Here is a 273472-nt window from a genome sequence, read left to right as displayed (position 1 = left end):
AATTAAACAAATAAAAAAGCATTAAGTTCGGTAGGGACGAAATTTGTATACCCTCCACCAGTTACATTTATTTCCTGTTCACAATTTTATGTGAAGATATTTTGTGACCACGGATACCCAACAAGGTCAGAAAATTTATCGAAAAATTTCTTTATATAATAATTAATTAATATATTTATCTTTAATATCTTTATCGGGCTTAGCTTTATATAGGGGCTATATCAAAGTGTGGATTTATGATGAAAATTTTTGGTTAAAAAATTTTGTGAGCCTCAAACGTCAAATTACAAATATTTCGGTCAACACATGTAACCAAACTCCTCAAAACACCTAAAATCGGTGAGGGCTATATCAAAACATGGTCCAATGTTTACAATTTTTGGGGGAGAAATGTTGTGATCAATGAGAACATCAAATATTAAATTACAGATGATTCAGTCAAAATACCTAAAATCAGGGGGTACCGTTATATGGGGCCTATTCCTATAATTTTTGGTGGAGAAGTTTTGTTAGTTAAATTCTCAAAATACCTAAAACCGGGAGGTAATGTTATATGGGACTATACCAAAACTTGGACTTATGTCGACAAGTTTTAGTGGGGAATTTTTTTAATTATAGTTAAAATCCCCATAATAACTAAAATTGGGAGGGGCTATACCAAAACATGGACCTATTTTAACAAATTTCAGTGGAGAGGCGTTGTGACCGCTAGGAACCTCAAATGGCAAATTACATCAAGTTTGGTTAAAATTGTAGCTAAAATCCTCAAAATAACGAAAACCGGAAGGTATCGCTATGTAAAGGCTACACCAAAACATGGACCTATGTTGACAATTTTCGATCCAAAATGTAGCTAAAATCCTCAAAATACTGAAAATAGGGAGGTAGCGTCATGTGGGTGCTATACCAAAACATGGATCTATGTTTACAATTTTAGATGGAGATGCTTTTTGACTACCGTAAACCTCAAATACAAAATTACAAATAATTCGGTCCAAAAATTTAGCTAAAATCCTCAAAATACCGAAAATCGGAAGGTACTGTTATATGGGGGTATACCAAAACGTGGACCTATGTGGACAAGTTTTGGTGGAGATGTTTTGTGACCACTGGGAACCTCAAATGTTAAATTGCAGGTAGTTCGGTCCAAAAATGTAGCTAAAATACTCAAAATACCGAAAATCTGAGGTATATGAGGCTATACGTAGGCTGACACTTTACGGTGGAGATGTTTTGTTACCACTGGGAACCTCAAATGTCAAATTACAGGTAGTTTAGTACAAAAATGTAACTAAAATCCTCAAAATACCGAAAATCGGGAAGTACTGTTTATGGGGACTATACGGATACATGGACCTATAATAACATGTTATGGCAGAGATATTATTTGACTATTGGGAACCTCAAATATTAAATTGCAGGTAGTTCGGTCCAAAAATTTAGCTAAAATTCTTAAAATACCGAAAATCGGGAGGTACTGTTATATGCGGGCTATACCAGAAGGTGGACCTATGTATTTGAACATTTTTGGTTGAGATGTTTTGTGACCACTGGGAACCTCAAATGTCAAATTACAGGTCGTTCGGTCAAAAAATGTAGCTAATATCATTAAAACACCGAAAATCGGGAGGAACCGGCACATGGGGGCTATACGGAAATATGGAACTATGATGACATTTTATCGTGGAGATATTTTATGACTACTGGGAACCTCAAATTTTAAATTGCAGGTAGTTCGGTCCAAAAATTTAGCAAGAGTCATCAAAATACCGAAAATCGAGAGGTACTGTTATATAGGGGCTATACGGAAACGTTGACCTATAACGACATTTTACGGTAGAGATATTTTTTGACTACTGCAAATCTCAAATGTCAAATTGCAGGTAGCTCGGTTCAAAAATGTACACGCAGAAAAAAAATTCAGCAAACATATAATATGTTTGGATGCAAACATAAAATATGTTTGGATCAAAACATATTATATGTTTGCAACAGTCCCTAACATAACATATGTTTGGATCCAAACAGATTTTATGTTATAGCATATATTTTTATGTTAAAACATATATATGTTTGCTGCAAAATATGTTAGAGAGGCCGTTTGTTTTCTCCGTGTAGCTAAATCTTCAAAATACCGAAAATCGGGAGATGCTGTTATATAGAGGCTATAGGAAACCTTAGCCGATAAAGCCCATCTTCTTTTTATACCCTCAGCGTTTATGCTAACGAGGGTATATGGTAATATTCAAAAATGTTTTACAATCGTTGAAGTTAAGGTTCACCATTTAATAAGTCGCCAACTGTCAATATATTTTATATAATATGAATATATTTACATATATTAATTGAAGTGTTTTAGCCGGGGTCTCATAATATAGACCATAATAAATAAATTACGTGGAAGCTGTGTTGGTGGTAATATAAAACAATGAGTAAAAATGTGTTGAAGTTAGCAAGCTTTTTTATGTTTTTCTTGATTACTGGTCAAACCAGGGAAAATTCAGACCTGAGCTCAAAGAAAGAATTTAAGAATATCCCTAGGGCAACATGGTTCTAATGTATGAATTCTCGATATATTCAGTGCACCCCCCTTAAATCGGGGTTTTTTGAATTTTTCTTATAATTGGAGGGCGCAACCAGATAATGACCTAAACTATTTATTGGATTGTAGAACTCGTGATTCCACGTCGTTTGATGTATATCTCATGAGTGTGCTCCGTACAGCTCCCTAGTAATAGGAGTCCAAAGTCGAATTTTTGGTGCGTAAATTTTAATTAAAAACCTATTTTTTGGCTTCAAAATTTACAACTGTGACACAGGTACCCTTGAACCCCGCGTGATTTTAGTTTTTTTCCGCGCCGGATTTATTGAGCCCTACTGCGATCGAATCCATCCACTAAAACCGCTGATATAGATACCCTGAAAATAGGAAAATAAGCAAAATTTTATTTTGACTAATTCGCATACTAAACCGCGATTTCCCGTAAAATTTTTTACATAAATGGAATCCTTTATACGCGATTATAATATCTGTCAAAAAGGTGTGTCATAAGTTACAGAGATTCGGGAGTAGTATTCGTATTTAACCAAAAAGAGAATCAGGTAGCACATCCGCGGTTCTTGACGAATCTGTATAAAATGTGTCTTATTGACGTATTTTTAACAGGGGGTCACTGAAATCGGATGCGCCTTATAATCATATGAACATCGCGTTATTTTTACACACATGAAGCATTTTGGTGTAGTAAGATGCAAATGATGGCACACTTTGGTAGCTGAATGAAACATGGAAAAATGCAAACATATTGACAGAGATGCACTCGCTCTATGCAAAAAGCACATGCGCCTCAACTGATTTTAACAATTTTTTCTTTGATTGTAATATCAATATCACTCTTTATTTCCTAATTATATTGCTTATCACACTAAGCAAATATACTTTCACGATGATAAACTATTTTCCTTGAAGAGGTTTTAGCAAAATAATTCAGGTTTTGTTTGAAAATTTAGCGAAATAGTAGAATTACTCCCAAAAAATGTTCTCAAATTTTTCGTATTAAACCAAAAAATATATTCTTGAAATAATGTTCCAACAATAAACTTTTGTCTTTTGTTGTAGCTGCAATATGCAATTTAAAATCCTAATCTATAAAATTTTGGTCTCACATTTTTCTGGACATTGTCTAGATTCTGTTCGTATTTTTAATTTATTTTTTTTAGAGATTTTCTGAGTTAGAATAAATAAAATGTATTCCAAGATTCCTTCATTATTTTTTGATTTTCCGCGAAAATGAAATAAAATTTAGCAAATATTTAGGCATCTACGGATAGATATTAAATGTTGTTACCGAATTATATATACATTTTGGTATTACAACACAAAGGGAATTTTTAAATATTTTTTCTTTATAAGGGTATAAAACCCCCCATAACTTTTGGGCGCAGCATCCAATTTTGTAAACGTGAACAGATTTGAAACCACGATTTTTTTTCTTAACCCATGTACCAAAAATCTTTAATGTGCTTGTAAAAAATTTTTTTATTTTTTTTTTCGATGGAATTGTAAAGGAAATTTGAAATTTACCATATACACTTTCATACGGGAAAAATGTGCCTCACCGTAATAATGTTTTTAGACCTCAAGTATGTTTGGACGAAATCCGTTTCACACAATTTGGAGTTGATTTAGCCATGTTCGTACGTCTGTCTGTCTGGCTGTTTGGAGCGCACGATAATTCTCGAACGGATAAACCGATTCGGTTCAAAATTCGCCTTTAGTAATATTTTGTCCAAACTTAGTTTAATTTAAGTTCGAAGATGGGTCATATCGGCCCACTCCTTTGGGTACCTCCCGGAAACTTCTACCAGACATAGATGAGATACGTTTTGGTATAGCCCCTATCGGTCCACTCCTTCGGACCCAAAATTTCGGAAAAGTGCAGGTTAGGGCCTGCTCTCTAATTGCTTTGATTATTTTTGCAACAACTTGTATTCGCTGCCCTCATTACGACGGTACGAGTTTTTCAGGGGCAAGTCTATACTTACTGAGAAAATGGTCCAAAAGTTCAGGGGCAAGTCTTTACGTACTGAAAAAATGGTCCAAAAGTTGTTAAAACCCCCTATGGCACCAAATAGTTTCAACGTACGATAGTTTCGAAAGGATCAACCGACTTAGTAAAAGTTCAAAGATGAGTCATATCGGCCCACTCCTTCGGGTACCTCCCCACAAAAGTTAAACAATTTTCACTCTCGAAGGCAGTGACCGATTTGGTCCATGTGGACTATATTGGTCCACTACTTCGGGTACCTCCCACACTAAATATCGGAAAAGTGTAGTTTAAAAGCTACTCACAAATCGGTTTGATTTTTGTTGAAGCAAATTGAATTCGCTGCCGCATCACGACGGTACAAGTTTTTTCAGAGGCTAGCCCATACTTCCTGAGAAAATGGCCGGAAAGGTGTAAAAAACCCCCATTGGGACAATGTGTAGTGGCTGGAGCGCACGATAACTCTCGAACGGATAAGCCGATTCGGTCCAATATTTGATCTTCGTAATATTTAGTCCAGTTGTAGTTTATCTTCGAAAATGGTTCATATAGGTCTTCTGCTTAGGGTACCTCCCCCACAAAAGTTCAACATTTTTTTTTAAGTGCAGTTCAGTAGTGTAATTCTCTAACACATTTTTTGAGTTACCGGCAAAAATCGGTAAAATTAAAATGGTTATAAATTCGATAATTAACGATATTTTTCGGTAAGTTAGCGACCAAAAGAATGTAGTCGTAAATTTCTACCGATAACAACAGTGTTGTCAACTTTTATTTGAACATTTTATTCAAAAGTTTGCCTTTTAATTTTACCGGCATTTGTTTGTAATTAAAAAAATAAGTTAGAGAATAGCACTACAGGATCTGTTTGAAGATCCTTTGGAAAATTATACCGATGCTACTCCTTGTGGTTCTCTTTACAGCGATATTATGTTTTCCCTGACATACTGATCCAAAACCTCTAAGTTATACGGTGACTAACTGAAATAACTCCAAAAATAAGATCTTCTTCCAAAATGGAGTACAATATCCACCCTAATACATAATTATTGGGGAAAAGGATATTGGTTGCGTATATAGATAAAGGCTGAGGGTATATGTCTGTCTGCAAAGCCGACTGATACTTTTTCATTTGTTTTTTTTTTTCAAATTTTCATAGAGCACATTTTGTGGTAATTTTTTACCCAAGATGGTACCGAAACTCCCTACCAATTTACTTGGGTGGATCGATAGAGAACTATTGTAGATTTCCAGTCCACTCCATTAACTTCTTCTCTTTCCAATACCGTGATATTGGATATCACACTCATTCCCTTGAGATATCATCCTTGGGGGAGGTTCTGGTACCCAATTGCATGGAGTAGGTAATATTTTGAATTGCGCATACTTATATGACATTGGCACGAAGAATGATTTTCATCAAGTAATTTGATATGTTAAGTGCAGCATGTGGAAACTGTCTATTGTGATTGCGATTGTTACGGTGGTGCAACATAGATGTTGTATAAGTTCGAACATTAAAAGCGTGAAATCAAGTGGGGCAAACCTTTTCTGCAACATGGTAGTGATCCAAGTCAATGCTTATTCCTCCAATATACTCGCTGAATAATTTTCATACATATATCACTATACATTGATTTGGTTTCTAGGGACTTAATCTTCTAACCCGCTAATTCTTTACAACAGCTTTTGCAGATCCATTTGTGGTAAAGCTGAATTGATTGTCTAAAAATCCCAATTTCAAAGCAATAATCTAGTCTATTTCATACTGTTGGAAATTTTCCGAGAAAGAATGCACACCTCAGCCTCCTACGAGTATGTCCCGTACACAAGAAAGGAGACAAGACGGTGTGTATATACCGATAGGATAAAAATAGCACTATATACAATAAGGATATAATGTTACTGGCCTACGCAGACGATATTGATATAATAGGTCAATCAACTCTATCCGTAACAGCCACCTTTGCAAAAATTGAAAAAGAGTCTGCCAAAGTGGGTCTGGCAGTCAACGGCGATAAGACAAAGTTTATGGTATCAACACGCAAGACGTCCAGTAGACTCGGGCCAACTGTTGATGTTCAGAACTACAATTTTGAGGTAGTAAATGACTTTATTTACCTCGGCACCGCCATAAATAAAACGAACAACATCAGTTTTGAAATCAAAAGAAGAATAATATTGGCCAACAAATTCTACTTTGGTCTAAGTAAACAGTTTAAAAGAAAAACCACCTCTCGTCAAACAAAACTTACACTCTACCAGGCACTGATACTACTCGTACTTATGTATGGATCTGAAGCACGGGTACTTGCGAAAGCAGATGAGGCAGAACTTGGTGTGTTTGAGAGAAAAATTCTTCGAAAGATGCGTTGACGGTGAATACCGACGTCGTATGAACCACGAGCTATACCAGCCGACCGACATCGATATAGTAAAACGTATCGAACTACAACGATTGCGTTGACTTGGCCATGTCAGCAGGATGGATAAATATGCCCACCGCCAACAAGGCATTTGAATACGAACAACTCGACGATATACGACCCAAGGGAAGGCCAAAACTCCGATGTTGAAGAAGATATCACAAAACATGGCATCCAAAATTGGAGAAGTAAAGTAAAAGATCGGTGCGTTTGGAAATCTATTCTTAGTTCGGCTTATGGAACAAGACGTTCTGTTTAATATAAAAGCCATCTAAGTAAGTACCAAACACGTCTTTATTAAACAAGGCAAAACACAGCGAATGAAAAAATATTTAAATTGTACAAAGCAATTTCCAGAAAAATATGAACACATAAAGTCAAAGCCTACTTATTATAATACAATTTATTTTTAAATACAGTTTAATTACCAAGTAATTTCAACACATACCCATACCTTTTATTAAAAAAACACATTACAAATATTTGTATGTATGCATTATGCATATTAAACACCCTCTCCTGGTGCTTTGAATTTTTCTTTGCGCATTTGACGGTACAGAGAATAGATGGGATAGAATATGGCTGCTTGTAGAACTAGGGAAAAATTAGGAATTTATTAAACAAAACATAAATATTATTTTTTCAAATTTCCAACTTACCAACAATAGACATGCCCAATATAAACTCCACAGCAGGATTTTCCGATGTCAATAAAACCACAAAATTATAAATAAGACCGCCGACTATAAAAATGAATGTTATCAGCAGCCAGGGTATTAAATGCAAGGGACGTTTCTAAAGAATAGATAAATATTTCAATTTTGTAACATGGAAAAATTGGCGTGAGGTATCCATTGAAATATCTTCTCGGTAACCTACCTTGTCAATGCCCTTTATCAAATTGGCCGATACAATTATCATCGTAATACCGACAATCAGTAAAAAGACAATAGCAAAACGTATGGCACTCGTAGCTGAAAATATAAAGGTTATGGTTTAATAATAAATACAGCGGAAACGTATGGACATACACGCAGAAAAATATATGCTAGAAACTAGCAGTCCCCGGTCCGCGTTGCTAAACCTTTGTAATGAGTTTAATGACAACTTTTTTATGGTCTTTATGCTTGACAAATTCAAAAATAGGTATTTTTTCCTCATTTCATTAGTCCATTGTTAAACCGAGGATTTTAAATTTACCAACAGATTTTTGTCTGTAACCTTTCTTTTCTCTTAAGGACTGTAGGATTTATTCGCCCATCGATGCTGTTTAGGATTAATTATCGTCCATTTCCCCTGTCTTTATCCTAAAATGATCTAATTATAAAAGTTAAACAAAATGGTTAATTGGAATTCTCCCGCTTATTGAGACTTATATGTTTTAGTTTTTCATGGCTGATGGACCGTTGAACCTCACCATTTAAGGAAGTTAGTAAATATATCGTTTTTCTTGATCGGGGGCGTAACCACCGTTATCTCGAAAATTAATTTGCTAGCCGATGCACTCATAAGTTTAGCAAATATGGCGATTATAAAACAATAGGCTCCCGGCATTCGTCTACAAATATATAGCATTTTGGACCACGGGATATTCCTGAACATTGTCTGAAAATTGCATGAAATTAGGTCCAGTAGTTTTGGAAAAATAATGTATTGAAAAGTGTGGGCGTTGTCAACAGTTTTCGGCCTATACATATAGCGTTTAAAAGAAAGGCGTGGAGAAGGTACCCCCTCCCCTCCTCCGAAATTCATAAAATATACATTACAACGGCAAACATAGAGCTTTTGTAATAAATTTAATGGATATCGGTCCTTCTTTAGGACTACATTGTAGATTAATCCGTAAATGTATAAACCGATACATGCGTAATTTTTGCAAATATTGCGTTTTTGAATATAGCATAGGTAAATACCGCTCCCCCCTGCAATTCCATAAAATATGTACCCTGTTTCCGGGGGCATTCCCTGTACATTCCCTGATAATTTTAGGAAAATCGGTTCAGTAGTTTTTGCAGGAAAAAGTCCATATTTACATTAGCCAATTCTCCTTGCGGCAATTGTCAGTTTGTAGGTGAAAGAGGGTGTTGAGAGGCAAAAGGTTACTATATGCCTCATCCCTCTCTCCATCAAACTGGCAATTGCCGCAAGGAAAATTGCCTAATGTAAGTATGTACAACTTTAAACTGCAAAATTTAAATTGAAATGAAAATTTAAAAAAGTGGGCGCGGTAATTTTTTCTTTCCATAAAAACCTAAAATGGGTTATGACGGCATTTGATTTTTATTAATAAACATATAACTTTTTTTAAATATGGCAAAGGGAAGTACCCCGCCCCCTTCGAAATTCAAGAAAATATGCATCCTATTTCCCCCGGAGGAATTTTAGGAAAATCGGTTAAGTAGTTTTGTAGATGTAACATATTTTAAAAAGTGGGCGTGGACAAGTCTTTGTATCGTAAAAAAGTAGGAAAGGTCGGAGACACAAGTAAGAAGGGCTTTAAGTTCAGCCAGGCCGAACTTGTTATACCCTCCACCACGAGTAGTATTTAAGTAAAATGGAACAATTCCTTTCGTTTATGAAGAAGACTTAATACCAAATTTCAGCAATTTCGCTAAAACAATGTCTCTAACCTTCAAAATACCGAAATTCGGAAGGTTCTGTTCTGTGGGGGTTATATCAAAACGTCGATCTGTACCGACATATTTCTGGCGTAAAGTTTTTAGACACAAATTTTCGATATTTCAGTAATATAATGTTAACCACAAACGTAAAAAATACCGTAAATCAAGAGATACGCTTCTATAGGAACTCGTGGACCTTTTCTGAAACATCTTATAACCGCATGAACGACAACATAACAAATTTCAGTCCTTTCGGTGGGATGTTGACGTCACATCTTTCACAATTCCGAAAATCGGGAGGTACCGTTCTATGGGGGCTATATCGAAATGTGGACGAAATTCAGTCGGAAAGGATTTTACTTCCAAGGTAGAATAAATACCAAATCTCAGCCATTTCGGTGGGTTGTTGTGGCCACAACCTTTAAAATACCGAAAATCGGGAGGTACCGGTCCTTGGGGTCTATATGAAGGCGTGGACCTATACCGACAAATTTAATATGGAAAGTTTTATACCTGAAATGAGGACTAAATACAAAATTTCAGCAATTTCGAAGGAATATTGAGGCCACAACCTTCAAAATACCGAAAATGGGGAGGTACCGTTATTTGGGGGCTATATGAAGGCGTGGACCCATACCAACAAACTCCCGGGGAAAATTGTATACCCCCAAAGAAGGCTAAGCACCAAATGTCAGCCATTTCGGTGTGATAATGAAGCAAAAACCTTCAAAATACCGAACATCGTGTGGTATTGTTATATGGGGGCTGTATTAAGGCATGGACCTGTACCAACAAATTTCTGGGGGAAACTTTTATACCCCCAACGAAGGCTATGCACTAAATTTCAGCCACTTCGGATGAATGTTGAGGTCACAACCTTCAAAATACCGAAAATCGGGAGATACCGTTCTATGGGGGCTATATGAAGGCGTGGACCTGTACCGACAAATTTCTCTGAGAAAGTTTCGTACCCCCAACGAAGACTAAATACAAAATTTTAGCCATTTCGAAGGAATATTTAGGCCACAACCTTCCAAATACCGAAAATCGGTAGATACCGTTCTATAGAGGCTATATGAAGGCGTGGACCCAAAACAACAAAATTCTGGGGTAAAGTTTTATACCCCAACCGAAGACTAAGTACCAAATTTCTGCCATTTCGGTGTGATAATGAAGCTAAACCCTTCAAATTACCGAAAATCGTGTGGTACCGTTCTATGAAGGCTATATCAAAACGTGGACCGATATAGCCCATTTGCAATACCAAACATCCTAGGAGTAATAGAAATTTCTATACCAAATTACAAAGCTCTATCTTAAAAATTTCGAGCTGTATCTTGATTTCAACAGACGGACAGACGGGCGGACAGACGGACATGGTTATATCGACTTAGAATTCTACCCTGATCAAGAATACATATATATATATATATTATATAGGGTCTCCGATGAATATCTCGATGTGTTACAAACGGCATGACAAATTTAATTATACCCCCCATTATTTCTTAAAACCAAATACAGAAAATCGTGCGGTTCTTAATAAAAACGTGGACATGCACCGACATTTCTTTGCCGGAATATTTTATACACCCCCACGAACATTAGATACCAAACTTCGGCTATTTTAGGTGGATAATGTGGCTAAAACCTTCACAATTCCCAGAACCGGGAGGTATGGCTGCTATTTGGAAACGTGTACCTTTATCGACAATTCCAACGGAATCCAAATACTACAAGTTTTGCCTTTCTATGGGAGCTACATCAAAACATAGTTCTGTACTGACAATTTTACGTGGGAAAATCGTAAATACCAAATTTCTACTATTAATGCCATCATAATCCCACGGCGATTGACTCGGAGGAATCTTCGTCCAGGGGTCGTCACCCCAACAATTATGCGTTTGTGTTCGTATATTTCTTTCTTCACGCGTATATCCCGGAATGGTTGCTCCAAACACTATTGGTCCATGGCGAGATCCCCATCCCCTTTGCCAGATCCCCATCCACAATATGTCAACTTCGGTGGGATGAAATGACCGCTGCTAAGGTCTTAGTGTCCTCCAGGGCTACTGCGATAGGAGTTATGTTGCTGCTTCGTCGTAGGAACCCTAAAACTACTCTGGTTTTTAGTGTCAGCTGACATTCGTCAACTGCGGTAGATGGGGGATGTACTCCTAGGACTTTATTCACATTATATTTGCCTATGGCCCTAGCAACTGCGTCCGTGTGAATGCTATTTGATAAGTCAAGCGCCACCATCATTGTTTTATCACACGACTTATCCTGGTTGAGTCCTCGACAAATATGTGTGGAGATGGCGTGTAGCGCTGTTGTCTTGATGTGCTGTTTACGGAATCCATGCTAGATAGCAATTTCTGACCCTGGGAGGACTAAGCCTCAAGGGTCTTTGCTACAGGCGATAAAAGCGAACTCGGCCTGTACGATTCACTTCTGCTGGCATCCTTGCTTGGCTTCAGTAGCGGGACGACCCTGCCCATTTTACAGACTTTCGGAACAATGAGGGTGGCTAGCGACAGGTTAAGAACTTTAGTGAGATACTCCACTCCCGGCTCATCCAGCTGTGTCAGCATTACCATGGAGATTCCATCAAGGCCCAGCGCTCTGGATGATTTAGCGTTCCTGATGGCATTCGCAACATCATCCATTGTAAACTGTGGTGGTTCATCCTCGGCATGAAGATATCTGATTCGACGTAGTACTCTTCTGCTTGTCACTCCCGTGGTGCTCGACAAACTATCGATTGAAATAACTTGCGCACCTCTTCGGATCAGTCAACGTAACGTCGCCAGACGTGACTAAGGTAATATCTTCCCTCTTTCCAGGGTTCGAGAGTGACTTAACCGTTGCCCACAATTCACCTATACCGGCTCCAATGTTGCAGCTCTTCAGATGATTTAACCATTTGTTCCGCTTATGCTCGCCAACCAACCTGTTAACCTCCAGTGTCAACTCCTTGACTCTGGGGTCACTGGGGTTGGCTCGACGAAGCTTATCACGCTCATTTGCTAATCCCTCTGAACGTACTTTCCGCTAGCTGAACATCAGAAGGATTGGGCAGATCTCTGAAGCGGTAATTAGTGAACTCTCTTAAACTCGGCCAATCAGCTTTCCCAAAACGAAATTACAGCCTTCAGAGGTGATGAAATCATGCGGTCTGCTGATGGACACAATTATGAGGAGATGGTCTGATCCAAGGGAAAGAGATGGTCTGATCCAAGGGCCCGGTAACGTCATTTGTCAAACCAGTTGACAGGATGGTTATGTCCGGAGAACTGTGACACTCTCCTCTTATTATGGTAGGGGCGTCCTCATTGACCGTGCAAAACGTAGAGCTATTAATCTTCTTAGTCAACGCTGTATCCCTCTGGGCGTTACCAAGGGCCGAATGCCACAACCCATGATGTGCATTAAAGTCACCCAAGACCAGACAGTTACTACCTACCAAAAGCGGTCTAATGCTAGGCTTCTAACCTGAAATACAGCTATTTACCGGCGGAATATATACGTTCAGCAACTCTACCCCGGCAGTTCCACGTCTAACGCTACCCCCATACATTCCATATACGGGTCATTAGGGTCAGGCTCAAGCGAGATAGGTCTGTATTCAACAGACTGGTGCAATAGGAAAGCTAATCCCCCACCTCAACTTCTGGTGCGATCCTTCCTCACTATATTGTAACCACCAACGCTATAAGCTGCAGTTGTTGTTGAGCTTGGTTTCCTGCAACGCCACGACCTTGATCTTCTTCCGATTCATGAAGTCCACTATTTCCTCGATCTTACCTCGGATACCTCAGAGTCCATTGCAATTAAATTGTAAAAAGGATGAATTTTCTGGGAGTGGAGCAACGGCTGGTGTTAATTTCTGCGTGTACGGTTGCTGTTGGGGGTACTGCGGGGAAGTTTCGTAATAGCCCTCCGTAGTCCTTCACATGGACGAGTCCAGATCAACTCCTTAGATGCACCTACTCCTGACATCTATTGCATCTCACCGAAGGTTGGATATGGTTGAAGATGTGGATGTGACGAACCAAGCACAAATACATATATTGATCCTGGGTTTTCCTCCGTCCCGGCACGGTAAAATGTGCTATGCCGTATAAAAGTCTTCCCAGTCGAAAAAGGTACTTTCACAATTTACGATGAGCGATGTTGCTGATGTCACCCGGAACGCAAAATTAACGAAACCGTTGAGCCCCCAAGAAATTTCAATAGTAATGCTTAAGTAACTGGATGCACCCGGAGTTGTGTATTTAACAAGTGGCCTCAATCTAACATTAAACATCCATATTGTACCAGAAGTCAGGAAGGTCCACAGGGTGGTCCTACTACTGAAGCCAGGCAAGGGTACCAGCCTTGCCGCCAGTAGCAAATATTCTAGAGGCACTACTACTTCCCATGATGAGAAGCAGTTGCCCAACATCAGCATGGATTCCGAAAAATGGACAAAACCACAACAACATTACACGCCATTTCCACACAAATCAGTCAAGATTGAACCAGTACAAGCCGTGCGACAAAACAGTTATGGTGGTTCTTGATCTATCAAAGACCTTCGATACCGTCAACATCCTTCCAGCCGTGTGTGAAACGTTGTGTGAACGCCAGTCGTTTGTGGAATTCGGAAAAAAAAGAAATCGAAGTCCCGTAGAGTGGGATGAGAGGTTTCTTCAAACATTTTCTTAATTTTTTTAAATTTCCATTGAAAACCGTGAGACCCACGATTTCCTTTATTTGTCCATTTTGAAATATTGGACACATTTCTTACAGTTCTTAACCGATTTTTAAACGAATATGCATTTCTCAGTTTCAGTCGATAGAAAACTTGCGCACAAAATTCACGTTTCACGATAGTGAGAGGTTGTCCAATTCCTAAACAATTTTCGCACACTCTAACATATTTAAAATAGTTCTTCAGAGAATAGAAACTTACTTGCCAAAATATTTGTACCATTATCCTTGGCAGCCATATCGCGGACAAATTCATCGATTAATTTTTTATCGGCCAACAAGCCAATAGCTCCGATCAATATAACACTACACACGATTAGAGTACCATAGCCAATGAATAGACCGAAACCAATGTTGGAACACATTTTTTTCCTAATTTTGAAATTCTGGTTTCCAATTTTTATCTTCACGGAGAAATTTTCGTTTTGTCAGCAAAGGGTAAATAACTACTGATTGCAGTAATTGATACTTTTTCATATTTGCATGTAAAAAACGGTCTTTTGAGGTTTCTCTACAGATATGAGATTCTGAAAATAGATTGTGATTTCAGCAAGTGTGCTGACCACTGTCATTGATGTTCATAAAGAGAATTTACTATCGAATAGCTTGATATACTATTTATATACACTTATTAAGCGTAAAGATACATATCGCTCATTTACTCAACAAGTAAAAAAAGTATCAGTCGGCTTGACCGACAGAGATATACCCTCAGCCTGTGTATATTGAAAAAAATTTTTCCCAAAAAAACGTATGTATTTAGAGGGTTTTAAAAATTTTTGACGTATGAACAAACAAAAATGTTGATTAGATTAAAGAGCAGAAGTTTTGCGGAGGAAATACTTAAAGGAATGGATCGACATTGACCGTTATGGAAGTCGATCTCCAGCCACTACATATGGTACCATAGGGGGGGTTTTAATCCCTTCGGGCTGTTTGCTTAAGAAGTGTGGATTTGCCCCTGAAAAAACTTTTACCATCATAATTGAGGCAGCGAATGCAAGTTGCTTCAACAAAAATAAAAGTGATTCGATAGCAGGTCTTAAAGTGAACTTATCCGAAATTTTGTTTGGGAGGTACTGGATGAAGTGGACAAATATAGTCCATATTTGAACCTGATCTATATCTGGTAGATATATTACGATGTGTAAAGTATGTACCAATTCGGCCACTCCCTTCAAAAGTTACCGTACGAACAATTTTTCCGAACATTTTTGAACTTTTGTGGGGGAGGTACCCCAGCAAAATGTTCGATGCCAAGGATGCTATTGAATCAAGGGTGCAAGTGATCTGGCATGTCATCTTTTTAGAATTTTTCACTCATGAATTTTATATGACCGTGACCACCATAAGATGACATTCATTTTCGGATCTTAAGATGACATTCATTGTTGGATCCCAAGCATGTCATTTTGACCAATGCTTTGACATGTAATTTTCATCAACCCTTTGGAATGACGTTTTCATGTCTTGTTTGGAAACTGGAAAATTCTGTATTGAAATATGATTTTCATGACAAACCAAACTCTTTATTAATTCAAACTAATAGTACGTTTATATATAACCGGATTTAACAAACCCACTGGGTTTCAAATGTCAATTCCATTGCTTTATTTCAAATAAATCCTCATAAAGAAGGTTAACCCTGCAAAAGGCTATAATAAAAACATGGCCTAATTCATGAAATAACTAGAACTAATTTATCAGCATAAAGTTTATAACCAAAACTTCAATTTAATCACCGCCGCTGCATCGCAACAGAGTTTACTTCGTCCACTCTCCACCACTGATTTTCTTTCATCTTACAAAAGATTTTCTATTATCTTCTCATCACCAGTTCAGATTTCGACACGGACTCCAACAGCACTCCTTTAAGAATTTCTAGTTCGTCAACCTACATTTAATTTGTAATTTTATTACAACAATTTTGGAAATGTATACTCTTTTGTTTTGATGTCGCTACATGTAGGGATGTACAAATCGACTTGTTTGTTTATAGTGATCTGTACAAATGATTCAAATGCTGATGAAAAGATCGGATCTTTCCTGACTTCCTTTGCATGGATTTAAATGCTAATGAAAAGATCGGATCTTTCACGACTTGCTTTGAACCAATGCAAAATATGCCATGAAATCGCGTCATCGCATAGAACCCCTTCCTTCAAATTTTGCTGGGTACTTGATGGAGTGGACCGATTTGGCTTATCTTCGAACATAAACTATGTTTGGACAAAATATTACTAAGGTCAAATATTGGACCGAATCGGCAGATCCGTTCTAGAGTTATCTTGCGCTCCAACCACCTCACACGGTGTCATAGGGGTTTTCTGCAACTTTCATGCTATTTTCTTAGGAAGTATGGACTTGCCCCTGCTGAAACTTGTACTGTCGTATGGAGGGCAGTGAGTATGAACCAAAGTATGAACCAAATCGGTTACCCCCTTAAAGAGCTATCGTGCGCCCAAATTTTCCGAACATTTTCGAACTTTTGTGTGGGAGGTACCGGAAGGAGTGGACCGATATAGCCCATCTTCGAACTTAAACTAAGTTTGGGCAAAATATTACGAACGCCAAAATTTGAACCGAATCGGTTCATCCGTTCGAGAGTTATCGTGCGCTCCAGCCAGCAGGACAGACAGACGGACGGACATGGCTAGATCGACTCCAAATTGTCTGAAACACATTTCGTCCAAACATACTTGGGGTCTAAAACCATTATTTCGATGAGGCACATTTTCATCGTATCAAAGTGTATATACCCTCTTTAGCCTAAAGGCTGAGGGTATAAAAAGTGGCATAACTCAAAAAATGCGTTTTCTGAGTTAGCAATTTATATTTTTTCTACGACTCACAGTGCACTAAAGCTAATTTGGACAGGTTTTTAGGCAAAAAGTACATTTTTTGTCAAATTCTATGGATGTGCAATTTGTTTTCAAAAATATTCAAAACTCGCGGTATAATTCGAAGTTAAAATCAAAATTTTGAAGACAAAATAAAAAATGTTAAAAAAGATTAAAACTCAAAGCCGAATTTAAACTCAATTTGTAAGAGTTTGGTAATAATCAAATACATATGTACATAGATGTGATATTCAGTGGAATGGTGGCGGTGTGTACTTTCTGTTTTAAGAAATAATTTTCTTCAAAATGTTTGTTACACCAGAAAAAATCGTCATATACTCGTAGGATACAACCTAAGAATTTTGTTTTTTTTTTTTACAAAATTGTAGTTTTATATTATAGACTTTTACAAAATTGTCTGGAATTCTGCCACCGGGAATATCTTCAGCAACGGGTTCTAAACCAACTACATAATTACCAAGGTGCGTTTTTTTTTTGCTTTTTTAGTTATATCACTTTTTTGAAGGTGCCCTCCTTGCAGAGAAAATATATTTTTTTAATTTTATGATTGGTGAAGGAAATATTAAACACAACAAGTAAAAAAAGTATCAGTCGGCTTGGCCGACAGAGATATACCCTCAGCCTGTGTATATTGAAACAATTTTTCCCAAAAAACGTATGTATTTATAGGGTTTTAAAATATTTGGACGTATGAACCGACAAAAATGTTGATTAGATTAAAGAGCAGAAGTTTTGCGGAGGAAATACTTAAAGGAATGGATCGACATTGACCATTATGGAAGTCGATCTCCAGCCACTACATATGGTGCCACTAGAAGGGTTTTACTCCCTTCGGGCTGTCTGCTTAAGAGGTGTTGATTTGCCCCTGATAAAACTTTTGCCATCATAATTTAGGCAGCGAATGCAAGTTGCTTCATCAAAAATCAAAGTGATTCGATAGCAGGTCTTAAAGTGAACTTATCCGAAATTTTGTTTGGGTGGATCTGGATGAAGTGGACAAATATAGTCCATATTTGAACTTGATCTATATCTGGTAGATATATTAAGATGTTTAAAGTATGGACCAATTCGGCCACTCCCTTCAAAAGTTACCGAACGAACAATTTTTCCGAACATTTTTGAAATTTTGTGGGGTAGGTACCTGAAGGAGTGGACCGATATGGCTTATCTTCGAACTTAAACTATGTTTGGACAAAATATTACTAAGGCCAAATTTTGGACCGAATCGTCAGATCCGTTCGAGAGTTATCTTGCGCTCCAACCACCTCAAACGGTGTCATAGAGGTTTTATTGCAACTTTCAGGCTATTTCCTCAGGAAGTATGGACTTGCCCAGATGAAACTTTTACCGTCGTGTAGGGGGCGGTGAATAGAAGCTGCTAAAACAAAAACCAATGCGATTCGAGAGCAGGTCCTAAACTGAACTTATCTAAAATTTTGTGTGGGAGGTACCAGAAGGAGTAGACCGATTGAGTCCATATTGGAACCACATCTAAGTCTGGTATATATTTCACGATGGGCAAAGTATGAATCAAATCGGTTACCCCCTTCTAGAGTTATCGTGCGCACAAATTTTCCGAACATTTTCGAACTTTTGTGGGGGAGGAACCGGAAGGACTGGACCGATATAGCCCATCTTCGAACTTAAACTAAGTTTAGGCAAAATATTACGAAAGCCAAAATTTGAACCGAATCGGTTCATCCGTTCGAGAGTTATCGTGCGCTCCAGCCAGCAGGACAGACAGACGGACGGACATGGCTAGATCGACTCCAAATTGTCTGAAACACATTTCGTCCAAACATACTTGGGGTCTAAAACCATTATTTCGATGAGGCACATTTTCATCGTATCAAAGTGTATATACCCTCTTTAGCCTAAAGGCTGAGGGTATAAAAAGTGGCATAACTCAAAAAATGCGTTTTCTGAGTTAGCAATTTATATTTTTTCTACGACTCACAGTGCACTAAAGTTAATTTGGACAGGTTTTTAGGCAAAAAGTACATTTTTTGTCAAATTCTATGGATGTGCAATTTGTTTTCAAAAATATTCAAAACTCGCGGTATAATTCGAAGTTAAAATCAAAATTTTGAAGACAAAATAAAAAATGTTAAAAAAGATTAAAACTCAAAGCCGAATTCAAACTCAATTTGTAAGAGTTTGGTAATAATCAAATACATATGTACATAGATGTGATATTCAATGGAATGGTGGCGGTGTGTACTTTCTGTTTTAAGAAATAATTTTCTTCAAAATGTTTGTTACACCAGAAAAAATCGTCATATAGAATATAACCCATGGCACAATTACCCAGGTAGTGGCATCGTAAAATTTTAAATATGTTATGTCAAAACTTTCTTTATGTTGTTGGGGAAATTACAACAAAAAATAATTTTTTTATAAAGGGATTTGACGTTTCATATTCGATCAGCTGGTGTGATACCACTACCTGGTAGTTCTGCCATGATATAACCTAAGAATTTTGTTTTTTTACAAAATTGTAGTTTTATATTATAGACTTTTACAAAATTGTCTGGAATTCTGCCACCGGGAATATCTTCAGCAACGGGTTCTAAACCAACTACATAATTACCAAGGTGCGTTTTTTTGCTTTTTTTAGTTATATCACTTTTTTGAAGGTGCCCTCCTTGCAGAAAAAAAATATATTTTTTTAATTTTTTGAATGGTGAAGGAAATTTTAAACACAAAAAAGCATCCGATTTGAACTAAAAAGACAATTTCTTTTAAGAAATATTCACCATGTATTCTAAGAATGTACAGACGTGTCGTGGTCAACATTTTTGTTAATTATAGCCGTAATACGTTCTAACTAAGGACCATGATTGCGTGATTTATTTGGTCCTTTTAAAAAAATAATGTTTATAAAGATCTCCTCGCGTATCTATATTTTAAACATATCAATGTTTATAAAAATCTTTTGGCGGATCAGTATTTTAGTTCATTATAACCGTTTTTCTTTTGTTTTTAACGCGTTCATTGGGTTGGAACGAATAAAATAGATAACATCAGAATAGGGGGTAGGAAAAAGAAAATTTTTCGTTATATCCGGCGATCGTTATAAATGTGTTCACCTGTAAAATTCTTACTAAAGCTAACATTTAAATATCATACGTTAAAATATTTGAAGCAGTGCTTAAATTCGTCGCAATCCGCTTGAGCATTAAGCGGGCAATCCTAACAAATTGTAAAAAATTCTACTCGCGGGGTAACAATTTTTGTTCGTTATAATCGTGGTCGTTTTAAGAAACGCAAAACTTTGTTCGCTATAAACGAAGTTTCTTATAACCGATGTTCGCTATATCCGAATTTTACTGCTTCATTCTTTGTTTTAGCTTACTTTTGCATATAAAGCATTAAAAATCTATAAAAAGCCCATAAGTTCACCGATATAAATTTTTGCCTCAAAAACAGGCCAAATTACCTATAGTGCAGTGGTCCCACTTGTATGGAAAGGAGTGCCAAAAAATAGTATTAATCGAGCTACCGCCTTGAAATTTTAAACATTGGTTTATAACGAGGCAAAGAGATAGAACAAATTAATGGATGTACGAGTAAGTCCACATTTAGGCATAGCCCCCATATCATTTTTGGTATTTTGACGAATTTAGACAAATGTTCCAACCGATTTGTTTGAAATTTTGAGTTCTGAGTGAACAAAATACATCCCCGAACAAATGTTCAATTTAGGTCCACGTTTAGGTATAGCCCCCATATAAATGTACTGCCCGATTTTCGGTATTTTGAAGATTTTAGCCAAATTTTCCAACCGATTTATTTGTAATTTTGCATTTTGAGTTCTCAATACATAAAATACCTCCCAGCAAAAAAAGTTGAATATGGGTCCAAGTCTATAAAATTAAAATGCTTTTAATTTCGGTAATTAACGATATTTGTCGGTAAGTTAGCGACATATAAAAAGTAGTCGTAAAGTTCTACCGATAGCAATAGTTCTGTCAACTTTTTTAGAACTTTTCATTTATAATCTTACGTTTTAATTTTACCGATTTTTGTCTGTAACTCAAAAAATTAGTTACAGAATCGCATTACAGAAAAAGTCATTTACAAAGAATTAATTTTTGAGGAAATTAGAAAACGATTTATTTATTATTTATTATTTTTTTTTTTTTGTAAAAACATTGTCAATACTATCAACTATTAGTCCATATTTATATTAGGCAATTTTCCTTGCGACAATTGTCAGTTTGAAAGAGAGAGAGAGATGCCTCATCTCTCCATTTGCCCCTCAACAACCTCTCTCATCCACAAACTGCCAATTTCCGCAAGGGAAATTGCTTAATGTAAATATGGACTAAGTTTTATTCTGGAAATTGTACATTTACCACTTTAATTTTTTTGCGGATGTATTTAACGTTTTTAAGGCACCATATACAAATTTCAACATCTTCGGCTTAACTTGACATACATATAACCGCTGTAAATTTGCAAAAATAATACTAGATATTATAAACTTAATGTATTTAGAGAATATTTATTTCAATCGCCATCAAATTTGTTGCCATACATTTTTCGATTTTTGTGCACTAGCAGAAGCACAGTTCTCATACCTCTGAAACTCATCGAGTTACACTTCATTTCCTACGAGTTCGGCGTAATTCAACAAAAAATTTTTTTGAGTATATGAAACACTAAAACACTTCAAATCATGCTGATCTTCAATATATGTATGTACATTTAACACTGATATCTGCCTAGTTGTTTGCAAAATAGGGTTCAAGTAGTTATTTTATTTTTTTGGCTAATAATCTTTTCAAGTTGGGAAATCAAATTTCGATCGCCAACACCTTTTTCTCGAAACTGATTTTTTTGAGATGTGTCACTGTTTGAGTAAATGAGCGATATGTACATTAGGGTTATGACTTTTTTAACTTTTTTCTCAAAACTGATTTTCTGTAGCGGGAATGAATTAACTTTTGCCTATTAATGACTAAAATAACGTTAATTCTATTTAAGTACTAAAAAAGAAAAAATAATGAAAAAATGATTTTCGAAAAAATACTATGACATAGCCTATAATAACATTATATAGCGACTTCAAAAGTTTTTCAAAAAAGCTCATACAGAAAAATATTCAAATACCTTTGTGCGTGAGCTTTTTTATCAAATCACCTTATAATTAAGATTTTATCTATACTTCGGTAAAAACCGAAAAGTTTGTCAAAAAAGCTCATACAGACTCATACTTCAAAAGTTTGTCAAGAAAGCTCATACAGAAAAATGTTAAAACAACTTTGTGCGTGAGCTTTTTTATCGAATCACCTCATAATTAAGACTTTATCAATACTTCGGTAAAAACTGACTTCAAAAGTTTTTCAAAAAAGCTCATACAGAAATTTGTTCAAATAACTTTGTGTGTGAGTTTTTTATCGAATCACCTTATATTTAAGATTTTATCTATATGTATTCGGTAAAAACTCATCAAAATATGACACAGGGATTCGAGGTTGTAAAAAAGTCATTACCCTAATGTACATACATATTCTGAAATTCAGAGAATTCAGCACAAGATGTTTATTATATTGAAGTTCTATTTTGCGAATTCAAAAAAACCAAAAACCACCAACAATATTAATTATATTTCTTTTGTGTTGAGAATTATGAACCAAGGAATGAATTAAAACAAATAAAAAATCGTTAATGGGTACTTTACACGATGTGTTATTTACATATGGGTTGTCACTTTGCATATACATTTTGTATTTAAAAAGTGACAACCCATATGTTAAAAACATATCGTGTAAAGTGCCCATAAGTTCAACCGGGCCGAACTTTTTACCCTTTTTACTCTCTACCATGGCACAATTACCCAGGTAGTGGCATCGTAAAATGTTGAATATGTTATGTCAAAACTTTCTTTATGTTGTTGAGGAAATTACAACAAAAATAATTTTTTATAAAGGTATTTGACTTTTCATATTCGATCAGCTGGTGCATGATACAATAAGAAGGTAGCATTATCAGCCCAGCTAAAGCCCAGCTGATGGTAACATAATGTGTCAATTGCATTGAATTTATGTCAAATTTTGACATCTTATGTTACCAGTTGCTCCTACCTTCTTACTGTATCATGAGCTGGTGTGATACCACTACCTGGTAGTTCTGCCATGCCGTCTACCATGGTGTAATAATATGAGGTGTAAGTGCCAATCATACGGTTTTGAACTTTTTTTATAAACTGAATTGTCAGAATATATTAGGATCTACCCCGAATATTACGAAATTTAATAAATAGATTTCCAATCTGTTCTATTCAGTGCCGCATAATAAATACATGAAGTGTAGAATGTATCACATTACGTATAGAGTAATTTCGATGACAATTAAAATTAAATTTCAAATCTTTTCATTTATTTCCTGTAAATTTTTCTGAACTATTTTGGAAAGACCCTAGTATTCAAATGTTGTCATTGACATTTAGTCCCCATAAAACCATGTAGTTATTGTAATATTGTTAGTTGTTGTAATTCATGCAAACACCTTACTTGTTACACCATGCCCTCTACCATAAAATATTCTACACTAAAATAGACTAATGGGTACTTTACACGATATGTTTTTTACATATGAGTTGTCACTTCTCCCATACAAAATGTATATGCAAAGTGACAACTCATATGTAAAAAACTTATCGTGTAAAGTACCCATAAAGGCCTGCGTACATAAGCTGCTCTGCCTGATTGCCTTGCTTTGACCGTGTTTAGACACTCAAACTGGAAAGAAAATTTTTCTTCTCAATTTCTTTTAAAATTTCCTTGTTGTTTAGACACGGAAATCATGTTTGTGTCAATTTTATAATTTTTCTGATTCTTCTTCACACTCATTTTCTCATTGCGCCGTTCAAAAACAAAGCCAAGGCAAAATTGTAATGAAAAGTAAAAATGGACGTGTGTGATAAACAATTAATTATGAAAGGAACCATTGAATTGCATTTTAATTTTGACATTTCCACTTATTTCGAATTGTTTTTGCTTAAAAAAATAGTTTTTCCTCCAAATGGTTTTTTTCCAATTGTCTCCGCTGTTGTTTGTTTCTCGACAGAGAAAATAAAATGAAAGAAAATGCAAAAACAAATCTGCAGCCAACTTCAGGTTGTATACGAAGAAAAACGAAACAAAACAGAATTTGCCAGTACAGAGGTGTGTGTACCCCCTCTTATTCCTCTCTACTCCCTCGCCCATAAACTCAATTTTCTTTCCCATAAACTTTCCCTGTATAAACAGGGACTTCCCTGCTTCATTTTTGACATAATAAAAATAAAAGAATAAAGAAGGCCGAGGAAATTTCGAACTGGGTTGCCCTTTTCTTTTTTATTCTTTTATCAGAAGTAAGCAGGCTTTCCTTTCCTGTCCAAAATCTTAGTTTTTCGAGCATTAATATCCCAAAAAATGTCTTCAATCGTGCCGTACCTTTTTATGGGGGTACCGTAGCTCGGTCAACAAATGTAGCTTAAATCTTCAAAATGCCGAAAATCGGGAGGTATAGTTATATGGGGGCTATACCAAAACATGGACCTACATATCGTCAACATAAATGCCAGAAGACGTAACCCACAAAATCAAAACTTTACAGGAGAAGCAAAAAAAACAATTTATGATTAACAATTTATGATGGAGAAGTTTTGTGGCCACTGGGAACTTCAAATGTCAAATAACAGGTACAGTGAGTCACAGACAGTTTCTGTAATTAAAAATGCGATTGCTATGAGTTAATTAATGAAAGCGATTTTATTATTTTTTTTATATTTTCACATTAACGTCTTAATTATATAAATAAATGCTCTGTTCCAGAACCTGCAAGAAGCTACTATTTTTTTACTGCGATAACATTTTTATACCCTACACCACTATGTGGGGAGGGTATTATAAGTTGGTTTTGGCCAAAAAGTTTGTAACGCATCGAAATAATGGTCGTAGACCCATATACCAAAATGAATGTGCCGACGATCTGAGTCGATGTGGCTATGAGTGTCCGGATCGTCACCAAATTTTGGGTGTTGATGAGGGTCCCGGAGGGGAAGAATCCGATAGATTTTGGTGATGGTCGGATAATATTCAGGGGTCGGAATAGACAAAAAACTTATTTGGAGAAAAAGTCAACGTTTTATTTCAAAGCGAATATCTCCGCATCTATAAGCGGTATATCAAAAGTAGTTTAATTAAAGTAAAAATATCACCTTCACAACGATGTGAAGTAGGTTGTCATAGGTGGTAAAACAACAGAGATATCGCAATAGTCGCTAATACATCCCAAGTTTTCATTTTTCCGATTTTAATTATAATGACGAATATCACAGTTTTGGTTGGGGAGCTACCAAAAGCAAAGCCTGAGTATGAAAGTAGAATATACCACCTTTACAATGATGTAAGGTAGGTTGGCGTAGGTGGCCAAATAACGAAGATATAGAAATAGTCGGTAATACGTCCCATTTTTCAATTTTTTCCGAAATCGCGCTACAGGTCGCAATTTTGATCGGATCGTCACGAAATTTTGGGGGTTAATGGGGGTACCACAGAGGAAGAAGCCTATTGATTTTGATGATGGTTGGATAATATTCAGGGGTCGGAATGGGCAAAAACATATTTCGAGAAAAGGTCAACGTTTTATTTCAAAGTCGATATCTCTGTTTCTTTAAGAGGTATATCAAAAGCAAAACCTTACAAGGAAAGTAGAAAATATCACCTTTACAACGATGTAAAGTAGGTTGTCGTAGGTGGTCAAACAACAGAGATATTCTAATAGTCGGTAATGCATCCCATTTTCCGATTTTTTGTAATGACGCTACAGGTCGCAATTTTGATGGGATCGTCACGAAATTTTGGGGGTTAATGGTAGAGCTGGCAAAAAATGGATGGCACTATCTATAATATCGATTATTATTTAAAAATTCAATACCGATAGATATTTTTGCCTATCGATATTATCGCAATAAAAACCCCTAACCTGAAATAAATAGAAATTTCGCTGCTTTTCGGTTATGTGTGTGTGTAAGAAAGTAAGTCCGTAGTCACACGTACACATTTTTTCGGTAAAATAAAATGTTTTTTTTTTTATAAAATAAAAACAATTGTTTATTCTCCTTTGCATCATCATTAACATCTCCGCCATTTTCATCACCAAATTAATGTCGCTGACAACTTAACGATAATATCGATAGCAATCGATATTTTAAAACATATCGAAAATATCTAATGTTGGGAATATCGATGGTTTGCCAGCTCTAATGCCCACAGTGTGCAGCCGCAATTCATTTTTGACAGTCGTTGTACGGCATCAATAAGGTTATTCATTGTACCTTGTAAAAATTCGCTTACCAACACTAAAAAAGCTCAAAGCTTTTGTATTTACACTAGGGGTGAGCAAATTGTTAAAACGTACTCTTATGCCAAGTTTACACTTGCGCTCTAAAATCCACTGGATTTCACGAAATCCTGAAATACACCCCGGTGTTTACATTTATTTTTTTGTTGATTTCGAACATATCACAATAATCAAGGTAGATGCATATGCGCAGCTGATCGAAACAAGTTTTTGTAAATTGAATTAGTCATCAAAAATATACGACAATATAAAACTTTACAACTTTATTTCGAAAATTATCGTAAAATTGTCTATATATCGTATAAATTGTGTATAGCACTAACAAATAAAAAAAATACAAAATGATTTTTTCAGACATCATAATAAAAAATTTTGATAGATAAAATTTGTGTTCAGAACTTCCAAAATATTAATACCTGCAGCAGTTTTCCCGTTTAGTGCTAAAAATGCGATCCCGTACTCCAAAACCTAGCAAGATTTGCACTTCTCTTTAAACAAAAATAGCGCCAAATAACACCCTATTCTTCTATTTTCTGCCATTCAATTTTGGCACAGTAGGCACTAGCAACATGTTCATTATCATCTAAATACGATAGTTGATACGTTGATTTTGACATATCTGCTGCAATTTTTGCAAGTTCCGTCACTTTTTTGTTCCCGTATTTTTTAAGAAATTTGTATGGGGAAGCAATTCTTGACAATTCGCTCTTTTTTCAAACATTACCATTAAAAAAGTACGAGAACACAATGAAATATAGCATTGTAACAAAGTAATTTAAATTTTTTTTTCACATTGTTTACAAATTTTGATACTAAATTTTTTTGTTGCAGCAATTGACCATCTACCTTGTTTATTGTGATACGTGAAAAGTGTTGCAACTTTTGGTACTTTTTTAGGCAAAAACAGGGTTGTATCTCATGTGTACTGTGATTTCAATGTTGATTTCGCTGAAATCACGAAATGAGATGATTTCATTTTTGTATGCGAAATCATGATAAATTTTGCATGATTCCGCGCGAAATCACGAAACGCCTTCGAAATCACGAAAAGACGCCGAATGTAAACCAAACATTAGGTTTTTGTGAACCGTAAACAATTAAAAGTTTATGCAATTTTGTATTTATATTTTTTAATAATTTGCATTGTGGACGATTTTAGACATATACAAAAGTGTGGTACTATAATGCAAAATTTTTATACCCCCAGCATTTATGCTAATGAGGGTATACACTAGGCCGGGGCGATTTGTGTGGAAGGAAAAAACCTTAATAATGGGTACTTTACACGATATGTATTTTACATATGAGTTGTCACTTTGCGTATACATTTTATATTGGAGAAGTGACAACTCATATGCAAAAAACATATCGTGTAAAGTACCCACAAGCCCTTCGCGATTCTGCTTCCTGGGATTGAACTGAGCAAAAAAGTCTACTGGACCATATGTCTACCATGAAAATCGCGCCTCCCGATTTTGACTTTAAGTTTTTTATCTACTTTTTTTGACATCTTCGCCATTTGTTAACCGATTAAAAAAATAATAACTTGTTCGAAAGATATTATTCACCCCTTTAAAAGGAAGAAGAATCAATAGAAGTCGGTTGTGAAAAAATAAGTATGTCCGTTTAAATTTGAAAATGTATGACACCCAGATTTTCACTACTTTTACCGTTATAAAAAAAATAAAACGAAGTGACACAAACAAACTAAAGGCGTTTTCATTGTCCATGGATCCCAACACGGTATAATTTTGCATCAGAACGCTTGAATATTTGTCTGGTCAACTTTTTTAGCACAGTGCCATTTATCGACATTTTTCTAAATGTTTGCACATTCTCAAGGCAAAAACTGCCTGAAGGAGCATTCCAATGCTTTTGCTATGTATAAGAGAGTTCTTATTGCTGTCTTGGCTACAATTTTTGTCTTTGTGTTGGATGGAAAATCGAAAAAAATTAAGAACTATCTGATACATCGCAAAAGCATTAGAATGCTTCTTCAGGCAGTTTTGGCCTTGAGAAGGTGCAAACTTATCGAAAAATGTCGATAAATGGCACTGTGCTATAAAAGTTGACTAGAAAAATGGCTAATGGCTAAGTTATAGTGGATTAAGCTTGAAAACCCCACAAAAAACTTTAACTGAATTTCTCATAATTTTCAAATTAAAAATCAGCTGATCAGACTTGCAAATTTTTGCGGGACAAATTTTCCCAGCAAAAATTTGCAAGTTCTCAGTCACAAAACTCTCCAAACTCGCTCTCTTTTGCTGGATAATTTTGTTATCGAACAGCATTTAGTAAAAATGTTTACGAATTTGTACAAATTTTTGGGTTATCGTACAGACCTACTATCCCCTGCAAACATTTGGAAGATTATTCTTCTGCGCTCCTTTCCGGCGATCTTTTAGCGAATTCTTATATAAAATTCACCCACGCGAGTAATATGACATTCGATTCGCATTGCATAAACATTTACTAATGGGTACTTTACACGATATGTTTTTTACATATGTGTTGCCACTTTGCATATACATTTTGTATTTAAAAAGTGACAACCCATATGTTAAAAACATATCGTGTAATGTACCCATAAGGCCCGCATTCATTTATTAAGGCCTGCGTACATAAGCTGCCTTGCCTGCTTACCTTGCTTACTTCTGATAAAAGAATAAAAAAGAAAAGGGCAACCCAGTTCGAAATTTCCTCGGCCTTCTTTATTCTTTTATTTTTATTATGTCAAAAATGAAGCAGGAAAGCAAGGCAATCAGGCAGAGCAGCTTATGTACGCAGGCCTTCAGTCTTTGCCGTCAGTCGGATGAACTCTTTCTACATGTGTGACTGACAAGTGAGTAGCACGAACCATCAGTCAAGTCTAAAAATGTTGAGATTCTCCTCCAAAAATGAATGAATTTTACGTTTTTGTGTTCCTACACCAACATTATTTTCTGTTTTTCAAAATTGTTTATTGACAATTTGATAATAAACACAATTCACCCAGACTGATGGGGGTTCCGGCACAACTTTCGAAAACGATGTCACTGTCGAAGGATTGGCAAATGTTTTTCGGGTGTACACAAGCACGTTGTTCTTTTGTTCGCCAAAAGTTTAAAAACGATATCATTTTCGAACATTTTGGGAATGTTTTTTCTTCACAAGAAAATTTGTTTCGAGAAACATTTTTTACTTCGGAAATTTTTTACGTTTTAAAAAATAATTTTATGTAGTTCGTGAAAAATTCCCATTTGCTTTTTTTCAAATATTTTCGATATAAATGCTACTTATAACATTAACAAGAAGTGATGATAAACACAACATATAGCTTGGTTACAAATACAAGACAACAATGTTTATAAACTGTTACACGCATTGAATCGCAAACATTACAAAGAAGAAAAGGTACATAACAGAAAAATCAAGAGACGTCAGATAAAGTTGAACATGTCATAAAATCGAAACTCCGCCAAAAATGCTTTTTCGGCACTATCGTAAAAACTATCATCTTTCATTCGCTAATAATATTATTAACGACATTCGCATTCGAAGGTTTTCCTGCCACAAACTGAGCGACGAATGAATCGTTTTTAATTCGTTCTCGAGTGTCGTTTTCGAACAAAATATCCGCAAAACTATCGAAAAATATTCGAAAACGGATCGTTTGCGATAGCAATGGTATGGGGGATACTATCACAAATGCTTTCGTGCAGGCTGATAGGTGAGTGCCCTGCTTGGATACTCGGAAGATTTTTAGCCGATATCGCCTGCGACAAATTAATCGCCAAGAAGAATCGTGAATTATTCTTAGGCGATAGAAAATGTTTGCATGGTAGAGAGGGATAAATAATCTCGTGTGTGTGCCCAACATGCGGTTGCATTTGTAGTTTTTGGTGAACACTGGTGTAAAACAACGTTCCATAAATGATAAATTTTTCTCCGAAACAGGGGCTGGATTCTCGTTCTATGTAAATTTTAAATGAAAAATATTTGCGTTATAAAATTTTTCATTTGACATTTATTTCCTTTATAAAACTTTTCATATCAAATTTTCATACAACAAGAATTGAGCCTCAGGACTTTAAGTTGAAATTTTTAATTTTTTTTAATTTCATCACAAACTATTTGTTATTTTCAAAAACTTCGAAAATAAACAAAATTCATCGGATTGAAAGAGTTTCATTTCCAAAATCAAAATTGTTTTGATTTGATTTCCTGCATGCCCACAGTGTGCCCGCATGACACAAGTTTGAATGTTTAGCCGCCATTCATTTTTGACAGTCGTTGTACGGCATCAATAAGGTCATCCATTGTGTGTTTATCTACCTTGTAATATTTCGCTTACCAACACTAAAAAAGCTCAAAGCTTTTGTATTTACACTAGGGGTGAGCACGCCTGTGTGCTAGCACACAGGTAAATTGTTAAAACGTACTCTTAGTTTTTTGTGAACCATAAACAATTAAAAGTTTATGCAATTTTGTATTTATATTTTTTAATAATTTGCATTGTGAACGATTTTAGACATATATACAAAAAGTGCAAAATTTTTATACCCCCAGCATTTATGCTAATGAGGGTATACACTAGGCCGGGGCGATTTGTGTGGAAGGAAAAAACCTTAATAATGGGTACTTTACACGATATGTATTTTACATATGAGTTGTCACTTTGCGTATACATTTTGTATTGGAGAAGTGACAACTCATATGCAAAAAACATATCTTGTAAAGTACCCATAAGCCCTTCGCGACTGTGCTTCCTGGGATTGAACTGAGCAAAAAAGTCTACCGGACCATATGTCTACCATGAAAATCGAGCCTCCCGATTTTGACTATAAGTTTTTTATCTACGTTTTTTTTTTTTTTTGACATCTTCGAATATAACAGCCAAACCATTGAGATTTTCTATCCAACACAAAGACAAAAATTGTAGCCACGTAGGTAATTAAGAACTCTCTGATACATCGCGAAAGCATTAGAATGCTTCTTCAGGCAGTTTTGGCTTTGAGAAGGTGCAAACTTTTCGAAAAATGTCGATAAATGGCACTGTGCTACAAAAGTTGACTAGAAAAATATTCAAGAGTTCTGATGCAAAATTATATCGTGTAAGGATCCATGGAGAACGACAATGCCTTTAGTTTGTTTGTGTCACTTCGTTTTATTTTTTTATAACGGTAAAAGTAGTGAAAATCTGGGTTTCATACATTTTCTAATTAAAATGGACATATCTTCTTTTTTTTCACAACGGACTTCTATTGATTCTTCTTCCTTTTAAAGGGGTAAATAATATCTTTCGAACAAGTTATTTTTTTTTAAATCGGTTAACAAATGGCTAAGTTATTGTGGATTAAGTTTGAAAACCTCCCACAAAAAAACTATAACTGGATTCCTCTTAATTTTCAAAATAAATATTGAACAAAACAAAAAAATTATATATTTGAAAATTATGAGAAATTCAGTTAAAGTTTTCTTTGTGGGGGTTTTCAAACTTAATCCACTATAACATAGCCATTTGTTAACCGATTAAAAAAAATAATAACTAGTTCGAAAGATATAATTCACCCCTTTAAAAGGAAGAAGAATCAATAGAAGTCCGTTGTGAAAAAAAGAAGATATGTCCGTTTAAATTTGAAAATGTATGAAACCCAGATTTTCACTACTTTTACCGTTATAAAAAAATAAAACGATGTGACACAAACAAACTAAAGGCATTGTCGTTGTCCATGGATCCCAACACGATATAATTTTGCATCAGAACGCTTGAATATTTTTCTGATCAACTTTTGTAGCACAGTGCCATTTATCGACATTTTTCGAAAAGTTTGCACCTTCTCAAGGCCAAAACTGATTGAAGGAGCATTCCAATGCTTTTGCTATGTATAAGAGAGAGCCCCGATGAATAATTAAAAATTATAACAAATCAGAAAAGAAAACAAAAAGGGTAAAAATCAAAGACAACAAATGAAAGAAACAAGAAACAAAGGAAAATGAAAAATAAATTTCCTTTAATTTTTTCTTTATATTTTCTTCTTCTTAAGATCTTCCATATGATTTGTCAGCGAAGCTTGGTCGCGATTCGCATTGCATAAACATTTACTAATGGGTACGATATATTACACGATATGTTTTTTACATATGGGTTGCCACTTTGCATAGACATTTTGTATTTAAAAAGTGACAACCCATATGTTAAAAACATATCGTGTAACGTACCCATAAGGCCCGTATTCATTTATCAGTCTGTGCCGTCAGTCGGATGAACTCTTTCTACATGTGTGACTGACAAGTGAGTAGCACGAACCATCAGTCAAGTCTAAAAATCTTGAGATTCTCCTCCAAAAATGAATGAATTCTACGTTTTTGTGTTCCTACACCAACATTATTTTCTGTTTTTCAAAATTGTTTATTGACAATTTGATAATAAACACAATTCACCCAGACTGATGGGGGTTCCGGCACAACTTTCGAAAACGATGTCACTGTCGAAGGATTGGCAAATGTTTTTCGGGTGTACACAAGCACGTTGTTCTTTTGTTCGCCAAAAGTTTAAAAACGATATCATTTTCGAACATTTTGGGAATGTTTTTTCTTCAATATTAACAAGAAGTGATGATAAACACAACATATAGCTTGGTTACAAATACAAGACAACAATGTTTATAAACTGTTACACGCATTGAATCGCAAACATTACAAAGAAGAAAAGGTACATAACAGAAAAATCAAGAGACGTCAGATAAAGTTGAACATGTCAAAAAATCGAAACTCCGCCAAAAATGCTTTTTCGGCACTATCGTAAAAACTATCATCTTTCATTCGCTAATAATATTATTAACGACATTCGCATTCGAAGATTTTCCTGCCACAAACTGAGCGACGAATGAATCGTTTTTAATTCGTTCTCGAGTGTCGTTTTCGAACAAAATATCCGCAAAACTATCGAAAAATATTCGAAAACGGATCGTTTGTGATAGCAATGGTATGGGGGATACTATCACAAATGCTGTCGTGCAGGCTGATAGGTGAGTGCCCTGCTTGGATACTCGGAAAATTTTTAGCCGATATCGCCTGCGACAAATTAATCGCCAAGAAGAATCGTGAATTATTCTTAGGCGATAGAAAATGTTTGCAGGGTAGAGAGGGATAGATAATCTCGTGTGTGTGCCCAACATGCGGTTGCATTTGTAGTTTTTGGTGAACACTGGTGTAAAGCAACGTTCCATAAATGATAAATTTTTCTCCGAAACAGGGGCTGGATTCTCGTTCTATGTAAATTTTAAATGAAAAATATTTGCGTTATAAAATTTTTCATTTGACATTTATTTCCTTTATAAAACTTTTCATATCAAATTTTCATACAACAAGAATTGAGCCTCAGGACTTTAAGTTGAAATTTTTAATTTTTTTTTAATTTCATCACAAACTATTTGTTATTTTCAAAAAACTTCGAAAATAAACAAAATTCATCGGATTGAAAGAGTTTCATTTCCAAAATCAAAATTGTTTTGATTTGATTTCCTGCATGCCCACAGTGTGCCCGCATGACACAAGTTTGAATTTTTAGCCGCCATTCATTTTTGACAGTCGTTGTACGGCATCAATAAGTCTTATGCCAGACTATGAAAATTTTCGTGTACATGAAAATGAGTTTATAGGCAAGAGGTGTGAAGGGGGTGAAACTCTGTACACAAGGTTCTGTAATCTGAAATTATGCTTTGTGTTTAAATTCGTAAATCTCAAACCAATGCAAAGCAATGAAAATATCAAAATTTTCATATGATTTCATAAATGTTTGTAGACGTCAATGAAAATTTGGAAGAAAATGGCAAAACGTTTTCATTGAAAATTTTCATTGTCTGACATAAGACTAAGGTCATCAATTGTGTATTTATCTACCTTGTAATATTTCGCTTACCAACACTAAAAAAATCTCAAAGCTTTTGTTTTCACAAAAAGCTAATGAACAGATGAAAAATTACGACGCTCATTTTTAGTTGATATTTTCCAGCAATTCAAAACAGTTCTGTTTCGAGGAGTCCATTGTAGAACGCCATCGTCAGATAAGAAGTGGATAAATTCCCTTTGTATTGTTTTGGATTTTTTCCCGATTGAATTATAAGACTCGAGCGCCAAACAGCATTCAATTACTTTTGTTTGATTCCATTTTATTGTGAAATTCATTGAGTGTGCCTTTGTTGTGTTCCCCAGAACAATGAATAGTTTGTGCGGTTTTCGTTTGTCGACTGTGGGCATTGTAATTGGTTGGTTCAATTTAATTGGTTCCATATTTTCAACGATTATTTTGTGTGTGGCATTTACTCGATTGGATGAATTGGTGAAATTTATACAGGATAATGTGGATACCAGCAATGCCACCGATAATGTTGGCATAAGGACCGGTAAGTAAATGTCAGCGACCCTCCATATTCTTAATCTTTGAGAATGTAAATATTTGCATGTTATTCTTTTTTCTTTCTCTTCCCTGGCAGCTGTTATCATTACCCTATGCGTCTACCTTACGACAAGTGTGACAAATGTGATTGCATCGTCTCTGTTAATTGTAGGCACAGTTAAGGTAAGTTTTTTTTCTGTTGAGTTTATAGTGGGCATTAGGTTGGGAGACGTGTGCATAACAGCAAAAATATGAAATACAATATCTGGCGGAGATGTTGGTATATCTAGAAATCTGAATTTGTTTTGCTTGCTTCTTTGTTTTTTCTTTTGATTCATCATCTTATGCGCATTTTCTTTTTTGGCTATAATCTTCAGTTGTTCTTGTTGACTTCTGGCTAAGTTTTGAGCCGGTTCTCTGTACAACGCACATCGATACATTGTAAGAAACCGAGAATTTTGTTTATTTCGTGTTAAAGTCTGTTTGCACCACAAAATGGATGTAGTTCTTTAGATAAATGGAGATAAGACTTATCATTCAAAATGTTTTGATATCATAACCGCGTGGAAAAAAGGAACACTACAACAACACGCCGTTTCCTCACATATCAGCCTATTGCTAGGTTTACATTTACGAAATCTACTCGATTTCAACTGTCAATTCCATTGCTTAAACTTCAAATGAAATCAAATGGATTTTAAATGAGATTTCATTTGACGTATACGCAAAGGAATTGATAGTTGAAATCTAGTGGATTTCGTAAATGTACTATATGACTAAACAGAATAGGTCGCTTCTTTCCTATAGTTGAAGATTTTTTAAAAAGTTTAAACTCTTATTAAGTCCTTCTTCGGTCGATGTTAGAACAATTTTGATCACTAATTCATGGTGCTCAGGGTCAAGACAGCCTGTTTAAGTATTCCGTACGTTCCACAGCTATCTCCGAAACGTACAATACCATATGAACAATACCATCAACTCCGAAGACGTCAGCACTTGGGAAAGATGAAGAATCTTTATTGGTATCATATAACGTAATAGGTTGTTGTTGTTGCAGCTTCTACATAATTGTGTATGTCTTTGTTTCATTGATTCGGCTCTGCTTCCAAGTTCAGAGAAGACGCCACCTAGATAGGATTAGGCCCATGATGGTGCGTAGTATGCGGACCGGTTCCGCCATCAATCTTGGCCCAGTAAGAATTGACGCGGCTGCACCAACCAGATCTTAGTTGCGCCAACACGACCCTCGATTGCCACGGATGGTGGGTGATCTTCGAGGACAACATTCACACTGTAGGCTTCAGTGTGAATTTCTCTCAAACCTGCTTGATAAGAACGTTGATCTAGGGGTTATCTTTTGTATCTCTGGACCTTCCTCTCCAGATCAATAAAATCCTCCCTAACTTGGCTGAGGAGCTCGGGCATATCCATCAGGTGGTGTTTCGGATGGTCTTTGCCTATAACATCCAACCAAATAGTGCATCGACAACATTCTCTTGTATCGACGCACCGGCAGGATATTGGTCTCCTAATGCAAACGGTCGACTGAAGACATGAGGAGACACCCTGTTGCTGTTCTCAGGGCTGAATACTGGCAGATTTGCAAGATATCCCATTGCGTATAACTTACGTAAGCAGACCACGCTGGCGCCACATGGCTTACCACAGACCGACCCTATTGCGTTGTTTGTGGTTAACAAGGTTTCTTTATTCCCACCCCAAGTGCTGCCGGATAGGGACTTGGGTACCTTGTTCCTGTTTCTCTTCTTATCGCGGATAGCTGCAGCATGCGCGGACCACTTATGATATCGAATGTGATACCCAGGACTTTGGGGTAGTTTAGCGACGGAATTATTGAACCCTCGAATTGCACATTCAGTGGAAGCTTCACTTGCGCCGTCCATGTGGTGAACAGTGTGACTGTTGCCTTATTGGCGGTTATTTTCATGAAATAAACGTTTAGCTTGACACAAATGTTATCAACGGTGGGACCTGACGCAATGAGCGTACAATAATCCGCGTAGGTAATTAATTCAATGCCGTCGGGAGGACGTGAAATTGCAGAAAGGTAGAGGTTGAACAGTTCCGGAGATATCACCCCTCCTTGGGGAACTCCCGGCTGCACTCTACGGGGTTTGGACTTATTGTCTCTGAATTCCACGTATGGCGACTACGTAATTAGTTGGTGACCCAGCGTTTCAAACAAGGCCGGAGGGTAGTATTCTCGATATCCTCGAACAGCCTAGCATTGCTGACCGTATCAAACGATTTGGTCAGATCCAATGCTACCATCACTTTTTTATGGCATGGTTTGTCCTGCTTGAGTCCTTGGCCAATATATGTGGAACTGATGTGCAGTGCAGTTGTGGTAATATGCTGCTTCCGGAACCCGTGTTAATGATCCGCAACTGGATAACACACTCTGATGCTGGGGAGGAGTAACGCCTCGAGTATCTTTGCTACTGGTTGGTGGTGTTTGTGTGTGTGTGTGGTAAACCAAACCAAAACCAACAAGCGATTACAATGCGTACTGCAAGACTACCTTGTGCATTAAATGCTGAGTTCGGGTCTCAAGAAAGACATCACATTTTCAATGTGTGTCAGCATAATGGCTTAGATTTTCCGAGCATTTCTGAAACCATTTAGATATGTTATATTAGTTAGTTTCTTATTAACTCCCTCAAGTAAGAATTTAAATGTATGTATTCCCTATACTTATTGCTTACTTTAAAAACGTCATCATCTTGGTTCGTCTTTTAAAACTCCTTTGTATGCTCTATAAAATGGAAAATTACTACATAAAGACTGTGCGCGTCATTTTATATTCGAAGAAAAGAAACCATTTACGTTCAAGGAACTACATGTTTGTTATTCTTATCTTATTCCATGAATGTAATCGATATGTATTATTTCTTCTTTCAGGAACGTCATCTACTTTTGGCACCTTGGTTGGTTAATGCTTACATTTTCATCTTCTACAATGTCCTCAACTTCATATACATGATATATGTGTCTATTGCTAAGGGACTACCAGTTGGTTCAGTAATTGGAACACTCATTGGTACCGCATTGAGTTTGGGTAAGTACATACAAAATAATGAATCATCATTATCATCAGCATGTTTATCAATCATGCATGTTGGATTGTTGGACGACATACAGGGCAATGTGTTTTTTTGCTTTATTGGAATTGTTGTTATTTTATTTCTGTGAACCTATCTGTAATTATTTATTTGCGGTGATTTACCCGATTTGTGTTTTTGTTTTTGTTGTTGTTTTAATTTACATTTATTATTTTATTAGTTTGCGCTTACTTTGCATATTTGCAAAATATTGAGATGGGTCGTATTAAGTTACATAAGTATTTGAAGTAGTTGTATATTTACATTTGAGTTGTTATTGTTTCCATTTTGCCCATTTTGTTTTAATGCTCAATGATTTTTATAAAATAATAATGGAACAGATGGGAATAATTGATCATGGTAGTAGGATTTCTGTCTCATTAGTTCCCTTTGTTTGTGGGCGAGCGTTGCAAACCAAATAAATGCGCTGTGTCGTTAAGAAATAATGTATTCAGGCCATTGTCTTTGATATCATGAATTATTCACGTATTCTAAATTTTGGAGAGAGTGAAGCTGTAAATAATTGTTCCACAAACATCCCAGAAGGGGCAAGGGAGTCTTCTATCATATCAATGAGAGCACCCCTACAGTTTATCGCCGAGTTCGACGTGTCCTAAAACACTACTTATAGAGAGGTTTTACATGGCTGAAATACTCAGAAAATGACGCCGTTGAAAATTTGATGTTGCCTGACCGGGGAATCGACCTTTAGCGTGCAAGGAGAGTGGGTATGCACCATGGTGGCAGCTGTAGACCGTGATAATTTTTATGGCCGTTTCATAGTCAAGGAGATAGTTAAGCTAGTTTAATAGTTAAGGATGGATATGCTGGTTGCTTTGTATGTTCAGCTGTTGTATGCTATTTTTGTCCTTGCCTCATTTTGTGTCCGTTAGAGCATTGACATGGAGAAATTAAGACAAGCACTACTAATAGCACCAAATGGTATTGGACAGTTGTTCGTATTGTCCTACAATTCTATTCCCTAATCTATTAGTCCAGGATGTGAAAAGGGTGGCGGTGGATTTGGTCGGCAAGATAATACATAGCGCCTTTATCTTGTAATGCTGGATCTCTCCATTGGTCATTTATTTAGTTATTTCCTTCCTTTTTTACTATTTGAGGTCATACCCAACCTTTACCTTAGCATATCTTTGCATTCTTCATCATAATTGTTCGAAAAACTGTTGCTAGTGGCTTTAGTAGCGGCACGGTGTCATCGATCCTTGTCCTATAAAAATTCAGATGACTGCACCATTCCGAGGGTAGTTGAGCCACCCTCCTCAGCTGCTATAAATAGATAATGTTCTCCGGGGACCACATTCAGACGATAGTTGTTTATGGTATCTGCAACTTCATCTGTGTGAATGTTATTTAAATCTGCTTTATAGGCTTGTTGATCTAGGGTTCTCTATTGTAACGCTGGACCTATCTTTCTAGATCATGAAGATCCCTCCTGATTTGCCTGGGTAAGGTGTTCCCTATCCACCATATTGTGATTAGGTGACTCTCACGGTAACACGCGAGCAAGTACTGCAACGAAGAATCAGGAAGAATCTTTGTCTCCTCATGTAGATGGCCCACTGAAAACGTGAGGAGGCAACCAATGCCGTGTGGAGGGGGGTGGGATACAGAAGAAGTAGAGGTTAAACCATTCTGGAGATATCGCCCCACCCTGGAGAATTCCCTGTTTCATTCTAAAAGACTTGGACTTCTTATTACTGAATTCCACGTACGACTGGAGTTCACACATACGTTTCAAACTTGGCCGAAGGGTAGTCTGTTCAATGTCCTCAAACAGCGTGGAGTGCTGACAGTGTCAAAGGCTTTTGATAATTCGAGCGCAATCATAACTTTTCCCTGCCACGGCTTGCTCTGGTTGAGTCCTCGACTAAAATGTGTGGAGATGGCGTTTTGTGCTGCTTCCGAAACCCATGCTGATGGTCGGCAACTGGATAGCTATTTCTGACGCTGGACAAGAGTAAGGCCTCAGGAGTTTTTTGTATGATTCACCTTTGCTGACTGAACCACCCTGCCCATTTTCCAGACTTCGGGAACGACGTGGGTGGCAACCGAGTTCTCAAGTTCTCTACCTGAACTTTGATGAGATACTCGACTCATCCAACTGTTTTAGCATAACCATGGAAATTCCAACTGGACCCAATGGTTTGGATGATTTAGCGTTCCTGATGACATTCGACGCAATAAATTGTGGTGTCTCCTAGTCGCCAGGAAGAGGTGTAATTCGACGTAGTACTCTTCTCTTTGTTCTGTCACTCCCGAGGTTACATGACAAATGTGGCTGAGCCTCCTATCTCCATTCTTTCCAGGGTTCGAGAGTGACTTAGACGTTGCCCACTTATTCACTTTTTTCGTCTTTAATGTTGCAGCTCTTCAGATGATTTAGCCACTTGTTCCGCTTATGCTCACCGAGCATCCTGTTAACAACCAGTATCAGCTCCCTGGCTCCGCACAGCATCTAACACCAAGGGTTTATGTAACACAACATAGGATGTCGATATTAACCAAGATGGAAATGCTATTTTAGAGATCGAACCAACACGATTATGGGAAAGGCCATAATGCTCTGCCCAGCAGCAAAATTGCAAGCCGTGCAGTGTTAGTAAGGATTTCACAGAAGTTTTCGATTGGATTCGTAATAAATCAGCCCTATCGTCACATTTGAAATTCATCCTAGCAGCATTCCTATTATTTTAAAAATCATGCAGTGTGGAGGAATGCTTTAGCTGCATATCTTGGATACAAACATTTTCGTTGTTAGTGTGTGAATAGTGGTTTGGTTTCAGAAAAGGAATTATGCAAGACATTTTCGAAGTATTTGGAATGTATAGTTCTAGGGTTTTGCTCAGATATTAGTCGTGCGACCCTGAATCGGTATTTCATAACGTAAAACCCATTCAATTTCAAACTTGATTTAAATATGAAGCAGTCTTTGTCTAGGACATTTTTAAAAAATTGTATGGTGCCTATAATCCAACATCAATAAACAGACCTTATCTGTACTTCTTGTGTTTATATATTTTGTTATTATTTATATGGCTGACTGACTCAAAGACGACTTCAACATGCAACAACAACACATTCTGTATTATCTTAATAAATATTTATATTTGTATTTTCCACTTCTTTACAGTGATTCAACTGATTATCTGGAATGCCATTTACTCGCTGTTCAAACAAATTCGTGCCAATCGTGATCTCCAGCAACGTCTATTGCCAACCACATCGGCTGCTCAGTATCCTAACTATACCAAAATGCCACCCACTGTTGAATAGGCTACACGCAGAAAAAGGATTTAGTTCTACATGATTTCATAAAATCAAACCAAATATAAAAAACAAGAAATATCTTAAATAATCTCACGAAAATGAGCTGATAGTGGTACTGTATTAAAATAGTAATACTAACGATGTACGATCAAGTATTTCTGGATAATTTCTGAATTTTGTATTATCCTCCCACACAATGTTTGAAACCAAAATTAATTACCAAATTTTCGAGTATGAACAAAATTTTGTGATGTTTTTTATTACTTAATATTATTAATGAATCTTATTATCAATACACATACATACATATTTACCTATAATATCCCGCCAATGAGATATATGTTATTGAAATATTTATATATGTATATAACAAAAAACAAGAAAAACAAAAAACACATTTATGAATTCGAATATTTATGTTTATCTTTTTCGAAATAAAATGTTTCGTTTTTCTAGTTACATATAAAAAATCGATTTGTTGTACTTATTTTATTGAAAGCAAGCCAACTTTAGTAGATAGCCAGAAATATATAAAAACATACAAAGAATATATAGAAATCCGTACTAAATACATTTTTACCCAGCAAAATAAATTGGAAGTAGTGCAATGTAGACTGCTTCTATCACGGCATGTTTTGATGCCGTTCAAACGGAGTCGTGAAAAAGGCACTCCAATCCTCACATTTTAACCGCATTTGGATGCAATCCAAAGAATCACATCCACTTGTCACATTTTAACAACATCCGGATGCAGTTCAACGGAGTCGTGAAAAAGGCACTCCAATTCCTCACAATTTAACAGCATCCGGATGCAGTCCAAACGGAGTCGTGAAAAAGGCACTCCGTTCGCTACATTTTATTAGCAGTTGTTAGAGATCCCTATATGTACATAAATCAGATTGTACATCTCTACAGGCAGCGGCTTTCATTTTCCAAAAAGAGATAAGCGTGTTAACATGTCCAAACATTTGTTAATACAAACTAAATAATAATTAATATTTAAATAATATTTAATTTGTGAAGATTTTTCCGGCAACTCACCAGAAGAAAATTTCCGAATGGAGTGCTGTTGGAGTACGTGTCGAAATCTTAACTGGTGATGGGAAGACAACCCAATTAGCAAATGAAGCAAAAACAGTTCAGCTTGGAACAATTGCAAGCGGAGGAAACACGCATGTTTGCGATTGAATTCAATGGATAATTTTCATAATTTGTGTTAATGTTATAAAGTTGTTAATATTTTTGTTTTGCACAAGTAATAAATGCATTTTATTTGTTCTGGCATATTTTGTAATGGCTTGCACAATTTCCGCAGAATGCCTGTACCAAACACATGCTTTGGACTGCCTCCTATTCTACCCCAAAGGGTTAGTTAAAATGCAATGCCAAAGGGTCAGTTAAAATGCAGTGCCAAAGGGTTAGTTAAAATGCAGTGCTTTGGAGTGCATCTTTCAGTAGTCACGCTCTTGTAAAAATCATCAGTGAAAATGCATAATTTGATGCACATCCAGATCACTTGTACATATCATTTAACTGCATCTTTGGAGGCAAACATTTTGCTGGGTACATATGTATATACCATATATGTACGTATACTTACATATGTATACTTAGTAAAGTGGGTTCTATACAGAGATGTAAACGATCATGTCATTGCATTGAAAAGTGAAACCTCATTTCCATTGGCATCCAAGGAAAGGAACTACATTGGAACCAAACAGAACAAGTTGACATTAATGGAGAACTTACAGAATCCATTACAATATCGAGTGGAGGTAGACAGGGCTATTACTATTTAATATTTACGCCCAAAGAATTTTTCAAGAATCAGTCTCTAACGTTCGTAAAGGCATATATCGTCACCATAAATGCCGGAAGACGTAACCCACAAAAATAAAACTTTACAGGAGAAGCAAAAAACGTTATAAAATGAAAACGGTGTTATAAAATATCGAAAATCTTTAGTATCGTGTTTTAAGACAGAGAAGAAACATATTTTTAGAAAAAAATTTAATTTTTTTCCAGAATGTTAGAAGCTGTGTGGGTTACGTCTTTTGGTATTGTATTTTTCTGAAATGCCAATTGACGTAACCCACAATTTATTGAGTATACATTTGAAAAAAGTAGTATAAATGAACAATTTTAATTAAATTAGAACTAGTTTATTGGCCTACGCGGCTAAGCGAACTTTAAACTAGCAATCTGACGGTGTTGGGTTCAAATCCCAATCTTAACGGTGATATTTCAGTAGATCACAATTAGGTGAACCGTCTATTCCAACCAGCATTGCAATTACTTATAATATCAAGTGTATTATATTTAAAACATCAGATCCAGAATATTATATTTATTGTGGTATTTAAGTCAATTTATCGACAAAATATAGTTAATATATATTAAGTGATGTGTAACAATTTAAATGTAACTTTTAATTCTGATAAGGAATGTTGCCATAAATGTAATGACAATCACTTGGAATTATGTGTTTTAAGTCTAGCAGGTGCTGAAGTTTCTTTTTGAAACTTTTAGCCCCTGTGCGTATATCTATCCATTGCCCCTAACTCTCCGGATCAAACGCTAATGTTTGCAGTTTATTGGATCTCCTGTCTATTTGCATAAGTAAACAATACAGAAAAGTTGCGTTTTTCTCTAGACCTGTTTGAATATCATAAAAATCAGTTGAGTTTATCCAATCTCAAGCCATTATATGTTATACCACGGGTTGATAAGAACATTTTTCGGCAAACTTACACTATAATCGTAGTTGTCTTTAAAAAAACATCTTTGTTTTAGACCGACGAAAAATTTGAGCATATACACGTTTTCGGGTCAACGTCTCATAAGACTTGTCACGTGCATCACTTTTTGTTGCCATTTGTCTTCAAAATAACCACTTACTTTTTTGTTGTTCTTGGGTGGGTTATCTAAATCATGGCATAGGTCGGTCTTCTGACAACATTTTCAATTAGACACTTCAATCACTTTTTTATTAAAACTTTCGACATTTTACCGAACCTGGGTTTTGCCTATGACCTGCGTATAAGTGGAAATATCCAAAATTCACACAAATCTGAATTTTGGTGCAAAAAGATATTCGAGTTACAAAAACCGCCTAAAGTAAAAGTTGTAGATGTAAAAATTAGCAACAAGAATGGTCTTTATAATTTTTAAAACGGAATCACCAGTCATGAGGTATCGTCATCTGAGAGTCAAACTAAACATATAGGGAAATAAGCCGCATAAGAGTCGAACCGGTTAAAATAACCACGCCATGTGATAGGATTTTTATAAGCTTCCAAACGACACCCTCTTTGTAGTAATAGGTTCAGTAGAACCGGGTCTAACCCGGTTTTTTAATCCGGAATTTCGGATCAAATAACCGGATCCGCCCCAAAGGAAATTATACATTTCCGTAATCAGCTCAATATACCCTCTCTCTGGCATTATAATTGCTGCAAAAATCAAAGACTAAATTGTTTGTACTGCTGTTTAATTTTCAAATAATGTGGATTACGCCTTTTGTAGTTTATGAAAATTACAGTATGCTGTTACGTCTTTTGGCATTTCGTGAATAGGATCGCTATTTTTAAACGCAGAACTTTGAAATTTTGCCAGAGCATGTATTTTAGCTTAATGTATCAGATTCCACCAAAAAACGAATTTCGATTTTCATGTCGGTTACGTCTTCCGGCATTTATGGTGACGATATATTGGTGGAACATGCGTCAACAACATCAGATATGCAGATGATACCACGTTAATTGCAAATAGCCTGCCAGAATTACAATTCCGTCTGATTCGCCTAAATATCTGTAGCGAAAAGTATGGGTTAAAGATCAACATCCCAAAAACTAAATATATGGTTATATCCAAGTCCAGAACCCAAGAAACAACCGAATTACAAATAAATAACGTACATATAGAGTACAGACCTTTAAATATCTCGACGTCAAAATAAATGGAAACTGGGATAACACAAAAGAAATACGATGCAGAATAGAAATGGCGAGAGGTAAATTTTTCAAAAACAAAAATGTCTTATGCAGTCATGACATAAACATCGAAACAAAAATTCGATTTGTTAAAACTTATGTCTGGTCGGTCTTGCTGTACGCCTCAGAAGTATGGACGTTAAAAAACCGTTGACATAAAAAAACTGGAATCTTTTGAAACGTGGATTTATCGACGTATCCTAAAAATCCCATGGACGCATTTGATACCCAAGGGTTAATCGAGAACGTGAACTAATTACAACGATAAAAAGAAGAAAAGTGGCATTGGAAATCGCTCAATCCTACTGAGTGAAGCCAGAAATAGAGAAGCTTTTATGGAGATCACGAATAATATATGAATATACTTTAAAATTTGTAACAAATAATGATATATAATAGTATTGGTCGCTTATATTCGGAGATCGAATATGCAAGTAAAGAAGAAGATTCTAATGAAATTGTAAAGGAGTTATTCCCATTGCTCCTTATATTGAACGAATTGGGGAATTTGTTCTTGAAAACCAGAATGCAGTACCCTTACTCGGCTGTTTTTATACCCTCAGCCTTTAGGCTAAGGAGGGTATATACACTTTGATACGATGAAAATGTGCCTCATCGAAATAATGGTTTTAGACCCCAAGTATGTTTGGACGAAATGTGTTTCAGACAATTTGGAGTCGATCTAGCCATGTCCGTCCGTCTGTCTGTCCTGCTGGCTGGAGCCCACGATAACTCTCGAACGGATGAACCGATTCGGTTCAAATTTTGGCTTTCGTAATATTTTGCCCAAACTTAGTTAAGTTCGAAGATGAGCTACATCGGTCCATTCCTTTCGGTACCTCCCCCACAAAAGTTCGAAAATGTTCGGAAAGTTTGTGCGCACGATAACTCTTGAAGGGAGTGACCGATTTGGTCCATGCTTTGTATAGTGTAATGGGCCGATTCCGTACAGCGAGGCGAGTCATGTCGCGTCGTCTATCGTCTCTGTGACAAAATTTAAAAAATGCACTACGTACAGCGATAGAAAATAATCGTCGATAACAAGTTATTTTTATTTTTTTTATTTTATTTTTATTCGTTAGTAAAAATGTACGGCGACAGCTAATTTGTTGTCGCCGGAAAATGAACATTTCGGCGACAAAATTTGACGACGTCAGGCGATATTGCCATACGGAATCGAAAAATTGCATTTGGCAACGCGACACGACTCGCCTCGCTGTACGGAATCGGCCCATAAAATTTCTACCAGAGTAATATGAGGCTCCAATATGGTCTCAATAGGTCCACTCCTTCGGGTAACTCCCACACAAATTTTCGGAAAAATTCAGTTTAGGGCCATCTCTCGAATAGCTTTGATTTTTGTTTTAGCAAGTTGTATTCACTGCCCTCCATACGACGGTACAATTTTTATCAGGGGCAAGACCATACTTCCTGAGAAAATAGCATGAAAGTTGCAAAAAACCCCTGTGACACCGTGTAATGTGGTTGGAGCGCAAGATAACTCTCGAACGGATCTGCCAATTCGGTCCACAATATGGTCTTAGTAATATTTTGTCCAAACATAGTTTAAGTTTGAAGATAAGCCATATCGGTCCACTCCTTAAGGTACCTCCCCCACAAAAGTTCAAAAATGTTCGGAAAAATTGTTCGTACGGTAACTCTTAAAGGGAGTAACCGATTTGGTCCATACTTTGCAAATCGTGAAATGCCTACCGGACTTAGATGAGTTTCCAATATGGACTCAATCGGTCCACACCTTCGGGTACCTCCCACACAAAATTTGGGATAAGTTCAGTTTAGGACGTGCTCTCGAATCGCTTTGACTTTTGTTTTAGAAACTTGTATTCACCGCCCTCCATACGACGGGACAATTTTCATCAGGGGCAAGTCCATACTTCCTGAGAAAATAGCATGAAAGTTGCAAAAAACCCCTGTGACACCGTGTAATGTGGTTGGAGCGCAAGATAACTCTCGAACGGATCTGCCAATTCGGTCCACAATATGGTCTTAGTAATATTTTGTCCAAACATAGTTTAAGTTTGAAGATAAGCCATATCGGTTCACTCCTTAAGGTACCTCCCCCACAAAAGTTTAAAAATGTTCGGAAAAATTGTTCGTACGGTAACTCTTAAAGGGAGTGGCCGAATTGGTCTATACTTTACACATCCTAATATATCTACCAGATATAGATCAGGTTCAAATATGGACTATATTTGTCCACTCCATCCAGTACCTCCCACACAAAATTTCGGATAAGTTCACTTTAAGACCTGATATCGAATCACTTTGATTTTTGTTGAAGCAACTTGCATTCGCTGCCTCATTTACGATGGTAAACGTTTTTTTAGGGGCAAGTTCATACTTCTTGATCAAACAGACCGAAGAGTGTAAAAACCCACTATGGCACCATATGTTGCGGCTGGAGATCCACTTCCATAACGGTCAATGTCGATCCATTCCTTTTAGTATCTCCTCCGCAAAAATGTTGATCTTTAATCCTAATCAACATTTTTAAAACCCCCTAAATACATACGTATTTTGGAAAAAATTGTTTCAATATACACAGGCTGAGGGTATATCTCTGTCGGCAAAGCCGACTGATACTTTTTTTACTTGTTTTTTTAAACTTGAGATTCTCTCTACTCTGTTTGGCCCAGTTGCCGTCGATCTCAACCAACAATCTTTTACACTCCCTGCCAATACAATAACACTACGCCTGAATAAAAGTACTTTAGTGGAATTGTCAATATTAAGGAAGAAATGGATCCCCTCGATACGTTCGCTATAGTCCCCATACAAAAGTTCCGTCTGGTATTTTGATCTTTCAAATGAATGTTTCCCATATAGGTTTACGTTTTGGTGTATCCCGGAATTTTCAATCACATTAGCTCTTATTTGGCATTTTAGGTTCTAATTTCCGCAGAGAATTGCTAATATATATGTAAGTGCACGTTTTCGGTATCTAAAGATTTTCAGTATTATATAAACAGTTCGGCCCAAACCTAACGCCTTCACTTCTTCTTTAAAGTACATATCCAGATATCACACACTGACTTCATTCCCATTTAAAAAGTTTTGTGTTATTAAGTTTTCAATTGAGATTATTTTGACCACGAGGACTTATTCTAACAAAAAGATCTATTTGTATACCACCAATTAATTAATTAAAATAAATACCTCCAAAAAGAAGAATAACTACAATACGAGATTAGACTTGAATCGAATATTTCCAATCAAAAATTATCTTTGGCTTCCTTTTTCAAAGCTGGATATTGTAAGAAAATAATATTCTTTTATTCTTTTCAAAACGTTATATTTTAAAAGATGTGATAGAGTTCGTGCAAGCCATCTAAAAATGCAGAATATTACATTAAGAAAAAAGGAAATCATTTTTATGAGGAGTCGGGCGATACAAACTACGACTCATACAGGTATGTGATGGAAATCGATTTCGAGCTCAAAACGAGTCAAAAACGACTGTAGGTGTGATGCATGTACATTTTCCAACATCGAATTGTTTTCGATATCGGTTTCATATTCCATTTTGTTCTATGGAAAAATTGATCAAAAAGACGTGTGATGCAATTCGATAATCGTTTATTTTTCTCGTTTTGAAAAGGTCATATTTTTGTGGTCGATTTATAAACGATGTAATGAATTTTGTTATTTTTTAGGAAAAAAGGGGTCGATTATGGAAAGCAACCTAACTCCAGTTGCGTTGCCCACAGCAAATTTAGTAACAGAATTTTCTATTTCCGCATCAAAATGCTTACTTTTACAATTAAATTAATAGCTGAAGGTTCAAAACACTCATATTGATTGAATTTGACAAAAATATTCGCCTTTTTGCTCATTTTAATTGCATGATTTTCTCTTCTGCCAACGCAACTACAGTTGAGTTGCTATCCATAATCAACCCCTTAAACACGGTTATAGAATAGATAAATTTTCATTTATTTGCCTTATATTTAGTATATTTTGTTAAGAAAATATTTTTTATTTCGATAAAAACACGGATCAAAAAATCTACTTTGAACATGTTTCTTTCCTATAGATTAGTGAAGACATCCGCTTAATATGTTGTTTGTAAAGTTCTCCTCATGTAATTGGACAAGCATTTCCACTCTATACTTCCATATAGGCCAATTTAAATAAGACCACAAATTTATTTTATTTGTTATTACATTTTTACGGTTTTGCCATCGCCAAGACTAAAAAAGTGTTTTTTATTTCTATTTTTCTTCCTTCAACTGCAGATTAGGGATCACCAGTCCGTTTTTTGTTTGTGGGAATTTAATGAAATTGAAACAACGTGGAATTGAAATTCTATGCGGATCTCATCACATATAAAAACAATTCACTCGTTTTGGGCAAATCGTTTCGAAATTCATCACATACCTGATAGACTCCGAATCCTAATCACAGTTCTGCTTGAGACTACGAAACCCATATTTGGGCTTTGCTAAAACAAGGTCGAAAAAAATCTATCTGTAAAAAGCTTGGCAAAATTTTAGCCAAGTCCTGAAAAAATAGGTTAATTCGAAAAACTCCATCAAATACCGCAAAGGTTGTTCCGGCTTATTTCTATTTTAATTGTACGAGTAGATGTTTATGGACTCGATGAAATTAAAAAACCTTTGCATGGACTATGCCTACGGTGACCAACCGTACTCTATTATAGAGGACAGTACTCTATTTTAGGTGCCCGTACTCTATTTTTTCAACGTACTCTATTTGTCCTTTATTTTCATCATATGTCCTCTATGTCCTCTATTTTTGATTTGTTTTACAAATACATGTGAATACAAAGGTAATACAATGAAATCCGAGAAATCTAGGCAGAAATTTAAACAAATATTGTCGCTGTTGAAATGATATCAGTCGTTTCATACGCATCGTATAAGGCATATTCAGCGATAGTATTTTTTTGAAATTTCTTGCACCAATCCATCGATAAGAAACCTTTTTTTTGCCAGGTTTTCATGCAGAATGGACTGTAAGCCGGTGAAAGAAATGTCCAAGGATGTCTCTATCATGGCGATCTTGCATTATCAGTTTACTCCCGGCTTCAATGACTCCGGATTCGACTGCGAGAATAATTTCTAATAGCACTCAATATGAACAAAATATACACAAGTTTCCAACTTTTTCCTTTATGTTGGCCTTTTTCTGAGGTATTCCTTGAAAAGAACATACACAACTACAAAACTTCTTTGTTTAAAACTTCTACGATTATAACAAAAATGCAAGATCACTGAAATTTGAAACTCTGTGTAAGAGGTTCTGAAGTGTACAGAATATCGCTCGGGAATATGAAACTCTAATTCGATTGTCATTAAATTTTAAGTTTGATTTAGAGTATTAATTGGACCAAAAAAGTTCTTGAAATTCATTTTTGATAAATGTAGAAAAAAATTGTTGCCCGGGGTTGGATCCAAGTTATTTTTTCGACTCAGTCTCCGACTACAGCATAATTTCTCGAATCCAACTATGACTACGTAACGCTATTGACTACTGACTATAGGATGTTGCTTCATCGCGTCGTCATAGCGTAGAAAATTGTGAAAAATGGTTGGTTCCATATTTTTTATGGAAATTAATTCTTTAAGTCCTGTGAAAAACGCAATACGTGGTACGCCAAACCGTATTGAGTACGCTTATGCTAGAAAATATTAAGCTTTTCAATGGAAATGGTAAATGACGTCTGGCATTGTTGTCAAGCCCCGAAACTTATGTAGTAACCCTAGTATGTGTACTCTATTTTCATCCCAAAATATTGGTCACCGTAACTATGCCCAATGATTAATCACTTTTGTCGGTATAGCGGAGGCAAACTTATAAAAATTCATAATTTTTATTAATTTTTTCCTTGGAGTTGAGACGGATATTTGTCCGTTCAATCTGCATGTTTTCCATGACAAACGCTCCATAGCGCAGCCTTTGGAAGTTATGAGTTTGGATTATAACGCTAACACGTCGTGATAACATTTTTCTTGTGTTTTTCGAAGTCCAAACGGGAAAACAAGTTAAAATGTATCAGTCTAGTTTGCCGACAAAGATGTGAGAAAAAGACATATTTTTTTAGTTTTCAATCGAAAAAAAAAATTGAAAAAATTTTTTAAGCTACACGAAAGATTTTTGGTACATGGATTGAGAAAAAAATTCCCATTCATTAATCAGTTCGAGATTCTAATTTCGGTTATTGCGCGTAAAAGTTATAGCGGTTTCAATTCTGATAATAAGAAAAAATCTCGAAAAAGCGCTATTCATTATATTGAGAAACATTGTAAATTAATGGCTTCCTACATACTATATGATTACTGAGGTCCCATAACTTCAGTGAAAACGTTCTAAGTTTTCGCGGAAAATAAAAAATAATTAAAAAAAATGATAGTTTGCAACATCTTCTTCTTTTTTATTATATAAAACTCAAATGACGTTCGTACGTGAATCAAAAACTCAATCAATTTACAACCGATTTGTTTCGCGTTTATCTTAAAATGGTCGTATTTATCCAATGAAGGATCTGACGTATTTTATTTTTTAAATATCGCGAAGAATCCGCGAAAATTTGCCCAAATATATTTTGAAGAGAGATTGTCAGAGAATATTGTCTCAAAATGTTCGTACTTATCCAAGGAAGGATCTGATGTATTTTATTTTTGAGGTATCGCGAAAAATCCGTGAAAATTTGCAAAAATATATTTTGAAGAAAGATTGTCAGAAAAAATTGTCTCAAAATGTTCTTATTTTTCCTAGGAAGGATCTGACGTATATTATTTTTGAGATATCGCGAAAAATACGCGAAAATTTGCACAAATATATTTCGAAGAAAGATTACCAGAGAATATGGTCTCAACCTGTTTGTATTTATCCATTGAAGGATCTGGCGTATATAATTTTTCAGATATCGCGGAAATTTGCAAAAATATATTTTAAAGAAAGATTTTCAGAGAATATTTCTGTATCGCCTGAAAGTAACATTGGATATATACATTTTTGAAATTCTACGTTTGGGATCGGATGTATCTCCAAAAAATGTAAAAGTTGTATGCGGATATCTATTGAACGGTAATAGATTTAGTCTCCAAAAATTGGGCCTGTGGCGGAAAGTAATTTAGATATAAGTATACCAAATTATATTGAAATCGGCTCAAATTTCGGTATAGCTCCACTATATATATTTGACCGATTTTATATATTTGATAAAACAAACACGCTATGTATGTCAAATTTCATTGAAATTTGGAATGTGGTTTAAAAATATGTATGTCAATTATACTGAAATCAGTTCATATTTGGATATAGCTGCCATATATGTGGCGCTCAGCGCCAAAACGATCTATCCCTCATGACCAAAAAAATCAAACAGGCTAAAAAGATCAAAACAGAACCTATTGAAATGTCTACTAAAAAACTCCAATATGTAATTTTTTAGAATGTATTTCAAAAGGTTCCCGTTTCATCTTTATAGACAATTCAATTTTTGGGTTAGACCGCACGGTGTCCCTACCGTGGCCAACAGTGGTAAAAATCAAGTACTTCGGAATACAAATTTATTGATTAGAATATAAATATATCATTTTTAAGAAAGCGCTCTTCGATGTTGGCTATAGCGCGAAAATGAATGAACCGATCATCATATATTTTTGTGGACGTATTAAGTACTTTACAACATTGCTTTAATACGAGAGACTTTTAAAAAATGGTGAATGGCGAAAGTCAAAATTCGATTTTTTTACAAAAAATGGACCTTTTTTACCATTAATCGGTCAAAACATTTTTTAAAGGGAATGTCTCATATATAAAGACAAGAGTTTGATGTATTCAATATGTTTTCAAAACATATGAAGACCAAACACTAAATTTCAGTCATTTCGCGTGGATATTGAGGCCACAACATTCAAAATACCGAAAATGGGGAGGTACGGTTCTATGGGGGCTATAGGAAGACGAGGACCTATACCAACAGATTTCTGGTGGAAAGTTATAAGCCCACAACGAAGACTTAATACAAACTTTCAGCCATTTCGGTATGCTAATCAGGCAAAAGCGTCGAAAATACCGAAAATCGGGAGTTACTTTCCTATGGGGGCTATATGAAGGCGTGGACCTACACCCACAATTCTCTTTTGAAATGTTTTATACCTCTGCCGAAGACTAACCACTAATTTAAGTAATTTCGGTTGGTCATTATGCCTAAAACTTTTAAAATCTCGAAAATCGAGAGGTACGGTTTTATAAGGACTATATCAAGACGTGGACCGACCATCCCAATTTTTTATCCTGTAGATTGTAAGTCAATAATAGGTATGTGTACCAAAATTGATGCACCTACGATAACTCCTTCTATTTTTGGCCGCAGGTTATATGAACTCGCGATACAGTGGGCCGTTTTCGCGCTGAGCACCTCATATATTTTAGATCCAGTTCGTGTATTTGATGCACTAAAAACGTAGCGTGTTTATCCAATTTCAATGAAATTTCAAATTATGTATGTATGTATATTGAAATGGGTTCAGATTTCGATTTCATATATATTTTTGGTCAATTTGATGCTTCAAACACGCTATATATGTCCAATTTCAATGAAATTCTGAATGTGTGATGGATGCAACAAACACGCGAAACATGTCCAAAAAATTTCCCAATATATATTGAAATTGAGTCAGATTTAGTTGTAGCTCCCGAACATATTTTCGGCCGATTTCATGTATTTGATCTATCAAACACGCTATGTATGTCCAATTAAGTTTGACAAATTATATTGAAATTATTGTCAAGATTTGTAAAATATGTGCAAAATTATTGTGAAATCAGTTCAGATTTCAGTTTGTTCTTTTATTAAAAAAATATCAAATATAAAATATTGAATTTCTGATTCGTTATTTAAGTAGCGATTTTGATGTCAGTAAAAGTCATCATTATAGTCAGAAAGAATTTAACCAAGACTACATTTGCTAAATACCACATACTAAGTACCACATACCACATAAGAGCACAATTTGTAAATGTGACCTACGTAAGAGTACCTATAGTCCGAAAGGATTTAAGAGGAGCGTTACCTCCTGCGCCATACAAAAATATCATGTTAAGCTCCATACATAGCACTGAACGGGTAGAAAACGCCGTCATCCTATATATATGCATTGAAATATTAAAAAAAATTGTACAATTTAAAGGGAATTTAATTATTGGCATTGCTTTATTATGTACCTTATTTGGGGTAGCGAAGCGCACCGGGTTTAGCTAGTCTATTATATAAAACTCAAATGACGTTCGTACGTGAATCAAAAACTCGACCAATTTACAACCGATTTGTTTCACGTTTGCCTTAAAATGTTCGAATTTATCCAATGAAGGATCTGACGTATTTTATTTTTTAAATATCGCGAAGAATCCGCGAAAATTTGCAAAAATATATTTTGAAGAAAGTTAATTGTTTCCTCACATTTCGTTGCAGGCTATTGTTGTCGACTTGCTTATTTCCACCTTTTTTACATTTTTTTAGGGCGAAAAATCCGCTAAAATTTGCAAAAATATATTTTGAAGAAAGTTAATTGTTTCCTCACATTTTGTTGGAGGCTTTTGTTATCGACTTGCTTATTTCCACCTTTTTCAAATTTTTAGCGAAAAATGTATATGACGGAAAGTCACAAACAATTTTACATTGATGAAGCCAAGGTTTGCACTGTTATAATTGCATCAAACAAAGTGTTTTTAATCAACGCTCAAAAATGTGGCTAAAAAGTTAATTTCCGCGGAAGCTATGACCGCGTAAATGAATAAAAACACGTAAATGGTAAAAACGAGTTTTTTTACGTTGTTATTCGATTGACGGTTAAACCGTTTAAATAACGGATATCTGTCCAAAGTAAAAGTAGAATTATAACAAGTAGGAAAAGCGTTAAGTTCGGTCGGGCCGAACTTTTTATACCCTCCACCACAAATTTCAGCCATTTCGGTGGATTAATGTGGCCACAACCTTCAAAATACCGAAAATCGGAAGGTACCGTTCTATGGGGGCTATATGATGGCGTGGACCTATACCTAAAAGTTTCTGGGGAAAAGTTTTATACCCCCAACGAAGACTTAATACCAAATTTCAGCCATCTCGGTGTGATAGTAAGGCCAAATCCTTCAAAATACCGAAAATCGGGAGATATCGTCCTATATCAAAACGTGGACCTATATAAACACTTTACGGTGGAAATGTTTCTTAGCCTCAGGAAATACAAAATACAATGTTACAACCGATTCTGTTGTCAAATGGGACTAATACATTCAAAATATATTAAAATGACGCGTACTTTATATGGGGCGTTATATGGGGGCTATACCAAAACGTGGACCTATATAAACCAGCTTTGGTAGGAATGTTTTTTGGCCTCTGGAGACACAAAATACCAATTTACAACCAATTCGGTGGTAAAATGGGACAAATATCTTAAAAATTTCTTAAAACGATGACGCGTCAAGCGTCATTTTGTATGGGGGCTACACGAAAGCGTGGACCTACATAGCCCGCTTTCAATACCAAAAGTCCTACGTACATATAATAGATTTTCCCAAAATGTCATCCACCTACGTCAATCCGTTCGGACGCTAGAGTGATTTCCACAGACGGACAGACGGACGGACATGGCTTTATCGATGTAGAATTGCACGCTGATCAAGAATATATATAGTTTGTGGGGTCTACAATGATTGTTTCGAGTAGTTACAAACGTAGTTACAAACTTAATATACCCCCATCCTATGGTGGAGGGTATAAAAATGAAGATTACACTTCTAATGTATCACAACCGAAAAATGTGCGTAAAATGTTTTTGGAAATATCGCGGATTTAGTCACGTTTTCTGTGGATCGTTCCTTTTCAATGAAGAAACGGACACATCACTCGCGTTTTTGCGAACACAGCGGTTTAAAAAATGAGAGCTGTATCCGATTTATCCCAAAAATAGTGTGTGATGCTACATCCACGGTTCTTGATGGATTTTATCGAAATAGGTTTAGATCGATGTATTTTTTCTTGGATGATAGTGACATCGGATGCGCATAAAAAGTGTATGCACTTTGTGCAAATTATAAGCGTTATACAGTTTTTACACACTAAACTGTAGACGGTGCTACATCTTAGCGGCCAAAGTAAATTCTGGCAAATGTGTACAAATTAAAAGGGAAGAATCCGGTGTATTGGTAAACCACATGCACATCAAGCTATTTTGAGGATTTCGCGATTCACACGCATTTCAAAATGAACATTATTTCAAGATCAAACCCCATTTAAAGGAACCCAAAATATATTTGAACTTGATCTTCCGTTAGATGTTAGCGTGTATTCAAGAAGTGAACTTAATAAAAAATGTGATTTTTTGCATGAAATTTAACTAAAATAGAAGAATAACTCTGACCTATTTTTCTCAAATTTTCTTCAACTAACTCACAAAATAAATTTTAATAAATATTTTCTCTTACAAAAATTTTATAAATATCCTCAATATATTTTTTTGTTTTTGCTATAATATGCAAACCACTAAACGGATTTGTATTTCCATTTTCATTTGAATTTTCGCGATGTTTAGATTACGTACATATTTTTATATATTTTTCGGATGCATAAACAGCTTGAATTTTATTAAAACCTGTTGCAAACTACCAATTGTTTTGAATTTTTCCTAATTTCCGCGAACATTTACAACTTTTTCACTAAAGTTATGGGACCTCAGTAAACATATAGTATAGGAAGCCTTAAATTAACAATGTTTCTCAATATAATGAATAGCGTTTTTATAAGATTTTTTCTAATAATCAGAATTGTAACCGCCATAACTTTTGCGCGCAATGTACAAAATCTGTATCTCGAACAGATTTGAGAATGGGAAGTTTTCCTCAATCCATGTACCAAAAATCGTTCATGTAGCGTCGAACAATTTTTTAAATTTTTTTCAAATGGAATTTTAAAAAATTCTGACTTTTCCTAATATGCACAAATTGCGACATTTTATGTTTTAGTTTTATCAATATATGAAATGTTTTATTTACGTCAATTTGATTTGCATTGAAATTATTTAAAGGGAATTAAAAAGATACAAATTGTCAACGATTATTAGTGGTTTCGAGAGAGGCAATTATTATTATTATTGGTTTAGTAAGAAAATACCTACATTTCAGAAAGTAAATATATTTCGGTGTTAATTTTGTGACTGTAAGTAACGACAAAAGCTTATTATGTGGTTGCTACATCATCTATCATATTTCAATGCCGCGACTTCTATTATATAAAACTCAAATGTCGTTCGTACGTGGATCAAAAAATCGACCAATTTACAACTGTTTTTTTTTCGCGATTGTCTTAAAATGTTTATATTCAACTTTAATTTTTTTTGTTTTTTTTTATTATTTGGGAAAGCAAATACATTCCGATGTTAATTTTGTAACCGTAAGTAACGACAAAACATCTTTTATGCGGTTGTGTTCATATTGCGGTACCACGAGTCTAAAAAATTCGATTAATGGTAATAGGTGATCAAGAATACCCACAGAGCAGTGATTGATGCTCAACTCCAAAAATACCGCTTTCGGTCGGTGTCGTTCTATGGGTGCTATGCCGAAACGTGGAGCTTCGCCGAACATTTTCGGCAAGAAATGTTTGTACCTCGACCGAAGACCAAGGTAAAAATTGCACACGCTTTTATTGTACAATGTGCCTAACACCAACAAAATATCGAAAATATGAAGGTATTGCTTTACGGACACTATGGGTCTGTACTAGGGATACGCAGTGAAATGCAATAATCGGTTTTTCGATTATACGGTTTTCGTGAAAAACTTAAAACTCGATTTTCGGTTAGTCGATTATTTGAGAGTGTACTAAAAGTCGACTCTCGATTATTCGTTAACCGCCGAAAACCGATTATAATCGAATATAATCGACCATTTTCGTTGATGCGATCCATGATGTATATATGTATAAAAAAGTACAGTCCACTATGCGATTTTAGCACACCCAATAGTCAACTACGACTAATAGTCGTCCACGATTAATAGTCGACTACGAATAATAATAGACTACGACTAATCGTCGACTACGAATAATAGTTGACTCCGTCTTTCGAAAGTCGATTAAGAAAAATCGATTATCCGGTTTTCGCACAGTCAATAGTCGACTACGACTTTTAGAAATTTTGCGGCTAATAATCGATTAACCGAAATCGATTTTACGTATCCCTACTCGATTTGCGTTAATAATTGGTTCCGACGCAAATCGAAACAACGCAAATCAAAACACATGTTTCCACATGTTTTGAATAATCTCTTCACAAAATTCAAAGCCACGAATATTAGTTTTTAATAATGCAAATCGATTCAGCAGCGCAAATCGAAAAAATTCTATAATTTATTTAATTTTTAATGATATCTAAGGAACATTTTTGTAGTTGGTTGTTTGCTTCAATTTTGATCAGTTTGATATCTGTAGACCAACCCCAAGAAAAAATTATAACGGAAATTTGACCTTGAAGATGGGGTTTGGTGGATTTTATGTGTTCAGAATTAGTTCTTTAAGACAAGAACCAAAACCTTGCCTCTGAGAGCTAATTAAAATGTAGGTTTAAAAAATATGAGCCTGGAAATATGATTCCTTTAACAACATGACCTCAAGCCTTTGGGGGCCCGTAACCGCAAAAGTGGAACTAATGGGAAAACGCCGGGGCACGTGTCTTATTTTCTATCACGCTGCGGTGTCAGAATTCAGGGTTTCGGAGTCGGAGTCTACGAGTCGACTGGACTTCTGATATTGTTTGTATGAAAAGTCATCCTTGTATTTTATTAAAGACATGCGAAATCGTACTGAATACCATGTGTCACAAAATGGAAGTCTGTCTGGGGTGGAAAATTCTCTTTCGGAATAAAAGCCCCTATTGACAATATTAAGAACCCCAAAGGATTACATAGCTGAAATATCTGAGTTAGGTCGTGATCAATTTTGTGATTGACCCCCAACAATGATTAACAAAATAGCTTTATATCTCTGTTTGGAGATATTGTGTCATAATTTTGAGATGACATGTTTTCAGTTAAATAGTCTAATAATTTGTCCTTCTAGCTCAGTTCCTTCCATGTCCTTTTTGGTCATGAACAGAGAAAGTAACACAAGATTAAATTTTATGCAAAAACTAGTTGACCCGGTTGCTGGCCCGTTTTTTGGTAATTGTAATTCGAATTATTCCATTTGTAACTTCGAAATATTCTTGATCAACGTAAAAATAAGTCAAAATAGCGATATCCCTCAGCTAAAATCAAGATACAGCTCACAATATTTAACATAAAACTTTGCACTTTGGTACAAAACCCGATTTTCGGTATTTTTAAGGTTTTAGCCGCATTATCCTGCCGAAGTGGCTTAAATTTCGTGTTTAATGGGAAGGGTACATCCCGGTACCCAAAAGAGTACCTCCCGGTTTTAGACATTTTCAAGGGGTTTAGCTAAATGAATCAACTGAATTGGATATAATTCGCTATTAAGTCTCCCTTGGAGGCATAAAATATTTATGCACAGAATTATTGGTTTAGTTCCGCGTTCTAATATAGCTACCGTAGAACAGTATCTCCCGATTATAGATATTTTGGAGGTTTTAGTTTCATTATCCTACCGAAATGGCTAAAATATGCTTTTAGTCTTCTTTGTGTACAAAACCTTCCAGGTTTTATATATAGCTTCTAAAGAACGGACTGAAGTTCGGCCCAGTTGAACTGTTATTAACAATGTACTGTTTCATTCAACATGTTTTTATTTTATTATCCTAAATATGAAACCTTCAGTAATTCTAAAAAAATTACCTTTAAATGCAACTTGGAATTGTCGAGACCGCGATATTTTACTTCCGCGATGACTTTTCAGGGTCAAGACAGTAATTACTTAATTATTTCGTTCAAAAATATCTTTGATTTTATGTTTTCTTAAAAAATTTGTGGGGGAGTTATCCTGGTCATTTTACTGACCAGTACAAAAAGTAGCTGAACACCTAATCTCAGATCTAAAAACACCACATGCAAAATTTCATTAAATTCGGTGCAGCAGTTTCAGAGGAGTTTAATTTCGAACATGATGGCAGACTTGAAGAATTTTATATATGTAGGAAAATTTTATGTAGGATCGGGTAAAAGTAATAAAGGACACTAAAGTTCAAAATGTGTGCGCTGAAATTTAGTTTAAGGGGTGATCCCCACAATTTCTTAAAAAAGGATATATATCATAGAATATATGATCAAATTTTCAAGTCAATCGGAACTATATTGCCCTAGATATGAGGGTGTTTTTCTCCACATTAGAAATCGGTCAGAAAAATATATGCTAATCGGTTTTTTAGTTTTCGTTCTAGATTTAGCACCGCATGAAAAATGGCTTTTATTGGGCTTTAGAACTGGGGGCCTCCTTTTAAGGCTAAGCACATTGGCTTACATCCAGTTGAAAACATGGCTGAATGAATTGCTTATATTTTTTATCGCATTTAGTACTTATGATTTGTATTACCCCTTAATTTTCATATTTCCATATTCCGTCCAGAATATAGTCATGCAAAAAACCCGTAAAACCGGCAAAAACGTTCTTCCTTTTTTCAATATAGATACGAATGTGCTTAATATTTATGTTGTGTTTTATATTCAAACAAATGTAATTTTTAAGGAATATGTAAGGAAAAACCAACATATTAGCCTATACTTACTTACTTAGCTGGCCCGTTACAGAACATTTGTTCCATAGACCGAACTAAGAAAAGATCTCCAATTCTCTCTGTTTCGTGCTTCGCTTTTTGGAATACCGCGCCTTGTCATCTCATCATCCACTTGTTTGCGCCATCTATTCTTTGACCTGCCAATTCTGCGTGCACCGCCAAGTGGCTCGAATTTATACGCCTTTTTAGCGGGTTCATCATCGCTCATTCTTATGATATGGCCTAGCCAACGCCATCGTTCCATCTCAATACGTTTAACTATATAGATGTCGTTGTATAGCAGATACAGCTCGTGATTCATTCGACGTCGATATTCACCATCAACGCAGATCGGTCCGTAGATCTTTCGAAGAATTTTTCTCTCAAACACGCCAAGTACTGCCTTATCTGCTTGCGCAAGTACCCAGGCTTCGGAACCATACATCAGCACGGGTAGTATCAGTGTTTTGTAAAGCGTTATTTTTGTATGACGAGTTGTGGCTTCGTTTTTGAAGTGCTTAATTAAGCCAAAGTAGCATCTGTTGGCCAATACAATTCTTCTTTTTATTTCACAACTGATGTCGTTTGTTGTGTTTACGGCGGTGCCGAGGTATACGAAGTCTTTTACTACCTCTAAATTATAGGAACCAACTTCAACAGTTGGTCCGATCTCGATGGATGCATTGCGCGTCGACACCATCAGCTTGGTCTTCTCGCCGTTTACCGCCAGACCCACTTTAGCAGATTCTCCTTGGACCTTCATAAAGGTATCGGTTACTTCTTTTACTGATCGTCCCATGATGTCTATATATTCAGCATAAGCAAGTAACATGTGGCTATTGGTGTAGATTGTGCCACTTCTTTTGACGTTTGCCTCTCGTATAACCTTTTCTAGCACGAAAGGCTGTCTCCTTGCCTGAAACCTCTTTTGGTACAAAACTCTTCGGAGAAGTTCTTTCCTATTTTAACTGAAGATCTTGTGTCAGTTAGAGTCATTTTACAAAGCCGAATGAGCTTTGCGGGGATACCAAATTCAGACATTGCTTGGAATACCTTTGAACGTAGCGGGCTGTCGAAGGCTGCTTTATAATCGACAAAAATGTGGTAAGTGTCGATCTGCATCTCTTGGGCCTTCTCCAGGATTTGGCGCAGGGTAAATATCTGGTCAATAGTGGACTTGCCAGGTCTAAAGTAGAGTTGCGTCGTTCATGAACGAACCGGCTCAAAGGAACGATTCCGTGAAAAGAACGAACGGATCCGTATCCAGCTCATACTTTTATATCGTTCATTTAGATCCACGGGCGAGTCATTGCTGCTTACAAAATTAGCAGCATTGGTTTTGCAGTCAAACTCTAAACAAACGCTGCGTTAGCGCAAGCAGCATACATTTCCACACAAAACAAACAATGATTCAGAGAGCTACTCCCGCTCAGTAACTCACCTCATTCAGTAGCGCATCTCGGTCATATATTTCTTTTGCATCATTCGTTCATCTGGTTCTTTCATATCAAAACCACCACGACTACGTTCAGAAACAAAACCACCCCCATTAGCACACAAACAAGCAAGTAACACAACAGTTGTGTCATTCGTGAACGAACATTTTCAAAAGAACGATTCGGTGAAAAGAGCGACGGAGTCGTATGCAGCAGAGAACGAACTACTTCAAAAGAAAATAATACAGTCAAATGTATTGTTGAACGAAAAAGAGCCAACGAACGAAGTAAACGACCCGGATCTTTTTGGTGAACGGAATGAAAAAGATCGATCAGCTCAATGAACGAGATTGCCCAACACTAGTTTAAAGCTGTATTGGTATGGTCCAGTTATTTCGTTGACCATGGGCTTTAGTCGTTCGCACAGTATCCCTGTGCTGTATGCGATAGGGAGAAGACTTATGCCCCTGTAGTTGGAGCATATAGTCTTATCTTCTTTCTTATGGACGGGACACAGAATGCTCAGGTTCCAATCGTCGGGTACGCGTTCTTCCTTATCAGCGTGTCGCCTCCGGTTTTAAACAGCTCGGCTGGTAGGCCATCAGCTCCTGCTGCCTTATTATTCTTCAGCCGGTTTATTGCTGTCTTTACCTCATCTTGGCTGGGTGGTATACATTCAATACCATCTTCTTGAATTGGATCTGTGGTATCTTCGTCGACTTCGCTACTATTGGATACAAACAGTTTGAAAAAATGCTCTTTCCATATCCTTAGCACACTATCTGTATCAGTTACCAGATTACCTTGCTGGTCTCTACAGGAGGATGTGCCAGTTCCAAAGCCATCAGTTTGATGCTTCACTCTTTGGTAGAATTTTCGTTCTGTCTCCTGTACATCTCGATTTGTTCACACTCCCGCTTTTCCATCTCTCTCTTTTTCCTGCGGAAAAGACGTTTCTTCTCTCTCCTTTCCTCCCGATACCTCTCTCGTGCGCTACGCGTTGCTACTGATTGTAAAGTAGCCCTATATGCCGCATTTTTCTCTTCGGTAGCAGCACGACACTCCTGGTCATACCATGGATTCCTTGGTCGAGGTCTCTGGTATCCAAGTACTGATTTTGCGGCTGTTTGCATGGAGTGGGAAATGTTTTGCCATTGTCCTGATATGTTATCGGGACGAGGAGTGCATTGATTAAGCAGTTGGGTCAGTTGAGTGGAATATGATGTGGCTATCTGTTGTGATTGCAGCTTACCGATGTCAAACTTCCGTGTTGTGTCTGTTCGCACTTTGTTTGCTACGTTTAATCTGGTACGTACCTTTGCCGCAACAAGGTAGTGGTCCGAGTCTATGTTTGCACTTCGGAACGATCGTACATCCAACAGGCTTGATGCATGTCTTCCATCTATCACAACGTGATCAATTTGATTTCTTGTTCTTTGATCTGGCGACAGGTGCCCGACAGGTGCCAGGTGCCCTTATGAATATCGAGATGCTTAAATCTGGTACTGCTAACTACCATATTTCTTGCAGCTGCAAAGTCTATCAGCATCATACCATTGTCAGATGTTTCACTGTGGACACTGAATTTCCCGACTGTTGGGCCAAAGATATTCTCCTTTCCAATTTTGGCATTAAAATCGCCTAGTATAATTTTAATGTCATGGGCAGGGCAACGGTCATAAGTTTCTTCTAAGCGCTCGTGAAAAATATCTTTGGTCTGTTCGTTCTTGTCTTCAGTGGGAGCATGAGCGCAAATAAAGCTGATGTTGAAGAATTTTGCTTTTATTCGAATTGCAGCGAGTCTTTCATTCACTGGGGTGAAGCTGGAGACCAGATGTTTTAACCTCCGACCAACTACAAAACCGCAACCAAACTCATGCTTTGTGTCATGGCAGCTATAATACAGTGCGTCACCTTTAGGTGTTGTTGTGACGCCTTTCCCGTTCCATCGTATTTCCTGTATGGCAGTAATGTCGGCCTTGTACTTTTCAAGTACGTCTGCCAATGCGAAGACTGCACCTTCTCTATAAAGAGTGCGAACATTCCAGGTGCAGATTCACAGATCATGGTCCTTAAAACGTTTGCGGGGTTCGTCAACTTTAAAGGGGTTTGTTTTTCTTTTCTTTCGTTATTTCGTAGTAGGCTGTTTTTTCTAGGGGAGGGTTACTAACCCGACGCCCAAACCCAAGTTTTTAACGTTCTTATGGGTGTACGCGCGGCACATGTTAGCTCACTACCTTTAACGGGTGTTAAAGGCAGTTTCCCAGGTGACACCACGGGGAGTGTCCACTTGAGATGAAAGAGGGACCAATATAAATCCTGGGCTTTGCCATGTTAAAGCAGGTCAGGACCGTTGCTTGGTATCTTCCATCCCCAACGTCACCCCTAGCCTATATACATAGGCCAAAATATAGTAAACAGTTAAAAATTTGTGCACATTTTATTAATTTTCGTGTTACAGGAATTCACTCTCGGAGTCGACCCGGAGTCGTGAAAAAAACTGGTCTGGAGCCGGAGTCGGCGTCGTTCCAAAAATACCTCGACTCCGAAACCCTGGTCAGAATATGGTTTGTTCGTATTTTTTTCATTTTGTTCGTGTCGCACAATGATATAGAAATTAATTAATTTTTGTCAGCCTACAAAATTGTTTTTTTAAATTGTTAAAAAATCTCAAGTCGTTTCCAAGATATCAACGTTTACATTTTTTATTACAGGTTGCATCATTTTCAGTGACAATCACTGTAACTAAAGATATGCTTTGGAGTTACACGACATAATCAAAATGGCATAACCTTTTGCGTCTCACTAAAGTTATCATCATATCATTACATATCACGGTGCTCTTGAACCAACTTTAAATGGAAGGTGCTTACACCTTAGAAGTTTTTGCGGATTCTGAAATTACAATGTTCTTAGATGAGAAAAATCAAAAAATCGCCAGAGCGTTTTTTAAATAAATCGCGATTCAAATTTACATTTTTAGGGGTTTTTTTAGGTTTTCACGATTTTGCTTGAAAACCGCAAGTCCTAGTATTGCTCTACATAAAGGATATTAACAGAGATTTTTTTGAAAAACAATTGCAGGATGTTTTCAAAGGATGTTTGTAGTATTTAATTTGTTACCCTTGAATGCAATAAATGAAAATTATTATATAAAGCCAATATTCTTCTATTTAATATGACACCAAATACAGCATTGTGCGATGAGTACAGGCATTTAAAATATTTATTTTTTGAAAAATTTTGTCCTTTAAATTTGAATGTCCTTAAAAGGTCAAAAGGTGTTATAGAACAGATAAGAACGGCGTTAAGTTATACTGGGCCGAACTTTTCAAACACTATACCATAAAATATTCTTAACTAAAATGCAATAATTATTTCCTTTTTGTGTACAATTTTAGGTGCAAGCAATTTCTAACACGGATATCCCCAATGCCTAAATTATCTAATCTAAACAAGTAAATATCAGTAAGGAAAGGATTAAAGTCGGGCGGGTCCGACTATTGATACCATACAACCCTGTGAATATGTTAAATATATATAGGAGATATATATAAATCTGAACTGATTGTGATATAATATGGTACACTTATTACTAGACCAAATACAGTCACACATTCCAAATTTAATCGAAATCGGACATATATAGCGTGTTTGGTGCAGCAAATGCGTGAAATCGGCCAAAAATATATATGGGAGCTATATCCAAATCTGAACCGTATTCAGTCACACATTTCAAATTTTATCAAAATAGGACGTATATAGCGGGTTTGGTGCAGCAAATACGTGAAATCGGTTTAATATAATTTGGGAGCTATATCCAAACCTGAACGATTTAAAGCAATAAAGCAATAGCGTTCTTCCTATGGCTAAAAAAATTATATTCCCCAATTTTCAGCTGAATGGGACAATAAATGCGACCTGTTCGTTGCGAATGGGACAATAAATGCGACCTGTTCGTTGCGAACGGACGGACGGATATGTATAAATCGACTTAGAAAGTGATTCTATGTATATGCCTAGAAGGAATTATGGATCTATCTCGTTTCCTTCTGTATGTTACATACAAATGCACAAAGACATAATAACCCTTAACACAGTGTGGTGTAGGGTGGAATAATTAGTTTCCTGTTAGGTGCAAAAAATCCCCAAAATATCTTAAATGGGGGGTACCGTTATATGGGTGCTGTACCAAAACATTGGACCGGTCTTTGTAATTTTTAGTGGAGAAGTGTTTGGTCATTGGGAACATAAAATATTAAATTTCAGCTAATTCGGTCAGAAAGTGTAGCTAAAATCCTTAAAATACCTTAAATCGGGAGGTACCATTACATGGGGGCTATACCAAAACGTGAACCTATCTTGACAAAATTTAGTGGAGAAATGTCTTAGCTATTGGGAACTTCAAATGTTAAATTTAAAAAAATAGCTAAAAGCCTCAAAATACCTTAAATCGGGAGGTACCGTTATATGGGGGGCTATACCCAAAGGTGGTTCAATATAGCCCATCTTCGAAGTTGAACTGCCTATGGAAAAAAGATACTCGGGTGCAAAATTTAAGCGTTCTATCTCAATTATTGCGGATTCTACAGTGATTACAATAGACGGAAATGGCTAGATTGTCTTAGAATTTTATCCCGATCAAGAATTTATATACTTTATTTGGTCGCAAATGATTAGTTCGATGTGTTACAAACAGGAACACAAACTTAATATACCCTTCCTACTATGGCGGAGGGAATAAAAACATTGACAAACCGACGGGTCGGGCAGTTGAAAAATACATATTAAGCCTATATATGTAAGGAAAAGATCAAAGTCGGGCGGAAATGATTCCCTATACCACAGTGATACAACATGGAATAAGTACATAGTTTCTCTTTCAGTAATAAAAGTACATATGTAGCTTCACCTTCACGTCATGGCTTATTATTCGGAAGAGAAAAACAATAGATTTATTGAACGTCTTTCATGTTTCCGGTACATATAACGGCTTATACCCTTAGTTTAAGTTCGAAAATGAGCCATATAGGTCCACTCCACTGACATGGGAAAGTGTGACAAAAATACTTCTAGATAATATATTGAACTGAAATTTTTATCAATGGGTTAAATTCGGCCGGGCCGAACTTGTTATACCCTCCACCACGAGTTGTATTGAAGTAAATGGAACAATTAGTTTCCTTTCGTTTATGAAGAAGGGTTGCTGTGGCCACAACCTTTAAAATACCGAAAATCGGGAAGTACCGTTCTATGGAAGCTATATAAAGGCGTGGACCTATACCGACAAATTTCTGGGAGAAAGTTGTATACCTCCAACGAAGACTTAGTACCAAATGTCAGCCATTTCGGTGTGGTAATGGGGCTAAAACCTTAAAAATACCGAAAATCGGGTGATACTGTTCTATGGGGGCTATATGAAGGCGTGGACCTATGCAGACAATTTTCATATGGAACGTTTAATACCTTATATGAATATGAATACCAAATACGAAATTTCAGCCATTTCGGTGGAATATTGAGGCCACAACCTTCAAAATACCGGAAAGATGGAGGTAGGGCCAGGCCGAACTTGTTATACCCTCCACCAAAAGTTGTTTTGAAGTAAAATGGAACATTTATTTTATTTTTTTTATGAAGAAGACTAAATACCAAATTTCAGCAAATTCGGTAAAACAATGTGGGCAACCTTCAAAATAACGAAATTCAGGAGGTATCGTTCTATGGGGGCTATATAAAGGGAATGGACTTATATCGTTTAATACCCTGAATGAAGGCCAAATATGAAATTTCACCCATTTCGGTGGAATATTGAGGCCACAACCATCAAAATACCGCAAATAGGGAGGTAACCTTCTATGGGGCTGTACTAAGGCTTGGACCTGTACCAACAAGTTTCTAGGGGAAAGTTTTATACCCCCAACGAAGACTAAATACCAAATTTCAGCCATTTCTGAGGACTATTGAGGCCATAATCTTCAAACCATCGAAAATCGGGAGACACGTTCTATGGGGTCCATATTAAGGTGTGGACCAATACCGACAAATTTCATATGGAACGTTTAATACCCCAAATGAAGACTAAATAATTTTGGCCATTTCGAAGGATTATTGTGGCTGCAACCTTCAAAATACAGAAAATCGGGAGGTACCGTTCTATTGGGGCTATATGAAGGCGTGGACCTATACCGACATATTTATGGGGGAAAGTTGTATACCCTTAACGAAGACTTTCTGAGGGAAAGTTTTATACCCCCAACGAAGACTAAATACCAAATTTCAGCCATTTCGGTGGAATATTGAGGCCATAACCTTCAAAACATCGAATATCGGGAGACACGTTCTATGGGGTCTACATGAAGGCGTAGACCAATACCGAAAAATTTCATATGGAACGTCTAATACCCCAAATGAAGACTAAATAATTTTAGCCATTTCGAAGGATTATTGTGGCTACAACCTTCAAAATACCGAAAATCGGGAGGTACCGTTCTATGAGGGCTATATGAAGGCGTGGGCATATACCGACAAATTTCTGGGGAAACGAAGACCAAATATCAAATATTAGCCATTTCGGTGGATTATTGTGGCTACAACTTTAAAATACCGAAAATCGGGTGGTACCGTTCTACGAGGGCTATATGAAGGCGTGGGCCTATACCGACAAATATCTGGGGGAAAGTTTTATACCCCTAACGAAGACTAAGTACCAAATTTCAGTTATTTCTGTGAGATAATGAGGCTAAAGTCTTCAAAATACCGAAAATCGGGTGGTACCGTTCTATGGGGAGTAAAAAAATACATACATATGTATATATACATATGTATATATACATATGTATATATTGGAGATGGGTGACGTAGGGGATGGAAGATACCAAGCAACGGTCCTGACCGGTTTTAACATGGCAAAGCCCTCTTTCATCCCAAGTGGACACTGACCTCCCCTGGGGAATTGCTTTTAACATCCGTTGAAGGTAGTGAGCTAACATGTACCGCGCGTTCACCCATAAGAACGTTAAAAACTTGGGTTTGGGCGTCGGGTTAGTAACCCTCCCCTAGAAAAAACAGCCTAGTATGAAAAAACGAAAGAAAAGAAAAACAAACCCCTCTAAAGTTGACGAACCCCGCAAACGTTTTAAGGACCATGATCTGCGAATCAGCACCTGGAATGTTCGCACTCTTTATAGAGAAGGTGCAGTCTTCGCATTGGCAGACGTACTTGAAATGTACAAGGCCGATATTACTGCCTAAAGGTGACGCACTGTATTATAGCTGCCATGACGTAAAGCATGAGTTTGGTTGCGGATTCGTAGTTAGTCGGAGACTAAAATATCTTGTATCCAGCTTCACCCCAGTGAATGAAAGACTTGCTGCAATTCGAATAAAAGCAAAATTCTTCAAATTAACTTTATTTGCGCTCATGCTCCCACTGAAAAAATGACGAACAGACCAAAGATATATTTTACGAGCGCTTAGAAGAAACATATGACCGTTGCCCTGCCCATGACATTAAAATCATTCTAGGCTATTTTAATGCCAAAATTGGAAAGGAGAATATCTTTGGACAAACAGTCGGGAAATTCAGTCTCCACAGTGAAACATCTGGCAATGGAATGAGGCTGATAGACTTCGCAGCGGCAAAAAACATGGTAGTTAGCAGTACAAGCTTTAAGCATCTCGATATTCATAAGGGCACTTGGCTGTCTCCAGACCAAAGAACAATAAATCAAATTGATCACGTTGTGATAGATGGAAGACATTCATCGAGCGTGTTGGATGTACGATCGTTCCGAGGAGCAAACATAGATTCGGATCATTACCTCGTTGCAGCAAAGATACGTACCCGTCTAAAAGTTGCAAATAAAGCACGGACAGACACAACACGAAAGTTGGACATCGCTAAGCTGCAAACACAACAGATAGACACATCATATTCCACTCAACTGACCCAATTGCTTAATGAAAGCGCTTCTCGTCCCGATAACATATCAGCACAATGGCAAAATATTGCCCACTCCATGCAAACAGCCGCAAAATCAGTACTTGGATACCAGAGACCTCCACCAAAAAATCCATGGTATGACCAGGAGTGCCGTGCTGCTACTGAAGAAAAAAATGCGGCATATAGGGCTACTTTACAATCAGTAGCAACGCGTAGCGCTCGAGAGAGGTATCGGGAGAAAAGGAGAGAGGAGAAACGTCTTTTCCGCTGGAAAAAGAGAGAGAGAGCGGGAGTGTGAACATTAGAGATGTACAGGAGACAAAACGAAGTCCGAAAAGTCTACCAAAGAGTGAAGCATCAAACTGATGGCTTTGGTACAGGCATATCCTCCTGTAGAGACCAACAAGTTAATTTGGTAACTGATACAGGATATGGAAAGAACATTTTTCCAAACTGTTGGTATCCGACAGCAGTAAAGGCGAAGATACCACAAATCCAATCCCAGAAGATGGTATTGAATGTATACCGCCCAGCCAAGATGGGGTAATGACAGCAATAAACCGGCTGAAGAATAATAAGGCGGCAGGAGCAGATGGCCTACCAGCCGAGCTGTTCAAAACCGGAGGCGGCACGCTGATAAGGTGTATTCATCAGCTAGTTAGCACCATATGGCAGGAAGAGCGAGTACCCGATGATTGGAACCTGAGTGTCCTGTGCCCCGACCACAAGAAGGGAGATAAGACTGTATGCTCTAACTATAGGGGCATAAGTCTACTCCCTATTGCCTACAAGATCGTGTCAGGGATATTGTGCGAACGACTAAAGCCTATGGCCAACGAGATAATTGGACCATACCAATGCGGCTTTAGACCTGGCAAGTCCACCATTGACCAGATATTTACCCTGCGGCAAATCCTGGAGAAGACCCAAGAGATGCAGATCGACACCTACCACCTTTTTGTCGATTATAAAGCAGCCTTCGACAGCCCGCTGCGTTCAAAGGTATTCCAAGCCATGTCTGAATTTGGTATCCCCGCAAAGCTCATTCGGCTTTGTAAAATGACTTTAACTGACACGAGGTCCTCAGTTAAAATAGGAAAGAACCTCTCGGAAAAGTTTGGTACCAAAAGAGGTTTCAGACAAGGAGACAGCCTTTCGTGTGATCTCTTCAATATCCTGCTGGAAAAGGTTATACGAGAGGCAAACGTCAAAAGAAGTGGCACAATCTACACCAATAGTCACTTATGCTGATGATATAGACATCATGGGCCGATCAGTAAAAGAAGTAACTGATACCTTTATAAAGGTAGAAGGAGAATCTGCTAAAGTGGGTCTGGCGGTAAACGGTGAGAAGACCAAGTTGATGGTGTCGACGCGCAATGCGTCCATTGAGCTCGGACCGACTGTGGAAGTTGGTTCCTATAATATTGAGGTAGTAAAAGACTTTGTCTACCTCGGCACCTCCGTAAACACAACAAACGACATCAGTTGTGAAATAAAAAGAAGAATTGTATTGGCTAACAGATGCTACTTTGGTTTAAGTAAGCAGTTTAAAAACAAAGCCACATCTCGTCAAACAAAAATAACGCTCTACAAAACACTGATACTACCCGTGCTGATGTATGGCTCCGAAGCCTGGGTACTTGCGCAAGCAGACATGGCAGTGCTTGGTGTGTTTGAGAGAAAAATTCTTCAAAAGATCTACTGACCAATTTGCGTTGACGGTGCTGCTATACAACGACATCAATATTGTTAAACGTATCGAGATGCAGCGATTGCGTTGGCTGGGCCATATCATAAGAATGAGCGATGATGAACCCGCTAAAAAGGCTTATAAATACGGACCGCTTGTCGGTGCACGCAGAATTGGCAGGCCAAGGAATAGATGGCGCAAACAAGTGGATGATGAGATGAAAAGGCGCGGTATTCCAGAATGCGAAGCAACAAATAGAGAGGAATGGAGATCTTATCTTAGTTCGGCCTATGGAACAAATGTTCTGTAATGGGCCAGCTAAGTAAGTAATATATTGGAGATATATTTAACTTCGAACCGATTTAAATTAAATTTTGTTACCCTATCCTTAGTCACAATTCTTTCACACATTCCAATTTTAATAAAAATTGGAGATACCTACATTGGGTGATCGGTGCATCAAATGTATATATTAAATCGGGCCAAAAAAATATAGGGGAGCTATATCCAAATCAGAACCGATTTCAGTATAACTTGGCAAACTTATTTCGATACCAAATTCGTTCACTCGTTATAAGTTTCATCGTGTTTGATGCCCCCAAATACCTCAAATCGGGTGAAAATATATCCAAATCTAAACTGATATAATTTGGCAAACTTATTTCTAAGACAAATTCCGTCACACGTTTTATATTTCATAGAAATTGGAAAGAATTTGTGTGTTTGTTTGAACCGATTTTTTTTCCAAAATAAATAGAGTTCGTCCTTCGTCCAAAAAAAATACCTTCTCCAATTTTTATTTGAATCGGACGACCATAAATGCGACCTGTACTTTGATTACAAAAATATATGGACAGACGGGCAGACGGACGGACCTGCATAAATCGACTCAGAAAGTGATACTACATACATACATATGTATATGCCTAAAAGGAACTATGGGTGTATCTAGCTTCCGTTTGCATGTTACATACAAATGCACAAAGACATAAAACCCCTTACCACAGTGTGTTGTAAGGCTTCTCATATTTCAAATCCATTATTTCTCACCGCGGTCTCTATTTTAATAAAAATTTTGGTACGGTCCAGTCAAAAAGTAGAAATATGTAAGAGACTTCATATAGAATCTATCTATATATGGCGAATAACAAAATTCCTTTACAATTCCATTTGAAAAAAATTAAAATTTTTTTTTACGAGCACATCTACAATTTTTGGTACAGAGGTAAAGGAAAAAAATCCGGTTTCAAATCTGCTCGCGTTCACGAAATTGGCCAATGCGCGCAAAAGATATAGCGGTTTTTATTCTCATATAAAGAAAAAATATTTAAAAATATCTTTTTTGTTGTTATGAGAAAATGTATGCATAAATCGTTAACAGCAGTCCATATCTATTCGTAGATGTTTAAATAGTTATTAAATTTATTATTATTTTCGAGGAAAGTCAACAAATAATAAAAAAATTTTGAAGTAAATCCAAATTATCCTGTCCCAGAATCCGCACAAACCCTCAAAAATAAATTAAAGAATATATGCGGAATCTAGACAATGCGTAGAAAAATATGATACCAAATTTATAGAGATTGGGTACATAAATTGCATATTATAGCAACAACAAAAGAGAAAAACTTATTGTTGGAAAATATTGTTGCAAATATTTTTTTGGTTTGATTCTAAAAATTAGAAAAAAATATTTGGGAGTTCTCCAACTATTTTGCTAAAATCCCATAGAATAATGAATGTATACAGTTAAAACTTCATCAAAACATATGGTTTACCATCGCGAGAGTTTAACTGATTACTGTGATAACTTATAAGGGTAGGAAATTAAGAGTAATATTGAAATTACAATCATTCAATTAATATTATAATTAAAAAGCCTGTTATTCGCGAATTAGTTAAAGTCGGTTGATGCGCATCCGTTTTTGGATACAGCGAATCAATCTCTGTCAAAATTTATGCATATTTCGATGTTTCACTCAGGGGCCATTGTGTGCCACCAGTTGCATCATACACTGCAAAAAACCTTAAAGTTGGTGAAAGTCGCGCAATGTGCATACGATTTTGATGCGCATCCGGTTTCGTCAGCGCCTATCAAAAATACGTCCAAATATACCAATTTTAATTAGATTCTTCAAGAACCGCGGATGTGCCTCCACATTCAATTTTTGGTGAAAAACCCATATTACACGCGAATCTCTGTAATTTATGACACGCGTTTTAGCAAATATTATAATCGCGTATAAAGGATTCCATTTACGTAAAAAAATTTCAAGAAAATCGCGGTTTAGTACGCGGATTTTTCGAAATAATTTTTTGCTGCTTTTCCTATTTTCAGGGTATCTATATCCGCGGTTTTAGTGGATGGATTCGCTCGCGGAAGGTCTCATTAGATCCGTCGCGTAAAAAAATTCACGCGGGGTACAAAGTAAATTGAATGGCACTTGTAAATTTTAAACGCAAAAAATAGGGTTTTAAAAAAAAATCACACATCAAATATTGGCCTTTAGACTCCAATTACTAGGATGCTGTAAGGAGCACACTCATGAGATATGCATTAAACGACGTAGAATCAAGAGTTTTATAATCCTAATGTGAGTTTTGAATATTATCTTGTTGCGCGTCCGAATTATGAAAACAATTCAAAAAACCCCGAAATTCCGGCTTCAAAATGTTAGCATCAATTTTAGGTGGATGCAGTGGATATATCGAAAAATGATACACTAGTGTCATATTGCCCATGAAGTATTCTTTGAGTCTTTCTTTGGGCATATGTCTATAAAATGTAAGGTTAAGCCTAAAATCGGAAGGGAGCATAAAAAAACTTGTTGGCTTCAACCCATTTTTACCTATTTTTCTACATTGATGCTAACACAGCTTCCACGTAAATTAATTTTAATGGTCGACCTTATGGGATTCCTCCTAAAACACTTCAGTTTAAAGAATGTATATCATACTATATAGAATATGTTAACAGTTCGCGAATTCTGAAAGGGTGAAACTCGGATTCATCGATTGTAAAAAATTTTTGTTTTTCGCCATATATTGTAGATGAGTCAAATAATAGATACTTTCAACTGTTTTAGGATAGCATATTCTTAGTCCAGCTTATTGTTCTTATATAATACCCTATGATCTTCTCAAACCAATATTTGAAAAGAAATAAAAAGTCATGTTTTTTTCTCTATACACGTAATTTATTGGACATTATGTTTCACATACAGTTTATTTATTAAATTTGAATTAACCTTATATAACTATGTATACAAGTGAATTCTACGATATTCGACGAAATGCATTCATTGCTAGAATAAAACAGCACACTTTATTTACTTATGCATTTCCTTTTTTGTTTTGTTGCTTAAAATTACAATGAGCAGAGAACTGCCAATTATGTTAGTTTGTTGTATCGTCGTTTCCGGGAGAACTACTATTTTTTATTTAACAACTTTTACAAATATTAGATGACTGACATCAAGGCATTCGTTGTCAACAGTTTGCGTTTATTTTGACGCTTTGTTTAATTTTTCTTATTTTTATTAGAGAAAGACAGACATCAAAACGTCACACAGACGAAGAGGAGTATGAGACGAAGGAAAGTCGAAGGAAAGCCGCATAGTCCCCACAACAACCACGACCACGGCCGCATCAAATCGTTTGTTGTGTAGAACGGTTGCTATTTACCCAAGCCGATCCACATATAATTGGGATCAATAAAATTCGAACCATGTGCCCACTGACCATGAGGATTCATTTCAACCAAAGAACGAATCTTCTGCGATGGCCGATAGAAACGTATTGCCTTTATCCATTCGGCCGCCTGATCTGTATTAGCCTCCGGATCATGTAGATGATGATGTAAATTGCCAAATGTCGGATCACCTTCTAGCAGCTTTTGTTCTTCCGAAGACCAATGATATTTTTCACTGAATTGCACATTTTTGGAGAGATCACGAAAAAATTTTCCCAAATTTACCATGGAACCTGTAAGGAGAGTACAAGAAAATGGGATAATTTTAGATGTGTTTCAAAAAACTTATATCTACAGCTAAATTCTATAAAAAGCAAAGATATAAAATTGTAAAGTCTAAAGACTAGGTGTTGCAGTATAACAGAGGCACGTTAAGAATAAGTCGGAAAATAATTCATTATAAAAATACAGTATAGTCTCGATAATCCGGACACTCGTTAATCCGGACAACGCGGTAATCCGGACACTAGAATTTTTTACATTGTAGACTCGGTAATCCGGACAACACATATTTTTCTTACCTCGATAATCCGGACATCAATATTTTTTCCTATCTTGAGCAATAGGCTCTTATCTATTTCATTGCCGTTATATTCTTAACAATAGCAATTGGTGTATATATAAGAAAAATTAGGTTTTTCAAAGTTTTCAGTCAAAATCTCGACTTAATATACATATATCCACTGTCAACTCAGTTATACAGCCAATATAGAATTAACAATCTGAATCTGTCAAATAATTTTCCTATCGTTCAACAACAGTATTTAAAATCTAGGGTTGGGTAGCCTGGTTCCCTGAAAAATCGATGTTGAGTGGACCTTTCCTCTAAAGGAATTAGTTCATTAGCCTACCTATTAGTAAGAAAGTCCCTTAGAGGCATGTAATGTATTCGAAGGATATTTTACCTAGAAATATTTAAATCATTTAAAGCGATGGGATTAATAAACCAACCATCCAAGCTAAACCCAAGCGCCGCCTTTTTCCATACCTGATTGACACAGAACCACACAACAGCCGTGTTCCGACCAGCTGGCAGCCTCAGTGTACAAATGTTTGTATTCGTTTTTTTTTTCTGTGTTGGGAGCAGCTTATCCAGGAATGCATGCTCCGGATTCTGTTGGTCCTTGCCGGGATGGAGGAAAACCCAGCACTAATTTAATTATGCTCAGTTTGTCAAATTAGCATTCACCACACTGAAACTTCGGTGAGATACAATAAATATAGGATGTGGATACATCTCAGGAGTGTTATGTTCTGGACTCGTCCATGCGAGGGACTACGACCGCGGTATCTAGCCTCATATTGCTGCATGCTGCGTGAACACAGTCCCCAGCAGACAACAAAGCTTACTGATTTTTTCGGCTCGCTCATAAATATGCCAGCCAATCGGCGGCGGCTCGCGACTTGTTTACCGACTTGCGGCTATATTCCAACTTATTTGAATTATAGTGGAAAAGTACTTAAATTCCCAAATACGAACTCGGGATAGCTGACATTTCATGGCATTTTTAATTAGCACTTCCCGATTTGATGGCGTCGATTTTTAGCCGACGAAATCGGCTGCGGTTCGTCTCGTAAAAATTTATCAATTAGCACGCCGTTACTTCCCAATTTGACGGCAGCGATTTTTAGCCGATGAAATTGGCTGCGGTTCGACTCGTAAAAATGTTTAGCCGACTGGCTTTCTCCTCTGGTCCCCAGTTAGTCGCCGTCGTCATTAGTATACGCGACTCACCGCACTCCCCCAATAGCAGCCGCACACGATGCATTTCACACCAGCCATTGTTGTTTCAATCCCTGAAAATGCGTCCTTTTTGCAATTTAATTGGAATGGTCTGCGAGGTAAGATCGAGGAAATAGTGGATTTCATAAGTCGGAAGAATATCATGGTCGCAGTGATGCACGAAACCAACCTCAAAAACAACTGCAGGTTATAGCATTGTTAAACATCACAATGCTGTAACAGAAGTGATACTGTAGAAGGATCGCATCAGAAGTGGAGGTGGGGGGATTTTCTGTTTCACCAGTCTGTTCAATACAGACCTATCTCGCTTGGGCCTGGCTCTAATGGAATGTATTGGGGTATCAGTCAGGTGTGGAACTGCCGAGGTAGAGCTGCTTAACGTATGCATCCCGCCGATAAATAACTGTACTCCAGGTTATAGGCCCAACATTACCCCGCTCTAGAAGATCATAACCGTTTGGTCTTGGGGGATTTTAAAGCTTATTATGAGTTATAGCATTCGGCCCTCGGAAACGACCAGAGGGGTACACGTTAGCTGAGAAGATGTAGAGCGCTACGTTTTGCACGGCCACTGAGGATGCCCCTACCAGGATTAGCGGAGAATGTCACAGTATCCATTGTATCACCTGACAAATGACGTCACCTGGCAACCAGTCGTTTCTCTTCCATCACACTATCTTTCCATAAATGTCTTCATCAGAAGACCGCCCGATTTCATCACCTCTGAACGCTGCACTTTAATCAATCTTGGGAAAGCTAATTGGCCGAATTTCAGAGATCTGCCCAACTCTTCTGATGTTCGGATAGCAGAAAGGACGTTCCGAACCATTTGCCTGCTGGTCGAATACCCGAAGTGAGACCAAACATCCCAGCAGAGGCGAGGGGATTAGTAAATGAGCGTGATGAGCTTCGTCGTGCCAACCCCAGTGGATCAAGTGGTTAAATCATCTGAAGAGTTACAACTGACTGATCCGAAGAGGAGCTCAAGTTATTTCAATCGACGGTTTATCGAGCACTCCGACGGGGCGAAGAGAAGATTATTACGTCGCATTAGATCTCTTCCTGCCGAGGAGGAAACACAACAATTTACAATGGATGATGTTGCGAATGTCTTCAGGAACGCTTAAGCTGGAAACAGCTGGATGTGCCGGTAGTCGAGTATCTCACTAAAGTTCTCAACCTGTCACAAGCCACACACATGGTTCCCGAAGTCTGGAAAATGGGCAGGGTGGTCCCGCTACTGAAGCCCGACAAGGATGCCAGCGAAGGTGAATCGAGTAGATCGATTCCGATTTTGTCCACCGTAGCAAGGTCCCTTAAGGCTTTGGTACTCCCCAGTACTATCCAGTTGCCGATCATCAGCGTGGGTTCCGTCTCCACACATATTAGTCGAGGAATAAACCAGAGAAGTAGTGTAATAGAACGGTGATGGTGGCGCTTGACTTATCAAAACTCTTTGATGACATCGAGCAGACTATCCTCCGGCCAAGTTTAAAAAATTGGATAATCAAATATATGTGTGGACGCCAGTTGCGTGTGGAATTCAGGAATAAGAAGTCCAAGCCTCATAGAGTGAAACAGGGAGTTCCCCAAGGTGGGGCGATATCTGTTTAACATATATCTCTCCTGTATTACGCCCCACTCTAGACGGCATTGAGATCGTAACGTATGCGGATGATTTTACGATCTTGACGTTAGGTTCTTTCCCTGATGTCATTTGTGAAAGACTGAACTTTTTTTTCTGATCTTACCACCTTTTTCCGCGTGAGGCATGTGCAAATATCCGCCACTAAATTTACGACCACTCTGTCCGCCACATGAACGGCACAGGTGCAAACTGAGTTGAATGTCATGGTCGACGGTAGCAGAATTCCGACCACAAACTATTCCAAAAATTCTAGGGGTCACATTCATGTTGTTCGAGTATGCCACAGCTATCTGCATCAAGCTCAGATGTAGGAACAAGGTCTCAAGTGACTAACTGCCAGCATTTAGGGTGCAGATAAAGAATCCTTGTTGACCACATGTAACGCGATATTTCGGTCTGTGAAAAACTATGGAGCTTCAGTGTAGTCCGCAAATATACGTGCAACGCGATAGAAAATGTTTAAACCTGTCAGAATACCGCCCTGACAACTGCAACAGGTAGTAGAATTCCGACCAAAAACCACCCCAAAATTCTAGCGGCACATCCGACAGCATGTTCATGTCGTCCGAGCATGCCACAGCTATCTGCGAGAATACCACAGCTTTCTACGACAAGCTGAGATGTAGGAAGACGGTCACCATGTCCCTAGCGGGCAGCACTTGGGGTGTAGATAAAGAAAACACTGTTGACCACATATATGGTCTGTTCCTTTACTTTTGAAAATGGTAAAACCGGCAAAAGTAGTAAAAGTTGTAAACTGCTCCCATATGAATTGTATTGTGTCAGAAGTAAAGGAACGATTTTCGAGTAAAAAGTGGTAAAACTTGAACATTCTTGCACGTTAAGGAACAGAGCTATAACGTGATAGATCCGCCGGTGGTAGGCTATGCGGTGCCAGTATGTTCCGCGAATATAATTGCAACGCTATGGAAAAATATTCAAACCTGTCAGAATGCCGCAATAAGAAGTGCATGTCTTCAGTGTACCATATACATGAGGAGAAAAAGATTCTTCTTCGTTGCAGTACTTGCTCGAGTATCGTCCGAGCCATCCGAATCACCATATGGTGGATAGGGTCCCCCCCAACCAGGCATGATGTCAGGAGGGATCTCCATAATCTACAAAGAGAGATCCAACGTTACAAGAAAGAACCCCTACCTCAACAAGCCCATCGAGTAGGTTTAAATAGCATTCACACGGATGCAGTCGCAGATGCCATATACGACTATCGTGTGAATGCGGTCTTGGGAGAACATCCACCATCTATCGCAGCTGAGGAGAGTCAGCTGCCACGACAAACCAGAGTAGTTTTGACTTAACTACGATCAGGATGGTGCAGCCGTGACATGACACCGTGCAAAACATCTGCCTAGAAAGGGGCGCATGCCCGCATAACACACTGCACCTTTTCAACTGCCCTGGTAAACCTATTCATCTAACTCTAGTATATTTGTGGTTACATCCCATCGAAGCAGCCACTTTTCTAGAAACTGAAACATTTAAGCTGAAGAATGAACATACAAACATATAATAAAAGCACTGTTACAACAACAACGCTTGTTTTTAGTCGTCTCTGTAGGCAAATTTGTTATACTTTCGGATATTTGAGCGACTGCAGGCATCTACCATAATATCCCGAAATTTCTTTCAGCTATTCTGAACCCCTTCCAATCTAATAAATGGGTCAGAAAAGTACGTCGGTCAGAGGTTATAAAGTCGGATCGCCTTTTAAGGAAGACGGTGAAAGGAACATGGTCTGCGATAAAGGAAAGGAAAAGGACGGATTGCCAAGACATGTAATTTATCAGATAGAGCGAAATGTGACAACCTCTTCTTATCCTCGTAGGAGCGTCTTCGTTCACCGTGTAAATGTGGAGCTATTAAGTTGCTCGCCCAGCGGTGTACCCCTCTGGTCATTGCCTAAGATGGAATGCCAAAGTTCATGATGAGCATTGAAGTCCCCTAGCACCTCCAAAAGCGAACAAATATCAGGCATATAACGCAAAGCAAAGCTATTAATCGAAAACATTACCCCAGAAGTCCACATTTTACTGCTACCCCCATACATTCCGTGTATGTGTCATTAGAGTCAAGCTCAAGCAAGCTAGGTCTTACTTTTTTCTTCTGAAAATGTGCTTTTCCTCTTTTCTCTGCTCCCGATATTTTTCATGTGGCTTTAGGTTGCTACTGACTGTAGACTTGCTCAGTATTCTGCGTTCTTCTCTTCAGTAGCCATACGAACTTCGCCATTATCGGGTCAAGGAGTGCCATCTTCTAACGTTTTTCCTGTTCTTTCTTTTTATACCCTCAGCATTTATGCTAACGAGGGTATATACACTTTCATACGGGCAAAATGTGCCTCATCGAAATAATGGTTTTAGACCCCAAGTATGTTTGGACGAAATGTGTTTCAGACAATTTGGAGTCGATTGAGCAATGTCCGTCCGTCTGTCTATCTGTCTGGCTGGAGCGCACGATAACTCTCGAACGGATGAACCGATTCGGTTCAAATTTTGGCTTTCGTAATATTTTGCCCAAACTTAGTTTATGTTGGAAGATGGGCTATATCGGTCCACTCCTTCCGGTACCTCCCCCACAAAAGTTCGATAATGTTCGGAAAATGTATGCGCACGATAACTCTTAAAGGGAGTAACCGATTTGGTCCATACTTTGCCCATCGTGAAATGTGTACCAGACTTAGATAAGATTTCAATATGGACTCAATCGGTTCACTCATTCGGGTACCTCCCACACAAAATTTCGGAAAAGTTCAGTTTAGGGCCAACTCTCGAATCGCTTTGATTTTTTTAGCAACTTGTATTCACTGCCCCCCATACGACGCTACAAGTTTCATCAGGGGAAGGTCCATACTTCCTGAGAAAATAGCCTGAAAGTTGCAAAAAACCCGTATGACACCGTGTGAGGTGGTTGGAGCGCAAGATAACTCTCGAACGGATCTGCCGATTCGATCCAAATTTGGCCTTAGTAATATTTTGTCCATACATAGTTTAAGTTCGAAGATATGCCATATCGGTCCACTCCTTCAGGTACCTCCCCCACAAAAGTTCAAAAATGTTCAGACAGATTGTTCGTACGGTAACTCTTGAAGGGAGTGGCCGAATTGGTTCATACTTTACACATCCTCATATATATCTACCAGATATAGATCAGTTTCAAATATGGACTTTATTTGTCCACTCCATCCGGTACCTCCCACACAAAATTTCGGATAAGTTCACTTTAAGATCTGATATGGAATCACAGTGATTTTTGTTGAAGCAACTTGCATTCGCTGCCTCAATTACGATGGTAAAAGTTTTTTCAGGGGCAAGCCCACACTTCTTGAGCAAACAGCCCGAAGGGTGTGAAAACCCCCTATGGGACCATATGTAGTGGCTGGAAATCCATTCTTTTTAGTATCTCCTCCGCAAAACTTTTGATCTTTAATTCTAATTAACATTTTTGTCTGTTCAAACGCCCACAATTTTTAAAACCCCATAATACATACGTTTTTTGGGAAGAAAATGTTTCAATATACACAGGCTGAGGGTATATCTCTGTCGGCAAAGCCGACTAAAATTCTTTTACTTGTTTCATCTGAAAATGCAATTTTGCAGGGTTGTCCAGTACCGTGTTCTTCTCTTCAGTGTCCTTACGACACTCCTGATGCTTTATAGACCTGTTTTCTGTTTTTTTTTTTTTTCATTTAAGGACAATTACGTGGCCTTGTGTATGTCGAGGTGTTGAAATATGGTGTGGCTCACTGCCATGTTTTTTACCGCTGCAAAATCGACCAGTCTTATTCCGTTGTCGGAATAAGAATAATCATAATGTCATGACCAATGAGAGCATATCACTCTCTCTAGGCTCTCCTTTGTCAGCTTCTTTCTCTTCGGTTGGGACGTGGACGCAGGAGAGTCTGATGTTAAAGAACTTTTGCTAGTGAATTTGGCGACCATGCCCAGCAAAATGTTCGATGCCAAAGATGACATTCAATCATGGGTGCAAGTGATCTAGCATGTCATCTTTTTAGCATCTTCATCGATGAATTTTATATGAGCGTGGACCCCAAAAGATGACGTTCTTTTCTGGATCCTAAGCATGTCATTTTAACCAATGCGTTGACATGTCATTTCCACCAATGCTTTGGCATGTCATTTCCACCAATGATTTGACATGTCATTTTCACCAATGCTTTGACACGTCATTTTCACCCATGCTTTGACATGTCATTTTAACCAATGCTTTGGCATGTCATTTTCACCACCCCCTTGGCATGAAATTTTCATGTCTTGTTTGGAAAATGGAAATGCTGTATTGAAATATGGTTTTCATGAAAAACAAAACTCTTTATTAATTCAAACGAATTCATGAAATAGCTACAATTAATTTATCAGTTTAGTTTTTCAAAAGTTTACATCCAAAATTGCACTGTAATCACCACCGCTGCAACGCAAAAGATTACTTCCTCCGTTCTCCGCAACTGATATTCTTTCATCTTACAAAAGGTTTTTTCAATTATCTTCCCATCACCAGTTCAGATTTCAACATAGACTCCAAATGCACTCCTTTAAGTATTTTTATTTCGTAAATTACTTTTATTTTATAATTTTGTTATTTTATAACAACATTTTGGTAATTTATACTCTTTTGTTTAGTGACGGAAATATGTAGGGATCTACAACCCGGCTTGCTTTAGGGATCTCTAAGAACAAAATGTAACGAACGGGGAGGAGAGACTTTTTATGGAAAATACCATTTATGCTTAATTAATTTATTTTTAATTGTTTCTTTCCAAAAGTAGTTTCTTCTTTATTTTCAGATTGTTGTTCCTTTTCGTTTCGGACTTTTTTTTCAAATTCCAAGAAGCGAGATTTGATTGATTTCATTCTATGTCAGATTTAGAACAGACAAGGGAACTTTTAAAATAGCAATGTGTGCAGTCCGATTCTATTTTTAGCTCGATGGTTGGGACTTCATATAATACCAATTTTTTAGAAGTTTTAGTTGTTTGATATGCAGGAAATGTAAGACAGCATCACGACGACAGTTCTAACAACTTTGGTCTGTTCCAGAAACAGCAAGAATCTACTTATTTTTACTACGATAACAATTTTTCCTTTATGCTATCGGAAAAAATAGTAAAAATTAGTAGATTTTTGCAGTACTGGAACATACCAAAATGAAAATAAACAGGTGTGTAAATAAAAACACAAACATCATCTCTATTGGATCGATGGAATGGGTACAAATGCTGATGAAAAGATCGAATCTTTCACGACTTCCTTTGCATTGGTTCAAATCCTAATGAAAAGATCGGATCTTTCACGACTTCCTTTGAACCAATGCAAAAGATGACATGAAATCACATCATCGCAAAGAACCCCTTCCGTCAAATTTCGCTGGGTGGTTTTAAGCCTCCGATTTTCCATAAATTCAGCACCTAGCTTATATTTCGTTTCATGACATCTGCAATACAGAGCGTAATCCTTAAGTACCGATCCGATTTCCTCACGCTTTCTATAAGGCGATAAGATCAGCTTTGTACTTACAAAGTACATCTGTCAGTGCGCAAACTGCAGCGACTCTATAAAGAGTTTGGACATTTCTGTACTGGGCTTTGTCATGTTGAAGCAAGTCAGGACATTTTTATTTTGCCGACACATTTTAGCTTACCATCCCCAGGGTCTGCTTGAGCTAAAAACGGAACGTGGAAGAATCCTGTTGTTCCCCTAAGTCACCAAGAACAAAACTACCTTCTATGAACCTTTTTTAAATGGCTAAACTTGCTTTCAATATAACCAAGAATAGTGTTCAATATTTTCACTTACCTCCACTAATGGCTGGTAAAAAGGGTGTTGTGGGATTCTGTTTAGGTTTTTTATCTCTTGTACGTTCGCCCCTTTTCCTTGGAATATTCGCCGTAACACTGTTAGGGGATTTCACATTTCCATTCATTTTATCTTCATTTAAATTAGCATCTGGATAATTATCTGGTACTGTATCATCATTATTGGAATAATTGAAATTTTCATTTCCGTTATCCGTATCGGAGTTAGAATTAGAATTCATTGCGTTTGCCCGTTTCATGTTGCTGGTGTCAGTATCGACGCTTAATGGTAGAAACATTTGCATAGACACTCCTTTGGAGTCATTATCAGTAATTCTTTTAAGTGGATCATTCGTATAGTCAACGTCAGCGTTAGCATCATCATCATCAACGGTTTCACGTGTATTAAGCCATGACGTCTTTGTGGCTTCATTGTTGCTCCTGTGTTGGTGTTGGTTACTATTTCCTCTCGCATCATTAGAAGCTGCGAAAAGACCATTTGTGGCTGTTGATAGTATTGCAGATAATGGAAATCGATGACGTTGCTGTTTCAATGATTCATTTTGTTGCCATCCTCTGGCAATGTTGTCTCCGTGGCTGAACTTTCTTGATGGCCAAATTGCCATTTTTGCCATTTTATAAATATCAAAATCGTTTAGAGTTTTCAAATCAATTTCAGTTGATGGCAATTTGTCAAATTCACTTCCGCTTTGCCATGTTTCATAGACCGGATGTTGTTTAACTTTTGCCGGTATTGGCCACAAACTATTCCCCTGATGATGGGTTTGACGCAACAAGTCATCCATGTAATGAAACATTTGATAGGGATACGGTGTCATTAAGAGTTTTAACCTTTTGACAGCATCAACATCTTCAGCACTATCATCAGCAACACCGCCACCTTCCACACCTCCGCCACTATCGGGCATTCTTTGGTCCGCACAGACTTGTATAACTAAAGTTTCAATGAAAAAAGAGAAGAACAATTATCCTTTCTACTCATAAACATATGTAAATTTTTGAGATAAAATAACAATACATCGACCTTAAAACCACACATACTCGTACACATAATCAATCACATCTGTGGTCCATTTTTCATACCTCACTACTCCATAAACTTCCAATAGAAGTTACATACACATAATGTTTTATCTATGCATGTGTGTTAAGTAGTTAAATGTCCCCCTTTTTGTCAACGAGTCTTTTGAATTTTTAATTAGTTTTGTTGTTTTTTTCTTCTTTTATTGTCGCTATTCAACTTTAAGAGCAATAACAACATTGTCCTGTTAGAGCAGATAACCAATTAAGATAAAATATGTTAAACACGTTCCAAGGATAATGGAGTGCAAGAAAAAAAGAAGAAGTGCAAACAATGAAGTGATGCTGCTGCTGTTGTTGTCTATGTCTATAACAGGTGAATTGATTCATACATACATAGGTGGGAGCATCAGCTGCCATGGGTATATCATTTTTATTCTAAAACACATTATGCTGCATAGACGGCAGATGTGTGAGCCTATTATGAAAATGCTGTTGTATATTGCACAGTGTCGTGAAATGTAAAAAATATTGGCTTAGCCTTATGAAGAACATGGAAACCCCTAATCCAATTCTTCCCTTCTGGAAGCATAACTGTGAACACGTCCACAGGTTATGGAAACTGAAATATTAAATAGTTGCTAAGTGCATGGGATATCAAAGAGTTTAGACTTTTTTGTTAATAACCCATAGCACTGCAAGGTATCGATATACATATGCAATAGTAGGTGTCTGTCTGTCTGGTGTCTGTCTAACTCTCTAACGTATGCACCGATTTCGTCCAAACTTTGGCGTTCTTAGTGTTTTGTCCAAACTTAGTTAAAGTTCGAAAATGAGGCATATAGGTCAACTCCACAGTGGTGGCACTCACATCGGAAAGTGTGACAAAAATACTTCTAGAAGATATACTTCGAACTGAAATTTATTAATTTTCTCGTTTAGAGTTAAGCTTAATGATCGATTTTTTTTGCAAGTGAAAAATGGCAGCCAAGGACTCGAACCCCACACAGTCACCAAATTACGTGATCTGGTTTCGCTATTAGTTGAGTAGCTGTTCAGACGTATCGACTGTGGGATAGCTTCTCTGTCCTAGAACTTTTGGTTTTTCAAATGCAAATGTGTTTTTATACATTCACGGATATTTGGCCGTTGTATTGTTTTTCTTCGTGACAAATCAATGGGTCCTAGTGGCCTAAAAACAAACAAAAATCTTTATAAATAAAAATCAAATGTCGTTCGTTTGTAATGGCATCAGCTGAGAACGGCTGGACCGATTTGGATAATTCTTTTTGTGAAATGTCCGCCATAACCCCATACGTTTTTATGCAAAGAAAATTTGACCGCGCCGACTGTTTCCATTTTAATATTTTCCACAAAAACGACTGTACTGATTTTCCTGAAATTTTCATGGAATGTACAGGGATGAACCCCGGTGAAAATAGGCTGCAAATTTAGTCTCGGAGTGGGTGGGGAACTTCCCCTATACCCTATTTTTTAAAAATGCTATATATATATAAATAAAAATCAAATGTCGTTCGTTGGTAATGGTACCGATAATTCTTTCTGTAAAATGTGCGTCATAACCCGACTTGGGTTTTTGTGCAAAGAAATTTTGACCACACCCACTTTTACGCCCACTTTTTTAAATTTTTGTCATTTATACAAAAACTAATGAACCGATTTTTCTGAAATTGCCAGGGAATGGCAAAATTGTATTAATTTTGTTGAATTTCAGAAGGGGCGGGGTACTTCCCCTATACCCTATTTCTTTAAAAATGCTATATCTATGGTAAAAATAGGCTATATATGGCAAATAACAAAATTCCTTTGCAATTCCATTTGAAAAAAATTAAAAAAATTTTTCGCGAGCACATTTACGATTTTTGGTATAGAGTTAAAGGAAAAAAATCTGGTTTCAAATCTGCTCGCGTTCACGAAATTGGCTGATGCGCGCAAAAGTTATAGCGGTTTTTATCCTCTTATAAAGAAAAAATATTTTAAAATTTCTTATTTTTTGTATTGAAAAAATGTAAGCATATATCAGTAACACCATTTGATATCCATCCGTAGATGCACCAAAATTTCCAAAATGTGTTTTTATTTTCGCGAAAAATCAAAAAAAAAAAAAATAAAAAAATCTGGCAATAAATTTAAATTATACTAACTCAGAGTCCGTATAAACCTCTAAAAACTAAATTCAAAATACGTACAGAAACTAGACAACGCGTAAAAAAATGTGAAACAAAAATTATAAACATTGGCTTTATAAATTGCATATTATAACAACAACAAAAGAGAAACAACTCATTGTTGGAAAATATTGTTACAAATATATTTTTTGGTTTGTTTCGAAAAATTAGAAAAATATATTTGAGAGTTATCCAACTATTTCGCTAAAATCTAATACATAAATTAAAGTATTCTGCTAAAACTTTATCAAAATATATGGTTTACCATCGTGAAAGCTTAACTGCTTACTGTGATAACTTATAAGGATAGGAAATTAAGAGTAATATTGAAATTACTATCATTTAAACGATATGAAAATTAAAAAGCCTGTAATTCGCGAATTAGTTAAAGTCGGTTGATGCGCATCCGATTTTGGATAAAGCGAATCAATCTCTTTCAATATTTATGCATATTTCGATGTTTCACTCAGGGGCCATTGTGTGCCGCCAGTTGCATCATGCCCTGCAAAAAACCTTAAAGTTGGTAAAAGTCGCGCAATGTGCATACGATTTTGATGCGCATCCGGTTTCATCAACGCCCATCAAAAATACGTCAATATACACCTATTTCAAATAGATTCTTCAAAAACCGCGGATGTGCCTCCACATTCAATTTTTGGCGAAATACCAATATTACTCGCGTATCTCTGTTTTTTATGACACGTATTTCCGCAAATATTATAAACGCGAGTAAAGGATTCCATTTATGTAAAAAATTTTAAAGAAAATCGCGGTTTAGTACGCGGATTTGTCAAAATATATTTTTGCTGATTTTCCGATTTTCAAGGTATCTATATCCGCGGTTTTAGTAGATGAATTCGATCGCGGAAGGCTTCATTAGAACCGTCGCGTAAAAAAAAACTAAATTCACGCGGGTTTCAAAGGAAATTGAATGACAGTCGTAAATTTTACACGCAAAAAATATGTTTTGTAAGAAAATTCACGCATGAAATTTTGGCCTTTCGACTCCAATTACTAGGATGCTGTAAGGACACACTCATGAGATATGCACCAAACGACGTAAAATCACGAGTTCTATAATCGTGTTATAAGTTTGGAATATTATCTTCTTGCGCGTCCGGATTATTAAAAAAATTCAAAAAACCCCGAAATTCCGGCTTCAGAATGTCAGCATCAATTTTAGGTGGATGCAGTGGATATATCGAAAAATCATATAATGCTATCTTATTGCCCATGGAGTATTCTGTGATTCATTCTTTGGGAATAGGTCTATAAAATGTAAGGTTAAGCCAGAAATCGGAAGAGAACATAAAAAAACTTGTTGGCTTCAACCCATTTTTACCCATTTTTCTACATTGATGCCAACACAGCTTCCACGAAAATTAATTTTAATGGTCGACATTATGGGATCCCTCCTAAAACACTTCATTTTAAAGAATTGTAGTCATACTTTATAGAATATGTTAACAGTTCGCGAATTCTGAAAGGGTGAAACTCGGATTCATCGATTGCAAAACATTTTTGTTATTTACCATATATTTTTTTTTAATTTCGGAGAGGGCGGGTACCTTCCCCATGCCTTATTTTTATAAAAACCCTATTTTATAACGCCCACTTTTTAAATACGTTACATACCCAAAACTACTGAACCGATTTTCCTGAAAATTTCAGAGAATGTACAGGGAGGACCCGTGGTTAAAATATGCTATACATTGTGTTGAATTTCGGAGGAAAATTTAAACGAGTGATTGAATTAATTCTTCCGAACAACCATCCTCTGAACCACCCCGCCCCGAACTTCCATCTTCCGATCCACCCTGCTTCGATCTTCCACCCTGCTGCGGACTTCCACCCTCCGATTCACCATGTTTTGAACTTACACCCTCGGTACCAACCCGTATTGAACTTCCACCCTCCGATCCACCCCGCTCTGAATTTCCACCCTCCGAACCACACCCTCCCATCCACCCCGCTCCGAACTTCTACATATCGAACCACTCTGCAACGAACCACCCTGCTCCGAACATCCATCCTTCGATTATCCGACCCTAGGTACTCATTTTGGGACATTAAGACCCGACCACGCCCAATTTCTATCTCTGAAACTTCTAAGCCGATTTTCCTACAAATTTCAGGGAATCTTCCGGGATAATCCTGGTGAAAATAGGCTGCATATATGTCCTCTGGTGCTTGGTGAAAATAAACTATACATTTTGTGGAATTTCGGTGGAGCGTGGTTTGAAAATGAATTCGATAGACAATGGTGGTTGTGTCTCCGACCCGAGGGACCTTTTTGTGGCTTTAAGACCCGGCCATGCCAACTTTTTTAAATGAGTTCTAAACCGATTTCTATGTAATTTTCAGATGATGTACAAGGATGGTCCTTGGTGGAAAAATGCTATAAATTTTGTGCTGAGGTGCTGGTTATACCCTGCGTCCTATTTTTTTAAATGCGCTATATATGTAAAATGTACAAACCATAAGACCCGACCACTCCTACTTTCTTAAATATGTTACAAATCAATGGAAATACCAGATGTTATGCATAGCGACGCTTTGGTCTTATTGGAAAGCAAGTATTTAAATTAGAAGGCAACATATCGATAGCTATAGTTTCATCAGGTATATAAGATGTACATTATAAGAATGTGGAAGGACGACACAGTTGGCCCTTAAGCCACTGAACATTCATGTGAATGAAGGGCACATATGCTATATTAAATATAAGTTATCACCTGGAACGAATTTACAATTCACCTTTAGATTTCAGACAAACACTTCCAGTTATACTATTCCAGCAGATTAAATAAATGCCTGCCTCAAGTCATCAGCTTTTTAGCGGTATGTTAAAAATGCATATCGACACAAACAAATCTGAAGATTTTTTATTTATAATCACTTGCAGATTCCGACGAATTAGCGATGCAATAAAAAAAACTGCTTCAAGGAATTTCGAATGGGACGGGGTTCTTCCCTTTGCCATATTTAAAAAAACGCCATATCTTTATGAATGAAAATCAAATTCCGTCATAACCCAACTTAGGTTTTTATGGACAGAAAATTTTACCGCGCCCACTTTTTTCAATTTTAATTCAAATTTTCAATTTAAAGTTTTTCCGCAAACTGAACCGATTTTCCTAAAATTGTCAGGGAATGTACAGGGATGACCCCCGAAAACAGGCTACATATTTTATTGAATTCCAGAGGGGGCGCTATATTTGCAAAAATTACGCATGTATCGGTTTAAAAATTTACGGATTATTCTGCAATGTAGTACTCCTGTTTTTTAATGTTATACATTTGCAGCAAATGCTCAATGTTTGCCGTTGTTATATATATTTTATTAATTTCGGAGGAGGTGGCGTACCTTCCCTACGTCTGTCTTTTAAACGCTATATGTAAAGGGTGCCTCAACTGGAACGCAAATTTTAAAATTTTAAATAAAACACAGATATTTAAAACTAATCGTGAAACTTTATTATATCGTAAAGTAGACAGAATGAGGTTATGTATGGAACAAGATATCGTGCAACCGCCGCGTCTTTGCTGACACACACGCGTTCTTTTAATGAAATTTTCAATGACCGTTTTGCATAAATGCTGTGGCATTTCATTAAAGCAGCGTCCAATTTCCTCTTTTAAGGCTTGAGTCGTCGGCGGCTTATTCGCGTAAAACACCGACTTCAAAAAACCCCTAAGAAAAAAAATCTAAATCGTACGATCTAACCGGCCAATTCTGGTCTCCAAAACGCGAAAAAACACGACCGGGAAATGACTGATGCAGCCATTGAGTTGTTAATCTGTCTGTATGACATGTGGCGCCGTCTTGTTGAAACCACATGCCTTCCAAATTCATTTCTTCAATTCAAATTTAACAAGTAAAAAGTCGTTAAGTTCGGCTTAGCCGAACTTTTTATACCCTCCACCATAAAATAGTCTTAATTAAAATGGAATAATTAGTTTAGGTGGAAAAAATGTTCGACCATGGATAGATACACCAATTGTCTTAATTATCAAATCTAATCTAAAAAATGTGTTCCGCCAGGTGAAAGGTACCACCTACAGGACTATATCAAAGTGTCAACCTATCTTTATAATTTTTGGTGAAAAAGTTTTGTAACTGCAGAGAACCTCAAAAGTCAAATTAAATTGAGGGTAGTTCCATCAAACAATGTAGACCCTCTATATGCCGAAAATCGGGAGGTACCGTTATATAGGAGATGTACAAAAAGATGGACCTATGTTGACAAATTTTAGTGAAGAATTTGCGTGATCACTGAAAATTCAAATGTCGAATTATAGCTAGTTCGATTAAAAACTGTTGCTAAAATTCTCAAAATACCGAAAATCGGGAGGTATCATTATATGGGGGCTTTACCAAACCATGGACCTTTGTTGACGATGTTTGGTGGAGAAGTTTAATGACCACTGGGAACCTCAAATGTCAATTTACAGCTAGTTCGGGTGAAAATTGTAGCTAAAATTCTCAAAATACCGAAAATCGGGAGGTACCGTTATATGGGGGCTATACCAAACCATGGAACTATGTTGGCGATGTTCGGTGGAGAACTTTGATGACCACTGAGAACCTCATATGTCAATTTGCAGCTAGTTCGGGTGAAAATTGTAGCTAAAATTCTCAAAATACCGAAAATCGGGAGGTACCGTTATATGGGGGCTATACCAAACCATGGACCTATGTTGGCGATGTTCGATGGAGAAGTTTGATGACTACTAAGAACCTCAAATGTCAATTTGCAGCTAGTTCGGGTGAAAATTGTAGCTAAAATTCTCAAAATACCGAAAATCGGGAGGTACCTTTATATGGGGGCTATACCAAAACATGGACCTATGTTGGTGATGTTCGGTGGAGAAGTTTGATGACCACTGAGAACCTCAAATGTCAATTTACAGCTAGTTCGGGTGAAAATTGTAGCTAAAATTCTCAAAATACCGAAAATCGGGAGGTACCGTTATATGGCGGCTATACCAAAACTTGGACCGATATAGCCCATCTTCGAACTTGATCTTCCGACGGCTAAAAAAATGGTATTCCCCAATTTTCAGCGAAATCGGTCAACGAATGCGACCTGTATGTTGCGAACGGACGGACGGACGGACATGCATAACTCGACTCAGAAAGTGATTCTATGTATATCCCTAGAAGGAACTATGGGTCTATCTCGCTTCCTTTTGTATGTTACATACAAATGCACTTACACATAATACCCCTTACCACATAGTGGTGTAGGGTATACAAATTGCGTTCATGAATAACTAAAACATATAAGTCTCAATAAGCGGGAGAATTCGACTTAAACATTTAACTTTTATAATTATATATCGCTTTAGAATAAAGACAGGGGACATGGACGAAAAGAAACGTTATAGGAAGAATTCGACTTAACCATTTTTTTAACTTTTATAATTGAGGTTGGTAAATTTAAAATCCTCCTAGGTTTGACTATGGACCGATGAAGTGAGGTAGAAAATACCTATTTTTTAATTGTCAAGCATAAAGTCCATAAAAAGTTGTCATTATAACTCATAACGACGGGTCAGCAACGGGTTCTGCTAGTTTCTCATAAAAACAAATAATACTTTTTTAAATATTTTTGTCTGTAATTGAAAATAAAAAGCGCCATAACTTTTTCGCGCATCGGCCAATTTTGTGAACGCGAACGGATTTGAAACCAACATTTTTCTTAACCTCTATACTAAAAATCGTAGATGTGCTCGCAAAAATATTTTTAATTTTTATACCCTCAGCATTTATGAGGGTATATGAGGAAAAGTCAAAATTTTTTAGTTTCCATGAAGCCAAGGTTTGCACTATTATAATACGCGAACTATTGTAGTTTACCATTAACTATGACTATTGCTGGATTAATTTAGATGTTTTTGTACAAAGCTCAAAAATTAACAAAAAAATTTAATTTACGTGGTAGTTACGACCGCGTAAAGGAAAAAACATAGGTAAAAACACGTTGAAGCTAAACAGGTTTTTTACATTGCTATTCGATTTTTGATTAAACCATTCAAATGACGGACATCTGTCCAAAGTAAAAGTAGGAGAATACAAAATGAAGATTATACTTCTAATGTATCACTTTCCAAAATTTCCACTGCATCCACCTTTTATGGACGCTGACATTTTGAAGCCGGATTTCAGGTGTTTTTTGTATTTTTTATGTAACTGGGACGCGCATTCGGATATTTCGAAAAACCAATTATAGGATTAAAGAACTCGCGATTTCGCATAATCTGATATGTATATTGAGTATGTAGCCCACACAGCAGCAGAGTAATCTACTGCCAAAGGCCAAAATTTAGTGCGATATTTTTTCTAAAAAACTTATTTTTTGGGTACAGTATTTACAATATCGTTTTGAGTGTGCTGGTACCCCGCGATATTTTAGTTTTTCGACGATCCGGATCATATGAATCACAGATCGTAAAAATCCATCTACTAGAACGGCGGAAATGGCTACTGCAAAAATTGAAAAATTTGCGAAAAATGTTTTTGAAAATATCGCGGATTAAATCGCGTTTTCTGTGGACCGTTTCCTTTTCAATGAAGAAACTGACACATCACTCGAGTTTTTGCGAAAACAGTGGTTAAAAAAATTAGTGGCATGGGAGCTTTATCCGATTTATCCCAAAAATAGTGTGTGATGCTACATCCACGGTTCTTGATGGATTTTATCGAAATAGGTTTAGATCGATGTATTTTTTCATGGATGATAGTGAAATCGGATGCGCATAAAAAGTGTATGCACTTTGTGCAAATTATAAGCGTTATACAGTTTGTTGCACACTAAACTGCAGATGATGCTACATCTTAGCGGCCAAAGTAAATCCTAGCAAATGTGTACAAATTAAAAGAGAAGAATTCGCTGTGTTGTTAAACCGCATGCGCATCAAGTGATTTTGAGGATTTCGCGATTTACACGCATTTCAAAAAGAACATTACTCGATACAGTTTTATTTCAAGAGTATACCCCATTAAAGGAACCCAACATTTATTTGAACAATACCCATATCTTCCGCTAGATGTTAGTGTGTATTCGAGAAGTGATTAGAATAAAAAAATCGATTTTTTGCGTGAAATTTCTCTAAAATAGAAGAATAACTCCGACAAATTTTTCCTACATTTTTTCAACTAACTCACAAAATAAATTTTAATAAATATTTTCTCTTACAAAAATTTTTTAAATTTCCTCAATATATCTTTTTGTTTTTGCTATAATATGCAAACCATTAAACGGATTTGTATAGTTTTGGTTTCATTTGAGTCATCGCGATGTTTAGATTACGTACATATTTTTTTAAATATTTTTAGGATGCGTAAACAGCTTGAATTTTATTAAAACAAGTTGCAAAGTACCAATTTTTTTAATTCTTTCTCAATTTCCGCGAAAACTTAAAACTTTTTCACTAATGTTATGGGGCCTCAGTAATCATATATTACGTAGGGAGCCCCTAATTAAGAGAGTTTCACAATATAATGATTAGAGTCTTTTAAAGATTTTTTTCTTTTTATCAGAATTGAAACCGCCATAACTTTTGCGCGCAACAACCAAAATTAGTATCTCGAACAGATTTAAGAATGGGATTTTTTTTCCCAATCTATGTACCAAAAATCTTTCATGTAGCTTAAAAAAAAATTTTAATTTTTTTTCTATGGAAAACTAAAAAATTTTGTCTTTTCTTCATATACACTTTCATACGAGGGTATATACACTTTCATACGGGCAAAATGTGCCTCATCGAAATAATGGGGTCTAACCAAGTAAGTTTGGACGAAATGTGTTTCAGACAATTTGGAGTCGATTGAACAATGTACTGGCTGGCTGGAGCGCACGATAACTCTTGAACGGATAAACCGATTCGGTTAAAATTTTGGCTTTCGTAATATTTTACCCAAACTTAGTTTAAGTTCGAAGATGGGCTATATAGGTCCACTCCTTCCGGTACCTCCCCCACAAAAGTTCAAAAATATTCGGAAAATTTGTGCGCACCATAAATCTTGAAGGAAGTAACCGATTTGGTCCATACTTTGCCCTTCGTGAAATGTTTACCAGACTTAGATAAGGTTTCAATATGGAATCAATCGGTCCACTCCTTCGGGTACCTCCCACACAAAATTTCGGAAAAGTTCAGTTTACGGCCATCTCTCGAATCGCTTTGATTTTTGTTTTAGCGACTTGTATTCACTGCCCTCCTATGACCCCGTGTGTGGTGGTTGGAGCGCAAGATAACTCTCGAACGGATCTGCCGATTCGGCCTTAGTAATATTTTGTACAAACATTGTTTAAGTTTGAAGATAAGCCATATCGGTCCACTCCTTCAGGTACCTCCCACACAAAAGTTCAAAAATGTTCGGAAAAAGTGTGCGCACGATACCTCATGATGGGAGTGACCGATTTGGTCCATACTTTACACATCCTAATATATCTACCAGGTATTGATCAGGTTGAAATATAGACTATATTTGCCCACTCCATCCGGTACCTCCCACACAAAATTTCGGATACGTTCACTTTAAGACCTGATATCGAATCACTTTGATTTTTGTTGAAGTAACTTGCATTTGCTGCCTTCTTGAGCATACAGCCCGAAGAGTGTAAACACCCCCTATGGCACCATATGTTGTGGCTGGAGATCCACTTTCATAACGGTAAATGTCTATCCATTCCTTTTAGTATCTCCTCCGCAAAACTTTTGATCTTTAATCCCAATCAACATTTTTGTCGGTTCAAACGCCCACAATTTTTAAAACCCCCCAAATACATACATACGTATTTTGGGAAAAAATTGTTTCAATATACACAGGCTGAGGGTATATCTCTGTCGGCAAAGCCGACTGATACTTTCTTACTTGTTTTCAAATGGAATTGCAAAATAAATTTGGTTTTTGCCATATATCGATGTAGATTTTCATGGTGGACACCGAAATCGGATGCGGACAAAAATTGTATGCACTCTGCGCAAATTAGCGATGTTTTATAGCTTTTTGAACACTAAGATGCAGCCGACGCTACATCTTTATTAAATGATATGGTTTTGCTGTACATGAAAATCACATGCGGACAAAATGATTTTGATAATTACACGATTTACATGTTTTTTTTAAAATGCATTTAAATTTAAATGGGTTATTTGACCTCTGTTTTCATTTCCGAAGCCTTGAGATATATCCTCAGGAACCCAATTATCTTTCCCAATGGAAAAGCTTTATATAAATATCTATAAAGCAAAATCCGTCTATTTTATTGGGAGATTTAAGCAAAATAAAGGAAGTATTCCTATAGATTTTTCCAATATTTTCAACTACAAAAAATTATTTTTTTACCCAAATGTGTGCTTATTTTGGCTGTAACTAATATACTATAAAATACGAAAAAATTATTTGATTCGCCGTGAAGTTTTGATCCACAACAAATTTTTAGGTAATTTAATGACCTTTATTTAACAAAAAAGTTGACTTATATTCAATAATTTATCAAATTTATGTACATTCCGCGAATTCTGAGTAACATTTTACATGTATTATGCAATCTACTCGCTGAGGTCACTTCGAGAGAACTTTTTAGTAACAATTGAGCACATTAAAATAATTGGTGTTTTTAAAGCCTCAGCATTTATGCTAACGAGCGAAAAATGTGCCTCATCGAAATAATGGTTTTAGACCCAAGTAAGTTTGGACGAAATCCGTTTCACACAATTTGGAGTTGATTTAGCCATGTCCGCCCGTATGTCTGTCTGGCTGGATGGAGCGCATGAAAACTCTCGAACGGATGAACCGATTTTGTTTAAAATTTGGCTTTCGTAATATTTTGTCCAAACTTGTTTTAAGTTCGAAGATGGGTTATATCGGTCCACACCTTGCGGTACCTCCCGAAACTGATCGGACTTTGCACATCGTAATTATATATTTTTTCATGACTGATGGACCGTTGAACCTCATCATTTAAGAAAATGTGTAAATATATCGTTTTTCTTTATCGGTGCAAGCCGATGCACTCATAATTTTAGCAGATATAGCGATTATAAAACAATAAGCCCCGGAAATTCGTCTACAAATAAAGGGCGTTTTGGATCACGGGACATTCCTGAACATTTTCTGAAAATTGCATGAAATTAGGTTCAGTAGTTTTGGAAAAATAATGTATTGAAAACAGTGGGTATGGTATGGTCATCAGTTTTAAAAATATAACACATTTAAAAAACTGGGAGTGGTCCGGTATTTTGGCTCCAAATATGTACGTAGGGTACACACAACCCCATTGCCTCCCAAAATGTATGCTGAAACCGATATAATCATAAGTTTGGCTTAGACATAAAATGTTTAAAAGAAAGGCGTTGGGAAGGTACCCCACTCCTCCGAAATTCATAAAATATACATAACACCGGCAAATATAGAGCTTTTGCTGCAAATTTGATTGAAATCGGTTCAGTATTATTGGAGATATAACATTTAAAAACAAACAGGCGTGGTCGGGTCTTTACGCTTAAAAAAGTACTAAATTTAATCCGTAAATTTTTATACATTTTATTTTTTATACCTGCGTAGTTTTTGCTAATATAGCGTTTTTTAAAAACATCACATATGGTAGGTTCCCCGCCTGTTTTCGGGGGCCATCCCTGTACATTCCCTGACAATTTTAGGAAACTCGGTTCAGTACTTTTTGCAGAAAAACATAAATTGAAAATTTAAATTAAAATGAAATAAAATTTGAAAAAAATGGGCGCGGTATAATTTTCTTTCCATAAAAACCAAAGTTGGGTTATGACGGCATTTGATTTTTAATCATAAAGATATGGCGTTTTTTAAATATGACAAAGGGAAGTACTCCGCCCCTTCGTAATTCAAGAAAATATGCATCCTTTTTCCAGCGGAGGCCATCCCTGTACATTTCCTGAAAATTCCAGGAAAATCGGTTCAGTAGTTTTGTAGATGTAACATATTTTAAAAATGTAGGTGTGGTCAAGTCTTTGGGTCCTAATAAAGTAGGTAAGGTCGGAGACACAACCACAATTATCTAGCAAATTAATTTCCAAACCGATGCATTCGCAGTTATATTAAATATAGCATTTAAAAAAATAGGGTATAGGGAAGTACTCCGCCCCTTCCGACATTCAACAAAATATGTAGGCTATCTTCACCGGGGGCCATCCCTGTACATTCCATGACAATTTTAGGAAAATTGAAAAAAGTGAGAGTAAAATTAGGTTTGTTCAAATTTTCTTTGGGTTATGAAAAAAAGAATTATCGAAATCGGTCCAGCCGTTTTCAACTGATGCCATTACGAACGAACGACATTTGATTTTTATTTATATGGTACTAGCAAAATGCCCGCTACTTCGTATGCGGAAAGGAAATAATATACAAATAAATAATATTTAATATGAAAACGGTGGAAACTGAAATTTTTTATGTACTTATAACTGTTTTAATTGATATTTTATTTCATTTTAGTACTGTTCGTATATATTTAGTTTGAATTTCCAAAAAAGACCTTATCACACCCCTACACATCAACAAGGTATTTGAAGGGTATTTTTGAAGAAGTAGCTGTAATTTCGGAATTTGTGATATCAAAATGGAGAAAACCCATATTCAACAAGTAAAAAATTATCAGTCGGCCGACAGAGATATACCCTCAGCCTGTGTGAATTGAAACACTTTTTCCCAAAAAAAGAAACTTATGTATTTAGGGGGTTTTTCAAAATTTTGGGAGTATGAACCGACAAAAGTTTGGATAAGATTAAAGCTCAAAAAGTTTCTTTCTCATCACATTAGCCTACGAAAAACATAATATCGCTTTAAACAGGGCCACTAGAAAAACCTTCGGTAAAAATGTCCAAAGGATCCTCAAACAGACCCTTAACCAAACAAAAATGTTGAACATTTGTGTGGGTGGTACCACAAGGATTGGACAGATAGGGCCCAAATTCGAACATAAACTAAATTTCGACGATATTTAGAAATCCTAAATTTGGACAAAAATCGGTTGCTACGTCAATGAGAAATCGCGCGTACCATTTTAGCGAGTATTTTCGAACGTTTGTGGCGGAGGTACCGAAAGGAGTGAATCTATAAGCACCACCTTCGAATTTCATCTAATATTCGAAGAAATATTACAATATCCAAAGTGTCGACGAACGCAGTATTCGGTTCGAGTTCTCCAGCCACTACATATGGTGCTATTGGGGTTTTTTACAACTTTCGGTTGTTTTCTCAAGAAGTATGGACTTGCTCCTGAAGAAACTTTTACTGTCGTAAATGAGGCAGCGAATGCAAGTTGCTTCAAAAAAAATTTAAAGAGATTCGAGAGCAGGTCTTAAAGTGAATTTATCCAAAATTTTGTGTGGGAGGAAGTTTCCGAACCGCCCTCGTAGATTACTCTGCTGCTGTGTGGGCTACATAGCCAATATACATATCAAATTATGCGTAATTGCGAGGCTTTAATCCTATTAATTGTTTTTTGAAATACTCGAATGTGCTTTCCAGTTAAATTAAAAATACGAAAAACACCTAAAATGCGGCTTCAAAATGTCCGCATCTATAAACTGTGGAAGCAGTGGCAATTTCGAAAAATGATACATTAAAAGAGTAATATTCATTTTGTATTCTTTTACTTTTACTTTGGACATATGTCCGTCATTTGAACGGTTTAATCAGCAATCAAATAGTAACGTAAAAAACCTCGTTAGCTTCAACGTTTTTTTCCTATTTTTATTCATTTACGCGGTCATAACTTCCACGCAAATTAAATTATTTTGCCAAAAATTTTGAGCTTTGTTCAAAAACACTTGAATTGATCTAGCCATGGTTATAGTTACTGGTAAATTGAAATAGTTCGCGTATTATAATAGTGCAAACCTTGGCTTCATGGAAACTAAATTTTTTTGATATTCACTCATATAACCTCCTTAGCATAAATGCTGAGGGTATAAAAATGTTACTGTATGCGTACGCTTTGCATATAACGGTGCATTTTTTGAGACATTTTAATATAGGCCTTTTTATCCTCAGGGGATAAAACCTGCTTGTAAAACAATAGTCGCCTAGATCTACGTTTTCAATTTTTTTTTTGACTTTTGGATTTCAGTGCGTTATTTAGAAACCGACTTCGCGTTAACATGAAAGCAATAGTACACTATTCAGTACAATTTTTAAAATCCATGATATTTCATGTAGAAACATTTCATACATTTTAAAGACTAATTTTCGTAAATATTCTGATCCAATCTCAACAGTGTTCCTCATATCAAAATTCATTTATCAGTTCACTCAGTACCAGTGCTTCAATATAAATTTAAAAAATTACATCTCTATATCTAAAACTATTTCCCAACCGTGATTAATATTTTTCGCATACATAATACGAATTTCCAAAACTTCCTCTTGATCTCCCATTTTCCGAAATGTCTTTTCATGAACAGGATCGTTATTTTTTACTGAAATTTTGCAAGAGCGTGTATTTTAGTCTTATGTATTAGGTTTTAACGGTTTTAAACACATTGAAATAGGCCACAATTTATTTATTTTTATTTTTTTCCCACTTTGAGAACAATTTAAACCGCGATAATGGCGCTATTTTGAAAAATATCTTTCATATTAATAAATTTTAAATGTTTTTTTTTCAATGCCAACTAAAAAATATTTTTACTAAAAGTTGCAAAATCGTCTTTTTGCCTCAAAAACTGGGCAAATTACCTATAGTCTAACGGTGGAACCCTGTTTAATATACTTCCACTTATTTATTTAGTTTCCTTTCTAAAGAAATTTTGATCAGATACCAGTTTAAGCACAGGGTAGTGATCGGCCCCTCTTTCTCATATATTTTTTTTATTCTTAGAAACGTTTATTTGTTTCCCTTTATTCTTTTTATTCAATTTAATGGACACACTTTCGACCACTTAATTCTAATTTTGTCTTGATCCGAAAAATCCATATATGGACTTAAAATTTTTGCCTTTACATACCTCTCAATAAAAATATCCACAAGTATATCGTTCCAAAGTTACAAAGTTTTAACATTATTGACATTTTATGGATCCATTCAGATTGAGTGAATAGTGTGTGGTTAAAAAATGTAAAATATCCTGTGGAATTTCAAAGCGGAACCTCAAATGATCCAGACGAACACTGTTAAATCCCCACCATTGTTACAGCTTAAAAAGTCAACGAATTTAAATAATACAACAAACACACAACAGCAACAACAATTTTAACAAAACAAACACTTGTTGTCGACAAAACAAATTTGTCTCGCGCGCGTTTCTACTCTAAGGACAACAACTCCAAAAAATTACAACAGCAGTCGCAAGCGAACGACAAACGAACTTGGCGAAAGGTTTAACAGGCGTTAACTGTGACACTTCAACTGCAGGCCATTGGTTTTTATAGTCGGCAAAGAACTGGTGAACGAACGTAACAACGAAAGGTGTAAAAAAGGTGAACTGTTAAAACACTCGGCCAACGACAAACACACACACACCTGTTCTCCTGCACATAAAGATAACACCATTCGCAGTATTATCCTTTGTGTCCGTCTGTCTGTCCGCTTGTATTCAAATTGAATGTTAAACTTGATATTGTTATTGTAACGGTAGCTTTTATGATTGTCCGTGTTGTTGTTGTTGCTAATCTCTTTTGGTCCATGTAACATCGCCATCATCTACATCAAAGCAACTGGGTGACAATGCATTGATAGAAAATTATTGCATTTTTAGTGTCGAACATACAAATTTGTCGACGAAGATCATGCGCACGTTTAATGAGTTTGGGTGGGTGGCGTTTTGTGGCGGTGGTGTTCCTCTTCAGTTGTAGCATGTCAACCCATAATAGTAGTAATAGATTCATTCATGTTTTCCTTACCTGTTGCTGGAAAAATACAAAGAAATAAACGAATTTGAGTAGTCCCTGAATTGTAAAACCCAAGATGTTTGAATGGGACACTAGACTCAAGGAAAAACTGTTATTGAAGGAAAGTGTAAGTTGGCTGTTAGTTGTGTGGTATAATTCTATAGATAATTCTATAGTTTTGACAAATGGTATACGCACCAAAAGACTTTACATGCACATATTCCACGAGGTAGAGTTGTGCTAAAGGAACCCAGCAAAATTTGACGGAAGGGGTTCTTTGCGATGACGTGATTTCATGTCATCTTTTGCATTGGTTCAAAGGAAGTCGTGGAAGATCCGATTGTTATCGTAGTAAAAATATGTAGATTCTTGCAGTTTCTGGAACAGACCAAAGTTGTTAGAACTGTCGTCGTGATGTTGTCTTACATTTCCTGCATATAAAACAACTAAAAATTCTAAACAATTGGTATTATATGAAGCTCGAAATGTCTGCAATAAAAATGAAGTCCCAACCATCGAGCTAAAAATAGAATCGGACTGCACACATTGCTATTTTAAAAGTTCCCTTGTCTGTCTAAATCTGACATAGAATGAAATCAATCAAATCTCGCTTCTTGGAATTTGAAAAAAAAGTCCGAAACGAAAAGGAACAAGAATCTGAAAAAACAAGAAGAAACTACTTTTGGAAAGAAACAATTAAAAATAAATTAATTAAGCATAAATGGTATTTTCCATTTTCCTTTTTCTCTCCATTTTGTTCTTAGAGATCCCTAAAGCAAGCCGGGTTGTAGATCCCTACATATTTTCGTCACTAAACAAAAGAGTATAAATTACCAAAATGTTGTTATAAAATAACAAAATTATAAAATAAAAGTAATTTACGAAATAAAAATACTTAAAGGAGTGCATTTGGAGTCCATGTTGAAATCTGAACTGGTGATGGGAAGATAATTGAAAAAAACCTTTTGTAAGATGAAAGAATATCAGTTGCGGAGAACGGAGGAAGTAATCTTTTGCGTTGCAGCGGTGGTGATTACATTGCAATTTTGGATGTAAACTTTTGAAAAGCTAAACTGATAAATTAATTGTAGTTATTTCATGAATTCGTTTTAATTAATAAAGTGTTTTGTTTTTCATGAAAACCATATTTCAATACAGCATTTCCATTTTCCAAACAATACATGAAAATTTCATGCCAAGGGGTTGGTGAAAATGACATGCCAAAGCATTGGTTAAAATGACATGTCAAAGCATGGGTGAAAATGACGTGTCAAAGCATTGGTGAAAATGACATGTCAAATCATTGGTGGAAATGACATGCCAAAGCATTGGTGGAAATGACATGTCAACGCATTGGTTAAAATGACATGCTTAGGATCCAGAAAAGAACGTCATCTTTTGGGGTCCACGCTCATATAAAATTCATCGATGAAGATGCTAAAAAGATGACATGCTAGATCACTTGCACCCATGATTGAATGTCATCTTTGGCATCGAACATTTTGCTGGGAACTATATGGAACTATCTAGTTCACTTCGCAGTTCCAATGGCCCACATTTTTTCCATGAACAAACTGTGTATACTTAATATCACATGTTACATTGTATGATGTTACTCATACGCTTTGGAAGTGGTACAAGGAATTAGGAACTAGATTACCCAACTCTACCACGAGGACAAGACGAAACTTACAAACATATATCCCAGCAAAATGTTCGATGCCAAAGATGCCATTCAATCATGGGTGAAAGTGATCTGGCATGTCATCTTTTTAGCATCTTCATCGATGAATTTTATATGAGCGTGGACCCCAAAAGATGCTATTCATTTTTGGATCCAAAGCATGTCATTTACACCAATGCTTTGACATGTCATTTTCACCAACCCTTTGCAATGACATTATCATTACGACGAGAGTTTTAACAACGTTGGTTGTGATTTGGAGTCTCCGACAACATAAATCCTATTGTAAATAATCAATCTTATGTATTTAGAACAAAATGTATAAATAAAAACACAAAATTCACCTCTATTGGATCGATGGAATGGGTTCAATGGGTTTCACGACTTCCTTTGCATGGGTTCAAATGCTGATGAAAAGATCGGATCTTTCACGACTTCCTTTGCATGGGTTCAAATGCTAATGAAAAGATCGGATCTTTCACGACTTCGTTTGAACCAATGCCAAAGATGCCATGAAATCACGTAATCGCATTAAATCTCTTCCTTCAAATTTTGCTGGGATATTAATGAAGTTATATATTATATCCGTCCCCGATGCTCAGCTTTTGTGGTGTGTCAGTTCGTACTCTATTTGCCACGGCTGCAAACCTTTCCTCTATACACAACGAAATTCTTCGTTTATAGAAGCACCTGCTGGCCAAGTCGATATTCATCTATATACATATATAAAATTGAAATTTGTTTGCACGTTTGTTGGTTTGTTTGTGCCTTATAGACTCGAAAACCGCTGAACAGATCTTACTGAAATTTTTAGGGTATATTGCTACCTGGCCTGGAGTGAAATTTCGCATTGATCTGGGGATATAACATAAAAACCGGAGGTACCTCCAAAAAATTTAGATTTTGTATGTAAATATCTTTAGAACTGTTACAGATACAATCTCCAAATTTTGTTTGTGTGACGGAATTTGATGCAGAAATAAATTTATTTTCGGCCGATTTTCTTATTTGTGTACCAAACACGATATATATGTCCAATTTCGCAGAATTTCTGCGGAATTTGTTCTAGAAATAAATGTGCCAAATTATATCAAAATCGGTTCAGATTTGGATGTAGCTCCCATGCACATATATTTTCGGCCGACTTCCTTATTTTATGAACCAAACACGCTACATATGTCCAATTTCGCTGAAATTTGTAGGGTCTGACGGAATTTGTTCTAGAAATAAATGTGCCAAATTATATCGAAATCGGTTCAGATTTGATATAGCTTCCATATATATTTTCGGCCGATTTTCCGCATTTGATGCACCAAACACTGTATATATGTCCACTTTCGCTGAAATTTGGGGGGGCCTGACGGAATTTGTTCTAGAAATAAATGTGCTAAATTATATCAAAATCGGTTCAGATTTGGATATAGCTCCTGTATATATTTTCGGCCGATTTCCTGTATTTTATGCACAAACTCCAATATATGTCCAATTTCGCTGAAATTTGGAATGCGTAACGGGATTTGGTCTAGACATAAATGTGCCAAATCATATCGAAATCGGTTCAGATTTCGATATAGCTCCTGTATATATTTTCGGCCGATTTACTGTATTTTATGCACAAACTCTAATATATGTCCAATTTCGGTGAAATTTGGAATGCGTAACGGGATTTGGTCTAGACATAAATGTGCTAAATTATATCGAAATCGGTTCAGATTTGGATATAGCTCCTATATATATTTTCGGCCGATTTTCCGCATTTGATGCACCAAACACGCTATATATGTCCAATTTCGCCTAGGCATAACTGTACCGAATTATATGGAATTCTGTTCAGATTTGGATATAGCTCCAATATATATTTTCGGCCGATTTTCAACATTTGATGCACCAAACACGCTATATATGTTCAATTTCGCTGAAATTTTTGAGGGTCTGACGGAATTTGTTCTAGAAATAAATGTGCTAAATTATATAGAGATCGGATCAGATTTGGATTAGCTCCTTATATATTTTCGGCCGATTTCCTGTATTTTATGCACCAAACTCACTACATATGTCCAATTTCGGTGAAATTTGGAATGCGTTACGGGATTTGGTCTAGATATAAATGTGCCAAATCATATCGAAATCGGTTCAGATTTGGATATTGCTCCTATATGTATTTTCGGCCGATTTTCTATATTTGATGCTTCAAACACGCTATATGTGTCCAATGTCGCTAAATTTGAGATATCTGACACAGTTTGTGTATGTATGTGATAACCTCATATCAGTAGTTTAGGAAATTTGAAATTAAAAAAATATGGGTAACTGTGTTGGGGTGCGATACTGGAGATTTTTTTGGAAATTCTAGAATTAAATTAATTAAACATTAGTAAATAAAATAGGTAATGTTAAATATTGTTTATTTATATTTTATTCCCTTTCCTCATACGAAGTCAAATACTGACTTTTGCCTTCTTTAAAAGGTCATCTAACAAATAACATATTGATCGCCTATTAAGTCACTCATCGACAAAATACCAAACAACGGTAATGAACGGTTTTAACATTGCAAAGCTCAGGACTTACCTTGGTCCTTCTTTCATCTCAAGTATAAACTGACCACCAATTCCCGTGAAAGGTAGTGAGCTAAAATGGACCGCGAGTTTATCCATAAGAACGATAACAAGTAAAAAATCGTTAGGTCGGCCGATCCGAACTATACCCTTCACCATATAATATTCCGAACTAAAATGGAATAGTCGGTACCCTTTTCTGTCCACAATAGTAGGTGGAGTAGTTTTGCAACCTGGTATGCCTAAATTAGGTCAGAAAATAATCTCAAATGTCAAATAACCGGTTGTTCGGTCAAAAACTATAGCTGAAATCCTAAAAATGCCAAAAAATGGGAAGTACCGTTATTTTGGGGTTAACCAAAACATGGATCTATGTTAACTATTTTTGGTGGAGAATTTTCGTGACCACTGATAACTTCGAAAAAATATCGAAAATCGAGAGGTACAGTTATATGGGGGCTATACCAATACATGGACCTATGTTAACTATTTTTGGTGGAGAAATATCCTGATCACTGATAACTTCAAATGACAAATTCCAGCTGGTTCGGTTAAAAATTGTAGCTAAAATCCTCAAATTGGGAGGTACCTTTATATGGGGGCTATACCAAAATATGGACCTATATTGACAGTTTTTTGGGGAGAAGTTTTGTGACAACTGGGAATCTCAAATGTTAAAACTACAGGTAAATCGCTCAACAAATTTAGCTAAGATCCTTAATACAACTAAATCGGGAGGTACCGTTATTTGGGAACTATATCGAAACATTCACCTATGTTGACAAAATTTGGTGGAGAAGTTTCGTGACTGCAGGGAACCTCAAATGTCAAGTTACGTGTCGTGTAACATAACAAAATGCTCACGTACATAAATGCAACAACACGGTCCTCTAACAAATAACACAATACAATACACATTACATTGTTATAACCCCCCAACGTACATCCAGTACACATGCATTACTGCAGGGACAGTGCCTTATGATGCGATTAACACCAATTTTGGGTGTTGTTTGGCCTTCCGTACTTGTAGTATACTTTAGAGGTTAGCGTATCACTAGTAGCAACGAACGACGATAACACGAGCACCGAGTACCCGAACAACCAATCCGAACGCTGAATCGCCGAGTGGCCGAACATCTGCAATACAACCATGGTGTGGTCGATCATCTACAAAATGAGAGCCGAGTAGGCGATCGACCAATACGAACACCTAATGGCCAACCATATTCAATATAAGAGCCGAGTGGCCGAACTAAAGCCGTAAGGAGCTGCCGAACTGCCGACTGCACGAGTACCTACCGCATGAAGCTGGGGCACCTGAACGTCAGTATCAAGTCATCTATTTCCCGATCATCATCAAATCGTCTACTACCGAGCAACGAATCATCTAGTTCTCGATCACCGTAACATCGTCTACCACTGAACAGTGAATAATGCAGTTTCAAAGCATCTGCACATCCAAACACCAAGTTTCCGAGGACCGGGTCGTCCTTAAATCGTCTACATCCGAACCAAACAACGAATCATTGGCCACTTATATTGTACGAAGCTTCCAACCATAAATACTCAATCCAAGTTGCCGATTTCCCCAGCGCCAACTATCCGATCTACCTTTTGCTATTTGAACACAACTTATGGTATGTAAACATCAGTAGATTACACTGTGACACAAAATGGAACTCAAAGTCTGGGGGGTGGAAAATTCTTTTTGGAGATGAAAGCCCTTGGTGAGTACATTAAGAACCCAAAAGGAAATTTTCGCCATAGGTCAAGTTTCTGAGATATCGCGTGATGATTTTTTTGATTTTTCCCCTATAATACTTGGGAAAATATCTTCATATTTCTCTTTGCCGTTATTGTAGCTTCGTTCTTAATATACTAATAAAGCAAATTCATCTCCAAAAGGAATTTTCACCCCCAAAAATGCTGCTGCACAGTGTTATAAATTAGGGAGGAAAGGGAGGTTACTCGTCTTTTCATTCCGTAAGGTTAAGTGAGACCTTATCTCGACCCTGGACACGACTGAACTCACACGATCAAACGACAAAACCGCGTTACAGTAGTTCCGTCAAAAATGTAGCTAAAACCCTCAAAATATCGTAAATCGGGAATTACCGTTATATGGGAGGTTATACCAACACATGGAATTGTGTTGACAATTTTTGGTGACCACTGGGAACCTCAAATGACAAATTACAGCTACTTCGGTTTAAAATTGTGGCTAAAATCCCCCTATGGGGGCTATACCAACAAATGGACCCATTTTAACAAATGTTGGGGAGGAAGATTTGTGACCACTGGAAACATCGGACTTGTTGCCGACTAGGTCGGTCAAAAAGTAGCTAAAATCCTCAAAATACCGAATATCGCGAGGTACCGTTACAAGGGGGATATACCAAAACATTTACCTGTATTGACTGATAACTTTTAGTGGAGCAGTGTTGAGACCGCTAGGAATCTCAAATAGAATATTACAGGTAGTTCGGACATTATATATAGCTAAAATCTTGAAAATACCGAAAATCTGGAGGTACTGCATATAGGACTACTCTGAAATCAGTTGCAACGAGAGTGATATCGAGAGAAAAAGAAGAGTGGTTAAACGCCTTTCCGAAAGAGTGTAAAAAAATCGAGATGTACATTATCCAGAATGAATTCCGAAAACTCGACCAAAGTAATAAATATCAAATTGATGGTTAGGTGCAGGTATGTAAATCCTTTTATAAAAACGAGCAAGGTAATCTGGTAACACATGCCGATAGAGTGCTAACGACGAAGATGCCACAGATCAAAACCCAGAAGGTAGTATTGAGTATGCGGTAAAGACAACAGTAAATCGGCTAAAGAATAATAAGTCCACAGGAGTCGATGGTTTACCAGTCGAGCTGTTCAAGACCGGAGGCGACAAACTGATAAGATATATTCATAGCTAGGGATGGCGTTCTTCATCCCTATGATTGGAACGTGTGCATTCTATGTCCGTCCACAAGAAAGTAAATAGAGCTGTGTGCTCGAATTATTGGGGCATAAGTCTGCTCCGTATTACCTATAAGATAGTGTTGGGGATATTGTGTGAACGACGAAAGCCTATGGTCAGTGAAAGAAATGGACCATATCAACGCGGCTTTAGACCAGAGAAGTCTACCATTGATCTGATATTGACCTTGCGATAAATCCTTGAAATGATCCAAGAGATACAGGGGATACATATTTGTATCACTTACAAAGCAGCCTTCGACAGTCCTATACGTTAAAAGGTATTCCAAGTCATGGTAGTTTCAGCGAGTCAAACGGCAGATATTCCAATGGTAGGTATATCTTTCGATTGCCTTGTTTTAGTATAGTGGCGCCCAATGTTGACAACTCTAGAGCTAAAATATAAGTTTTTGTGGCACCAGCTTAAAAAAGTTGATAATTTATATGGTTCAGTTCAGACACTTTGTTCTTTAGAGTTCAAGATTCCTGGATTAAGCCAATATTTATGTTAGCTTTATTGGTTTTCTCCATTTTCTTCATTAGGGCTGTAGTTGCCGATGGATGTTTATTATATGGCTGCCCTAAACCACAGGTTCTCCGATAAACAATTTTCTTGGGAGTCGCTGATGTTTTCGGCTCTTTCTCCCTCCGATTCTTACCCTTATAATTTTGGACTTGACAGCATTGGAATATAGTGCGCCTAGCCATTTGCCCTCGTCAGATTGACCAGTGAGTTATCGTCAAGTTGCTCCACAAGGAAAGTGAAGTCCACTTTCTTCTCCCTATAATAGACTTGCCACCTTTGCAAAATCAAAGGAATTGCTATGCTACTGACTATCTTCCCGGCTGCGGAAAAGTTCGCATGTGGGCCCAAATGGTACATTAGAAGTTCTCCCTAAAGCTCACTGATGATTATTTTTATTGGTCCAAGTCATAGAAGGATGTGGCCGAATAATTTGTCCTTGACAATATTCTCTGCGATTTGCTGGTGATCTTTGTGTAGCCTGCCAGACCTTTTACTGGTGTCGATCACCGCACCGCACAGCTCGTCCCTGTACAGCCTTTTGGTTACCTTGATATAAATAGATGGCGGCTCCGTTTTTGTCTCCGTGGCCATCTTCATCTGATATGTATGGGGTTTCCTTTTGGAGTCCCCAGTCTTTCCTGAAGATTCGGGTTTACCCTCTTTATGTCCTATCCAACTTTGTCCCCCACAAGCAAGAGGTACTTGTGAAGAAGGGATGGGAGTGTTACCGATTTCCTTGGGAGTATTCTGATGTTGTTTGTTTGGACACACCTGGTCCTTCCGTCGTTGAGCGCCTTACAACTGCTTCCTTAACTTTGTGAACTTTGATACTTCATCAGGGACGTTCACAGGTTGTTTTAAATTACACGGCAGCGGGTTCTTTCGTACCTGATTGACCCGAAACCAAATGTTTTTGGCCTGTGGCTGCCAACCCAGCATCAAATGCTGCTATTTTAAAGAAAATTGGGAGGGATATGGAACAATACCGGAAAATTTCAGGTGGAAAGATTTATACCACCAACGGAGACTAAATATTTTAGTATTTAATTTTAGCCGTTTCAATGGGATATTTATTGCACAACCTTCAAAATAGCGAAATACGCTTCTATGGAGGCTATTTGAAGACATACCCCCATGGAAGTCTAAATACCAAATTTCTGTCATATCGGTGGGATATTGAGGCCACAATTTTCAAAATACCGAAAACCGATAGGTACGGTCCTATGGGGGCTATGTGAGGCCACAACTTTCAATATACCGAAAACCGGGAGATACCGTTTTATGGGGGCTATCTGAGGACGTCGACCTATACCGACAAATTTCAGGTGGAATGTGTTAAATCCTCAGCTTTATTCTTCTACCAAATTTCAGCAATTTTGCTGGGATATATGGGCCACCACCTTCAAAATACCGAAAATCGGGAGGTACCGTTCTCAGGGCGCTATATAAAAGCCTGTACCTATACCGACCAATTTCAGGTGAAATGTTTATACCCCTATCAAAGACTTTATACCAACTATCAGCCATTTCGGTGGGAAATTGATGCCTCAACCTTTAAAATACCGAAACTCGGGAGGTACTGTTCTATGGCGGCTATATAAAGGCGTGGTCCTATACCGAGAAACTTCAGGTGGAAAGTTTTATAACACCAACGAAGACTAAATACCGAATTTCAGCCATTTCGGTGGGATATTGAGGCCACAACCTTCACAATACCGAAAGCAGGGAGGTACCGTTCCCAGGGCGCTATATAAAAGCCTGGACATATACCGACAAATTCCAGGTGGAATGTTAATACCCCTATCAAAGACTTCATACCGCCATTTCGGTGGGGAATTGATGCCACAACCTTTAAAATACCGAAACTCGGGAAGTACCGTTCTATGGCGGCTATATGAAAGCGTGTACCTATGTATGCCGACAAATTTCAAGTGGAAATCTTTGTACTCCCAACGGAGACTAAGTACCAAAGTAAATTCATTTCGTTTAATTATTGAGGCCACAATTTAAAAATACCGATAATACTGATAATACTTGAACCAGTGCTGACAAATTTCTTGGGAGAAAGTTTTGTAGCCCAAAGGAGGACTAAATAACAAATTTCAGGCATAATATAGCTAAAAACTTCAAAGTACCGAGAATCGGGAGATACTGTCCTATGGGGGCTCTACCAAAACGTGGACCTTCATAGCCCGTTTTCAATACCAAAAGTCCGACGTACATTCAATATATTTTACCAAAATTTCATCCACCTACTCCAACCCGTTCGGCTATATCGATGTTGAACTGATCAAGAATATATATAGTTTGTAGTGTCTAAAATTATTATTTCGAGTAATGCACAAAGACTAATGCTTGGTTTACATTTACGAAATCCACTCGATTTCAACTGTCAAATCCATAGGTTAAACGTCAAATGAAATCCAGATGAGATTTCATTTGACGTTTGAGCTATGGAATTGACAGTTGAAATCGAGTGGATTTCGTAAATGTAAACTTAGCATAATACCCCTTACCACAAGGTGGTGTAGGGTATAAATAGAACCTACCAAAAAAGTTTGTTTAATAGTAACAATTTTTTTTCTCGAGTGTACGTACCTCCAGCATATGCAAATATTTCGTCAATGAGTAGGATGGGGACCACATGTGAAGGATTTTATTGTTAGCAAATTCATTGTTACAAAAAAAGAAGGCTGTTATCCAACAAAAGATTGAGCAGAATCGGTTAACTTGTTATAAAAAGCTCGTGTAATGGGGGCGCAGTTGTTAGAAAAATAGACATATAATAAAGTGTGTGGGCTATAATATGCCTAGAATTTCTTATGAACAATATTATGGAAAAATGTTGACATACGTTACGTTAGTTTAAGAACTTCTTTCATAAAAACGATGTAATTCTTGTAAGCGATTAACAGGACTGTATTGACATTTGAGATGGTCAATAATTTTCGAGTGTTTGTTAGTTATGACGGAAAATTAACCCTTTTTCAACTTATGAAGTACATACGGCAATACAACTAACAAATTCAACAACAAGTGCTAAAAGTACAAATTATAAATTAATTGCAACGAAAACGAATCTCTGACATCAGCAATTCATTGCCAAAAATATAGTCGGTGTTGTCGTTTGTATTGTCATTTTCCTACCAACATTTCTGTAAAATCGACCAAAACTTATATATGACATAAATAATATTCCCTAAACCACTGTTATCTTAAAAAGTACAAAAATCGACAACACTGATCGACGTTTCTATGCAAGCTACCAAATGGAATGGAAGGTTTAAAAAAACAAAAAAAAAAAAACATTGTTCCACAACATCCCATACGGGACAAGGGAGACTCCACTCATATCAATGAGTGCACCCCGATTCATATTTAGCTCAATGATATGGGTCCTACTGTTTATCGCCGAGTCCGAACGGCGTGTCTTAAGACACCACTTATGGAGAAGTTTTTCAAGGCTGAAATACTCAGGAAATGTCGCCAACATTACTGAGGGGTATTTTGCCACCGTTGAAAAAATGTTTGATGTTGCCTGGCCGGGGAATCGAACCCCGATCTTCTGCGTGCAAGGCGGGCGTGCATACCATTGCACCACGGTGGCACCCGTAATGGAAGGTTTAAAGTTGTTAAAATATACCGGAAGAAGTGGACGGCTATATTTTATCTTTGAGTTTGAGATAAGTTTGGAAAATCTATTACGATGTGTTCGGAACAAAATAGGCTACTCCCTTCGTGAGTTAGCTTGCACACTGGCCGAAGGAGTGAACCGATATGCCCCATCATCGAGCTTGATTAAGATTGAACAAATAGTACGAAGTGCAAAGATTAGTTTATTCGTTCGAGAGTTATCGCCTACCCCGACCCGCCAGCAAGACGGGCGGATGAATCTTGGACAGAAGTCCCCGGTGCAGATCCAAACAGAAGACTGCCTTCGACACTGCCAAACAGGGACGTACGCAGGATTTCATTTCGGGGGGGGGGGGGCCCAACTTGACCAAAAATCATGAAACTTTAAAATTGTGTGTATCTTTACTTAAAGCTATTTTAAGACTTTTTAGTTGATTTTGTATATATTCAATATTGCCACAAAGTATACACATTCAATAGAGAGAGATCACAATATTTTAGATACACGATTGAAATTTGGAATTGATTATAATACATACATTAGTCATTGGATGTTTAGAATTGAAAATGAACCATATCAGACCACGTTGGTTACAGTCTCCATACAAAAGTTTTTAACCAAATTCTCCAGCAGAATTGAAGCAATAACTAAACAATCTTTCAAATGAATATTCCCCATATAGATGTACGTTTTGGTGTATCCCAGAGTTTTCAACCACATAAGCTCTTATTTGGCATTTTGGGTTCTAAATCCCGCAGCGAATAGCTTTCGAAAAATTTTGTAAAATTCGAGGCTATTAGCATAGTATTTAAAAATATCGTCAGTAATATGGATTTTGGAAATCTTTTTGGTGGGAGAACATCCATGAAAAGAGTGGTGAAAATAGATCCACGTTCGAACACAGCGATTGCATTTGTTACAGTTTTAAAGGAAATAAACAGTTCGATCCGAACATGACGCCGCTTCTTTTTTAAAGTACATATATCACACACTAACTTCAGTGCCATTAAAAAGTCTTATATTATTGTAAGAAAATAATATTCTTTAATGTCATAAAAACACCTAAACTTTACTATTTTACTAGAAGTGATAGAGTTCGTGAAAGCCAACTAAAAATTCAGAAATGTACATTAAAACAAGTAAAAAAGTATCAGTCGGCTTTGCCGACAGAGATATACCCTCAGCCTGTGAAATTTGAAACACTTTTTTCACAAAAAAACTATGTATTTAGGGGGTTTCAAAATTTTAGTCACATGAACCGACAAAAATGTTGATTAGGATTAAAGTTCAAAAATTTTGCGTAAAAGGTACTTAAAGGAATGGACCGACATGGACCATGGGTGTGCCATAGGGGGTTTTTACACCCTTCGGGCTGTTTTCTCAAGAAGTATGGACTTGCCCCTGAAACAACTTTTACCGTTGTGATTGAGGCAGCGAATGTAAGTTGCTTCAGCAAAAATCAAAGTGATTTAATAGCAGGCCTTAAAGTGAACTTATCCAAAATTTTGTGTGGGAGGTACGGGATGGAGTGGACAAATATAGTCCATATTCGAACCTTATATATATATCTGGTAGATAATATGAGAATGTGTAAAGTATGGACCAAATCGGTCACTCCCATCAAGAGTTATTGTGCGGTAGGTACCTGAAGGAGTGGACCGATATGGCTTATCTACAAACTTAAACTAAGTTTGGAAACAATATTACGAAGGCCAAATTTTGGCCGGAATCGGCATATCCGTTCCAGAATTATCTTGCGCTTCCACCCATAAACATGGTGTCATAGGGTTTGTTTTTCAACTTTCAGGCTATTTTTTCAGGATGTATGGACTTGCCCGTGAGGAAACTTGTACCTTCGTATAGGGGACAGTATATACAAGATTCTACAACAAAAACCAAGGCGATTCGAAAGCAGGTCCTAAACTGAACTTTTCCGAAATTTTGTGTGGGAGGTACTCGAAGGAGTTTAGCGATTGAGTCCATATTGGAACCTCATTTAAGTCTGGTAGAAATTTCATAATGTACAAAGTATGGACCAAATCGAACTTTTGTGGGGGAGGTACCTGAAGGTGTGGACCGATATAATCCATCTTTGAACTTGAACTAAGTTTGGACAAAATATTACGAAAGCCAAATTTTGGACCGAATCGGAAGATCCGTTCGAGAGTTATCTTGCGCTCCAACCACTACACACGGTGTCATAGGATTTTTTGTAACTTTCAGGCTATTTTCTCAAGAAGTATGGACTTGCCCCTAATGAAACTTACAGCGTCGTATAGAGGACAGCGAATACAACTTGCGTAAACCAAAATCAAAGCGATTCGAGACCAGGTCCTAAACTGAACTTATCCGAAATTTTGTGTGGGAGGTACCCGAAGGAGTGGACCGATTGAGTCCATATTGGAACCTCATCTAAGTTTGGTAGAAATTACACGATGTGCACAGTATGGACCAAATCGGTTGTTCCCTACAAGAGTTATCGTGCGCACAAGTTTTGCGACAATTTTTGAACATTTGTGGGGTAGGTACCTGAAGGAGTAGACCTATATGGCCCATCTTCGAACTTAAATCGAATCTGGACAAAATATCTCGATACCCAAAATTTGAACCGAATCGATTGATCCGTTCCAGAGTTATCGTGCACACCAGCCAGCCAGACAGACAGACAGACGGACGGACATTGCTAGATCTAATCAAAATTGTCTGAAACGGATATCGTACAAACATACTTGGGGTCTAAAACCATTATTTCGATGAGGCACACTTTTGGTCGTATCAAAGTGTAAATACCCTCTTTAGCCTAAAGGCTGAGGGTATAAAAAGAAAAAAATATCAGCTGCCGGGCGTTGCAATCTACGACTCATAAACTCCGAATCCAACTCGCAGTACTGTTTGAGACTACGCAAAAGCATGGTCGAAAAAGAGCTCGGCAACATTTTAGCTAAATCCTGAAAAAATAGGTTAAGTCGAAAAATCCATCTGATACATCAACGGTTGTTGTTCCCGCTTATTTCTATCTTAATTGTACGACTAGATGTTTATGGACTCGATGATCTTAAAAACTTTCCAACGACCAATCACTTCTGTCGGCACAGCGGAGACAAACTTATAAAACTTCATAACTTTTGCTTTCTGGAAAACAAGTAAAAAGTAACAGTCGGGTTTGACTACAGAGATATACCCTTAGACTGTGTGAGTTGAGACTTTTATATATGGTAAATTTCAAATTTCCTTTACAATTCCATCGAAAAAAAATTAAAAATTTTTTTTCAAGCACATTCACGATTTTTGGTACAGGGATTAAGAAAAAAATCGTGGTTTCAAATCTGTTCGCGTACACAAAATTGGATGCTGCGCCCAAAAGTTATGGGGGGTTTTATTCCCTTATAAAGAAAAAATATTTAAAAATTCCCTTTGTGTTGTAATACCAAAATGTATATATAAATCGGTAACAACATTTAATATCTATCCGTAGGCGCCTAAATATTTGCTAAATTTATTTTCATTTTCTCGGAAAATCAAAAAATAATGAAGGAATCTTGGAGTAAATTTTATTTACTCAGTGTCCATAAAAATCTCTAAAAAAATAAATTAAAAATACGTACAGAATCTAGACATTGTCCAGAAAAATGTGAGACCAATATTTTATAGATTAGGATTTTAAATTGCATATTGCAGCTACAACAAAAGACAAAAGTTTATTGTTTGAACATTATTTCAAGAATATATTTTTTGGTTTAATACGAAAAATTTGAGAACTTTTTTTGGGAGTTATTCTACTATTTCGCTTAATATCCAAACAAAACCTGAATTATTTTGCTAAAACATCTTCAAGGAAAATAGTTTATCATCGTGAAAGTATATTTGCTTTGTGTGGTAAGCAATAGAATTAGGAAATAAAGAGTGATATTGATATTACAATCAAAGAAAAAACATAAAAGTTAAAAACCGTATAACGCGCGAAATAGTTAAAATCAGTTGAGGCGCATGTGCTTTTCGCATAGAGCGAGTGCATCTCTGTCAATATGTTTGCATTTTTCCATGTTTCATTTAACCGCCAAAGTGTGCCATCAGTTGCATCTTACTACACCAAAATGCTTCATGTGGGTAAAAATAACGCGATGTTCATATGATTATAAGGCGCATCCGATTTCAGTGACCCCCTGTTAAAAATACGTCAATAAGACAAATTTTATACAGATTCGTCAAGAACCGCGGATGTGCTAACTGATTCTATTTTTGGTTAAATACGAATACTACTCCTGAATCTATGTAATTTATGACACACCTTTTTGACAAATATTATAATCGCGTATAAAGGATTCCATTTATGTAAAAAATTTTATGGGAAATCGCGGTTTAGTATGCGGAAAAGTCAAAATAAAATTTTGCTTATTTTCAGGGTATCTATATCAGCGGTTTTAGTGGATGGATTCGATCGCGGTAGGGCTCATTAAATCCGGCGCGGAAAAAATCTAAAATCACGCGGGTTTCAAGGGTACCTGAGTCACAGTTGTAAATTTTGAAGCCACAAAATAGGTTTCTAAAAAAAATTTACGCACCAAAAATTCGACCTTGGACTCCTATTACTAGGGAGCTGTACGGAGCACACTCATGAGATATACATCAAACGACGTGGAATCACGAGTTCTACAATCCAATAAATAGCTTAGGTCATTATCTGGTTGCGCCCTCCAATTATAAGAAAAATTCAAAAAACACCGATTTCAAAACTTCAAAATGTCAGCATGGATTTAAGGGGGATGCACTGTATATATCGAGAAGTCATACATTAGGACCATGTTGCCCAAGGGGTATTCTTCAATTCTTTCTTTGAGCTCAGGTCTGAGTTTCCCTGGTTTGACCAGAAATCAAGAAAAAAACACAAAAACACTTGCTAACTTCAACACATTTTTACCCATTTGTTTATATTACCACCAACACAGCTTCCACGTAATTTATTTAATATGGTCTATATTATGAGACCCCGGCTAAAACACTTCAATTAATATAAATATATTCATATTATATAAAATATATTGACAGTTCGCGACTTATTAAATGGTGAACCTCAACTTCAACGATTGTAAAACATTTTTGAATATTACCATATAGACAGATAGGCAATTTTGTTCTATAAATTGTACATCCAAGAAGTTTCAGAATTTCGTCTCCTTTATTTGGACGTATAAACTTTCCGACAATAATTTCCAAACATTTGGGGTGTACAACTTCACGATTGTTGGCGTTTCGAATAAATGCTGTACAGACGATACCTGAAAGTATCGACTGATATAGTCCATTTTGGAAGTGGACCTTATTTTGGAATTCTATTTAGTTGGTCGGCGTAAGATTTAGAGCTTTTGGACCAATTCTGACATAACCATGGACTTACGCACTAAAAATGCAATACCGCTGTAAACAAGACCGCAAGAATTACCATTGGTCAAAAAGTGCAATGGCTACTCAAACAGCCCTTAAACTACACTGATGTTGAACTTTTGTGAAAATGTTGTCCCAAATAGACCCTCTTGGTACTTGATATATGTACGTAATTTTTGGATGTTAATAGTTTCGGTCAAATCGGATAATTAAAATTTTGTGTTGCAGGTAGTGAATCGAAAAAATCGAATTAGACTTTGCTCAAGATTTTTGGGAAACATTTTGAAGTCTGGTGTCCAAAGGTAGTTTGGACAAAATATTGCGAGATCCAAAATTTGGACCAAATCTGTTGATCTGTTCGAGAGTTATAATGGACACGAGCCAGACAGACGGGCGAACTGGAATAAATCGATTCCAAATTGTTTGACACGAGTTTCGTCAAAACATATGATTAGTCTAAGAACATTATTTCGATGAGGTACACTTTTATCGTGAGGGTTCAATATCACGGTGTTCTTGAACCAACGTTAAATGAAAGGAGCTTACAACTGGGAAATGTTTGTGGATTCTGAAGCAGCAATGTTCATAGATGAGAAAAATCCAAAAACAATAGCAAATCGCTGGAGGAAATTTTAAATAAGTTCACATTTTTAGGTATATTTAGGGTTTCGCGAGTTTGCATGGAAACCGCTAGCCCTATCGAAATGGGTTAAAGAAAATGTTGTAACTTTGAAAATTTGTTTGATTTGTTCCTAGGTCACATTTTTAGGTTTTTTTGTTAGGTTTTCACGATTTGTTTCAAAACAGTAGGTCTTATCGAAATGGGACTACAGAAAATCGTATAACTGTGAAAACTCTCTACAAGATTGATATTCGTAATTTTTTTACTCGGTTGTAGCATTTTTGAGATATATAAGTTTAAGTTTTATATAAGGTTAAGTTAGAATATTGTAGTCATGACATTGTTTTATAAGGAGATGATACAGTCAGTGAATTTATCTCAAAAATGGTAAAACCCACGAAAATATCATATAAGAACAATATTGTAAAGAATTTTCACTGCTACAACATTTTCTTTTGTTCCATTTTGATAGGGCTTGTGGTTTCCCAGCAAAACCGTCAAAACCTAAAAACCCTAACATTGCGATTTTTTTTTTGTTTTTTGATTTTCTCATCTAATCTTCTTTCATTTAAAGTTGGTTCAAAAAACAGCAGATTTTAATACATGCTATTTATAGCAGATATTATCACTTTATACTGCAGAACAATACATTTTTCTCCATTATTTTATTCCACTGTTTAGCAACATGTTGATATAAAATAGGAATACAAAATTTTGATTAAGGCAGTAAGACAATTTTCTAACTGGTTTTCAAAGTATACTCCACGGAAAACCCTTGATATGTCGTAAATATTGTCCAATAGACATTTCATTTTATGTACTTCTAATCCGCACAATACTGAATTTGTAATCGTTTTGAATACAAAATGAGTTTAAAGTCTTAAGACCTTTATATTCATTACAGAATTACAAAACACTGGCATGGTATAAAGAACATAAAGAAGGAATTCAGTTTTACTGGAAGTTTCTATAAAAAGAGTATTCAAACAAAAAAATTGTACATATTTCTTAGACAACTTGTTGACAAAGTACATTTTCAGTGCAGAACCTTCAGAACAATATCAGTTTTTATTTGAAATTTCAAAAACAAAAATTATTTTAGAGAAAAAAATCGTAATAATTTGTTAAAGTAGCTAAACAAATTTTTGTCGGACCTAACCATTTGGGGGGGGGGGGGGGGTGGGGGGTGTGGCACGGGCTCCCTGTGCCCCCCCCCCCCCTGCGTACGTCCCTGCTGCCAAACATTTATGGTATTCCAAGGCATGTCATTATTTGGTATTTCCAAGTAGAAAATAATTCCTCCAAACAGTTTGATACCAAACGAGATTCCACAGCCTTTCGAGTGATCTTTTCTATCCAAGCCTTTAGGACAAGAAATCCCTCTAAAGTTGATGACCCCCAGAAAAGTTTTAAGAACGGAGATCTGAGAATCTGCGAACTGGGGGATTTACTTCAAAAGTACAATGCCGATATTATTACAATACCGGAAATATAAAGCAACGTTTAAAGGTGACGTACTGTATTGTAGCTGTCATGAGTTTGGTTGTGGATTTGTAGTTTGTCGGAGGTTAGAACATCCAGTTTTCTGCTCCACACCAGTGAATTAAAGTATTACCACAATACGGATAAGAGTCAAATTCTTCAACATCAGTGTTATCTTCGCACATGCCCCCACCGAAGACAAGAACGAGCAGACTGAAGGGGCTCATAATAACCTTAAACTGATGACTTTGGTGCAGGCATATCCTCTTGTAGATCCGTGCAAAGTAACCTGGCAGCACATACCGATTATGGAAAGAGCATTTCGGACACCATTGGTCCACTGTGAAGGACAGACAAGATGTAGGAGGAGAGTAAATATATCAGAGTGACAGGGAAGAAAAAGGAGTTAATTGAACTTTTTGAGTCTGGTATGACCCGCCCCATTTCCACTTAGAGTTCCTGCTCCAGTTAACACGGCAGTGGGATCTATGGATGAAAAATAAGAGGAGATGCTATCTCATACACTCGTTTGACTTCCAGTCTAGAACACAGACAGAGGAAGTGCTCGATTACTTAATGAAGAATGGTTTTTTCAATGTTTTTTTCCTCCTACTTACTAGTTATAGATCAAACGCTGCTTTGACCAGTAATGATCCTCTCACTAAGCAAATCAGAAATCAACAGAAACGGCGTTACACGATGTTTTCGGTTATACATTAAAGAATGTGGATGACTCGAATCACACCCTTTCCCTGATTTGCGTAGTGAGAGGAGAAAATGTATGTCACTATAGCCTCTTTCCATAATGCCGGTACGTGTGTCAGGTCTAAAAAAATCCTTCAATATTGTAATCAAGACATGTAGGTGGTGCATTTTGAAACGTCGCACAGTGGTTCAGAATCGTTTTTTCCTGGTCAAAATTCTGTAACTTTTGAACGGATAGAGATATATTCATAATTCTTTTTTTGTTAGACAGATAACACAATCAGCTTTCAGACGAATTATAAGCGGTCAAGTTCGGTCTGGTAGTTGCAAAGAAATTCAAGGTCAAATTTAAACTTTTGAGTTTTTTTAAACTATTTTTCATCAAAATATGAGTGTTTTTGTGGTTTTTATATCTTCCTATGTATTGAAGATGGTCAAACACCAACAAATAAACAAAATAATTACAAAAAAAAAAAAAAACTAAAAAAAAAAAATTAAAGAAAATGTCGCAAAAATTTTTTTTCAAAAATTTGTAAAAAAAATTTACCAAAAAAATTTAAATTTTTTCAAAAATTAAAAAAATTCTCCTTGGTTTTAAGAAAACTTATATAACTCGTAAAAAATCTCTTATACTCAAAAAAGTTGTAATTTGTGTCAAAAAACTGTAATTCATATGGAAACAGTATAGAAAAACACACATTTTTACCCATGTAATTTCAATAAATTGAAAAAAGTGTTAAACGGACGGAACGGGACGGGTACAAAAGTATATATGGGCTGGAAGAGGAGACTTTTGGGTATCTTTCTGTGAACACAGAACTTTGTTCCATGTTGTTCCACAAAAGTTCTAGTCCACTACATTTGGAATTTCATAAAATTTAGTACCCGACAAAACAAAATTTTGATTTTTGGCCAGGAAAATCGATTCCTGAACCATTGTGCGTCGTCGAAATGATAACATCCGGTTTAGAAGATTTATAGGGTTGAATAGTATTGATCTCCCATGTGATTCTTGCATTAATTATTAACCCATCAAGAAATACCATGTCGTCAGGGGAGTAGGTAATTGAGAATTAACATCCGTGCACTTCAGAAAGTGAGTATTTGTCAGTAGGTCCAGAGTTTCTAGAGCAGAGTTCGTCCACATTCCATCATTTCGTCTAATGTTCTCTTTAGATTTTGAATTATTTTAGATCACCCAGCAAAATCTTTCAGTTGCCTTACCAAAATTTATCCAGGAATTTCTTTAAGTCTTATTAACTTCACTCTTATACTTATTGAAACTGTCTCTATATAGGTCCCAATCCGAATTAAGTTTTGTCCTGCTGGCGTTGTTGTATGCCCTCAAGGACAGCAAAAATTGGCTGAAGAATAATAAGCCAGCAGGAGATAAGATGTATGCATCAGATGTTAGCACTATTTGGCAGTGGAAAATTAGAATCCTATGTTCGTCAATACATATGTGAGCTCCCTATTTCCCGTTCATAAGTAATGAACACAAGACCGAGTGCTCAAATTATACGGACATATGTACGCTTGCTTTCTATTGCGAATAAGTAAGGGTGCGGTATAATATGTGAACGATTAAAACTTATGATTATTAAAATAATAGGGCTAAATCAATGCGGCTTTGGAACTGGCAAATTCACCACTGATCAGAGATTTACTTTGCGGCAAATCCAGGAAAAGACCTAAGAGAGGCAGAACGACCCTTACCATATTTTTATTGATTATAAAACAGCCTTCGACATTTTTGTACCCTCAGCATTTATGCTAACGAGGGTATACTCACTTTCATACGGGAAAAATGTGTCTCACCGAAATAATTGTTTTAGACCCCAAGTATGTTGGGACAAAATCCATTTCAGAAAATTTGGAGTTGATTTAGCCATGTCCGTGCGTCCGTCTGTCTGGCTGGATAACGATAACTCTCGAACGGATCAACCGATTCGGTCGTAATAGTTTGTCCAAACTTAGTTTAAGTTAGAACATGGGTTATATCGGTACCTTCCACACAAAATTTCGGAAAAGTTGAGGCAACTTGAATTCGCTGCCTCAACTACGACGGTACAAGTTTTTTCAGTGGCAGGTCCGTACTTTTGGTACTTCCCCCCAATATTTAAAAAACGTTCACTAAAATGGTGTGCGCGATATCTCTTGAAATGACTAGTGGGCGCGACACCTATCGAAAATATATGACTCCCAAAATAAGATACACTTCCCTAATGGACCACGTCGGTCCATTCCTTTAAGTACCACCTCCGCAACACTTTTGCACTTTAATCCTAATCCACATTTCTGTAGGCAAGGCAAACGTCCAAAAAGGGTCACAAAATTGCGAAAAGACTCTACATACATTCGATCTCTCCGCAGAAAATTGTTTAAATTCTGATAAGCTGAGGGTATATCTCTGTCGACAACGCCGACTGATACTTTTTTACTTGTTATATTCCCACAAAGGTCATTCAGCTTTGCAAAACGTTATTAACTGATACCAGGTCTTCAGTTAGAAAAGTCAGAACCTCTGCTGGAAAATGTCCTACGAGATGTCACATGTTATGCCGACGACATGTCGAGACATTGACGTCATGCGTCGATCTGTTAAGACTTTGTCTACATCGGCATCGCAATCAATACAACAAAAACAATATCAGTTGTGGAATAAGAAGAACATTGCTCCACAGACGCAGCTTTGGAATAGAAATCAGTTTAAAAACAAAATCACATTGTTTCAAACTAAAATCAGACTTTAGGTTAGGTTGAGAAGAGGGGTGATTCAAGATCACCACATGTCCTTAAAAAGAAAGGGCATACACTTAAGCCAGAAGAGGCCTGTTGTGCGCTCTAATTTTATGTGTCCTGGAAGTTGTTGTTAGTTTAGGAGTTTCGTCCCATTGACGTAGTCCCTCAAGTTTTTGAACCCGATGTCCTTGATATGGTCGAGTCCTGTAATTATGTCGTTTCCCATTAGTTGAGTTCTCAAGTTTGTGAAAGCCTGGCAGTGGCAGAGATAGTGTTCCAACGTTTCGTTGTCCTCGCCACATGCCCTGCATTCACTATTCTCTGCACAGCCTATCCTGTGGAGATGCGCTTGTAGTCCTAGATGCCCTGTCCTCACCGATCAGTCTACTGATATCCTTTTTTACTCATCACTAGGAGGTCACTTGTTTTGTCCTGGTTTGGTTTTCCCCATAGGATTTTTGTATTTTTTCCCTTTTCCTGGTTATTTCATAGGGATACATGAGCATTCTTTGCCCAAGCTTTTAGTTCTATACGCACCGCCTTTAAAGGTTTGGCATTGTCTAGACTTACAGTAGGTAGCTCCCTGGCTTGTTTTGCTAAGGAGTTTGCTACTTCGTTTCCCGTAATCCCTATGTGTCCTGGTACCCATATAATGTTTACCGAGCCATAATGGGAATAGTCGTTAATTTATTTTTTACACTCTAAGACAGTTTTCGATATTGTTGCCTTACTTGTTATAGCTCTAATTGCTGCTTTACTATCCGTATGGATGTTAACTGTGAGTGGCCTTGTATTTGCTTTAAACCAGTTCAGACATTCTGTGATCGTTCGGATTTCGGCCTGGAGGATCGTGTTATGATCCGGCAGACGAAGGGAGATCCTCGTTTCCGTGTCTACGATATAAAGACCCAGTCCCGTTCTCCCGCCTAACACAGCCCCGTCCGTAAACCCGCAGCTTCCAGCGGGAATCTGTGCAAGGGTTCCATCGATCCACATATCTCTGTCCGGTATTAGAACTTCACACAGAGCTACTTCACTTGATTCTGGTATCCGGTCCGATACTATCAGACTTTACATAACACTGATACTTATGTATGGTTCTCAAGCTTCGGTACTTGCTCAAGCAGACAGTGCTTGGTGTGTTCGAGCGAAAAACCCTTCATAAGATCCGGGCCGCATGGCAGTACACGCAGAACAGAGTAAGCTATTGAAAAAGCAGCAAAAAGTGATTAATGGATTTTTAGTTTGTTCATAACACAAATGTTCTGTAGAGGGTCTCCCAAGTTTCTCCTAGATGAGAATAGATACACAAAAATAATCCCAAAGAATTAAAGATTGTCTTCTATTAAAACAAAAAGTCCTGTCTGATTCTATTTATTTTAGCTCAGTCCGAATGGAGCGTTGATGATGGTACGACACCACTTTTGTAAGGGTTTTACGTTAGAGCTCTCCATGTAATGATGGCCACATTTCAAAATCTGATTTTATGTTGCTGCCGTATCGAATTGACCACTTTCTGTGTTGAAGGAGAATAGGAAGGTAGTAGACCATCACGGTTTCTCAGAGCATACACGATTAAAGATATGATAAAATCTCTAACATATTTTCAAAATTGTCTGTTAAAATAATTGTTTTTCAAAATAATTCGATCAAATTCGAAAAAATCCCCCAATTGTTTTTTTTTTGTTTGTAAAGAAAACTCTGCAATACGTCAACTGTCATTGTTCCTTCTTTGGACGTCACTTGAGAACGCTTTTGGTCGACCATCCGTTCTTTATCAACTATTCAAACGGATATTAAATGCACAAAAATATTCCCAGAAACACAGTAAAAAGTTTTATAATGAAGTTATGAGCCGGCAGGCACTTAGGGAGCACTAAGTCTTAGTTAAGCATTTGGCTAATAATAACAGTAACATAAAATGGAGGATGGAGGTTTGTAGTCGCGCACTCAATTGCTTTTTGTTTGTGAAAGGTGTTATATCGCTGTTGCTTCTTGCTATCCTTTGACTTGATACATGCGTATTATCCTTGTTCTACATGATAGTTTTTTTTTCATTAGAATATGTTCAATATTTCGTAGGTTTTAACACCTTCTGTACTACAGGATGAGACATTGGTTGACACCCCTCAGCACAATCCATTGTGATTGTCATCATCATCATCATCACCAACTTGTATCCTTGTAGCAACAACAGGCTAATAACGTTGGCCAAATACGGTTACAGCTATTAATGGTCATGGCCTGGTGCCTTCCCCACCCAATGAGCAGAAATACACATAAACTAAACAGCCTAGTATGACTTGCCGTTGTAGTGGCTTAATTAGATTTTCATCCTTTTTCTTATTGGCCATTGTGGCGTTTGGTACAAAGCACCTTTGTGAGTTGATTTTATGCCACTTTACTAGTCACATAAGTTGCGACTTTTACTTGTAAGGAAGAAAACAAAAATAACAAAGAGTGCGTGACCTTTGGTGTTAACAACACTTTATGGCGGTTAAGTATATTTTGGAGACTCTTTTTTCCGCATAAGTCCAATATTCAATTAGCTTAAAGTTTATAGTCCTTAATTTCATATTTGGGATTAGGTAAATGAAATATTATCATTAGAAGTTACGGTGTCGTTAAGTTTTATTGAAAAATATGAAATTTTGGGAACAAGTGGTCAAAATGTCATCAACTAAATGAAAATGAAAGGAATGTCGTATGAATTTGTATTTAGAGCTAATTTAATTAGAGAGAACTGGATTGTTTGGTAAACAAATAAGCGTGCAATTTTTTTTAATTCGGAAAACTAAACAATCTTTCATACCTTGTGATCGTAATTAGAACTCTGATGTAGTCTTTTAGTGTTTTGCATTAAAGTGTATGGCCCATTAAAGTGTCAATATATCATTCTTTTCGCATAGGTGAATGCAGGGACGTACGCAGGATTTCATTTCTAGGGGGGTCCAACTTGACCAAAAATCATGAAAATTCAATATGTTATGTAGCGTTACGTTAAGCTATTTTAAAGTATTTTGTTAGTTGATTTTATATGAAATACTAGCAGACCCCGGTCCGCGTTGCTGGCCCGTCGTAATGAGTTTTAATGACAACTTTTTATCGACTTTATGCTTGAAAATTCAAAAATAGGTATTTTCTACCTCATTTCTTCGGTCTATTGTCAAACCGAGAAGGATTTTTTGTCTGTAACCTTTCTTTTCTCTTACGGACTTTGTCGGATTTTTTCGCCAATTTATGCTTTTTAGGATTTATTATCGTCCATGTCCCTGTCTTTATCCTAAAGCGATCTAATTTTAAAGGTTAAAAAGTGGTTAAATCGAATTCTCCCGCTTATTGAGACTTATATGTTTTAGCTTTTCATGGCTGATGGACCGTTGAACCTCACCATTCAAGTAAATTTGTAAATATATAGTTTTTCTTGATCGAGGGCGCAACCACCGTTGTCTCGAAAACTAATTTGCAACCCGATGCACTCATAAGTTTAGCAAATATAGCGATTATAAAATAATAGGCCCCGAAATTCGTCTACAAATATATAGCATTTGGGACCACGGGACATTCCTGAACATTTTCTGAATATTAGGTTCAGTAGTTTTGGAAAAATAATGTTTTGAAAAGAGTGGGAGTGGTCATCAGTTTTCAAGATATAACATATTAAAAAAAAGTAGGCCTGGTCTGGTATCTTGGCTCCAAATACGTACCTAGGGTGCACACAACTTCATTGCCTACCAAAATGTATGCTGAAACCGATATAATCATACATTTGGCTTATATATAGCGTTTAACAGAAAGGCATGGGGAAGGTACCCCACCTCTTCCGAAATTCATAATATATACATAACAACGGCAAACATTGAGCTTTTGTCGCAAATTTTATGGAAATCCCTTCAGTAGTATTGGAGTTATGACATATTAAAAAAAAACAGGCGTGGTCGGGCCTATAGGCCCTAAAGAAGTACCTAGATTGTAGATTAATCCGTAAATTTTTAATCCGATACATGCATAGTTTTTGCAAATATAACATTTTTTAAAAATATCACATAGAGGAGGTACCCCGCTCCCTCTGGAATTCAATAAAATATGTAACCTGTTTTCGGTGGGCGTGGTAAACTTTTCTTTCCAAAAAACCTAAGTTGGGTTATGACAGCATTTGATTTTTATTCTTAACCCTGCGTTTACAAATGACATGACAGTTGACTTCATGTATTGATTGTCAAAATCCCACAACTTGCCTGTGTGACGTAGGCGTCCAGACAACTGCGAAAACAGTTGTAAAATTATGAATGAAAATAACCGATTTCTTTTTGTATTCCGTTTACATATTTTGCTTTGTACATATTCTTTTGTTTTCAGCACATTTGAATTATCATCTCACTTCTTTTTCACAAAAATGTCAAAAATTTGTCAACCCGGCTGTCTGTGAAAAACTGATGGACAGCTGAGAGACAAACGAAAAATGTATGCATGTTTTAGTAAATCAGAGTTGTATTTGAAGACAAACTGTCTGGTGTAAACGCCTAGTAAAGGTAAGGCGTTTTTTTCAAATATGCCCCCTTCAAAATTCAAGAAAATATGCCCGTACATTCCCTGACATTTTCAGGAAAATCGATTCAGTAGTTTTGTAGATGTAACATATTTTAAAAAGTGGGTGTGGTCAAGTCATTGGATCCTAAAAAAGTAGATACATTCGTAATTATTGGAAATATAACATTTTTTAAAAAGTAGGGTATAGGGGAAGTACCCCGCCCCTTCCGAAATTCAACTGAATTTGTAGCCTATTTTAAGCGAGGGCCATCCTTGTACATTCCCTGGCAATTTCAGGAAAATCGGTTCAGTAGTTTTTGTAGAAATGATAAAAATTGAAAATTGAAAAAAGTGGGCGTACATTTTCTTTGCATAAAAAAATATTGAAATCGGTCCAGCCATTCTCAACTGATGCCATGACCAACGAACGACATTTAATTTTTATTTTTAAAGACTTAAAAGTTTAGACAAATCGCGATTTTCGTGAAAATCCCTTCAGTAGTTTTGTAGATATAACCTAATTAGAAAGTGAGCGTGGTCGGATCTTTAGTCCCAAAATAAGTACGTATGGTTGGAGACACAATCGCCATTGACTCGCAAATAAATTCCGAAACCGATACATTCGTATTTGTTGCAAATATTGCATTTTTACAAAAATAGGGCATAGGGGAAGTACCCGCCCGATCCGAAAGTCAAAAAATATGTAGCCTATTTTTATCGGGGACCAACCCTGTATATTCGCTGAAAGTTTCAGGAAAATCGATTCAGTAGTTTCGTAGATATAACATATTTAAAAAAGTGGGCGTTGTCCAGTCTTAATGCCCCAAATAAGCACGTAAGGTCGGAGACACAATCGCCATTGACTCGGAAATTAATTTTCAAAGCGATACATTTGTAATTGTTGCAAATATTGCATTTTTACAAAAATAGGGCATAGGGGAGGTACCCCGTCCGATCCGAATTTCAACCAAATGTGTAGCCTATTTCAACAAGGGGCCATCACTCTACGTTCCCTGAAAATTTCAGGAAAATCTGTTGAGTAGTTACGTGGATATAACATATTTATAAAAGTGGGCGGAAAAGTGGGCGTGGCCAATTTTTCTTTGCATAAAAACCTAAACTGGACTATGACTAACATTTCCACAAAAAATTATCCAAATCGCTTCAGCCGTTTTCAACTGATTCAATTACCAACAAACGACAATTGAGTTTTATATATAAAGATTTTTGAGAAAATCTATTATATTTATACATGTGTTTTATTATTTGAAATTGAATATCGGAGCATTCTTCCTAAGTCTAATACATACTCATTATTAAATCGCAATACTAAGAATTGATATTTAAATTAATTTCAATTTCAATAAAAAATAGATTTTCTGTCGTAATAATAAAAGTGAACGAAAAAACTGCAATGGAAACTTGTATGCAATCGGTATGGGAAGTTTTTAACGGTAGGGGGTGACAACGTATTTCTTAATAATTTTCCATGCTCTAAGCGACTATGTGGTGGTAATTCTTGATATTTGCACAAAAGGCATACATGTAGATAGAAAATAATAATAGATTTTATAACAATACTAGCTAAACCCGGTGCGCTTCGCTACCCCGACTATGGTAAAATATGAAGCAATGATATAATTACATTAGCTTTATTCTTAAAAATATTTTAATGCATACATATAGGCGATATGAAGGCGTTCTCTACCCATTCATGGCTTTGTATGGAGCTTATGCTATGGTATTTTTGTAAGTTGCAGGAAGTAACACTCCTTCTAAATCCTTTTTAACTATAAGTACGCCTACGTGGGCGACATTTACAAATTTCATGTACTCTTACACTCTTAATTTCGACAAATTGAGCCTACCTGAGCCCTTTTAATGGAAAGAATTAAATAACACTACGATTGAGTAACTTAAGTTTGAGGATAGTTATAATTTATGGTATTCATAGGAGTAATTTTTCCAAGTGCATATACCAACCTATTGTGACACCCTCAATTACTCTTTAGATAACTCCCACTTGCATTGACAATTTGTACTTCAATAATGATAAGAATATGTCATAAATAAATGTAGGTAACTGTTTCCCCTTCGCCCATCCCAGTTAAGAAGTCTCTCAGATATATGATATTTAATAATTTTAGCCTTTGTTAATTCCTCTCCGGGTACTAATTTATAATGGTTACTTGTACTGACTTCAAAGTCGCCGATTCAAACTTATATCTAGACCAAATAAAATTTCATTGAACCGATTTCAATATAATTTGGCAAACTTATTTCTAGATCACATTCCGTAACACATTTCATGCTTCACCAAAGTTGGACAGATATAGGGTGTTTGGCGCATCAGATACCTCACACCGGTCAAAAATGTATATGGGGGCTATATTCAAATATTAACCGATTCCGATATATTTTGGCACATTTATTTGAAGGTCAACTTCCGTTGCGCATTAAAAAAATTAATTGAAATCGAGCATATACAACGGGTTTGGAGCTCCAAATACGTGAAATCAGACGAAAATATATATGGGAGCTATATCCAAATCTGAACCGATTTCGAAATATTTTCGCGCATTTATTTGCAGGCCAACTTCCGTCAAACATTCTAAATTTTATTGAAATTGGGCATATGTAGCGACTTTGGAGCACCAGATGCATGAAATCGGACGAAAATATATGAGAGCTATATCCAAATCTGAACCGATTTCTATACACTTTGGTACATTTCGTTGTAGACCAAATTCTGTCACACATTCCAAATTTCATTGAAATTGAATATGAAAAGCTATATCCAAATCTGAACCGATATTCAAATTAAATAAAAAATTGATTTTTTAAGAAGGACTTTCTGCCGTTTGTCAAAATAAAAGAAATAACAATAACAGACAGTCGGTGAGGGAGCTTTTTTACGCTGATATGTGGTATTCTCGATGTTTGTAAAATACACAACAAATGTACATATAACCCCAGTATACATATTCTTGCATAAAATGCCAATTCGATTTCCATCAGTCTTCCCGTTCGTTGAAAATTAGGCAAAGCTCTCAAAATTTTTGATAGAGCTTTTAATTATTTAAAATTATATAACTCCTTTGGAGTGGTCTGCAAGAAGAACGAAGTCTTTTTAAAAGCCGCCAGAAACCAAAGCCTTTCGATAATAGAATAAAAATGTAATTTAATTGAGTAATATTTTTAACATTTAGTTAAGTTAATTATAGTAATACTAAATTGTAATTGTATGATCGGGAACATTCGACTGTGGATTGGCAGATAAAGGAGAATTTCGGAAATTAGATGTATACCACTATGATGTAGAAAATTTTCATATTTTCGATATTTTGTTGGTTTTAAGCACATTGTGCAATAGAACATATGCAATTTTGATCTTGGTCTTCGGTCGAGGTACAAACATTTCTTGCTAAAAATGTTCGGCGAAGCTCCACCTTTCGGCATAGCATCCATAGAACGACACCGCCCGATAGCGGTACTTTTGGAGTTCAGCCTCAAAACATGTTGGTATTTTGTGTTCCTAGCATTTCTTACAGAAAAAATAGTTATGATCCATGTTTTGAAGCACGAAACACGGCAGATTTAACACTGCGCTTTGGGTATTCTTGATCCCTTATATACCACTGATTCTGACTCGCGGTACTGGAATATGACAGAATATATAACACAACCACATAAAAGGCATTTTATCATTATTTACGGTCAATAAAATCGGAATGTATTTACTTTCTCAAATCATAAACCAAAAATAATTGCTCGAAACCACTAATGAACGTTGACAATTTGTATCTTTTTAATTTCTTCTAAACATTTAATTGTCGTAAATAAAATAATTCTTTAGAACTTTCATCTATATATATAAAATTAAAATTTGTTTGTCTGTTTGTTTGTGCCTTATAGATTCGAAAACCGCTGAACAGATTTTACTGAAATTTTTAGGGTACATTGCTGCATGGCCTGGAATGAAAATAGGCTATATCATTTTTTGAAATTTAGCGTTGATCTGGAGATATAGCATCAAAATCGGAGGTACCTCCAAAAAATTTAGATTTTGTATGTAAATATCTTTAGAACTGTTACAGATCAGAGGTCCGCAAAATGCCACTCGCTTTTAATGCATATTCGCGATTTCGTGCTTTTTTCATTGCTTGCTATTGCCATCTCTGTTTAATGCTATTGCTTGCTTTGCCTTTACTTTCATGAGTGTGTGCCAATTGCACACACACAACACACTACAAGAGCTCGTTGCCTTTTTTTGCACGCTGCCTTCGAAAAAGCACGTTGCATTACAAAAAGCAGTAGATATTTCTGGTCAAATTTACATGTTAATAAACATAAAAAAATTAATGTTGAGACAATAAAAACAATTACTAGTATAGTTTATCCTATTATTAAAGAAACTCAAAGAAAAAGCGAAATTTGGCAAATGTATTCATTTATTCAAACAGAAGATGGTACGATACTGTGTGGTGGTATGCAGTATTGTGCATACTGCATTTGCGAATCGTGTGAATACAAATGTAAAAGCAAGCAAGCATGCACTAAAGCAGTGAATCATTTTTTGATGTGAATCTGCTTTTTGCACATTCATATTTTTTATATGCAAGGCACTGCACTATTCGCTTTCGGGAGAAGGCAATAGAGTGTGCCTTTTATATGCATTTTGCGGACCTCTGTTACAGATACAATCTCCAAATTTTGTGTGTGTGACGAAATTTTATGTAAAAACAAATTTACAAAATTATATTCAAATCGGTTGAGATTTGGATATAGCTCTTACATACATATATTTTCGGCCGATTTCTTTATTTTATGTATAAAAAAATGCTATTTATGTCCAACTTCAATGAAATTTGGAATGTGTGACGGAATTTGGTCTGGAAATAAACGTGCCAAATTATATCAAAATCGGTTCAGATTTGGATATAGGTCTCGTACACATATATTTTCGGCCGATTTCCTGTATTTTATGCACCAAAATTCGATATATATGTCCAATTTCGCTGAAATTTGGAATGCGTAACGGGATTTGGTCTAGACATAAAAGTGCCAAATTTTATGGAAATCGGTTCAGATATGGATAATGCTCCTATATATATTTTCGGCTGATTTTCTGTATTTGATGCATCAAACACGCTATATGCAATGTCGTTGAAATTTGGGATGTCTGACGGAATTTGTGCCAAAATTAAATGTGCCAAATTATATGGAGACCGGTTCAGATTTGGACACACTATATATGTATGCTCAATTTCACTGAAATTTGGAAAGCGTGACAAAATTCGTTCTAGAAATAAATGGGACAAATAATATCGAAATCGGTTCAGATTTGAATATAGCTCCCATATATTTTCGGCTAATTTTCTGTATGCACAAAACACGCTATGTATGTTCAATTTCAATGAAATTTGGAATGTGAGACGGGATTTGGTCTAAAAATAAATTTGACAAATTATATCGAGATCGATTCATATGGGAATATAGCTCCCATATATATTTTCGGTCGATTTCATGTTTTTGTTACGTATGTTAAATTTCAATGAAATTTTGAAGACTTAGCAGTCAGTACGCGCAGAAAAATTTATGTTAGAAATATGTTTGGATCCAAACAAATATATGTTTGGGACCGGTTGCAAACAAATATATGTTCGGATCCAAACATAATATGTTTGGGTCCAAACAAATATATGTTTGCAACATTTTGTAACATATCTCAATTTGATATGTTTGGGTAAAACATATTTTTTATGTTAGAACATTTTGTTCATGGGTGGATAGAGGATGTTTGTCAACGAGTGTAATAACAGTACTCTCGCGTCTGTGGAATGTTGTTTTATAATGAAGAGTTGTGTGTTTTGTGTAATAGAAGACGTAGAAGCGAAGGGGGCTTTGGTGGCGTGTATGCGTCAAACTCGTGTATTTCTTGTTTTGTTGTTGTTAACCAACGTGTTGTTAACCAACGCAGGCGAAGAAGAAAAGAAGAAATTATATGAATTATATTTTTTTCTTTCTTCAGTGTTTTAGTTGCTTTGTAGAGTCAAGACGGTAAAGTGAGTGAATAAATCAGTGTTTTGTGTTTTCTTAAAGAAATGGTGCTGTTTAGTAAATTAAATGCCCAATACATTTTATAATTGAATCAGAAAGTTGAATGGAATTATTTTATTGGACAAGGAAGAAATCGCATTTAATATTGGTAATTACATACATACTTATGTATATTTGAAATATGGCATATCCATATTTATTTATTACATTACAAAATCATTTGATTCTAGATGCCGATTCCCCGCTGATGATTTCAACTATGAGGACAATTTGTTTTATTTCACAACTAAGGAGAAGCGTTTAACTACGTTTCTATATATTTTTCCTTTTTAAAAGTGTGACTATTTACAAATTATTTCAATCAGTTTTTCTTTTATTAAAGTGTGTTATGTATTTCTTTGGAATTTTGTATGTACCTTTGTGTTTGTTGTTCTTTTGCCTTTTAATAAAAAAACCACAACATTTGTGTGTATACTATAGAGATAGCCAGTGAGTTCTTACTGAGAGCAAGTGAGCACACATTTCAAAGTGTTCTACATTGAATTTTACGCTCCCTTGCTCTCAGTAAGCGCCCACTGGTGCAAGTGTTTGTTTTTATTTTGTGCCTTTTGGGTTTGTATTTTTTTGCACCCAAACATATAAAATGTTTGCACCCAAACATAAAATTGTTTGCACCCAAACATATCTTTGTTTGCACCCAAACATATATATCTTTGCACCCAAACATAAATATCTTTGCACCCAAACATAAATATCTTTGCACCCAAACATATATTTGTTTCCACCCAAACATATATTATGTTTGGGACTGTTGCAAACATATATATGTTTGCTGAAAAATATGTTTGGGACATATGTTAGAGAGGCCGTTTTTTTGCGTGTAGAAGTCATCATTATTTGCACAAGTACTTATAGTTGGGAAGGAATTGACCTAGGCTATAGCTATTAAGTATCATATCTTTGAGAGACTTCTTAAGATTTATGTTTTATTATGATATATCTAAATCATTAGGAATACTTATAGGCGGAAAGGCTTTCGGAGGAGTTTTACCTCCTGAAACATACAAAATTACCATAGTAGCTCCATATCAACCCTGAATAGGTATGTAACGCCTCCATATCTCCTATATTTATTCGTTAAAATATTAAAAACGTTAATATAATTATGGCATTCCATTATATTTTATCGTAGTAGGAGCAGCAAAGCGCACCGGGTTCAGCTAGTATATTTATAAAACCGTATATTGCATATCGTCAGCATAAATGCCCGAAGACGGAACCCACAAAACCAAAACTTTATAGGAGAAGCAAAAAACGTTATAAGATAAAAAATTATTTATAGAATATGAATCTTAGTAGGACGGTTATTTTGGGTGTTTTTTAATCATGTTCTAAAGGGAGTATGCAATGAAACCAAAACCGAAAACGCTTGGTTTTGGGATCCTTCCTTACAACAAGATCTGCAATGTTATCCCATTTTCCGAAATGCCATTTCTTGAATAGAATCGTTATTTGTAAACATATAAAGTTGCAACTTTGCCAGAGCTTGTACTTTAGCTATATGTATCAGATTCCATTGAAAAAACTAATTTCGATTTTCATGTGGATTGTTTGTCGTAAATTAAGTATTTTTTTAGAATTTTTCAATATTGATAAAACTTACGCTTTTCGCAAAAAAATTGAGAAAAGGTGGAAATAAATAAGTCAACAACCAAAGCCTCCAACGAAACGTAAGGAAACAATAAACTTTCATAAACAAATATTTTTGCAAATTTTCGCGGATTTTTCGCGACATCTAAAAAATAAAATATGTCAGATCATTACTTGGATAAATATAAACATTTTAAGACAATCGGAAAACAAATCGAATGTAAATTGGTGGAGTTTTTACATCTTTCAAATATTGATAAAACTAAAGCATAAATGTCCATACACACTTTTCGCTAAAATTTAAAAAAGGTGGAAATAAGCAAGTCAAAAACAAAAGCCTCCAACGAAATATATTTTTGCAAATTTTCGAGGATTCTTCACGGTATCTTGAAAATAAAATTCGTCAGATCCTTCCTTGGATAAATACGAACATTTTAAGACAAACGCGAAACAAATCGGTTGTAAATTGGTCGTGTTTTTGATTCACGCACGAACGTCATTTGAATTTTATATAATAGATAAGCTCTCTCTGTTGAACTTATATAATTTGTGTCAATCTTTATATATAAAACTCAATTGTCGTTTGTTGGTAATTGAATCAGTTGAAAACGGCTGAAGCGATTTGGATAATTTTTTGTGGAAATGTTAGTCATAGTCCAGTTTAGGTTTTTATGCAAAGAAAAATTGGCCACGCCCACTTTTCCGCCCACTTTTATAAATATGTTATATCCACGTAACTACTCAACAGATTTTCCTGAAATTTTCAGGGAACGTAGAGTGATGGCCCCTTGTTGAAATAGGCTACACATTTGGTTGAAATTCGGATCGGACGGGGTACCTCCCCTATGCCCTATTTTTGTAAAAATGCAATATTTGCAACAATTACAAATGTATCGCTTTGAAAATTAATTTCCGAGTCAATGGCGATTGTGTCTCCGACCTTACGTGCTTATTTGGGGCATTAAGACTGGACAACGCCCACTTTTTTAAATATGTTATATCTACGAAACTACTGAATCGATTTTCCTGAAACTTTCAGCGAATATACAGGGTTGGTCCCCGATAAAAATAGGCTACATATTTTTTGACTTTCGGATCGGGCGGGTACTTCCCCTATGCCCTATTTTTGTAAAAATGCAATATTTGCAACAAATACGAATGTATCGGTTTCGGAATTTATTTGCGAGTCAATGGCGATTGTGTCTCCAACCATACGTACTTATTTTGGGACTAAAGATCCGACCACGCTCACTTTCTAATTAGGTTATATCTACAAAACTACTGAAGGGATTTTCACGAAAATCGCGATTTGTCTAAACTTTTAAGTCTTTAAAAATAAAAATTAAATGTCGTTCGTTGGTCATGGCATCAGTTGAGAATGGCTGGACCGATTTCAATATTTTTTTATGCAAAGAAAATGTACGCCCACTTTTTTCAATTTTCAATTTTTATCATTTCTACAAAAACTACTGAACCGATTTTCCTGAAATTGCCAGGGAATGTACAAGGATGGCCCTCGCTTAAAATAGGCTACAAATTCAGTTGAATTTCGGAAGGGGCGGGGTACTTCCCCTATACCCTACTTTTTAAAAAATGTTATATTTCCAATAATTACGAATGTATCTACTTTTTTAGGATCCAATGACTTGACCACACCCACTTTTTAAAATATGTTACATCTACAAAACTACTGAATCGATTTTCCTGAAAATGTCAGGGAATTTACGGGCATATTTTCTTGAATTTTGAAGGGGGCATATTTGAAAAAAACGCCTTACCTTTACTAGGCGTTTACACCAGACAGTTTGTCTTCAAATACAACTCTGATTTACTAAAACATGCATACATTTTTCGTTTGTCTCTCAGCTGTCCATCAGTTTTTCACAGACAGCCGGGTTGACAAATTTTTGACATTTTTGTGAAAAAGAAGTGAGATGATAATTCAAATGTGCTGAAAACAAAAGAATATGTACAAAGCAAAATATGTAAACGGAATACAAAAAGAAATCGGTTATTTTCATTCATAATTTTACAACTGTTTTCGCAGTTGTCTGGACGCCTACGTCACACAGGCAAGTTGTGGGATTTTGACAATCAATACATGAAGTCAACTGTCATGTCATTTGTAAACGCAGGGTTAAGAATAAAAATCAAATGCTGTCATAACCCAACTTAGGTTTTTTGGAAAGAAAAGTTTACCACGCCCACCGAAAACAGGTTACATATTTTATTGAATTCCAGAGGGAGCGGGGTACCTCCTCTATGTGATATTTTTAAAAAATGTTATATTTGCAAAAACTATGCATGTATCGGATTAAAAATTTACGGATTAATCTACAATCTAGGTACTTCTTTAGGGCCTATAGGCCCGACCACGCCTGTTTTTTTTTAATATGTCATAACTCCAATACTACTGAAGGGATTTCCATAAAATTTGCGACAAAAGCTCAATGTTTGCCGTTGTTATGTATATATTATGAATTTCGGAAGAGGTGGGGTACCTTCCCCATGCCTTTCTGTTAAACGCTATATATAAGCCAAATGTATGATTATATCGGTTTCAGCATACATTTTGGTAGGCAATGAAGTTGTGTGCACCCTAGGTACGTATTTGGAGCCAAGATACCAGACCAGGCCTACTTTTTTTTAATATGTTATATCTTGAAAACTGATGACCACTCCCACTCTTTTCAAAACATTATTTTTCCAAAACTACTGAACCTAATATTCAGAAAATGTTCAGGAATGTCCCGTGGTCCCAAATGCTATATATTTGTAGACGAATTTCGGGGCCTATTATTTTATAATCGCTATATTTGCTAAACTTATGAGTGCATCGGGTTGCAAATTAGTTTTCGAGACAACGGTGGTTGCGCCCTCGATCAAGAAAAACTATATATTTACAAATTTACTTGAATGGTGAGGTTCAACGGTCCATCAGCCATGAAAAGCTAAAACATATAAGTCTCAATAAGCGGGAGAATTCGATTTAACCACTTTTTAACCTTTAAAATTAGATCGCTTTAGGATAAAGACAGGGACATGGACGATAATAAATCCTAAAAAGCATAAATTGGCGAAAAAATCCGACAAAGTCCGTAAGAGAAAAGAAAGGTTACAGACAAAAAATCCTTCTCGGTTTGACAATAGACCGAAGAAATGAGGTAGAAAATACCTATTTTTGAATTTTCAAGCATAAAGTCGATAAAAAGTTGTCATTAAAACTCATTACGACGGGCCAGCAACGCGGACCGGGGTCTGCTAGTTTACAATAAAGATATAATGTTACTGGCCTACGCAGATGACATAGACATAATAGGTCGATCAACACGAGCCGTAACAGCTACCTTTGCAAAAATTGAAAAAGAGTCTGCAAAAGTGGGTCTGGAAGTCAACGGCGATAAGACAAAGTTTTTTGGTATCAACACGCAAGTTGTCCAGTAGACTCGGACCAACTGTTGATGTTCAGAACTACAATTTTGAGGTAGTAAATGACTTTATTTACGTCGGCACCGCCATAAATAAAATTAACAATATCAGTTTGGAAATCAAAAGAAGAATAATATTGGCCAACAGATGCTACTTTGGTCTAAGTAAACAGTTTAAAAGCAAAACAACCTCTCGTCTAATAAAAGTTACACTCTTGGGTACTTGTGAAATCAGATGAGGCAGAACTTGGCGTGTTTAAGATTAAATTTATTTGAACGATTTATGGACCAATATGCGCTGAAGGTGAATACCGTCGTCGTATGAACCGCGAACTAACTATACCAGCCGACCGACATCGATATAGTAAAACGTATCGAACTACAACGATTGCGTTGGCTGGGCCACGTCAGCAGGATGGATAATGATGCCCCCGCCAGAAAGGCATTTGAATATGAGCCACTCGACGGTATACGCCCCAAGGGAAGGCCATAACTCCGATGGAAAAACCAAGTTTAAGAAGATATCACAAAACATGGCATCCAAAATTGGAGAAGTAAAGCAAAAGATCGGTGCGTTTGGAAATCTGTTCTTAGTTCGGCTTATGGAACAAGACGTTATATTTAGTATAAAAGCCATCTAAGGAAGTAAGAAACATTTTGTCCAAAGTTAGTTTAAGTACCTCCTCCTCAGGTACCTCCTCCACAAAAATTCAAACATGTTCGGGAACAATTGTGAGGACGATAACTCTTGAAGGGAGTAACTGATTTGGTCCATAACTACTCTATTGGTCCAGTCCTTGTAGTACATCCCACATAAAATTTCGGAAAAGTTCTATTTAAGATCTACTCTCGAATCGCTTTGATTTTGTGAGCTTTAATCCGAATATATTTTTGTCAAAAATTTCATACGTTCATACATAATTTTTGGGGAAAAGGACTTTGGTTTTGTAACCGGTATACAATCTGTCCGTATATGAAAGTTTCAATTCACTTAGGCTGAGGGTATGTATATCTTTGACGGTATTTTTTACTTGTTGGTCTAGAAATGCCTAGTACATGTGCCACATTATATTGAAATAGATCGAAATTTGAATATAGCTCTCATATATATTATACATATTTACAGAGGTGTAGCCCGTCCGATTTTGATCCTTTCCCTACTGGTTATTAATATCAAAGACAGACAACTGTAAATACAAGACATAATGCAGTCTAGTCTTATTTCTTCTATGTCTTTGATTCAAAAGCAATTCACAGAAGAAACATAGAAAAAATTTCTTATCTTAGCTCTGTTCCAGAACAAACAAGTTTTTACAATTTTTACCACTTTTACACATTTTGCGTTCCCGTACACAAAATTTATATGAAAATCTTTTACGACTTTTACAACTTTTACCACTTTATAAAGTACGGGAATAGGCCACTTGTTGTATTTATGTAAGTCTTTGTTCATATTTTTATTTCTTAACATTGGAAACCCAATGCGTATGTTTATTATTATTTAGAAATATTATAATAACAATCATACGCAGTTATACCCTCAGCATCTAGGATCGTTCAAAATTGTAGGTCCATCTTAAAAACATGTAATTTAAACGTTAACCTTTGTTGGGTGCCAGGACACTGCAATGTTGAAGGAAACGAGATTGTTGACGAATTAGCAAGGCGTGGCTCCCAGTCCTCTGACCTTACGGTAGAGGACTATGTCAGGCCACCGTTCTGCTACTTCCTCGGCAAACTCAGTCAGTTCTATGCAGGAAGAATTTGGCAAGACGCACCTGGTTGCAAGGTGTCGAAGTCAATCTGGCCGGCAATCTCAGGTCGTAGAACTGCGTCCCTTCTCTCACTGTGCAAGTCGGAAATCAGAATCGCTACAGGGGTCATAACTGGCCACTGTAGAATAAGATCTTTGACATGTAAGTGGGATGATAACAACATTGAGTACTGTATGTTATGCGAAGATGAGGAGGAAACGGAGACAATTGAGCAGCTTTTGTGTAGATGCCCTAGACTTATGGTCAAAAGACATAGACTATTTGGTGTAAATGTGATTGACTCTCTATCTTACTTTTCCTCTATTGACCCTACTATCCTGGTGACTTACTGCCAGAGTCTAAAGTGGCTCTGGGGCGGGTCAGAATAATAACCTCTCTCTCTCTCTCTCTCTTTTCTTAAAACAATCTGTTACTTTCCCTTACAATTATTCATTCTTCTTTTTTGTTCTCTTTTGTCTTATCACTTTCTCCTTTCCTCCTTCCCATCTCTCCAGCTTAATCCACCATCTCCTCCCACATAGCTCAATATATCATCGACAACAACCTTGCACCATCATCTGCAGGCTTACAGCACCATCTAGAATATTATCATCAACACATCACACTTCTACCATACATCATCACCATTTGTATGTGCACACAACCATACAGTCGCATTTAAATCTTCTCAAGTACACAGCACCATTCAGGTCATCATCACCGTATGCACAAACCACCATATACTCATCAGACACACATCACCATAATCTGCAGTCACGCAACACCATACAGCCTCGCCCACAACAAGAAACATATCACACTTTTCACTACATATCAGCACCATCTGTACTCACACATCGTCATATAGCTGCATCAAAAATCTCATCCTTAGTCAACAAAGCCATATTGGTCCACTCCTTCAGATACCTCCACCACAAAAGTTCGAAAATGTTCGGAAAAATTGTGCTCACAATAACTTTTGGAGCGAGTAATCGATTTGGTTCATACGTTGCATATCGTGAAACTTCTACCAGACATAGATAAGTTTCCAATATGGACTCTATCGGTCCACTCCTTCGGATACCTCCAACACAAAATTTCGGAAAAGTTCAGTTTAGGACCTGCTTTCGTATCGCTTTGATTTTTCTTGTAACATCTTGTATTCGCTTCCCCTATTACGGCGATACAAGTTTTATCAGGGGTAAGTCCATACTTCCTGAGAAAATAGTCCGAATGAATTAAAAAAACCCCTATGGCAGCATGTGGTTGGAGCGTACGATAACTCACGAACGGGTTAGCCTATTCTGTCTAAAATTTGGCGTTCATAATAAAGGGCCAAAAATCTGACGGCGCCAACTAAAGTGGGTAGTGCATAAAATAACCCTCGAAGGGAGAATACGATTTGGGACATACGAATATTGATTACTCCCACACGGAATTTGGAAAGAGTGTAGTTTAAAGACTCGCCTGGGATCCTTTTTATTTTTTTGACAACATGTTGTATATGCGACCTTTGTTACCACAGTACAATTTTTTCGAGGGCAAGTCCATAATTACTGAGAAGTTGGCCCAAAACCTAAAAAAAAATCCTATAGACGTCAGAAGTATTGTGTTTACATCTTTACTTTAGGTCCGAGACTGAGGGTGATTAGGATGGCTTTTTTCAAACTTAGTTTAATTTCAAAGATAGAGCATATCGTTCTACTCCTTCAGGTACCTACCCCACAAAAGTTAAAAAAATGCTTGAAAAAATTGTGCGCACGATAATTCTTGAAGGGAGTAACCGATTTTGTCCATACTTGTCGTATCGTAATATCTATACGGGACATAGATCAGAGCAGTTTAAGGCCTGCTATCAAATCGTTTTGCTTCTTTTTTAAAAACTTGTATTCGCTGCCTCGATTACGACAATACACGTTTTCTTAGGCAAAAGTCCATACTTCCTGAGAAATTGTGAGCACGATAATTCTTGAAGGGAGTAACCGATTTTGTCCAAACTTTTCGTATCGTAATATCTATACGGGACATAGATCTTCTTCTTTATTTGCCTATTCGTTTTACGAATTTATGGTGATCAATGCAGTTACATAAAATGTATTACAGTATATTCGGTACATATATGTGTTTATAAGTTGATGTATTCTTTGCAGCACTTCATTGTTCGTTACAAACTTGGTCCATGGTATTTTTAGAATTCGTCTGTAGGTCCAAAACTTGAAAGCTTCAAGCTTCTTCATGTCGGCTGCCTTCAGGGTCCACATTTCGATCAGTGCTGTTTAAGACTTGTTATCAAATCGTTTTGCTTCTTTTTGTAAAAACTTGCATTCGCTGCCTCGATTACGACAGTACACGTTTTTTTTAGGGAAAAGTCCATACTTCCTGAGAATATAATCCGAAAGGTTTAAAATACTACTATGGCTCCATATGTAGTGCCTGGAACGCAGGATAACTCTCGAATGGATCAGCCGAATCAGTCAGTTTTTTCAGGGGCAAGTTCTTGCTTCTTGAGCTCCAAACAAGCCTGCCAGCACCAACTAAACTGGGTAGTACGTTATATAACCCTCGAAGGGAGAAACCGATTTGGTCCAAACGTTGTACATCGTATTATGTATATAGACGTCAGAAATATTGCGCGTTACTTCTTTTCTTCAGGTCCGAGACTGAGGGTACATTTATATCTGTCGGCCAAGCCGACTGATACTTTTTTACTTGTTATTACAAGTATTTACAGTAATCTGATAACAGTATCTACATATATCGCGTCATGTATGGGTAATTTTCCAGGAGGTGGTATTTAATGTTCATATATCGTCAATCCAATAATCCGCAATAAAAAAAACATTTTTTGTATACTTTACTCACAAAACATCAAATTTAGTCCGAATATATTTCGTTATAAAAGTTCAACAATGTTTCCAGGGACTTGGGGACCCTGTTTCTACTTCTCAGTTTTTCGCATATAGATACGTGGATGAATGAGACATTGTGATCACAATTTTTCTACCGACCACCTGGACATTCAGTGATATTCTCGTTTCCACATTTCATGTAGTAAACAGTGTGTCCGTATATTTAGTAGAGGTTATTTTCATACGTAGGGGATGGAAGATACCAAGCAACGGTCCTGACCGGTTTTAACATGGCAAAGCCCAGGATTTATCTTGGTCCCTCTTTCATCTCAAGTGGACACTGACCTCCCCTTGGTGTCACCTGGGGCGCTGCCTTTAACACCCGTTAAAGGTAGTGAGCTAACATGTGCCGCGCGTTCTCTCATAAGATCGTTAAAAACTTGGGTTTGGGCGTCGGGTTAGTAACCCTCCCCTAGAAAAAACAGCATATTATGAAAAAACGAAAGAAAAGAAAAACAAACCCCTCTAAAGTTGACGAACCCCGCAAACGTTTTAAGGACCATGATCTGCGAATCTGCACCTGGAATGTTCGCACTCTTTATAGAGAAGGTGCAGTCTTCGCATTGGCAGACGTACTTGAAAAGTACAAGGCCGATATTACTGCCATACGATGGATTGGGAAAGGCGTCACAACAACACGTAAAGGTGACGCACTGTATTATAGCTGCCATGACGTAAAGCATGAGTTTGGTAGTCGGAGACTAAAACATCTGGTATCCAGCTTCACTCCAGTGAATGAAAGACTTGTTGCAATTCGAATAAAAGCTAAATTCTTCAACATCAGCTTTATTTGCGCTCATGCTCCCACTGAAGAAAAGGACGAACAGACCAAAGATATATTTTACGAGCGCTTAGAAGAAACATATGGCAGTTGCCCTGCCCATGACATTAAAATCATTCTAGGCGATTTAAATGCCGAAATTGGAAAGGAGAATATCTTTGGCCCAACAGTCGAGAAATTTAGCCTCCACAGTGAAACATCTGACAATGGTATGAGGCTGATAGACTTTGCAGCTGCAAAAAACATGGTAGTTAGCAGTACCAGATTTAAGCATCTCGATATTCATAAGGGCACCTGGCTGTCCCCAGATCAAATAACAAGTAATCAAATTGATCATGTTGTGATAGATGGAAGACATTCATCCAGCGTGTTGGATGTACGATCGTTCCGAGGCGGAAACATTGATTCGGACCACTATCTTGTTGCAGCAAAGGTACGTACCCATCTAAACGTTGCAAATAAAGCACGAACAGACACAACAAGAAAGTTAGACATCGGTAAGCTGCAATCACAACAGATAGCCCAGCATATTCCACTCAACTAGCCCAATTGCTTAATCAAAGCACTCCTCATCCCGATAACATATCAGCGCAATGGCAAAGCATTGACCACTCCATGCAAACAGCCGCAAAATCCATACTTGGATACCAGAGGCCTCCACCAAGGAATCCATGGTATGATCAGGAGTGTCGTGCTGCCACCGAAGAGAAAAATGCAGCATATAGGGCTACTTTACAATCCGTAGCAACGCGTAGCGCACGAGAGAGATACAGTGAGAAAAGGAGAGAGGATAAACGTCTTTTCCGCAGGAAAAAGAGAGAGATGACAAAGCGGGAGAGTGAAAAAATCGAGATGTACAGGAGACAGAATGAAGTTCGAAAATTCTACCAAAGAGTCAAGCATCAAACTGATGGCTTTGGTACAGGCACATCCTCCTGTAGAGACCAGCAAGGTAATTTGGTAACTGATACAGATAGTGTACTCAGGATATGGAAAGAACATTTTTCAAAACTGTTGGTATTCAATAGCAGCGAAGACGACGAAGATACCACAGTCCCAATCCCAGAAGATGGTATTGAATGTATACCGCCCAGCAAAGATGAGGTAAAGACAGCAATTAATCGGCTGAAGAATAATAAGACAGCAGGAGCCGATGGCTTACCAGCCGAGCTGTTCAAAACCGGAGGCGACACGCTGATAAGGTGTATTCATCAGCTAGTTAGCACCATCTGGCAGGAAGAACGAGTACCCGACGATTGGAACCTGAGTATCCTGTGCCCCGTCCACAAGAAGGGAGATAAGACTGTATGCTCTAACTAGAGGGGCATAAGTCTTCTCCCTATTGCCTACAAGATCGTGTCAGGGATATTGTGCGAACGACTAAAGCCTATGGTCAACGAGATAATTGGACCATACCAATGTGGCTTTAGACCTGGCAAGTCCACCATTGACCAGATATTTACCCTGCGGCAAATCCTGGAGAAGACCCAAGAGATGCAGATCGACACCTACCACCTTTTTGTCGATTATAAAGCAGCCTTCGACAGCCCGCTGCGTTCAAAGGTATTCCCGCAAAGCTCATCCGGCTTTGCAAAATGACTTTAACTGACACGAGGTCCTCAGTTAAAATAGGAAAGAACCTCTCCGAAGACTTTGGTACCAAAAGAGGTTTCAGACAAGGAGACAACCTTTCGTGTGATCTCTTTAACATCCTGCTAGAAAAGGTTATACGAGAGGCAAACGTCAAAAGAAGTGGCACAATCTACACCAATAGTCACATGTAACTTGCTTATGCTGATGATATAGACATCATAGGCCGATCAGTAAAAGAAGTAACTGATACCTTTATGAAGGTCGAAGGAGAATCTGCTAAAGTAGGTCTGGCGGTAAATGGTGAGAAGACCAAGTTGATGGTGTCGACGTGCAATGCGTCCATTGAGCTCGGACCGACTGTGGAAGTTGGTTCCTAAAATTTTGAGATAGTAAAAGACTTCGTCTACCTCGGCACCTCCGTAAACACAACAAACGACATCAGTTGTGAATTAAAAAGAAGAATTGTATTGGCCAACAGATGCTACTTTGGTTTAAGTAAGCAGTTTAAAACCAAAGCCACATCTCGTCAAACAAAAATAACGCTCTACAAAACACTGATACTACCCGTGCTGATGTATGACTCCGAAGCCTGGGTACTTGCGCAAGCAGACATGGCAGTGCTTGGTGTCTTTGAGAGAAAAATTCTTCGAAAGATCTACGGACCAATCTGCGTTGACGGTGAATATCGACGTCGCATGAACCACGAGCTGTATCTGCTGTACAACGACATCAATATTGTTAAACGTATCGAGATGCAGCGATTGCGTTGGCTAGGCCATATCATAAGAATGAGCGATGATGACCCTGCTAAAAAAGGTGTATAAACACGGACCGCTTGACGGTGCACTCAGAATTGGCAGGCCAAGGAATATATGGCGCAAACAAGTGGATGATGAGATGAAAATGCGCGGTATTCCAGAAAGCGAAGCAACAAATAGAGAGAATTGGAGATCTTTTCTTAGTTCGGCCTATGGAACAAATGTTCTGTAATGGGCCAGCTAAGTAAATAAGTAAGTATTTCATACTCATCGTGTCGAAAGACAGACAGTAAGATTTATTAAATAGGAATTTAAGCATTTATTTATTTATTTATCGGCGCCAAGAACCACTAATAATCGGCAAATGAATTAATATCTTGTCCTTTGGGTGAGCGGAAAATAGGGTATGTAGATGTGGATTTGTTCCGGAGATATCATCCCATCTTTAACCTGCTCCATTTTTTATACCCTCAGTTTTTAGGTTAAATTTTGATACGACCATTTTGTGCCTAATCGAAGTAATGAATTTAGACCACAAGTATGTTTTGACGAAATCCGTTTCAGATTATTTCAGACGATTTAGCCATGTCCGTCCGTCTGTCTGATTGGTGCGCGTATGTGTATTTTTTCCATCGCGTTGCACTTATATTCGCGGACCAAACTGGCGCCGCATAGCTTATCACAGACCAATCTATCGCGTTATATGTATGTGGCCAACAAAGTTTCTTTATTTGTACGTCAAGTGCTTCGGGCTGGGGACTTGAGGACCTTGCATGCTCTGTCGACATGAACATGCTGTCGAATGTTACCCCTAGAATTTTGGGGTAGTTTGTGGTCGGAATTCTGCTACTATCGACCATGACATTCAACTTTGTTCTCGCCTCTGCCGTCCATGTGGTGAACAGAGTGGTCGTAGATTTAGTGGCAGATATTTGCATATTCATCCCGTGGAAAAATGTGGTAAGATTAGGTAAATAGGATTTCAGGCTTTCACAAATGACATCAGGGAAGGTAACTGACGCCAAGTCATTAGGTGGGATGGAATGCAAGAAATGGAGCAGGTGTTCCGATATATACTTTCTTAACTGACCCTTACAAAACATTAGTTCCATAAGCCGAATAAAGAAAAGATTTCCATTCCTTTCTTTTTGTTGTTATATTTTGCCTATTCGGGTGCTTCTTCCACTTGCTGACTCCATCTAAACCTTGGCCTTCCAGTTCTGCGTGTACCACCATGGGGCCCGCATTCATACGCCTTTTTAGTGGGATCATTATCGTTCATTCTCAAGACGTGGCCAACGCAACCGTTGCAATTCGATACGTTTAACTATACTGATGTCGTTGTATAGGAGATACAGCTCGTGGTTCATACGACGTCGATATTCATTGTCAATGCGGACTGGATCATAGATCTTTCGAAGAATTTTCCTCTCAAACACAACAAGCACTGCCTTATGTGCTTGGGGAAGTACTCATTGCTTACTTAGCCCACAGTAGCATCTGTTGGCCAATACTATTCTTCTTTTTATTTCAAAACTAATGTTAGACAAAACCGAGTTAGACGAAGTCTTTTGCTACCTCAAAATTGTATGTATTAACTTTAGTATGTACCAACTTTAGCCAGACCGACTTTTGCAGATTCTCTTTCGACCTTTTCAAAGGTATCAGTATTTTTTTTACCGATCGACCAATGATGTCTATATCATCGGCATAAACAAGTAACATATGGCTGTTTGAATATATTGTTCCAATTCTTTTGACTTTCGCATCTCGTATAACCTTTTCCAACTAGAAGTTGAAGAGATCACACGACAGGCCGTCTCCTTGTCTGAAACCTCTTTTGGTAGTAAACTCTTCGGAGAGGTTCTTTCCTATTTTAACTGAAGACTGAGTATCAGTTAATGTCATCTTACAAAGCCGAATGAGCTTTGCGGAGATACCAACATCAGACATGGCTTGAAATACCTTTGAAAGTATAGGGCTTTCGAACGCTGCTTTATAATTGACAAAAGAAGGGTAGGTGGTGATCTGCATTTCTTGGGGTTTTCCCAGGATTTGTCTCAAGGTAAATACCTGGTCAATGGTGGATTTGGCCGGTCTAAATACCATCTTCTGGGATCTGTGGTATCTTCGTCTTCGCTAGGATTGGATACCAACAGTTTGGAAAAATATTCTTTTTATAACCCGAGCACACTATCTGTATCTGTTACCAGATTTCTCTGCTCGTCTCTACAAGAGGATGTGCCTGTACAAAAACCTTCAGTATGATGTTTTACTCTTAGGTAGAATTTTCGGACTTCATTCTGGCTCCTCGCACATCTCGCATTTTATACCCTCCACCATAGTTTGGAGGGTATATTAAGTTTGTATTTCCGTTTGTAACGTATTGAAATAATCATTTGCGACCCTATAAAGTATATATATTCTTGGTCAGGGTATTTTTAGTCGATCTATGCATGTTCGTCCGTCCCTCTTGCATTCACAAAAATGGAGATAGGACACTGAAATTTTGGGAAGATGCGTATTTTGATTGATGATGGGCTATATCGGTCCACGTTTTGGTATACCCCCATATAACCGTACCACCGATTTCAGGTATTTTGACGTTTTTGGTCACATTTTCAAACCGAATTAGCTTTAATTTGACATATGGTGTTCCTATTGATGAAGAAACTTATATTCCAATAATAATGGGCAAAGGTCCATTTTTTGGTATAGCCCCCATATAACGGTACCTTCCGATTTTCGGTATTTTGAGAATTTTGGCTACAATTTTTGACCAAACTAGCTGTTATCTGTTCTCTGTGGTCACGAAACTTTTCCACAAAAAATCGTCAACATAGGTCTAAGTTTTGGTATAGCTCCCATATAGCTGTACCTACCGATTTTCGGTATTTTGATAATTTTAGCTACAATTTTTAACCGAACTAGCTGTAATTTGACATTTGAGGTTCTCAGTATTCATGAAACTTTTCCACCAAAAATCGTCAACAATTGTCCATGTTTTGGTATAGCCCCCATATAACGGTACCTCCCGATTTTCGGTATTTTGAGAATTTTAGTTACAGTTTTTCGCCGAACTAGATGTAATTTGACATTTGAGGTTCTCAGTATTCATGAAACTTTTCCACCAAAAATCGTCAACAATGGTCCACGGTTTCGTATAGCCCCCGTATAACGGTACCTCCCGATTTTCGCTATTTTGCGAATTTTAGCTACAATTTTTAACCGAACTAGTTGTAATTTGACATTTGAAGTTCTCAATATTCACGAAACTTCTCCACCAAAAATCGTCAACATAGGATCATGTTTTGGTGTAGCCCCCATATAGCGGTACCTCCCGATTTTCGGTATTTTGCGAATTTTAGCTACAAGTTTTAACCGAGCTAGCTGTAATTTGACATTTGAAGTTCTCAGTGTTCACGAAACTGCTCCACCAAAAATCGTCAACATAGGTACATGTTTTGGTATAGCTCCCATATAACGGTATCTCCCGATTTTCGGTATTTTTAGGGTTTTAGCTATTGTTTAACGGAACTACTCGTAATTTGACTTTTGAAGTTCCCTGCAGTTATAAAACTTTTCCAGCAAAAATTGTAAAGATAGGTAGACACTTTGTTATATCCCAATAGGTAGTACCTTTCACCTCGCTGAACATATTTTTTGATTAGATCAGATAATTTAGACATGAGGAGTATCAATGGTCGAAAAATTTTTCCACATAAACTTGTGAACGGAAACTAATTATTCCATTTTAATTAAGACTATTTTCTGGTGGATGGTATAAAAGTTCGGCCCGGCCTGCGGAAAAGACGTTTTTCTTCTCTCCTTTTCTCCCGATATCTCTCTTGTGCGCTACGAGTTGCTAGTGATTGTAGAGTAGCCTATATGCCGTATTCTTCTCTTCGGTAGCACCACGGCACTCCTGGTCATACCATGGATTCCTTGGAGGAGGCCTCTTGTATCCAGGAATGTATTTTGCGGCTGTTTGCATGGAGTGGACAATGCTTTGCCATTGTGCTGATATGTTAACGGGACGAGGGGTGATTTCATTAAGCAATTGGGCCGGCTGAGTGGAATATGCTGTGGCTATCTGTTGTATTTGCAGCTTACCGATGTCCAACTTCCGTGTTGTGTCTTTTCGTGCTTTATTTGCAGCGTTTAGACGGGTACGTACCTTTGCTGCAACAAGGTAGTGGTCCGAATCTATGTTTGCTCCTCGGAACGATCGTACATCCAACATGCTCGATAAATGTCTTCCATCTATCACAACATGATCAATTTTTTTTTCTTGTTTCCTGATCTGGTGACAAAAGGTGACCTTATGAATATCGAGATGCTTAAATCTGGTGCTGCTAACTACCATATTTGTTGCTGCTGCGAGGTCTATCAGCCTCATTCCGTTGTCAGATGTTACACAATGGAGACTGAATTTTCCGACTGTTAGACCAAAGATATTCTCCTTTCCAATTTTTGCATTAAAACCCGATACTGTATTGATTTTGCAGTCGATGGCCGAAACCCGGTGCTATATTGACTATTACAGCCACATCATTGGTATTTCCAAACAAAGCCACGAAAATAATAAGAATAAGAATTTGACAGATTTAACATACTTTCTCTTTTGTTTACTGGTACAGGGTGATGGTATAATTCGCTTGGTAAAATATAATTTATTTTATACCCGTAAACCTATGTTTACATTTACGAAATCCACTCGATTTTAACTGTCAGTTCCATTGCGTATACGTCAAATGAAAACTCAGCTGAAATCGATTCGATTTCATTTGACGTTTGAGCAATGTAAACATAGTAAACATAGTATAAGAAACATTTTTTTCCGGAAGGCGAAAACAGGATAAGCCCAAAACCTCAGACAAAGTGGTTATCTTTAGAGTTGGGCAATCTCGTTCAATTAAACGATCCGGATCATTATCTCGTTCAATGGACACCGGTAATTTCTTTGACAAAACTACGTATACTTAATTTCACACGTTGGTTTTTATGATGTTACTCATTCGTCTTTAAACGAGGAAAGTGATCCGGATCGTTCAATTGAACGAGATTGCCCAACTCTAGTTATCTTCACGGCTGTGACGACTCATCTGAGTATAATTTTCCAATTGTTTAAAATGTAATGCTGACCATTTTGGAACACTTATTGAATTCAAGTTCTTTTTGTTAGATTTGAATTAACGGTGGTTAAAATCTTCAGGCTTTTAAAAACCCAATTCAGTTATAGTTGTTATAACTGTCCCAAAGTTCCAAAAAGCTCTTTATTTTGTCTGAAAGCTTAAATTTCAAGTTTTAATACAGCTTAATATTGCTCGATAAGACAAAAGTGGTTTTAGCCAAACATTCAAAGAAAACATGTGTTAACTGAAAGTTGTTGCTGTTGGCCGGCTTTTGTGGAGTACACAAACTGGTGGGGTAGAGTTGCAACTACGCCGTAGTAAGTTTCAATTTTGGAGTACATTCATAAAATTTGCCAATAACGAGAACCAAAAAGAGAGAGCCCCCATACACAGTGAGAGTACAAACCACCACAATAGGTGACTGAATTCAAGTTCTATGTTATTTTGCATGAACATTTTACTATGCTCGCTCGCACACCAGGAAGGGAGGCGTTAAATGAAACGATGATTAAATCTCTTTTTCAAACAATCCACATTTCAGTTAGAATCGGCAGTGACAGTTGTTTTTAAGCGGTCGTCTGGCGTAGTTGTGTGGAAATCGGTTAATCGGAGATTCGCAAAGTGTGGTGTGTAAAACAGAAAAAAATTTAACCGGTCAATTTTTTTGCATTTCTATTAAAAACAGGAAGAAAATATTTCGTATAGAGTGTTTTGATACCATTGGATGGTGGTGGTGGTCTGTGTAGGTGGTTTGGACTAGGTCCATCATTGCATGCATCTCTTAATCTAATAATGGCGAAAAAATAACAACAAAAATAAATAAATTAAAGTGAAATTGTATCGGAAATTATGTGCAGAATATTTTATTTTTTAATCAAATCAATTGTCAATGTGAAATAACAACGGTACTTTGAATGTGTTTTGGATTTGTGTGTCCAGAATTTTTAAATGCCAACCAGCCAACAGCAGAAAGTGAATTTAAAGGTGGGTGTGTTATTACTATTTTCAAAATAAACCTATATTTTTTTAAATTTTACTTGAAACCAAACAAAAAATATCCTTTAATTTGAGTATTGTTTTTATGTAAAACAGAGATAAGAAAAAACGGAAAAATTCCGGAAGTCAAAACGAAAAACTACCAAAATATAATAGACACGAACACACAATCATCCCTTTCACTGCTCCTGCTACGTGCCAGCCTTTGTATCTTTTTGAGAGTAAGTCTGTGTGTGTGAAAATGTGTGTAACTAAACGAGTGCGTTAATGTCAGTTTGAAAGTTACAAAAAAAAATGAGTGAGGAGTACTAACTTTCCTGTGACCGGTGTATAGGATTGCCAACTAAAGGGCATTTTTCTATTGAAAGACAAACAAGTAAAAAGATGACAGTAAGTTCAGTCGGGGGAACTTTTAAACATTTCACCATGAGGCAAACTTAACATTTCAAAGTATTCAAAATCCTAGTTCTAGTTGCATAAAGACCAAATATCTGAAGTTTCAGAATTGAAATCAATTCTGTGACAAAGTTATAAGAAGGCTACACCCCTCAAACACTTGAAATTGGGATGTACGTTTCGTTGATGGGGGCAATGCCGAAACTTAAACCTTTATTGAAAAATTTTGCAAAGATACCTATTTTCAATAACCAAAAATTCTACTGACTTAAATACAGCCGAACTTCTCTATAACGAACTTCACTGTAACAAACACTTCTCTATAACGAAGTTGCTTTTAGAACGCAAGTGGGAACTCTCACACAAAATAATCTCTCTACAAAGAATTTTCTATATAACGTAGTAACTAATCGGTCGTCTGCATAGGGACATATGGGCAGACATACCCAGCAAAATGTTCGATGCCAAAGATGTCATTCAATCATGGGTGAAAGTGATCTGGCATGTCATCTTTTTAGCATCTTCATCGATGAATTTTATATGAGCGTGGAGCCCAAAAGATGCTATTCATTTTTGGATCCAAAGCATGTCATTTACACCAATGCTTTGACATGTAATTTTTACCCATGCTTTGGCATGTCATTTCCACCAATGCTTTGGCATGTCATTTTTACCTTTTCTTTGCAATGACATTATTATTACGACGAGAGTTTTAACAACGTTGGTTGTGATTTCGAGTCTCCGACAACATCAAGCCTATTGTAAATAATGAATCTTATATATTTAGAAAAATGTGTATAAATAAAAACACAAAATTCATCTCTAGTGGATCGATGGAATGGGTTCAAATGCTGGTGAAAAGGTCGGATCTTTCACGACTTCCTTTGCATGCGTTCAAATGCTGATGAAAATATCGGATCTTTCACGACTTCCTTTGCATTTGTTCAAATGCTAATGACGACTTTCACGACTTCGTTTGAACCAATGCAAAAGATGCCATGAAATCACGTCATCGCATGGAACCCCTTCCTTCAAATTTTGCTGGGTAGCTATACTTCCTTCAGGATATTTGGTATATATTTATTACCATTTTCGTGGATTGGTTTTCGGACAGTTTTGCCATGGTCACTGCCAAATACCAACAATTTGTTTACCCGAACACAAACACAATGATCATCATGAGCTTTGGCATTTCATTCTAGTCAATGACCTTGAGGTCGTCTATAGAGACACCCTTGAGGTCGTCTATAGAGACACCCTTGAGGTCGTCTATAGAGACGCCGTTGAGGTCGTCTATAGAGACGCCGTTGAGGTCGTCTATAGAGACGCCGTTGAGGTCGTCTATAGAGACGCCGTTGAGGTCGTCTATAGAGACGCCGTTGAGGTCGTCTATAGAGACGCCCTTGAGATCGTCTATAGAGACGCCCTTGAGGTCGTCTATATTGACGCCCTTGTGGTCGTCTGTAGAGACGCCCTTGAGGTCGTCTATAGAGACGCCCTTGAGGTCGTCTATAGAGACGCCATTAAGGTCGTCTATAGAGACGCCCTTGAGGTCGTCTATAGAGACGCCCTTGAGGTCGTCTATAGAGACGCCCTTGAGGTCGTCTATAGAGACGCCCTTGAGGTCGTCTATAGAGACGCCCTTGAGGTCGTCTATAGAGACGCCCTTGAGGTCGTCTATAGAGACGCCCATGAAGTCGTCTATAGAGACGCCCTTGAGATCGTCTATAGAGACGCCCTTGAGGTCGTCTATAGAGACACCCTTGAGGTCGTCTATAGAGACGCCGTTGAGGTCGTCTATAGAGACGCTGTTGAGGTCGTCTATAGAGACGCCGTTGAGGTCGTCTATAGAGACGCCGTTGAGGTCGTCTATAGAAACGCTTTGATCTCGTCTATAGAAACGCTTTGATCTCGTCTATAGAGACGCCGTTGAGGTCGTCTATAGAGACGCCGTTGAGGTCATCTATAGAAACGCCCTTGAGATCGTCTATAGAGACACCCTTGAGGTCGTCTATAGAGACGCCCTTGTGGTCGTCTGTAGAGACGCCCTTGAGGTCGTCTATAGAGACGCCCTTGAGGTCGTCTATAGAGACGCCCTTCAGGACGTCTATAAAGACGCCATTAAGGTCGTCTATAAAGACGCCCTTCTGGTCGTCCATAGATACGCCCTTCTGGTCGTTTATAGAGACGCCCTTCTGGTCGTCCATAAGGACGCTCTTCTGGTCGTCTATGAAGACCCTTTTCTGGCCATCTATTAATACGACCTCCTAGTCGTCTATAAAGACGGTCGTCTATAGAGACACCCTTCGTCTATAGAGTCGCCTATAAAGACTACCTTCTTGTAGTCGAGAAAGACTCCATTCTGCCTGTCTATAAAGACGCCCTTCAGGTCGTCTATAGAGACTCTCTTCTGGTCGTCTATAGAGACTCTCTTCCGGTCGTCTATAGAGACGCCCTTGAGGTCGTCTATAGAGACGCCATTAAGGTCGTCTATAGAGACGCCATTAAGGTCGTCTATAGAGACGCCATTAAGGTCGTCTATAGAGACGCCCTTGAGGTCGTCTATAGAGACGCCCTTGAGGTCGTCTATAGAGACGCCCTTGAGGTCGTCTATAGAGACGCCCTTGAGGTCGTCTATAGAGACGCCCTTGATGTCGTCTATAGAGACCCCCTTCTGTTCGTCTATAAAGACGGCCTTCTGGTCGTCTATAAAGTCGCCCTTGAGGTCGTCTATAGAGACGCTCTTGAGGTCGTCTATAGAGACGCCCTTCCGTTCGTCTATAGAGACGCCCTTCCGTTCGCCTATAGAGACGCCCTTCCGGTCGTCTATAGAGACGCCCTTGAGGTCGTCTATAGAGACGCCCTTGAGGCCGTCTATAGAGACACCTTGATGCCGTCTATAGAGACGCCCTTAAGGCCGTCTATAGAGACGCCCATGAGGTCGTCTATAGAGACGCCCATGAGGTCGTCTATAGAGACGCCCATGAGGTCGTCTATAGAGACGCCCATGAGGTCGTCTATAGAGACGCCCTTGAGGTCGTCTATAGAGACGCCCTTCAGGACGTCTATAAAGACGCCATTAAGGTCGTGTATAGAGACGCCCTTCAGGACGTCTATAAAGACGCCATTAAGGTCGTCTATAAAGACGCCATTAAGGTCGTGTATAGAGACGCCCTTCAGGACGTCTATAAAGACGCTATTAAAGTCGTCTATAATAACGCCATTAAGGTCGTCTATAGAGACGCCCTTGAGGTCGTCTATAGAGACGCCCTTGAGGCCGTCTATAGAGACGCCCTTGAGGCCGTCTATAGAGACGCCTTGATGCCGTCTCTAGAGACGCCCTTGAAGACGGTCGTCTATAGAGACACCCTTCGTCTATAGAGTCGCCTATAAAGACTACCTTCTTGTAGTCGAGAAAGACTCCATTCTGCCTGTCTATAAAGACGCCCTTCAGGTCGTCTATAGAGACTCTCTTCTGGTCGTCTATAGAGACTCTCTTCCGGTCGTCTATAGAGACGCCCTTGAGGTCGTCTATAGAGACGCCATTAAGGTCGTCTATAGAGACGCCATTAAGGTCGTCTATAGAGACGCCATTAAGGTCGTCTATAGAGACGCCCTTGAGGTCGTCTATAGAGACGCCCTTGAGGTCGTCTATAGAGACGCCCTTGATGTCGTCTATAGAGACCCCCTTCTGTTCGTCTATAAAGACGGCCTTCTGGTCGTCTATAAAGTCGCCCTTGAGGTCGTCTATAGAGACGCTCTTGAGGTCGTCTATAGAGACGCCCTTCCGTTCGTCTATAGAGACGCCCTTCCGTTCGCCTATAGAGACGCCCTTCCGGTCGTCTATAGAGACGCCCTTGAGGTCGTCTATAGAGACGCCCTTGAGGCCGTCTATAGAGACACCTTGATGCCGTCTATAGAGACGCCCTTAAGGCCGTCTATAGAGACGCCCATGAGGTCGTCTATAGAGACGCCCATGAGGTCGTCTATAGAGACGCCCATGAGGTCGTCTATAGAGACGCCCTTGAGGTCGTCTATAGAGACGCCCTTCAGGACGTCTATAAAGACGCAATTAAGGTCGTGTATAGAGACGCCCTTCAGGACGTCTATAAAGACGCCATTAAGGTCGTCTATAAAGACGCCATTAAGGTCGTGTATAGAGACGCCCTTCAGGACGTCTATAAAGACGCTATTAAAGTCGTCTATAATAACGCCATTAAGGTCGTCTATAGAGACGCCCTTGAGGTCGTCTATAGAGACGCCCTTGAGGCCGTCTATAGAGACGCCCTTGAGGCCGTCTATAGAGACGCCTTGATGCCGTCTCTAGAGACGCCCTTGAGGCCGTCTATAGAGACGCCCTTGAGGTCGTCTATAGAGACGCCCTTGAGGTCGTCTATAGAGACGCCCTTGAGGTCGTCTATAGAGACGCCATTAAGGTCGTCTATAAAGACGCCATTAAGGTCGTCTATAAAGACGCCCTTCTGGTCGTCCATAGAGACACCCTTCTGGTCGTTTATAGAGACGCCCTTCTGGTCGTTTATAGAGACGCCCTTCTGGTCGTTTATAGAGACGCCCTTCTGGTCGTCCATAAGGACGCTCTTCTGGTCGTCCATAAGGACGCTCTTCTGGTCGTCTATGAAGACCCTTTTCTGGCCATCTATTAATACGACCTCCTAGTCGTCTATAAAGACGGTCGTCTATAGAGACACCCTTCGTCTATAGAGTCGCCTATAAAGACTACCTTCTTGTAGTCGAGAAAGACTCCATTCTGCCTGTCTATAAAGACGCCCTTCAGGTCGTCTATAGAGACTCTCTTCTGGTCGTCTATAGAGACTCTCTTCCGGTCGTCTATAGAGACGCCATTAAGGTCGTCTATAGAGACGCCCTTGAGGTCGTCTATAGAGACGCCCTTGAGGTCGTCTATAGAGACGCCCTTGTGGTCGCCTATAGAGACGCCCTTGTGGTCGTCTATAGAAATGTCGTCTATAGAGAAGCCCTTGAGGTCGTCTATAGAGACGCCCTTCTGTTCGTCCATAAAGACGGCCTTCTGGTCGTCTATAGAGACGCCCTTGAGGTCGTCTATAGAGACGCCCTTCCGTTCGCCTATAGAGACGCCCTTCCGTTCGTCTATAGAGACGCCCTTAAGGTCGTCTATAGAGACGCCCTTCCGGTCGTCTATAGAGACGCCCTTGAGGTCGCCTATAGAGACGGCTTGCAGGTCGTGTATAGAGACGCCCTTCAGGTCGCCTATAGAGACGTCCTTCAGGACGTCTATAAAGACGCCATTAAGGTCGTGTATAGAGACGCCCTTCAGGACGTCTATAAAGACGCTATTAAAGTCGTCTATAATAACGCCATTAAGGTCGTCTATAGAGACGCCCTTGAGGTCGTCTATAGAGACGCCCTTGAGGCCGTCTATAGAGACGCCCTTGAGGCCGTCTATAGAGACGCCTTGATGCCGTCTATAGAGACGCCCTTGAGGCCGTCTATAGAGACGCCCATGAGGTCGTCTATAGAGACGCCCTTGAGGTCGTCTATAGAGACGCCCTTGAGGTCGTCTATAGAGACGCCCTTGAGGTCGTCTATAGAGACGCCCATGAGGTCGTCTATAGAGACGCCCTTGAGGTCGTCTATAAAGACGCTCTTCTGGTCGTCTCTAAAGACGGCCTTCTGGTCATCTATCAAGACGCCCTTCTGGTCATCTATTAATACGCCCTCCTGGTCGTCTTTAAAGACGCCCTTCTGGTCCATCAGGTCGCCTATAAAAGTTTCTTGCCCTATTTTCCAAAGAAAACTTTAAAAAAGTTAATGGCAACACTGTTGTCGTTTTGTTTTGGGTGTTGCTTAACCGTTATTTACAATCAAAAACAACTACAACAAAATAAACTGCTTTCCTTCCTTTGGCCTCTCTCTCTGTTAGTTATGTATATCTTCTCTCCAAAAATGTTAAATCTCTGTGGAGGACAAACGTTTTGTGAGTGACATAACTTTAGTGAAGTTTTCGTTTGTTGATATACGAATGCAATTCACTTTAGCTACTCGTTGCTCATTTAATCGGTCCTAACGAAACATATGGCCCGTTATGGAAATGGGAGAGTCACTAAGTGGGAAGTCAAGAGTTTTTTCTTGACATTACACAAAAAGGGAAAAACAAGGCTAACACCAGTAATGTGTAACAAACAGCAGTGATGATAGTAAGTAACAGCAACGACTTCGTCAACCGGTACCAACAACAGGAACCAAAGCAAAAAAAAAAAAACAAAACAAATAAACAAATGGCAGTAATAACAACAAGAGAACAGTAAATAATAATATGTAGGTACTAACAACAACAACTGTATGGAATCGGGTTGACGACCCAGGTTTGAAAAAGTAATTGCATTATGATTGTAACATGTATTCGTGGGCTGTTGTGCGGGTTGCCAGAACCAAAACAACCACCCACCCCTGCTTAACTTTCCTGTAATAGGTTTTACCAACTGATTTCTGTCTGAGTGATGAATGGATGGCGTGGTTTATTTGTGGCCTATGATAACAAGGTGTTTGTTTGGTTTTATGGTATACACAGAACCACGGAATGGAGTGTATAATATTTTTGTTTTTCCATTGGAAAATTCATCCTACAAAGCAGACACATAGACCAATATGCCTTGAGGGAGGAGAATTTTTTCCCCTATAAGATTCCCTAAGATTACTGCAGACTAAATTTTAAATCTAACTTGTTATTGTTTTTAGAACCGGCTTTAATCCACCATTGGACTGAAGTAACAAACTTGTCATTGGCATTTTTAAATTCAAACATTCTGATGATGAGCCGCTTAGAACTCATGTGTGGTGTTGTGTTTGCCGTTCTTTTCCGTCCGGAAGTGAATGTGTCAAGTGCTAAATTAACGCTTCAGTTAAGTGAAAACAAATCTAGCGATTACAATAACAAATAGAAAGCAGTAACATGTATTCTAACCAAACTGAATCAACCGTGTTAAATGCGGGAGTGGTAAAAACAAAGCATATCAATCTAAAGTGACAAAAAATGTAGACCCGTTATCAAGATTACTTTTATAATTAATGGTATGTGTAAAAAATTAACAGGTAGTTAGTTAATCAACAGTTAGGGAAATAACTGTTTAATTTATTAAAAAGAATTAAGCAAATGCAAAGTCTACTTTCTGGTGGTAATGTTGATGGCCCACTGAAGACATAAGGAGGCACCCTGTTGCAGTTCTAAGGACGACATTCTGACAAGTTTGAATATTTTTCCATCGCGTTGCTCTTGTATTTGCGGACAGACCGATCTATCACGTCTTATGTTATCAATATGGTTAGGACTTGAGAAACTTGTTGCTACATCTCAGCTTGTCGCAGATAGCTGTGGCATGCGCGGGCGAAGTGAACATGCTGTCGAATGTGACCCCTAGAATTTTGGGGGTAGTTTGTGGTAGGAATTCTGCATCCCTTGACCATGTCATTGAACTCTGTTCTCACCTCCGCCGCCCATGTGCTAAACAGAGTGGCCGTAGATTTAGTGGCGGATAAGATCAGTCAAATTGGAATCCAGCCAACACAAATGACATAGGTAAGGTACCTGACACCAAAATCGTACAATCGTACGCATACGTCACGATCTCGATGCCGTCTGGAGGGAGGGGAATACAGGGAAGGTAGAGGTTGAACAGTTCCGGAGATGTCACCCCACCTTTGGGAAATCCCTGTTCCAATCTACGGGGCTTGGACTTCTTTTTCTTGAATTTCACGTACGATTGGCGTCCACACATATAATTGATTATCCAACGTTTCAAACTTGACCGGAGCGTTGTCTGCTCGATGTCCTCAAACAGCGTAGAGTGCTTCACATTATCAAAGGCCATCATCACCGGTCTGTCACATGGCCTGCTCTGGTTGAGTACTCGCTTAATATGTGTGGAGATGGTGTGCAGCGCTGTTGTCGTGCTGTGCTGCTTACGGAATGATGGAAAATGGATAGCTATTTCTGACGCTGGGGAGAACTACGGCTTCTAGTGTCTTTCCTACGGGCGAAAAAAGCGAAATCGCATAGAATCTTTGTCTGACTTCAGTAGAGGGACCATTATATCCATTTTCCGGACTACGGGAACGATGTGGGTGGCTAGCGACAGGTTAAGGACTTTAGTGAGATATTCCACTCCCAGTACATCCAGCTGTTTCAGCATTACCATGCAGATTCCATCAGGGCCCAACGCTTTGGATGATTTAGCGTTCCTGATGACGTCATCCATTATAAATTGTGATGGTTCATCCTCGGCAGGAAGATGTCTAATGCGACGTAGTACTCTTCTCTTTGCCTGTCACTCCCGGAGTGCTCGACAAACTGTCGATTGAAATAACTTGCGCAACTTTTCGGATCAGTCAGCGTAACGTTGCCAAATGTGACTGGGGTCCTATCTTTCCTCCTTCCGGGGTTCGAGAGTGACTTAACTGTTGCCCAGAATTCACTTAAACCGGCACCAATGTTGCAACTCTTCAGATAATTTAACCACTTGTTCCGCTTATGCTCGCCGAACAGCCTGTTAACTTCCAGTGTCGGTTCCCTGACTCTCGGGTCACTGGGGTTGGCTCGACGAAGCTCATCACGATAATTTCCTAATCCCGTCGCCTCTACTGGGAAGTTTGGTCTTGCTTCGGGTATTCGACCAGCTGGTGTATGGCGAGCGGCTGCAGCAAAGATGATGTCTCGGAACGTCTTTTGCGCTACACGAACATCAGAAGAATTGGGAAGTCCTTTGAATCGCTGATTAGTGAACTCTCTGAAATTGGCCAATTAGGGTTGTATGGTGGAGGTCTCTGGTATCCAAGTATTGATTTTCCGGCTTTTTGTATGTAGTGGGCAATACTTTGCCACTGCTTTGGTATCGGGACGAGGAGTGTTTTTCATTAAGCAATTGGGCAAGTTAAGTGGAATATGTTGAGGCTATCTGTTATGATTGCAGCTATCCAATCTTCGTGTTGTGTCTGTTCGTACTTTATCTGCTAAGTTTAATGGGATACGTACTTTGCTGTAGAGATAGGTAATGAAAAACAATAATCGAATTTTCGATTTTGGTCTAAAATTAAAAATTCGATTTTTCGGTCTGGCGATTATTTCAATTGTCCTAAAACAGCATTCCACAGCCCTTTACACGCGAACAAGCAAAGAGAGCTTCTCTCTCTCTAACCCATTGAAAACCCACGACACAGTGTGTGCTCAATTTTTTGTTGTTGTTTGCCGATGTCAGTCCTAAAACTAGACTTTCGACTTTTTGATAACCGCAGAAAATGGATTAAAATCGACAATTCATATATTTTCGAGTTTTCTTTTGATCATTTGCACAAATGATTTCAGAAAACTGGAGAACCTCCAAAGTCAACTAAAGTCTATGGAAAAAAATTGCAAATCGATCACTTAATAATCGATTATGCGATTTTCCATCCAGTCAAAACTCGACTTCGATTTTTAGATTTTTGACTACAAAAAGTCGTCTAATCAATTAATCGAAAGTCGACTTACCTATCCTTACTTTGCTGCTCGAATCGATGGTATATCCATCACGCTCGATGAATATCTTCAATCTATCACAACGTGATCAATTTCGTTTCTTGATTTTTTAAATGGAAATATGTAGTTGCTGTGTCGCACACGCTCTCTCATAATCAACGAAGTCAGAAGCCAATTTTTTCGTTATGTAGGTTTCTAACGAATTTCTTTAAAAGTCGTCACGTTTTCTTAAAAACTTGTGTTTTTCGCATGAGAGTCAAATATTCAAATTTAAATAAATCAATAATTTCAAGCTGTTTTCAATAAATTGTTTCGGTTCACGTTCTTTTTCATGCTGGGTGTGGTTTGACGAAGTGGCGGTAAACATGAATTTTTTGGAAATTTTTTAATGTTTGATTTTCAGTCAAAAGCGATAAAATTTAATATCAAGAATATTCAGTGATTATTGTTATCAATAAAAAAAGTATGCATAATCAATGATATTTTAAATAAGACGTTTACAATCGCAGACATAAACGTCTCACATCAAGTGCGAACGATGCAGAATAGCATATTCATATTCTCATTGACTTCAAATAATTCAAAAGAAAATTGTGCAAAGACATAATTTCAATGGGTGTGAGAAGTAATAAATTTCCATATCTAATTAACACTTGTAATTTTCTATTTCAAACCACATATTGACAATGCATGCATAAAGACGGACAGACATTCATTCATACCTACATGCATACTACATATTTATGCTAATAATTGTATTTGCATTTCCAGTTCTTCGTCAATTCTATTATTTATTGTAGTCAACATTAACTAGCACTTGAAATGACATGTGTGTGCGTTGCGTTGTTTGTTTGTTGTTCGAGTAGTACGACTTCTATGCCATCCATTCATGATCACGACTTCGGAGTCGGAGGTGTCAATGCTCATAAATAATTTATTTGTTTAGCACGATGCGAGAAAGCTAACGCACAACAAAGTAAAAAAGCGGACAAACAAACAAAATAAACATTTTGTGGCCCTACTATCTATGTTTTGCCAAAAGACCTCACGTATGTATGTATTCTCTGGCCTGATTATTTGCAAAATGACTTATGTACGGTTTTTATACTTGGTGTGGCTCAAAACTTTGTAACACATCGAAATAATGGTCGTAGGTGCACTTTTTATACCCCCCTTTAAAATTTGGATTCCCTCCCCCGTTTGTGCGGTTCTATAGAGCTACATTAACACCTATACCCACAAATTTCTGGTGGAAAGTTGTATACCCCCAAGGAGGGCTAAATAACAAATCGCAGCCATTCAGTGCGATATTGACGCCTCAACCTTCAAAATACCGAAAATCGAGAGGTACCGCTCTATGAAGGCTATATGAAAATCTGAACCTATACCGAAAAACAGGTTGATGGTTTTATACTGCCAACGAAGAAAATACCAAATTTCAGCCATTTCGGTATGATATGGAGGCCACAGCCTTTAAAATAACGAAAATCGCGAGGTACCGTTCTATGGGGTATATGAAGACGTAAACCTACAACGACAAATTTCAGGTGGAAAGTTTTATGCTCCCAACGAACACTAAATAACAAATTTCAGCCATTTCGTTGGGATATTGAGGCGACAACCTTTAAAATACCGGAAATCGAGAGGTACCGTTCTATGGGGGCTATATGAATGAAGGCGTTGGCCTATGCCGACAAATTTCAAGTGGAAAGTTTTATGCCCCAACGAAGACTAAATACCAAATTTCAACCATTTAGGTGGGATACTGAGACCACAACATTCAAAATACCGGAAATCGGGAGGTACTGTTCTATGGGCCTATGCCGACGAATTTCAAGTGGAAAGATGTATGCCCCCAACTGAGACCACAACCTTCAAAATACCGAAAATCGGGAGGTACCGTTCTATGAAGGCTATATGAAGATCTGAACCTATACCGAAAAATTTCAGTTTGATGGTTTTATTCTGCCCACGAAGGCTAATTACCAAATTTCAGTGGGATATTGAGGCCACAATCTACAAAATAACGAAAATCGGCAGGTACCGTTGTATGGGGGCTACATGAAAACCTGGACCTTCACTGATAAATTTCAGGTGGAAAGTTTTATACCCCCAACGAACACTAAATAACAAATTTCAGCAATTTCGGTGGGATATTGAGGCAAGACCTGGACCTTTACCGAAAAACTTCCCTTTGATAGTTTTATACTGCCAATGAAGCCTAAATACCAAATTTCACTAATTTCGGTGGGATATTAAGACCACAACCTTCAAAATACCGGAAATCGGGATGTACCGTTCTATGGTTGCTATATGCAGGCGTGGGCCTATGCCGACAAATCTCAAGTGCAAAGTTGTATACTAAGTAGAAAATCATAGCCATTTCGGTGGGATATTAAAGCAAAAGGCTTCAAACTACCGAAAATCGGGAGGTACCGTTCTATGGGGCTATATCAAAACGTGGTCCGATATGGCCCATTTTTAATGCCAAACATCCTAGGAGTAATAGGAATTCTGCACAAAGTTATAAAGCTCTATTTAAAAATTCATACCTATATCTTGATTTCAACGGACAACCGGACGGAGGGACAGACGGACGGACATGGCTATTCGACTTAGAATTTGAAGCTGATCAAAAATATAATACTGGAAAGGTTCTCCGACGAATATTTCGGTGTGTTACATATGGAATTATACCGTCCATATTATGGTAGAGGGTATAAAAAATTAATAGCTCGACAAACTGAGTCTTACCTGGCTATGTGTGTTCTTCCGTCTGTTCATCTAAACCTAACAAACCAATGCTGCGTTTTCGAAGAAAATCGTTAAAGTCAAACCGAAAGGACAACTTGTCTTATTCTAATTGAATTAGCTTTAAGTTATCTGGTATAAACGTAAGGGTGGCATTGTTGATGGATTTGTTTCGGAAGGTAATCAGTAGACATCGGATTTTTGCATGTTTTTTATTTCTCATCCGATTGGACTAAAATTTTGGATCTAGGCGTTTTAAGGGTAAATTTTTCGATATTTGGGGTCATATCAAAAACATGCAAAAAATATGCAAAATATATGCAAAAAATATGCAAAAAATATGCCAAAAAATATGCAAAATATGCAAAATATGCAAAAAATATGCAAAATATGCAAAAAAAATATGCAGAATATGCAAAATATGCAAACAGTTTTTGGCCGAAAATCGTCATAAAATTCGTAAAATTGTCAATTAAAGTTGGAAAACCCATCAAAAAATACATAACAGTGTTCTAAACTAAGACTAAGTATAAACTAACTAAGTATAACATCGTTCTTTTCAGCAGATTATTATGTTATTGAGACCATTTACGACAGTGTGGTGTAGGGTATAAAAGTATGGTATTGTAATACAATTTTTTTTATAATTAAACTATGCAAAAATATAAAATTTGATAGAATATCAAACCCTCTATGTAAAATTCAATACTTTCTTTGTAATAATTTGTAGCGTTGGGCTGGTTATTGTTCAAAGGGAACAAATCGATGTCGGATGTTTTTAAGGCGGCAACCGCATAAAGTTTTTAGTTGGGTCAGATTTTAAGACAGTCAAAGTTTGAGCGCAATTGGAATATGTTAACATGTGCCACTGGGGCCCTGACGCACAGAGGGGAAACATAGGCCTAAAGTTGCTCAAAACTCAAAATATGAAAATCGTTTTTTATGAAAAAAAAATGTTGATAAACGGCAACCAGACTCTTTTCTACATTTGCTATAACCATCCTCGACTTTGTAAGATTAACCAATCCAATGCAGCAGTCGATTGAACTCAGCCATACTGAAAACAAAAAGTAAATTTTCGAAAACTAAGAAATAAGGTGAACATTAAAATGACATTATTTTCGCGAAAATTTATATTTTTCAAAATTTATTGCTTTTGGACAGTCTCCGAACAAGATTAGCATTTAAAATTTTCAGATTGATTTTACATCTTTGCTCTTTAATAATGGTGATACATATCCTCTTTATGAAAATTTTTTATGATAATTTTTAAGATTACTACAATTTCAATAGTGAAAAAGTCTATTTCCCCGTCGTTTCCCGACCATAGTTTCTTCTAATGTTTTATGTGCTTGAGTCTCAAATATCAGATTCAATCATAAAAAATTGCGCATATTTGCGCCATTCCGAAAAAATCTATTTTTTCTTAACTAAAATATGAAATATTTTTATATGGAATTGCAAGGTTTACTCACACTAAATTTTGTTCCGCCGTATAACCGGGACTCTTATTTATCAGACTAAACCAACACCTATCAAATATGTTTGCATTATTCAGAAACATTCACGGCTTTTCTCATGTGAATTGAGAAAAATTTAATTTAAGTAAGTTTCAAAAAATAAAATTTGGAATGAAATATATGCATATGGGACTATATATACATCTGTACCGATTTGTTTGAAAATTGGCTCAATGTTTTTTATGCTAGTTCAGGTTGCATGTGTCAAATTTCAGTGATTTTGGTGCATTTTTATCTCACATCAGATGCGAATATATATGGAAGCTGCATCCAAATCTGGACCGATTTTCATTATTTTCTATAGGATTAATCCTTGTACAGAAGATATGCTTTGTGCAAAATTTTATATCAATCCGACTATAAATGAGCTTTCTAGGGCTTTTGATCAAATTTTAACATACATTTCCCCTCTGTGTGACGATATGAAAATCTCGATTTTTTTGGCTATTTAGCGATTTCGGCGACCCATTTCTCTGGAATGGTTAAAGCTTTTTTCCATATTAAACATTAAATTAAAGGCCATTCTGTTCTTAACATTTCTTGCAGAACAACAAAATATAAGTATTTAATAAATCTAATACTAAATAGGTATTACAGAATTCGAGATAATAAAGCCAATGTCCCGAAAAACTATCTATATTGGAGCTATCTGGGTACAGCTGACTACTTGAAGAACGCTCTGCTATGTAGTTCGCAACTTTCAAGTTGTTTACCATCCTTTGTCTATGTTTTCGTATTTCAATAGATTTTCAATGAGGTCTAGCTCTTGTTTTTATGCTAAACGTATCGTAGAATCTAAAGAACCATCTGTCCCGAAGACAATCAAGCGTGGCTTCAAGAAAATCGTAACTATGCAATTGTCATTGGTGCTGGACCCCTGTAAGGTGTATAGGAACGTTACTAGTATCATTATGGCTACAGTAGAAGCTATCGGAGAGGATCCCAACAAATATAAAATCTCTAGAAGCTTTATCCGTGAACAGCGGAGAATAAACCGTGAAAAATAAACGCAACAGCTTCAAGGAACGAGGCTATTTGTGTGCACTGGCATGGAAAACTATTACCAGATATTCTCAAAACAGAGAAGAAAAAACGGGTTGCTGCTCTGGTATCACATGGAGGTAAAGAACAACTCCTATGCGTTCCTGAAACGGACAGTAGCTCATGGGAGAAACAAGAACTAGCAGTGTACAAATGCCTAGAAAAATGGGGTCCACGAGCTCGAGCAGATATTAGAGAGCTTCTGTACCACCCCCAGAATGATTTTTTCTATTTTATTTATTTATTTGGTATCCCACACGACAACAACTGAGTGTTATAAGTGAGAGTTTGGGTTATTGATTTTACAAAACGTATAATGAACAAGATAATGTTTATATAGATATAATATGGGATATATTGGGTAAACATTATCAATAGGTTAAAAAGAAATAGAGACAATAGATTGAGTTTAATACTAAAAATAGTGAAAAGGATATTCAGAAATATTTTTAGGTCCAAAACAAGACCTTAACCACATTGAAGATTTACTTAATACGAAAGGCATTCACAATCAAATATCAGATAAAGGAAATAGCAAAATGATAAATCATATGTGGTACCTTAGTCCTGAACTTATTGATCTGGCATTGTTTGAACTGATAGTGCAAAACACCGTAAAGATCCAAAAGACGACAAAAATCTTAACAAAGCAAAAATAGAAATTTCTCCAGAAATAATCGATCCAAACTTTCAAAAATCAACTGCCGAAATTCCTAGAAAAAGGTTTACTAGGCATAATTACAAGTGAGACTTAATTGTTGTTCAAGAGATTAAACTTTAACTCCAAATTTCTTGTAAAAGATTCTGCAACTTGACCACAGAACATCAATTACTTGAAAATTGTAAGCGACATAGCAAGGAGTCGAGTTCATCACCATGTTGTCATCTGTACCCAGATGGCTCCAAAACCACATTATGTCAGTCCCTTCATGCCCGTAATTTCAACGCGTAGTTGTCTATCGGTTCACAGATATATCCCGTGTAAGCAACATTTTATAATTTCAACGCATAGGTAACATTACTGAGTCAAAAACGGCCGTGTTACTTACACCAAGGATTTTAGCTGGTTAATCGTTGCCAATGTGTTAAAAGTTGTAAAACACTTCTATGTGGCAATGATTTAGCGAAATCATGAATGAAAATCACCAATATTACCACATCATTTCAAAATTTAATTCCACGCGTAGGCAAAGAAAACTAATAGGTAGCTGCGTACCCGTATACCCAGACGTTCAAATTATGGGCATAAGTATGTTAAAATATGTATGTACAAAATGTAAGCGTTTGTCATTGAAGCCATACAATAAATGTACATATGTCCATCTTTGTAAAAACAAATTTGCATTTGAAAAGGAAATGTTTGATGGATACCGATGCCATTCCACGGCCGATATGTCTGATGAGTCTCTACAAAAGGCGAAACATGTCACATAATGGTGGTTGTGAGGGTTCGAATCTTCGGCTTTCCTTTTTCACTTGCAAACATCATCGGTCATTAAGCTCTACTTCAACGAGAAATGAATTAAAATTAATATTAAAATAGACCTTCGCCCTAATAGGCAACATTTTCAAATAAAGTAAAATATATTCGTTTTCATTCGCTAAAATTTGATAATATAGGAAGAATTTTTTTTTTTTAAATAGACTTCATTTTTGCCCTAAGGCCTTTTTCGGGACATTGGGTTTATTAATTCGAATTCAGTAACACTTACGTACATTGTTGTTCAGCAAGAAATGTTAAGAACAGAATAGCTTTTAATTAAATGCGTAATACGGGCAAGTAGCGAAATGAGATATGAGTTAGTGTCAATACCTACTAGTACTTCGTTACCTGTTTGCATGATCTTCCTCACCAGCTACTGAAATTTCAATGAATTTGGTAATGTCGGCGAGACGAACGCAGATATACTGACGCTACATGCAGAAAAAATACGGCCTCTCTAACATATGTCCCAAACATATTTTGCAGCAAACAAATATATGTTTGCAACAGTCCCAAACATAACATGTGTTTGGGTCCTGCAAACAAATATATGATTGGGTGCAAACAAATTATATGTTTGGGTGCAAACAAATTAATGTTTGGGTGCAAACAATTTAAATGTTTGGGTGCAAACAAATACAAACCCAAAAGCCACAAAAAAAAACAAACACATACACCAGTGGGCGATTACTAAGAGCAAGGGAGCGTAAATTTCAATGTAAAACACTTTGAAATGTATGCTCTCTTGCTCTCAGTAAGAGCTCACTTGATATCTCCATAATATACACACAAATGTTGGTGTTTTTGTTTATTGAAAGGCACAACAACAACAGACACATAGGTACATACAAAATTCCAAAGAAATACATAATACACATTAATAAAATTTTATCCCAAAAAATAGTGTGTGGTGCTACATCCACGGTTCCTGATTGATCGCCTTGAAATAGATATATATCGATGTAGACTTTCGTGGTGACACTGAAACCGGATGCGGAACAAAATTTATTGTACTTTGCGCAAATTAGAGATGTTTTATAGGCTTTTTATGCTTAGGTGCAGCCGATGCTACATCTAAGCGTCCAAGTTATGTTTCGAAAAATATATACAAATTAAAAGATATGGTCTTGCTGTACATGAAAATCACATGCTGACAAAACGATTTTGACAATTACGCGATTTACACATATTTTAATAATGCACATAAATTTAAACGGTTTATTTGAACTCTATTTCCGTTAAAGAAGTCTAATGATTTATTTCAACAACCCTATAACTTTCTTCAATGGGATCCCTTCTATGTGAATGTATATAAAGCCTTTACCTAATTAACTGCGTGTTGCGTGTGCGTTCAAAAAAACAAAATACATGTATTTGTTTTTGTTTTCAATTTGAAATACATGTATTTTGTTTTTGAATTTTTGAACGCACACGCAACACGCAGTAAATTAGGTAAAGGCTTAAAGCAAAATCTACCCATTTTCTTTTGTTAGTTTCAAGAAAAATAAACAAAAGTACTCCTATAGTTTTTTCCAATATTTTCAAGTCTAGAATGCATTTGAAAACTATTATTCCAAATCAAAATTTGTTTTTTGTAACGCAAATATGTGCTTATTTTGGCTATAATATCCTAACTAATATCCCGATGATTATAAGTTTGGTCTAATTTGATTCCCCTTGAGCAGACGTGACCAAAAAGAAAACAGCTCAAAATGTGAATGTATTCCAACTATTGGCAACTTATGACTGTGTGTTAGTGTGTTTTTATGCAGGCACGCTACAAAACAAAAACAAATCAAAACATTTTCCCTCTTTCGCACGCTCTTTCTATGCATTCGTCGTATGTGTGTAAATTGCCGAAAAACTTCGGCACCGCTGTGTCAAAGAAGAACACATTTGCCCTTGAGTCTTTATTTAAAGCTGTTATTTATTTTTGTAATTTTTGACGGGTAAATGTACGTATATTTTCGAAAAATTCGGATTACATTTAAATTTTGGTAATTTTTTCTAAATTCCGCGAATGCTGAGTAACATTTTACAAGAATTAAACCCGCGATAACATTTGTCCGCAACAACCAAAAATTTGCTCGCGAGCGGATTTGTACTGGGGAATTTTTTCCTAACCTATGTACCAAAAATCGTTGATGTAGCGCGAAAAGGAAAAATTAAATTTTTTGGAAATAGAATATGAAATAATTGGCAACATTTCCCATATACCCTCGTTAGCATAAATGCTGAGGGTATAAAAATAGAAGACACGTTTATCGGGATTTTGAAAGTTTACGTCGGGAGGTAACCTAAATAGGGGGTCCAATATTTCGCTTTGTCAACTGTTGTGGAAATACTCGGAGCTAGATTCCTCGTAATCCTTGCATTTTAGGTATAAAGTGTTTTTGGCAATATTACTGAGAATGAATAACGTCTCGCTAAAGGGGTCTTTTTGGTCCCCTTTTAAAAATAGCTTTTAGATCTTCTTTAAGGGTGGGTCGCAGCGTTCATACATTCCACAAAAATGTCCGCCATAAGATTTTACTACAGGTCTCAGAATACACCAAAACTGAAAAATCTAAACTAAGGGTAGAAAATGTGAAAAAATAAAAACTCATTTTACGGTTAAAGACACACGTTTTCCGAATTGGCTCCAGATTGTCTAATAAAACATCATTTTAGAAAGAAAGTGGCAAAGCCGAAAATTTTCTACATCAAATTTTAATATAAGTTACCGAAGACATAAAATCTGTATATATATATATATATATATATATATATATATATATACAGATTTTATATCTGTGCTAGTTAAATATCGGAATCAATTTTAGTAAAAAACCCCAAAATTTGTTCTTCAATTTTTTGCTTGCAATTATTTTGCACTTTTTTTGAGTTGGCGCATGAAAGTAACATGAAACTTTTTGCTAGACATATGGTGTCAAAAAATTAAATATTGTACATCAAATGTCACTATAAATCCCAGAATAAACTATATATGTATGTAGACATAACGGATTTTGAACAAATTGCAGCAATAGCTGGGGTATAAAAATATAAATTTTTATGTTGGTTTCCTTTCCAAAGGCTTCAGATTTGAACCAAAATCTCCCATTAAACGTCATTTTTTTGAGGTGAACGTCAAAGAAAAATGAGTCCCGCACCAAATACAGAAATATGTACATAGACATATTACACCTGGAAATTTATTTGTTTTGAAGCTTAGTTGTGAAGTTTAATTTTGCATATTTTTTTCGTTGACACTATTCTCCCTTATTTAGGTTACCTCCCGACCTAAGCTTTCAAAATCCCGAAATACGTGTCTTCTGTTTTTCGGTCCTCTTTCATAATCTGCACGGGATTTCTTGTAATTTTAAAAAAAGTTTAATTTTGTTGTACAGTGTTATCAACGTTTCTAACTTGACCAGAGGATAGTCTGCTTAATGTCCTCAAATTGCGCAGAGTGGTTGACTTTATCAAAGGATTTTGATAAGTCGAGTGCCACCAACACTAGACTAATACATATGTATGTATGTGTGGAGATGGCGTGCCGCACTGTTGTCGTCCTGTGCTGCTTACGGAACCCATGATGATGATCGGCAACTGGATACCTATTACTGACGCTGGGGAGGACTAAAGCTTCAGGAGTATTTTTACGAATGACAAAAGCGTAATCGGTCTGTACGATTCACCTTTGCTGGCATCCTTTTCAGATTTCCGACACGATGTGCGTGGCTAGCGACAGGTTGAGAACTAAACTCAACGCTCTACTCCCGGCCCACCCAGTTTTTTTTAGCTATACCATGGAATACAGAGAGGACTTCCAATGTTGTAACTTCTAGGATTATGTAGCCTAGGATTTCTCATCTAGGATGATGTAGCCACTTGTTCAGCTTGTACTACCCGTCCACCCTATTAAGTTCCAGTGTCAGCTCTTTAACTCTGGCCGGACTAAGGTTGACTCGACGAAGTTGATCGCGTTCATTTCTTGTTAGGAAATTAGGTCTCACTTTGGTTATTCGACCAACAGGTATATAGCGAGCGGCTGCAGCTGTGATGATGTCTCGGAACATCCTTTCTGCTACCCGAACATCAGAAGGGTTGAGCAGTTTTCTGACGCGATGATTAGTGAACTCTCTGAAAGTAGGCAAATTAGCATTCCATGATTGATGAAAGTGTGGCGTTCAGATGTGATGAAATAGGGCGGTCTGCTGATGCAGACAATTACGGGGAGATGATCTAACCTAAGGTAAACATTTCATGTACGGGCTATTGGAGTCAGGTGAGATAGGTATATATTGAACATACTGGTGCAACAGGAAAGCTTATCCCCCCTCCACTTCTGGCGATCCTCCCTCAGTACGTTGTAACCATCACAACGCTGTAAGCTGCAGTTGTTGTTGAATATACATATTTATAATATTTTCCTACTCATAAAATTCACTATTTCCTCGATCTTACCTCGAAGTCCATTAAAATAAAATCTCAAAGATGTTGCATTTCCAGGGATTTGAACAGCAACGACTGATGTCAAGTGCTGCGTGTGCGGTTGACTGATAACGATGATTCACTGGGTGCTGTGGCACCTGGACCAGTCCATAGTAACCGCTGAGATATTGTACATCCAAATTGGCCCTGAGTTTTCTTTCGTCTCGGCATGGACTACACATTAAAACAATACAAAGAAACATACAATGAGGTGGCAGCCGCTGGCCGGAACGCTAATATAGTTTGGTTCCGGGTCAATCCAATGTCGAACAACCCACCGCCGTGGATTGTTCATCAGTTTTTTTGGTGCCGGCATATTTTTTGGAGTTTATAGACTCTTACATCAGAAATTATGGACTGGCCGCCTAAAGAATTGTATAAATGTAAACTTTTTTTGGGGCAGGTGCGTTTACTTTCAAAACGTGTGAAGTAGAATTTATTGGAATTCAAAAAGTTTAAAATTTTAAGTTCGTCGTTTTGTGTTGGTTATGCCATCTTAATGCAATCCGTCTTAATGATTTTCGTTGCTTTTTCAACCTCCAACTCCTGACTCTTGCTTCATGTTTTTTTTTATCCCAAAACAAATGCTGTGTGACCTCATTTCAATAAATTGTACAAATATTTACAAATTGTTTGCCTGAAGGAGTATTAGGAACAACAACAACAATTGCCGCATTACAACAATACCAACAACATCGACAAATGTCAATGAATTATGTATATTTCCTTGTCACGTTTTAGCCATATTTCAACGATGCCAAGGTTATAAAATATGCAAAACATACTAAGAGGGATATCACTGTGCCAACGGCAAGACATGATAGAAATAATGTTTCTTATCAAGAATCGAAATGAGGTGAATTGAACTACGAAAGAAAGAACGTTGACGTAATAATATTCAAGATTTATCATTGGTGATTTGGCCAAAAAATATGTTGGTGTAACAAATTCGGAAAACACACTTATTGACAATCAATTTTCAATTACCTAGCGAAAAAAACGAATAATAATCAGAGCAAATAATATTCATATGCTTAGCAAAGTGTGGCTTTAGCCTACAGAGCGAATGTGTCTGCCCATTTGTCTACGGAACAAGTCAGAAAAAAACATATCTACTGCTACCATTTTCGTTATTCTTTTCCTACTCGCTTACGTCTGACAGTACTAAGTCAGTAACACGTTGTGGGTTGTTATACTCTGCAGACAGACATATGTAGGTTCTTATACCTATTAGTCGCACTTTAATGTCATGTCTTGTGTTCAAGTGCCAGACGGGGCGGTAAGACATACATTGTGGGCCAAATTGTGGTTAATTTGTTTTTGTTTTTGGTACAGCTATTTTATCTAAGGCAAATGATATTTGGCATCACATCGTCAGCACTGTACCAAAAATGTAAAACAATGTCAATCGTTTCGATATTCATGTAATTTATGTATATGGGCGTAGTTAGGTTCCAATTATATTTCTTAAGAATTAACATAGTTATAATTAGGATTAAGGAAGATCAATAGTTAGTTACTCTACTAAGAGCAAATTGGTTATACACACCACCGACGTAGCCAGGGGGGAGGCCCGGGGGGCCCGGGCCCCCTCCGAAATGGTAACTTTTTATACGGTTTTGGTAAATTTTACTTGCAAAAGTTAAAATTTTGTCCATTGGGCCCCCCGCCCCCCCGAAATGGTGTCGAGAGCCATTTCTCGAGGGTATATGGTAATATTCAAAAAAGTTTTACAATCCTTGAAGTTGAGGTTCACCATTTAATAAGTGGCGAACAATTAATATATTTTTTAAAATATGAATATATTTATATTAATTGAAGTGTTTTAGCCACGATCTCATAATATGGACCATAACAAATAATTTTCGTGGAAGCTGCGTTGGTGGTAATATAAAAAATGGGAAAAATGTGTTGAAGTAAACAAGTTTTTTTGTGTTCTTTCTTGATTTCTGGCCAAACCACGCAAAATTCAAACCTGTGCTCAAAGAAAGAACTAAATAATACCCATTGGGCAACATGGTTCTTGTGTATGACTTTTCGATGTATACACTGCATCCCCCTAAAATCGATGCTGACATTCTGAAGTTTTGATTTCAGTGTTTTTCGAATTTTTCTTATAATTAGAGGGTGCAACTAGACTTTTTGGCTTTAAAATTTACAACTGTCGTACAGGTACCCCTGAACCCCGCGTGATTTTAGTTTTTTACGTGCCGGATCTAATAAGCCCTTTCGCGTTCGAATCCATCCACTAAAACGCCGGATATAGATACCTTGAAAGTAGGAAAATCTGCAAAAATATATTTTGACAATTCCGCGTATTAAACCGCGATTTTCTTTGACTATTTTTACATAAATGTAATCCTTTAAACGCCATTATAATATTTGCCAAAAAGGTGTGTCACAAATTACAAAGATTCGGGAGTAATATCCCTATTTATCCCAAAATATAATGTGGAGGCACATCCGCAGTTCTTGACGAATCTGTCGAAAATAATTTATATTGACGTATTTTTAATAGGCGGCCATTGAAATCGGATGCACCTTATAATCATATGCACATCGCGTAATTTTTGCCCACTTGAAGTTTTTTTTAATAGTAAGATGCAACTGATGGCACACTTTGGCCGCTGAATGAAACATGGGAAAATCCATGCATATTGATAGACATGGACTCCCTGTATCCGAAAAGCACATGCACCTCAACCGATTTAAACGGATTCGCGAATTATACGGTTTTTAACTTCTATGTTTTTTCTTTGATTGAATTTTCAATATTACTCTGTACTTCTTAATTCTATTGCTAATCACACTAAGCAAATATACTTTCACGATGACAAACTATTTTCCTTGCAGAAGTTTTAGAAAAATACTTAAGGCTTTGTATGGAAATTTAGGGAAATAGTAGAATAACTCCTAAAACTTTTACTCCAATTTTTCGCATATATTTTTGAAATAATATTCCAACAATAAGTTATTGTCTTTTGTTGTTGCTACAATGTGCAAGTTAAAAAACCAATCTTTAAAATATTGGTCTCGAATTTTTCTGGACATTGTCTAGATTCTGTATAGATTTTAAATTAATTTTTTTGACATTTATATGGACTCTGAGTTAGAATAAATTAAATTTACTCTAAGATTATTTTCATTATTTGTTGATTTTCCGCGAAAATAAAAACAAATTTAGAAATATTTTAACATCAACGGATAGATATAACATTCTGTTAACGATTTATACATATATTTTCTTATTAAAACCCAAAGAAAATGTTTAAATATTTTTTCTTTATAAGGGAACAAAACCCCCTATAACTATTGGGTGCAGCATCCAATTTTGTGAACGCGAACATATTTGAAAACACAATTTTTTTTTTAACCTAAGTACCAAAAAATCGCGGATGTGCTCGCAAAAAAAAATTAATTTTTTTAATCGTATTGAAAAGGAAATTTGAAATTTACCATATACACTGTCATGCGGGCTAAATGTGCCTCATCGAAATAATGATTTTAGACCCCATGTATGGACGAAATCCTTTCAGACAAATTGGAGTCAATTTAGCAATGTTCGTCTAGCTGGAACGGATCAACCGATTGGGCCCAAAATTTGGGTTTCGTAATATTTTGTCTAAACATAGTTTACACGGTGCGCCTTAACTAACACCTGTGAAGTTTCGAATCAACTATGTTCATAGATGAGAAAAATAAAAAACCAAAATTAATCGCGATCAAAGTTCACATTTTTAGGGATTTTTTTAGGTTTTCACGATTTTGCTGGAAACCGCTAGTCATATCGTAATCGGACTAAAAAAAATTGTAGCAGTGAAAATTCTCTACAAAACTTAGCTTAATGGTATTTTCGTAGGTTTTACTGTTTTTGAAATATAGAAGTTTAAATTGAGACAATGCACTGACTGTATCGCCTCCTTATTACCAATGAACGGGAACAAACAAAACGATTCCCGTACCAATCACACAAAGCCACAAACTTTTCAGCTTCTCTGAATCGTTTCATTCTCACAACCAAAACAAAACCACAAACTTTTCAATTTAAAAAGATGAAAACTGTACGATTGCTGAAATGTACATCGGCTATGCTTTGCCGAGTTGTTTCATTCACCACCCAAACAAAAAGAATGTTTGGCAAACATTTGCTGTGCGTTATGGTCAATTACACACTCAGACACACACACACACACATGTGATTGCTTAACAACCCTATAAGTTAGCATCAGTATACCACAGTGAATTTTATCAACCACGAAACGTTTTTGATTTATTCACATATGTTTAGTACTATTCCGTTTTCTATCTGCTCTTGTGGAATTGAGTACTTTTCGCTTTTCGTTTTGTTCACACTCACGAATGTCAACAAAACGGAACTAAACAGCGAGCTTGGCCAACGTGGGTTATGTTACGTTTTGTATTGTTCCTATGGAAAATACGAACCGAAACGATTGGAAATGTTATTTAAAGTATTTTTACGAAGAAGGGAGTGTAGACATCCGTGTTTGTGCTTTGGTGGTGTGTATGCGGCCAAACACGTGTGTTTCGTGAAAAAAATGGTATGAATTATGTTGTTATTTTTTCTTCAGTTTCTAAATACAATCGTTGAGTGAAGACGGTAAAGTGATTGAATAAATCAGTGTTTGTGTTTTCTTAAAGAAATGGTACTAAAAAATTAAATGCCCAATACATTTTATAATTGGAAATTTTATAATTAAATCAAAAAGGGGCATGGAAATATTTTATTGGACAAGGAAGAAATCGCATTTAATATTGGTAATAACATTAATACATTTTTACATTTGAAATATTTATTACATCATATAACACTGTGTGTAATTTTTGAGTCATGTTTTATTAACCATATTCTGACAACACAGTGTAATAGAACACCAAAAATAAGAAGACACGTGTCTCGCCGGTTTTCCCTATCTCATCAACTTTCGCGGTTATAGGCCTTCAAAAGTTTGAGGCTTTGATGTAGAAAGGGTCATTTAGTCAGGACTATATCTTCCAAACCGTTAGGAAATTTGAATTTATCTCGGAAGCAAAGTTGTAGCTCTTGTCTTAAAGAACAAAAATTGTGAACACATATAACCCATCAAACTTCATCTGCAAGGTCAAAATCGCCATAGTAATCAAACCGATCAAATTTGAACATCCAATTCAAACATCCAACTTCAAATATGTAACTCTCATCTCAATAAACATCTTCCTAGAATATACGAACCCTGAAGGAACAAGTCTTAATGGTCAAAATAGCAAAACAATTGCGATTTTTATCCTCTTTTCTCGGCTTCTGCTCCATAGATATTAAACCGTTTAAAATTCAAGAAAACAATTAACCAAAAGGCTTCAATAAACAACTTTCTGGAATATGCGAAATGTCTATGAATGGTTTTTAATGGTAAAAATAGCAAAAATCTTTTGAAAATATCCAATTTTTATACTTTTTTCTCCGACTCTGGTTAAAAGATACGCGACCGCCCAAAAATTAAGGATACCGTCAACCACAAAAATGTACCTAAGATTTCAATAAACCACTTTTTAGAAAATATGAAGATTCTAGGAATGATTATTAGGGCTGAAATTCACGAACAATTAAATTTTTTTATCATTCCCCCTGCTCAGATTTGGAAATACAAAACTGTTAAAAAATCAAGGACATTTGAAAGGTTTGTTATTTACGGACCTGAACAGGAAAGAATGATCCAAAATAATCTAATTTTGAGCTTGTAGAATCGTTCCTAGAATCTTCATTTGTTCTAGAAACTTGTTTGTCGAAATCTAAGGTACATTTTTGTAGTTGACTGTATCCTTAATTATTGGGCGGTTGCGTATCTTTTAACCAGAGTCGGAGAAAAAGTGTAAAAATTGGATATTTTCAAAAGATTTTTGCTATTTTTACCATTAAAACCCGTTCATAGACATTTCGCATATTCCAGAAAGTTGTTTATTGAAGCCTTTGCTACGCTATTGTGGTTAATTCTTTTCTTGAATTTTGAACGGTTTAATATCTATGGAGCAGAAGCCGAGAAAAGAGGATAAAAATCGCAATTGTTTTGCTATTTTGGCCATTAAGACCTATTCCTTGAGGGTTCGTATATTCTAGAAAGATCTTTATTGAGATGAGAGGTACATATTTGAAGTTGGATGTTCAAACTTGATCGGTTTAATAGCGGTATAACTAAACTTGAGAAAAATTTAAAAAAAAATTACACTGGCTATTTTGACCTTGCAGATGTAGTTTGATGGGTTATATGTGTTCACAATTTTTGTTCTTTAAGACAAGAGCTACAACTTTGCCTCCGAGATGAATTCAAATTTCCTAACGGTTGGGAAGATATAGTCCTGACTAAATGACCCTTTCTACATCAAAGCCTCAAACTTTTGGAGGCCTATAACCGCGAAACTTGATGAGATAGGGGAAAACGGCGAGACACGTGTCTTCTTATTTTTGGTGTTCTATTACACTGTGTTGTCGGAATATGGTTAATAATTTTCGTGTTGCACAGTGTAATCATTTGATTTCAGATGCCGATTTCCCGTTGATGATTTGAATTTTAAAGGAGAATATTTCTATATTTTATTATTAATAGTTTTTATTTGTTTTTCTTTCTAAAAGTGTAACACTATTCCTTTTATTTGCATTTTTTTATGTATCTGCGCATCTGTTGTTGCTTTTGTGTTTGGTATTTCTATACATTTCAATAAAAAACACCACCATTTATAAATGTGTGTATGCAGGAGTAAGACAATGGGTCTCCCGTGAGCGTAAATTTATTCTCGGTCACCACCAGTTAGAGTCTACACAGGTTGTAAGCGAGAGTATATTTACGCTCACGGAAGACACATTATCTTGTATTTACATTTCATCTAAACAAATATTTGTTTGCACCCAAACAAATATTTGTTTGCACCCATACATGTATTTGTTTGCATCCAAATAAATATTTGTTTGCAGGACATAACATATATTTGGGACTGCTTGCAAACAAATATATGTTAGCTGCAAAATATGTTTTTGAACATATGTTAGAGTGGCCTTTTTCCTCCGTGTTGTTACGTTGCCACAAAGAATACCTACTACTAAATTGCAACCATTTAACCTAAAAGTCGTGGACCTATAGCGAAAAATTTCAGGTGTAAAGTTTTATACCCCCAAAGGAGACTAAATTCCAAATTCTATACCTACAACTTTCAATCGGAAAGTTTTGTACCGCCAGCGAAACTAAATACCAAAGTTCAGTCATTTCGGAGAAATATTGAGGCCACAGGAAGACGACAAATTTTAGGTGGAAAGTTTCGTACCCATAACGAAGAACAAATACCAAATTATAGCCATTTCGGTGGTATGTTGAGGCCACAACCTTCAAAATACCGAAAATCGTGAGATTCCGTTCTATGGGGACTATATGAAGACGTGAACCTATGCCGACAAATGTAATGTTGAAAGATTTATACCAGAAACGAAGACTAAATACCAAATTTCAGCCATTTCGGTGGAATATTGAGGCCACAAACTTCAAAATTCGGGAAATCGAGAGGTACCTAAACCGACAAATTTCAGGTAGAAAAAGTTTTATTCCCCAACGCCGTTTCGGTGAGATATTGAGGTCACAGTCTCCAAAATTCCGAAAATCGGGAAGTACCGCTCTATTGTCAGCTTTATAAAGGCGTGGACCTTTACGACAAATTTCAGGTGGAAAGTTTTGTACCCCCAACGAACACTAAATATTGACATTTCGGTGGGATATTGAGGCCACAACTTTCAAAATACCGAAAATCGGGAGGTACCGTTATGTGGTATTAAAACACGGAGCTATGTTTGGAGGCTCGTTGTTTCTCTTCTGGGTCTATCTCCAGTTCTAGGAATGTGGCTGCTTCGATAGGTTGCAGCCACAAAACTATTGGAGTTCGTTGAGAAGGTTTGTCAGGGCAGTCGAAAAAGTTCGAAAAGGTGCAGTGTGTCGTGCGTGCCTGTGCGGCATGCTGGGAAGATGTTTTGCACGGTGTCACCAATCCTTGACCAAAAGAAAGTTAGACGGTTGCACCAACCAAAATGTAGTTGTGCCATAACTATTCTGGTTTGTCGTGGCAGCCGATGCTTCTCGGCTGCTATAAATAGGGACTATACCCCGAGGACCACATTCAAACGATATTTGTTTATGGCATCAGTGACTGTATCTGTGTGAATGCTATTTAAATCTGCTTGATAGAATTGTTGATCTAGGGGTTTTCTCTTTTGTAACGTTGGACCTCTCTTTCTAGATCATGAAGATCCCACCTGACATGCCTGTTGGCAGGAAGTCCTACCCACCATATGGTAACTTAGATGGCTCTCATGATACCATCAGAGCAAGTTCTGCAACGAAAGCATGACATTATGTTGCTGTACTGGAAGAGTCTTTGCCTCCTCATGTAGATGGTCCACTAAAGACATGCCAAAGTACACTGTTGCAGTTCACAGGGCGGCATTTTGACTGGTTTGAGTATTTGTTTGCATCGCGTTGCACTCATATTCGCGGATCACTTTTGTCGCATAGTTTACCACAAACCGACCTATCGCTCAACAAGGTTTCTTTATGTGCACCCCAAGTGCTGACAGCTAGGGGCTTAAGGACCTTTTTCTTACGTCTCAACTTGTCGCAGATAGCTGCGCGAACTACATGAACATGCTATCAAATGTGACCCCTATAATCTTGGTGTAGTTGGTGGTCGGAATTCTGCTACAGACCACAATGACATTAAACTCAGTCCATGAGGTAAACAGAGTGGCCATAGATTTAGTTGCGGATATTTGCATATTCCTCTCGTTGAAATAACATCAGGGAGGGTACCCGACGTCAAGATGGTACAATCATTCAAAGAGTGGGCGGAATATAGGAGAAGTAGAGGTTACGGAGATATCACCTCACCTTGAGGATCTCCCAGTTTCACTCTACTTGGCTTGGACTTCTTGTTCTTGAATTCCTGTTTCACTATACGGGAGTTGGATTTCTCGTACCTGAATTCCACATATGACAGTCGTCCACGCATATAATTGATTGTCCAACGTTTCAAACTTGGCCGTCCTCTAATAACGTGGAGTTCTTGACAATATAAAAGGCTTTTGATTAGTCGGACGATACCAACACTGTCATATCTTACGGCTTGCTCTGGTTGAGTCCTCGACTAATATGGGTGGAGATGGCGTGCAGCACGTAGATAGCTATTTCGGACACTGGGGAGGATTAAAGCTTCAAGGGTCTTTGCTACGGGCGACAAAAGTGAAATCGGTCTGTACGATTCCACTTTTCTGGCATCCTTGTTTGGCTTCAGTAGCTGGACCAACCAGTCCATTTTCTAGACTTCTGACACAATGATGGTGGCGAGGGGTAGGTTGAGACCTTTAGCGAGATACTCGACTCCCGGCTCACCCAGCCAAGGAGATTCCATCAACGATTTGGATGATTTAGCATTCCTGATAACATTCGCAACATTGTGGTAAATTGGGGTGGTCCATCCTCGGCAGGAAGAGCACTTCGCTCCGTCAAGGTGCACGAAAAATTGTCGATTAAAATAACTTGTACACTTCTTCGGATCAGTTACGTAGTATCGTTGCAAAACGTGACTGAGATTATTATTCCTTCTTCCCAGGATTCGAGAGTGACTTAAGCGTCGACCACAATTCATTTATCCCGCCCTCCTCTTGTGCTCGCCTTTCTATCTGTTATCTTCGACTTGGAGAAACATTAAATTTCGCCAAGACCAGACGTTTAGTACTTTCCAAAGACTTGGAATAGGAAAGCTAGTCCCCCACATCCACTTCTGGTACGATCCTTCCTCAGTGCGTTGTAACCATCACAACGCCGTAAGCTGCAGTTGCTGTTGAGCTTGGTTTCTGCCACCGCCGCGACCTTTATGTTCCTCCCTCTAATGAAAACTATTATTTCCTCGATCTTACCACGGAGTCCATTGCAATTAAATTGCAAAAAGGACGCATTTTCAGGGATTGGAACAACAATGGCTGGTGTTGAGCGTGTACGTGTGCGGGTGCCGTTGGGGGGACTGCAGGGCAGTCGCGAGATCAGATGACGACGACTCGCTGGGGGTTTGTTTTCACGCAGCAACATAGTCCCTATCGTCCCTGTCGCATGAACTACTCCAGAACAAAATCTGAGATGCACCCTCTCCCGACATCTATTGCATCCCACCGAACTTTGAGTGCGGCAGATGCGAACATGACAAACCGAGCAAATATAAATTGGGCCTGGGTTTTACTTCGTCCCGGCATGGACCAAAAGTATGCGCAGCAGGCATTTCGGAATATGCCCATCCCAATACAGAAAAACGTTACACATACAAACATGTGTACACTGGCCGGAACACTGATGTTGTGTGTGTGGTTCCGGGTCAATTCCGTACGGGAGGACATGCTGCCGTGAGTTTTTTATATTCGCGGATCACACTGGCGCCGCATAGGTTACCACAGACCGACCTAACGTGTTATATGTGCTCAACAAAGTTTCTTTATGTGCACCCCAAGCCCAAGTACGGCTAGGGACTTGAGGACTTTGTTTATACATTTCATCTTGTCGCAGAGAGCTGTGGCATACGCGGACCAAGTAAGCATGCTATCGAATATGACACCTAGAATCATGCGTAGTTGGTGGTCTGAATTCTGCTATCAACGACCATGACATTCAACTCAGTGCTCACCTTTGCAGTTCAGGTGGTGAACAGAGTGGCCGTAGCTTTAATGATTGATATTTGCACATTTAAAAAGGTGGTAAGATCAGTCAAATTTGAGTTCAGCCTTTCACAAATGGCAGCAGAGAAGGTACCTGTGTATAAAAATATTTCCCAATATTATTTTCAATTTCCCCATAAACTGCTGTAAAAAATGAATGGGTCCACAGGTTGTGATAGTGTTAGCCTCTTTACAGCAGGTTTGCTGTTCCTCTGAATCCAGTAACTTCTCCTCGAGTGATGGTTGTGAATGAAGTTCGTTCGTAGAAGAGACCGATTCCATTACATGCTGTCGATAATTGACATGCTTGTGTTTTTTTAATTCGAAGCTAATATTAATAGAAGAGTCGACTTTTCCCGCAGATTCTACTATCAATATTTGTTATTGTATGTATGCAATTGGTCTACTATGACCCATGACTGTTTTCTTTCCATCTGTCACCTTAGTTCTTTTACTATTCCCAAAAAGCCATTAACCTTCTGAAACAAACAATGTTTGCATGTTTTGAGCTAATCTTCGCATAAATATGGCAAATACAGGTTTCCGTGTTGAAATTGGCCGGACAAGTCGATTTAGCTAACCAAGTTGTCGTGTCACACAAAAACTCACCCGCTCCATATTGCCATTTATCTAGATTAACCACAATAAGTGGATAGGACAAAACATTAAACTATTTAATCACATGGAAACATTCTAGGAGAAGAGAAAAAAGAGAAGGTGGGAAATTCCAAAGATAAATGACAGTGGCGAGGTCAGGAAACACAATAATAATATAGCAGATGACAAGTTGCAACAATTCAATGGAATGAAGATTTAATATAATATTTCTTCTCCTCATAGTTTGTTTTCAACATTTTGAAACTTCAAGAGGTCCATCCTTCATGTTTGTAAAATGTTTCATTACAAATAAATTGCATGTTCACTGCATGACGACCTAAATAACAATACAGACATTTTGCCATCTTCATATACCTACGTATACATATACATTCTTACACATGTGTGTATTTACGTAGTTGTCTAAATAGACTTTACAACATTTTTTCTCATTTGTTCCGTCCTTTAATAAGTACAATGAAAAAAAATCATTTATCTGCAAGGACAACCGTAATCTTTTTGCTTCCATGCCGCTGCTGATCTTAGTACAATTTGCATTTCTATTGTTATTGTTGTTTTTCGATGCAGTTGTTCTTTCTACTTTTCCTAAAAATTTAGTTTTCCAAGTACCCTTAAAATACATTTTCGTAGAAAACACAATGAAAATTACAACAACATACATACATACTTATAAGAGCAACAACCAACAACTACAACCACAAAAAAAGTTCGCAATAAACCTCGAGAAACCTCAATATGAACATAAAGAACAACAAAACTAAGATGAAGTGGCAACAACAACATTTTTTGGTGATGTGGTATTTATGAAAGGAATTTGGGTCGGAACTACTCAAAGGAATAAATGAAAGCTCATGATGCACTTGCCTGCGAAGCAAATATGTATTTTACAAGACACTTTAAAGTGTGTGTGTGTGTTTGAAAAATAACATCACTGTTCGAATTTTTATAGTATCTAAAATCTGGACAGTAGCAATGAACAAAATTGCGACTTTCAACCTTACGTTCCTTCAGTAAAATTTACATATAATAGACTTGCAAATGTTCCCAATGAGAATACCAAAATATGTTGTATGTGGGAACCAAGTATACATGTAAGCGTTCGAGCAGCCCTTAATGGTCCTAAGCGTGGCACTGTGTGTAATGTATACCTTCCACCATAAAATATTCTTAACTAAAACGAACTAATTATTTCCTTTCCTGTCCACAATTTTAGTGCAAACATTTGTCGACAACAGATATTTCGATATCTAATAAAAAAAAAATGCGTTCAATCAGGTTGTTGTTGTAACAGTGTTTTTTATTATGTTTGTATGTTCGTTCCCCTGTTCAATTTGGGTCTATCTCCAGTTGCAGAAAAATTGCTGCTTCGATGGGATGTAGCCACAGATCCACTGGAGTTAGATGGGTAGGTTTGGCGGGGCAGTTGAAAAGGTGTTCTGTGTCGTGCGGCCCATGCCGCAGACTGGGCAGATGTCTTGCACGGCGCTATCGATTTCCGCCAAATAAGAATTTAGGCGACTGCAATATCCCGAGCGTAGTTAAGCCAGAACTACTCTGGTTTGTCGTGGCAGCTGACGCTCCTCAGCTGCGATAGATGGGGGATGTACTCCGAGTACTTTATTCACACTATAATTGCTTAAGGCCTGGGCAACTGCGTCCGTGTGAATGCTATTCAAACCTGCTTAATATGCTTGTTGATCTAGGGGTTCTCTCCTGTATGTTATATGTGGTCAACAAGGTTTCTTTATTTGCACCCTAAGTGCTGCCGGCTAGAGACTTGAGGACCTTGTTCCTGCTTTTCAGCTTGTCGCAGATAGCTGTGGAGTGCGCACACGACGTGAATGTAATGTCGAATGTGACCCCTAAAATTTTAGGGCAGTTTGTGGTCGGAATTCTGCTACCGTCGACCACGACATTAAACTCACGTCCATGTGGTGAACAGAGTGGCTGTAGATTTTGGGGCGGAAATCTGCATATTCCTCGAATGGAAAAAGGTGGTAAGATCGGTTAAATAGTTGTTCAGTGTCTCACAGATGTCATCAGGATAGGTACCCGACGCCAGGATCGTGCAATCATCCGCATACGTTACGATCTCGATGCCGTCTGTAGGGGGCGGAATACAGGAGAGGTAGAGGTTAAACAGTTCCGGAGATATCACCCCACCTTGGGGGACTCCCTGTTTCACTCTACGGAGTTTGGACTTCTTATTCCTGTTTGTTCAATCAGGTAGTACCTATCTATGGTAACAATTTTTGCTGGAAAGGTATTGTAAACCTCAAATGTCAAATTTCGGCAAAATCCGTCCAAAAATGTTGTCAAAACCCTCAAAATACCGAAAATCGGGAGGTACCGTTATTGACAACTTTTGGTGGAAAAGTGTTGTAACCAATAGGGACTTCAAATGTCAAATCTCAGCAAGTTCGGTTAAGAAATTCTCAAAATACCGAAAATAGGGAGGTACGCTTAGATGGCGCCCATACCAAAAGTGGAACTATATTGGAAATTTTCAATGAAAACGTTATGTGATTACTATGAATCACAAACGTCAAATATCGGGTAGTTCCGTAAAAAATGTAGGTAAAACCCCCAAAATACCGAAAATCGGGAGTTGCCGTTATATGGGGAATATACCAAGACATGGTCCTATGATTGGCCAGATTTATGGTGGAGAACTTTCGTGACCACTGATAACCTCAAATATCGGAAAATCGGTAGGTACCGTTATATTGGGGCTTTACCAAAACATGGACCTATGTTGACGATTGTTAGTGGAGAGGTTTTGCGGCCACAGGAAAACTCAAATGTAAAATTACAGTAGTTCGGTTAAAAAAATTATCTAAAAGGGGGCCATACCAAAATTCGGACATATGCGCATAATTTTTAGAATATGGGTTTTTTGGTCTCTAGGAGTCCTAAATGTCAAAATTATAGTTAATTCGGTCTGAAAATATGACCGAAAACGTCAAAATACCTGAAATCGGACGGGAGTATACTAAAGCGTGGACAGATATAGTCCATCATCGAACTTGACCTGCCTGCAAACAAAAGACGCATCTTCCGAAAATTTTAGGCCATTTGTGTGGATGCTAGACTCATTAAAAACAGACGGATGGACGGACGGTCGGTCGGACGGACATGCATATATATACTTTATATATACTTTATCATGAATATATATACTTTATAGGGTCGCAAAAATTATTAATGTACCCACCATACTATAGTGGAGGGTATAAAAATGTGGAGTGTGGTGTAATTGAGGGTGCATCGTTCGGATCTTAACTGGGATAAAACCACTCGTATTTGCCTTGGCAGCTGGGGTTCTACTGCTACAATGGATAGATGGGGTGGATGAGGGTAGTCTCATAGAACGGCACTTACACACTGTGCCTTAGTAACGTTATCAGTGTAAATGATATCCAAGCCTGGCTGATAGGCTCGTTGATCTGAAGGTTATCGCTTGTATTCTTGCACCTCTCTCTCCCTCTCTCTCCAAAGCATGAAGATTTTGTGTTTTGGTGGGAGAAGCTAGTCCCCTAGATCGTGATGGGGATGCTAACGGTGGTAACACCCACGTCAGCGGGCTCTTTCGTATCGGATTGACCCGAAACCATAGTGTTTCGTGCAGCAGCTGCTAACCCAGCCTATGGCTTTATAAGAGGTCAATAAGAGGTACCGGCCAGCGATTTGAGAACCATAATCCTACTTCTTATCTTATTGCAAATAGTTGTGGCTTGTGCGGACGACTTAAACATGGTAGGGGTGTAACCATCTACCAAATATCTTGGGTATGAAGTAGTCGAAATCGGGACATTATCGACCATTATGTTCAGCAAGAGCCTCATTTCAGCAGTCCATGTGGTGAAAAGTAGCGAACAGCTTGGTATGGTGGACAATATCGAAGGACTTCGATGAGTCAAGAGCTACCATAACTCTTCGATAGCACAACCTGGTCCGATTCAGTCCTCAATGACATAGCGTGTAATTCTGTTGTGGTGCTGTGTTGAGTTACGGGGAACCTGTTTCTAGGGGCAATAATGAAAAAAGGGTGCATATAGACTCATTCTGAAAGAAAGAGTGCTTCTATAGACCATTTATGAAAGAAAGGGTGCTTCTATAGACCCTTTATGAAAGAAAGGGTGCTTCTATAGAACCTTTATGAAAGAAAGGGTTCTTCTATAGACCCTTTATGAAAGAAAGGGTGCTTCTATAGACCCTTCATGAAATAAAGGGCGCTTCTATAGACCCTTTATGAAAGAAAGGGTGCTTCTATAGACCCTTTATGAAAGAAAGGGTGCTTCTATAGACCCTTTAAGAAAAAAAGGTGCTTCTATAGACCCTTTCTGAAAGAAAGGGTGCTTCTATAGACCCTTTCTGAAAGAATGGGTGCTTCTATAGACCCTTTCTGAAAGAAAGGATGCTCCTATAGACCCCTTCTGAAAGAAAGGGTGCTCCTATAGACCCCTTCTGAAAGAAAGGGTGCTGTTATAGACCCCTTCTGAATGAAAGGGTGCATCTATAGACCCTTTCTGAAAGAATGTGTGCTTCTATAGACCCTTCTGAAAGAATGGTTTCTTTTATAGACCCTTTCTGAAAGAATGGGTGCTTCTATAGACCCTTTCTGAAAGAAAGGATGCTTTTACAGACCCATTCTGAAAGAAAGGGTGCTTCTATAGACCCTTTCTGAAAGAAAGGGTGCTTCTATAGACCCTTTCTGAAAGAAAGGGTGCTTCTATAGACCCCTTCTGAAATAAAGAGTGCTTCTATAGACCCCTTCGGAAATAAAGAGTGTTTCTTTTGACCTTTTCTCAAAGAAAGGGTGCTTTTATAGACCCATTATGAAAGAAAGGGTGCTTCCATAGACCCATTATGAAAGAAAGGGTGCTTCCATAGACCCTTTCTGAAAGAATAGAAGCTTCTATAGACCCTTTCTGAAAGAATGGGTGCTTCTATAGACCCTTTCTGAAAGCATGGGTGCTCCTATAGACCCCTTCTGAAAGAATGGGTGCTTCTATAGACCCTTTCTGAAAGAATGGGTGCTCTATAGACCCTTTCTGAAAGAATGGGTGCTTCTATAGACCCTTTCTGAAAGAATGGGTGCTTCTATAGACCCTTTCTGAAAGAATGGGTGCTTCTATAGACCCTTTCTGAAAGAATGGGTGCTTCTATAGACCCTTTCTGAAAGAATGGGTGCTTCTATAGACCCTTTCTGAAAGAATGGGTGCTTCTATAGACCCTTTCTGAAAGAATGGGTGCTTCTATAGACCCTTTCTGAAAGAATGGGTGCTTCTATAGACCCTTTCTGAAAGAATGGGTGCTTCTATAGACCCTTTCTGAAAGAATGGGTGCTTCTATAGACCCTTTCTGAAAGAATGGGTGCTTCTATAGACCCTTTCTGAAAGAATGGGTGCTTCTATAGACCCTTTCTGAAAGAATGGGTGCTTCTATAGACCCTTTCTGAAAGAATGGGTGCTTCTATAGACCCTTTCTGAAAGAATGGGTGCTTCTATAGACCCTTTCTGAAAGAATGGGTGCTTCTATAGACCCTTTCTGAAAGAATGGGTGCTTCTATAGACCCTTTCTGAAAGAATGGGTGCTTCTATAGACCCTTTCTGAAAGAATGGGTGCTTCTATAGACCCTTTCTGAAAGAATGGGTGCTTCTATAGACCCTTTCTGAAAGAATGGGTGCTTCTATAGACCCTTTCTGAAAGAATGGGTGCTTCTATAGACCCTTTCTGAAAGAATGGGTGCTTCTATAGACCCTTTCTGAAAGAATGGGTGCTTCTATAGACCCTTTCTGAAAGAATGGGTGCTTCTATAGACCCTTTCTGAAAGAATGGGTGCTTCTATAGACCCTTTCTGAAAGAATGGGTGCTTCTATAGACCCTTTCTGAAAGAATGGGTGCTTCTATAGACCCTTTCTGAAAGAATGGGTGCTTCTATAGACCCTTTCTGAAAGAATGGGTGCTTCTATAGACCCTTTCTGAAAGAATGGGTGCTTCTATAGACCATTTCTGAAAGAATGGCTGCTTCTATAGACCATTTCTGAAAGAATGGGTGCTTCTATAGACCCTTTCTGAAAGAATGGGTGCTTCTATAGACCCTTTCTGAAAGAATGGGTGCTTCTATAGACCCTTTCTGAAAGAATGGGTGCTTCTATAGACCCTTTCTGAAAGAATGGGTGCTTCTATAGACCCTTTCTGAAAGAATGGGTGCTTCTATAGACCCTTTCTGAAAGAATGGGTGCATCTAAAAACCCTTTCTGAAAGAATGGGTGCATCTAAAAACCCTTTCTGAAAGAATGGGTGCATCTAAAAACCCTTTCTGAAAGAATGGGTGCATCTAAAAACCCTTTCTGAAAGAATGGTTTCTTCTATAGACCCTTTCTTTCAATAACCACCTCCATACTATGGAGTGTATTATACAAGTCCATTTTATAACTCATCCAAATAATAACTTGAGAACCAAAAAATATATATTCTGGAATTTTCATGGATCTTCTCTATGATTTACGTAGAGCGAAAATTTGATCCATAGTGGATTAAACTGGTCTAAAACCGGAATCGTATAACCCGATTATTCCAGTTACCACAGGTTTTAGCCGTTCACACAACACGCTTGAAAGGACTTCATATAGCATATGGGCAGACTTATGCCTATGTAGTTGGCACAAACCGTTTTATTTTGTGCCTGTACACGTCAAATAGTCGACTGAGGTTCCAATTATTGGGTACGCGTTCCTCCCGAAACATTTTAGGAATAAGAAGATGTATACTCTTTATCAGTACTTTCATCAGCTCCCGCGGGCTTATTGTTCTTCAGTCGAATAATTTCTGTAATGTCTACCATTTGGCTCGGTGTTATACATTTAATGCCATTTAGAATTGTTCCTGTTTGGTACCAAAAACTTGATCAAAGGCTGGTTCCAGATCCTCCATACGACATCTGTATAAGACCCCTTTTATCATCTTTGCAGAAGAATCCGTCCATAACCTTCAGTCTGGTGTTTAACACTCTGGTAAAGTTTTCGGACTTCATTCTGGTTCCCTTACATCTCGAGTTTCTCACGCTCCCGTTTTTATTCTCTCAGCCTTTAGGCTAACGAAGCTATATACACTTTCATGCGACCGAAATGTGCTGGTATTAGACGGCAATTATGTTTAGACGAAATCCGTTTCAGGCAATTTGAAGTCGATTCTGCCATGTTCGTCCGTCTGGATGGAGCGCACGATAACTCTCGAACGGATCAACTGAACCAACCAAAGTTTGGTTGGTTTGGTAATATTTTGTCAAAACTTAGTTTAAGTTCGAAGATGGGACACATAGGTCCACTTCTTCTTGCGGGTCCTGTTGCGATGGCGCATTTTTTCGGAGGCAAGTCCGTACTTCCTGAGATAATGGCCCAAAAGCTCAAAAACAGAAACAACTAAGCTGGAGTACGTCAGGTAACCCTCGATCTGAGAAACTGAAATTCCAGGGAAATTCCATACTTTTTGAGAAATTTACCCAAAAAACTAAAAATACATGTAGAAGTTGGAAGTATTGTGTTTACTTGTTTTATTTAGGTCAGTGGCTGATCTCTGTCGGCCCAGCTGACTAATACTTACTTGTTGACTTCTGAAAATATGTTCCTCCTCTCTTCTCCCCATATTTTTCCGTGGCGCACCATCTTCCCATTGTCTGCTGAGTTGTCCTATATTCAGCGTTCTTTTCTTCAGTAGGTTTTTGACACTGCCGATGATACCATGGATTTTTATCGATTAGGCACATTCTGGTGTCGGATGTTATCTCATAAAGGCTGAACTTACCAACCGTGGGACCAAAGGTATTTTCCCTCTGAGAACATTCTTAATGCCATGGCCAGGCCTGTTCAACTTTCCCTTCGGTCGAGCCATGGGCGCAGATAAGACTCATGTTAAGGAACTTTGCTTTGACACGGATTGTGGAAATTCTCTCATCCACTGGAGTGAATTTGGAGACCCGATTACCATAAATCAACACCTAGCTCATGTTACCTTTCATCACAGCTACAATACGGCGGGCAATAATTTTTCATCTTTGGGCGGACCGAATCCATGCAAACTGCACACGCAGAAAAATATATGTTATAAATATGTTTGTATCCAAACAAATATTTGTTTGGGACTGATTGCAAACAAATATTTTGAATCCAAACATAATTTGTTTGTGTCCGACTTTTTATAAGTTATTTCATTCAGATTTTTCTTTTATTAAAGTCTGTTTTGTATTTCTTTGGAATTTTTTATGTACCTATGTGTCTGTTGTGCTTTTGCTTTTGCTTTTTTCTTTTTCTTTTTTTTTTTTGTCTTTCAATAAAACACCACCATTGAGAGCAAGTGAGCATACATTTCAATGTGCTTCACATTGACATTTTCGCTCCCTTGCTCTCAGAAAGCGCCCACTGGTGCATGTGTTTTTTTGTGGTTTATGGGTTTGCATTTGTTTGCACCCAAACATATAATTTGTTTGCGTCCAAATATATAATTTTCTTGCACCCAAACATATATTTGTTTGCAGGACCCAAACATATGCTATGTTTAGGACTGATTGTAAACAAATACATGTTTGCTGCAAAATATGTTTGGGACATATCGCTCATTTACTCAAAGAGTGGCATAACTCAAAAAATGGGGTTTTTGAGTTAGCAATTTATAATTTTTCTACGACTTCTACTTTATATTGTGTCAAATTTTCAAGATGATACCTCTAAAACTCAACAAGTTACAGCTTATTTGGTAGGAGTTTGGCATAAATCATCAAAAAAGTTTTTTGAGGTTATGATGCACTTAAGCACTTCAAATCATGCTTGATTTTGCACAGAAATTTAGTACTGATATCTGGCTAGCTCTTTACAAAAGATGGTCCAATCAGTTATTTTGTGTAATAATATTTTTAAGTTGGGAAGTCAAATTTCTATCGACAACTTAAAACGCGTTTTTCTCGAAACTTGATTTTTTGAGATGTGTCACTCTTTGAGTAAATGAGCGATATGTTAGAATAAAGATTTACCTACATACTTGCCGCATTATCTGTAAATTGACATTTTGTGCTGCCACTAAGAATTGAGGATTAGGTTCTCGTTTTGGTATAGCCTCCGCATTTTCGAACCAAATTTGCAGAAATTGGTAATCGGCGATTCCCAATGTTTAGAACCATTCCCCCATAAATTTTAGACATAGACCCACGATTTCAGATATTTTGGTTTCCAGCAATCATAAAACTTTTCTAAACTAATTACTCCACTAAGGGGTTATCCCTAGCTGCGCAGACCAAAAAAAACTAATTTTTCATGAACTTTTTCAAAGAAACTACCAATATTTTCAGTAGTCCTTTATTTTATCTGAAAGATCACATCTTACACTAGTCTTGTGGTAAATGGTTACCTGCTGAACCTTTTTTTTGTAAAAACGTTTTGCGTTCTTCGTACAGTTTTGTGGTCGTTTTAAGCGAAATAGAATTTAAAATAAAATTATGAACCGGCAAAGTCAAAATTTCGTTTTTTGTCAAAAAATCGGGCAAAAAATTAAAAAAAAATCTGTCTCGCTTAAAGACAAGCTTTTTATGTATTTACAAAGCTCACCTGACGATATGAAGATCGGTCAATTCGTTTTCGAGCTATCGTTGGCACCGACTTCAAAAATGCCATTTCGAGAAACACGCGTTTAAAGCTTCTATGCTACATACAAATCGCAATAAATTGTTCCCTTCCAATGCTCATATCTCAGCCAATTTTGCTCCGATCGGTTTTTGCGGCATAATCTGTACTACCTGTACTTCAAAATAAGCCAATATATTTTTTTCCATTTTTTTAAAGTGAAAAATAGGGATAACCCCTTAAAATCGACACGACGTTTTTACTTGTTTTTATGTTTAAATATCAAGGATATATTGGAATTTTTATTGGTCCTGATCGCACATTGAAGAATGTACAATTTGCTCATTACTCGACAATTTAATCACATTATATCTAAGTTTAAGTTCGAAGTTTTTTAAATGTTCTAATTTCACGTTTCCAAATCGCATATCTCTCTCTCTTCCGGAAATTTATTTTATTATGTAAACAACAAGTCTCAAGAAAGTGAATTAAATTTTAAAAACCAGAAGATTTATTTCCAAGTAAAAGTATTTTTTGATGTTTATTATTTCACCAATTAAAGATCACCGAACAAAAAAACATTTTATTTTTCGGAAGTAATGATTTTTTGCAAAGCTCTCAAGTGATTCAAAGTATTAAATATATGTTAAATTTTTATTGGCAATTCATTATTTCCCTTTATTCTTTCAACACAAAAAACAAAAACAATACATTAAACGTTTATGGCTAATGATGGTCAGGGGTCTTTATGCCTGAACCTGAGAGATATTATCAGTGTCGTTTGAAACACAAAAGCTCTCAACTCAACAGAAGTTAAATCGTTTGTCAACACTTTTGAAATACTTTCATTTTTATCGGACATTCACTTTCAGTACAACTTGGCACAAAAAAAGGTTGAAACAGAAAACACATTTCTAAGCCATTAAATAGACATTTGATTGTTAAGCAAAACTCTAGAATCATTAGTGTGAGTGTGTGTGCGTCTGCTTGAATATCTGTTTTTGTTCTGTTTTCTGCCAAACAAAAATTTAGAATAAAAAAACCGCAAAATTAAACAGAAATTATGATGCAAACGCTTTGGATATTTTTCATAGCTGCCATAGAAACACAACTCCGAAATGGAAAAAACAATGATACGAGTAATAATGGAGGTAATAATGGGTAATAGGGTGGAGTGAAATAAGATATTCAAAATATTTTCATTTAAACTTATTCTGTTTGAACAGTTACAATTAGAATGTGACATGGAGAACATACAACTATGTTGCATTGTAATTTAAACAAGTAAAAAAGCGTTAAGTTCTGCCGTGCCGAAAAGTTTTACCCTCCACCATTAAATATTCTAAACTTATATAAAATATATTTTTTTGGCAAAGTACCAATGCCCAAAATTTTAGGTGGTGAAGTTTTTTGACCACTGGATACGACATATACCTAATTTTAGCTAATTCGTTCAGCTAAAAAATTATATTCCTGAAATCGGGAGGCTTTACTACAACGTCGACCAATGTCCACAATTTTTGATGATGAAGTTTTGTGACGACTAGGAACCTCAAATGTCAAGTTACAAATAGTTCGTGAAAAATACCTAAAATCCGAAGGTATTTTTATATTGGCGAAATACCAAAACTTGGAGAAGTTTTGTGACCACTGGGAACCGTATCGTGACAAATTGATCACATACATAACGACGACAACAGCGCTGCCCCACTACCACAACAACATTACAACCGGCCAACGGAGAACAGCAAAGCCCCACTACCTGCCAAACCATATTAACTGTTGGGTTCGCTTGCGTTTCAGTGGGATGTGTGTGTTACAGTGCAATTTTAGGCAAGCGACAGCATAACAACTGCAGAGTAATTCTCAAATGCTCTGTTCGACTGTACACACTAATATTCCAGTCTCGTTGGCGAAAGGGAGGCTTGCTACTGCAGGGAGCCTTGAGTACAGTTGTGTGTTCGTGGTCCGCCAACCGACACGGGAGTGTAGAGAGGTTGGGAAGTATTTTTGAGAGCTACCCCTTTGCGCGGTGGCTAATACATTCACTCCACCTCCGGGTGTTGTTCCACTCTACCTTCGGGTGTTGTTCCACTCCACCCTCATGGGTGTTGTTCCACTCAACCTTCGGGTGTTGTTCCACTTCACCTTCGGATGTTGTTCCACTCCGCCTTCGGGCGTTGTTCCACTCCACCTTCGGGTGTTGTTCCACTCCACCTTCGGGTGTTGTTCCACTCCACCTTCGTGTGTTGTTCCACTCCTCCTTCGGGTGTTGTTCCACTCCACCTTCGGGTGTTGTTCCACTCCACCTTCGGGTGTTGTTCCACTAACCAGTACTCGTAGTATAGTGTAGAAGTTAACTTAGGACTAACACTAACTAACGACGACCCGCACAACCGAGCCGAGTGCTGAATCACCGAGTGGCCGAACCCCTATAACACGAGAGCCGAGGGCCTGATCTACCCTACGAACCCCGAGTAGCCAAAATTCTACAACACGAATCACCTAGTGGCCGAACCCCGAATCACCGAGTGGCCGAACACATACGAACCCCGAGTAGCCGAACTTCTACAACACGAATCACCGAGGGGCCGAACACCGAATCACCGAGTTGCCGAACACACACGAACCCCGAGTAGCCGAACATCTACAAAAAGAATCACCGAGTGGCCGAACACACACAAACCCCGAGAAGACGGACATCTACAACACGAATCACCGAGTGACCGAACCCCGAATCACCGAGTTCCCGATTATCTTTAAATCGCCTACTACCGAACAACGAATCACCAAGTGCCCGATCATCATCAAATCATTTACTACGTCAATTACTGAACACCGAGTCATCCAGCTCCAGGGCATCTGCGAATCGCAGCATCCGAACCTAATACCGGGTCGTTGGGCCCTACCACTCCACCAGCCACATACCTCGTACGAAGCTTACAAACACAAATACTGAATCCAAGTTGCCGATCCCCAGTCAGTTACCCGATCTAGCAGTTGCTATTCAAACCCTTCTTATCGTACCTAAACATCAGTAGATTATGAATTAGTTTTACATCAATAAATATCCGATTTCACCCCCCAGGAAAGGGAGAATACTCGTCTTATTATTCCGTAAGGTTTAGTGGGCCCTTATGGAAACCCTGGACACGACTAAGTCTACCCTAGCCTACGACAAAACCACGTTACAGAACCTCAAATCTCAAATTATAGGTTCTTCGGTGCAAAAAGGATGCTAAAATCCTTAAAATACCGAAATCGGGAGGTACCGTTATATGGCGGCTATACCATAACGTGGGCCGATATTGTCCATCTTCGAACTTGACCTACCTATCGAAAAAAGACACTCGGGTGAAAAAAATATTGCGTTCTTAAATACTCCTCCCTTTGGGTTTCTATTGACACCTTGATGACAAGAACCCCATTCTCCATGACTGTGACTAACAAGTTTCCAAGAGCTAGTCTGGCGATTGGGATTGGGAGAATTGTCCACAGGGAGCGGTGGCACCCATGCATTGGCAATACACTTCTAAGGGTATCCCCTTTACATTCGCTAGTCTGCACCCTTCGAAGTTCACGAACGTCTTTTATTTTGTTGACAAGGATGACCTTGACACCTCTGTAGGGCGCGGCACTATCGAACAGCATGTGTTTGGTAGGTTTCCATCGCCCGGGTACACAATGTCGCGTAAACGTTCTGCAATTACTACTTGTTATCCTTCCCGTGAGAGCATATCCGGAAGACTCCTTATAACTCAAGTTAGCTTGAGAGGCTGCCTTGCCTGTGGTTTCTTCCCTACTCTCATTCATTTGATAGCAAGCAGAGGAGGCAGAAGGTTTGGAGTCCTGACTCGGATTGGGTCTCTTAGCCTTGGGGTGTGGATCCTCTATTAGCCTTGTTCTTCGATGTAGAAGTCTTGTCGAAGTCATTTAATAGCAAGAAGAGGAGGCAGAAGGTTTGGAGTCCTGACTCGGATTGGGTCTCTTAGCCTTGGGGTGTGGATCCTCTATTAGCCTTGTTCTTCGATGTAGAAGTCTTGGTTTTGGTAGGGGCCACACATCAAGGTACAGAGGCCGGTGCCTGGTCAGACCTCCCAACACTCTGCATCTTTGATTTTATGTGGGGTTGACGTTGTTTGGCCCTTGGAGGCTTAAGTGGTGGATGTTGCTTTTGAACTTAGCTTGGCCCCTTCGGTCATCGAGATGAGTGAAAGCCTATTTAATGCAGGATTTCTCCTGGGTAAGTAAGGACGTTTCCTCGAAAATTTCCTCACCACCCTGAGGTTGATTCTGATTAATTCGAATTCTCTTATCGAGATAGAAGAAGGCTTCTACCCGATGTATTTCTTGAGGTAGTTCATCGATTTACGATAACCCCTCTTCTCCTTAGCCAACCGAGTCAGAGAGCTAATTAAGGCGGTGGGATCCTTTTCCACCAAGGTTCAGAATGCTTCGGCCTAACGTTGGTCCTTTTGCGTTTTCGACGGTTCTGGTGTCAAGGGTTATGAGGCTAAAGCCAGTTTATCGACAACTAGAGGTGCTTCTGAGAAGCACCACCCCGACGGAGACTCAGGGCCACCCCCGAAGTGCACGAAGTTGCCTGCTTTGCTCAGCAAGATTGTCTTTAACATCTTCTACAAATGGGTATGCCCTGTCCGTCCCCTCTGTGATGTACAGCGTAGTTATAGCCCCCATATAATACCGCCCGATTTCAAGTATTTTGACTTTTTTAGTCACATTTTCTGACCGAATTAGCTATAATTTAATTTTTAGGCTTCCTGGTGACCAAAAAACGTTTATTCCAAAAAGTATCGACATAGGTCCATGTTTTCTTATAGCCTACACATAACGGTACCTCCCGAGTTTCGGTATTTTGAGGATTTTTGCTACAATTTTTAACCGAACTAGCCGAAATTTGATAGTTGAGGCTATCAATGGTCCCGAAACTTCTCCATCAAAAATAGTCGAAATAGTTCTATGTTTTGGTATAGCCCCCATATAACGGTACCTCCCGATTTTCGGTATTTTGAGGGTTTTAACTACATTGTTTGACGGATTTACCCGTAACTCAACATTTGAGATTATCAGAGGTCACAGTACGTTCTCACTAAAAATTTTCAATATAGTTCCACTTTTGGGTATAGGTCCCATTTAAGTGTACCTCCCGGTTTTCGGTATTTTGAGAATTTTAGCTTTATTTATTGACCGAACTTGCTGTAATTTGAAGCTTCTATTCGCACAACACTTATCCACCAAAAGTTGTTAATATAGGTCCATGTTATGGTATAGGCCCCATATAACAGTACCTCCTGATTTTCGGTATTTTCAGGGTTTTGGCAACATTTTTTAACGGAACTACCAGAAATTTGACATTTGAGGTTCTCTGCAGTCACGAAACTTTCCAATAAAAAATTGTAATCATAGGTCCATGTTTTGGTATAGTCCCCATATAACAGTGCCTACCAATTTTCGGCATTTAAGGGTTTTAGCTACATAGTTTGACGGAACTACCCCAAATTTGAGATTTTAGGTTCACTACAATCACAAAACTTTTCCACCAAAAATTTTCAATACAGGTCCACACTTTGATATAGGCCCCATATAAAGGTACCACTTGTTTGAACACATTTTTAAAGATTAGATTAGACAATTCAGACACCTAAAATTGTGGACGGGAAAGGAAACTAAATATTTCAATTTAGTTAAAAATATTTTTGGTGGGTAAAAAAAGTTCGGCCCTGTCGAACTTATCGACTTTTTACTTGTTTTAATTATTAAGTTTCCATTAATTATTAAGTTTCCATATTCCACCCTAATATCCATTTATGAAATGACAAATACTAAGCTGGAAACCTTGAAACCCTACTATAATAACATCTTAGGTGTACACAAAAAACACGGACAGACAGACAAACAGACAAATGGGTAAAACAATAGCGCACAGAATATAATGAGTGTATGCAGCGATGAACGCACAAAACATCAATACCATTTATTATAATTTACATACATTAGATGGGGTCTTAACTAGTATTGAAATTAAATATCAAATAAACAACTACCTTTCCGCATTGTTTTTATAACAAAGAATTAATTAAATAAAATTTATATTTTCAATTTACCATGAAATTTTCATCTGTCACAATCCGCTACGAGCAATTTTCTATGCATCATTGCCATATTCAAATTATATAACAAGTTATCGAAACGTCATGCATGATGCCATGCATCAACGGAACGCATCGCTTGACATGCATTGCTCAGTGTATAGCGGTGCAACTATCATCGCAACGCAATCAGGCAATTATCACATTACAAAACCGTTTAAGATTTCTTTCAAGTTGTTGTTGTGATATGCAGCAATTTCTGCAATAACAACAACAAGCCATAATGGCAACAATTACATCCAGAACAATAGCTACATTTTGTTGTTTAGTAAAATATGTAACTAACAACAAATAATTGCCAGCATAAATTACACGATAAAAACTCGAAAAAAAATGATGATAAAAGAGAATGAATGTATGAATGTATGCAATGCATGATTACATGACTGAATTACAGACTAACAATGTGCCTATGTAGTTGCTTGACTAACTATAGTTAGTTCACCAAAGGGTTGTCGTATAATTTGTCAAAGTGACTTTATAAAGGTTAATATGAAAATGATGAATGTTACGACTGAATTAATTTGAGTGGGGAATCATACTAACAACATGTCAAAAGGGTCTGAGAGGTACATTGGTTGGTATGTTAAATGAGGGTATTTGGCAATACAAATTTGGGTTTTGCATATGAGAATTTAAACATTCAGTTCCAAGATTTCAGTTCCCATTCAGTTCCTAACAAAAATAAAGGGTTTCTTATCAAATTTGCCAACACAACAACAAAATTAATTAAAACAAAAATATAAGTAAAAACAAAGAAGTAAGAATGGCGTTAAGTTGGCCCGGCCACCACAAGTTGTATTGAAGTAAACTGGAATAATTAGTTACCTTTCGTGTAAGAAGAAGACTTAATACTAAATTTTAGCAAATTCGGTAAAACAATGTGAGGCACCGTTCTATGGGGGCTATTTCAAAACGTCGATCAATACCGACAAATTTCTGACGGAAAGTTTTTAGACTCAAAGAAGACTAAATACCAAATTTCCTATATTTCGGTAAGAGAATGTGGCTAAAACTTAAAAACTACCGAAAATCAAGAAATACGCTTCTATGGGGATATAGGAAGACGTGGACCTATACTGATAATACTCTTCTGGAATATTTTATAACTCTTGGAAAACTAAATAACGAATTTCAGCCATTTCGGTGGGATATTGACGTCACAATCTTCAGTATTACGAAAATTGGGAGGTACCGTTCTAAGGGGGCTATATCGAAACGTGGACCTATAGCGACGAATTTCAGTCGGAAATGGGGCAATATGAAAGCGTGGACCTGTATAGACAAATTTCTGGCGAACAGTTTTATATCACATTGAAGACTAAATACCAAATTTCAGCCATTTTGGTGGAATATTGAGGCCACAACCTTCAAAATACGAAAAATCGGGTGGTACCTTTCCATGGGGGCTATATGAAGGCGTATACCTATACCGACAAATTTAAAGGCGAAGTTAGAGTACCCCCAACGAAGACTAAATAACAAATTTCAGCCATTTCGGTGGAATATTGAGGCCACAACGTTCAAAATACCGAAAATCGGGAGGTACCGTTCTATGGGGGCTATATGAAGGCATGGACCGATACCGACAACGTTCTGGGCGAAAGTTTTATACCACCAACGTAGACTAAGTACCTAATTTCAGCCATTTCGGAGGAATATTGATTCCACAATCTGCAAAATACCGAAAATCGGGAGGTATGGGGTGGCCTATATGAGGCATGGACCTATACCGACAAATTTCATATGAAAAGTTTTATACCCCCAACGAAGACTAAATACCATATTTTAGACTTTTCGGTAGATTATTGTGGCCACAACCTTCAAAATACCGAAAATAGGGAGGTACCGTTCTATGGGGGCTATACTAAGGAGTGGACCTACACCGACAAATGGACATATGTATATCGACAAATTTCATATGGTAGTTTTGTACCCCAAATCAAAACTAAATTCCAAATTTCAACAATTTTGGTGGAATATTGATGCCACAAACTTCAAAATACCGCAAATTCGGAGGTACAGATCTAAGGGGCTATATGAAGGCGTGGTCCTATACCGACAAAATTCTGGGGGATAGTTTTATACCCCCAACGAAGACTATGTACCAAATTTAAGACATTTCGGTGTGATAAAGAAGTTGAAACCTTCAAAATACCGAAAATCGGGTGGTACCGTTCTATAGGGGTTATATCAAAACGTGGACCGATTTGCAATACCAAACATCGTAGGAGTAATAGAAACTTCCATACCAAAGAACAAAGCCCTATCTAAAAAATTGCTAGCTGTATATTGATTTCAACAGACGGTAGGACGGACGGATAGACGGACATGGTTATATCGACTTGGAATTTTACCCAGATCAATAATGTACAAACTTTACAGGGTCTCCGATGAATATTTCGATGTGTTACAAGATACGGTAGGACGGACGTATAGACGGACATGGTTATATCGACTTAGAATTTTAATCAGATCAAGGGTGTTACAAACGGAAATTATACCCTACATATTATGGTGGAGGGTATAAAGATGATGAATTTTATTCTTCACAATTTCTCATCCAAAAAAAAAGTTCCCCAATTCTTATTATACCACCTCTATACCTTTTGTCATATGCGACTATCAATCCATAAACTAAAAATGGCTCAAAGCCTATTGCGATTGTCAGCTTTCTATACAATCATGGCCATGACAAAATACAACAACAACAAAAAGAAACAAAATTGCCAACAAACAAAAAAATAGAATTCCATTGTATGCACAATAGTATCCTTTTATGTAAAGTATCCTTTTTTATTGTGTAACATTTGTTTTTAATGTGAATGTCTGAATGTTAGAATGATTGTAATGTTTATTGCATGTTAAAGATGCAGAAGCGAATTGTAACAAAATATGAAACAAAACATAAAACGCTATAAAAATATTTGAAAATTTTAGATAATAACAGAAAATAACGATTGCTCATGTCATAAAATCAAACGTTACAAAAACCTATTCATACATAAGGGTGGAATTTATATACTAAACTAGCGGACACGGCGAACTTCGTCTCGCTATTAAGGAATAAAATTTCATACAAAAACTCAATTTTCGATTTTTCCAATTTTCCGACTTTTCCAGAGAGATTTTCCAACATTTTCTTCCGTAAAGACCTTCTCCTCGAAAATACGAATAACTGACAAAAAATTTTACAGAAATCGGCCTAGCCGTTCTCATTTTATGAATTACTATACATTTTTTACACCATTTTTATATATATAAGATTATTTTATTTATTTTGAAGAACTTTCAACAATGTTCTGTCTGTAAAACAAAAAACCTTACAAATTTTCTAGGTTTAAAAATACTTTGAATGAATATAAATTTGATGCCTCAGCATCCAAAAGACAGCCGCAGCTCGTCTGTAAAAAATAAGAAAAGACGCAGACGTCTTAACACAATGAGTGGTTGTAAAACATTGATATATTTCAATCATATTTTGCTTAACTGTATCAATACAAAATATTTCTTAGGCTACTCTTACATTACAATTTTTATCACTAAACTCTATGTTCTAAAAATACAAACATTTCATAGTTGAAGAGTTTTCCCACAATGTATGTGCCATAAAATCTTAAGTGCATAGCGCACACACATACCACTAACGATACCAGCTACCACTGCATGGGGGATCTTCAACTCTTATCTTAAAACACTTCCATTATCAAATCAATGGAAAATTTGATAATCTGTTCAAAGTATTTTGAACATACTTTAACCGTGTTTTGTTGAATCAGGACTTTTCAAAGATCTCATTCGTGTAGGAGACCATTGAAAGTAATTATTTTTAATTGTCCAAAATTGCCTATTTCATAGGCCATATCTTTATAGAAGGCCTTCTGTCTATAAAAAATCTCTAGAGACCATTTTAAACGTATTCTTTCTAGAGAACATCTTTAAAGACCTCGAAGGGGTTTCTTTCAAAGTTGTCGATATCAAGAAGACTTTAAAAGACAAAGGTCTATGTCCACTTTTGAAAGATGTACTGCCTATAGAACACCTTAAACAGTCTTACGTCTATTGAAAATCTTTGAAAGTTCGCTTGTCTATAGAAGTCATTTGAAAGGCCTTATGTCTATAGAAAACCTTAAGAGGTATTCTATCTATAGAAGACTTCAAAAGATCTGCTGTCAATAGTAGACATTGGAAAGTCTGCTATCTATAAGATACTTTGAAAGGTCTGCTGACAATAGAAGACTTTGAAAGTTCTTCCGTGTTTGTAAGTCATTTGAAGGTTTTCTATCAACAAAAGACAGAGAATCTACGGATAGAAGACTTTTAGCCAGTCTTCTATGCATAGAAGGTCCTTTAAGAGGACTTCTATGGATAAAAGCATTTAACAGGTCTTTAGTGGATAGAAGACCTTTAACAAGTCATCTATAGATGGAAGACATTTAAAAGGTCTCCTATGGACAGAATGCATTTAACAGGTCTATTATGGATAGAATGCCTTTAACAAGTCTCCTATGGACAGAAGGGCCTTAACCGGGCTCTGTCTGTAACAGGTCTGATAGAAGACCTAAGAACAGAATACCTATAGACCTTTAACCGATTTTTACGACAGAAAACCTTTAACAGTTCTCCTATACAGAGAAGGTATCTTTATGATCAAAGGCTTTACACTTTTTTTTGTAAACAGAAGATCTTTAACAGGTCTTATAGGGACAGAAGAACTTCAAAAGGTAAAAATACAACAATTGCCAAAGGACCTTGGACATAAGCCTTTATCAAGTATTGTATGGAGAGAAGACTTTTTGATGTTTCCTATAGACAACAGACCTAATCTGAAGAAAACTGTTGAAAGTATTTTCTAAGGAAGATCTTTGAAAGAGCACCTACCTATAGAAGCCCCCAACAAAAATACCCATTACAAAACCCCCTACTAACTCATTATTTTAACAAGGGCAAATCGCGCGAAATAAGTATTTATATTTTAGCCACTTATAAAGGGTGATCCATTTAGAGTGTAACGATTAAAAGTCGTTGCCTCGTTTTTGGTTACAAATCTTATATTTATTTCTTATCTGCTTTGAAATAAATAAATTTCAAATTTCGATTTTTCAAAATAGTCTGGCTTAATCCCTTTTGTTGTTTTAATATTTAAAACAACAAGTTTTAATATTTAAAACAACAAGTTTATTAGTGGAGAAGGTTTGGCATTGTTCGCCAAGGGGTAAGGCAAGGAATTTCAAATTATCAATTAAAATTATCGGACGCCCAAGAGGAATATGGCGAAAGTAATCAACGGAAAGACGAGAGGGCCCCTGGCGGCCAATAGTATAACTAAACGAAGTCATCAGCTGTGCGAACAAAGCGAAGCAACATCAGCTGGGTTTGCTGTGTGGGTGTGATGACCAGCCACCGCCAACGGGTATAAACGGAGGTGTGCTAAGTGGGGTTTACAACGTTCCCTTGGCAAATTGTAGATGTAGTTTATTAGTAGTTCTGTGGAGTTGAGTGGGGTTTATAACGTTGCCCTCGGCTAAACAGAAAATAGTAGTGTTGTTGTATAGAGTCAAGTGGGGTTTATAACGTGCCCTTGGCTTTAGACATATTATTTGTGCAGTGTTTGGAGTCAAGTGGGGGATTACCGTGCCCTTGGCCCCAGACATATTTGTGAACGTGTGAGTGTGTGTTTAGAGTCAGGAGGGGGATTGCCGTACCCCTGGCTTTAGACATATTTGTGGAACGTGTGTGGGTTTAGAGTCCGGAGGGGGATTGCCGTGCCCCTGGCTTCAGACATATTTGTGGAACGTGTGTGTGCGTTTAGAGTCAGGTGGGGGATTGCCGTGCCCCTGGCTTTAGACATCTGTGTGTGTGTGTTCGAAGTCAAGTTGGGGATTGCCGTGCCCTTGGCTTCACACATATTTGTGGAACGTGTGTGTGCGTTTAGAGTCAGGTGGGGGATTGCCGTGCCCCTGGCTTTAGACCTATTTGTGTAGTGTGTGTGTTTGCAGTCAAGTGGGGGATTGCCGTGCCCTTGGCTTCCGAAGTATATACAACTGTAGTTCCGTGTCAACGTTCTTTGGCTTCTGCTGTGCCAAAAAGGTTACCAACAATTCTACCGTCAGTATTCATCGGGACGCTGCCGTGCCAAAGCCGCTGCCAACTATTCTGCCGTTAACATTGATCGGACCGCTACCGTGCCAAAGCCGCTGCCAACTATTCATCATCATAATAATGCTCAATACAGTGTTGTTTAAAGTGTATTTTTTAATAATAAATAAAGGATTGTTTATAACGTTTTAAAGAAAAATAAACTGTGTGCCTTCCCTCTCTCTAATGCCCTATAACAAATAAATTCTTGTGACGACCCTGGCCCCGCTAAACCTACCCCAGCTTCAAAGTAAATAATACGTCGTCACAAGAGGTTCCTACTTTCTTTAAAGGAAAAACACGGAAGAATCAAATTGAATGGGGAATGTTTATTATCATTTTAATTAAAATTCGATGACATTTATTTTTTGCAGATTATATCTAACAAATATTGGTTGAGGCTACGTCTCAGACGGTCCATCCGTTGAGTACAATTTTCAATGACTCGTTCATGCTTTTCGACTGGGAACTGGCGAATGGCACGTCTGATGTTTTCCCCCAATACCAGAATCGAAGCGGTTTTATCCGCATACAATTTGGACTTTACATATTCTCACAGGAAAAAGTCTAACGAAGTGATATGAGACGATCTTGGTGGCCAATCGACTGGTCCGAAACGTGCTCACTGAAGTGTTCTTTCAATAAATGCATTGATTGATGCGATGTGTGGGAAGTGACGCCGGTTTGTTGAAACCAAATGTCGCCGAGATTACGAGCGTCAATTTCAGACATCAAATAATCGGTTATCTCGGCGCAATAACTTTCGCCAGTGACGATGAAGTCCTAACCGGCATAATTTTGAAGAATTAGGGTCCGACGATTCCACCGATTCACAAACCATTATTTTTTCTGGATGAAGTGGCAGCTCTTGAATCTATTTAAGTAGATCTCCTTCCCAAATGTGGCAATTTTGCTTCTTTACATACCTATACAGCTAGAAATGTGCCTAAAGTACAGTACACATTGTCAGTTTTGAATGACGATTTTTTGCAATTATCGATAACTGTCCAACCGTCCAGCAACCACAAAATATTTTGTGGTTGCATGATGAATGACAAAAATGAACGGCCACACTAGCAAGCAACAACAAAGCTGTCATTCAAAACTGACAATGTGTACCCAGCTTAACTCGCATTTTCGTAATAAAGTTGAACGATTTGAAAACGTTGTAGAGACGTAAGCTTTTCAATGATGAAATGTCAAACAGTACTAAACAAAAATATCATGAACACGTGACACGACTCACGCGTGATCCGTCAAAAAAAAGGCTGTTGAAAAAAGTATCTCTTGTTTGATCACCCGTTATAACTAGTATGATAAGTAGTCACGACTTTTAGTAACTACTTATTTAACCACTAATTTAAGTTATAAAAAGAAGGGGTTTTTTTTCGAGCTAATGTTCCTCCTATGGAAGCTCGGCTGGCTGGAGAAAACCATTCAAGGATAATTTGTCTCTAGAAGACATTCCAAACGTTTTTAGACGGTTCTTCTCCCGAAAGACCTTTCACTTCAAAGCTCTTCTTTCTGTTTTACAAGAATCTTCAAAAATCTTTTATCTTTAATGGTCAATCTTAAAAAACTCTCTATTCAAAGACCTTCTTTTTCTAGGAAATCTGTTTTTTGTTTCTTTTTCTTCTGTGCATAGCAAAGGATAAGACTTGTTAAATGCTTTCTGTCCAATAATAATATTATTACTAAAGTCGCCTTTCTATAAAAGTTAATTTCATAGAAGCTTTCAATACATTTCATTTCTTGGAATCATTCCCAAAAAACTTCAGTTTCCTTACTATGCAACTATTTGTGTGGAAACTTACTCTAAAACTTTTGTGTTTCCATTGCAGCAAAAAAATTTAAGAAAAAAAATCTAATTCATTAATTTCGTTTCTAGAATAGAATATTTTTTCTATTGTTGTTTTTGTTGCTGCTGCTATTATTTTGCTCCCAAAAAACAATAATCCACAAATAGAAATGTATAATTTATGAAAACAAAAGCCAAAAAAAAACAAAGTCCCAAAACAATAAAATGAAACGAACGCACAACAACGACAACAATAACACACCAAGAACAACAACACACAACAAAATATGAACCTTTTAAATTACCATAAAAACGTGCCACATGAATTAAATCTACTTCAGAACAACAACAACAACAGACGCAACATTTAACAGCAACCATATTCTTTTAACTCTCTACAGCATGCCCCGTCAAGCACTCAGAGTGCTGGGTCCCCCAGAATAAAAATATATGCCACTGTGTAAAGTGAACCTACTTACTTAGCTTACCTTGCTGCCCACCTACCTACATACACAATTTATGAAGCATTTGAAATGTGGGAAATGCCACTGCTATGGCTGAGCGATAGCAATACCCCTATTAATCCATGGTTTCATACCTCTGTAGGCCTCTATAGGTAGCTAGTTTAAATGAATGGGGAACAAAGAAGTGGAGACATACACATACACACTTACACATTTGCAAAAAAAAACACACTTTGGGCTTCCAGATGCCCTACTTGGCGGCCAGAATCCCCATAAAAAGAATGAAAGTTTTCTACAAAACTGCACTGCATTGTAAAGTGAAACCCAAAAGAAGAAGAGAAAAGTGTAGAAAATAACATCACCGCCAACTACCGCCACCTCAAGGGTTGTGCATTGTTCTTTGTGGCCATTTAATACGCACTGAACTGCTGCAAGCTGAGTAAAGAAACAAAAGTGAAAGAATGGCAATTGATATTGGATAAATTTTTGAAAGAGAGAAAAAAAAAAAACTTTTTTAAATAAAAGAATGAAATTTCTACAGTTTGTACAAGAAACGGTTCTTCTGCTCTTTGAAGAAAGGCCTGTATAAGGACCTGTTTAAGGTCTTCTGTCCATAGTAAACCAGTTAAAGTCCTCTGTTCAGAGAAGATCTGTTAAATCTTTTCTGAAGACCTTTTAGCCATAGAAGACCTGTTAAAGGCATTTTATCCACAGAAGACTTGTAGAGGTATTCTGTCCATTGACGATCTGATAAAGCTCACTTGTCATATACCCATAAGGTACCTGTCAAATGTCTTCTTTCCACGAAAGGCCTGCTAAAGGTCTTTTATACATAGAAGATCTGTCAAAGGCCTTCTTTCCATAGAATATATGTTGGATGTCTTCGCTCCATTCTAACGGTCTTCTTTCCATATGTATAAGTGCTGTTAAAGGTGTTTTTTCCATAGTTGAACTGTTAAAGGTCCACCGTCAATAGAAGGCATGGGTCATGTCTTATGCCCAACGAAAACCTGTCCCCAGTAGATATGTTGAATGTCTTCTGCTCTTAGAAAACATGTTAAAGGCCTTGTGTCTACAGCATATATCTTAAAGGTCTTCTGTCCTTAGGAGATATATCAAAGGTATTCTAGCTATAGAAGGCCATATAAGATCCATTAAAGGTCCTTTTAAAGGCATTCTTTCCATAAAGATCCTGCTAAAAGTGTTATGTTCTTAGAATACCTCTTAAGAGCATAGAAGACCTGCCAAAGGTCCATAGAAGTCCCCTTAAGGGTCACCGGTCCTGTTAACAGAATTTTGTCCTTAAATTCCTTTTAAGGGTCTGTGACCATTCGACGCCTGTCAAGGGTCCATAGAAGACCTGCTAAAGATTTTCTCTTCAGAGAAGACCTGTTAATGATGCTCTTTTCATAAACGTCTTCTGTTCATAGAAGTTTTGATAGAGGTCTTCTTTTAGTAAAATACCTGTTACAGCTCTTCTGTTCAAATAAGCAGTTTTAAAGGTCTGTTGTCCAAAGGATCACAGGAGACCTTGAAAGGGCCCATATACGATTTTTTTAAAGGATTTCTGTCCATAGAAGATCTCTTCTTTTGTCTCCTGTCCTTAGGAGGCCTACTAAAAGTTTTTTTTCTCCATAGAAGACTTGTTAATGTTATTCTGTTCATAGAAGACCTGTCAACAGCCTTCTGTCCTTAGAAGAACTGTTAAATGTCTGCTGTCCATAAAACAGGTGTCAAAAGTCCACAAAATGCCAGTTAAAAATCTTCTGTTTATAGAAGACCTGTTAATAGTCTTCCGTCCTTAAAGGCATTCCTTAAAACAAGACCGGCCAAAGGCACATAGAGGACCTCTTATGGTTTTTCGGTCCATAAAATACTCGTTAAAGGGTCTTTACTCAATATAAGACCAGTTTAAGGTCTTCTGTCCATAGAAGACCTGCCAAAGGTCCATAGAAGACCTCTGAAAAGTCTTCTGTCCATAGACGACCTGTTAAAGGTCTTCTGTCCACAGAAGACATTTCAAAGCTCCATAGAAAACCTCTTTAGGTTCTTCGGCCCATAAAAGACGTTTTAAAAGGCCTTAATACAAGACCGACCAAAGACCTATAGAAGACGTCTTAAGGTTTTTCGGTCCATAAAAGACCCGTTAAAGGTTCTTCGCTCCATATAAGACCATTTAAAGGTCTTCTGTTCATAAGAGACCTATCAAAGATCCATAGAAATTCTCTGGAAGGTCTTCTGTCCATGGACGACCTGTTAAAGGTCTTCTGTTCATAAAGGACCTGTTAAGGATCTTCTGTCATTAGAAGACCTATTAGAAATTGTTTTGTCATAGAAGACTTGTTAAAGTTGTATTGTTCATAGAAGACCTGTCAAGAGCCTTCTGTTTTTAGAAAAACTGTTACAGATCCTCTGTTCAAAGAAGCCGTTTTAAAGGTCCAAAGGACCATATGAGACCTTGAAAGGGCCCATATAAGACTTTTTAAAGGACTTCTATCCATAGAAGACCTCTTGTTTTGCCCTTTGTCCTTAGAAGACCTGTCAAGTATCCATAAAAGACATCCAAAAGATGTTCTGTCCATGGAAGTCCTGCTGTCCACAGAAGACATGTCAAAGCTCCATAAAAGACCTCTTTAGGGTCTTCGGCCCATAAAAGACCTTTTGGAAGGCCTTAATACAAGACCGAGCAAAGACCTATAGAAGACCTCTTAAGATTTTTCGGTCCATAAAAGACCCGTTAAAGGGTCTTCGCTCCATATAAGACCATTTAAAGGTCTTCTGTCCATAGAAGACCTATCAAAGATCCATAGAAGTTCTCTGGAAAGTCTTCTGTAATTAGAAGACCTGTTAAAGGTCTACTGTCCATAGGATACCTGTCAAAGCTCCATATAAGACCTCTTTAGAGCCTGTGGCCCATAAAAGAAGTGTTCTTTTGCCTTTTGTCCTTAGAAGACCAGTTAAACGTCTATAGAAGACCTCTGAATAATGTTCTGTCCCTAGAAGACCTGTTAAAGGTCTGCAGTCCATAGAATACGTGTCAAAGTTCCATAGAAGACCTCTATAGGGTCTTATATCCATAAAATCCTTTTAAAAGACCTTAATACAAGACCGGCCAACGACCCATAGAAGACTTTTTAAGGGTTTTTCGGTTCTTTAAAGGGTATTCGCTCCATATCAGACCTATTACAGAATACCTCTGTCCGTAGAAGGCCTGTTAAAGGTCCTAAGAAGACCTCTGAAAGGTCTTCCGTCCATAGACGACCTGCTAAAAGTCTTCTGTTCATATCTGTTAAAAGTCTTCTGTTCTTAGAAGACCTGTTAAAGGTAATCTGTCCTTGTTAAAGGTCTGCTGGCCATAGAATACCTATCAAAGGTCCATAGAAGACCACTTTAGGGTTTTAGGTCTATAAAAGAACTGTTTTTTTCCTTATGTCCTTAAAAGACTTATCAGAGATCCATAAAAGACTTCTTAAAGATTTTCTATCCATAGAAGTCCTGTTAAAGGACTTCTATCCATAGAAGACCTGTTAATGGTCTGCTGTCCATAGAAGACATGTTAAAGCTCTATAGAAAACATCTTTAGGATCTTAGGTCCATAAAAGACCTTAATATAAGACCGGCCAAAGGCTCATAGAAGACTTCTTAAGGGGTTTCGGTCCATAAAAGACCCGTTGAAGGGTCTTCGCTACATAAAAGGCCTTTTAAGGGTCTTCTGTCCATAGAAGACCTCTGGAAGGTTTACCGCCCTTAGAAGACCTGTTAAAGGTCTTTTGTCCTTAGAAGACCTGTTAAAGGTCTGCTGGCCATAGAAGACCTGTCAAAGCTACATAGAAGGCCTCTTTACGGTCTTCGGTCCATAAAAGAACTGTTCTTTTGTCCATAGAAGACCTTTTAAAGCCTTCTATCCTGTTAAAGGTCTGCTGTCTTTAGGATCTTTAGGTCTTTTAAAGGTCTTCTGTTCTTAGAAGAAATCTTCTTTTGTGCATAAAAGACCTGTCAAAGATCCATAAAAGACCTGTTGAAGGTCTTCTGTCTATAGAAGACCTGTTGACAGTCTTCTGTCCCTAGAAGAAAAGCCTTCTATCCTGTTAAAGGTCTGCTGTCTTTAGGATCTTTAGGTCTTTTAAAGGTCTTCTGTTCTTGGAAGAACTGTTCTTTTGTCCATAGAAGGCCTATCAAAGATCCATAGAAGACCTGTTGAAGGTCTTCTGTCTATAGAAGACCTGTTGACAGTCATCTGTCCCTAGAAGAACTGTTAAAGGCATTCCTTCATACAAGAATGGTCAAAGATACATAGAAGACCTTTTAAAGTTTTTCTGTCCATAACAGACCTTTTATAAGTATTTTGTCCATAGAAGATCCATTAAAATTCTTCTATTCATGGAAGTTCTGTTATAGCTGTTATGTCCATAAAGGACCTGTTAACAGTCTTCTGTGCTTGGAAGACCTGATGGAGACATTCATATATAGAAGACTTATTAAAGGTTCTGTGTATAGAGGAGCTGGTAAAAATATTTCAATCAAGGAGGATTTTTTGACAGAGAACATCTCTTAAAGGTCTGTCAATCAAAGCCAAATTTAAATTGTCCTGTCGATAGAAGACCGTTTTGAGAACTTTGCATTTCAAATTAAACGCAAAATTTCTACTTCCACATTCTTTATCTTTTTGCAAATATTTTTGCCAATTATAGGGTAATTCTCTTCAAATAGGAACACAACCCCGTGCTATAAAATGTTACACCATAAAAACAAAAGCTACAACAACAACAACAAAAAGAATCACAACAGCGGTCATTACAATTGTTTTCTTATTCATAAATTCAAAACAAATGGGTCCAACCAACAACATGTTGTTGTTTGCCGTTGCAACGAACGGCCCATTTGTTAGTCGCACATTTTCAACATTCAGATCAGTAGTGTCCACCAACTGCGTCATCATGTTTCAGGCCGCCGCTTTGTTGTTACTGCTTACTGCTGTTGTTTTTAAATGGTGGTTTTGTTTTATGGCTAGTGAGGGGTTTCTATGTTAACTGTCAGTGCCAGCATTTTACGCGACTTTAGTGGAGAAGACTGCGACCATTATCAGGTCGTAGTTTTTTTGTGTTTATGGACGATTAAAAGGGAAAGTCATCGCTGCCAGTAACCAGCTGTGTACAGAGAATATGTTAGTTATGTGGCAGTGGTATGTAGCAACACTCTGTGCCATATGCAAATCAGATATACATATATACAACAACAAAAACTGCATTAAAAATGTCATTTTGTGGTGCATTTAGTGGGGTACGGGATGCATGGAGATGCACTCAACAGGCCAGCTAGTTGAATAGACAACAACACTTATGTCGAATGTTGAGAATAGCAAAAACAACATATTATTGGGAAATGGAGCAGGAGGGCATTGAAGTTGAACATAGCACAACAACAAGAATCAGCAATAAATCGGCGAAATGGAGTGTAAAATAGTATTTGGCACGAGCCAAAATGTAATCGTCATAAAAGAATCACAATAAAATCGAATGAAAGCTCAGATTAAACGTTTGGAGGGAAATAGAACAACATGTTTAGACATTTTACATTCATAGATATTTATTCTGGATATATTAGGGAGGTTTTTTTGAATAATACCTATCAAACAAAAAACAACAAGTTATTCACTATGCTTTCCTATAAAAGATCTAAGTTTGCAACCTACACCTACAAAAGGCAGAAAACCTAAATAAAAGTCTTTATAAAGGTTATATCCATACGGAAGACCTGAGAAGGCCTGGAAAGCTTTTTGTCTATAGGAGACAATTGTAGAATGTCTATAAAATACTTCCTTTCCATAGAAGACCTTATCTTTAGTATATCTGATAATAATTTTATTTCTATAGAAGATTAAATGAATCAATATCAATATCTATAAAAAAACCGTCTGTCCGTGGAAATCAAGTTACAGCTAGCTATATTTAATATAAGTTTCACTGATACAACATTTTCTTTAGTTTCTTTTAATATGGCTTGCGGATTCTATATCTAAAAAAACCGTCTGTCCGTGGAAATCAAGTTACAGCTAGCTATGTTTAATATAAGTTTCACTGATACAACTTTTTATTTAGTTTCTTTTAATAGGGCTTGCGGATTCCCAGCAAAATCGTGAAAATCTAAAAAAGCCTACAAATGTGAACTTTGACCGCGATTTATTAAAAATAGGCTCCGTCGAATTGGTTTACGTTTTGATATAGCCCCCATAGAACGGTACCTCCCGATTTTCGGTATTTTGAAGGTTTTAGCCGCATTTTCTTACCGAAGTGGCTGAAACTTTGCATTTAGTATTTTTGGGGCTACAAAACCTTCCCTCAGGAATGTATCAGTATAGGTCCACCTTATTATACAGCCAACATAGAACGGTACCTCCCAATTTTCGGTACTGTGAAGGTTTCAGCGTCATTATCAAAATGTGCTTCATCGAAATAATGGTATGTTTGGACGAAATCCGTTTCAGACAATTTGGATTTAGACATGTCCGCCCGTCCGTCTGTCTGTCCGTCTGGCTGGCTGGAGCGCACGATAACTCTCGAACGGACCAACCAATTCGGTTCAAAATTTGGCTTTCGTAATATTTTGTCCAAACTTAGTTTTAGTTCGAAGATTGGTTATATCGGTCGACTTCTTCCGGTACCTCCCCCACAAAAGTTCGAAAATGTTCAGAAAATTTGTGCGCACGATAACATTTGAAGGGAGTTACCGATTTAGACCATAGTGATATTTCCAGACTTAGATGAGGTTTCAATATGGGCTCAATCGGTCCATTCCTTCGTGAAATTTCGGAAAAGTTCAGTTGAGGTCCTGCTCTCCAATCGCTTCGATTTTTGTTGTAACAACTTCTATTCACTGTCCCCTATACGACGGTATAAGTTTTATCAGGGGCAAGTCCATACTTCCTGAGAAAATAGCCTGAAAGTTGCAAAAAGCCACTATTAGACCGTGGAGCGCAAGATAACTCTCGAACGAATCTGCCGATTCGGTCCAAAATTTGGCATTCGTAATATTTTGTCGAAACTTAGTTTAAGTTCGAAGGTAAGCCATATCGGGCATATGGCCTTATCCTTCAGGTACCTCCCACACAAAAGTTCAAAAATTTTCGGAAAAATTGTGCGCACGATAACTCTTAATGGGAGCGGCCGATTTGGTCCATACTTTACACATCCTAATATATCGACCAGATATAGATCACGTTCGGGCTATATTTGTCCAATCCTTCGGGTACCTCACACTCAAAATTTCGTATAAATTCATTTTAAGACCTGCTCTCGAATCACTTCGATTTTTGTTAAAACAACTTGCATTCGCTGCCTCAATTACGACGGTAAAAGTTTTTTCCGGGGAATGTCAATACTTCTTGAGAAAACTGCCCGAAAGATGTAAAAAAACCCTATGACGCCATATGTAATGGCTGGAGAGAACAATAACTCTCGAACTGATCAAATGATTTTGTCCAAAATTAGTTTCAGTTCGAAGATGGGCAATACCGATCCACAACTTCCGATACTTCCCCCCCCCCATTATTTAAATAATGTCACTAAACACTTGAACGGGGCAAACAATTTGGTCCAAACTTTGGACCTCCTAATATTATGTCCAATTTTAGTTTAACTTTTAAAATTACTCCTCTCCTTAGGGTACCTCGCCCACAAAAGTCCAACATTTGAGTCTAAATGACCCACTGAAATGACTAGTGGGTGCGCAACTCTTCTGGCTGCTGTACACCTCGATTTGTCCACAGTCCTGCTTTTCCATTTATCTTTTTTCTGATACAACTTTCGCGCGTTACTTGTTGCTAATGATCGTTGAGTTGCCCTTTTTGGTAGCAGCACGACACTCCTACCCGTACCATGGGTGGAGGCCTTTAGTATCCAGGTATGTTGCGGCTGTTTTCATGGAATAGACCATACTGTAATTGTTTGCTCCTCACATCGATCGACTATCGTCTTCCATCACAACGTGATCAATTTGGTATTTGGTTTGTTTGTCAGGTAACAGCCAAGTGCCTTCAAGAATGTGGAGATGCTTAAATCTGTCGCTGTAGCAAGCCTTTCACTCACCAGGGTGAAACTGACGACCAGGTTCTAAATCATGATTTCTTTACAAAGGAATTAGCTGTAACTATAGCAGTAACATCGACTTTGTACTTTGCAACTACATCCTCCATTGGTAAACTTCACCTTCTCTATAAAGAGTCCGAGCACTTAAAACGTTTGCAGAGGTGGTCACCCAATTTGTTGTCGTTCTTATGGGTAATCATGTTATGGCGGCACATGTTAGCTCACTATAGCTCTGTTCCTTTACGTGCAAGAATCTTCAAGTTTTACAACTTTTTACTCGAAAAGCGTTCCTTTACTTCAGACACCATACAATTTATATGGAAGCAGATTACCACTTTTTCTACTTTTGCCGGTTTTACCACTTTCAAAAGTAAAGGAACAGACCATATATTTAACGGGTGTTAAATGCAGTGTCCCAGGTAACAATATGGGTTGGATAGTGTCCAGTTGAGATTAAAGAGAGACCTATATAAGTCCTGTGATTTGTCATGTTTAAGTCGTTGTTTAAACCGCTGGTAGATACCAAACTAACCACGTTTGAAGGCATGGGCTTGACGTACCCTTGAGGACGAATATTTATTTTTAAGTATTTTAAAAAAAATTGCAGTAAATTCCTGGACAACGAAATGATTTGTATTTATTATCTTCCCATCCATTCAATTACAGTCTAAACGAGAGACAAAACACATCTAATATCTTTGTAAATCCCGCTTTTCTACATGGTTTGCAATCCATTCAACGAATCTATTGGATTTACAATGTTAGAGTATTTCCCCAACACATATCTGTGTTAATCTTTATCTTTACATGTGTGTATGTACGTAGCTGCGAATATGCCAACGACACATGTGTGCTCTTAATGGAAACGTGACTTTTACATTTAACAACTTCTATCACTTACCTCCTCTCCATTTAATGGTCATTGTACAGTGCAAATTTCAGAATGGACTGTGAAATGGCCCGTTTCCATGCTTCAATGATTTTTGCCCGTGACTGAATTTCATTTGAGTTCTAATAGTTGATACGAAGTAAGGAAGGAGAAGAATAATTCAGTTATCGATAAAAACCATAACAATTTTAAGTAACATTTGTTTGCAATATTTACATTAGTTTATCTTTTATGGCTCCGAATTTCCTTTCTGCATATTAATAGGGTTCGAATATTTATAGATCCATTCCAGTTGAGTTTTAAAAGTGTGTAAAGTGTATAGGTCCAAGTTAGTTAAGCTTTAAAGGTATTCAAAACCAAAAAATACACCTTCTATTGTTTCCAATTTTTTCCGTCGCTTTCCCTTTTTTGTTCCTTTCTTTGCCACAACACTTTTACTTTAACTCAATTAAACCTTTCTCAATATACTTCAATATTTACCCCAATTATGTTCGGTTACTTTCCATTATTGTATTCTTCTTTCTTTCATTAAATTACAACATGGGTCTTAAAAGACCCAACAACAAATGTTAAACCTCCAAATATACACTGCGTACTTACTTTTCCTACACCCACACATACCTGATCCATTTTCTTTCCCTTAAATACATATTTGTCCTTTTGTGGCTTCCTGTGTCAGCCAATGTGGGAGTAGGTTTCTAATTACTCTTGAATCAAGTAACATGACTTCTATACCATTGAATGTGTGTGTGGATGGCTGGATAAACAACAAAACATATGTTTGGGAATTGGAATATGTTGTGTCCTCCTCCAATGTCATGCCATTAATGTGAAGTTGTTGCTAAAGAAACAAAACATATTCCTGTGCTAGGTTTTGTTATAAAATAAAGGTAAATGAAATTTTAATTGTGTGGATAGGGAATGTAATAGCAAACATATAAAGGGAATGATAGTTACCAAACAATGGTCCAAATTTACATTGATATGGCCAAGTACTGGATTTATCTTAGTAACTCTTTCATTTGCTTGCAAATCATCAGCTGGGGAGCTACCGATAACACTATACATATATCGAAGTTCAATCCATCACCTCTATGGGGCGATCATTTCGTTAAGGGATCATGACCACTTACTGAGCAAGGAAGAATCAATTTTTCATGATTTTCTTACAAAAAGTGTTTTTACTAAAGAAGTTTGCGGCGCCCACTGTAGTTCAAAAACGAATAAACCGACCAGCATATATTTTTGTGGGATCATTAAGAACCTAACAATATTGTCCTTTAGCAAAACGGAATTAAAAATATCCAAAAATGGTAAACTGTCAAAGTCAAAATTTCGACTCGAAATTTTTTTTCAACATATTCTATTCTACCTGTACTTTAAAATGAGAAAATAACAAGTAAAAAAGTATCAGTCGGCTTTGCCGACAGAGATATACCCTCAGCCTGTGTATATCGAAACATTTTTTTTAAAAATTTTGGGCGTTTGAACCGACAAAAATGTTGATTAGCATTAAAGATCAAAAGTTTTGCGGAGGATATACTAAAAGGAATGGATCGACATTGACCATTATGAAAGTGAGTATAGACCTGCTCCTGAAAAAACTTTTACCATCGTAATTGAGGTAGCGAATGCAAGTTGCTTCAACAAAAATTAAAGTGATTCGATATCAGGACTTAAAGTGAACTTATCCGAAATTTTGTGTGGGAGGTACCCGAAGGAATGGACAAATATAGTCCATATTCAAACCTGATCTACATCTGGAAGATATATTAGGATGCGTAAAGTATGGACCAAATCGGTCCTTCCCTTCAAGAGTTATCGTGCGCACAATTTTTCCGAACATTTTTGAACTTTTGTTTGAAGAGGTACCTGAAGGAGTGAACCCATATGGCTTATCTTCGAACTTAAACTAAGTGTGGACAAAATATGGGGGGCCGTGAATACAAGTTGTTACAACAAAAATCCAAACGATTCGAGAGCAGGTCCTAAACTGAACTTTTCCGAAATTTTGCGTGGAGGTACTCGAAGGCGTGGACCGATTGAGTCCATATTGGAACCTTATCTATGTTTGGTAGAAATTTGCAAAGTATGGACCAAATTGGTTACTCCCTTCAAGAGTTATCGTGAGCACAAATTTTCCGAACATTTGTAACGTGACCGTTTCATATACCCCTACACGCATTCATTTCCATCAACTACAACTGCACAGTTAGCATAGTGGATACATTTAACTTCGGTGTAATTAACTAATATCACTGCTACACAACAATTCTCATTCACTCCGCATAACTACCCGAATATGTATTCTGGTTTTATTCACCGAAGTCGTCGATCACCAGCCGAACAAAGTACGAATAGACGTGTGGCTCGTCCGCAGTCTACCATACTAGTTAGCTACGATTCGGTCCAGCTCATAGCAAGCTCTCAGCTCTTAGCAAGCTCCCAGCTCTTAGCAAGCTCCCAGCTCTTAGCAAGCTCACAGCTCTCAGCAAGCTCCCAGCTCATAGCAAGCTCCCAGCTCATAGCAAGCTCTCAGCGCTTAGCACGCTCCCAGCTCTTAGCAAGCTCACAGCTCTTAGCAAGCTCCCAGCTCATAGCAAGCTGTCAGCGCTTAGTACGCTCCCAGCTCCTAGCAAGCTCACAGCTCTTAGCAAGCTCCCAGCTCTTAAGAAGCTCAAGCTCATAGCCAGCTCCATGCTCTTAGCCAGCTCCCATTAACCGATCTCTTCCCCCAGCAACCGGGCCGAGTCACACACCCGACGACTGCCGACAGCAACCCGAATACGACAGAGCCAAGCCACATACCCGAGGATTGCCAACGAGCCGACAGCATACCGCTGAGCCGAGCCACATACCCAACGAGCCGACAGCAACCCGAATGCCACAGAGCCGAGCCACATACTCGAAGATTGCCAATAAGCCAACGACAATCCGAACACTACCGGGCCGAGTCACACACCCGACGACTGCCGACAGCAACCCGAATACGACGGAGCCAAGCCACATACCCGAGGATTGCCAACGAGCCGACAGCAACCCGAATACCGCCGAGCCGAGCCACATACCCAACGAGCCGACAGCAACCCGAATGCCACAGAGCCGAGCCACATACCCGAAGATTGCCAACAAGCCGACGACAATCCGAACACTACCAAGCCGAGTCACACACACGACGATTGCCAACGAGCCGACAGCAACCCGAACACCACAGCCTACAACTGCCGAGTCGAAAGCCACCCGGTTGCCCCGGGCCGAGAGTAGTGTGGAGCCGAGCCATAACAGACGACTGCAGAACCTACAACTACCGCAACACAGACGAACCCAACTATTTACTCATACCACATCCATTTTCCTCACATATATTATTCGTTTAACAAACACCAAGAGTGTGAAATAAAGATTAAAGTAGTAAACACTCGTGTTTTACTTGAGGTTTGTGGGTCCTTAGGTCGACCCTGGCAGCGACTGAGCTTACCTCAGCCCTAGATAAAACCACTCGTTATACATTTTCGAACTTTTGTGGGTGAGGTACCGGAAGGAGTGGACCGATATAATCCATCTTCGAACTTAAACTAAGTTTGGACAAAATATTGCGAAAGCTAAATTTTGGACCAAATCGGTTCATCTGTTCGAGAGTTATTGTGCGCACCCGCCAGCCAGACAGACAGACGGACGGACATTGCTAAATCGACTCCAAATTGTCTGAAACACATTTCGTCCAAACATACTTGGGGTCAAAAACCATTATTTCGATGAGGCACATTTTGCCCGTATGAAAGTGCATATACCCTCGTTAGCATAAATGCTGAGGGTATAAAAACCAAAAGTTTTAAAAAACCCCTATGGCATCATATGTAGTGTCTGGAGAGTCTGATAACTTTCGAACTGGTCGATAGAGATCTCTTGAATAGGGCAACCAATTTGGTCCAAACTTTGCAAAATATAGTTTAACTTCTAAAATTGCTTCTCTTCTAAGGTCACCTCTCGCACAAAAGTTCAAAGTATGTGTCTATGTGCAGTTTAGGGTCTGTTCGAAGATCCTTTTTGAAATGTATACTGATGTTGTTCGTTGTGGTCCTATTTACTGCGATATGATATTTTCCGTAGACAAGTCTATGCTTCCTGTCATGCTAGTCCAAAAGTTATACTATGACGCACTAAAATGACATTTGGGTGCAATATTTATCGAAAAGATATGACTCCCAAAATAAGATCAACTTCCATAATGGACAAAGTCGGTATATTCCTTTAAGTACCTCCTGCGCAACACTTTTGAACTTTAATCCTAATCCACATTTTGTCGGCAAGCTCAAATGTTCAAAAAGGGCCACCAAATTCAGAAAAGACCTTAAATACATTCGATCTCTGCGTAGATGAAAGTTTAAATTGACATAGACTGAGGGTATATATCTGTCGGCAAGACCGACTGATACCTTTTTACCTGTTTTTTTTTTTGTTTTTGGAAAGTTTCACAGTACTCTGGACAGTTTGATTTACAGTGACTTGACCAAATCACTTTGCACAAAAATTGGAATTTATTTTTGAACATTTTCGTCCGATCATTTTTCACAACTTTCGACGTGGATAATCACGGCAAGAGCAATATTTGTATGTCGATAAAGGACTATCCTATAGCGCTATGAAAAACTGGTTTAATGAATTCATTCGTGGCCGACACTCGCTCAAAAACAAAGGTCGTGGGGGTCGTCTAAAAACGGCCGTTGTGCCAGAAAAAGTCATAGCCATGAGTGAACGGATAATGCAAGATTGTCATGTTATCTGGCGGCAAAATAGGGGTTTTCTCGATGTCGATCTATGCAAGAAAATTCAAAAAAATACGATCACCGTGCTTCAAAATTCGTTATAGGATGGATTCAGGTGAAGAATCATGGAACTATGTTTGTGATACCAGCAATCACCAGAAGATGCTGTAAAAGTGGTCAAAAAGCATGTTTTGGAGGTAAAGGAAAAATTGCTTCAGCAATTGGTTCGAACGCATGAAAATTTGTATATATCATTCTAGAGACTACTTAAGAAAACAATGAAACTATTTTTGATGGTAAATAAAATATTCGCGTTTTCATTATTAGGCTGCAAACTTTTCTAGTTACCCTCATATTACCATACACAATCTATGTCTATTATCATATTACCTCTCTACATGAGAAAGAGTCTGCGTTAATGCCACCAGTTTGACGTTTCCAGAATTCTCGGATTTCATTCGGAAAATGTTACACCACGATTTGCTACGTGTTATTATCGATTGTGTTGTACCCACATTTTTTAGTTGATGAAAAAATCAATAGACGTCCAAAAAAGGGTCAGGTATGAATTTTCTCATAAAATAAATATTCAGGAAATGCTTGCCATAAATATTCAAAATAAATATAAATATTCAGGAAATAACGCTGAGGTGTTTCAGGTTTCGCTGGCTGGGACATGTTATAAGAATGGACGAATGTGGAAAGTCGTTTGACTACGAACCTGCTAACGGTTCACGCAGAAGGGTGAAATATGTAATGGAAATATAATAGACAACTTAAGAGAATGAGAGCACCCTTAAACTATAAAGTCCTAAGTAAAATTCGGACTACATTTTCTTCTTTTTCATGCGAAAGACATTTCTCGTCTCTTTTTCGATACATCCTTTGTGCTATGTTTAGCTGTGATTGTACAGTTCATCGTATGCCTCATTCTGCCACATACTGTTCATGTACTTGTTTTCTGAAAGTGTATACGCAAACCCCGTCATTACTTAACCATGGCGTATGATTATTACGTCAAGTATACACATAGAGAAAACTACAATGACAATGTCTTATTACTCCATATTTTATAGAAAGAAGTTGTGTTCCAAAACATGCAAGATAGTACATAGTATTTTACAAGTTTTTCCTAGAAATGCGTTTCCATTCTACAAAAACTAAAAAACAAAACTTGCACTTCTTAAAAAATCAAACCTTTTGAAATGTTTATTCGAACAAAACACCCACTGCTCATCTGAAACACTGTAACATTGCCTTAAAGGCTACACGTAACATGAATATTCATGTAAATAGCGTGTATATATAAACTTAACATTCCTTATCGCTCATTTTCTTCGACCCCACAGGCAGTGAAGAACAACATAATTTTTCTCTCTTATCTAAATCGCATAGTTAATGACAATTATAATAACGCCTTCTTCCTTTCTCCTCCCACAAAAAACCACCACCCCAACAAAGAAGAAAAAGCCGCCATGACGCCAGCTATCTAATGTTGATTATTATGCACATTTGTTAGAGAGTGAGGCTACAACAAAATATATTGACAATGTTTGATAGTTGCTTTCATGTTGTTTAAGTGGTGTTTTCGCTCATGTTCCACAATGTATGAACACACACACATACAGTGCTGCTCAAATATTTACAACTCAATATCATTATTTAGATTTTTTACATTTGTAGGGAAAATTAAGGTATAAAAAACTCCAATAGATTCAAAAACCTTAAATTTCCACAGAAATATAAAAAATCCGAAAGAAGCATTTCAGTTGTATTTTGAGCAGCACTGTATGTATGCTTCTCCATTCATTTAGTCATATGGATTTAAAAGAACGCCGACTTATTTCATTCATTTAGTCAAAAAATTCAGTCACGCTAGAACACTTTTTCAAGATTACTTTTACACGCACATCGTCGTCATCGCCGGCATTATGTTCATGTTCATACAGCTAATTCATGTGTGGTCAAAATATTGTAGGGTGTTACGAAGTCATTAGGTTAGACGTGGTCTTAAGAGAATTCTGGCGTGCCATAATATACCATACTAAGGGAAAGTACATAGAACTCTTATTCGAAATATCTGTTACTTTATATTATATATTGGCAACATAACGCCTTTTTCATCGTTCCACCCCAATGTATTCCCATCATAATGTTCAATGGAAAGATTTTCCTCTAAATTGAATTTCATGTTAGGGGTGTGCGGGTTGTTATTGCGGTTTTGTGTTCTTGTTCTTTCGTCGGCAGGCACTTAACTGGTGTTTGTTAAGATGTCAGGTGTCGGCATTTATATTTATGTGTCGGTGTATGTGTCTGCAACAAGGATATGTATGTATGTGCGTGCGTGATCTCATACCATTGAAAACAAATTTGATTATGTCAAAAGTGTATCAAGTGGTTATTTTTCCGCTTGATAAGTGATTGACTTGTCCTTCATAAATATGTACAAAAAAAAAAAGGAAGTGGGAGCAGGTAATACTTGACTGGCGTCTCAAGAGGGAAGTTGTAAATAAGGATAACAAAAACTCTTAAGGATAATTTCATGGACATGTGCATACGTTGTCTGGTGGGTGAAAGGAGTTGTTTATACATATGTATATATATAGCTTGGGTGACGTAGGGGATGGAAGATACCAAGCAACGGTCCTGACCGGTTTTAACATGGCAAAGCCCAGGATTTATCTTGGTCCCTCTTTCATCCCAAGTGGACACTGACCTCCCCGTGGTGTCACCTGGGGAACTGCCTTTAACATCCGTTAAAGGCAGTGAGCAAACATGTGCCGCGCGTTCACCCATAAGAACGTTAAAAACTTGGGTTTGGCGCGGGTTAGTAACCCTCCCCTAGAAAAAACAGCCTACTATGAAAAAACGAAAGAAAAGAAAAACAAACCCCTCTAAAGTTGACGAACCCCGCAAACGTTTTAAGGACCATGATCTGCGAATCTGCACCTGGAATGTTCGCACTCTTTATAGAGAAGGTGCAGTCTTCGCATTGGCAGACGTACTTGAAAAGTACAAGACCGATATTACTGCCATACAGGAAATACGATGGATTGGGAAAGGCGTCACAACAACACCTAAAGGTGACGCACTGTATTATAGCTGCCATGACGTAAAGCATGAGTTTGGTTGTGGATTCGTAGTTAGCCGGAGACTAAAACATCTGGTATCCAGCTTCACCCCAGTGAATGAAAGACTTGCTGCAATTCGAATAAAAGCTAAATTCTTCAACATTAGCTTTATTTGCGCTCATGCTCCCACTGAAGAAATGGACGAACAGACCAAAGATATATTTTACGAGCGCTTAGAAGAAACATATGACCGTTGCCCTGCCCATGACATTAAAATCATTCTAGGCGATTTTAATGCCAAAATTGGAAAGGAGAATATCTTTGGCACAACAGTCGGGAAATTCAGTCTCCACAGTGAAACATCTGATAATGGTATGAGGCTGATAGACTTTGCAGCTGCAAAAAACATGGTAGTTAGCAGTACCAGATTTAATCATCTCGATATTCATAAGGGCACCTGGCTGTCTCCAGATCAGAAAACAAGAAACCAAATTGATCATGTTGTGATAGATGGAAGACATTCATCGAGCGTGTTGGATGTTGGATGTTGGATGTACGAGCAAAGGTACGCACCCGCTTAAACGTAGCAAACAAAGTACGAACAGACACAACACGAATGTTAGACATCGGTAAGCTGCAATCACAACAGATAGCCACAGTATATTCCACTCAACTAGCCCAATTGCTTAATTAAAGCACTCCTCATCCCGATAACATATCAGCGCAATGGCAAATCATTGCCCACTCCATGCAAACAGCCGCAAAATCCATACTTGGATACCAGAGACCTCCACCAAGGAATCCATGGTAGATTAGGAGTGTCGTGCTGCCACCGAAGAGAAAAATGCGGCATATAGGGCTACTTTACAATCCGTAGCAACGCGTAGCGCACGAGAGAGATACAGGGAGAAAAGGAGAGAGAAGAAACGTCTTTTCCGCAGGAAAAAGAGAGAGATGGAAAAGCGGGAGTGTGAAAAAATCGAGATGTACAGGAGCCAGAATGAAGTCCGAAAATTCTACCAAAGAGTCAAGCATCAACATCCTCCTGTAGAGACCAGCAAGGTAATTTGGTAACTGATACAGATCGTGTACTCAGGATATGGAAAGAACATTTTTCAAATCTGTTGGTATCCAATAGCAGCGAAGACGACGAAGATACCACAGTCCCAATCCCAGAAGATGGTATTGAATGTATACCGCCCAGCCAAGATGAGGTAAAGACAGCAATAAATTGGCTGAAGAATAATAAGGCAGCAGGGGCCGATGGCTTACCAGCCGAGCTGTTCAAAACCGGAGACGACACGCTGATAAGGTGTATTCATCAGCTAGTTAGCACCATCGGGCAGGAAGAACGAGTACCCGACGATTGGAACCTGAGTATCCTGTGCCCCGTCCACAAGAAGGGAGATAAGACTGTATGCTCTAACTATAGGGGCATAAGTCTACTCCCTATTGCCTACAAGATCGTGTCAGGGATATTGTGCGAACGACTGAAGCCTATGGTCAACGAGATAATTGGACCATATCAATGCGGCTTTAGACCTGGCCAGTCCACCATTGACCAGATATTTACCCTACGTCAAATCCTGGAAAAGAACCAAGAGATGCAGGTCGACACCTACCACCTTTTTGTCGATTATAAAGCAGCCTTCGACAGCCCGCTGCGTCCAAAGGTATTCCAAGCCATGTCTGAATTTGGTATCCCCGCAAAGCTCATCCGGCTTTGTAAAATGACTTTATCTGACACGAGGACCTCAGTTAAAATAGAAAAGAACCTCTCCGAAGAGTTTGGTACCAAAATAGGTTTCAGACAAGGAGACAGCCTTTCGTGTGACCTCTTCAACATCCTGCTAGAAAAGGTTATACGCGAGGCAAACTTCAAAAGAAGTGGCACAATCTACACCAATAGTCACATGTTACTTGCTTATGCTGATGATATAGACATCATAAGCCGACCAGTAAAAGAAGTAACTGATACCTTTATAAAGGTCGAAGGAGAATCTGCTAAAGTGGGTCTGGCGGTAAACGGTGAGAAGACCAAGTTGATGGTGTCGACGCGCAATGCGTCCATTGAGCTCGGACCGACTGTGGAAGTTGGTTCCTATAATATTGAGGTAGTAAAAGACTTCGTCTACCTCGGCACCTCCGTCAACACAACAAACGACATCAGTTGTGAAATAAAAAGAAGAATTGTATTGGCCAATAGATGCTACTTTGGTTTAAGTAAGCAGTTTAAAAACAAAGCCACATCTCGTCAAACAAAAATAACGCTCTACAAAACACTGATACTACCCGTGCTGATGTATGGCTCCGAAGCCTGGGTACTTGCGCAAGCAGACATGGCAGTGCTTAGTGTGTTTGAGAGAAAAATTCTTCGAAAGATCTACGGACCAATCTGCGTTGACGGTGAATATCGACGTCGCATGAACCACGAGCTGTATCTGCTATACAACGACATCAATATTGTTAAACGTATCGAGATGCAGCGATTGCGTTGGCTAGGCCATATTATAAGAATGAGCGATGATGAACCCGCTAAAAAGGCGTATAATTACGGACCGCTTGGCGGTGCACGCATAATTGGCAGGCCAAGGAATAGATGGCGCAAACAAGTGGATGATGAGATGAAAAGGCGCGGTATTCCAGAGTGCGAAGCGACAAATAGAGAGGAATGGAGATCTCTTCTTAGTTCGGCCTATAGAACATACGTTCTGTAATGGGCCAGCTAAGTAAGTAAAGTAAGTAATATATAGCTTAGCTTAGTACAACAGAAACGAATGGTAATCAAATGGAAAACAAGTGAGCTGAAATCGAGATATTCTGTTATATGCGAGAACAATGTTTTGTCTAAAGCAGTCCTTATCAATAACTGCAACGGAGTCTTGACATTGGGTCACATAAACGCTTATGCATAATTCTGATGTATGTCAGTAACCTTCTCCTCTCTATTGGAAAATTACATAAAATGAACTATCTTATGTGTTGCAATTTCCCACTTCCTCATGCTTTAAAATAAATTGCCTTCACTTTATTTTATCACAACGGAAGCTGATAAATGTTATCAGGATGTACTCGCACATACATACACACATTGTTGTCGGCAAGGTGTTGGCTACCTTGTGCAACAGCCATACCAGCAAATGTGGAGTTTTTATTTCAAATGTGGCCTTCACTAGTGTTCACCCTGTTTCCGTTGGTTAATGCGTTTGCTATTTGCACTTCAATTTGTTACTTTCCCTAAAAGCTATTGGCCACTAAACGCGATGTACTTGAATATTTCGTAGTAGTGTTTGCATGACATGCACCATGAACCGTTCAAATGGGCTGCTAGTAAAGAAATAAAATATTTCAATTGTTATTTAATTTAAAGTGATGTGTTGCTTTTCTTTATTATATAACGGACAGTGTCTTTAAAAATTCATGAATTTCTCAGCGGCAAAAAAATCGAATAATTTCGTGATAGCTATGTATGTATATATACCCAGCAAAATTTTATGGAAGTGGTTCCATGAGATGCCATGATTTCACTGGATCTTTTGCATTGGTTTAAATGAAGTCGTGAAAGATCCGATCTTTTCATCAGCATTTGAACCCATTCGAAGGAAGTCGTGAAAGATCCGATTTGAACCCATTCCATCGATCCAATAGAAATGAATTTTGTGTTTTTATTTTTACACATGTATATATTCTTTTATTTATCTAAATACATATGTACGTTTAAAGCAATGTAAGATTTATTATGCTAGGAGGTCCGTCCCAATCATTGAGCTAAAAGTAGAGTCGGACTGCACTCTTTGGTATTAGTCGTGTTCCTTTACGTGCCTTAGGTTACCAGTTTTTACCCGCAAAGTATTTCCTTACTTTTAAAAGCATACACTTTATATGAGAGCAGTTCACCACTTTTACGATTTTTGAAACAATTACCATTTTTAAAAGTAAAGGAACAGACCAATTATGAAAGTTTCCTTGCCTGCTCTAGAGAACCCTGCTCAACAAGTCGATTTGTAGATCCCTAAACGTTGAAAATTCACGAAATAGTAATCTGCAGTTGGAGTAAAATCCTTTTGTAAGATGAATCAAAACCTGTTGCGGAGGAAGTAAACTCTGTTGCGTGCAGCAGCGGTATTTAGCCTGCAACAGCTGGGACGGCCGGAAGTCAAGTTTCTCACTTAAATTTACAACCTGTCGCTTGCCAAACACATCGTTCCCGAAGTCTGGAAAATAGGCCAGCTACTGAAGCCCGAAAAGGATGCCAGCAAAGGTGAATCTTACAAACCGATTTCGCTTTTGTCGCCCGTAGCAAGGACCCTTGTGGCTATAGTTCTTCCAGCATCAGAAATAACATTCCAGTTGCCGATCATTAGCATAGGATCCGTAAGCAGCACACAACTGCGCTGAAGGCCATCTCCATATTAGCAGAGGACTCACTCAGAGCAAGCCGTGCTCATAATCTAGAAAGAGAAGTCTAACGTTACAAGAGAGAACCTCTAGATCAACAAGCCTTTCAACCAGGTTTAAGTAGCATTCACACGAATGCAGTCGCAGATGCAGTAAACGGTTATCGTGTGAATGCGGTCCTTGGAGAACATCCACCATCTATCGCAGCTGAGAAGCGCCAGCTGTCAGGACAAACCAGAGTAGTTTTGGGTAAATACGCTCGGGATGGTGCAGCCGTAAAAATTCCTATAGGGCAAGTACTGATGACACCGTGGAAAACATTTGCCCGTGGAAAACACAGCACATGCCCCCACGACACACTGCTCCTTTTCAATTGCCCTAACAATCCTGCTAAGAAACTTACGTTGCAGCTTATGATGATAAATAAATTATAGTTATTTCATTAATTTCTTATGAATTAATAAAATAAAAAATGAAAATCATTTTTCAATACAGCATTTTCAATTTTCCGAACAAGACGTGAAAATTACACGCCAAAGGGTTGGTGAAAATGACATGCCAAAAATTAGTGAAAATGCTATTCTTGGGAATTGGTTAAGATGGCATGCCAAAGGATTGGTATAGATGCCATGCCAAAGAATTGTTGAAGATGCCATTCCATCGAGTTAGTAAAGATGACATGCTTAGGATCTGAAAATGGATTGCATCTTTTGGGGGTCACGCTCTTGTAAAAAGAATGAGTGAAGATGCTGAAAAAATTACATTCCATTTCACTTGCACCCATTCTTGAATAGCATCTTTGGCATCGAACATTTTGCTGGGTGTATAGATAGAGATATTAAATAAAACAAGTAATCCACTTCAGAAGGAAAATGTAGCAAAACCCTTTAAAAGAGCTCACATGGGAGGTCATCGTTGTTATTTCCAAAACATGAACCAATATTTACAATTTTCCGAATTGTTATTGCGGTTGAACTTTTAAAATACCGAAAATCAAGAGTACAGCGAGGACTGCAACGAAGACTTAATACTAAATTTTAGATATTTTGGATTGAAAACGACACAAAAACCTTAAAAATACAGAAAAATTGAAGGGACCATTCTATGGGGAAATATTTGATACCCCCATCGAAGACTAAATACCAAATTTCATCCATTTCGGTTGATAATGACGCTGAAACCATCAAAATACCGAAAATCGGAAAGTATCGTTCTATAGGGGCTATATGAAGACGTGGACCTATACTGACAAGTTTTTGGTGGAATGTTTTATACTCCTAACGAAGACTAAATACCAAATTTCAGCCAATTCGTTGGTGTATTGAGGTCACAACCTAACAAGATACCGAAAATTACGAAAGAAATTTTTCAAAAAGTTTTAGAGTTATCTTGCACAATAGCCATTTTAGTATGTTCCGGCAGGGTTTTGTAGCGTTTGGGCCACTATCTCAGGAAGTATTGACTTACTCCGGAAAAAATTTACCGTTGTAAATGAGGCCGCTCGAACAATCTACTGAAAAAAGAATCAAAACGATGCGAGAGGAGCTCTTAAACTTCACTTCATCCAAATTTTGTGTGGGAGGGACCCGAAGGAGTGGGCCGATATAGTCTATATTCCGCCCAGATATATGACTGTATTAAATAAAACGATGTGGTTGGTGCCGTTAGGGTTTTATCGAGCTCTTAGGCCAATTTCTCGGGAAGTATGGACTTGAGCAAGAAAAAAAATTGTACCGTTGTAAATGGAGCCACAATGAAAACTTACTGAAAAAAATCAAAACGATCCGAGAGGAGCTCTTAAACTTCACTTTATCCGAATTTTGTGTGGGAGGTACCTGAAGGAGTGTACCGATACAATCCATATTCCAACCTGATACATGACTAGATGAAATAATACGATGTGCAAAGTCTGCAGCAATCTGAAACTCCCATTTTGGTTGGTGCTGTCAGGGTTTCCTGGAGCTTTTAGGGCAATATCTCAGGAAGTATGGACTTGCGAAAGAAAAAATTGTACCGTCGTAAAGGTACAATTGAAAAAAAAAAATTCAAAACTATCCGAGAGGAGCTCTTAAACTTCACTTTATACGAATTTTGTGTGGGAGGTACCCGAAGGAGTGGACCGATACAATCCATATTCCAACCAGATGCATGACTGGATGCAATAATACGAAATTGCCTGCGAGAAGTATCTTGAGGATTTGCTATTTTGGTTGGTGCCGTCAGGGTTTCTTGGAGCTTTGAGACCAATATCTCAGGTAGTATGGACTTGCGCAAGAAAAAAATTGTACCGTCGTAAAGGGAGCCTCAAGGAAAACTTACTAAAAAGAATTTCAAAACTATCCGAGAGGAGCTTTCAAACTTCACTTTATCCGAATTTTGTGTGGGAGATATCCAAAGGAGTGGACCGATACAGTCCATATTCGAACCCGATCTATATCTAGAAGGAATAATACGATGTGGAAAGTTTGGACCAAATCGATTGCTCCCTTTGGAGAGTTATCGTTCACACCATTTTACAGAAAAATTTTTGAACTTCAGTGGGGGAAGTACCCGAAGGAGTGGACCGATTTGGCCCCTGAAGTAAGCATGAACAACATATTACGATACCCACAATTTGGTTCGAATCGATTGGTCCGTTCGAGAGTTATCGTGTGCACCAGCCAGCCATACAGACGGACGGACATGGCTAAATCGACTCCAAATTGTCTGAAACGAATTTCGTCCAAACATACTTGGGGTCTAATACCGTTATTTCGATTAGACACATTTTTGGTCGTATCAGTGTATATACCCTTTCTAACCTAAAGGCTGAGGGTATAAAAACGGAATGACAAAGTTAAATATACCCTCCATATTATGATGAAGGGTATAAAACAACTTGAAGAAAACTGTCGAATCTGCGTTCCAAAACCCGTTTTTTCCCCAACGTCTCATAAACATATTTAATTTTCCTCATGGCGGAGGATAAAAAAAAACACAGATCTTCCTATCTTTGTCTTCTCTAACAGCCCACCCGTTTTCATAACCTCTGGTTGGCAAGGTTTCACAGAATTTAGCAGTCGCCGTTTCAAATAGCTGCCGATTCCCTCAGATAATTTTCCCTGAGATAATTTTCTCCGGGACATCATCACAGATTCATCCGCTCGCTACATACCTGCTGGTCAAATACCCGAAATTAGACCAAGCTTCCCCAGCAAAGGAGACGGAACTAGCAAGTGAGCGTAATGAGCTCGGGACATTACACTTTAAGACAGCGGGCTAGTAGGCGAGCATAAGCGGGAATAGTAGATATACCAACTGAAACTATGCAACATTGGTACAGGAGTGAGTAAATTGTGGGCAATGGTTAAATTACTTTCGAAATCGGGAAAGAAGGATTATAGAAAGATTGTTACTTTCAACAGCGTGACAGTGACAGATAAAGAGCTTTGCGTGTTATTTTAACCTGCAATTTATAGAGCACCCCGAGAGTGATAGGATGAAGAGGAGTGTGCGAGGCCGTATAAAAGCTATCCCATCCTAAGTGGTACCACCACAATTTAAGATGAGCGCTGTTGCAGATGTTATCCGAAATGCAAAATCATGGAATCAATAACTGGACGAAAGATTTAATTTGATAGATGCACTCTTGCTGTGATTATCCACGTCGAAAGTCGTGAAAAATTCTTGGAAGAAAAAGTCCACAAGTGAATTCCATTTTTTTTTTTTTTTTTTGTAAAGTGATTTGTTCAAGTCACTATAAACAACACATCACATGGTTGTACGACAAATTGTCCTGAGTACGTCTAGGCTAAAAACTGTCAAACTTTCCAACAAAAATTTCAAATGGCGCCTGGTAGCCTGGCAGTTTTCGTGCAGCCCTCGTACATCCCCGTCGAAGACTAAGTACAAAATTTTAGGGTTGATAACGAAGCTAAAACAATTTTCTGTTGAAATGTTTTGTAGCTCCAAAGAAGACCAAATACCAAATTTCTGTCACTAGAAACTTCAAAATATAGGAAATCGGTTCAATGGATGCTATATACAGTTCAATGGATGCTATATCAAAACTTGGACCTATACTGACAAATTTCTGTGGAAGAGTTTAGTAGCCCCAAAGAAGACCAACTACCAGATTTTAGACATTTCGGTAAGCTAAAGTTGCTAAAACCTTTGAAAATACCGAAAATCGGGAAGTACCGTTGTATGGGTCTATATCAAAACATGGACCTGTTCTGACAAATTTGTGGGGGAAAATTTTGTTACCCCAAAGAAGATTAAATACCAAATTTAAGCCATTTCGGTGTTATAATTAGCCAAAAACCTCCAAATACCGAAAATCGGGAGGTACTGTTCTATGGAAGCTCATCAAAGCGTCGACCTGTACTGAGGGAAGGTTTTGTAGCCACAAGGAAGACTAAATACCATATTGCATCCATTTCGGTGTGAAGAGGAGCGTGCTACGCCCTATAAGAGCCCTCTCAGCTGAGGACTTATGTTACAGATGTCATCCGAAACACGAAATCATCCAAAGCGTTGGGCCCACACGGAATCTCAATGTTAATGCCTCAGCAATCGGACGGATCCAGAGCTGAGTATTTGACAAGTGCCCTCAATCTATAGTTAGCCACCCATATTGTTCGATATTGTACCCATATTGTATAGTTAGCCACCCATATTGAAGCCTGGAAAGTTGGCAGGGTGGTCCCGCTACTGGACTCAGCCAAGGAGGCAAAAATGGTGATAGCAATAGCTAAGATTTTAGAAGCACAACTTCTCCTCATCATATGAAGCAGTTTCGCAGTGCCCCCACATCTGCGTGGTTTCCCGACTATACAAAAGGAATAACGGCATATCCACACATTTCATTCGAGGACGACGTGCGACCGAACAGTCAAGATGGTTCTCCACCTATCGATGCCCTTCGATACCATCAACCATCCATAGCTGTTCGAAGACCTCCCTCCAGCCGTGTTTGAAGGTTGGATAATCAACTAAAGGCCTAGGTGCATAAGCGGCTGGCTTTTTTGCTTGCGTTATGTCTGTTAAAAAACTAAAACGAAAAGGGTAACATAGTTAAGCATGAATGTCATGGTTCTTATGTACCGAGTCCTTTAGACAAGGAGTTCCCTTGAGGCGGGATAATATCTCCAAAACTGCCTAACCTCTACCTTTCTCTAATTCCACACCCTCCAGACGAGATAGAGGTTGTAATATATGCGATTGTCCGATAACATATGTTATAGATTAAATGTCTACATAGCTGACTTAGTGCAGTTCTACCATCTGGGGAATATGAAAATATTCGCCTCTAAATCTACTGCCACCCTGTTCACCACCTGGACGGCTGAAATGAGGCTCCCCTGAACATATTGGTCGATTGGGTTCCAGTCCAGTACACCTCCTCATGACACCAGTGGGCCTTCTTCACGGGAAGGCAAAGATCTTACCTGTGGATCAGCACCATAAGCTGTTGTCGATGCAGTGCCTGATTGGGTGTTACCGCCGTGAGTATCCCTCCCCCAATCTTGTGGAAAAGCTTGTCCACCCAGGCACGTCAGGTGGGATTTTTATGATCTATAGAGAGTTCTTAAGGTACAAGATAAACGAGCCAAACAGGCAGTTTTGGATAGCATTCACATTTGATGCAGTTGCGCAGGCAGTTACAGTATGAATGCCGTGCTCGGAGACCAACACCCATCCATCGCAGCAGAAGAATGCCAGCTGTCAAGGCAAACACGAGTGGTTTTAGCCCAGTTATGATCCGGGCGGTGCAGCAGCATCAATTTGGCATTAAAAGCCCCAATACATAGCCTGTATGTGGACTGTTTCCTGATTTTTTATGAATACGAATACGAATGAACATATGTATGTGCGTTGTTACAACAACAAAACTCAGATCATTTCTACGAGTTTTATATGACTTCTTTATGACTCTTATATGACTTTCTCTAAACTTTAATGCCGGTTTTTTAAATACAGTTTAACTTTGGTCGATATTTTAATCAATTTTTAAACCCTATAATTTCTTTCATTTCAGATCCGCAAAACTAAATTAAAGACTGATAAGGCAAATATCTACCAACAAACCAGAATAACCATCAGCAAAGTCACTACTCAAATCACTCAAATGTGTTTCTAAGATTTAAGAGATAAAACAAAAACCAAAATTAAAATCAGTTACCCTGGATAAAAGGATACAAATCAAATTAAGCACCATCATGTTTTTGCCGGTTAAATCGAATCTGTGAGTATAAAAACGAAACAAACAAAATCCTACACCCTAAACCCAAAAAACTTCATTTACGAACCACATTCCTTTCCTCCAAACCTTAAAACTGCGCTCTCCCCAATAATGTTAGGAAAATTCAAAACATGCCAAAAATTAAATAAATAAACCAAATTCGTTCTATCTCCCCTTACGAGATTGTGTGTCAGCACAGGATAACACTGTTATCTCCTCTGTGGTGGGGATGCACGCATACAAACACATACTCATTGTTGTTAACAACATTCTTACAACCCCCTAACGCAGGACTTGCACTCATTGTTGCATGACGAAACAGCAACAAGAACAACAACAGAAGAGTTTACAACAATCAGACGATTCATTCATTCTTTCTGTTCTGTTGTTATGCGGACAAGGACATGAGCTGCAGACAAAATCGCAGCCACAACAGACAATTTGTTCGACTCTACGGCGTCTTTGATGTCATCATTAGCCCCCACCCCCTCCCAGAAGGCATGTCACTTTCCGGGAAAGGGGGTTAAGCGGAAAAATGGCTATCTTTTCATACCCTTGAGGCTATTCATTTACGCATTCATATGTACATTGTTGTAACAGTCATTAGCACTACTGTTGTTCCACCAATAGAGTTGCCAGAGTTTGGGGATATGCAAGTTTATTTTAAAACAACTAAGAAAGCGTTAAGTTCCGTTGCGCCGAAATATTCTGCACCAACATGAAATACTGAACAAATTCCAAAACGTGGACCTATGTCTACAACTTTTGGCGGAAACGTTTGTTGACCACTGGTGACTCTAAATGCCAAATTACAGCCAATTTAGGCCGAAAATATAGTTAATGACGTACAATCACCTAAAATTGGGCGGTACCATAATATGGGGGCTATACCAAAACGTAGACCTATGTCTACCTATTCTTGTTAATAAGTTTTTTTGACTACTTTAATCCTTATTTCCAAATTACAGGTAATTCAAACAGAAAATAGTTGTGTTCCTTTACTTTTCTCAGGTTATCAGTTTTACAATTTCTTAACATTTCTTATCCCCAAAAATGGTAAAACTGGAAGCAATTTTTAAAAGAGAGAGAGAGAACAATAATGTCTTTTTCTTCTATCACGGGATACCAGACAAATTTCTTCGGGTAAACAAAACAAAAACAAAAGAAAAAGGCGAATGCTTACAAAACAAAAATTAAAAACAGTGAAATAAAAGAAGAAAATTTAATTTGTATGTTTCTTCTTGACACTGTTACCAGATCTACGATTTTTCCGTTCCTTTAATTTTCTGGTAAAACTGATCGTGAGAGAGCAATTTGAACAGTTTTCTCTTTTACCACTTTTACCATTAAAAAAGTAAAGGAACAAAGCTAATGTAGATGAAATCTTCAAAATCACTGAAATCGGATAATACCGTTATATGAGGTCTACACCAATGCGCTCGTATTTAGGAACCCCAAATGCCAAATTACAGCTAATTCGGTTTGAAAATGTTGCTCAGAATAGCTCAAATGAAGCTGTTCAGACCTATATCCACAACTTTTGGAGGAGAAGTTTTTTAAACGCCAGGAACCCTAAATGCCAGATAGTAACTAATTCGGCCCGATAATATAGATATAGACGTCAACGTACCTGAAATCGGAGGGTACCATTATCGGGGTCCGTTCCAAGACATAGATCTATGTCCACAACTTTTTGTAGATAACCCCTAAGTATTATTATACCCTCAGCATTTATGCTAACGATGGTATATACACTTTCCTACGGACAAAATGTGTCTCATCGAATTAATGGTTTTAGACCCCAAGTATGTTTGGACGACATCCGTTGCAGCCAATTTGGAGTTGATTTAGCCATGTCCGTCTAAATTTTAGACCGAATCGGTTGATCCATTCGAGAGTTATCGTGCGCACCAGCCAGCCAGATTCGGTCTAAAATTTGGCTTTCGTAATATTTTGTCCAAACTTAGTTTAAGTTCGAAGGTGAGTTATATCGATCCACTACTTCCGGTACCTCCCCCCCAAAGTTCGAAAATGTTCGGAAAATTTGTGCGCACGATAACCATATTTTACAAATGGTGCATTTCTACCAGACTTAGATAAAACTCCAATATGCACTCAATCGGTCCACTCCTTCGGGTACCTCCCACACAAAATTTTGGAAAAAAAAATAGTTTAGGACCTGCTCTCGAATCGCTTTGATTTTTATTGTAACAACTTGTATTAGCCGCACTCCATATGGCGGTACAAGTTTCATCAGGGGCAGGTTCATACTTCCTGAGAAAATAGCCTGAAAGGTGCAAAAAACCCCTATGACACCGTGTGTAGTGGCGAATATTTTCATATTCCTCAGATGGAACTACTGCACTGCAAACAACTATGTAGATATATATTTAGGACCTGACCTGATCACCCGCATACATTACGATGTCTGTGCCGTCTGCAGAAAGGTAGGTGCTAAATTCCAGAAACGACTGGCGTCCACACTTGTTGTGGATTATTCAACGTTTCAAACACGGTTGACGGTATGAAAGACCTTCGATAGGGCAAGTGCTCAATGACTGTTCGGTCGCACGGTCTATTCTGATTCAGTCCTCTACTGATATATGTGGAATGGCATGTAATGCTGTTGTGGTACTGTGCATTTTCCTTAATGCATGCTGATGTTAGGCAACTGCGAAACAGCTTCTCATCATTGGAGAAGAGTAGTGTCTCTAGAATTTTCGCTTCTGGCCATAGGAGGTAAATCGGGCTGCACGATTCATCCCTGCTGGCGTCGTTTCCAGATTTCAGTAGTGGCACCACAATTCCAACATTCCAGGCTTCTGGCACAATGATAAATTGCGGACACTTGTCAATTACTCAACTCCGGGCTCATTTAGTTGCTGAGGCATTACCATTGAGATTCCATGTGTGGCCAATGCTTTGGATGATTTCGCGCGTCGAATGTCCTCTGCAACATTGCTCATCGAGTATTGTAGTGGGATAGGAAGGCTCTTCGCCCAATCACTCTGGGGGTGTTCTATAAACTGCCTGCTTTGCTTCAGGTGGTCTAGCCAATTTTTCGCACTTATATTCGCCTACTAGTTGACTTCAACAGTAAAGGCCCCCGTATATAAGCGGCTAGCTTTCTTGCATAAGTAATTTCTGGTAAAGGATTAAAGGCAAAAGGGCAATTTGGCTCAGTCGTTCTTTATTATTTTATCAGCGTCCGTACTTCGAAGCTCATCACGTTCATTTGGTAGTGCATTCGCCTCTGCTAGGACATTTGGTTAAATTTCGAGTATTCGCTCAGCATGTATGTATGTTCACGCAGAGAAAAAATATTGTTGGAACAATCATATTCTAAGAACAAAATAGTGTATTTTTAAATTCTTAAAATATGTATTGTTGGCGCAACAATATATTTTGTGTCATAATGTTCCCTAATAAAAAATATATGGTTGAAACAACAATATATATTTTCAGATTTTTGAAATACTCTATTTTTTCTTAGATTGTTCCAACAATATCTCTTTTCTGTGTGTAGCGATCTACTGCAGCTGTGATTATACACATACATAAGTCCCATACACATACCCGAAGGGACACGGCAGACTTATCAATAATATAGGACCTACTTTTTATCGCTGAGTCCGAACGGCGTGTCTTACGACACCACCTGTAGATAAGGTTTACATGGCTGGAATATTCAGGAATTGTCGCCTGCATTACACTGAGGGGTATGTTTCCATAGTTGTAAAGTATGATGTTTTTCCGGACTGGGAATCGAACTACAGACCTTATGAGTGTAATGCAGACGTGCTTACTGTCAGCTACCTGAGGATCTGATAGAATGGGCAGCTCTCTGAAGCGGTGATTGGTAAATGCTCTGATCCCTTGTCAATCAACTTTTCCATGATTCAGAAAAATACGGCGGTCAGAGGTTATGAAATCGAGTGATCTGTTGATGAAGACGATGGTAGGTAGGTGGTCTGAGTCAAGCGAAATGACGAGAGGACACGTCATTTATTAGAACGAATGCCACAATCTTGATGTCTCTTGGTTCACTGCGCAAAATGTGGTGCTAACAATTTGCTCCACCAGCAATGTACCTGTCTGGTCATTGCCTAAGTCGGAATTACAAAGTTCTTTATGGCACGTATGGATTACTAGAGCCAAGTTCAAGGGAGAATGCTCTGTACTGCACAAACTGGTATATAAGGAAAGCAAGACCTCCTCCTACACTTCTTGTACAATCCTTCCGCAAAACATTGTAACCATAGCAACGTTGCAATATACAGGTGAAGGTGAGTTTGTTTCCTGAATTGCGGCGAACATAATGTTTCTCCGACTCATAAAGTCTACTATTTCGCTGACTTTGCTGCGGGGACCGTTGCCATTGAACAACATGCAATAAAATGTTGTGTAAGATGCTGCGTTCGTTGCTGTTGAGGATACTGGGGGTATCTGGTATTCCGACGATTTTTATTTAGGTTAGTTTATTATAGGTTCCAATGTTTAAAAAATTCCTTTTTTTTACCCTCCACCATAATATGGAAGGTATAATTAAATTTGTCATTCTGTTTGTAACATACCGAAATATTCGTCGGAGACCCAAAAAGTATACATATGTATTCTTGAACAGCACAAAATTCTAATTCGATATGACCATGTCTGCCTGTCCATCCGCCCGTCTGTTGAAATCAATTTAAAAGATAGAGCTTTTAAAGATAGGAGATAGAGCTTTATAACTTGGTTTCTATTACTCCTAGGATGTTTCGTACTAAAAATTGGCTATATCGGTCCACATTTTGATATAACCCCATAGAACGGTACTTCCGGATGTTCGGTATTTTGAAGGTTATGGCTTCAATATCCCACCGAAATGGCTGATGTTTGTTATTAAGTCTTCGTTAGGGGTACAAAACGTTCCACTTGAAATTTGTTGGTCCACGCCTTCATATAGTTAGGGGTAAAAAGGTTTCCACTTGAAATTTGTCGGTATAGGTCCACGCCTTCATATAACACCCATAGAACGGTACCTCCCGATTTCCGGCACTTTGAAGGTTGTGGCCTCAATATTCCACCGAAATGGTTGAAGTTTGGTATTTAGTCTTAGTTAGGGGTATAAAACATTCCACTTGAAATTTGTCGGTATAGAACCTACATATAGCCCCCATAGAACGGTACCTCCCGATTTTCTGTATTTTGAAGGTTGTGACCTCAATCTCCCACTGAAATGGCTGAAGTTTGGTATTTAGTCTTTGTTGGGGGTATAAAACTTTCCACCTGAAATTTGTCGGTATTGGTCCACGTCTTCATATAACCCCCATAGAAAGGTGCCTCACGATTTTTGGTATTTTGAAGGTCGTAGCCTCAATATTCCACCGAAAGGGCAGAAATTTGGTATTTAGACTTTCGTGGGTTAAAAATATCTTCTTCATAAACGCAAGGAAACTAATTGTTCCATTTGCTTCAATGCAACTCGTGGTGAAAGGTATAACAAATTCGGCCGAGGCGAACATAACGCCGTTCTTACTTGTTTAAAATCCAAATTGTCGTTAAACAAATATTTTAGAATTGATAAACTTTGAAGAATCTATTATTTCCCGAAAATTTTACTAAAAGATACAGGGGAAACTTCTTCATTGTGAAGGAGAGCTTTCCGTATCTATTTTCAGTCCAAAATATGGGACTTACTTCAAATCCAAAATCTCTATTATGTTAAACTGTCAGAACTTAACCTCAAACGATCCACCATCGTGTCAATCTATGGTCTACCGATAGTGTCTTTCCTTCTAATTTAGATGGTTTCCCCAATGCTGAGTACGCGCAAACCAACTTCTTTCCTTTCGTACAAGTAGCGGCACATAAAAACAATTTTTTCTTTTTGTCAGAAGAGAGAAAATACAAATCAGACAATCTAACAGAATTAGGCTTGAAATCTGTCAGACACGGTGAAAAATTTTTAAACTGTGAGCAGTCCCTATTTCCCGCAATAAAAATGAAATCTCTATCTGACGACCTCACGATTTTCTGTGTTCAATGCGAACATGATAACATTTGCTTCTCTGTTGGGCGCCACATTGTAAACAATTTCTCCCATTTCTGGCTCCAAACTTCAAAATGGCAACTCTGATTCCCCAATGCAATGGTGGCTGATGTTCATTGCGATTGTCATTATTGTGATTTTCATGGCTCACTACTGACTCGTTCCCCAAGCAATCAAAAATAGCCATTTGGGGAGTTCGCTAGCTACAGGATTGTGGTATGTACAACACACCAACTAAGTGGTGACTGACTGTGTTCCATTTCTGATAAGCGTATTGTAAATGTAATATGGATTATATTGCGAAAAATGGAATTGAGGACGACACAATGTTCTCCGAAAAAATGAGGTTAATAGCTATTAAAGAAATTTTGCAATCAGAAAAACTAAATCCCAATTGATTTTTACGATATGTTTCTGCTCAATAATAGATTTTGTGGAATCATATAACCAGCATGACTACAGCAACATTGTTGTAACTTTACCACCCTTTTGGAAATATTTAAGCATTCAGCCAGGGATGAGGTCAGCCGCCTTGAAGTGCAAATAAAGATTTATGACATCCATCAAAGTCAATTTGTAACAACGCACACACAGAGTGGTGGCTTGGTGGTTTATGGCTAAAACATTAACATCTAAAACCAACAAAAATGGTAGAATTTTTTTTGCTTTAATGACTTTAACTAATGGTCACTGTGAGTGACATGAATGTGGCATTAAGGACAGCAGCAACAATGTATTAAAAATTTATGACAGAATAAAAAGTTGTTAAAAAATTGTGTTTGTTTTAAACTTATGGGCAATTAATTTAACATTATACACAGATAATGAAATGTTGCGGGGCCTTTGCTCAACAACGAACTATATAAAATTATTTTCAAAGCTTTAGGGTTGACTTTGATGGCTTTCAAGTATACTCCTTATTCTTTTTAATTTAAAAATGTATTCAAATTATTAATCCCACCGGATTCTTTTCATTACCTTACTTTGATTCACATTCATTATCTTATTACTCCCTAATGAAATGTCTTTATTGATATTAATTCTTCTTCTTCTTGTTTCAACAGTTCCACCGACAACACTGCCAACAGTGAAGATGTCACTACCACCAGTAACAATTCTACACAGACACCGAGTGATCTTAGCCCACCGGGACCAAATGAGGAAGTTCTACCACAGGCACATCATCAAAATCCAGGACATTGCGTGGCATCTTTTGCAGCGATTAATCAAATGCGTACAAATGCTCAGGTAATGATAATAAATGGGAATGAAAGAAGAAATAGGGAAAAAAAACAATTAAAGAAAAATATTCTAAATGAATCTTCAAATCTTTGAAAATCAAAAAAAAAAAATGATAAAAGGGAGGAAAATAAATATTACGAAGGACAATATAAATCAATTCCCTACTGCAAAGGGACTTAAATATCTGCAATTGGTTATTAAGTCATAACCAAAGGCTGTTTTTAAGCAGTAAGGAAAGGATCAAAGCCGGTCGGGGCCGACTTTATGAAACACTACACCACTGTGAATATGTAAAATATATATGGGAGCTATATTTAAATCCGAACCGATTTCGATATAATATGGCACACTTATTTCTAGACCAAATTTCGACACATTGCAAATTTCATCAAATTTGGACAAATATAGGGTGTTTTGTGCATCAAATCGGCCGATTTCGATATAGTTTGGCACATTTATTTCTTGGCCGAATTCAGTCACACGTTCCAAATTTAATCGAAATCTGACATATATAGCATGTTTGGTGCAGCAAATACGTGAAATCGGACGAAAATTTATATGGGCGCTAATCAAAATCTATACCGACTACAATATTATTTGGCATATTTATTTCTAGATCGAATTCAGTCACACATTTCGTCGCTATATGCAAATCTGAACCGATTTTCACCATCTATCCCTATGTCTAAAAAAATAATATTCCCCGATTTTCAGCTGAATACGACCTGTATAACAATAAATCTATTAGAAACAGTTTTTTGATGATGCTGCGACCTCAAATTTCTAATCGGTTGAAAAATGGGACCAAAATGGAAAATACTTGAAATCCGGCTATAACCATAAATGGAGGCTATAGAAAACATTATATTCACTCAAAGGATCCTAACATGTTTAGTCTGGAATCAACTCTATTACATAAAAGATTCATATTGTGGCCTCACATTCTATAGAGGACTGAAGAGATTCTATAGAAGACCTCAAGAGAACTTCTATTTATAAAATTCTATAGAAAACCTCAAAACTAGTCTCGAGAGAGAATAACGTGATTACACCCACAATCTAGCAGGGGATACCAGTCCCCTGGTCATCTGGTACCGCAGATGATGTAGGAAATTGGGTGATCTCAACTCTTCACACATAAATAGGTTGCACTGCGTAAGTCTCGCACCGCAAGAGGTGAATAGGCCTCACTCCTCTCAGAGAGAGAGGTGGTGATTAGATTGTTCCACCACGGTAGCACTTGTGTTATACTCTCTCTATTCCCTGTCTGGGGTGACCAGTCCTTATAGGTGTGGGACTAATAATGGTAGGTAGTTGCGTCAACTACAAAGTCTGAGCGAAGACTTTTTTCCGGTGAAAGTTAGGCAATCACTCTGTAAGAGCATTACAGGTAATTCTGAAGGGGCGCTGGCCAACCCATGCTAACTCCGTTCCCGTGCAATGGTGTAAATACCCATACAGGTCATTTTCGGAAAGATATCCAGAAGAATATGAAGAACCTAACCGCGTCTGTCCCATAGTTGGTGGCTTTCTGGGCTATGCCTGACTCCAGGAGGGACAGCAGCAATAACTTTTTTAAGACCTTTTTAGATATTAAGAGACCAGTAAGGAATTAATTAAGGCAGGACGGGACACATAACTTTATTCTTACTGACACCATAGCCTGACAATTAAATACCTGCCTACGTCATACAAAAATTTAGGAAGCCTTGAAGTTCTGCGTATGGAAGATATTTCCTTCCATAGAAGACCTCAAGTTGTTTTTCTGCCTATAGAAGACATTAAGAAGCTTTCTCCCTACAAAAGACCTCAAGAGATCTTCCCTCTATAGAAAACCTCAAGAGGTATTGTCTCTATAGAAGACATAATCTTCATAGAAGCCCTTTAGAGATCTTTTCTCTATTGAAGGCATTAAGAGGACTTCTCTATATAAAAGAAGCCTTAAAGAATACCAAAAGGTATTCTGTCTATAAAATACCTTAAGAGGTCCTTCTGGCCATAGAAGGAATCAAGAGGTCCTTCTGTCTATAGAAGACCTCAAAAGTTATTTTGCATATAAAGACTACAGAGATCTTCCCTCTATAGAATATACCTATGTAATAGACTTCAAGAGGCCTTTTCTCTACAGAAGACCTCAGGACATCTAGAAATATTCTGTCTATAGAAAACTTCAGAGTATCTTTTGCTTATAGAAGACTCTCCATAAAAAACCTGCAGAGGTCTTCTTTCTACAAAAGACCTCAAAAGACCTTCTGTCTATAGAAGACCTCAAGAGGTAAACAGTCTATAGAAGACCTTAAGAGTTGTTAATAGAAGACCTCAAAAAGTCTTCCTGTACATAGACGACCCCAAGAGGCTTCTTTCTATAGAAGACCTCAAGAGATCTTTCGTCTATAGAATACTTCAAATGGTATTGTCTCTATAGCAAATCTAAAGAGTTCTTCTCTCCATAAAATATCTTCTGTCTATAGAAGACTTCTACAGGTCTTCTCTCTATAGAAGACTTTAAGAGTTCTTTTGTCTATAGAATACCTAAAGAGTACCTCTCTCCATAAAATACCTAAAGAAATCTTCTGTCTATAGAAAACCTCCACAGATCTTCCGTGTATAGAAGACCTCTAGAGGTCTTTTCTCTATAGAAGATCTCAAGGGACCTTCTGTCTATAGAAGACATCAGAAGTATTCTGTCTAGAGAAATTGTCAAGAGGTCTTCTGCCTATTGAAGAGCTCTAGAGATCTTCTCCCTATAGAAAGGTCAAGAGGTGTTCTCCCTATAGAGGACCCCAAGAGGTCTTCTCTCTGTAGAACACCTAAAGAGTTCTTCTTTCTATACAAGACCTGAAGAGGTCTTCTCTCTATAGAAGACCTCAAGAGGTTTTCTCTCTATAGAAGATCTCTCCATAAAAATACCTAAAGATATCTTCTGTCTATAGAAGACCTCCACAGGTCTTCCGTGTATAGAAGACCTCTAGAGGTCTTCTCTCTATAGAAGATCTCAAGGGACCTTCTGTCTATAGAAGACCCCAGAAGTCTTCTGTCTAGAGAAATTGTCAAGAGGTCTTCTGCCTATTGAAGAGCTCTAGAGATCGTCTCCCTATAGAAAGCTCAAGAGGTGTTCTCTCTATAGAAGACCCCAAGAGGCCTTCTCTCTATAGAAGACCTCGATAGCTCTTCTTTCTATAGAAGACCCCAAGAGGTCTTCTCTCTATAGAAGACCTCAAGCGGTCTTCTCTCTATAGAAGACCTCAAAAGGTCTTCTCTCTATAGAAGACCTCAAGAGGTCTTCTCTCTATAGAAGACCTCAAGATGTCTTCTATCTATAGAAGACCTCAAGAGGTCTTCTATTTATATAACATCCAAAAGATCTTCGAACAAACCCTAAACTGCACTTAGACAGAAATGTTGAACTTTTGTATTGGAAGATCCAAAGTTTGGACCAAATGAATTGCCACCATTTTAGTGACATTTTTAAATATTGGGAGAAGTCTCCCTTGCCACTTTCTGGGATATTTGTGTAACAATTATAATTATAGGCTGGTGCTTTATCGCCATACAAAGGCTTAATTTCATTCCATTTTTTTGCAAAGTGATTTTTTCAAGTCAACAATAGTAGGTCAAACTGTACTGAGTATGTTTATGCTAAAAATGTCAAATGTTGCCTGGCAACACGTAGTGCCGAGGCGAGAATCTTATATAGTAGCCCTCGTATATGTACTCTATTTGCATCCAAAAATATTGGTTACCGTATTTATATGCTGAATTATGGTATTTTTAAACATGATACCGTTTTCCTCCGGTGCGTATAACTACTGTCAGCACTTATATGCTCCATAAAACTCCATTCCGCAACATCAAAATATTAAATTTAATTCTTATCACTTATATTTGAATTTTTATTCCCAATACTTCTACATCGCCTTGCTTCTATTTTATGGATGTTTCCTCCGCAACCTTAATGAGATTTTTCTAAATTTGCTTCTTTAATCATCTTCAACATGGTGTATATTAAAGAGGTCTTCTCTCTATAGAAGACCTCAAGATGTCTTCTATCTATAGAAGACCTCAAGAGGTCTTCTATTTATATAACATCCAAAAGATCTTCGAACAAACCCTAAACTGCACTTAGACAGAAATGTTGAACTTTTGTATTGGAAGATCCAAAGTTTGGACCAAATGAATTGTCACCATTTTAGTGACATTTTTAAATATTGGGTGGAAGTACCGGAAGTTATGGACCAGTATTTCCCATCTTTGAACTGCAACTAAGTTTACACAAAATATGACAAAGGCCAAATTTTGGACGAAATCGGTTGATCAGTTCGAGATTTATCGTGCTCACCAACCACTACATATGGTGCCATAGCGGGTATGGACTTGCCACTGACCGTAGTAATTGAGGCAGCTAATGCAAGTTGCTTCAACAAAAATCAAAGTGAAATGAGAGCAGGCCTTAAAGTGAACTTATCCGAAATTGTGTGTGGGAAGTACCCAAAAGAGTGGACAAATATAGTCCATATTCTCAAGACTACTTATCTTTGCGGATAACCTCAAGAGATGTTCTCTCTGTGGAAAAAATCGAGGGAGTCTTCTTGTTGTATGCCTATGGGCTGTGTATATTTCCTGTGATAGGAGAGACAGTGGAAATAAAATAATCTTAGCTAAGAAAAAATTTTGTCGAGCCTGCTTAATGCCAAATAATCTCTTCATTAAAACATGTAATTGGCGTTTGCCAATGCAGAGACTTTAATTTAATGAAATTTAATATACCTCCATGTGTGAGGTGATTAAAGATTAGAGGCAAGACGAGGTAGAAGTATTAGCCATAAAAATTCAAATATCAGTGGTAAGAATTAAATTTAATATTCAATTTTGATGGTGCGGAATGGAGTTTTATGGAGCGTATAAGTGCTGACAGCAGTTATACGCACTGGATGAAAACGGTATCACGTTTAAAAATACCATAATTCAGGTTATAAACCTGTTTCATTGATTGCATTAAATGATAAGGGGAGTGCCTTTTAATACCGTACACCACACTGTGGTAAGTGGTATTATAACCTCAAGAGATGTTCTTTCTTTGGAAAACCTCTTTATATCTTCTGTCTTAAGCAGACCTATAGAAGCCTTTAGAATACATCCACAGGTCGTCTATCCATAAAGACGTCTATAGAAGTTCTCAAGAAGTCTTCTGTATACAGAATACCTCAAGAGGTTCTCACAATATAAATGAGAAGGCTTCGAAAATTATTCTGTCTATAGAAGACCTCCAGTGGTCTTCTGTCAATAGAAAACCTTTAGAGGTTTTCTTTCTTTAGAAATCATACAGAAGTCTTCTGTTAATAGAAGGCCTCCGAAGGATTTGTATCTATAAAATACCCCCAGAAGTCTTCTGTCTATAGAATACCTCTAAAGGTCTTCTGTCTACTGAACTTTCTATGAAAAACCTCCAGAGGTATTTTGTCTATGGGAGACCTCGTTCTGTCTATAGGAGATCCTTAGAGGTCCTTCTGTCCATAGTTGACCTCAAGAGATCATTCTATATATAGAAGATCACCAGGGGATCGATAGGGGATCCTAAGATCCCCCAATATTTCTTCTTGAAGCCTTCAATATGTCTTCTATTTTCAGAAAGCTTCTTACTATTCATTCCCAATGAGATTCTCACTTCATTTGGATTGACTGTGTGTGTGCATTCAAAACAACATTTGAATCATATTATCGGCATTAGAACCTCATCAACGTAACCAAGTCATACATACATATATCGTTGTCATGCCATTTCGTTCGATACGTGCCAGACATAGTGGCGCAAATGTTTTTTTATTATTTTTCAATTTTCCCATTGAATTCTAAGAGTGTGAAAAAAACTGCGATAGATTCTGTCTCATTCCACTTGTTTTCTTCTGGTGGAAAAGGTTACAAACTGTCATCGAATACTTGATGAGGGAAAATACATACATATTTATATACATATGTTGAGTTTATTGACTTGTTCTCCTCTTACGCCATAGGTTGTTGTCTCCTATACCCGAGGGTAATTCATATTTTTGTACCGGCTGGCATAGACGACAATATTGTCAACATGGCTGGATGAGTGGACGTTATGGCTGGTGTCGAAACTTGCCATGTTATTTTTAACACCTTTTACAAAACATATGCCTACGTATAGAGAAGGTGACAGGCGAATATACCAACCATCCAGCCACCCAGTTAACTAAGCCTTATGAAACCTAAGACAAACAAATAACAAAAATGTAATTCTATTAGAATTGTTCGTTCCGTTTACAAAATGTCACCAGCAGATGAGACTGTTAGTATACCCGCCACCCGCACACATACACCTCGCACACTCACTATTTGAAGTGATACTTTGCAAAAGCAACTCTTCCATGGACAAAAAATAACTTGACAAATTGTTTATGGTTGCATGCCTATATTGCTTTAGGGTCATGTGGAAGTCAAACAAACACATTTCGAAGACTTTAAAGTTGTTTTATGCCTATGGGCTGTTTGTATTTCCTACACAGATGGGAGGGACAGTGGAAATACTTGAGTCTTAGCTAAGAACATTTCTTGTCGACCTGCCTTAATGCCAAATAATCTCTTCATTAAAACATGTAATTGGCATTTGCCAATGCAGAGACTTTAATTTAATGGAAATTTAATATACTTCCATGTTGAAGGTGATTAAAGAAGCAAATTAAGAAATCTCATTAAGGTTGCGGAGGAAACTTATATGAAATAGTAGCAAGAAGAGGTAGAAGTATTAGGGATAAAAATTCGAATATTAAGAAGGGAATTTGATATTTAATTTCAAAGGTAAGGAATGAAGTTTTATGGTGCGTTTAAGTGTTGACAGCAATCATACGCACTGAACGAAAACGGTATCATGTTTAAAGATACATTCCATGATTCAGTTTATAAATAGCATTAAATGATAATACATATCAAACTGAGAATTTCGAAGAAAAACAAAAAAGAAATAAATGAATTATAAGGCCTATTTTAATGTGTTTAAACCCGTGGAGATATAATCAAATATAAATTTATCTAAAATGGAATAGATTGGTCACCTTTAAAATTTTATATAGCGGCCAAAAAACACAAACAGTACACAAAACATATTTTATTTTTCTAAAACTCACTTCATATCGACTTTTACTAAATTAGCCGTGTTTGCCCTGATTTTGCCACCTAAAACACATTACTGAAAGTCTTCCGCATTGATATTAATAGGTTTCAAAACCCGATTATGGCCGTTTTTTAATATTTATCAGTTATTATTAGGCCACTTCTCTAGAAAAACTCGTAAAATTTTTTCGGTTTGATGAAATAAACAATAAACATAAAATTGTTGATGTTTAAAATTTCAGTGAAAGTAAAATAAATAACGGTAACAAATTGTTAGTTATATCCGTGGTTTCCTATCTACGGTGCGGTAGTAGTAAGCTTTATTTTATCTCTATTTTACATATTAATCATTGATACGGTTTAAAGGAGTACTAAACTCATCATTATTAATGTATATTTAACAAGTAAGAACAGACTATAGTCGGACGGGGCCGACCATGTGATACCCTATACCACTATCCCTGTGCACTAGCTTTCCGGGCTAGCTGTTATAAGATGTGCATTAGAAATTTTACCAATTTTCACACAAAAGTTTTGATCAATTTAACCCGCTAAATATTATCCGATCATACCGTTGACTTGCACGCTACTTCTTCATCTCAAACCAAAACTACGTTTAAAATTTCGCGCCGATCGGACTATTATTGCGACCTACAGAGCGGCTACAAAATCGAGCAAAAATTTTGTTTTTGGTCCATTTCATCCCTTTAACATTTCACGATCATCGCCAAAAACTAATCAGTTCTATTCTGGTCCAAACCCGACCTCCATACTAAATTTCGTGACAATCGGTCCATAATTGCGGCCTCTAGCTTGATTACAATTTTTAATGGACGGACAGACGGACGGACGGACGGACACACATCGCTAAATCGCTTTATCTCGTCGAGATATGAAGTTTGGTATACCACATGAGGGGTCTACGACGAATATTTCGCGGCGTTACATGAATTTTTGGGAAAACAAACTTATTATACCCTTTTCCACATTGTGGTATAGGGTATAAAAATATCCAAAATTGTAATAGCAATTCGTTTGAAAATCTACCCAAAATATTTGTTACTTTCTACCGTGATCGTTTTCAACAGTTTCTTGTTTATAAGAAAACTAATGAAAATGTCATTGGAAGATATAGCTTTGTTCGTTATATGCGTAGTTACTTATAGCCGTTGTTCGTTATATCCGAATTTATCTGTAGAAATCTTTGCTTTATCTCACATTTACATTAAACCATTTTAAAAGTTAAAATATCGTTTTATTCCGCCGTTCTTAATTTTTGTCTCAAAAGCAGGGCAAATTACCTATAGTACAAAGGTAGTAATGTCGGCGCATCGAATGACAGATACCTTTTCCATTGCCTTGCTTCAGTACAGTGGCATTTGACGCTGACAACTCTGGAGATAAAAGAAATCATAAAGGATACATAAGTACATTTTAAAAACAACAATTTTTTAAAGTGGGGTGCAGTTAACTTTGATCTAATTTCGGAAAAGGCATAGAAGACTAGTTTCGTCCAACGCCACTTGGACTCATCAGTTCTCTCAGTTATTTGCATTGCAGCAAAGAAATCTTCCCTACTGATATGCGTGTCAGCTTTGCTGAGAAGCAACATAACAAGTTGATGGTTTGTTGTAAAGCAACAACAATCTATCTTTTCATCATCAATAAGATCTCAATTATAGTTTCTCAAGCGGCTCTTAAACTGATGGTTTTGGTCTTGGGTCTATAGAAGACCCCCATAGGTCTTCTGTCTGTAGAAAACCTCCAGGTCTTCTGTCCATTTTTTTTTTATTTTCTCATCTATGAACATTCTAGTTTCAGATTTCGCAAAAACTTCCCAGATGTAAGCACCTTCCATTTAAAGTTGGTTCAGGCGCACCGTGAAATATATTGTTTTTTTTTTTAAGGAGACGAAGATCGAAAGATGTTCTGAGTTAAGGGGAACACGTCATTTATCATTGGCGATTCTGGCGAGTCGTGGCAATCCCCTCTTATCCTCATAGGATCGACTTCATTCAACGTACAAAATGAGGACTCTCAATTTGCTCGGCCATTGCTTTACTCCTCTGGTCATTGCCAAGGGCTGAATTTCATAGCTTACGATGATCATTGAAGTCCCATAGATGATTATTGCTTATTCCGCCGTTCTTAATTTTTGTCTCAAAAGCAGGGCAAATTACCTATAGTACAAAGGTAGTAATGTCGGCGCATCGAATGACAGATACCTTTTCCATTGCCTTGCTTCAGTACAGTGGCATTTGACGCTGACAACTCTGGAGATAAAAGAAATCATAAAGGATACATAAGTACATTTTAAAAACAACAATTTTTTAAAGTGGGGTGCAGTTAACTTTGATCTAATTTCGGAAAAGGCATAGAAGACTAGTTTCGTCCAACGCCACTTGGACTCATCAGTTCTCTCAGTTATTTGCATTGCAGCAAAGAAATCTTCCCTACTGATATGCGTGTCAGCTTTGCTGAGAAGCAACATAACAAGTTGATGGTTTGTTGTAAAGCAACAACAATCTATCTTTTCATCATCAATAAGATCTCAATTATAGTTTCTCAAGCGGCTCTTAAACTGATGGTTTTGGTCTTGGGTCTATAGAAGACCCCCATAGGTCTTCTGTCTGTAGAAAACCTCCAGGTCTTCTGTCCATTTTTTTTTTATTTTCTCATCTATGAACATTCTAGTTTCAGATTTCGCAAAAACTTCCCAGATGTAAGCACCTTCCATTTAAAGTTGGTTCAGGCGCACCGTGAAATATATTGTTTTTTTTTTTAAGGAGACGAAGATCGAAAGATGTTCTGAGTTAAGGGGAACACGTCATTTATCATTGGCGATTCTGGCGAGTCGTGGCAATCCCCTCTTATCCTCATAGGATCGACTTCATTCAACGTACAAAATGAGGACTCTCAATTTGCTCGGCCATTGCTTTACTCCTCTGGTCATTGCCAAGGGCTGAATTTCATAGCTTACGATGATCATTGAAGTCCCATAGATGATTATTGCCCTCCAAAAGTGAACTAACGTCGGGCATATACTGCAAGCAGAATTATCCCAAGGAAGTAAAAAAACTTCCCCCACTTTCTCCGAAACGTCGAAGAGGATAAAAACAACCGAAGTGCAAAACACTACGAAACTACCAAAGAAGAAAATTGCTTCCCACATTGTCAAGGTCCACATAGAGAACACTCATGCGAGAATTCTTCCACAGAGGCGACACAATAAGCTCTACGATTCCGACTACGGATTCTTGGATTTTCTTAAAGAAAATTCCGGAGTTTGAAGATAAGGAAGACGACAAAGAAAGGAAAGGAGCCATCATCAACTTACTTAGATCTACGAAATCCACTCGATTTCAAATGTCAATTCCATAGCGTATATGTCAAATGAAATCCTACGCTATGGAATTGACATTTGAAATCGAGTGGATTTCGTAGATATAAACGTAGTTCAATCCTCATAAAAAAGGTTATACCACGTTTGCACTTAACCGGATTAAATAAACCCACTGGGTTTCAAATGTCAATTCCATAACGCAAACGTCAAATAAATCCTCATAAAGAAGGTTAACCCGGCAAAAGGTTCTAATGCAAACGCTGTTTTAACCCGACAAAAAGGTCTAATAAGTACGGCGTTTTAAATTTAGGAATTCCACTGGGTTTCAACTGTCACTTCTATATACGTCAAATGAATCTTTGCCAATAAATCCAGTGGATTTAATTTGACGTATACTCTATGTAATTGACAAAATTCAACATTTTGATTTCAAATACAGGCGGTGGAAAATTAACGACAGTATCGATACTATCGATATTTTTATAAGAAATATCGAAACTATCGAATGGTGCGACTATCGACAGTTTGTCAGCTCTTCCCCACGCTGTTCACCACCTGGACGGCTGAAATGAGACTCCCCCTGAACATATTGGTCGATGATGTTCTGATTACGACCACTAACTACCCCGATATATTGGGTATAACGTTTAACAGCATGTCTAATTCGTTCGCGCAAGCCACAGCTATTTGCGACAAGATCAGTAGTAGGAACAAGGTTCTGAAGTCGCTGGCCGGTAGCACTTGGCGTGCTGACAAATAAACCTTCTTGACTTCGTATAAAGCAATAGGCCAGTCTGTGGTAAGCTATGCGGCACAAGTGTGGTGTGCTAAATTTAGCAGCATGCCAGCATGCCGCCCTGACCACTGGAAGAGGGTGCCTTCTCATAACACCATCACCATTGGACCATCTTCATGAGGAGACGAATATTTTACCGGTAAATCTACAGAACAAGATTTTGCGATGCAGTATTTACTTGGGAGTTGAATATCCCTGTCACGATTTAATGGACATACTTCCCACACCAAGGCACGTCAGGAGAGATCTCCATGATCTTGAGAGAAAGGTCCAAAGGCATAAACGAGAACCTCTAGATCTACGAGCCAATCAGGCAGGCATTCACAGTGATGCAGTCTCAGGCAGTACGTAGACACAATGAAGATCATCAGCTGGCTAGGCAAACACAAGTGGTTTTAGCCCAGTTAAGATTCGGATAATTCAGCCTCCTCAATTCATATTAGGTCCGAATTGATGCCATGGGGTTGATGATGCATGTGGGTTGGGACCACACGACTCGCTGCATAAGGAGAGTGCCATTCTCCTTATCCTCCCTGTGGAGTAGCTCCCACCTTTTCATGACCAAGATCTGGTTTTGGTTGCTAATAATTTTGAGCATGCATTCCGTCTCTAGTTAGGGATCTCATCCTCTACAGATTCAATTTGCCAACTTCCCACGAAGTTGCAATTTTGCTAATTATCTCTCCGAGAGCGGCAGTGTTTACATACGGGACCAAGTGATAGATTAATAGGTCCCCCTTAGCTCACTGCTGATGATTGCAATTCGTCCATGACTTTGTAGAGTGTGGCGTAAGTTGATGGTTTCTCCTTTTCTTCTTATTAAAGGTCCGATATTCCCTTTCGTAATCGCCAAGATTCAGTAGTTGGGCTCACCTTCTTCATGACCGAGCACACTGTGTCGCCTTCTGCGAAAGGATTCTCGAAACAGTGTCCTATGCGTGGGCCTTAATAAGGTTTACTCGGGACATTTAAAGGTGGAATTCTTGACAAGGTTTACACGGGACATTTAAAGGTGTTTTGCCAGTGTTCAGCTCTTAAGGAGTTCTTATCCTCTTCGCCGATACCAATTGAGTGTTTTTGATCTCCTTGGGAACATTATCCTGCCTGTCGCACGTGGCTCTTTTTAAACTTGCGTCGTTGAATTCGTGACAGCTGCTGTTTTTACTGAGAGCTTTTCGATGATTTCGCTCACTTCGTCCACCATCTTGCGAACATCATCCTTAATGGGGTTTTCCACAATTGTTCCACTTTTTGCGTGTTTCCTCTTCCATTTGTGTTTGTTATACCCTCCACCATAGCCATGTCCGTCTGTTGTAATTACTTAGCGTCCACAATAATTGAGCTGTATTTTTGCACCCGAGGGTCATTTCTTCACAGACAGGTCAAGTTCGAAGATGGGTTATTTCGGCCCACGTTTTGGTATAGCCCTCATATAACGGTACCTCCCGATTTTCGGTATTTTGATGATTTTAGCTAAAAATTTTTAATCGAACTACCTGTAATTTGACAGTTGAAGTTCCCAGTGGTCACAAAATTTCTCCACTAAAAATCGTCAATATAGGTTCATGTTTTGGTAGAGATACCATATAACGCTACCTCCCGATTTTCGGTATTTTGAGGAGTTTAGCTAAAATTTTTAACCGTACTAGCTATAATTTGACATTTGATGTTCTCAGTGGCCACGAACCTTCTCCACTAAAAATCGTCAATATAGGTCCATGTTCGATACCTCCCGATTTTTGGTATTTTGAGGATTTTATCTACTATTTTTAACCGAACTATCTGTAATTTGACAATTGAGTTTCCCAGTGGTAACAAAACATTTCCTTCAAAAATTGTCAACATAGGCTCACGTTTTGGGGTAGCCCCCATATAACGGTACCTCCCAAGTTTCGGTATTTTAAGAATTTTAGCTTTAATTTTAAATCGAACTTGCTATAATTTGAAATTTGAACAATCGATGGATAAATTTACTCCTTATGGCTCCACTCTTTTCTTCTTTCTACTTTTACACTACACAATATCATGTTGCAGGAGTTATACACAGCCAAATTGCACAGGTTTCGCTGTCTAGGTCATGTTTTGATAATGTATTGATTCAACAGAAAGCTGAAGTGAAAACGGACATTTCCAAACATGGGGTCAGTTGGAGCAGCATAGAAAGGCCAGGCTTTTTGATGTCTATTTCTGTGTTCGACTTCAAAAACAGATATTTCGCTATAGCCACATAAAAAGCGAAACAGGCACGATCACACATGTGTACACATCAATCAATCCCACGGCGGCCGGTTCTATGCACCGCATTGATTCGGAGGAATCTTCGACAAGGGGTCATCGCTCGTGTTTGCTTTAGTATATTTTTTCTCCATATGAGCCGCAGTATATCCCGGAATGCCTGCTTCGAAATAGAGAGGAGCTCCGTGCCATGGATCTGTTCCGTTTTCCGGATCCGCATCCACTATACTCGTATATCAACATCGTTAAGATGTAATTGATGTATGGAATGGATGCTCTGGTCTTAGTCGCCTTCAGGGCTACGTTACGTTGAAAAGTTTAACAACTTTTCATATAGGAGAGCACAGCAGTAATATTCGAATATGCGGAATCTTTGCAATGCGAAATGTTTTATTGCTATTTCCGCATAGTTGTGTTTACAAACGAATGCTACAAAAAATTATAAAGTCAATAAAATTTTCACATTTTTAACAAAAAGTCATCATAAAAAACCTCTATAGCAATTGGGACACAGAAACCCAATATAACTTTATCCACTGTATAAATCTATGAAAACCCTTTAACATAAATATTAAAGATTTGCACACATTATTTTCTTTCGTTTTTATGTTTCCAACTCTCTCCCAATGGAAAATCCCTAAACATCATTTGCTGATATCCTATCTAAACTAACACAACCACACACGCCAACACATGGTCTTATGGAATTTAAATTGTCTGCGCTTTCCTGCCTATAGTTATGCGATGTTACTTTGGAAGTTGGCGGTGAAACCTTACATGCCCATAAAGTGGTTTTAGCCTCTGTCTCACCCTATTTCTATGCCATGTTCAATGGTAAGTAACGAAACGAACCGAATCCCTAAATGAAAAATATACCTACCTATGATAAACACACTCGCCTTGCATACACATGGGAATCATGTGTGTGTGTGTGTTTATCTTTTTATGGATGTCTCTGAGCCGGCATGTGAAATATTAAATCCTTATCTAGTCACATCCAGTCAGCCAACCAGCCAGACAAACACTTCTCTAATGCTCTTAAAATCGTCTAACATAATATTTCATGCTTTAACTTTATCCTTTATCCCCCTTTTCTGCAGACGATATGCTGGAACGTACCCAAGGTATTGTAAGGCTGCATGACATTGACTTAACTGCCCTTAAACATTTAATCGATTACATTTATACGGGAGAGATTACCATAACCGAACAAAATGTTCAGGTCCTATTGCCTGCATCAAGTCTGCTGCAAATGCATTCGGTTCGAGAAGCTTGCTGTAAATTTTTACTACGTCAATTGCATCCTTCAAATTGTTTGGGTATTCGTAGTTTTGCTGGTAAGTTATGGCTGCGTTTGGATGCTTGAAGATTAATGTATTGTCTTGTGGTATAATATATTCGTTTCTCATTACAGATGCCCATTCGTGCAAGGAGCTCCATACCAGATCACATAAATATGCATTACAAAATTTCCAACAGGTTGTTGGAACAGAGGAATTCTTATTACTGCCATTTGAAGAGGTAAGTTGGAAATATGTATGTATGAGACACAACTTTAGAGCTTAAAATTGGGAGGAAGGACATTTGGCTGGGACACAAAAGCAGTGGAAAATATCCTTTCACAAACCGTAAAGACCATCGTAACGTAAAGTTTTGGGACCTGTCCCCCAAAATTATCACATTTTAGACATTTTTGTATATTTTACTTGTAATAGTTCAAATTCAAATTTATCAACTCTGCGGCCATTTTGATCGCGAAGATTTCTGCTTGGAAAACACTACAGTCGCTGTTCAACCTATATGAGTATTCGAGGCAAAGCTTCTCGCAGTAGATGCCAGCTCCGGTACCTTCTTCCATCTTGGAACCGCCTGTATAGAAAGCCAGACCGTCCAGAGGAGGGTTACTACGGATAACGACCTCAAAATCATCAAATCTATGGATTGGTGATAAGTAGTCGCTGAATTTCCCCTGCTGATTCAAGCTAAGGTTTGGCCCTAGCTCCCGAAGAATGCATGCATGACCATAGGTGCAGTCACGCCAACGATTCAATTCATGTAGCCTTACGGCACTACGTGCTGCTTGACCTTTGATGCTAAGTCTCGTGGGCAAGAGGTTTAGCATCGCATTCAGAGCTGCTTGTGGTGTACTTCTAAAAGCTCCAGTTATCAGGATCGAGGCTGCCCTTTGCACCTTGTCTATGTTGCCAGAGTTCGATTTATTTCGAAGCGCATGCCACCAGACAAGACATCCATAGGATAGGATGGGTCTTACAACAGTATTATACAACCAGTGTATAATAGCTGGAATAACTTTTCCCAATCGAATTCGTCCGTTCCTCGACGTTCCTTTTCCATCTCAATTGAGAATCCAGGAATCCAGTTCTGTTTTCGTTGGATTTACACCAAAGCCATTTGTGGTGGCCCAACGGGACAGCTTTGATAAGGCTCTTTGCATAAGCTCCGAAATTGTGGACAAGAATTTGCCAGTTATTAGTAGAACTACTTCATCCGCGTATGCGACAACCTTGATGCCCTGATTGTCGACTTCCGCCAAAATATTGTTTATCACAAGTAGCCACAGCAGCGGTGAGAGTACACCTCCCTGGGGAGTACCTCTAGTTACTGTCTTCCTTGTTGTCAACTCCCCAATGCTGGAATTAATGATCCTGCTCTCCAGCATTCTCTTTATCCAGCAGATCAGGGTTTCCGGGGTGTTGACCGCTCTAAGCGAGAGATGAATGGATTCAAGTTTTACGTTGTTGAAGGCTCCTTCTATATCCAGGAAAGTCGCCAAGGTAAAGTTTGAATTCTCCATGTTTCTCTCAATGAAACCCACGACCTCATGAAGAGCAGTTTCGACAGATTTACCTTTCATGTAGGCATGCTGTGAGTTGCTCAGCGAGGCAGTGTCTACAAAGCTCCTAATCTCCAGATCGATCAGTCGTTCGAGTGTCTTGAGGAGAAAGGAGGATAGGCTAATAGGTCTGTAGTCTTTCAGTGCAGAGTGACGGGCTTTCCCCGCCTTGGGGATATAAGTTACCTTTACCTCTTTCCACAGATCTGGTACGCAGGAAAGAAACAAACAGGCCCTAAAGATCTCCTCCAGAATTTGGTATATCTGCGGTGCGGCAAAATGAAGCGTCGCAGGAATTACTCCATCTGGACCAGGTGACTTATAGGGTTTGAATGTACTTACTGCCCACTTTATTTTGTTTCTGCTTACAACCTTATCAATGTGGAAGTTTTCACATTCAATGTGAAGGTTACTGGCGTCCGTGCAGTCAGGGAAGTGGGTCTCAGCTAGAAGGTTTAGAGTCTCAAGACCTGAGTCTGTCCACGTGCCGTCCGGTTTTTTGACACTACCAATGGATTTGGGGTCCTTCGAGAGTATCTTACGGAATCTGGCAGCGTCGTTTACCCCTTCTACAGACTCACAGAAACAAACCCATGACTTCTTTTTGGCGCGCTTGATTTCACTCTTGTATTTGGTGAAACTCGCTTTATACGATTCCCAGTCACTGTCAAGTTTCGTCGAGTGCGCCCTGTTGTACAGCTTTTTGGTGTTTTTCCGCAGTTCGCCAAGATCCTTGTTCCACCACACCGGTTGGGATTTCTTCCCGGGATAAGTTAATGGACAGGCATCCTTATGGCAGCGAAGAAGGATTTCTGTTAGGTTGGACACCTTACTGTTAAGCTCAGCAACTGTTTCTATCCTTCCGGAGAGTGACAGTTGATGGTTCGTCAGATCAGTGAACCTGCCCCAGTCCGTCCTTCTCGGGTTCCTATAAGTATTTTGGCGGACTCCGTCGAAAGAGATTTCAAAGTATGTCCTCCTATGATGCGAAAAGGAACATTTGTTGGATACCCTCCAGTTCTTGACGACAGAATCATCTAAATTTGACAGGGTTAGATCAATGACCTCCTCCCTGTCTCTAATTTTAAAGGTAGGGTCGTTTCCTTTATTAGATATTCTTAGATTGTAAGATAATATAAAGTTGAAAATCGACTCACCTCTAGTGTTTGTATCTTTGCTGCCCCAGTGAAAATGGTGAGCGTTGGCGTCACATCCAAGGATTACGTTACAAACGCCCAGGTTCTCCTTTAGCAGCCTGTGTACCCCCTGATTTGGTGGATCAGGGTCCTCATATGGCATGTAGATTGAGGACAGGAGAGTGGCCTTCTCTCTGCCGTTCTCCAGTCGCACCGTGCACATGTCTCCATTACTATAATTAGATAGAAAGATTACATTGAGGTTCTTCCTACCTACCACACAGGTCCTCACCTTGTCCCCTTCGGACGATGCGAAGACCTCGAAGTTGGCATTGTTCAGTCCAGAGACCTTATTTTTGTATATATAAGGTTCCTGGACTAGAACAATGTCTACCTCTGAGTTCGTGAGGGACAGGAGTAGTTCGGCGGCAGCTGCTTTACAATGATGCAGATTAATCTGCAAAATGCGTAGCACCTGCCGCCTACCTACTCCTACTGATTTCGCGAGGTGGAATCAGTCGGGACCGAACCCATCCTAAACCAAAGTTCAGTTTTCCCTCACGAACCTTAAGGTACTCCTCTCCTGAGGAGTCTATCGCCATCTTGACATCCATCCCTCCATTCTCCTAAAAGGGGTTAGACTCATTACAGTCCAGTCCTTAGTAAGGAGACTTGGGTTCTGGAGCTCCAGCATCCTCAGCAGAAGTTCCTTATTCACGGTAGGTGGGGGAACCCATGCTGGGAATACCTTCCTAGACGGAATCTCCGTTATAGACACCGCAGCAATTTTTGCCCCCTCCCAAAGTTTATCAAAGCCATTAACGGTCTTCTTAAGGTACTCTTGCGAGCTCCTGTTGAGACATTTAATAACTTTAACTCCCTTATGAAGGAAGGCACCACCAAACTGGCGGTCACCCTGGTTCGCCTCAGTGGACACAATGGCTAAACGAAGCCGAGTCTCGAAGAGCAACCAGTGACTTTCGCTGATTTTCCCGAAGGGGTCAGCTCGGTCGATGATTGCAACTAGGAGCTCGTCATCGTTTGCCACCGTGGCCGTTTTGGCGTAGGGTTTCCTACGTCCTTGATCACGGGCCTTGGTCAAGATCCTTGGCTTTTCCTGAGGAGGTGGACGCCTTCTCAGTACTGGTGCTACTTCCCTTGGCTTTGTGAGCAAGGACACCAGCATAGGAGTCCGCCGTGTTGACCTTCTGGGAGATCATCGTCTTCTTTGGCGAAGGCTGTGGGCCTTCTGAAGAGCGAACCCGCTTCACAGTCTTTGACTGCGAGGACTTGTTCGTCTTCTCCGAAGTCGATGGTGTCCCAGTCGATCCACCTGTCGTTACTCCCGAGTGGCTTGCGCAGGTCTTAGACACTTTCTGTTCATCCGCTTTACCCTCGTCAATTGGGGTAGGATCCGGATTTGGGACACTCACCTTCTCCAGTTGACTACTCTTACGAGAATCTTTTGGTGTCGGATTATGCCCTTTATCCTTTTCCAGTCCTTTCTGGCTCGGGTTCGGCTTCGGAACAGCTTTAGGTTCCACCTTGCTGCCAGAAGCAGCAGGCTTCACCTCCACCTTTTTGCTTGTCGCCGCAGTCTCTTTTGAGTCTTTGGCTGAAGCAGGGTTCGGGAGGAAGATTTTGTCCACCAAGAGCTCGTATCTGGGTGCATCTGGATAAATTCTTTCGAACTTCCTGATGTACTTGAGTTTGCTCTTGATGAACATAATCTCCCTCTTAGTATGCGAGCTCGCGTCCCTTCCCACGAACTTGCGCAGATACGAAGCCGCACGTTTATAGTGCCTCGTCTCTGAAGCCTCTTTGGCGGAGATTGCGGCTGCGTCGGTGTCCGTCGATGAGGTTTTCTTGGATTCCCCAACGCAGGCCGGAGACTCAGAGTCAGTGGCAATTGTTGGAGTTTCCGTTAATTCCCCCTCGACGGTCATCGACATAGAGTCAGTGGCTGTTGATGGATCCTCTTTTGATTCTCCATCAACATCCATTGACTCCGTGGCAATCTGCCTACGAAGCTTAGTATCGGCTAGTGCCGATACAGGACCAGACTGGTTTCGACTTGTCTGTGGTTGCGAACCTAGGTTCACAACCTCTTCGACCACATCACCGTCAGTGGACATGTAATGTCCAGTTCATCGTCAGTGAGGGTGAGATTGTTTAGCATGTCCTCTGGGGGTATGGTCGGAACAAGTCTCTCCAGTTGGTCAAGGAGTTCCCTACTCTGTCTCTCACGACTGTCTCCAATCACTTTGAGGTGTAGGTCGTCCCCGGCCAAAACTCCAGTCCTGTCAGCCGTGGACTGATTAACACCAGTTTTGGCTAAAACATTACGGCTGTAGGTGCCAAGGCATCCACACCTGAGACAGTCGGATCACAATCGCTTGATCTCGACGGCACGTGGCTTGTGATCTCACCAACGCTTACCGCCGGTACTGGGTTATTAACTCCCTGCACCGTAACTTTACTCCTTTTTTGTCTTTTACCCATCTTAGTTGATTTATTTAAGGGAACTACCCCGATCCAATTTTGGTCCACGGGGGGTTTGAAAGAAAAACAAACCCCCAGGGTCTCTGAGATATGTGGAGACAGAAACACCTTCAGTTTCCCTCGGGCGTTGCTGACCCCGCATAACTCAGAGACCCCCTTCCCATCCGCCACCCGGGAAGACGCGCCCAGTAGAAGATTGACAACTTCGGATTATGACCGAATATTTACTACATCGGACCAGTCTATCTGGAAGCTTCCACTAAAAGTTTGGTATGAGTGCAGGTTAAGGAATCGAACTTATATGATGCAAATGCTGGATTTTGCCGGAGTTTGTTGTTACTGTTTGTTCCAAATTTATACGTGCATTTTAATGCTTACTTACCAACTACAAAACAGTGCCCAGATAGTCCATAAAGGATTTAGTAATATTCGAATCAAAACGGAATCTTTGAACTCCATCCACTCCAAAAGTGGTGGAAGAAAACAAAACAACTATAACAAATCTTTGCTAATCCTCCTTTTTCTTCTTTCTAATCTCTTGCAGGTCAAAGATTTAATATCGAATAATTTGCTGAATATATCCTCCGAAGAGAAAGTGTTCCATGCCGTATTGAATTGGGTGAAACATGATTTGGATGAGCGGCAAAATCACATTGCTGAACTGATGAGTCATGTACGCCTGCCCTTGGTGAGTCGTGACTTTTTGATGACTTGTGTGGAAACTGAACCACTGATACGCGAAGATTCACAATGCAAGGAATTGCTGCTGGAAGCAATGAAATATCATCTACTGCCCGAACAAAGAAGTCTTATGGGTAGCCAGAGGACACATGAACGACGACCGGATGGTATGAAACCCTATGTCTTTGCTGTAGGTGGTGGCAGTCTATTTGCCATACACAATGAATGTGAAGTTTATAATCCCCGGACGAATGCCTGGTCTACCATTGCACCAATGTTGTGGCGTCGCTCAAGATCAGGGGTGACTGCTTTGCATAAGAGTCTGTATGTTGTGGGTGGTTATGATGGTGTCAATGATTTGGCTACTGCGGAATGTTACAGCCCCTTGACAAATAAATGGACCTATATTACACCCATGGGTACCAAGCGTTCCTGTTTGGGTATTTGCTCATTTGATGGCTTGATTTATGTCTGTGGTGGTTATGATGGTGCCTCCTGTCTGAGTAGCACAGAACGTTATGATCCTTTGACTTCAATTTGGAGCTCTTGCCCGGCCATGAACACACGACGCCGCTATTGTCGTTTGGCAGTTTTGGATAATTGCATCTATTCATTGGGAGGTTTCGATTCCACCAATTATCAATCAAGTGTGGAACGTTTTGATCCCAGAGTTGGTCGCTGGTATCCTGTACCCAGTATGACAGCTAGACGTAGCAGTTGTGGTGTTGCTTCGGCGGATGGTTATCTGTATTGTATTGGTGGTAACGATGGTACCATGTGCATGTCCAGTGGTGAAAGATTTAATTTAAGACGCAATAGTTGGGAACCCATTGCGGCAATGCATTCACGACGTTCCACCCATGAGGTGGTGGAGGTTGATGGTGCCCTTTACGCTTTAGGTGGTAATGATGGTTCTTCTTCATTAAATTCTGTGGAACGTTATGATATACGTTTGAACAAATGGACCATTGTCAATTCTATGGTGGCGAGACGTAGTTCTGTGGGTGCTGCTGTATTGGATTGCTTCCACTTGGAAAGGGGGTTGGTACAGACTACAAATTTATGACCCCCACTGAGCTCAATTGCTGAATCATTTGCCAATGCTGCCGCTAACACCAATGGAACCAATGGAGGAGGTACACTTTCCAAAAGTTCTTCACCCACTGCCACCAATGGCATGAGTGCATCAACATCTGCTGCCGGCTCATCATCCAATTCCGTAACATCAACATTATCTTCTTTGGCTGCCGCCCCATCATCAACATCTTCAAGTAATGTAACTACCACCGCCAATCCAATCTTGCCTGGCAGAGCTGTGAGTGGACGTAGCATGCTATCGGGGGATTTGTTAAATGTTGTCTTGCCGCCGACCTATACTCTAAGCACCTCGGCACCATCATCATCAACATCCACCTTGAGGCGGCATCGTGATCGTAATCCAGCCCCCGAACCTAGCCCACGAACAGAACGGCCCAACAGCGAAGATGGCAGCGGCAAACCATCAACTGCCTGATACATGTATTACAGATAAGATAAGGCGTTTGACCTACAGTTTTGACACATGCCCAACGAATTCACTGCCTTTTTATTACCCAAATCTACTCCTTCAACGATTTCCTTTCCCTTCTGCTGTAGGTGGTATAATAGGGCCAAGGCCCTGAAACAAAATCAAACTTTACTCTAAAAAAAAAGAAAGATAAAGCCTGCAAAAATAACTAAAAAATAAAATATACTGGTATCTTATTAGGGAATTAAATTATACTTACAAGAAAATCTATCTGAACAGTCTATGGTTCGAAGCATGTAGCTCTGGTTATATCTAGTAATTTCTTTGTTTTTCTATTGAGGAATTGATTGATTGATTTATTCTAAGACCAAAAGACCAAATTGATAAAAATGCCTTGCACAACAGTTATACAAGGTGTTCTTTATACATACACACATACATATATAATTAAGTATTGATTGGATTTCATAATGGAATTCGCTAAGAAGTATGAATTTATACTCTAGTATCGAACCTAACCTAACATAACCTTATTGAAACCTAACCTAAAAACAACCAAACCCACTTAACATTTTATTATTGAATATTGAATATAGCATAAATTTTTTGCTCTTATGAACAATTTTTTATAAAATTTTTAATAAAAATGAAAAAAAACAACAACAAATAACTGAAAACTTATCAAAACAGCAGCAACAACAACAAAATATTAAACATAAATTACAACTAAATTTAATTTATAAAATAAATATTGTATAAAGCAAATTTCAAACGATTTGCTCTATTCTCTATGGTATTAAGAAAAAAAAAACAACAACAACATTCGTAATTTATTCATATTTCAAATAAAACAAAAAGCGTTTCAAAAGTTTATCAATAACTGTCTTTTATTTTTATCTAGTTCTAGTTTACTTCAATTTCGGCGGGCTGAACTTTATATAACCGACACCACAAGGAAATCCTAAGAATGGCAAAATATGTCAAATCATTAGAACGGGGTTTAACCCTCCGTTGGAATCGTGGGTCTGACCAGACCTTTTTAGTTTTATTTTGCATTTTAAACTGGGTTACGATAGTTCTGAGAACATCTTGCAATTTTCTTACCTTTTCAATGAAAACAAGTAAGGACGGCGCACAATGGTTCAGGAATCGATTTTCCTGGCCAAAAATCAAAATTTTGTTTTGTCAAAGATATTTAATTTCTATATAGGATTCGATAGTAAACATTCTGAAACTAAGGAAACCAACAAATTAGGCCCAAATATTTTTCAATTTATTCGAAGTTTTATACCCATTCCGAATCCGAATTACCATGTTACAGTCATTAAATTTGAACAATGTGTACAATAGGCCGGAGCGATTTGTATGGAAGGAAAAAACCTTAATGGTCCCTCGCGTTTCTTATTCCTGGGATTGAACTGAGCAAACAAGTGTACTAGACCATAGGTCTATCGTGAAAATCGAGATTTTGACTTTAAGTTTTTTATCCACGACACGACAGAATTTTGCATCAGAACGCTTGAATTTTTTGCTTGTCAACTTTTGTACACAGTGCCATTTATCGACATATTTCGAAAAGTTTCCACCTTTTCAAGGCCAAAACTGCCTGGAGGAGCGTTCCAATGCTTTTGCTACAATTGTTGTCCTTGTGTTCGATCGAAAATCTCAATGGTTTGGCTGTTATATGCCAAAATATCCAAAAAACGTGGATAAAAACCTTAAAGTCAAAATCGGGAGGCTCGATTTTCTCGATAGACCTATGGTCTAAAAAACTTTTTTGCTCAGTTCAATCCCAGGAATAAGAAACGCGAAGGGCTCATTAAGGTTTTCAAATCGCCCCGGCCTAGTGTACAACTTTCAAAATAGGTAAAATCTGGAGATACCTTCATATTGAGAATATACCAAAATATTAACTTACTATGGTCATTTTCTTCGTAGAGCTTTTCTACCCATTGAGAATCCGAATACCATATATCGTAGTACCTTTTAATATTAGAACTGCAATACCTCATCTATGGGGCATCTATACCCACAATTCTTTATAGGTATGTTTTATACCCATATCGAATAGTAAATAAAAAATTTCAGTCATTTGGGTAAGGTCAAAATACTGACAATTCTCCGCAAGAATCTTGTATATACCCAACGAAGATTAAATAACGAATTTTACCCATTTCTAAAGTCGAATGCGTCTTAAACCGTTTTATGGGAGATGCATCAAAACGTGGACCCTATGCCAACCAATTTTTGGAAAAAAGTTTAGTATCCTCAAAGCAGACTACCAAATTTCAGACATTTCGGTAAGATAATGGGCTAAAACCTTTAAAACCCGAAAATCGGGAACTACCGTTCTATGGGGGCTATATCAGAACGTGAAACTATACTGAAAATTTTTTGGGGAGAGTTTTTTACCTTCAAAGAAGATTGAATACCAAATTTCGGTAAGATAATAAGGCTAAAACATTCAAAATACAGAAAATCTGAAGTAGAGATGGGCGCGTGCCTAAAAAATTAGGCACAAACATGCATGCGTTGTTCAAGAAGGAAAAAATGTCTCGCTCGTTGCTGAGCTGACGGGTATAGCCAAAATTTTCCTGGCTAAATGTTTTAAAAATTTTAGATTATACTCTTTCCAACAGTTTAAAACATCAGTTTGGCTAGATACGGCACTCGCTAAATATGTATCAATTTCTTTATCAATTAGAGACTTGTCTATTTTCCGTCTTTTTGCCAAATGTGGCATTGTAGTTTGCTGTTCATATCAAGTAACATTGCTTTTACATTAGCTGTTACGTCATTTCTTTTTCTTCTAATAAAAAAATCATTTCCTTAAATGGCGGAAATAAAAACATCCCTATAAGATGTGCTATTGCTGGTACAAAGCGTTTAAGCAATGTAAACAATCATTGCTTTCAAATATTTCATTTTAGCTTTCAAATCTTGCATGAATTGAGAGTCAATGGTATCAATTGAGCAAACTTACAAAAGTTTTTCAGACGAAAGGGCAAAAATGTGCATAGTAGAGTATTTTTCCGAGCTTAATTTTTCGGAACCCTCTTTGCATATTTTGAGAAACCCCAACAAAGGTTCTAGCAATGAAAATTTTAAGTCAGATATACGATCCAACACACTCTTTTCAAGCAAAATAATCTTAATCTCATTCTGGACTTGGTATATGCTCTCAAGCATAGTATATTTGGAATTCCAATGTGTTCTTATATCTTGTTTTAACGTTTTCGAAAATTTGTTGTTTAGCTCCGAGTATTTAAAATATCTTACAAGCTTTTTTGAGCTGTCAATCAGTTTTCCCAATTCGGGAACAGGATGTTTTTCAACAAAATCATCCATAACTAAGTTCAAATTGTGGCAAGCGCAAGATATACGTTTAAATCTTTTAAAAGCCGAAAGAACGTTGTCTTCAATTCAAGTTTGGCAAGATAAACTGATTTTCAAAGACAGTATATTGTCTTAACCCGCTGAGTTGTTTTTGTATTTGCTTCTCTCTCATGAACAAAACAAATGGCAAACAAACATTATGTTTTTGTTCTGGCCTTGGTGACTTTTTTGGTCGGTTTTATATTCTTCTTCGATTTTTGTGTTTAGTAAATAAAATAAATTTAGCACGATCGTGGCACATAGTGCAGATCGTGTTTGGTCGTGTCGTGCAAAATCGTGACCAAAAATTTATTCCGGCACGACACGCACGAACACGCCGATTTTCGAGAAGGCACGAACACGCACTACTCACGGCACGACACGCGTCCACATCTAATCTGAAGGTATCATTTTATGGGGGCTATATCAAAAGAAAGTTTTGTATTTCCAAAGTTGACTAAATACCAAATTTTAGTCATTTCGGTGCGATAATCAGGCTAAAACATTTAAAGAACCGAAAATCGGGCGGTACCTACTATGGGGGCTATATCAATCCGTGTACCTACACTGATTGATATAGCCCCCATGGAGGCTTTATAAAAACGTGGACCCGTACGACAAATTTCTGGAAGAAAATGTTGTAGCCCTTGGGAAGACTTGACGGAGAGAGAGGTAAGGCATATGGTAACCCTTTGCCTTACAACACCCTCTCTCACCGACGAACTGACAATTGCTGCAAGGAAAATTGCCTAATGTAAATATGGACTAAGTACCAATTTTTAGCCATTTTGGTAGCATAACATGGCAGAAACCTTCTAAATAACGAACGTCCGGAAGTACCGATTATTGGGGCTATATCAAAACGTGGACCTATACCGACAAATTTCTGGGAGAAGTTTTGTAGCCCCAAAGAAAAAAATTTTAGTAATTTCGGTGCGATAATCAGGCTAAACCGTGGACCTTAACTGACAAATTTCTGGGGAAAAGTTTTGTAGCCCAAAATAAAACTAAATGCCAATTTTAAGCCATTTTGGTGTGATAATGAGGCTAAAACGTTCAAAATAATAAAAATCGGGATGTACCGTTCTAGCCCATTTTCAAAACCCAAACATCATGGTAGAACAAACCAGGTAAAGTAAGTACTACAACAAATACAACAACAACCACATAGGAATTTGTTTTTGTTTGTAACGTTAGTGTCGAAGATAAATGTAAAAAAATAAGAAATGTCTATAAATTATTGGAATTAAAAAAAAAAAACAAATATTTTTTCACATTTGATTGAATATTTTGGAACACATGAATGAAATGTTTCCATATCATTCCACTAAATGCATTCAGGTACGTGATAGAAATCGATTTCGAGCGCAAAAC

General features: G+C 37.8%; 4 protein-coding genes across 4 annotated transcripts; 2 read left to right on the top strand and 2 right to left on the bottom strand.

Annotated features, from left to right (window-relative positions):
* Window positions 1–7283: 7283 nt before the first annotated feature.
* Window positions 7284–14784, bottom strand: LOC141406740 (uncharacterized). The gene is made up of 4 exons (XM_073992710.1): window positions 14549–14784; window positions 7850–7944; window positions 7630–7765; window positions 7284–7564 (listed from the first exon to the last, which is right to left on the bottom strand). Exons 1-4 carry the CDS (start codon window positions 14709–14711, stop codon window positions 7476–7478), a joined length of 483 nt encoding a protein of 160 aa, XP_073848811.1. The 5' UTR covers window positions 14712–14784; the 3' UTR covers window positions 7284–7475.
* A 19703-nt stretch (window positions 14785–34487) lies between these two features.
* Window positions 34488–41901, top strand: LOC141405058 (uncharacterized). Its single transcript, XM_073989039.1, has 4 exons — window positions 34488–34948; window positions 35039–35124; window positions 37864–38020; window positions 41215–41901. The coding sequence occupies exons 1-4, from the start codon at window positions 34762–34764 to the stop codon at window positions 41355–41357; spliced, it is 573 nt and encodes a 190-aa protein (XP_073845140.1). The 5' UTR covers window positions 34488–34761; the 3' UTR covers window positions 41358–41901.
* Window positions 41902–75308: 33407 nt separating this feature from the next.
* LOC141406308 (uncharacterized) lies at window positions 75309–102725 on the bottom strand. The gene is made up of 3 exons (XM_073991564.1): window positions 102332–102725; window positions 85108–86061; window positions 75309–76117 (listed from the first exon to the last, which is right to left on the bottom strand). The coding sequence occupies exons 1-3, from the start codon at window positions 102393–102395 to the stop codon at window positions 75810–75812; spliced, it is 1326 nt and encodes a 441-aa protein (XP_073847665.1). The 5' UTR covers window positions 102396–102725; the 3' UTR covers window positions 75309–75809.
* A 51609-nt stretch (window positions 102726–154334) lies between these two features.
* Window positions 154335–269600, top strand: LOC141387360 (kelch-like protein 17). The gene is made up of 7 exons (XM_073956955.1): window positions 154335–155110; window positions 239062–239268; window positions 246361–246544; window positions 260781–260877; window positions 261144–261380; window positions 261458–261564; window positions 267080–269600. The coding sequence occupies exons 2-7, from the start codon at window positions 239243–239245 to the stop codon at window positions 268280–268282; spliced, it is 1854 nt and encodes a 617-aa protein (XP_073813056.1). The 5' UTR covers window positions 154335–155110; window positions 239062–239242; the 3' UTR covers window positions 268283–269600.
* The last annotated feature ends 3872 nt before the right edge of the window (window positions 269601–273472 follow it).

The sequence above is a fragment of the Musca autumnalis genome, unplaced genomic scaffold (assembly GCF_047663935.1).
Source record: "Musca autumnalis isolate F117 unplaced genomic scaffold, ASM4766393v1 scaffold_5, whole genome shotgun sequence".
NCBI lineage: Eukaryota > Metazoa > Arthropoda > Insecta > Diptera > Muscidae > Musca > Musca autumnalis.
Note: the sequence above shows the minus strand (reverse complement) of the source record. Positions and strands in the feature narration are given on the sequence as shown.

Coding starts and splice junctions, on each gene's coding strand:
- LOC141406740 (XM_073992710.1), bottom strand. CDS start 14,711: ATGTGTTCCAACATTGGTTTCGGTCTATTCATTGGCTATGGTACTCTA. Junction 7,945..14,548: donor TGGTACAAATATTTTGGCAA/GTAAGTTTCTAT, acceptor TTATATTTTCAG/CTACGAGTGCCATACGTTTT. Junction 7,565..7,629: donor ATTGGGCATGTCTATTGTTG/GTAAGTTGGAAA, acceptor ATTTTTCCCTAG/TTCTACAAGCAGCCATATTC.
- LOC141405058 (XM_073989039.1), top strand. CDS start 34,762: ATGAATAGTTTGTGCGGTTTTCGTTTGTCGACTGTGGGCATTGTAATT. Junction 34,949..35,038: donor TAATGTTGGCATAAGGACCG/GTAAGTAAATGT, acceptor CTTCCCTGGCAG/CTGTTATCATTACCCTATGC. Junction 38,021..41,214: donor TGGTACCGCATTGAGTTTGG/GTAAGTACATAC, acceptor ACTTCTTTACAG/TGATTCAACTGATTATCTGG.
- LOC141406308 (XM_073991564.1), bottom strand. CDS start 102,395: ATGTCAATAATGTTAAAACTTTGTAACTTTGGAACGATATACTTGTGG. Junction 86,062..102,331: donor GTGGATATTTTTATTGAGAG/GTATGTAAAGGC, acceptor TTGAAACTTTAG/TTATACAAGTCTGTGCGGAC. Junction 76,118..85,107: donor TTTACCAGCCATTAGTGGAG/GTAAGTGAAAAT, acceptor CTCTCCTTACAG/GTTCCATGGTAAATTTGGGA.
- LOC141387360 (XM_073956955.1), top strand. CDS start 239,243: ATGTTTTTGCCGGTTAAATCGAATCT. Junction 260,878..261,143: donor TTTCTATGCCATGTTCAATG/GTAAGTAACGAA, acceptor CCTTTTCTGCAG/ACGATATGCTGGAACGTACC. Junction 261,565..267,079: donor TATTACTGCCATTTGAAGAG/GTAAGTTGGAAA, acceptor AATCTCTTGCAG/GTCAAAGATTTAATATCGAA.